The sequence below is a fragment of the Prinia subflava genome, chromosome 2 (genome assembly GCF_021018805.1).
Source record: "Prinia subflava isolate CZ2003 ecotype Zambia chromosome 2, Cam_Psub_1.2, whole genome shotgun sequence".
Classification (NCBI taxonomy): Eukaryota; Metazoa; Chordata; class Aves; order Passeriformes; family Cisticolidae; genus Prinia; species Prinia subflava.
Window position 1 is genome coordinate 73,537,400 of NC_086248.1, and position 288,358 is coordinate 73,825,757.

At 39.0% G+C, this 288,358-nt stretch overlaps 3 protein-coding genes and 1 pseudogene across 6 annotated transcripts; all 4 read right to left on the reverse strand.

Annotated features, from left to right (window-relative positions):
- Positions 1–77,276: 77,276 nt before the first annotated feature.
- SMOC2 (SPARC related modular calcium binding 2) lies at positions 77,277–216,563 on the reverse strand. 4 transcript variants are annotated; one of them, XM_063390566.1, is made up of 13 exons: positions 215,986–216,563; positions 172,475–172,646; positions 159,921–160,027; positions 158,731–158,830; positions 151,170–151,217; positions 147,215–147,298; positions 146,381–146,455; positions 121,138–121,324; positions 114,310–114,392; positions 85,132–85,234; positions 83,994–84,241; positions 81,582–81,625; positions 77,277–78,839 (listed from the first exon to the last, which is right to left on the reverse strand). In XM_063390566.1, exons 1-13 carry the CDS (start codon positions 216,058–216,060, stop codon positions 78,816–78,818), a joined length of 1,350 nt encoding a protein of 449 aa, XP_063246636.1. In that variant the 5' UTR covers positions 216,061–216,563; the 3' UTR covers positions 77,277–78,815. The 4 variants fall into 4 exon arrangements, with proteins under 4 accessions (XP_063246636.1, XP_063246635.1, XP_063246638.1 ...); XM_063390565.1 differs by having other exon boundaries at positions 83,967–84,241; positions 215,986–216,562; XM_063390568.1 differs by having other exon boundaries at positions 147,215–147,265; positions 215,986–216,560.
- Positions 216,564–250,607: 34,044 nt separating this feature from the next.
- LOC134547768 (sulfotransferase 6B1-like) lies at positions 250,608–257,879 on the reverse strand (annotated as a pseudogene).
- Positions 257,880–260,633: 2,754 nt separating this feature from the next.
- Positions 260,634–266,788, reverse strand: LOC134547769 (sulfotransferase 6B1-like). The gene is made up of 7 exons (XM_063391892.1): positions 266,587–266,788; positions 264,724–264,854; positions 263,982–264,071; positions 263,219–263,345; positions 262,359–262,453; positions 261,703–261,859; positions 260,634–260,764 (listed from the first exon to the last, which is right to left on the reverse strand). The coding sequence occupies exons 1-7, from the start codon at positions 266,786–266,788 to the stop codon at positions 260,634–260,636; spliced, it is 933 nt and encodes a 310-aa protein (XP_063247962.1).
- A 10,723-nt stretch (positions 266,789–277,511) lies between these two features.
- LOC134547770 (sulfotransferase 6B1-like) lies at positions 277,512–283,937 on the reverse strand. The gene is made up of 7 exons (XM_063391894.1): positions 283,601–283,937; positions 281,743–281,876; positions 281,013–281,102; positions 280,250–280,376; positions 279,386–279,480; positions 278,723–278,879; positions 277,512–277,783 (listed from the first exon to the last, which is right to left on the reverse strand). Exons 1-7 carry the CDS (start codon positions 283,800–283,802, stop codon positions 277,653–277,655), a joined length of 936 nt encoding a protein of 311 aa, XP_063247964.1. The 5' UTR covers positions 283,803–283,937; the 3' UTR covers positions 277,512–277,652.
- Between the last annotated feature and the right edge of the window lie 4,421 nt (positions 283,938–288,358).

Below are 288,358 nucleotides of genomic sequence, written 5' to 3' on the forward strand. Positions count from 1 at the left end.
ATATGGAAGTTGTCATACAGTTTGACTCAGACTATAGTAGACCTCATTTTACTTTTAAAAAAGGATTCAGAGGGGAGAAGCAATAAGTCTGCTGGGACTGGTTCTAGACCATTTGAACTCAAATTAGCAGAAAATCCTCAGTGTGATGAATGTTTCCTCTGCTATGATTGTTTCCCTATGCCTGTTTCGCTGTGCAGTCTCAGGGCAGAGGAAAGACACTTCTTTGCTAGGAGGGTTCAGGCAGGGAATGGGGTGCTTGTACCAGGAACATCCCTCAGCCCTGACACTTGAAATTCTCATGCTTCACTCAGATTGGAGAGTTGGAATTGTCAGAAAGAGAAGGAGAGGTCCTGGTGTAGGGAGGGTATTTGAGGAGTGGCACCCCTCCCTGCGGAGTGACTGACCTGAATTTGTAATATGATGAACCCCAGGCCTTTGAGTCTGAAAATTAGTTTCTTGTACCTGGAACCCAAATAAGACCAGCCCTCCACAGCAGGAGCTGATTCGTCTCTTTCTTTTACTACTGGATTTCTCTTTGGAGGAAGGTCTCACCAGCAAATACTGGAGACACCACAGAGCCTGGTTAGGATGCTGTTATGCTCAAATCCAATGAACATAAAAGAGCTACAAATTTACCCTGCTGTAAGGCTCACCTAGGAGAGTCCCTCACTATCTGAGGCTGAACAAACACTTGAACAGCAGCCCAGCTTTCCAAACAAGATTCTTAGGACACAAGGATCAGTGACAAGTTCAAGCTGACATTTTATTTCAGCTGTTACTTTTTCTTCTGCTTTCTGTCAATCCAGTAGTCCCTGCTGGCCAGACTTAAAATAAACCTTTTTGTCTCTGGAAAAATTAATGACATTCCTGTGGAAAGCAGGTTATTTGAAAAAGCACTATCAAGTCCAAAAAATAAACAGGAAAGTATTATTAGGAGAAAAATAATCTTTAAGAGAAACTGATTTAATGATTAACAGCTCTACTTTACCACAGATAGAATTCCTCCAGTGATATAGGGAAACCCTCTGGGACTCTCAATTTTTACTAGATAATCCCTTCTGAATGGTAAAATACTGCTATATCCCCTGCACATCACCTTTTGAACTATACAGGCAATTTACTAATTGACCTCAAGAGTAACTCTGGCCCAGATTATCTGAGGTGCATGTCTGCCTGACTTCCAAGAACAAAATAAAATTTTTGCTATTTTGTGGGGGCTTTTTGAAATTTTTTGTTCTAAGTTTGTCCTAGAGGCCTTACTAAACAAAACCAAACCAAAAAACCCCAACCAAACCAAAACCCCAAACCAACAACTTTCCCCCCTCCCAAGAAAACCTCAAGACAGAGAAAAAATCCCTGAGAATCAATGTCTGCAGACCATACATATTCTCTTAGTCCTCATTCTGATGTTGCCCATTGTATTGTCCATTGGTTTGATAACATATTTACCGCTTTTTTTTCACAGTGCATTCAGTGCACAAGAATCAAAGGAAAACCGAGACATTTTAAATCACATTATTTTTTTTGTTGGCTACAGAAGGTTTTTTATAGTCAAGGAAAGAACTTATTTTCTTCTAAACCCAGCTTTTAGGGGTAAGACTTGTACAATGGGCTGACTAAAACTGCAGCCATGAAAGAATTTTACTGCTTGGTATTCCTCAGCATAGCTCTCTAAGTTTTCCTCAACAGAAGTGAAAAGCAGTAACGCTTTACTTTTAAGTGACTTGAATCATCATCAAGTTAGGCACAGGACAAAGGCTGTGAAATGGTTGTCAATACTTACAAAAGCAACTATACAGTTAAAAGAGGTGCATCAAGTTCCTGGAACCTGTCAGGGAGAGAAAAAAATGTTCTGTTTGCTCCTCTTCTGGAAAGGTGGAAGTAAAATACTGACAATATATTTAATTAGCTAAACTTAGAGAGCAAAATCAGGGCAGAGAGCCTCTCCTGAGCATAGCTCCAGTCAGCATTTGGACCGTTGTAGTTATTTACACTACTAGCTCAACCATGGGACCAACCTGGGCTAACCACTCTATAGGAAAAGGAGGAGAGAGCCTCTGCCACAATGACTTTGAGGAAGAAAAGACAATAAAACATAGAATGAAAAATAATCCAAATATTGCCTGGTTTTTTCCATTCATAATTCAGGTATACAAGAATTCAGCACTACTAATCAAATCAGCATCAAGTTTTCAGATATCTCAATTATTATAGAAAGCTACCACCAAAATTCCTTACTTCATTTCTTTACTTCTTTGCTACTTTAATTATTTACTCTTTACTTCTTTTCCACCCTTCAAAATACTTTTTTTTCTGGAGCTGAGCAAATATATCATGACTACATGATGACACCATGACACATGGGGGGTTTCTGTACAACCCAATGCACCATGGCTGACCAGGACTGGCCAGGCAGTGAGAGAGTACAGGCTTGGTAAGGATTTCTAAGTAACACAGCACACATTTTTCTGTAACTTTTTGTTTCCATCTGGTTTTTATCTTGCAGAGGATAAACAATACATAACATGAAAAATGTAGGTTGGATGGTGCTACTACTAAATCTTTGTCACATTCAGATTTCTGGAGTTCACATCTTCACATGTAGACCACCTTCTCAATTCCCATCAAACCACCTCTTGTGACCCTTGCAAACCTGCTTCCTGTAAGGTTTTTTTTCCTCCTGAACTCCCTGGAGGAATAGATTGTCACTATATATATATATTTAAAAAAAAATTAAAAAAAAAGAAAAAAAAAAAAAAAAGAATAAGCAGGAGAATGTCAAAGCTGTCTTGTATGCAGTGAACAAGTGCACGCAGTCAGGATGTGGCTTGAAAAAATTTCATAACTTACACTTTTTCCCAATGGCTGGAGATGGATAAGTCACAATGATACCTGAGCAGTGGCTGACATGAAAAATAAAGGATATTCCTAACAGCCAAGCCAGCCAAATCAGCAGCTCTGTGCAGAAGTACCCTTTAAAGTACCATCAAATACTTCCAAAGACCTCAGGATGAATCTGTGACTGATTGGGTCTGACCCTCACTCTTCAAGTCTGATCTAAGATGGAGGCATTTGGACTGCAAGTGTGACTCTAGACAGGAATAAAGGATGCTGTTTAGTTTTTCTCTAATCCCACACAGCCAAGGACAGAGATACAGAGGAGCCCACTGCTTGTTTAGAAGAGTTCTTGCCTGCATGCATGTTTACAGGGACAAGAAAAGCCTGTCAGATGCAATGACAGCTAATTTTATCCTGTCTGTGAAAGGATTTGAGAGTTTCAGAAGAGTCAGGGAGGCTACAAAGGGAAGGCATTTTTTAAGTTTAATGGGTGAGTCAAGTGTCCTTCACCACAGAGCCTGCATAGCACCAAGCCAGTTATGGCAGAAGACACTGATCCTCAGGAGGGACATAATCATTTCCCAGACCAAAATATAAAATGTTTTTATTAGGACAGTGACAGCTCCTGAGCCCTGGCTGCTGTTTTGTGGCCTGCAGATTTATGTGTATGTGCATGCCTGCATGCCTGCTCACCCATCCATCCATGAACTACTAACCTGCCAAAGAGAACATCCTCTGATGGCTAATCCTCCCAGTTCTGCCACATACCTCTTATCTATTTCGGGGTGCTAATTCTTTCTCAGAAGGTGATGCAGGCTGTGATCAGTGCTGTCTTCTTTGTAACACAGCAGCTCTCACAGTACACAGTTTCTTTGGCTTTTTTGGTCCACTAAGGGTTGTACTGATCAAAACAAGGACAGTGCCTAGGAAAAAATTCAAGATGCATTTTCCCATTTCAACAAGACACAGAAAGTCTCGTCCATTACTGATAGACAGGGGTGAGCAAATTCTTCTTGCCTTAAGGGAGTCTCAGTAGAAACTCATGGGACAAACTGAAGCTAATTACAGAGGCATGAAAATATGGATTTACAGCAATGAAAAGGAAGTGTGTTTGACTGTGTGTACCAGTGATATCTGAAGTATTCTTTTAAAGAGTAAAGCACTACAAGGCATACACTGTGACTTGGCCAAGTCATGTGAGACACTATTCAATATTTTTTGAAAAGAAAAAATGGGCTGTGAAAAAGTTGCTTCTTTCAAACAGAAAACTGAGCTACTAAGTCAAAACAAATTGCTTTCTCAGTGATACAAGGCAAAATTACTTCATCATCCAAGTCATGTAATTCTGATCCAGCCTTGAATCTTCAACTGGCTAAAGCATTCAGATCAGTAGTATTGTTATGGATATATTAACATATACACGGACTCTGTCAACTTGTATCTTAAAGTATCGATATTACATATGTGACAAGGACTTATGTGTCACTTTTGAGAGACCCTGAATATTTAATTTGATTTGGCATATCAAATTCCTAAAAACTCAGGCAGGAAATTGCTTATATGATCTATTTTCCAATCATCATAAACTTGCATTTACTCTATTTCATTTTTTCAGGTTAGGACTAGTGACTGGGCACGCTGTGATTAAAAAAAGTCAAAGCATTATTCCACATTACTGAATCCATTGAATTCTTTAATGTAAGCTAAGGAACTACATCACAAAGAGAAGACATTCAGTTAGAAGTTCAAAGTATATAGAGGGATTGAAAATGTCTATACACCCTGTCAAATGCTAAATCAAGTGGAATAACCTTATGTATACATACTTTACAACTCTCAACAGCTTTCTGATCTCTTTCAGGATAAAGACATAAAGCAAACAAAGGTTTCTTTCTCATCAGAGACACCATCTAGTTTGAAGAGTTTCAACTCTGAATTCTTTTAAACACCTGTCTCCTTCCCCCTCTAGTTATTTATACCTGGAAGGTAAAAATCTGGTCGCTGAAAAGTTCTGAGCAAACAACAAAATATTAAAGAACTGCAAATTACATTAAAACCTTACAGGAATAGAGAAATGCATAAAAAGTATGTTTGTATTTCTTTCTGTATTTTTTAATGTGTGTATACAAAAAAGTTTATTAATATGTATATTTATAATCTATTTCTATATTCTGTATACAGCACAATTGCCCATATTTGGCTTCTGGCTAATGAAGAGTTATCAATAGAACTTACTCCATAAAGTCAACCCATCGCTCAGTTTTTGCAACATAATATTTATTTATGTTCCAAATCTACTTCTTGTAGCATGTTATAAACTAAATGCTTGGGGATTGGTTTTCTGTTTGATTTGTGTTTAACTCAGATACAGAATGGCTTTCAACCCATGTGGGGACAAAGTCACTACTAGCAGTCAGTACTAGGAACCAGGGTTTTGTTAACCACCATGGAAGGAGCAGCTCCCACAGATGAGGCCATGCATGGGCCAATGGCAGGCCACCAAAAAGCTTTCTTGACTGAAGTGAGATGTTTTGATTACTGCACACTGCACTCTTGGGTATCCTTCCCTCGGGCACGGTTGCTTTCTTGCCCTGCTATTGCAGAAGGGCAACGCAGGGAACTCTCTCAGCCAGGATTCACCCACTTATCCCTGCTTTGGTGGCCCTACTGTCTCCCTGAGTGCTTTTGTCATTGTATGGAATCCTGGGAACACTACAGCGTGTGCTAGAATCTGCTGTCATAGGACATTGGTACCCACACTGGCATGATCTGCAGGGCTTCAAGTCTGCAGGGGAGCTCAAGAGAGTACAGAACATCCCTGGACCACCTCTACTTACCTCAGCCACAGGATGATCTTAACACTGTAAGATGTTATTAGCTTACTACCTGTATTAGCTTAAGCAGTCTGTATTTATTTAAGGGATGTTTATAATATATATTTTCCTGTCCCCAGTGTTTTCAGATTTTAATGAGTTTTAAGACTGTGAGTCTAAAAAATATATAAATGCAACACTCAGCCTCGACTACAGAATTATGAACAGTAATTTTATAGTATCCTACATCAAATTTTTAATTAATTTGGAGTTAATGTGGTGTGTCACACCAATATTTGGCTGTACAGCTAATGAAAGCTGGAATCTTTCCCACTCTGTGGGAGGTTTTGCTCTTTTGAAGATCTTTTCCACTCATATATCACCTGTGTTAAAATGTAAATGGCTTAAATATAATCAAAGCACAGAATTTGCTGTGATAGGAAAAAAACCCCTTTCTCTATCAGCATGAAGTAACAAATCTGTAAAACTGAAATGAAAGATTTCAACAGTTATGCTTTGTTACTGCATGTCAGCATCCCGCAATGCTACCTCTGTTGATATGTCTTTTTAAACATAAAGAAATCATATTGGCTGGAAAAATCCACCAGATTCCAAATTAACAAAAAAATACAGGAAAAAAAAGGAAACTATTTTTCTGGTTTTGAAATTTTTCAGGATTTTCAATGATGGTAATTGAACTTCATGACAAAAATGTTCCAATAAAATAATTTTTGCTCAAGGCAAAAAACCGTAACACTATTTTATTGTTGAATGTATACTTTACTCTAAGAGGAGAATTAAACAGCATAAAATCGAAAATGCCACATGCAATGCAGTCATAATTTGTTATTCTAAGCTTAGTTCATCTAGCACTTATCGAATGTCTTAACTCAGGGCAGCCTGAACACTGCCCATGTATATTAATTTGATGAAATTTGGTAATGCAAGCATTCATTTTAATCTGCTTAAATTAAATTTACAGAAAAATCATAATACGGTTTTTTGTTCAAATACAAAAAAATGTAGTTAATTTTTCCCAAAATGTTCAAAGGGTCTTCTTTTAATTTGGTTTTTTTCTGTCTTTTCTCTATCTTTTTTCTTTAGTAAGCACTGTTCAGCTGGTTTATGATAATTTTCATATAAAATTATCCATGCATTTAATTGGTTTACCAGGAAAAAAAGGTAATTTCTTCATACTATATATGAAATGTATATTTCGGACTATGTATTAAATATATCATTAGCTATTTAAGCATCTTTGGTCATTTAATATATGTTTAAAGGGAAATATTGTTCTGAAAAATGAGGCTTTGAGGAATGATGTTAATATGCTCTGTTTGGAAAGTGTCCTCTTAACCTTTTCCACCTCTGAAAAAAAGAAAAAAAAAGAAAAAAAAAGAAAAGAAAAAAGAGCCCATGGTCTGTATTCCTAATATTTCATACAATGTTTACCTGAGATATTTTTCACCAAGTGGGAAGGAAAATTTGTTTCCATATGGAATATCTCTGTAATTACAGAAAAGTAAACATATATTAGAAAAGGAGACAGAATTATAAAAGATGACACAATTTATTAGTCTCTCTGTATAAACTTTGCAGAGAAATACATGGAATTATATATAATGTGTTAAATGTGAAGATGAATTAGATTTGAAAATGTAAGAGGGAGGTGTTAAAAGATATTTGCTGTATCAGGTTGTCATTTAAAAGACAGTGCAGTCTGTGCTACAAGGATAAAAGGCAGAGGAATTTTTCATTCTCTAAATAAATTAATTGGAAAGCCTTAAACTGATTTGCATTACACATATGACATTCATAAAATGCACACCTATGAAATTGTGTGCCTGGCTTTGTGGTGATGCATTGGCACACGAGCAAGCAGTTGTCAAGGTCATTGTCCACTGCCTACTCCCTAATAGGAGAGCAGTGGAACAGGACTGCTGCTGCTGCAAGTGGCAGGGATGCTGTTCCAGTCACAAGAGCCAATGAGACACAAGGCAAATTTTAAGGGAGAAGCAGGGAGGGGATCTGCTACTGCTACAATTAAGATGAGTTTGATTTTGGGGGTAACAAAGCAAAACCTCTGACCCGAACGCCTGAAAATATGAAAACTTCTGTCCTGTAACAGAAGCAGTAAATTTCAAACTGCAAACTAAGCAACATACTACATCAAAACTGAGCTGTCATAAGCTGTTGGAGGTATTTCAGTCAAGCTTTATTTGTGGAGACATAAAATGTGGGAAAGGTCTGTGAATAGGTGCCTGTTGGCTAAACCATGAGTGTTCCCTTTGGGTACAGATGGCTGCCAACACCAGAATGATGTGGTTGTGGGGGAGGCTCTTTCTGCCTGAGTGCTTTGAGCCATCAGAGATACTGCAGAGAATTGGCAACAGGAACAAGCAAATCAAGTGGGGTCACCTCAAGTAGGTGTCTCAGCACAGGGAAGAAAGGTGTCTCAGCCTCTTACACTTTTAGGCTGACGGGATGAGATTAATTAGCTGAATTTGAAATATTTGGCCTAAGCTAGTCAACTAGGCTCTCTTTATGACAGATACACAGAGGCGTTTTGTCAGGACCAACGTTTTAAGTATAAGTCTAAAAGTCACCTTGGTTAGATATCCAGCTTTCTCTTTCATCTTAGGAGTGCAACGAAGTGGCTTTGACTAGAAGCCCTTGTGGTCAGTGTAAGTTGGGAGAGTGGAATCCCTTCATCACTCATGTTTGTCCTGTATGCCCTATTATGTGCCATAAAGAGGGAGATCACAGAGCCTGTCTGAAAAGATGCTGAGTATTACCTGAAGGACAGCAAATGGTTAATGTGTTTTCAAAACAAAAAGAGATGTTGCTAATTTGTGTTAAATGTTTATTTCTTTCCTAGAAATATGGAGAGTATTACTCCCAAAATTTACTGCATACTGTTCAGTTCTGCAGAAAGATTCTCTTACATCACATACAATGATGACTTTTTTAATGACATAGAAATTTTTGGGGTCTTTTTTATTTGAGAGGTCCTTTCCTTAGTGAGTATCTTAGGAAAATCAAGAGGCCCGAATCCTACAGTATTTTGAATAATGCAGGCAAAATTCCCATTGAATTCAGCCGGGGTGGAGGACAGACTGAAAGATCTGGATGCAAGTAGTGATCACTTAAGCATCTGTTACTGATGAAACTATTTGCCAACACCTCCCCAGTGGCTTGGTCTATTTGGTTCTGTATACTGCAAATTGTAACCATGGAAGGAGCAGGTTGCTAAGTGAAGAAAAGCCATGGGATTTGAGCCACCTCACAGGAAGGTGCATACAACTCTCTCTCAGAAGGGTTTGCAAATCATCTGAATGGTACTTATCTCAATGCAAGTAACAGTATTTCAGAAAGATGACTGTAATTTTTCCTTGATGGCTCTTTTGTCCTCTTACAGATAGAATGATCATCTACTTTCCCTTAAAATTAGGTTATTACAAATTTTTATGACTGTTTCTATTCTCAGGGATAAGAAAATTGGAGAAAGCAGCTGTAGACTGTAAATGTATTGATATCCAAGTGGACTGATTCAAGCAGAAATGCACTGTCCTGCTCACACATTGAAAGGAACTTAACATCTTTCAAACCATAACTAGAGGATGGCAATTCTCATTAAGCTGAATTCAGAGCTGAAGATGAAAACTGTACAAAATACTGGCAAAAGTCTGAGAAACTGTTCAACTATCCCAAGAGACGAAGCTAGTCATGAGGTTTAAATTTTCATCTACACTCTCCTGTAAAAGGGAATACCGATATCAAGGTGACTATAGTATCAGTGCATGTGGCAGTTCAGGGATTGGTGTTGGGGCTGAAAAATGCTCAGTTGTATATCTCAAACAGATTATAACAGAAAGTAAATTGAGAAGTTTCTAGGTGATATAGCTTTTAATTCATCCAAGCACAATATTTTTCATGTCTTTAACTATGTGCCATTAGTATTTACATTCTCCATAGATTTGACAAAAAAATATACACTTTTTTGTCTTCTTTTTTTTTTTTTTTTTTTAGTTTAAATTTTTGAATAGTTTGTGAGTAAAGAATTAAAACTAGGAAGTTATCGCATCTTTTCCAAAAGCAGTGTGAGAGTTCAACACTTTTAAAAATAATGTCATTCTACTGACAATAAATTTTCTCATGCTGCAGTAACATTCTTTTTCATATACTGAAGCTCTGAGAACTTTGGCAGTTTCACATCCCCAGGGTTCAATTTTTTTTTTTCCTTTTTTCGGGGGGATGGGTGTGTTGTTTTGTTCTGTTTTTGTCTCAGTTACTGAGGGTTCACATGTGCTGAGTTTAATTTAGGGTTTCTGGGCTCATACAAACCCTAAAACTCAAGGCAATACTCAGCCATAACCATGAGTTTTCCATGGCTTGGAACAAAACAGTAAACTTTCTGTGGAGCTCAGAGATAGGATTAACTTGACAGGCAATCTATATTTTAGAAGTTCAGCCTGAGCTCATTTCAAGGGTCAGTAAAACTTGGGAAATCTTCTTGACAAATCTGGGACAAATTGAGGATTATGAAGACAACTCAAAACACACCCATCTCCAAAGAGGCAAGTAATCCCTCCTGTGTCTCTTTTGTCTTCCAAACCAGTTGCTAAAGAAAGAAGGGAACTTCACATAGCTGTGAACTTCATAAAAAAAGTACACAACTCATTCAGATGAAAAAGGCTTAATTATTCTTATGCTTTTTACAGTTCAGCTGTTCCATTTGTCTCACACTCAGCTGAAATACTTCTAAGTTATGCTTGCGCTAAAGAAATGCAGGCCTAAAATTCAATGTCAATCAAAGTGTATGAAATCTCTCTCAAACAAATGAGCCTTTATTTTCTTCATGTCTGAAGGCACCTAACTGCATATGAACCCATTGGAGTTATCTTTAAGTCCAGATCCTGAAAAAATTAACTTAAAAAAAAACCAACTAAAAAAGAAATGTCCAGTCTTTCATTATTTACATACTTAATGTTGTTTGATTCAGAAACCACAACATAAATGTTTTCTTTTAAAAAATCTGTAAGCATCAAGATATATATAAATATTCTACAAAACCATCAGTGTGTTCTCACCAAAAACAGATGCCTTGCAAATATTTGGCTTGTTTTTAAAAAAAACACTTAAATCATTTTTTGAGGTCTGGCCATCTATGCATTCAAAGTGCAAGTGCTTTTAGAAGAAATACTTCTAAAATATATATTTATATATTTTTCACATGTCTATATGAAATAGTAAGTCTTTACTTAATATTCAGAAAATCCACTGTGGTGCAGGTGCGCAGGACTTTCCAAAAACTACTTGGGAACAAGACGAATTTATCCAAATGGCCCCTTTTACAGGAAAGTTTATTCTGCTGTTCACAACGTCCCAGCAGCACAGTGAATGCCTTCAAGCTTCCCAGCTCCTTCCAAGGGGAGCATTCCAGACGCTCTCCAAGCACGCAGCTCTGGATGCTCCGGCAGCCCCGGCGCGCTCGCACGGGCAGAGAGGAGCGAGAGCTCCGGGCGCTCTGCGGCACGGGCTGCAGGGATCCCGACTGCTCCGTCCAAACCTGGGCCAGGAGCTGGCTCGGCTTGCAGTGCTTGGCCAGCGTAGCAGGTGCCATAAAGAAAAAAAAAAATTGTACAAGTAAGCCTTCTGTTTGGTAATTGTTTATCTGGGTCAGCTGCTCGCTGAGGAGGACAGACTTGCTCTTGGCACCTGTCCTCAGAGCAGTGTGAGTCTGTCCCATGCAGCTTTGCTTCTTACAGGGATAAAACATAGTTCCAGTATGCCAATAATTTAAGCATAGGAGTTTAAGTTTTCATTACTTTCCTAAATTTTCTTTTCCAAGCTTTTGCAGTACTCACTGATCCACGTTGGAACATAGTCTTTTCTTTTCATTATTTGCTCTGTTTTCGGGGTAGCCATTTCAGGTCTCTAGTTGCTAAGCTACATCACAATTAACAGGGCCTTATCCAGAAACACTCATTGAGGGTAATAGGAAATTAGGGCAAAAATCACCATTAATTTTAAACAGATGAGTGCAGATCCATCCCTCCTTATTCTGACAGCCTAAAATTTGGGTGTCTGGTCTAAAATAATCAATCTTATGTCCTCTCATCAAAGGAAAGACTTCGCCTTTTTCAAGAAACTGTTTGTTTCATCGTAAGTTGGGCAGCTAAAATAAGTGGCCCTTATAAGGTGCATTCATCTTCCCTTAACTTTCGTGGGAATCCTACACAACAAACTGAAACAAGAAGCCCCTTTTGCATGAAATGGAGCCCACCATTGGTATCTGCATCCAGTGTGAACCTACCATGCTGAAAATTTATTTCACTGAAGGGTTTCCTAATAGCTCAGCAAGGAATAAATAATCTGAGCTGGCTAACAGCAAGCAGCCTCCACTACACAGAGATTTTCAGCATAGTCTCCTCAGCTGTTGTGAAATATATGCCTATGCAATTAAAAAATGGCTTTCATGAGCAAATACAAATGTGTGAAAAAGATGTGTTAAAAGCAAAGACACATGAACACATGATGAAGTAATTAGGAACAGATGACAGTGTACTGCTGTTTGAAAGGAATGTTTTCCACTTGATTCTATTAATGTACAGAGACCAGCAAAACTCTTAAACATGGAATAAGATTTCTAACACATAGCAAGTTGCAGAAAAGAAACAAATAATTAAAAAATTCTTCTGTTGCTCTTTCAACAATGTTAAAAGGACAGTATTCTTTTTCTGTACTTCTCCTAACTTAAATCACATTGCAAAGCATAAACAATACATTTTACATAAAAACATAACATATATGCAGAATAATTTTTACTGAGAAGGCAATCTGCCCATGATTTCCATGTCAGTTTAAAATGGTTTCTCTTCTACTTTTGTTTACAAAAGTGGTATTAGGCACACACCAGGATTTAACCACTTTAAGCCATTGTATTCTTTGGCCAAACTGCACTGAAGTCAATGGAGCTTATATTTTGAGCTCATACTTTGAGCTCCTTTATTTTCAAAGTCCTTTGATATTTCAGAGAACAGTTTACTGTTCTGATCTTCTCTTCCAGAAAATCAAAATCATATTTTGCTATTTCCCTCTCCAACATGATAAATCCCGGACTCCCTTTTGTTAACACCCAAGGACATGTGAGGCAGGAACCCCTGAAAGCAGCTTTTTCTGTTGCTAATATTTTCCCACTAGTGTCTAAGACATCAATTTCTAAACATTACACAATAATGCACGTTTAATTCCAGCTTTTGGGTAGAAGTCAAACATGAGAGTTTTGTGACCAGAAGGTCAGAAAACAGGCAGGACTGTTTCCTGGATACTAAATGGCATTTGGTTTATAGCTTAATTTCATAATATGTAAAGACTCATCAGTAATCTTAATTACATTCCTAGCAAGGAAAGAAAACGATCTCAGATATACTGGATTAAATCTTGGAAATGGACAGTTCTAGCAATATGGTATATAATCTAAAAGTTGGTAACTGTTGAACAGAACAGTATAAGAAATATTGTATTTTTGGCCATGGACCTTTACCAGAATTTGTAATGTGTTACATGAAAAGTTTAAACCACATGGCACACACAGTCATTTGTAGAAAACTTTCCACTTCTTCGTGCTCTGAGACTAATGCTAGGATCAATTCTCATGGATTTCAGGAGGGAGAGGCAGCTGACCACAGATTTGGCTCAGAAAGCAACTCTTTTACATCAGGGGCCATTCTTTTCTAGAGGGCAAGTAAATATTTTTACAGACATGAATGGAACTGGACACAAGATGATCTGGGACATCAATCAAAATTAAATTGCTTCTTAAGTGAGATGTGGAAAGGAGATAAGACTGTTTTATTCGTTGTTAATATTATGATGTGTTCTCTTAGAGAAGAAAGGATCTCACAGCACTACAGAAAGATTATGCTGCAGAGAACTTACAGTCTAAGTGATAAAAAGGACTAAATGCAGAAAAACTGCATTTGCTCTCTAGTGTCAGCTGCAACAGGACAAGGAATATTGGCTTGCCAAGAGTACACCATTTTATAAAAGTGTCTTCTTTCTTTTTGGCCCCAATGTTTTCCACCCATCCTGCAAAAGAGAGCCTACTATAACTGGAAGTGAAATTGAAAGACCATGAGGGTTTATGAATCTTTAAGGCATTTCTGAATATCAATCTCCTTAAAAACAACTTAAAAAAAAAATCAAATAGGTTCCTATATTGAAACCCAAGATGGATAAAATTATAAACAATTAGTTGAGGGTTTTTTTAAGCTGTTAACTCAGTATTTGCTCAATATTTGTATCACCATTTTATAATTTGTAGTTTAGCTAACTTTATACATTCCTGCCTCTTTTGACAAGCCTGGTAGCTGGGAATCTTCTATGTAAAATATGTAGAAGTTCTGACATTCCAATGACTTAACATTTACATTCCCTGATTCAGATGTTGTCAAAAGGTGTCCTTCATTGCATCATATTAAATTTTGACCACTCATTTAGCAAATAACAAAAAGGCAGCTACCAGTCATGGACTTTGTATTTATTTCCTTACATAAGGTCCAAATACTGGAACTTTTATCAAGAAAATTTTGCATATAAATTAATTTTGGCCTTGCATTTCCAATGAGAAGAAATGAGAGCACATTTAAAGCTTTTAAACACAGAGAATAGCTTCATAGCTTATAAATATGCTTGCTGATTTCAGCCAGTTTTGTCAGGATGTAGACTGTCCAGAGACAAATACAATCACATGGAGTCTATGTAAATGGGTGTCTTCATAGATGTTTAAGGGATCATTCACATAGCCAAAAAAAGAGAGAAGATTGAGAATAAAGAGTTATGATTGTGGTCCCCAAGAGAGTACATAAGTGTTGAATGTCTTGAACATCACAAAAATTGCAGAGGTTTGTTTGATTGGTCATATGCAAGTTGAAAGCCAAGATGTGGCTTTAAACAGTCACTCCTTTAATTCCAGAATTCTGACTTTACTGATGCCTGTCCTTCAGCATCACACCTTGAGTCTATCGCTTCTTACTTGAGCAGTGTAAGGCTGTTTAAACAGGTGTTCTTGACCTCTGCAAAGTGGAGAGAAATCATTCCAGACCTAGCACCTCTCTAGGCTGGTTGGTTTTGTCACTGTAAGCATGCTCACTTTCTGCTAAGCATAAGGGATGTCCAACCTGTACGTTCTTTGAAGACATTCCTTCTGATGTGAGCACAGAAGGAGGCAGCATTAAGCTACAATGTTGCCAGGAAAATTCCCGGTTACGGAGGTAACACATTTGAAAGATTTACAGCTTCCAGTAACCATTAGACTGAACTCCTTAAAACCCAGGGAAAATGTCCTCTTCTTATACTACAAAGTTTACACAATTTCCCTCCCCCCTTGTCTGTGTGATTCAGACTCAGTTGCTGCTCTTACCAGCTGTCTTTATGGGTGGCATATTCATGCATCGTGTGGGAAACGACCCCACGCAAGTAGAGGGTAGACAAGACGACCTAGTACTTTAAGGCCCTTTTCTTCTAGCTGTGCTAGCTGACATCATTTGTGGTATGACTCTTGAATTCCAGACTCTCTATGTGAGAGATAAATGAGTGCACAAAACACAAGCCTGGCAGCAGTTGAAGCCTGCCTCCTTGAGCTGTTTTAGTAGTCCATGGAGAAGGTGAAAGGCCCCTGTGGGGGTTGTTCGGACTAGACAGTTGTCCTCTGGAACTGCTACTGCCTTTAGGGAGTGAAATGCACTGCAAAATGTTCCCAGGAATACAATTATAGATTCAGAATATCCTGTGTTGGAAGAGACCCACAAGGATCATTGAGTTTAACTCTGATGGCTAATATTAGGTTTCACAAGTACCTTCCCCTAATTGTTGTGGTCAATTCTTTTGATTCACAGGAATATTTCCAAAGAAAATAACAGTTGTCTGCCCTTCAAAATCTGCTGGTTGAGGACTCTAGATGGATGAAGCTGTGTGACCAGAGGTTAGAGAGTAGCTCTCTGGCAAACAAATGCTATAAATCCAATTAACTTCCCAGAGCAGTGTGCAAGAAACGCATTCTTCATGAAAATCTGCAAAAGATATTTTATTTTACACAGTGAGTAAATTTGTTAGTTATGTTCATTCTTTAAAAGAAATAAAACTAAAAACATGTTAATGCAGAGACTGTCTTGCTAAATACAGCTTCTGGAGGAGCAAGGGTAAAGGGTCATAATTTGGAAATTTTGAGGTCCATTGTGACAATTCAACACAGTTGTTGGTTATCAGGAGTTTCTAAACAATATTGGAAAGATAGGGAATTAGAATCATGCCCAGTCTCATAGGTTTCAGACCAGGAGTATCATATACATGGCTGGCCAATCTGGAACCAGAAAGCTCCAGTTATAGGTTATAATTTTCTATTAAAACTAATCGAGTTGACCCATTTTTTCCTCCATTAGATGCATGCAGAGAATTTGCAACACAATGTCTAAGTCTCATCATCTTAAAATAAGACTCTGGGCAATTTTGAATGACATTCTTCATCTTTAGCTTGTTCTTTCCCAACCCTCTGTAAGGTAGGTGTGCTATTGTCTCAGCAGGTAGGAAACCACAGACACGAGGCACATACCTCGGGGTTTCTCTTATGCACGTGTATGCAAATTGATCAATATTAAAGCCAATGGGGTAAACTTTATATAAAATTTCTCTCTCCTGTAACAGGAAAAGAATTCAGTCTTGTTATAAATGCTCCAATTTCACTGTATGTGTGAAACGTAATCCTATTCATAGAGCTGCATCTGCGATGTAATTACCTGAGCAAGTATATCAATATGCAACTTCATATTATATGGATGGAAAGCTCAGGAGAGTAAACCATGTTAAACAGTACCTATTTTACCTTCTTCTGTTTTGCAGAAAAGTATTAGTGGAATACAATTACTCTTAGGAACTTAGCACAACTGAGCTCTACAAGGCTGGAAATAAAAATAGAAGTTCTCAATATGATGAAAAAAAATTATTTCAGAAGAAAAGTTAGTTTTTTTTGAGTAATGGATGAAACTGCGTTTCTTTTTTCTAGTCTTATCTAAATCTATCTCTAGCAAAAATCAGTGCAAAAGGAAGCATTGAAATAGATTTTATTTTTCTGCACATCTTTTGTTTTACATTTTGAATGTATTTCTCCATATTGTAGCTGGCTTGAACAAGTACTTTTTGTTGTAAACACTTTCAATTGTTTAGACAAACTAAATGTCAGCCAGCACTAAATGCATTTGCAACAAGAAATATACCAAATCAAAATAATGGCAGATGGATCTCAGGCAGCATTAAAGGACTTTAAACTGCAGTGTATCCAAAACAAAAAATCTACATCAAACATAGAAACACATGGTTAATCTGTTACATCTGTTTAGTTAAGTGATGGCCTTAATTACTTTTAGTCACCCATGACTCTCATGAGCAGTCTCCACTTTAAATTTAGATTCAGACATTTTTCCATTTCTCTAATTAGGATTTATTCATGTGTAAACAAGCTCGACGTTGGTTTACCCACATACATTTATGATTTTTACTGTGTGGCCTTGCAAAGCTATTCCTGCATGTTTTCTGCCTATTCATATAATCACCTCCTTGTCCCACATGTAAACCTCAGCAATAACTTGTTGACCAGTGATTTTAATTTCTTTTCCCCATTAATAGGTTTTGAAAAGAATATCCATACTTTAAACCTTGATTTTCATAACCATCTTTCTAATAATCAGAAAGCTGTGCTTTCTCATGTATCCCTTCATCTGAATATCCAGAACAGATATATGTCTGGGTTATTTTTTCCCTCCTCCTCTTTTCTACATCATACTAGGAGTGGATGGAGCATGGAGAGATATCAGCAGGCAAATGAAGCTTCCTAATAAAATTTCCCATGTGAGTGTGGCTGGCTGCTGGCATAATGATCAGCATGAATTTCTTTAAGGGTAACACACTTTTAGGTATGGTCTTTTACTCAGTCATCTCTTGAATGATTTCTCTCAAGCACAGAATAAAACAGGCTGAGCACATATTGTCAGGTTTAACCCTTAAATGAACTAGATTAGGCACAGAACATTGATTTGGTAGAGCTAATACTGCTGAGAATCCTTCAAAATAACATTTTCTGGGATATGAAAATGAGATTTTAGCATCTTGCCAGGATTTCTCTCCTTGTAGTATTATCTCAGCTCTCCTTGTAAACAGGCAGAACATCTCATGAACATCTACAATTTTGTGTGTCCCCAAACTGTGATTTATCATGTGTTCATGACCACTGTTACTGATTTACAGAGGAAAGAATTTAAGTATTGAAATGGCTGCTCTAGAAGATGTCAGCTGTGCCAAGGATTCCACAGTATTCCATCACAACAGTGAGAGCAGACAGAAGCCAATATATTTGGGTGACACCTCATATGACACTTCACAGTTAGCAGATAATATAAGCAATGAAGTTCAGAGTGCTATTTTTCTCATTTAGTTTTATAAACCTCATTTTTTAACTTCTTTCCATTTTCTGCAAGGTGCACATTTTACAACAGTGAAATATGTGGTATATTGTATATCTGTTGTAAAATCTGTACAATTATATGCTGGTTTAAGTAAACTAACAAATCTTAATTAGAACAATTTTCCTGTTTAAAAAGCTTAAAATTTGTAATTTAAAAATAATCCTTATTTGGGAAAAGGCTTTTGGTTTGTGCTAAATTATATCTCCTCCCTTCTCTCTTTCAAGTATAAGCTTCTTCATGGACTACCTGTAATTGTAAATTAGCTAGGTGGCATCTGGTTGCTACAGCCAGAACTATTTGAACAAAATTAGAAGTGCTCAAAACTAATTCAACTGACAATAACTGCATTATATACATGTCAAATTGGTACAATCAGGTTAAGACAGATTTTTATATAAAATACATTTATTGATACCTGGAGCTTCTCCACTGTCACCGGACTTACACAGCATTTAGAAAGTTGAAATCTACAATTTAGATTCAGCTATTATGCTATTTTTGAACTATTGCTAGCAAATAATCCTTTCCATGCCATGACCACTCTTGATGTAGCACCCAAATTTGACCTAGTCCTTCAGTCTGCACTAAGAATTTTCAAATCCAGACATATGTACCCAGCTTGAGCAGATGGGGAATATTGTTACTCTCTGAAACTCCGCTGACAGAAGGCAGTCTCTCAGTTTATGAGATCAGAAGGAACCCAGGTTATAAGAAACTTACCCATCCACACAACATATGGGGGTATTTTAACTCTTTGAAGTGGGCTTAAGGAATGGAAATGAATTACAGTTTATATCTTACTTGCTCTGTTCAAAGCATTACCAACAGGTTCTTGGTAAGAGAAAGGGAAACAAGGATAATGTTTGTGGCTGTGGATATTTTAGTGTAGGGGGCAGGCATGAAGGGAACTCCTGGCATGGTTAAGTTTTGTAAGGTGGCAATAGCAGTTGAGGAGGGCTTCTAAAAGAATTCAAAAGGTGCTGAGAAGATAAAAAATGAGAGAAAAGAAAGCACTTAACACACTGAGAGTCAGTAGAACAAATGTGAGCAGGTTCCTGCTCACACACTTTATCTTTTTTGCAAGGAAGCAGGCAAAAGGCTTTCAACGGATTTTAAAGTCACTTGTAAACAAGCTAAGCCCATATCAGAGTAGTGTGGCTTGCAAATTAGCATCTTTGTTTGTCCTTCTCTGGAGCCTGTCTTAACCCATGTGGAAAAGACCACCCACAAATGGCATGGGCTCAGAATGGGCACTGAAAGGAACAGAAAGAAAATGCTCAGGTTTCGACCATGGGAGAAAATAAGTTTAAATATTCTCAGAAAATCACTTACAAAATATATAAATAAATAGTTTTTTAAAAAATCTATTTAGTTTTTTTGTTTGTTTTCTATACACAGCCAATACAGTTCTCTTATTTCCAGAAAAAAGAAAAACTCCTTTCTCCACCCAACATCTACTTAATATAAAGGATGCCCAGGTTTTTGTTAGCAGCTTCCATACATCCATCCTATTCTCCATATTTTTGGATTAAGATGGTGCAAAAATTCACTTTTGAGTGAAGAAGTCACAACTATAGGTTTTGGGGAATGATTAACAAGCTGGTTTGTTCTGCAATTTCTTCTGCAGATTTTCATGTTTTTACACAAGACAGTTTTGCCGACCAGCTTTCAGATGGCTGACCCATTCTTTGTGTCCCAAAAGAGGTAAGTTATGAAACTTTCAAACCACTTTTCAGTGGTTTTTCTGTGCACTTAACTTTCCCCCCCAGGTGTCCTCTTTGTCTGATGTGACATTTATACTATGGAGTTTTCATTTTTTGGTTTGTTTTAGGACCCAAGCCTGGCTCCTCCAGAAGTGACTCTGAGCATCTGGACTTGCTTTTCTACCATTTTTCTCCTGATCAAATCATCCTGTGTGTAGACCCAAGTGTACTCTATACAATCAAAAATGTGTTTCATTTTCTAGTGAATCACTGTGGTTGCCAAATACAACCCAAATGGAAGTCTGAAAAACAGTGATGGGAACACAGAATGCAAAAATGTTTCCCTGAGGCACCTGCCAGAAACCTGCTGATGCACCATGTGTTGGGAAATAGGTGGCAACAATAATTTCATGGGTAGTGAGAAATGTTGCCTTTACAGAGAGTTCCTTAATTTCTTTGGTCTGACCATAAAAAATATCTGTCTTTCTACCCTCACCATTTAGTTCACCTACTAGGCCAATCCTTCCAATCATTTTAATGACTCTTGGAAAAAGTTTGCTTATGTATTTTGCTTCAATTTAAAAACAAAATACTCTTACTCAAGGCAGGAGTCATGGCTCCTAGTAAAAATAGTCCTGGTAAACACTTTGCTGAAAGATTCTTTTGTAACTCAAAGACACCCTGGAATTTTTAGGGGTTTTTCCCTCCCCTTTCAGTGAGTGTACTTTTAGATAAAATCATTAGATGAACATGAATGATTATCTCATTAATGGATACTTTCTACAAATAACTAGCTTTGGAACCAAAACACGACATGCAGTAGAATGCTTTTTCAGGGGAGGGCAGTCTATCCTGATTAGGAATGACTTCCTAACAGAGGTGCAGGTTGTATAGGAGACCATCCCAGCATTTATGGAACTGCCTGCTCACCAGACTGGTTTAGCCTGCTCACAGCATCTGTCAGGCTATGGTTATCTAATGCAACTTCCAGACAGGATTTAAAAGCTAAACTGGGCCAACATCTCCTCACCCACTTATCCCATCTCAACCCCTCAGCTTTCATGGCATAGGACAAAGGTGGCTCACAAGAGAATAACAGAATCATTTAAGCTGGAAAAAGAGTCCCACCAAGATCGAGTCCCACCATTGAACAATCACCACCTTGCAGACTAAACCATGGCCCTAAGTGCCACATCCACCTATTTCTTGAATACCTCCAGGGATGATGACTCCACCCTCTTCCTGGTCAGCCCATTCTAATGTTTAATAATCCTTTCCATGATGAAATTTTTCCAGATGTCCAACCTGAACCTTCCCTGTTGCAGCTTTAGGCATTCTGCTCATTCCTTCACTGATTGCCTGGGAGAAAAGACTGATGCCCATCCAGATACACCCTCCTTTCAGGGAGCTGTCAAGAATAATAAGGTGTTCCCCCCCAGCCTCCTTTCTCCAGACTAAACAACCCCAGCTCCCTCAGCTGCTCCTCATGGAACTTAATCGTAGAAGTTTCACCAGCTTCACTGCCCTTCTCTGGACATGCTTCAGCACCTCAATGGCCTTCCTGAAGTGAAGGGCCCAGACCTGGGCACAGGAGTCGAGGTGTGGCCTCACAGTGTAGGGTAGAGAGGGACAGTCACTGCCCTGGTCCTGCTGGCCACATTCTTCCTGATACAGGTCAGGATGCCACTGGCCTTCTTGGTCACCTGGGCACAAGCTGGCTCATCTGCTGTTGGCCAGCACTCCCAGGTCCTTTTCTGCCAGGCAGCTTTCCAGCCACACTTTCCACAGCTTGTAGTGCTGCCTGGGGTTGCCTGGTGGCCAAAGTGTAGGACTTGACACATCACCTTGTTGAACTTCATACAACTGGCCTCAGTCCATCTATCTAGCCTGTCCGGATCCCTTTATAGAGCCTTCCTACTCTCCAGCAGCCAAATGATTGCATAACTGATCAGCTCAGCTAATATTTCTCTGCAGATAAATTTTGTTTCACACCAAGATAGAATCTACTTTTTGGTGCATGGTAGGATATGTCTGGGATGGGTTTCTAAAATGATGTGACATCTAGGCCACAAATTAGTAGAAGGAAAATCTTTGAGGAAGGTTCAGAGTACAATTATCCATCAATCTGAATAATAACAGCATCTGCTATTACTCATGCTGGGACAGAAGTCACAAGAACCATTAATCCTCATGCTTCAGGACATAATTGAGCAACAGTTGGAGTCAGAAATAATTTCCTCTATGACAGACCATTGCACAACTTTGTGTGTTAGGGAGATTTATGTCTACATTTGAGATGGCTGGCAGCAGCTCACTTGAAGACAGAAGGTCAAATTAGATGGTCCTCTGGTTTCTTCTGTAGTAATTATTATGTTTGTACACTGATACAATTATTGTAAAAATCCCAAGCTGTCTCGGGTGTCATGTAGGAAATAATGGTTGCTTCTTCATTCTCATTTTTTCCATCTGCTTTAGATAACCTGGAAATTAATACCAGTTGAGACTGTGGTTACTTCTTGAACCAACAAGTAGCCAAATGAGGAAATGGAACTGTAAGAGACCATGCAACAAATAAACATCTTCCATATCAATGTGTTGATATGGAAAATGTTTATTTATTTTTACCAGCACTTGCTTTTAACAAATACCCCCTATTAGGAAGGTCCATCTCAGAAAATATTCCAACATTCATATCACTTCGGTGCCTCACAGTGACTAGTTGTATCTCTGTGATTTCTTCTGTCAGGATTTCCATGAACCACCAAATGGAAATTATGGGAATGGAAGTACAGACAAAAGTAAGTAAATAATTTAAATGTAACAATTATGGAGACTCAGTACTGCACTCTTCTTAAAAGAAAACCCTGATGACGTTGATTGTTTAGCTAATTCAGTATGCAATATTCTATGAGTTAGAAATGCAAATTCAGTGCTAGATGGTTTGGTTGATGCTGACAGTGCAAGAAAATCATGAAAAAGAAAATTTGGTCTCCCCTTAATATTTTCAGTCTTCCAAACTGTGCAAAGTTTTAGGATTTATATTGCCACTCTCATTAAGACAAAGAAGCTACAAATTGTTTTGAACACTAGCAGAGTAGGTAAATTTTCAAATTCTGCTCCACTTCACACTCATAATTGAACATTTCTTCTAGCTGATTTCTTCTTTGACTCATCTGTATGGTAGCAACCGAACTCAGCCATTGTCCAGTGTAAGCACAAAAAGCATGAATGAAGTCTGAGGAAAGCTCTGTAATCATCTAGTATCATTTGAAGTTGATAGAATTAGATTTTACTGTGCCTTAGTCAAGTGTTGCTTGACTTTCATTCTGCTTCTTAAGGGTAAAATTCAAGTCTGTATAAATCATAGAAGTATTTAATAAAAAAGAATATCTCTGAAACGATTTATACATATTTACTCTTTATACATATTAAATAATAATATGAAAAAATATGCTATATTAACACTGGGGATGACTCTTCTTTTTCAGAAGAGGGGAATTTTAATCTCCAGAAAATGCCTATAGTTATTCTGAATGCACATCCTATTATCATAGTGACAGACATGAAGGAAAATTTATACTTGGAAAGTTATTTACTGAGGAGTTTCTGAGTAGCTGCAAGTAATCTTCCTATGATAGAAGGCCAGGGCAAACTAAAGCAACAAGAATTCAAAGGCTTTTATGAAGTTTCCTTGTAAATTACTATCTCTTTCCAGTTGCTGAAATGAACAGAAATAGAAGCAAAGAAATAAAGGATATTGCAAATAACATAGATGGTTTAGTCATAAACCAAGTCACTTTACATTTATGTAAGGCACTTTATTTAGATTATTTCCAGGAAAGCCATTCTGAAAGTCTACAAATTGAGATTTCATTTATGTTACTCTTCCCATTTCCAGGTTTATGTTTTTCAGAATTAAATACTTGATGACTGGAGAAAATACATTAGAATTTTAATTTTAGCAAATAACCTTTAAAATATTCTATAGAGGATACGCAATATGGATTATAAAAATATTTATGCTGTAAATTGCAATTTCCAAATAAGCAATCTACAGAGAAACATTCACAAAATAATGTTTAAGCTAAAATATTTTCCCCATTTCTTTTTGTATATCAGATGAAAGGAAAACAAAGGGGGAAAAAAGAAAATTAAGGGGAAGGAAACTCAATAACAGTATTTCTTTCTGTCTCCCACCACCTTTTTTTTTAATCATTGTCAGTACTCCTGTCATCTGTTCTACATTAGATTGATATCTCTTAATATGTTCGCTAACCAGTTCTTGTGAGAGATAAAGGGAGATTTGAAAGTAACTGAGAAACATAAAGGCATTGTGATGGGCATGATGGGAAAGATAGGCACATCATAAATCAGAAATCATAAGAGGTTTTTGAAGATGTGGAACAGCAAATTCAATACTTTGGAAATTTATTCTAAATTAAGTTTTGCTGTTTAATATCTGCATTATCTTACACACAAAGTAGTAAAAGAAGTAAAGTCAAGTTTATTGAATTTCGAAGAAGGAAAGTCAAGTTTCCACCCCGTGAAGTTATTTCATTTTTGCTAATGCTTTATTATTTACCTATAGTGACTCTGCAGCTCTGCACAGCATAAACCTCCATCATCTCCAAAGTTCTTGATTTGCTCCAAGAATATTTTATTACTTCCATATATTTTCTAATTACAAGCTTTTAGTTTAAAGGCTAATTGGCATCTCCTTAAACTGGGTTCTGATGAACAACTCTCTGCATTAAATTATATCAGCTGCTTTGATTTTCTATCACAGACTTTAGGGATGAAAGGACCCTTAAATAGTTCATATTCATATACAAAACCCTGGAGTTTTCAAGAGGAACAATTTAGAAATTTGACATTGACTCAGGTTCTTTGGCTTTTTAAATACTTTAAAAACCCCACAATTTTTGGAAATATTGTGAAACCCAAGTCAGAGAGATATACTAATGCCTGAGTTTCAGTTTCTCAAGCTGACCAAGACCAACTTCTAACATCCATACTTAATTAGATACAATATATGTGCAAATAAATATTCTGGTTTAACTTTTAAGTAAAATGAAAAAATAAAGTAAATTAAGAGTAACAGAAAAGAAATTATTGTTTTGGGTGTGTTTTTAAATCAGATCTAATTATTTTCAATATTATGGATAATGTGATGGATATGCAGTTAAAAACAATTATGCCATTTGTACTGAAAATGTGACTTTATTGAGTCCAACACTGAAATAAGTGTCTGAAAAGTACTTTTTAACTATGAGGAATAAGCCCTGTAGATGTAGGAATAGCATCCTTTTTTCTTCCTCCTTTTGGCCTTTATAAGGAACATTGCTGACTCCTACCTGAATCTGTACCAAGATTCATTTTTGTAATTCTTTCACATTTAGATTGTAACTCTTGACCATGGCAACCCATTTCAACTACATTCACTGGAAAAATCAATCTTGCTTTAGTACCTGAAAATCATTCCTTCAGGAACCGGGACTAGTTCTATAGGAAAGCCAGACAAGTGTCTTAGAACCATAGAATCTTGAAATGGGTTGGGTTGGAAACAACCTGAATAAAGATAATTGGACACCTTCCACTGTGTCAGATTGCTCAAAACTTCATCCAACCTGGGCTTGTAGAAAATGTCTTGAAGGAATTCAGTGAATAAATTTAAAATATAGGTTCTTATGTACCCAAGGCTATACACATCTACTTTCCTTCTTTTCCTAGATCAGTCTTTCTTCCCTTGTCTCCCCCTGCTCCACAGTTTTTCTTCTCTGTAGCCCTATGATCTGTATTCTGTATGTGAGAAATAGTATCTCACTGCTAAAATCAGACAGCTCATCTCTCTTGTGCCTTCAAGGCTACTTGGACTGGTTTGAGCAGACCACTGATGACTGAGATCCAGGGTATCTACCAGTTCCAGTGGTATTCTTCTTCCTGCATATGAAGCCATTCTTGAATTAATCTTAACAGTAAAGAAAAAAAATAAATCTTTACCTGAACAAAATGTCATAAAACATATGGAGCCCATGATATTGCTAACTTAGACCAGATTCAGAACTAATCTGATACACATAAACAAGATGTCTTTTAGGAGATGGTAAATAGATAGAAAACCACTATATGGAAATTATTTAGTCACATGACATTGAACAACACCCTTACTTAGAGTGGCTAATAGATACGAGAGTTATGCTAGACCTCATTTAGATGATAGAAAGTCATAGAGAAAATCAATCAGTTAAGAAAATTTGAAGTCTTCACAACAGAGATAATTTGGCTTCCTGTGTCAGGAAATCAGAGATATGCTTCAGAAGCCTTATGCTTCTCCTTGCTTGAATTAAAACATATAAACCATGCTAAGGAAAGAGCCTAAAGCTAATTAATTCTGACTCTTCTGTATATCCTTCTTTACAAAAGAAATAGTGTAAGTCTGAAAAAAGTAGGCAAAGACAGTTTAATGAACTCTAGTCTTTCTTTCACAGGTTGCTGTATCTCTGTAGTCATGTCTATGCTGAGCCCTTTCTATAACGGTTCTGTTATTGAAATAGCACTTCTAGAGCTGCCAAGCTGGTAGACAACAGTGGAGACATTGGTATATAAAAAAGAGCTAGACTTTTGTCATCTCTTCCTTCTTGGAGCAAAGCTGGGTAGCATGGTGGGAAGGAGGAACAAAGGTCAGTTTTCACGTCCTTGACAGTATTCCCACCACTGCTTCTGCAGTGTTGTATTTCTAAATTGGGTAGAGAACTAAAATCAGACAAGGATGTTCAGGTAAGGGCCCTATCACTTGCTGGACTTCTGAGGTGGCTGAGCACAAACCTTTCCAAACTGAAGATGCATATCCACATTACTGTGGCACCATTACCATGAGCTATCCTTCAGTCAGGCACTTTCACAGCACTGGGGCTACAGGTTGCATGTAACCCCATATTTCTAGATTTTGTAGAAGGTTAAGTACACAGATCCAAATCTTATGGCAGAGTAACCTGCTTCAGTCTTAACCAAATTCTTGTCTCCATGTATTTTTTGAAAGAAACTGAAACTTGGACTCATATCTTAATTTTTCTGCAAGTTCTATTTCTCACCTTTGCAAAGGAGGCAGAATAGAACATGATTTTGATGAAGAAAAGTATGTTCTTTTTTCTTTTTTTTTTTTGTCTCAGCTCTTGGGAATATGATGTATTGGAAGGGGAATGAAAATTATGCACACATTGATTCTAAGATGCAGGACATGAGGAAAAATTCAAAACTGTACTGCCTTTTATAACCCACAGCAGAAATTTCACAGTTTCCAAAAGCAATTTAAGTTACTGATGCATAAACATATTGAGATTAGTCTGTGCTCTGTTTATTTCTGGTGGAATGATGAAAACCATTGAGTGACGGCCAAGTATCAATCTTAGTCAGCCACACTGTGGTGAAATAATTGCAGCTTCATTTATCCAACTCAATCCACCAGTCACGTGTACTCTCCTGGTAATTAAGTATTTAACATCTTTTGTTCTTCTGCCACAAAAAGCTGTGGCAAAGCAAAATTTGGATCAGGATGCCTTGAAACAGAACAGAAAGCTGTTTTTATGATTATTTGCAAAAATTAATTCCTTATTTTTGCAAAACTCAGTGAAGTAATTATGTCTTTCTGTACCACTGCCAAAAATGCAGCACTTCATTTTCCTCTGTTCAGTGACTCTTGGTTTTTCATGTAGGCATTTGCAAGTGAGAATATCTCCATAAGGAATCTTTGTCTTTGTTGTGTCAATATTTTTTAGAAAGAGTAGAATATGTGGTGTGGGGGTAAGATGATTACTGTAACAAGGAAATTTATTAGATAGCAATATGGACTACTCAGAGAAGTGATGGAATTCCCAGCATTTTTGCTTGTAAAACTAAAATGGACACATGGCCAAAAGACTAAAATGGGAATAATTCATCTTTCCGGGTATATGGGATAGAGACAGAGATTTTTTTTTAATCCCTTATTTTATTTTAAGGAAAAATTTCATAAATTTAATTTGAAAATATTACCATTGATAAGTGCTACTTAACCTCAGCAGAAAATAATTTGGTTTTTTCCTTTCTTTCCTGTCTTCATTTGCTTCCATTTCCATTAGAGAGAACCAAGAAAAAAAAATCACATTAAATTGTGACAAGCTTCTTCAAATGCACTCCTATCTCCTGAAGACAGGAGTGCAAGATTTGCTGCCATGTGTGTGTCCCATGTCACAACCATTGTTTTTCACTGTGATTCGGGTCAGCATCTTCAACCAGACTGCTGTAAAAGAGTCTGTGCATAATGTGTTATCCTTAAAACTTGTGGCTTGGAAACCTGAAGGTGTCTTGATTTTTCAAATTATCTCCTATCATCCATTTTCATAAAATCAGCAATGTGCGTGTCCCTCTGGGTTTACTGTTATTATTATTAATACTATTATTAATAATAATAAATTTTTAGAGGTTCTATTTGTTGCTCTTGTTAAAACTATTAAGTACATGTTCAAAATACCATTCTGTAATAAAAGCCTTTCCTCTGTGAAGGAAAAATACCTGAATGACCAAGACAGTTTAGGTAGACTGGCAAGCTGAAAAGAATTGGGAAGAAACTACACATCAGATTTCATGAAAAAAAGAAGTCAGAAAAAGGCTAAAAAAACTGAGGTAGCCCTAGAAAGAGCAGGAAAGTTGGAAACTGGTTCCTTCTGAAAATGTTTACAGTGATGAGACGAACACATTCTGCATTTTAGCTCTTTCATGAAGTTAAGGAGCTTAACTGCTTTAAACACTCCATTTCTGGATTTGTGAGGATGCCCTTACCAAAGCTGCTGTGAGCCAGGCTCTGAGTCCCTGGATGACAAACCTGGGCAGGTGAGGGCAAGCAAAGTCTGGAGCAGTGTGAAACCCAGGCATCTCAGCAGTGTCAGGGATGACACAACCTCAGAAGGCTTGTGCAGCTCAGCCTAGGTGGGAGGTCAAGAACCAGAGACCACGGGGAAGATTTATTTTTGACTCCACTGGCTTGGCCTGCAAGCTCCTTGCAGGGCAGTTCAGAAAGACATAAGGGGATTCAATGAAGCATGGGATGGGATATTTGCGGGATTATGGAAGGTAAAGATTCTTGTCAATCCTGTTGATTCCGTAGGTTCTTCTCGGAAATGAGATAACAAAATACAGCTTATTAGTCAGATGAAATTTTACTCTTTTGGATTTTTGGGGGGGTTGGTTGGTTTTGGTTTGGGTTTTGTTTGTTTTTGGTTTGGTTTGGTTTGGTTTAGTTTGGGTTTTGCTAGTGTCAGACCTGTGCTAGTGATTTGAACATCAGTGAGTCTGCTTGTGCTTTATTTGCTTTGGAAATACCTAGAGGAATGTTATGCTTTTCCTGCAGCCCAGAGGAATACTGTATCAGTCAGAAATTCACTGATGCTCTAGATATTTCCTATGACTGGACTCCCCTAATAATCAGAAAGAACCTACAGTAATACAAACCTCCTCCAGAATCTATGAGATAAACCAGTGTAAGCAACCAGAGTATTTAGTGAGCATGTTTCATTTTTTTAGCAAAGGGTGGATAACTCCTTCAAATCTGATGCTCAAATTCGATGAAATATGCATTCATCTCCATTTCCTTTTCATGCAAAGAGAGTTAATTGCTTCATTCCTCTCTCTGGATCACCTTTGGGGTTATTTTTCTGGATTGCTGAGTTACAGTATTCTCTTCTGTCTAAGAGAACAACTAAGGGCAATAGTTTTAGCATAAAGATGCTCCATTCTATGAAAATGCACACATTTTTGAAAAACACGTTTAATTAGGACATTTTTAACTTGGTTAACATAATATAAATGTGAATATGTTAGTTCTCTGTTGCTCTCTATAAAACGCTCTAAATAAATGTTCATATAATTTTTCTGCTTTCCTACATCATCATAATCTTTCTGTTTTTTATTGATATGAATAGATGTCTGAACGTACTTATGTATTCTCATGCTCTCAGCAGCTGACCAGTACATTATCAAACTACCATAACTACTTATTTGGGGGAGTTTAATTTCTGACAATTTCCACATACCTAATTTTCAGAAAATGCTGAGTGTCCAGTGTTCAGTGCTGTAAGGTAATGTATTAAATTTAGCACTTAGAATTGTCAGTCACCTCTACAGATCTTAGCCATACATTACCAAAAGAAAGGCTTTTTGGTTCTTAGTTTGATTTGTTTCTGTGTGAATAAATCGTGTCAGCTGTAAAAACCCATTGCAGGGTGATTCCAAGGAGGAAATGGACACATTCACTTATGTTTTGAAAACATAAGGATATGAAACTTGATATTTATGAGGGATTTATTGCAAAAGACTGAACTCTAGAAAATTATTGGAGTATCTCTTACATAATTAGCAAAGAAGTTGGTCTCTTTTTTCAAAATTAACAGATGAAGAAAGAAAAACACAGACACACTGATTCACATATCCTGTTGTATACCTGTCACTGTTTTTTTCCAGACATCTTTTCCTGATGGAGGAATGAAGAGTTTAAGCTGGCACTTATACATACGTGCAGACAAGACCTGCACACTATCTCTCTCTTTCAGTCTTTGGACTTCAAATTGATCCTAAACTTCTTGTGGCCCCTTTGTTGCAAAGTATTTTTGGTAAAGTTGTGCATCTTGCTGGGAAGATAAAATCCAGATTTCAAGCTCACCTCTTGTGTTTATCTTTCTCCATCACACTAGAAATTCAATCAGACCTATACATTTATAGAGGCCATTCAGGCTTTAGTGACATTCTGGTTTATAGTTTTTTTCTCTTTCTGGGAGAATTTTAAATACATTAATCCCTTCCCTTTTCTTCCCTTGCCTGGTTTTGGTTCTTTGAAACATAATATATTTAAGAAACTCCTGGGGTCTGAAGCATACCACCAGGCACATGGGTTCCCTCAGGTTTGCAAACCCCCCACAGCCTTTCTGGCATGGAGGGCTCAAACTGAGTCATACCCTTTATGTTAAGTCCTGAGGTTTAAGTCAAGCATTGCGTATCTACAGAGCTGGCCAAAATGTGCAAAAAGAAATAATTAGCAGCTATGGGAATGTTTCTTAGCCCTTGAACAACAAAATTTTAAAATAGTCTTTTCTGGTGATTGCCGCTATAGGACACAAACAGAAGACGAAAGACTCCAAATATTTCAGAAGGCAAAAGGCATAAAAAAAAACTTTAATTGTCTAATTTTGTAAGGTATTCTGATACAGACTTAACATGAACAGGAATGACACCTCCCCAGTCCCATTGGTTAAATTAGAGAAACAGCCAAAACGTTTTTCTCTGAGAACCAGAAAGGCAAACCACCTGGAGACAGATTGTTTTGGGAAAGGATAGTTGTTTTGCCAAGATTGTTCTGGGAAGAAGCTTTCCTAAGAAACTTTTCCCTTGGGAAAGGAGTTAGTAGCTACCAGCAGGCTAAAATCTCCAAGGCCCCAAATTATCAGGCCCACAAGTGATACCAATGCTTTAACGACAAATATAAAGTGCATAGGACAATTGGATTATAATTTAAATGGGAGTATAATTAAAAGAAGTGGGAAGACCTTTGATTTGAGCCACATGAAATTGCTTATACAGCTATCAATAAAGTGTTCTTGGACTGCTCTACTAGCACCTATAACAATCTTCAGGTCAAAATGCTGGGAAAAAAATAGGAATAAATTATTCTCACAGTACTCTAAAAAGTTGTGCTAACCCAAACACACAATATCTCATAGACACAAAGAGAATAATATCCAAATTAGTGCCACATGAGGTTTTAACATTACTAAGTTCAAAAATCTCGATGCAATTTTTCACAAGATCAGTTTATAGGAATAACTTTAAGTAGAACATTATGAACAATAGTTGGGAATTGCTTAAGAATATTGTCAGTTGTTAGTCAAGAAGCTGCAGCCCTGTAATCCAAAGGAAGGGCCACATTGATTAGAAAACCAGCATGTTTAAGAGGGAAAATTAAAGCAGCTTTTTAAAACATATCTAACTATTGTAAAATGAGGTAAATTGGAAGAAATTATTGTAAACCAGAAAATAGGACTTAAATCAGTTGGGTAAATGAAAGGCTGTGACGAACAAATAAAATTCTTGCAGAATGAATCTTATTCTATTTGTCAGTGGTAGAATTGTCATTTATATTATAAAGAAAAGAAAACTGTTTAGGACCTGTTATCAGAAAATGCTTGAACAGGACAGGAAAATGAAAAAGTCAAGATTTTCTTTATTTAGTAGAGAGGGAGAAACAGAGGCTCTATTAATATTTGACATATATCATAGAAAAATATCATAGAAAAACAATTTGATGTGATTTTGAGAAGCTATCTAGTACATTTCTTGCCTCTCAAAATACTTATGTCATGACAGTATTTTTTCTACTGTGTTTTTACAAACTTACAACACTGAAAATTTTGCATCCTCATTTAGCTTCCTATTCCAGTGTTCTACTGTATTTGCCCATACCAAGTTGTTTCCCATCTAGCTGCTCCCAATATCTCTTACTTCCTGCTCCAGATAAAGCCCATTGCTTTTTGTCCAATCCACAGTGCTCACAGAGAAAATTAATCCTTTCATCCTTGCAAAACTGTTTACACAATTCAGCATTGTTATTATGCCTACTTCATTCTACTTTTTGTTAGGCCAGACAAATCCTCATGTTTTCTATAGTGCTGAGCATTTTAATCAATCTTGTTTGGATTCCCTTCAATATTTTCATATCTTTCTTGAAATGCAATGTTAAAAACTGAACTCCATCCAGTGCTAGGAAGAGCAGGATTATTTCCTATGTCTTGTCTGGTTTATTCATCCCACAGTAATGTTAGCCTTTTTGCAACATCCAAACATTTCTAACTTGTGTTCAACAATAATATAATTGAATCACTAGATGAGCTACTAAAACATGGCCACACTCCTGAGGGTTTTTGGTGGGTTTTTTTCCCATCCTCCCATCCTGTATCCATGTGACTGATTTTTTTCTTAAACTTGTAACTACTGGATTCCATACAACCTTTTTTTCACATCATTTCTTCAGTTGGCTATGATAATTTTTATTTCTCTTCCTACTCTTCTAGCCTCCAATCAACTGTAAAATTTTATGACTATGATCTCTCTTCCCTCCTGAAGTCATGAAAATATTGAGCACACTCAGATTCAGGCGACATGCACTGGGTAAGTCCTGCCACTGACTATTGCTAACAAGTATCTGGAACTGCTATCCATTTGATTTTTGCATGCACTTTAAAGTCCTCACAAGATTTCCTTAGGATCCTCAGAAGGTTATCAAAAACTTCATTAAAAGGAGAATATTCAATGCCATTACTGTATTAGCTCCTTGGTTACTGTGTGAGCGAAATAATTAGGCAGAATTTGCTGCTGGCAAGTTCCTATTAGCTCTTAGTCTGATGAAATAGTTTCCACTTTGACAGAAGATACTAAACAAAAACTACTAAAACTTGACATTTCAGCTGGTGAATAAAGGTTAACTTGCATCCAAGATTTTAAAAAGAGTTTGCTGAGTGTCTGTTTAAATTGCAAATATAATTTTCCAGTAAGTTTGGAAAGAGTAGGGAAGTTCCAGTAGAACACAAGAATCCTAATGTCATGCCAATATTCATAAAAGCTAAATAGAATGAACCAGTTATAATCCTTGCCTTCCTAAACATTAGTCTGGTTATCTAAACAACTGATGAAGGAGTTCATTAATAAAGATTAGGAGAAAGTGGTGTAATAGAAGTCAATTAAGATGGCCTTTACAGGAAATTGTGTTTTCACAAAAGACTTTGCATTTGAGCTGTACTAATATTTTGACTGACTAAAATGCAAGAATTCATACAATATTGCCAAACCTTTGTGAAATGTTTGTCATGTTAATGGGCTCCACTTTATTAAAAAAAAACAAAAAACACAACCAAGAAATATACAACAACAGCAGCAAAACAAGAAAACCATAGTAGAAGACTGGTTTATTGAGCAGTAACAGAAATGTAATTGTTTGCAGGAAGTCATCTCTGAGTGGGTAGGTTTCAGAGGGAAATTCAGAGATGATGATCTAATGTTAAATTGTTTTCTGTTTGTATTGTTTTTGTGAGGAACCATGTGAAGTAATTTCTGACAAACTTTCAGGTGACAAAATGTTAATGGGAATATTGATAAGACAGAGACATTTCCTATAAGCCAGGTACGAAGAAACCATAAAATATTTTAAAGATGTCATCCAAAAATCATATATTTAGGAGCAAAAATATCCATCTCAGAATATTATGTGTATGTCAAAAGTCTCATAAAGCCCTGACTTTGACCAGTTGCAAGCCATGGTGGTGAACAGATCACATTGCAAGACTATGGGCAAAGGATGTCGTGTTCTATAACTGCATGAATAAGAATGTATTGAGCTGAAATAAGGAGCTTATTATTTCTGTTCAATGTATTTGGCATAGCTCTAAAAATAACGTGTCTAATTCTTGTCATTACAAGGTTGGTTAAAACACAGATAAACATGTCTTGTTCTTGAAATCTCAATATTTACTTTTATAAAAACTTAGCTAAGAAGTCACTTGACTGAAGCAAAACGTTAAAAAAACCTACTCCTCATCTGCATACAGTGAGTATTTTAAGACTATTTTTATTCTTTGGACACTTTTATCATATTTCAGTGGCTGCAAATAGCAGAAGAAAAAACAAGTATGTGTAAGCATCAAAAATTTAAATACGTAAACAGTGTGTCTGTGTACTAAGAAGAAACGCGCCAATCTATTCATACATTTAGAAAACTGAAATGAATAGAGGAATAATTAAAAAAAATAATTTTCCTTAAACTTTTATATTTTGTTATATAATGTAATATAATGTAATAAGAAATGCCTGGATTTAAGCCTCTGTAAAATGGAAATAACTTTTTATTTCCGCTGTTTTTTCACCATATGGTGTTCCCTTTCTTCAATTAATTCTGCTAGAGATCCTTACCTGCTTTTTTGGTATTGTCTTTTACTTCCCACAGAAATTAATTAACATGGACTTTTTTCCCAACAGTTTCTTAGATGGGCCTGGAGAGAAGGGAATACAACCAGCCAAGACACAAGTCACTGAGCATATACTTGGTACATGACTAACAAGTCTTGCACGATCTCATACAGAGTGAGCAATCAATCTGAATTTGACTTCTGAGGTCTCTCAGAAACTAACTCCATACCTACCTGTGAAAAAATAACTGTAGGGATGAATAGTAATGGTATTTGTGCTCAACCTGTTAGATCTTCCAGACAAGAATGAACAATAACATCATCTTCCACAAAACCACAAATAGTGTAGCTCATTTGTTTAAATACACCACAAAAAGTCATGTAGAGGAGTAAATTCTTTGGAAACCAAAGTGAGCTTGCAGTTTTGCAGGTTTTTTCTAACCTTTTGCAGACATAAACATTACTCACTTTCTGAGTTTTTCCTGTAATCTGTCCTAATTATATTTATACAGTGTGTTTTCATCATTAAAATGAACTAAACTTGCATAGAGGAATTTTTAAACTGCCAGTATTGAAACAAAATCACATTGGTACACAGTTCAGTGTTGTACTTAATGAAAGGTGTATTTTTATGAACACCTACAAATCACACAGGATTTTTGTGATTTTTGACAATTTAAAAGTCAATTTTTATGGCTTCCATCTCACAAATGTTCTTATATTACACACCCAAAAGATTCTCCTCACAGTTACAGAGAACTTCAAAACCAATAGAATAAGATCACTGGTTCTCTAAGAACTTCCAAAGACTGCTGAGTTGGTCATAGTTTTGGGAATAGGAGACATCATAGATATTATTTACTGATTAATCCAAAAGACCAATAATGCATTTTTTACAACAGAGATAATCTATTTCTGTGAATGGTGGACAGCTGCAAAGGAGATGAAAGGAAAATGTAGGGTTGCACAGACTGACAAGATGGCAGTGTTTCCTATACTGCTTGAATAGCATCTCATAGCTGTAATGTTAATCTTGAAACGTGCCTCTAGCAGTATGTTCATAGCATAAATGAAAACATAGTGCCAAATACATACCTTGAGTTAGGTGAAGACTGCTGAAGCTAGTACTTTATGGAGTCCATCCTGAACAATTGTTCATCCATTTAAAAACTGAAATCCATCAGCACAGAAACCCCAGAACATACTTGAGGATTTGACAGGAAATCTCTTAATTTTTGCCATATCCAGGAACTAAAATTCACCACTTAAATATTTGCTTAAAAATCTGGTCTGGTCTTTGATAGATCTGAGCTGTTCCAAATACTTTGAATTAAAGTGAATGGACATGCACCCAGATGAATTAAACTTACATTTATATTCAGGTATACCATGTTTGGTGGCTCCCAAAAGATCATTTCAACAGATGAGAGGTGGTATGCTGGTTGTTTGGGGAAACAGTACATATACCAGCCAATGCTGTTGCATCTGATATAAAATGTACTAGATTAAAAAAAGAAAAAAAAAAAGAAAAAAAAAAGAAAAAAGAAAAAAAAAAAAAAAAAAAACCACCAAAAAACCACAAACTTTGCTAATAGCTTATGACGTAGGTTGAAAAGTTGAATTTTAGGAAACGGGAAAAAGGAGCTTTACATGTATCTATGGGACTTAGTTGCCTTCACTTGCATGTGAGGCACATAAAGTGTAATTATAATCTATGGGTAATATGTATGTCCACAGTAACACCATGGACTTGCCCATGCTGCTTCTGGTCCCCTCCAAAATGGGAGGGACCTCCACATTATGCCATATGGATATATCACCTCCAGCTGTTTACAGACTGTGACATTCTTTAGTGCTCTCCATTCAGTTCAGTGGTTTTGGATTCCCATTCTCTTGCTGTTGTTGCTGCTGCTTTGAAGTTTTGCAAAGCACAATTCTTTTGCTGTGTTTTGTCTCTGGAAGTGGCCAGAAAAAATCAGCTTTGGGAGTTTAGGCCTGGTCATACACAAATCAACCAAGAATCAAACAAATTACATCAGTCAGAGAGACACAAAGAACTTCTATCTTGGAGACAACTCATGACCTTAACCTGGTCAGAAAGGCTGATCAGAAAGTCCAATGTCCATCAGAGTCCAAGCTGACTACTGTCAGACTGCAGGTCACCCAGCTGTGCAATGAGTTTGTAACCCATACCATTTAAGACCTCTCACTCCTATGAGAAACCTTTTCTTAAGAGAACTGAGCTTATTCAGGAGAAACAGAAGGGGACCAAACAGCCTCTTCCTGCTTTGCTGAGCTGGCCAAAGGGACAGCAACTTACAAAGACAGCAGTGAGAGAGTGCAGATGGCTCCCACTTCTGTTGTCATCCATTCCTTCTTCTGCAAGCAGAACATTTTAATTTCTGCTGTTTATTTAACTTACATGGCACCGCAGCTTGTTTTGCCTTGTCCACTTCAGATTGCATAATCTCTCCTCTCCTCTCCTCTCCTCTCCTCTCCTCTCCTCTCCTCTCCTCTCCTCTCCTCTCCTCTCCTCTCCTCTCCTCTCCTCTCCTCTCCTCTCCTCTCCTCTCCTCTCCTCTCCTCTCCTCTCCTCTCCTCTCCTCTCCTCTCCTCTCCTCTCCTCTCCTCTCCTCTCCTCTCCTCTCCTCTCCTCTCCTCTCCGAACCTCTCCTCTCCGAACCTCTCCTCTCCGAACCTCTCCTCTCCTCTCCGAACCTCTCCTCTCCTCTCCTCTCCTCTCCTCTCCTCTCCGAACCTCTCCTCTCCTCTCCTCTCCTCTCCTCTCCTCTCCTCTCCTCTCCTCTCCTCTCCTCTCCTCTCCTCTCCTCTCCTCTCCTCTCCTCTCCTCTCCTCTCCTCTCCGAACCTCTCCTCTCCTCTCCTCTCCTCTCCTCTCCTCTCCTCTCCTCTCCTCTCCTCTCCTCTCCTCTCCGAACCTCTCCTCTCCTCTCCGAACCTCTCCTCTCCTCTCCGAACCTCTCCTCTCCTCTCCGAACCTCTCCTCTCCTCTCCTCTCCTCTCCTCTCCTCTCCTCTCCTCTCCTCTCCTCTCCTCTCCTCTCCTCTCCTCTCCTCTCCTCTCCTCTCCTCTCCTCTCCTCTCCTCTCCTCTCCTCTCCTCTCCTCTCCTCTCCTCTCCTCTCCTCTCCTCTCCTCTCCGAACCTCTCCTCTCCTCTCCTCTCCTCTCCTCTCCTCTCCTCTCCTCTCCTCTCCTCTCCTCTCCTCTCCGAACCTCTCCTCTCCTCTCCTCTCCGAACCTCTCCTCTCCTCTCCTCTCCGAACCTCTCCTCTCCTCTCCTCTCCTCTCCGAACCTCTCCTCTCCTCTCCTCTCCTCTCCTCTCCTCTCCTCTCCTCTCCTCTCCTCTCCTCTCCTCTCCTCTCCTCTCCTCTCCTCTCCTCTCCTCTCCTCTCCGAACCTCTCCTCTCCGAACCTCTCCTCTCCGAACCTCTCCTCTCCTCTCCTCTCCTCTCCTCTCCTCTCCTCTCCTCTCCTCTCCTCTCCTCTCCTCTCCTCTCCTCTCCTCTCCTCTCCTCTCCTCTCCTCTCCTCTCCTCTCCTCTCCTCTCCTCTCCTCTCCTCTCCTCTCCTCTCCTCTCCGAACCTCTCCGAACCTCTCCGAACCTCTCCTCTCCTCTCCTCTCCGAACCTCTCCGAACCTCTCCGAACCTCTCCGAACCTCTCCGAACCTCTCCGAACCTCTCCTCTCCGAACCTCTCCGAACCTCTCCTCTCCTGTTTCAGCAGGTATCTAATATCCTGTTGTTATAAACAACAATAAAACAAGACAAAGTTTTGTATTATGAGGAAAGAAAACATTTTCCTTTATCTGTATGTCACCCTTTTTAGTTGTGAAAGATTTTTTCTAAAACAGGGCAAACAATTAACAGATTTTACAAAAAGTCACTTCATGCCTGCCAAGAGCACCAGACAGCTAGAGCAAATTTGTCAGCATGGTATTGTAAAGTGCATTCCTGGAAGCTGCTGAGCCCCTAATAACACCACTTAAAAGTACCAGACTGCAAGGTTGAAAGACTTTAATTAGATAGTTTAAAGTTAGAAGGTTTTTAGTTGCTACAAGCCAAAGCCCAACTGAAGAGAAAAGGAATCATCCAGCTGCACATCCCAGCCTTGCATTTGCCATGTTCTTCATGCCCCTCTTTGGCTATTAGCTACTGCAACCTCACATCTGTTTAAACATATTTATGAAAATGTCTACTGAATGATTTTCTACTGTAGGAAGGCACTGAAAGGTATTTCTGATTTGAGCTAATCATACATATGCATATTTTCTGGAACAAACTTAAATATTAGCTAGAAAAATATTTCTGTCAAATTTTTGTTTTCCAGAATGCTTTTTTTATGCAAGACAGGCTTTATTTTATTTTTTAAAAAAATACAGTTTTTAATATCTTCTTCAAAAGCATGAAAGTTTAGAACTACTGGATCAAATTTAATTTGCAACCAAACAATTATTCTTTTGTCAAATAAAAAGGGGATGGGAGAAGAGTGTTTTTAGCATAAAAAAGCTGAAGCAGGGGTAGAAGAGAAGGGAGAATATAAGTTTGAGATCACCCATTAATATTTTCTTTACTTGCATTTGAGTATTTTGAGATTTTGGCTAAGAAAGAAGTGTTGAAATGCCGTGACCAAAACTGAAATTGTGGTATTTTTGGACAGAGTGGAAACAGGAAGGATTAATAACCTCACAAAACAGCCTTTTTCTCTTGAGAATTCCAGCTTAATTTTGTAGTTTAATGTTGCAATATTCTTTTCAACTGGAAGATATAAAACAAGACCACTGAAAGATTACTTCATATTGAAATATAAGCAGTGTATTTTAGTGTAAGAGCAATGCAAATGTGTATGTTCATATGTGCCAAGGGAAATGTGCCTGTGACATGGCAAAGTTCTGAGAGGTTGCTCCTCAGAGTCTTCATTTGAGAGCAGATGCCTGCAGAAAATATTCAACACTACAAAAAAAGGACCAAGTTTCACAGGGCCCTCAGTGAATTGCCACAAAAAGATGACCTCTGCAATAATTTTGCATCCTCAAAACTAGAAGAGGTTTGGGATTTCTTTCTCTGGAACAATACTAATTTGACACAATTTTTCCTTTAGTCCCTAGGTCATTCCTGTACCATGCAGCACTCTGTTGCTGAAAACCATCAAGAACTATGTGGAAAAGAATGAATTTCAAGGACACATGCATAACAGTTTTCCTGAGTACATCTCTTTCTAAGATGTGTTAGAATTCACAGCTGAATTTTCATACACTTTTTTTACTCTATTGATTGCAACTTCTTGATTCTTGTGCTTACATAATTTGGAGGCATAACTCAGCTGTTTTGTCCAAGGCCTTGCCTGGTTTGACACAGCCTGGTTTGAAATGTTTTTACACATCTAGATGACAAAGATTTGAGGATCCTCCTCTGGACTTGCAAAACCTTTGTGTTTTGTGTATTGAATTTTTAAATACAGCTTGGGTCCACTCTTTGGCCCTGAGAGCAAGTAAGTTAAGCTAGCCACTCCTATACTTTCCGAAGCAGGCTGGCCAAATCCAGCCTGAGTATTGCTGATGATTGCATGTGTGCTCCTGATTGTGTCTAGTTACATCCCTGGAACTGTTCAAACAATTTCTCAGCACAGATAGTCAAGGTTCATAGCTTGTGCCCATCCTCGCCTGTGCCTGTTTGAACCTTGTGTGTTCCTTCTGAAGGGCAGAAAGCATATTGGATGGAAATGGAAATGGCACCAACCCTGACTGATGGCTTCTGCTACCTGGACGTAGTTACGTCATCTACAGAACTTTGGTGCAGCCAAATAAAAAATTAAACATATTTGGGGATAATGTTCTTCTTTGTTTCTTTGGGGCATTTTACCTATCTGGGAAGATCAGAAGAAAAATATTATTTCCATATGTTGTTTATTTCCTCTGGATCCAAAATGGTTTTGCTTCTGGGCACACTTACCAAAAGCCAAAGATACAAGCTGCAGGAAAAGTGAGGAACAAATAGCTATGCTCTCCCTTCCTTCTTTATATAGCTGCAGTTAAGGAGACTCAGGTTCATCTTTGTTTGTTCTGTGATCAAGAACAGAGATATTTTTTCAACTGAGGATTTTGATGTGCTAGTAGAAAGTCTTTATCCCAGGCTGCTGAACTCTTTCACTTAGATAAAATACTGATATGTTTAGGTGGGAATGACTATGAGAAACTGTGTTCTGGTTGTTTGTACAGACTGATGTTAGGAAGGCCCAGTTTGGAGTCTGTGTTCCAGATGGACGTGCAGGAATCTGAATAGCTATTTTTACAGTTGTAAGGCCTTTAACAAATGATTACTGGTAATCTCATTTAAAAAAAAAAAAAAAAAAAAAGGAAAGGTTGTATTTGCATGGAACTATTTCTCTATATTTAATACATCTTTTCTTATCCCAATTTCTTCTGAGGACAGAATCAGGAGTGAAAGCCCTCCTTCATGCTAACTTAGAGACCATTTCTTCTCACTTTCCTGGTCACAAAACATCGCTGAAGCCACTGGAACATTTGTTCCTGTGAGAACCAATTTGCCTTTATACTGTGCATAAGCATGAACTGTTCCAGGTTCAGCTGTCGAGTTACCAACTTGGTGCAACTTGGCAGGTGGCCTCTGGTTGTTTCGTGTACCAGGGTCTGTGCTACTCTACATCACCAAACTGAAGGGATTTGCAGCTGCCTTTAGAGCAGTGCACTAGTGGTGAACTCAGGAGTTCACCAGCGTGAGGCAAAAGCTCTCTGCACCACTCCCAGGGCATGCACTGTAGTTGGGGAACCACGGAGCTAGGCAAAGGTTACAAAGGGCTCTGAGAGGAAATTGCTAGGTCAGTGCTAAGTATTATTATTATTTTGCTAGCTAGCAAAACCCAAAAGATAATGATATGATACATAATACACCATACCAGAGCGGAAGACGTACTTGTCCTTGGTTTTGGTTACAGTTTTGTGGAATCAGAAATGGAGGGGAGCCGTGTCTTTCACTGCCCATAAAATGAGAACAGCAAAAAGAGGGTTGATATCTAATATACTCATGGTAAAGAAAAACACATGAAAATGTCAGGGAAAAGCATGCTTGTGAGCCATATCTGGCCAAGATTTGGATCCAAGTGACCTTGGCTTGTCCTCCAACCAAGACAAGACCTGGGGCATCTCCCACTCCCTCACATGCAGAATCACAGAAAACAGCCATGCCTGGGGAAACATGGAAACTTTGTCTCCCCACCTGAGTGCTCCTCACTCTGGTGACCCTCACATGTACCAGCATATACTGACAGAGACCTTCACATTTACAAGTATGTACTCGTGAACACATTTTTGCCAATTAAGTTAATCAATTTTGGATTTCTATTCGTTGCTTCTAATTTCTATTCCCATAGGATTCCTGCACAACTACCCTTCATATCTCAACCCTTCCCAAACTACGTGAAACATCAATGATTTGCAATTGTCACTTTACAGAAAATGAATTGTACAACAGAAACAAAGCCCTGATTTTACACCTGGATTAGATATCTCACTTTTTGCTGGATTCCAGTGAGTATTAGGTGCTTCCATATCTCCGAAACTTGAGTGCAGGGCTTGAAATCACACAAGCTATTTGGGACCTCTTGGAATAGTTCCAAGCATTTCTGGGTCCAGATGGAACAATCTAGGCAGTGGGATAGGATCAATGTTCCCAGCTTCTGATCTTTTAAACTCATATTAGTAAAATTTTATTTGCAAGCAATAAGGCAATCACTGCTTTGGAGACTGACAGCAACAATTTTACTGTGATCACAGAGTTGCATGCCCCAATGCTAATGGACATAAAAAAATCCTATGACCTGTGATGAAATTATTAGTGTTGGCCCTGCGGGACACACAGGGCAATATCAGAAATGCTGGTTAAATGTTGTTTGTACACTGCACCCCTCCCTTAAACCTCAAACTCTAATAATATATCACAAGACACCAAGTTAGCATACAGATGTCTAATAATCAGTTATTTTGTGGGTAGTGTCTGGCCTTGCTGAAAGTGGGTCCAATCCCACACAGGCAATACTAATCCTTGCAAATACAGTCAGAATCTATTTTCAGATAAGGGCAGGAGCAGTCAGGACCAATTCAGTATTTTATGGTATTTAAATACTCCATAAGGAATCTGTAATCCTAGTCCTGCAATTACCATCACATGACTGGAACTCAGAAATAATGCCTCATTCTCAAAGGATGCTTTCCAGGTGCATCCTGAGTAGTTTTAAAAAGAGAAAGACATATCTTCACCCTGTTTTACAATGTGGGAAGCCAATGTACAGCGAGATGCAATAGTACAAAATGAAAAGTCAGTAGTCTAGACAGGAATAGATCCCAGGCAAGCTGAGCCTGATGTGCTCCTCTCCAGTGCATTGGGGGTGGTTTTGAAGAGTTAGTCAGGTGGGGAGTCATCGCTTATGTCTTCAAACCTACCATAAAACCCATTGCACTCATAATAATTTCATTCTATATATCCTGTAGACTCACTTAGGTCACCAGAATTGCTTTTACTCAGCAGTCATGAATGATGAATGTACTTTGGGGTTTTTTCTTCATAATTTCCTTGTGAAAGAAAACAAGTACAAAGATATTAAAAGTGGAGGCACATGACTTATGCTTTCCCTTACTCTTAGGCCCTGATTCATCCCACTTATGGATCAGTTAATATATGAAAATTCATAAAGATTTTATTAGGATGTTTAATGCTTCAAGCTAAGTCAGTGCATAAAGGAGGAATATTATTCTTACAATTTTACTTACAACAGCAGTCAAGCATTTCTGAAGTGACTCAGAAAATAAGAGGTAAAAGATCTACTGGAATTTGAAAGCTGTCATAAACACCTTTTTTCCTTTTGAGTGTAGAAAAGCCATCCATGACTGAGTGTAAGGTGTATGAGGATGAATCATTGCTTAGATTTCTAAAATAAAAACACATTCCCCTCCTCTGCCCCACCCCAGTGTTATTAGGATTTCTTTCAACTGTCATTGCAGTGTCTGAGTGCTCAGCCTGGCAAAAAAAATCCATTTAGTCTTGGCTAGGGTTTTCAATGGGAGCCTGGTGGCTCAGACTACAGGGAAAAATGAAGCTCCAGTTAAAGTACTTCAATTGTAATCTTTCCTAGGACATGAAGAAAAGATGATTGAGAACATGAACACTGACCCCTTTCCCATGAAGTAGGATGAAGAGTTAGCTTTGTCTCGCACTTTTGCAGTGGCCTTTAGTCATCTCATGTCTCTCCTCTGCCCAGTACTACAGGTAGGATAATTTTGGGAAGGTCATCCTGCAATACCTGACTGTATCTGTATGGTTCAACTTATCCCACTCACAGCTGTCAGTTCACTCCACTCACTCCACTCACACCACTTCTCCTTCAGCACTTCCCATACCACATATTCCCAGCTGGAGGTTACTGCTGCATCTTAGTCTTCCTCTGAACTGTTTCTACAAGGAGTGACCTTTTCAGGGAAAATGAACTGTTCTGGTTTAGGAGATGTACATAGCTCTTCTTTGCTAGTCCCTGGTCAAAACAAGATACAGGGTATTTACAACTGTGGAACAATGGATCAGAGGCAGTAATTTTTATGGCCTGTACAAAATCAGCTGCAGGTCACCTTTCCCTTGATACTTCCCTAGCCTGGTTGTCTGTGGTTTTCTTTTTTTAATATATATATATATATATATATGTGTTACCTGTATATGTTTCACATACATATCTGTATGTGTATCTTACATACATGACATACATACATACATACATGCATGCATACATGCACGTGTACCATTTTTTTTTTTTTCACCAGCATAACAGTCTGGAAAGTTAGCCACAACAGAATGATCTTTGCTTGATGAAACAAAAAAAAATTTGAAAGAGATCAGAATAACCAGGCAGAATGGAAAATCCTTTCAAAAGACAATAATAGTATAAGCCCTCAAATAAAAGGTTGTGTTGCCAGGAAAAATTACCTTTGAGCCAACGTAACAATAACAACAACATGAAGAAACCATTAAGAAGAAAAATACAGAGAGAGTAAAAGAAATGCTCTAAAGACTCAGAAAAAATAAGGGACAAAGGGAACTGACAGGCTAACTGCTGTTTTGTAAACCTCTGCACTAATAATTCATATGTAAAACTAGTAAAGACTGGAAATGTTTTGCCATGCGTTCCCTTTCCACACATTGCCACAAAAGATGCATAACTCAACCTGACTCCCTAAATTACATTAATATTAGCAGCGACAGTGAGAATCTGAGGAAGATTCAAAGAACAACTATTTCCTGTGCAGGTTGGAGGTGGCTAGAGGGACTTCAAAACAGCATCACCTTTGAAAGAAGGGCAGACAATGTTCAAAGCCCCTGCCTAAAGGAATACATTGCATAATGGGGGAAGTTCCTACAAGTCCACTGAACTCATACCCAGCTGGACACAGAAACATCTGCCCACAGGCATTTGAATTCAGTCCCTGTGGGCACTGAGGAACTGATTTGCTAGCAGGGCAAAAAGATGTAATGTTAGCAAAGAAATTAAAAGTTCCTTTTATCATGGTGCTCTTCCTTCTTCTTGCAGACAGGCTGCAGAGAGTTTGCCAAGCACCCCTACTGGCACAGTAACCTGATTAGCATGCTCAGGCCTGCAAGATCCTGTGTGTGCTGGAGGGTGTGTTTAAACCTCTCCCTGCACAGACTGTGAGTCTGGCCAAGGTGATGCTGACCTATCCCTGGTATATTATTTGGTGTGTGCATGTGCATGCGCTGCAAAGACTCTCCTGAGAGGCCACACAGAGGCTCAAAAGGGATGCAGAAACACTGAATCTCCTAGAGGGACAGAGACTCAAGGGGAAAAAGTGTTCCTCAGGCATCAGCCCTTGAAGTCCAGCAGCTGGTGTCTCTCTTCATGTGCCTCTGAGGTCCAGCAATAACTCCACCAGATTTTCTGACTTTCTCCATGCTAGAGCAAATACCAGATCCCAGAAAAGATGAGGAAAGATGGCAGTCCAAATACCCCCACAGATGAAAATACAAGATTGGGTATTCATCTGAAGGATTGTATTCTTATGTTAAATTCTTTTGAAGAGTCTAACCCTTTTGTGTCTGCATTACTGGTCTGAAAAGCTCATCTCTTTTTTCTTTAAAATTTTGGGGATTCTTGTTTCTCACAGGTCTGCATGTAACATGATGTTCTCTCACAAAACAGTACCCCTTGCATGTGTCAAATGCCTCCAAACATCAATAGCTGCTTTTGTTTTAGGGATAAATTCTTAGGGATAAGGTATAAAACACCTACAGCTTTCAGCCTGAATTATCTGCCCACTGAGCCCAAACTTCCCACTGTCTTCAGCCATTCAGCCATCTGGTAAGCACAGCTTGCCTGTAGAAACACCCAGTTCATCCAGATGAACGATATTTTCTGTTTGCCTTTTTTTCCAGGCTGGTTTAGATTCTCCCCTTCTCTTAACCATACAAGTGGACACATTTTCCTTCATATTCTGGTTGGCAAGTGATGTGGAAATCTTACACACCCACTGCTTCTGAGCAAGCCTCCAGGGTAGGTTGTTGTTGCCACTGGTGTTTAACTCTCAGTGGCCAGGACCATGGAGATACCTGAGGAACAGTAACACTTAACTTGACAGGAACTTTGCTCCAGTGCTTGACATTCTGGACCTTATGAAATACCTGGTAGATGAAGGCCCAGCAGAAGTTTTGTTCTCCTTAGGGTCAGATTTAGGAGGGATGTCTGGATCATGGTCTGACATGGTTTGATGTCCAAAGTTAACTTCGTGTCATTTGGAATGTTATACTCAAAAAAATCACTTAAAGAAAGAGAGCCTGAGAATACTTTAAAAAGCAAGATAATGAGAGAAACTACCACTAGCCTAATTTTTACTATCCATTACAGTTCATGTTGGATAATTTAATTAATGAACTTGTCTGCTGCTAGTTCCATACAGAAAACGTCATGCATTTCATTATTTATTTGTTCACTGGTGTGGTTTCTTTGTTTTGATTTTTCATTTTGTTTAATTTTCCTCTGTATCCCCAGTCCACAGAAGGCAAAGCATGAGGTTCAAAAGGCTGTTTATATTAAAAAACAACAAAGCAACAGACCAAAACCACAGTCCTGTGCTCATCTATAGCTGACAGTTAATAATAGATAAACAAGGTCTAATAAAATAAATGCCTGCATGACCATTTGCCCAAAGCACAAAGTCAGATTTGGAGGTCTGGAGAAGATGAGTTGTTTATTCTCCTAAGCACACCTCTGGAGCTAACATAGTCACTTAGGAAGAGAAGTCACAGATCATGTTTTGTAAAGAAGGTTATCCCACAGGATTCCTGAATCACCTAGGCAAAAGCAGAACTGATTACCAAGCATTAAAAAGGGTAGCTACACATTTCTGCTAAACGCATTTCTATTTACTCTTAAATTAAAACATATTTTCAGAACTGGCTAATTGATGTCTTAATTACAAAAAGGCAATCTGTCAGAATAAATTAAAGGTGAAAAGTACAAAGACTAAAATCTGCTGGCCAATCTAATCCAGTCAGTCCTTTTTAAATATTTTTTCATCACATTTTTGAGAATAGAAGTCTGGGTGTTGTCCTACATAAAGTCTAAATACTGATTTAAAGTATTTAAATCAGTTTAGAGTTTGTATGACAAAAGGGAATCAAATAGATACTGTGAAATAACTTATTGTGGAATAGTTTCCATTGGAAAAGTGTTCTGAAATAAAAGCTTCTTTATTCCACAATCATTTGGATGCTGCTGAAGTGGAGAATTCTGGTCACATTCCTCTACATATATGAAGACTTATTTTGTAATGTGCAAGAAATGTGAATAGAGAGAAGTGGTTTATTGATGAAAATACAAGACAGATTGCAAATGTAATTGCTTTTTAACAGCTAATTTTCTATAAAAGTATCAAAATAATTTAAAATATATTTATTAGAATAGCTATTAAGCTATGACTACATGGAATTGATATTGAGATACAAATGTGCATTTCTCAGTTTTTAATATTGAACCTAAACATATAAGATTATGACAAGAGTCAGAGAGATGCACATCCGTTACAAGGAAAAGCCTAAACCAACACCACCAAAGTAATTAAACCAGTTCTGAAGCTTAAACCAATTCTGAAGGTGTGCATAAGAACAGTTCCTGCTGTGTTAGGAAATGTGTGGTCTCACTGTGCCTGTCTTGCTCTTGCTACTTCAGCTGATTTGTTCTTCAGCCTTGGACTTCGTATCTCAATCTTCCTCTTTCATAAAAAATGTGCTTAAACATAGGAAATGGTTTCAAGTTTCTACAGAGAAAATACTGCAATAGGACATGGTAGTCCATATCATAAAATCTTCTCTTCATAACAGCCTAGACAAAAGTTCTGAAAGTACTGCAATTTTTTCTATTATGATACAGGCGTGTTGGGAGTGAGCAAGAGGTTGCTTAGCCCTGCTTATCTCATCATTTCTGTTTCAATGCTACCTTGAAACAAAACAAAGGTGGCTGTGAGCCAGGAATAAATAAAGCCACTAACAAACCATGCAGTGTAGGTCAAGTCATGTCAAAGACCAGATACTAATAAATGCAGAAGAGGAGGAAAAGAATTTAACCTGGTCTAAAAAAACCTGTAATATAACACTGGGCACATATGTGTTTGTCTCTGCAATGTGAACCACTGGGGCCTATATCCACATCATTTCTATCCACAGTTTCCTGTAATTGATATACTTACAGAGATGGTTTCTGAATTATACAAGTCACCACAAAAATTAGAGAGGAAAGAAGGAAAAGGCAACATGCCCTATCCTTACCCATCAGATGACATTTCCACTATCATAATATGTAAGTACTGCTTTTCCTTTTTTTATTAATTCACTCTTTTTTTTGTGTGTATAAATGTCAAGGAACAGATTTTGCAGACAGGTACATGCTGAATTTATCAAAGAAGTGATGATGTGTAACGTGGAGCCTGTATTTAAAACTGGAAGCCCTAGACTGTGTACGAAGAACAATATTGTGCATGTAGGTTTGGGAACAAAGGAACATTTTCCCCTTCTTTGAACCCCTGGACTTCATTTGTCTTTGAAGTCATAAAAAATAGCAGTCCAAAAAAAAACCCTGACACCTTTTGCAGTGGGACCAGAACTATTCAGGGAAATGCAATGAAATAATATATTTCTAGTACAAGATTGGAATATATTGTGCTGAAAAACTATCATGTGAAACCAGAAAGGAAAATTTGAAAGGAAGAGAGAGAGGGACCTATCTTATGCTCTTTTCAGTGTGTCATGATAAAAAGAACTTTCAGAAACCAACATAGTTCATCTAAAATTATCCATTCCTAAGAAGAGAACTAAAAAATAAGATGGAAATGAACATGTTTTGGATAAACAACACTAATTTTGACTATATTGAAATCAACAGCAAAACTCTTAGTGTCTTCCATGGGCTTGCATTTCTTCTAAAGCTCTCTTCCATATCTGCTAATGTGCAAATCACTTAGGCATGCAAGGAATGCTGAATTAGTAGCCTGTCTTTTAGCACTACAAAACTTATAGTCTTGTTGAAAATAGAAGGTAGGTAAGATGAGAGGAAATGGGTAGTAAATTTTGAGGAGGCACAAGCTAGACAAAAATAAGGAGAAGAAAAGGCAAGGAGGAAGAGGAATATTTAGTCACGATTTATGACAATACCACTATGACAAGTAGATAAGCAGCTCATGATGATGGAAAAGAACTGGTTGGCAGTACCCAAAGTCATCACCAAGAAGAGAAATTTTAAGTGTTTGTTCAAGTGAGCTATTAATTAAACTGTTAGAAGTCATCACCTATAGTATCTGGTGGTCTGGTTTAAAGCTAATTTATTTATGGCACTTTCATTACACCAGAGCAGAAAAATGCCAAAATGCCATTTTTCAGATGATCACAGCAGAAGCAAGGTTTGTCAAATACATAGTCAACAGGCTTCAGATTAAAAGGTGAGGAGGAGGGTGGAAATTCTTATGAACCACATAAAAAATGGTGGAAAAACCCACCAGTTTTAAAAATGGAGTAGGTTTATGTCATCTGCAGGCATCAAAACTTCCCCAAGTCCTTTATCTTCATATATTTCTTTAACAGCTCATAAATACCAATATGTACATGTAGATACTCTTGGGAGGGCAAGCTTGGGGAGATGATGAGGAGTGAAATGAATGCACCTGATTTTTTCACAATAATCTTTGGGTAAGAGAGCTGGCTGTTCCCAAACCAAGGAGAACCTGCCTCTTGCTGCCTCACAATCAAAGTCAACTTGGCTAAAAGAGACAGACCTACTTTGTCTAAAGTCACAGTCTCTTTAATCTTGGATAAAATTTTCCCAGGACAATTCACTGATGTGGACAAGTTCCCTCCCAAAAATTAAACTACCCTCTGGAAAGTTGAGTTTGGGCAAGGGAAGGGAAGATAACGAGGAGACATTCCCATTTTTATTCTGGATGGCTTTCTGGGGTAGAGGGGGAGTGGGATGTTTTTTGTGTATTTTGTTCAGAGTTTAGTTTTTTGTTGGGTTTTTTTTCGGGGAGGGTGCAGGGAAGGCTTGTGGTTTAGGGATTTTTTGGTTGGTTTGATTAGTTTAGGGTTTGGTTTGGTTTGGTTTGATTTTTTGGGGTGGGGCAGGAACACACAAAGCAGTATTTTGTCTGACCAGATAAGTAAAGTACAATGTAAGTAAAATTACCCTAATTATGAAATCTATTGGGAAGAACTAGGAACTTAGTTTTCCCTGAAATTTTCCCATCATTGAATCATAGGATGGTTTGTGTTGGAAGGGACATTAAAGACTGTCTGGCTCCAACCCCTCTGTAATGAACAGGGACAATTTTCACTACACCAGGTTGCTCAAAGTCCCATCTAACCTGGCCTCAAACAGTCTCAGGGATGGGGTACCCACAGTTTTTCTGGGCAGCCTGTGGCAATGTGTCCAGACCCTCACAGTAAAGAGTTTTGTCCTAACATCTAATCTAAATCTACTCTCCTTCAGGTTGAGGCCATTCCCCTTGTCCTACCACTACATATCCTTGTAGAAAAAAACATTATTACTGATGGTCAGGTCTTCTGATAGGAGCACTGAAACAGATTTAATGCCAGGTTACACTGTAGGCAATATTATCTAGGTACACTTAGAGGAAAAAATATGAGAGATGCTAAACTACCAGCTCCAGTTGGTGCTGTATTTACCCTAGAACTCTAATGGAAGCACTATAATGGGAAAGAGACAACATGATTGACATAAAAAGCCCTTTGTTTATACAAACTCTTGGAGAGCTTTGCAATGATGACATTTAATTTTTGTTTAGGAGACAAAGTCAGCAATGCCATTCTGGAACCAGACCATATACCAACAGGCTATGAGTTCCAGGACCTGGAGACTGGGAGTGGAGTTAGATATGCATGTTTAGGGACAGGGTGAGGAAATGAAAATCTAAGCAGTCCCAAAAAGCTAAACTCTGTCTGAAAGTTTGAAGAAAAAAGGTCTATAAAATGGTAGAAAAAGGTGCTAAAAGGGAACATGAGATGATGTTTGCTTCATCCCGTTGCCCAGTTGAGAATCAGGCATGTCTGATTCTTGTCTACAACACGTTCGGGCTGCTCATTAACACCTTATACATAAGCCTGTTCCACAATCTGTGGCACTTCACTGCATCTGTTAAAGAAGGGAATGTTGTGAGGTCAAACCTGAGTCTTCCCTGCTATGGATTTAGTTCATCATTTCTGTTCCTTTCCTTGAAAGAAGACAAAACCAGTACTTTTCCCCACAGTAACGTTTTAAGCATGAGAACATCATTACATGGTCTCCCTTCAGGTTTTTTTCCAGTCTCACAGACACTAAATACACACAATTCTGTCAACTTTGCAGACAGTCTGCAAAATAATCACTTTCATTTAATGAGATAGAAGTAATTTCAGGTGCTACATTGACATTCTATGCCATTTTTTTTCCTGATTGTTTTAGATTCACACTTTCTCTATTAAAAATAATAGAAGAATAACAAACCCCCAGTCTTATTGTTTGAAAGACCCACACAAACAAAAGAAGCAGCTAACTAAGTGTTTCAAATAGTGGCTTTCCAGGTCTCTCATGCACAAGCCTGGCCAGCTGTAGCCCAGCTGCCTCCAAGCCTGCCTGTGTTGCAATGGACAGCCTGGTTGCTGCCAGGCACAGCAGATGAAGGTGTCCTCTCATGCCACTTTGACAGAGCAAGCTAGAAATGCCCAGGGCAGCAGCATGAAGTATTCACTTGCAGCTAAGCAGTCTTTGGGCCAAGGGAAAAACATGCTGCCACTCTGGTATTTAAACCGACGACTCTGATACCATATGAATTACAAAAATCTCAATTTCAGGCCTCTAAGAATTTATTTTTCAAAATCTTCTTTGTCCCTCAGGGTCCATATGTACCAGAACAGCGGAGCAAGTAAGTTTGTGGCTTTCTAAGCTATTTTGTGTATATGTTCAAAGCATAATCAGTCCAAGGTATTTGCAGGCTTTGGTCAAGGATCTTCTGCTTCCCCTTGGAAGCAAGTATTAACTCAGGCAGGAAGGAACCTCAAAAGATTATCTGGTCCAGCCTCTAAACAATGTTTCTTATTCTTCCTATTACCACTTATGAGTATCTATCAACCATTTTTCAAGTTGTCAAATGATTATGCAAATCCTGACAACTCCCAAAACAAGTTCTGAAGCCTTTGGGGCATTTTTAAAGAGACATTAACAGGTAGTAGAAGTTTTGTAGTAACTCAAGAATTTACCATGGTGCAGAAGGCAGTGGCAATTCCAGCTTTACTGATTGCTGTAAGAAGACTGGCCAAAAATCTTTCAGGACTTCCAGCTCCTGGTCCCATTGACCCAGTTGGCAGTCTGCTCCACAGCAGTCAACTGAAGAGCTGCTTTTGGCAAGTTGCAGCACCTTTGTTACAGCACAGCAATTGTGCTGACCAGCTCTCAAACAGACTTGGCTTCATAAACCACTGCTTCACTAATTGCCTGTAATCTGTTTGGGGCAGAAATGCACACAAACCTCCTCTCACATGACAGGTTAGATCCTTACATGATGTAGAAGAGGGTTTCATTTGAAGTCTTTTCTGCTGTACCATGCCCTGGCCTTGCAATGAAGTGGTCAAGAGGAAGCTCCTCTGTTCATCTCCCTGCTCCGTCCCCACCTGAGACAGACCTCCTGTAGGAAGATGGAAAGGGCTGTTGTTTGGTTTCCTTCATTAGGCTGTTCAAATAAAGCACTCAAACAAAGGTGACAATGTCTTTACTTGACACCTGAGGAAAAATGGTCTCAGGAGATACTTTATGTTAATTTAGCATTTTCTGATTTGGGGCTATATCTGAACATATCCTAAATTTGGCTTGAAGCCCAAACATAAGACAATAGGTGAACAAAAATTACTTGGATTTAATTGAACTTAGGTAACTGTCCACACAGACTTGATAACAAGAGAAGATATTTTTTGTTTATTTCTGCTGCAGGGAAGGCCTGATTTAGGCTGAATGGGAACCATATTTAAACTGAAACTGGAGAGGAGATCCGCAGACTATGAGATCATACAACACCAGCAGGCCATGTTATCTGACTTGGCTTACATGTTTTTACCAGCAAAATCCTATCTTCTGGAAAAAGATCAAAGGGTTCATTTGAATAATACAAAAATTGAGAATATTCTGCTTCCTTGGCTTGTACTTGGGAGGATCATTCTCATTATTAAGTGCATGTCCTGTGGTATGTCATGTCCCTGCCCAGACTGTGGGGCTCCCCCCATGCTGGGCACAGCCCAGGACCCTTTTTCTCCAGGGAGAGGCCCCATGCCAGTTAAAGTGTTTCTGTGTCTTCTGTTTGGTTGTCTAAGCTATTGTACTGTTTATTTTTCGCCTTGCATGGTAATTCATCTCAAGCTTTCTTCTGCACCTTTTCTGGTTCTGAAAAATCTTTTCAAAGTTGAATTATTGTGTTCAGTTCATGCTTTTTTACAAACTGTCTATACCTGAAACAGCAATGGTATTACTTCTCTGTTCATCTTCACAGGTAAGAAGTCAAAGATCCTTTTGGAAACTACTTCAAACAGAGGCTTATATTTGGTTGTTAGGTAAATGCACTAAAAGCCCACCCTGTGACATTCATGTTTGCTTGAGTAATGTGGTTTGAAAGCAATATTTTTGCTTTTTAAGTGTGCATTTTGCTGTGGAGACAAAGTCCAGAACTCAGTTTCAGGTCCTTTCCATTCTGAAGGCATTCTGAAGGCATTCATTCTGAAGTAAGGCATCAGCCTTTACTATATTAATGGTGATGGCCTGAGGCTTCTAGACCTGGCAAACATGAACAGCTTTTCATCTTTGTAAAATTAAGCTAAGACCGTTCACTGAGTTTTTCATTGTTTATCAGCCCTAGTAAATATTTGTGGGTATCCTTATTCATTAGCTATTTCAGATCTGCAAAGGACTCTTTCCAAAATAAAAGAGAGGGGGAAAGAAATCAGAGGAAATATTTAGAATGCCAGCAGTAGCAGCAAGCAGCGTAGTGAATGCCAAGGCAGCTGTAACCTTCTCTGTGGTGGGTCTGTTGCATCTTCCTGTTCCATTCACACTGTCTTCTGCATCCTGGACAACACTGCCAATTAAAACAAAGCCGTTACCTCACAACTCTACCTGCAAACAGGGTTGACTGAGGTTTACTGCTGGACAAGTTTAAAGTAGCCAGGGAACAGGCATCCAATCCCAGCTGTAGTAGGTATTGTTTAAAGAAAGACTCATTTTTTTCTTGGACATGGACTTCTCACCATGTAAAGAAGAATTGAGGTGTTTCAAGAACATGTTCTTGTTCTATATGGAGTTTTCTGACTATCCCATCCATAGTTTTCCAGTCTTTGATAGAAATTTGAAAGCACTGGCACTGTTTTTACTGAAAATTATCCAAGGAGTTCCTCAAGTCTATGGTCATTTCTAGGGACTTTTAGATACAAGTGTTGTGCTGTAGGTGGAAAGAGATAGAAGCAGTATTACTCAAAACTTTGATATTCATTTTGGGTCAAAGCTCATAATGAACCTGAATATTGGTTTTTGGAAAGTGCCATCTTGATGCATTATTTTTGGTATTTCATTTGCTTTCATCTTTAACAGCTAGATTAGATCTCTCAAAGCATAAGTTGCATATTTCCTACAGGGCTCATCCCTCATTCTGCAGTCCATGAGTTGACCAGAAAAGACCAAGGTCTTTGAACCACAACATGTATGTGGCAGCAACTCCAAATATAACCTTGCAGTATTTCTTTAATAGAAAGTTCATTTTTCCACTAAAACCAGATACTTTTCCTTCTGCTCCAGATCACCTTTTTACTTGATTCCAAATTAATTTAAATGGGACATTTTCAGATTGGCCCCACATATTACAAAAAACCATTATACTTACTCCTATTGTTTTCTTGTAAACACAGCTAAACTTTGGGCAAATGTTTTCCCCTTTCCTTTTGTCTGTAAAAATTTCTGTGACATTTCTCCTAATTTCCTTTTTCTTTTAAACTCTGCATTCCTACTTATAAAATGGTACCAGTGGAGGATCTCACAGGAATTTATTAAGCTGAATTCATTATTCCAGTTATCTTACATCTTGGGTAGTTGAATTATTATTACTAAAATTTATTTTAATTCATTTTGATAAAAATTAATTCCACTTATGAAAAGAAAACTGCTAAACCAAAAGAAAAGAGAGTGAGTTAGAAAGGCATTTCAAGAGGCAAGAATAGAAAATATTTTTACTACTCTTTTCCTTTTATTCTTCTGTCACTTAATGACATCCACAAATTGTGCTGTCCAGCACTGGTCCACACTACAAGTATTAACACACCACCCCTATCAAGTGCTTGGTTGTTCAAATGGTTTGGGTTTATGCTACAGATTGAAAGGCTTTATATTCTTCCTTCTAATATTGTTCAAGTTGGATGTAGCAATTTTTCCCAGGTGGATGTGCTCTTTTCATCTTTTTTACTAAATAAAAAGAAAAGGCAGGATATCAATTTCTGGGGAAAAAGAAAGTACTCAAAGAATATTGCAAGTGTCAACCCCAATGCACTAAGAATTAATTACTGTCATATCTTGACTGAGACCAAAACACATCTTTCTGTGCATATAAGCATAGTTACATGATGACAAACATGTTGCTCCTTGGAAATCATTATCTACCACACAAACATAGGGAAGAGGAGAACTGATTAAAAATATATGTGTAAATTATATTATTAATATAATGTCTAAATATTTACATTTTAAAGTATGGCTGTGGTACTCAGGGGAATTGGATTGTCTTTTAAGCACTCCCAGAAAAGTCTTGTTCAGTAAAGCTATAATAAAAGCATCATTTGAGGATGTGAGATTAACAGGTCACATATCAACCTCAACCACAGTATTTCCTGGTTTTTGTGATCTGTATATGATACCAGTGTTTAGCATTTTAGCATGATTTTGGGGAAAGCGGGAAGGAGGAAGGAATTTTGACCATAGGTGTGCAAATGCAAATTCAGAAGAATAAAAATGAGAAACCCTGAGTCCCACTGCAGGTCAGAACGGAAATAAAACTCATGCAACTTAGTCATCCTGTCCCTTTTTTATTTATGAAACAAATCGAAGTTTCATCTCTAGGTGCATACTCGATCTACTTGGGAATATAAATTACTGTCACAGCTAATGTTAGCTTAATATATATTGGTTGTTCATAATGAAAAGAGGTTTTTTTATGGAAGGCTAGGTAATACTACTTTTGTTCATTATGTACTTCTCCAACCTGTTTCCCAAGATGATAATATTTATAATAGAACCGTTGTCATTCTGAGTTTTTCATTACTTCCCTTGAGAGGGCTGTCAATGCAAACAGCCAAAATCATGTATCAGAAACTGCACTGATGTTGTCCAAGAGATCCCAAGCTACCAGCATGTGGTTCCCATTTAGAAAGAGTGAGAAGGAGCAGTGTTCTCACCATAGCTCCAAACAAAAAACATTTACTTGAAACTGAAGGGTGCAGTGAGAGGTGATGGACTCAGGAATTAATTTCTCGTTTTAAGCCAAGAATGGTACAAAAAGGTGCATTCATTTGCCCCTCTCGCTACCTGCCAGTATGTAGAAAGAGGTCACCTCTATGACCCTGATTAATTGACAAAGCACAACTGAAAGAGAGAGCATGTGAATCAGTGTATCATGGTGTCAGGTTCAAAGCATATCCTGATTGAAACTAAACTTTATTTAAAGGTTGATGAAACATTATATAAGTTAAATGTTCTCCAGTCTGTTGTCACATGCAGCAACATTAAAACTATACTCATCTAATTGCTTTACGTACAGCCATGAAACCATTTACAGCTGTTCCTGTTGTCTAAATGTGATGAAAAGATTGAAACAAATCTTTCCATTCTAATACAATTGATTGTTTCTATTTGACTGTACTAGTTATATATAAAACCACTGTCATAATTCTGAAACCTACTCAGCCCTATTGTTTAGTATAAATGTAAATTCTACTCAGTATCACCTGCCTACAGAGGATCACAAAAATTATACGTACTTAATCATTTTATAAAAGAAAATAATGTACCAGTTCTGAGTTAAGCAGAATTTACTAGCTAGCTTCAGCATCTGAAAAGATTCAGGTCATAGACCTAAGTTACCTTTGGTTTCCTCCTAAGCTATAGAACTAAGAAAGCAGAGATGGTATGACAAAGCAAGGAGGCAGAGAAGTTTACATCATACATAGCTTACACTTATAGGAAAAACAAAAATAAATCAATGGCTACAAAGTCTCTTAAGGAAGTTTGGCTAAGTCAGAGGAAATGTAGATCAGGACAGAAATCAATGGAATTAGGTCTAGGACATGCTACTGCTGTAAGCTTATGAGCTTATCCACAGAAATGTTTGAAAGGGATGCTTTTGCTAGACACAATACTATGATTTTCTGATAACCAAAGACAGAATTAGAGAAATATTTGTGGAACAAAAGGAAAAATTTATAATATCTGGCAAACAGTTGAGTGCATTAAAAAACAAAATCCCAAAAAAAAACCCCAAAAAAACCACCAGGCTGTCCTAAAGGAAGTAGATGCAAGCCATATTATTTTTCAAAAGAGACAATTTCTCTGCTTTAAAAAAATGGAAATGCAAATAGGTCTAACTTTCATTAGGAAAATTTTTGTTCCTGACTAGATTTCTCTTTCTGCACTGAAATTAAATTCAGCTTTAAGGAATTACTTAGTAAAAACAAGACCTACCTTGAAGGGGAATACGTTTTTCCTTTTTCACTTCTCAGTGAAAACTTCCAGAGTTGGCCTAAGTAAGGATAAGAGAGTCTGAACAATTTCATTTTTTCCCCTAAAAATGAAAATTGTTTTCCATGCCACTTTCTAGTTTTATTTGGATACTTTTTGATTCTTTGAATATTCTGAAAAAGGAAGGTTGTCAGCTTGCACAGAGATCAGAGTTTAAAGTGACTATGTTGTTATTTTTGTTATCAATATTGTTGATTCCTCAGTCTTTTGGCACTAGTATAGACAATTTCCCAGGACCATAGCTTGGGATGGAGAGTCAGGGAAAATCATATATGCTTTATGAAAGCTGGCTGGAAACCTATTTTTCTTCTGTGGGGTTCCTAAAAGAGGGGACAAAAATAGTTCCCAAAATCTTTCCTGAACTTCCTGAGGCAGAGTTCAAATTCAAGGACATCCCATAAAACTGAGATTGTCTGGTTAACCACCCAGAGTCAAACTTTCAAACATGAGGCTTTGAGATGTTTATGGGGAGGTGGGTCCAGCAAGGGAAATAAGGCAGGTGGTGCAAATTAAAACAGATCTGTAGCTCTATCTATGCTGTGTTTGAATTGGCTAAAACAAACTTCTGAATACCAGAGAACAGCTGTGGAAAAAGAGAGAATTATTTTGAATATGAGAAAGTCCAGAATTTCACCCTTTAGATGGATTCAATACAGTATTTCTTGTTCATCCAGTGCATTTTGCTGTCCAGCAATGTTATACACTACGATACACATGCTGGATAAGCATGCTTTTATTATTGATTTTTTGCTCTCAGGGTCTCAATGCAATGAACAGTTATGGCTTTATTATGTTTCTGGCACCCCAGGAGACAGAATAAATGCAGTTGTCCCAATGGTATACAAGGATGGGCACAGAAGGCAGCCGGACAAGTAAGCAAGTATTTGGAGGAGAAATCTGGGCAGAATGAGAAAGAAGGTTGTATACTGATTACAGTAATGATAAAAAAACAACCCTCCACGTAGATTGCAGAGGGAGGTAAAATAGGATGGGGTAGGAGTGACAGCAGGGATTTGTGCCAGATGTGGAAAGCAGAGAGAGGACAATGCTGGCTCATGGCAGGATGCCTGTTTTCCTCCTACCAGTTTTGAATTACTTCCAGGGAAAGAGTACTCTAAAGAATATCTCTCCCTCGAGTGTCTGTGTTGCTGTAGTATGAAATATAAGCAGGAAGGTTTGGCGATATCTTCAAAACATGAAGCAGAATGAGTCAAAAACTTTGTGTTATCTTTCTGCCAGTAAAGAGAATTTTGTCCAACAGTTATCATGAGAAATTGTCTAGTTATACTTTTGAAGTTTTCAGAAGAAAGCAAAAATACCAAATTAAGTCAGAAGGACTCCAAAAGTGAAAGTTGTTTTGGTTTGATGAGGCTGATTTTTTGTTTTTTATTTACTTGCCCAGTAAAATGCTTGAGGATTTTTCCTCATCTTTTACTTTATTTATTCCTTGAGCATGATTCCTTCTTTCTTGTGTTCCAGTAGTTAAAACAGCAATAGGGAAAATAATTATTTCCAGTCAGAAATAGTTTTTACATCACCTTCACTTCCAAAGAACTTCAGATTAGAAAATGATGCTCCATTTTATTATTTGTAACATTTCCAGCTGAGGAAAAAAACTCCCTAAGAAAGCAATGGTGTGACTAGAACAAGAGGAGACAGTTTGTCTGCTTCTTCATAATGTGAAGAAAGCCCCTACAGGCTACTGGTGCTATTGTGCCATTGCTTTGCAAGAGGGATGTGGAAAGGGACTGCAGCCTTTTCCTTCTCTCACACTCCTGCCACCCATGGTGCAGATTTAAGTTAGGCATCTTCAGACAGGAAAGGTTCAGACAGAAGGACCATAAATACAACTGAAGTTTTTCTCATGGTGGTATGTTGTTAACTTACTGGCACGCCACTGGGTTTGGCTTTGTTTAGCAGCCTGGCATTCTACAAAAATATAAATCAGGCCTTTAATTTAGATGTTAACTTCATTCCTTCAAGTTTCAATATTTTCATCCAAGGCATTTAGAATGTACCCATTATTTTTGCAGATCACATCATCAGATAGTATTAATAACAATACTACCTAATTGGCTTTTATTTTGGCTAGAGCTTATTTCTCTAGTCCTAATTATTATAATAAAAAATAATATGTGTTGATTGTTACACAAGAAAAGAATTAAAGAACTTTATTACTACACTGGAGTTTTGTTCCTGCTTAGCTATGAAATTACTTATTTTGACATAGTTGTAAAGCTGGAGTGCAATGTTTTCCCAATTAAATTAAACCCACCATGATTTCAGCAGAGCAGTGTTTGCACATGACAGGCTTTTCTCCTTTGCAAGCAAACATGGAGCAGTATCTCTCTCACATCCAAAGTCTGTATTTGGCTCCATACAGATTTGGGTTCTGTGTGTCAAACTTGTAGTGAAAATTGTAAGGTTTTGTGCTAGATCTGGACCATAGGTATCAGATTAGACTGGGTTTCTGTTTCTCATAGAATTATATTGTATCCCCAAAACAACATAACAATTATTGGCTGGTTAGTGAAAAAAATTCAACACTTTGTGCATGAACACCTCTCTAAATGTGTCCTGGGAGACAATCTGGAAGTTAGGAGCAACCACTTGACAGGAAAAGATTACCATCAGTACACCATCTCAGCTGGCATAATTTCTTTGAGAAAATAACTTGCTCTTCAAGGCACAAATGAAAACAGGCTCCCAAAGTATTTCGAAAATTTAACTCAGAAGATTCCAAAGAGAACAGCAATAGAAAAATTAGGGCAAGAGTTCTACAGAAGGTATGGAAAGAAAGTGTGACTATCTTGGAAAGAATCTTTTTCTTCAACAACTGTCTGTGCCATGAGAAGAGGGCTAGCATGAAACTTCTTGAAGCTTGTTTTGTCTGGGAAGGAATAATTGTACTCCATAGTCTGATTATGGTTTGAAATTAATTTTCATGTGTTAACTGCTCCCTAAGCAAATCTATTTAAAGGAATTAAGAAAGCCATGTAGAAAATCTGTAAATTAGAATTTTTCAAGAATAAAGGGGGTGTTTTCTATGTCCACTTAATTACTGAAATTTAATAAACATAGGCAGGTGGGGAGGAAGTCAAAGTGGATGAAATAAAGCCAGATTTCCATTTCATGGTGTTGGGCAAACTCCATGACTTATTATTCTTTGCTTCTGTGCAGACTGTAGCTGTGATTTTCACTAAATTCTGCTGAGGTGCTGCAGAACTTAATTTGTTTCAAAATGCATTCAGACTTGCTCATGGTATCGCAGAATGGCATGCACTAAACTTGGTTTGGAAGTGCATATAAATGCATCTCTCAGCTTATGTTTTCTCAACTGCCTTAAGACTGAACAGAAATTGGAAGTGAGGTAGACCCACCTCTTGGTAAGCTCTAGTTAAACTGTGCTAGTTATTGTCATGTCTGAATGTGGTCAGATATGCAGACCTTTGGCACACTTGGCTAATTATATTGCAGAATAACAGAATCACAGAATATGCTGAGTTGGAAGGGACCCTCAAGGATAACTGAGTCAAATTCCTGGCCCTGAACAGCGCCATCCCGAAGAATCCCACCATGTGCCTGAGAGTGTTGTTCAAACACTTCTTGAACTCTGTCAGGATGCTGCTGTGCCCACCTCCCTGGGGACCCTCTTCCAGTGCCCAAACACCCTCTGGGTGAAGAAACCTTTCATAATATCCAACCTAAACCTCCCCTGACACAGCTTTGGGCCATTCCCTCCAGTCCTGTGATTGGCCACCACAGAGAAGAGATCAGTGCCTGCCCCTCCTCTTCCTCTCATGAGGAAATTGTAGCTGCAGTGAGGTCTCCCCTCAGTCTCCTCCAGGCTGAACAGAACAAGTGACCTCAGGTGCTCCTTATATGGTTTCCCCTCAAGGTCTTCCACCATCCTCCTGGCCCCCTCATTGGGACACTCTCTAACAGTTCAGTGTCTTTTTTACACTGTGTCACCCAAACCTGCCCCAGCACTGGAGGTGAGGCTGCCCCAGCTCAGAGCAGAGCAGGACAATCCCCTCCCTTGCCCTCCCTGGCCATGCTGTGCCGATGTCCCCCAGGACAGGGCTGGCCCTCCTGGCTGCCAGGGCATTGCTGATTCATGTTCAGCTTGCCACTGACCAGGACCCCCAGGTTCCTTTCCATGGAGCTGCTCTCCAGCATCTCATTCCCCAGTCTGTCTGTATATCCAGGGTTGCCCCATTCTAGATGCAGAGTCTGGCACCTTCCTTTCTTGAATTTCACAGATGATCACCCAGCCCTCTAATTTGTCAAGCTCTCTCTGCAGCACACCTATTCCTTTGAGAGAATCAACAGCTCCACAGCTCCAAAATCATCCAAAAAAACAGCACCTTGCCTGTAATGCACATCCACCCTTTCTGTGTTAGGGGATGCTGAGCCATGCCATCAAATTTTGTTTGACATCTGGATAGACCCACCTAATACACATAAAAAGGTCTTGCTATGAACTAAAAACTCTTTCTCCTTTTCCTCTGGGTCAGTCTTGTTGCCCTTCTCCTACTCTTAAACCCTCCTACCCAGCTTTGTGGGATAAGATTTTCTTAGTGTTCAGTGAGGGAATGAAACCTTGGAAAAGAAAAGGAGAGTAAAGAGCATGATTTATTTGTAGCAAGAAAGCCATCATTTTGCATCTCAAGCACTAAAGAGGGTTTGTTCCAAAGTAATGTAAGATACTCAGCTTTGGAGCCCAAATTGACATTTCTTTGTCCAGGTGATAAATCTCATGCTGTTAATTGACTTGAAATTCCCAATCCTGTCTGGCCGTCTTTCCTTCCCAAGCAACTGTTTTCTCAGGTAGTCCTTACTGAAGGGACAAGTATAAAGTGCAGACATTGTCGTTTAAAGGATTAATTGCTATGGACAGGCCTCTCTTCCTGGAACAAGTATGTTGCCGGAATGGATAGCAGGCATAGGATCTATCCTTAGCAGTCACGGTGGGTTGACTTTTTTTTTCATAAACTGAAGTAGATACAGAAGAGTGATCAAATATTCCAATTAGGCCTAAGTTAAGAAGGCTTAGCTGAACAGCTGAGTTCTGCTCTTTATCTTTCCCGGAGGCCTTCAACACTGTTCTCTTCCAGAGAGCAGAAGACAATGGATCATTTCAAGTGAAAATTTTCTCATGTCACTGGCTCAGTACTTTTAACCAAAACTGTAGTGGCATTGGGTGAATTTCTTAGAACATGGCTGAGCAGATTCCCTTCACTCTGGTTTGACAGACTTTTGTAAGCTATGAGGAAAGGCAACCATGGCAGCAATCTTCTGGAAATGCTGGTGTATTTTAATGTTCATTGATTTTTCAGGTCCGTGGGATGGTAGGAAAAGTCATTTCCACTAGCTTAACTAGATGTAAGAAGAGATTGTTATCTAGAAATGTTTACAGATTAATGTAAAACCAGATGTAAACATGGAAGCTGCTTGTGAGGTGCTGCAGCTAAAGCACGAAAACGCTACATCCAGCCAACTCCTTGATGAGTTCATTTCATAATTAACACAAGCAGGATTAGAAAGCAGATCTCACTCCCACTGAAACCAGTGGTTGTTTTCTCTGCTGAGCCAGATGAATAGCACAAGATCAAGGCACTTAGAACACAAGCTGAAACTCAGTTCTCTCCTGGGACAGGTGGAAGTTACATTTAAGTCCTCATTAAACCCTTATGGATTCTCATGAGATCAAAGTTGTTAATTTACCACCTGTCAGTCCTGAAATCATTGAGCCTCAAGACAGACAGTCATTCTGACTCTCCTGGGTAACACAGAACAAATTTGTAGACGTGAACAAGGCTCAGCTCCATGAGGGAGCCTAAATTTAGGGCAGTTAAGCAGTTTTTGCTGCTGATGTAATTGTTCACAATCTTCTTCACAGCTTCACAAAAATGTCCTGTGCCATGGCTCCACTGCTGCCATGGGAAGGGAATGGGATGTTCCATCAAATGGCTGGATATAAGGCTTTTGCCTCAGGTTATGTATATACAAAGTGTACATCTTGGACGCACTCATATTTGGAGTTTTAACACTGAAGAAACCTTCAAGTGATGGTTTCTATATTTTAAAAAGAGAAACATGAATGCTCCAAAATAACTTCATAATGAATTTGCAGATAGTGCATTGAAGTAAACCAGGAACGCACATTTTACTAAGCTAAACTCATCATTGTATGTTAGATAATGGGGAATGAAAAGAGAAAAACAGAAAAGAAACTGCTCAATTTTTTTCTTATTTTATTTTTTGTTGAAAATTATATTTCAACTAAATTGTGTAATTGTATGCTAATATTGGTAAGGAAAAATATGTAAGACACTTTATTAGTATGTGATTGCTCCTAGACAATGACCAATAATAAAGTTTTCTTTAGAACAACATATTCTTCCAGCAGTTTCTAAGTAATAATTACAATCATGTTTGCAATTGTGATGTTTTAAAATAATAATATCCTAGGCATTTTGAACACAGACTCAATTTTGAAACAATTCTTCTGTTACTGTCCCCATACAACTCTAAGCTTGGATATAATGCACAAGCCAGTTCTCATTTATTATCTCTGTTTGAGAAATTGTATTTAATATTAATATATGAAACAATAATCTAAACCACAACAGACTTCTGTTTTTATTTTACACAATAAAAATTTTTAAGCTAGTGATAGTATATTTTATTGACACTGGCACAGCAGCAGGGGGACAGATGCTCCATCTGGAGGAAAGCTTTGAAAGATGCTATTATAAGCATTCTCTGGCTAGCTCAGCTTCAATATTTTGCTATAGAATCAATCAGTGAATGTGAGTTATACTTTGGGACAAAGATTTAATGTTTATGATGCTAAGAACCACAAGAGGAGATCTGATTTTTTTAGAGAGTACTCAATCATGCCTTCTGTAGAAATGGATAGAGCATCAGAACATGTTTTTGGATAGTTGTTTTAAAGTATCTAAAAGTCTGAAAGTTTTTGTTCCTTCCTATGAACTGTTATTCAGGACTCCCAAGCAAGCGTGATGTGTTTATGTGTGTTCCTAAAAAAAATTTAATTCCTCAGACAATTTCAGAACAAGGAGCGAGGATCTTCATGATATTGTTTCCACATGTCTCTAGTATCTTATTAGATACCATTAAATTCAATCACACATGCCAAACCATCAGAAACCAATCCCTATGCACTACTTACAGAGATATTAATTTTTTTCATAAGGATCTTTCCAGTACTTGGTTTTATGACCATGTATATAATTACCTTCATGAGACTTGTCTAAACTTCTCCACTGAATGTCAGGACCTCTTTGCATTCCTAGGAAATGCTTAAACAAGTTAATGTAAGATGTGGGCCGAGATTCCCAGCTAGACACACATGGGTGAGTCCAGATGCAGGCTCTCAACTGAAACTGCAAGCCCTTCCCAAGAGTGTCTCACTTGGAAAGCACTTCAATGAATTCCTGTTTGGTTTGCTGAGTTGCAGGGATGGATGGCTCTTGGCAGGGTGAAGGGGATGTTTGCCTGCTTATGGACAGGGAGCAGGGCAACAAGCAAAGTTTCTTTGGCCAACTCAATCTCTGTCAGACAGTGGGTCCCAGGTCAGTCTCTCAAGTCTTTCATCCCAACACAGTTGCATCTCATTGCACTAAGGCAGATAAGAACAAAACCCAAGATTCACAGAGCCAGTCAAAACAAGAATGGCTAGTATGTTTTTTTCCCCATTTTTAGCTCTCAATTATCAAGAAGAAAAAATTACCATTGGGCTTTGGTAAGAACCAATGGCACAACGTTTGCAATCTTTTTTTTATTTAGTTTTATTTATTTATTTGTTTGTTTGTTTTGTTTTGTTTAAAGAGAGGATAGAACAAACTTGAAATCTAAAGTAGCATGCCTAAAACTAATTATTGGAGCCATAATTTTCTGCTATAAAACAAACAAAAATGTAAATTTTACAGATCCAAGTCCTACAATCTAATCTCACTTCTAATTAAACCTTAAGTTGAACAATTCTTTTAAATAAGTGGCATTAAGGGTATTTTAACTTTCTTCCTTTGTGTTGCACATCTAGTTTGAAATTCACAAGCTGTAAAGCCAAGAACCACATAACCCACAGTCTGACTTCCTGTCACAGGGATCAATCTAATTAGAACTCTTCTCAGTCACTACTTCTCCAGGCCACATTTCTGTCTGAGTTGGGAATACTTTCAGGGATACACCAACCATGAGTTAAGAAATTAAATTCTGTCCCCACAGAAGCACATGGAAAGTCCTCCTCAGATTCTGCCAGTATAATTTCCACCTAAACATTTGGCTAGGATAAACCTTCAGCAAATATGAAGAAGGAATTCTTCATTTCATTACATGGCACCAGAGATAGACTCAAAAGGACAAATAAACACACTGTAATTGAGGCAATCAGCAACACTGCTACAGATACCAAAACACAAACCTGTAGTGTCAGTTAAATTGCAAACTGGGAGAAATCAGATTTTCCAATAGACCTCATGGCAGAACTGATTTTTTTCCAAGGTGCAAGAACAAGTATTAGCAGATGAAAATGAGTGGTAGTGGATTCATGTGTAGTATCATCATTACTATCAGTACTCTTTTTACAGTGTTAATCTCAAACTGTGAACTGTATTTGTTGATGGTCCATGGACTATTTTTAAGAAATCCACAAAATACTGTGAAGAAATATCTACTGATAGTACCTTGTATTGATTCAACAAGAAAAAGAAGCTCATTTGAAAAGAAAGAAGATTTGCAAACTTGTTAGAAAATGTTAGAAACTGCTATTACAGGAGTCTGCTATGCTGTTCCTTGCATTAGCAAATTTATAGGACAGTTGACACCTGACATAAGCTGACAAAAATAGAAGAGAAATTGATGTTCATCTAACAATAGCATTTCAAAAATACCCACATAAAGGATTATGAAAAAATAACATTTGCCCCAAGAATTTTACAGCAAAATTGGACATTGTCCACCATCTTTTTTATGAAGAAGGGTACTTCCTGAATTCATATTTGACTACCAAATGATAAACATGGAATTGCTAAAAGGTCACAAGTGTGTAACACTTTTTGACACCTGCTGACACCAGGATTTTAGACTCCAATCAAGTGAATGCCTCGTGTAGAGCTGAAAGTGTTGGCATTAACTATACTTTGTCTTATGTTTGGTGACCCTCGTGGCCATGGTAGGTGGGAGTTCCTATATGTTTTGGAAATACAGATTATAGCATTATATTAGGAGGACGAAAACGAATTTTCATTGCAATGTGGCTGCTTCTCTTTTTACATGCGTTGACTACACGCAAAATCCTGTTTAAGATAATTTCTAGTGTTTTGCATGATATCTCAGGTGTCATTCCAGTTCATGACCTGGAAAGTTACCAAGAACTTCCTGCTATATATTTTGTATTTCAATTGTCACCAGACCACAAAAGGAAGATATAACCAAACATGACTCTTCCATGTGATGCATATGCTTGTCAGGCAGGCAAATAAAATGTGCTTCAAGTCAGCTGAGACTTTAGTTAATGATCTGGTATTTTTTTCTGCTGGTATTTTTCTGTCTTCTGGTGGCCAACAATATTTGTTAAGCCTCACCTGAACTTTTGCACAGAACTATTTGCCACAATGCAGTTAAAAAAGCTTTACAGTAAGTAAAGTCTCTCTCCTTTTGCTGAGAATTTATAGAGGTTTCTGTTTTCAGAGTAACCAACTAAATTAAACCTGAAAACCATTCCTAAATAACCCATATTAACATTTTTCCTCTTCAGAATCAATGCTCAAGGCTTTGTAGAACATGTGCAACCCAGTTTGTGATGCAAACTGCAGATTTGCCATGCTCCAGGAAACAGATGTGTGTACAGCCTGCACTGCCAGCCTTGTTCTGTTACTGGAAACAGGTTCTCAGAAGACTTGTACAAGGATGATGAAACTCAGCTAGGATATAAACACTGCATATAACTTCAGTGACTCCATTCAGCAAGGCAGATTTTATTTGCTATTGGAAACAGTGCACGTGAACCTAATTTCTTGATTGACTGCTAAATTTTAGCTTATGCACTTGCTCCTAATTCAACTTTCTTTATATCCCTCACGTACCTGCTGACTTTTCAGAAAATATGGTTTAACATTTTTTTGTCCTGATGATGGCCTGAACTATGACATCAGTACAGATGTCAGTACTACACATTAGCTACTTCGATCCTAGCTTTACCCAAGAGAAAAAATAAAATTCAACTTAAAAAAATGTATCTGGTCTATAAAAGCAGCATTGCCATGTTCTTGAAATCCCTATATTGGATCCACAAACACCTCTTTACTCAGAGAGTCAGCTAATAAGCACAGATATATTCCTTTGCATCTGGGGCTAACTATGCCTTTATCTGAGGTCTTAGTGTGAATTAAATTCAAACTAATTGTTGCCCTAACTTACTGCTGGAACACAGTTATTTCTCCTCCCTGCTCATGGAAGTCCTTGATCACTTCTGCAATCCAGACTAGGTTCCATCTGTTTCATCTGTTTATTCACGCCTGCACTCATTAAGCTTGATGGAAAGGCTGCGCTGAGCCAGGGACTGTTTGTAGGGATGGCTCATGCTGGGGCTTGTCTAGAATGCCTGTGCCTGATCCCACAAAGCCATGATCTGAAGCAATGGTGCTGGAGCCCTGCTTTGAAATGGACTCAATCACCACACTTAGACTGGCAACCAACCAGATTAGCGTTCAGCCCATCTAGCAGCACCCTCCAGACAGGTTTTTAAGGCAGAGAGCGTACGTAACTCCAGAGTGAACCGAGTACCATAGCATAATACCCTCACCACATTTCATCCTGAGTTGGAAGGGGAAAGGGCAGCAGCACTTTGTAAGCAGGTTAGCTCACAGCTGCACTCATTGCAGCCCCTGGTTCCAGGGAGCTGGGCAGACTTTTACACCAGAGCACCTTAACTCCCACCTGAGAGCACTGCATGTTGACTCTCACAGGAACGAGATGTGATAAAGTGATGCTTCCACACCCCTCTCAAATCTGGCTGACTTTTTAAAACCACACTGTTCTCACTAGAGTCCCAAGCTCTGGTCTTAAACACTGCTTTAATGTTCCCGGGGAACCAGAGCACAGCTGGTCTGCACAGTGTTTTAGGGAAAGGTAGGGAACTTTAAAGGGGAACAGAAATCTGCCTGCATGTTAGATTGTCTGAATAAACATAGGTTCTGCTGTTAACCACAATACTAAATGTTTTCAATTCACAAAGGCTATTAGACAGGGGGCATTTTATTTATATGCAGAAACATCTGTAGCAAATGTATCCTACTTCACTATCTATTAAATGTGTTCTTCAAAAACTGAGTTGAAAATTCACTAAAAGGCAAGTTTACAAATAGTTGAAAAAGACATTTTACAAGTTTCCACATGTAGTTTTGCCTTTGCACTTTCACCTCAATAATTTGTATTCCATTCCCCACAACATTTGAAACAAAGGCTGTTAGCCACACAAAATTTTCTCATGGTTTTGTGATAGACTGCAAACATAGAGGGTTTAGGACAAGAACAGTGAACTCCCTTGTATTTATGGCAGACACTCAAACAATGGGAAACTGCTCTGTGAAATCCTGTAGCATGCTGAAACCATGTAATAGACCAGCATGAGCTGATTTTGCTTATGGAAATGTGTGTAAAAGATGATAAACATTATTAAAATTTTAATACAAATAATTCCCTGGCAGAATTTAATATTTGTTCTCCTAAAATAATTATTTTCTTTGTTTTAATTGTTTGCTACTTAAAAGTACTGATTAATAGAATTATGATCAAACATAATGATAATCTAAATGCAAAATACAAAAATACCATCAGCAATTCATTGTCACCAATATACAGACATTACTTCTCTCTCAAATGTGTTTTCTACTGTCCAGAAGATTGACAACTCCACTTAACAGACAGCAATTGGTAGAACTGTGGTCTTTCACAGTGTGAGTGTTTCAAGCCACTAAGAAAAGAGAAAAACCTGATAAAATAATAAAATAATAGATACAGTAACAATTATAATTGACCAAAACCATTAAAGTACCATTTCAGGCTTCCCCCTCACAACAAGGCCTATACACCAACAATACAAATTAAAGCAAAACTTACAAGGGAAAATTTATCTGAAACTTACTGTTTAATTTCTATGGCCCAGCTTATAATAAACCATTTCTTAAGCAGAATCCATCAAATTGATGCTGAAAATCATAAGAAAAAAAAGGGAGACCAGGTATGTGATGACTGAGTCTCAGCTTGGCAGTATTCATATTCATTTATACATTTAGCTTCTAGTTCAATGCAATGCTCAGTGTTTCTTACCAAAAAACCATGACAATGGGGACATTCTCTTTTCAGAGATGTCTGTCTCATCCTGGTGCCTTGATACCCCTTTCTCACTGTGAAGAGGACATTCAGCCCTGGGAAGTTACATCTCATAGACTTCAGATGAGAATAAAACTTTCTACTTTAAAAACTTAAAATGGAGCAGAGGCTCCAGAGTTTAAAACAATCTTTCTATCACTGTCCATCCCCCCTCCCTCCAACCTGCGACCACTGTAAGCAAACAGCAGATCTGTGCCAGTTGTCATTGTCTACCATTGTTCTGTTGTACTGCCTGGTTTAAGGGGAAAGCCTTACAGGCAAAATTTGATATGGACTGGCTACGCTGCCTACTGCCAGGACATGGATTGTGAACAGCTCAAAGTCCCTGGGCTTTAAGTGGTGCAACAGGTGTTGGTTCTAAGACAGGCTACCTGGCCCCTCTCATTGCAGCCTCCTCCTCTTCACCTGGTTCCTCTCTCCCATTCCCCTCCAGGCTGTCCATGGGCATGTAGACAGCTCTCTCTGTCTCTCTCTTTTCAAGCTGCACCCAGATGAAGCCCCTTCCCAGCCTCTCCTTAGAGCTATGCCAGCCTATGTCAATTTGCTATTTGCATTAGAACAGCATGGATGAATTATATCTTTTTCCTATATCTTCTCCACTGCACTGCTGAAAATCCAGAGAGTGAGACGTTACTTGCCATTAGCTATTTTCTAAGTAATTTTCCAATGACTGTTCAAAGCTAATGAAGTCAAACTCCTTGTCATCAGGTCATGGAAACATATGGTACCCTTAAAATAGTTCTAATCTGAACATGGGATATTTTCTGTGGGCTCCAAAATTTTCTCGAGCATCTTTCTTGCAGTCTGTTTCTTTGCCATTTTCTCTCTTGCAGAGATAAAAACCTTTAAAGAGTAAAGACTTTGAGGATTTAAATAATTAGTTTTTAGCCACCCCAAGAGTGAACATAAAAGAAACCACAAAAGAAAAAAAAATAGACAATGAGAATTAAGCACTCTTGTAATCCTTTGTCATCTATGTGTTGATTAAAGAAAATGTTGAACTGTGGGGTATCAGCAAAGCCTGCAGAGGATTTGTTGGTGAAATGAATGAAAGAAAAAACTAAAAAAACATAGCTAATTAAATTTTGCTTGCATCTTTACTGAATAAGAAATACAAAAGGAAATCTATCTTTGTTGTGGTTCTGATTTCCTCATCGTGCTCGAGTCTGCTCTTAGTTTAGAAATATGCTGGTTTCTTCTTTCACATTTTCATTAAACGTTGCTCAGACTTCCTGGATCTAAAGGAAGCCTTTGGATAGGCCATCAAAACAAATATCTTTTGGAACAAAGCACTGGAGTGACTAGGATACCAAAGACCAAATTCAGACCTTATGCATGGACAGGGAAACATCTAAAGGCAGGATAAATCTCTTGTACAGTCAGAAAGTGATGCTGTGTGAGAGATGCTGTGCCCAGAAGAACGAAATTTGCAATCTTTTCACCTGTGTCCTTTCTTAGTCTCCCTTTGGCCTCACGAACTTTTCCTCCTCACGGGAGCCTAATTAGCTGCTCTATTTCTTTCTATTTTTAGCATTTCTATCCTTGCTTTGTTTCCATTCATCCTTTTTTAAGCTATCCTCCCACTTCTACCTGCTCTCTCTCCTTCCCTGCATCCTTGCATGTTCTTCGTCTGGTCTCCCTTCTTTTCCACATGTGTCTTTAGCACAGTTCTGGCCACCTTCCTCAGCTCCTCAGAGTGCACCCATGATCCTATTTTGATTTTTCTCTTCTCTCTCATCTTCTGCTAATGTTTTTTTCTTTTTTTTTTTTTTAATTAGCCTTTTTTAAATTGCATGTTCTTTTTTTTTTTTTTTCTCAGCCTATTACTTTAGTCAGTACCTCCTCCTTTGTATATTTTGTGTTGCAAAATTTTCTTGAAACCTCTATAAGGCAGCAGTGACACAATTCAGGTTCCTGGGATAACAGGAAGCAAGCTACAAGAAAACCTTCCTTCCAGGATGCTGAGCATTCATTACAAAGAACTATGCTCCAGGCTGAGAAGAACAGCTCCTATCTGCAGAGAACTAAAGAACTGGTGTGTGCAGACACTGTTCCATCATATGGTGCTGAGCAAAAAGAGGAATTAACTGGTGGGAGTTAACTGAGCACATGCATCTATTAAGGAGGCATTGTATTTCTCAAATGCCCTGTAGCTGTGACTCACACTGACTCCCACTCAGCTGAAGCATGATGTTCTCTTACTCTGAGCATGGCTTTGCTGGATTAAGAAGCAGGAAGTTAGGGTTTGTCATTGATGATACAGGGCAGGAGTTTTCAGTTGATCACAGCCCACCACGGTAGAAAAAAAATCTGAGCTGTGGAGTAATATCCTGTACTTTGCAGTAGCTGTCACCATGTTTATTCGTGTGTTCTTTGTTCTGGGTCTTGGTCCCACTGGTATCACAGCCTGGGGGGTCTCAGAAGAACATACCCAAGCTATGGATTCAGGAAGACTAATTGGGAAGCTACAAACCAACAGAGCTAGAGGTACTCCTTAGGTAGTGGTCAAAGTGGATTTTGGTTCACCCCAGCCTTTGAGTGAAATGACTGGTAAAAGTAGAGATATGCTAGAATATTACAGGTTTTGAGTATGTTTGAAATCGGTACAGTGGCAGGCTTGTTCTGCAAGATGGAACAGTGCCCCTTATATTTCTGCATATAATTCTGTCTTGGGTTATGCAACCAAAAAAAAAAAAAAAAAAAGTGTATTCTATTTCATCTGTTGAAACCAGCTGGGGAGATGTTTGGGGTTTTTTTCCTTTATCTCTTGTAACTCCAGGAGGGTAGGAGGGTGAATGCCTTCTGATAATGGACCAGCTGTTAAAGCCAGGTGGAGCAGTGTTTCTTATCTCTTCCACCACTGTCCACCCTCCGGGGGATATCTTCTGTTAATGGGCATTTAAGGCTCACCAATGACATGACACATTACACCACGCCATTGTGAGATGCTCCACCCAGTGAGGGGGGAGCCAGCTGATCCTACCACAATAAAAACTGAGCTGTAGGAACACCAAGCAGTCAGTTTTCCACTGGATTCTCGGAGGAAGACCGGACCCATCTCACCAGCACTGTGTTTTTTCTACAGAATCATCTCTACTCCCCAGAACATCTGTTAGTTACTCCAGGAAGACTTATTTGGACTGCTTCCAACACTCTGACGACAGGGTGTCAGGTCATATCTCTGACTCTGTCAGAGTTTTCTAGGACTTTTGTTTGTTTGCTTGCTTGCTTTTTTTGTATTATTTGCTTATTTTGTATTATTGCATTTCCATTTTTAATATTCCTAGTAAAGAACTGTTATTCCTATTCCCATATTTTTTTTTGCCAGAAAGCTCCTAATTGCAAAATACTAATAATTTGGAGGGAGGGGTTTTTTTTACATTCTCCATTCCAAGGGAAACTCCAGTTTTCCCTGACAGATACCTGTCTTTCCAAACTAAGACAAATTCACACTGCTTCAACTGTTCTGCATAGATACAAACTAGTATAAATACCCTTACCCACATTGCAGTTCTCTTCACATTTCCTACGCATTCAGTGCTAAATCCAACCATTCATCAAGCCCCAGTCTCATTTTGCTTTGCCTCACACAGGGATAGTAAGGTACTCAAAAACTCAGATGAAGCGTGAAAAACTGTTTGGAAACCTTCTTTCAAACTTCTTTGATTTCTTTAAAACAAATATGATTTTTTAAAAGTTGGTGAAGAGCAAGGATGCTGCTGCTACCTGTTGCAATATCCAATTTTGTGACAGAGTAGGTTTCCAAATGTCGCTTTTCTATTTTGACATTTCATGCTTGTTAGTTAAAGGAAAAGAAGTTCCAACATAAAAATAACCACTAAACCAAAAAAATATTTCTAAAAGTGACATTTCATAGTAAACCTCAATCACAATTAATCAGTCAATCATGGTTTAGTCAAACAGTATTTCTCAATGGAAGCTTCATTCACCACTTTTTTCTTTTTTTTTCCCCCAACTGACTACTTAGAACAAATATAGGCAACTTCATGGATTCACTTCATATACTGAGTGGGCTTTATCAACTATTATTAATGGCTTAATAAAAAAATTGCAGCTGTCCACCTACAATCCCATAGATTGTGCTGATCTTTTATGAGTGGTTTTCTTCATAAAGCACCCATTCAGCTCAGAATGGATCCATGCCTGTGCAAAGAAGGATCCTGTATTTGATATGAAGCAAGAAATCCGATGCATTGAATTAAGTAAAGAGAGTATCTAGGGAAAAGATGGCTTAGATGACCCTATTTTATGTACAAGATTGTTCATATGCACAGGACGGACTCTCAATTCATTATCTTATCTTCCAAAAAAGCTTTGTGTACCACCAGTGACATAAGCCAGAGGAAAAGGTGTATGATGAAAAAGGGAAGGTGGATGTAGTAGAGGCAAAATACTGCACGTTTCTATCATTAACTTAGATAAAAATAGACTCTCTCCCTGTTATCCCCCTCATTGGATGTTCTACAGAAATGTGTTGTTCTCAATGCTTTCCACATCAGCATTTGTTTAAGAAAAAAATAACATGTATTATTGATGCTTTTTAAACAAAGGGCATGTTTGCACTTATAAAACTTGAACTGAAACAATTAAATTGGACAAAGAGTACAGTTTGTGTTAATAATTTACTACAGTCATTCTAATGTTTCAGACATCAATAAACTTAGTTGGTTCCTATTAAATGTCAAAATAATTACTCCAGAATTACATCAATTTGCCATCCCAAAGGAAATAAAAGCAATAAACCTTTCACTTTTGGCACTGAAGAATCTTATTTAGAAACATTAGTTTCTATAACTTAGCTATATAATACACCAGTGTAAATATTTAAAAGGGACAACTATATTCCCTTTGCCAGCAAAGATTTCTTAACCTCCATTAATTCACCTTTTATTACTACTGTAAAAAGAAAATATTAATTACATCTATCAAATCTTGAAAACACTTAAATATTTTTGATAAATCAATCTCTATTTTTATTTTCCTTCCAGCTTTCTAGGAATACCTGCTTTCTCCATTGGCTTATGGTACTTATGAAGGACAAAAGCGTGGTCTAAATAAAAAAAGTACAGTGTATTCCTTTATTTATATGCAGTGATTATTGTTAAAGTTTCTCTGTTTCAGTCTTTCAATATCTGAAAGGACATTAGCAAGAAAAATTGTCATTTGGAGCACCCATCAAGGTCCCAGTTCTACAAAATGAGCACCTGAAAGCTAGGTATTTTGTTAGACTGGGAAAAGACTGATAACTAAGTGGTTTTGGTAAAAATTAAACTATGAAATTGGCCTAAATGTAGGAATAGGAACAAAATGAGAAAGTTTTCCAAAGTGTTGACAAAATATGGAGCATTTCTCACTGTGTGGCCTGCTGACTAATGGATATTGCAATAGGCTGGACAAGTCACTGAATACATACACATTTTTCAAACTTTATAGTCTTCTTTTTACAACCTTATAAACACTCTAAACAAATATGTTCAGCAATAGTTGGACCTATAACAAACATTGGTCAATGAGAAACAGAATATAAGTTGTGTTTTCAGTAACAGTATTAAAATTGAAATTGAATTGTTGCACATGGAGTAGGATAAAAACTAGAACTAATTAATTACTGGGTAAATAATAAGCACTGTAGTATGAGCCTAAGGGCCTATCCACATGAATTCTTTTTTTGTATCAAGGCTGTTCCTAGTTACAAACAGAAGATTTATCTCAGTTTAAATATCCTGTGGACACATGGGAGATACAGGAAGCAAAGGTGAATTTAGCAAGCTTAGAAGTATGATTCCATTGGGGATCTGGACTCTACCTGGCAGCAAGAGAAGTCAGAATTATTTTAAAGTGGTGTAATCCCTGGTAATTGACATAAATCATAGAAGTGATGACACTGAAATCTATACAAAGAGGAAACACCTCATGTTTCAGTCATTGTAGTCATTCTGTGTTGTAGAAGTCTTTGGCTACCTAAAAATGTGCAAGTATCATTTACTTGCACTCCAGTCACTGTTTAAGGCTACTCATTATATAATCCCATTGCTAGTCCAAATCTGCCTCCTCCCACACAACCTCTCAGTTTAAATGGGGGCCATTTTCAAACCATGGACATGGCAAAATGTTTGGTAGCCTACATTTTATTGTCTCCAAAGGCCATAGTAATGGAATGAAATGCTTCTTACAAAATGCTGCTATTAACCACTCTGTGACCACCTAAGCAGGCATTGTGAATTCTGAGGGATTGCTTCTCTCTCCTCATTGTTTGCAGCCAGGCTGAAAGCTGCCCTGCAGCTCACACTCACATGGAGGGGAAAAGGTGTCATCTCTAGCTATGCTACTTTGCACTTTTGTGAGAAGAAGCAAGAGACCAGGTTGAAGCTATATAGAGAATTTGAGGAAGCAATGATACAACTAAGAGATGAATGATCTTAAAAGAGAATTCAGTAAAGGCGAGGGAAGAAGATGGACAGAATTGTGAGGTCATGAGGTTTCTGGTAAACTCAAAGCAGTGGTGAAGTCACTCAGTGAAGTGTTATCTACTTTCAAACCTTTCAAACATGTCTCTCTGTGTTGCAAAAGAAAAGTCACCAGCATAGTTTGATAACATATTAATCTTTAATCTATAAAGAAGATTAATTTCAAAGTTTAACATTATAAAAGAATAACAAATACTTTTTAAAACAAAAATACAAGATAACACACGGTTGCCTTGGTTTCTCCTGTTGCCAGAGCTTAGATTACACAATTTCTGGGATACAATTCCATTGCATAGAGTGTTTCCTATCACTTCAGAATATGTTGGAATTGAAATGACACCTTTTCATTCACAAAAAACTTTTCCAGGTACAAGCTCAAGCAGGGGCTATTCTGAGTAGCTGGTCACATGTCAGATCCTACACATTATTTAAACAAACCGTAATGAAATCACTGCTTGCTGCTCCATTCCTGCCTTCTCATGTCAGCTCCTAGACGCCAGAAGTCCTTCTACCACTGCATCGATCAGCCCAGCTGCTTGTTACTCACAGCTGTTCAAGAGTAAAACTTTTTTCATTTGGGTTCCCCTGCTTTAGATTCACATCCCCTCAGACACACATTTGAAAAAAAAAAAAAAGCATTGGGGGGAAAAATGATGGAGAAAGTACGAAAACTTTTGAGAAGTTTCCTCAGTCAGCAAACAAAAAGCTACAGGCAGGGGCAATGTGAATAGCCTCTCCTCTAGTGGGCCTCCAGGCAAGCCAAAGGGTTGATAAGGGTAGCCAGGTGTAGAGGAAAAATGCTTATCCTTCCCTGTCATGATAATAAAATTTACAAGTCTGACCCATATGAACTCTGTTCAGCTTTACACTGACCATGGAAACATGCTTTTAGGCTGGAGTGACACTACAACCCACCTTACTCCTTTTTGTTTTGCTGTGTTAATAACCCAAGTGAAAGCAAACAGGAGAAAAATCCTACCAAAACTTATTAAAAAAAGGCACTTCAAAAATTGATAGAAGGATACATTGTTCTATAAGCATCCCAAGTAGAATAACAGTTTTTTGAATCCATTAGTGGTTGTATTCTCATTGTATGATCTTTGGAAAGGCTAAAAATTACAATAAAAACAAAATGAAATAAAATATTGCCACCAATGAAAAACCTGTTCAGTAAAATCTGCAAAACCAAGTAAACAGCAATTTACATAATTCTCTCAGTCCTGCAAACCTGAAACATTCAACACTGCTTGGACAAAATTGAGATTACAGTAGATTTTTCAGCATAACTCTACTTAAATGACAGTATTAAGAAAAACAAGGTATACTATTGAAACCAAAAATACATAGAATCAGGTTTCTATGCTACTGTTTGCCAAAAAGTTCTTTTTTTAAAAAATGGTTTAAATGCAAACTTTTACATCTCCAACATGTTTTACATATTTCAGACAACAGAAGAATACACATACATTGTATGTGATAATTTTTCAAAACTAGCCATTACTTTCACAGATTAAAAAAAGTCTGTTTAAATATTTCATTTCTACAAAGTGAATTTACATTTTTAAGTACAAAGTGCAAATACTACAGTTGTTTTTATTGCCTTTTGGTGAGGAAATCTTCCCACATGTCAAAGAGATCTGCCTTGGATTAGTAAGGTGTTCACCCTTGCTTCTTCGAAACTTGCTGAAAGGAAGTTGGGAAAATTTGCATTGTTAATGATGTTTTCAATTAGTCCAGTATAAAATTCTATCTCCATTTTTCAGCAGTACCCATATGCAACTATCAGAAGAGTTCTGCATATATATATATATATAGGGAATAAAAAAATTCTTGCCCTGTAGTCCTTCATGGGACCTATGAGCATGGGTATGAGCAATATCTTGACTACTTACCTATGGTTCCTTTAAATCCATTTAAATCCCTTTAAACACAGTTTTAGCAACTGCCTGGGCAAGTCCCTGGTTCAATATACCTCCTACAGCACGTGTTGTATAAGGAATGGGCTGCTGGCCCAAGTCTCACAAATAATCTGTGCTTTCCTTACAAACTTTTTGCTAGGCTGCCAAAGCTCCCCAAGGTTTCGCTGACAGCCTGTGGACATGTATGTGTGTGTTTGCTGGACAGGGTGGAGCTGAGCAAGGGAAATATACCTGGCCACTACATGAGTCCTGTCAGACCCATCCCCTATGCGACCTCTTTTAGAGCACTGTGCCTCAGTCAGCACAGTAGTCTATTTTTCTGTACCTGCTTTCTTTCAGTAAGCTCCTATGTGTGCGTACACACACAGACTTGCACAAATGTGAAAAAACGTGGTGAAGCACACATAAGCATACATTTAACTGCTACAATAAATTTGTAGAGAGTAAGCTTTTGAGTGTGTGTCTCCTGAGTGGTGCAAATCTGATCAGGCCTTCTTAGATGGGTGGTTTCCTTTGAGCAGCTTCTATGCTTTTCAGTACCTTCCTTCCAAGTGAGAACTTCTGTGATGGAAACCACCTTCTGCATTTGCAGCCACGTATTGTTCCAGTATGAAACTGCCAACAGATGGTTTTCTTAGCCAGCCTTAAATTAAGGCTATCATTTGTCAGCAACAGCTCTTAAAATAATTGATCCTGAGTCACCAAAATTATTGGACAAAATTGAAGAACATAGATGTTCTAAAGACGCTTTTATTACCAATTCAGCAAGTCAGTATCAGATTACAAGAAAGGGGAGAGGGCTTGTCATGCTTCAAGTGTAATGCACGTGTGCCAGTAATTGCCATTATATAATTAAAATGACCTCTCTGAGTGCTCTGGAGTTCTGACAGGGTAATTGTTTTCAGGCTGTCTTGTTTAAAGCGCAAGTGATTTGCGGGAAAAACCTGAAAAATTAAGACCACAAACACTTGTTTAAACAAACAAACTTATCACGTTATTGTAGATGGGAGAATATTTTATATTCCATCAAAGGTATGTAGGAGGTCTCTGGTAAAAACCACAACCAATGTTGAGCTTGCCTTAGGAAGTGCAAACCTAACATCAAACAAGGCAGAGATATAAAATAGGAACAAATTGACGAGCAACTTTGAGAGGAAGCTTTTTCTTGGATTGTGGATAGGTTCACCTGGGGTTAAGTTAACTAATTAATTAATTTAACAAATTAATCTAACTTTATGATAGATGGGAAGAGATTTACCACAACTAGGGTTTTGGAGTGTTTTTAGCCAAATTCCTTTTTTTCATAGGTGCAGCATTAGCTGAGCTGTTCTTTTAATATAGTGACATGAATACGTTTTAAACCAGTTCATCATTTATTGATGCTTTTGTGGGTATTAATAATTTAAGTCCTCTAACTAATAGTGAGGTAGGAATAGTGTGAAGATTACTCTTTTGCTAGACTATTCAAAGAACTAGACTTACAAGCCCTCCTTCAAGATCATGCAAAAGTACTAGGAAGGTATGACAATATTGCCCAGAAAAAATTTCTTTTGAATAAATGGTTATAAAAACAGACATACACAAATTAAACCCCACTTTTTTTAACCTATTTTGCTGACCTTTCACTTGAGTCTCTCCTTTCAAAGTTCGCCTTTCATTCATCTAAAATCTCTGCTTTTGTGCCTTTTGCAGCTCTGAATGGTTTGAGCAGCCAAACCTACACAGATGACATACGCTGGTGCTATTTTTAAAAACAAGATCAAGTCTTTGCAGAAAATTGATTAAAAAAAAAAAAATCACGGATTATGTTGTCAGGGCACTTGACACTTTGTCTTCTCCAATCATTCTGCAATTTTAATTTAAATGCAGATTAGCAGAGTGATGCAAATCCCAGTTCTTCAGCATCATTTTGCTCAGCCAGCAAAGGCATTTCAAAGTGACAGCACTTTTCATTGCAGTAAGATTTTAAAAGCTCTTTAAAGCCATCATATAATACTGCAGTGTGGTTTGTGAAACGTATAGATTTTCACAGGGCATGGGAAATGCATGGCTTTGTTCATTTCAATAAATGTCAGTTTCTGTCTATACTGTGACACAAAGAAAAACTGACAGAATTCAGTTAAAGTTAAATGAAGTAGTCCACATTTAAAAGTGTATGGGAATGCTGTCATTCAGGAATGCAGAAGACTCACAAGGGCTCAATTACACTCATCAAATTATTATATATGTCCTATATGTCAACTTACACTTTCCTAGGAACTTCCACATGCAAGCCTAATCCACTCTGCAAATTATGCACATTTACTCTGCACCTGTAATTGATTCAGCTTTCCATACATAGAACTTCAATCAAAATTTGTTAATTGGGATGTTGCTCTACATTTTTCTGGCAACTCTGCAGAACAGCAGATTAAAGCAGTTTGAAGTTTCAATGATGACTGCTAAAACTCCAAGAAATTCAGCCAGGAGAGGCAGAAATGGAGATCTGGCTCTCCTCAGTACTCACCTGCCTGCTGGATGAAGTGCTCTCAGTGTTGGTTCTAGGGACCGCTAAAGGAAGGGAAAGAAAATATTATAAATATATTATCCTCAAATAAGTTATCCTCAAGAACTGAAGCCCTCATTCTGAAAAGATATTTTTTAGAGCAGGGTAAGTGCACAGCTTTCAGTAAATGAGACAAAATATTTCAGATCTTTTGCTGACACATCTACTTTTTTCTTTCCTCAATACAGGTGTTGCTTATTTCAAGGAGTTCTATAAAAGTTGAACAACATCTCCTGCCAGTTAACATGTCAAATTTGCTTGGGAGATTGCATCTAGTCAAGGTTGAACACTTCAAACTTACTAAATCTTTAGTAGTAAATATAGTCTATTATCCCTGGCAGTAAAGAAGCATGGACAAGCAGACTGTCTGGAAAGCATTCACTTTGATTAAAGATATTGCACAGAAACAGTTCTACAAGCCAAAGACATTGTTCACATTTAATCTGTAAATGACAAAATTTTCACTTTTTTTAAACTTCTTAGTCTCAAAGTCATAGACAGTGCTCAAAATAGGGGAAAATAAAACCCCCAAAAGCTAAATTTCCCAAGCAAACTTGTGATACTGGGGAGGAACTTGCTCTCTTGGCTTTCCATTTTAGTCTGTGGGTCAAACAAGCTGTACTGGAACGAAGGGAAACAAAATCAGACCTTGAAAAATGCTACAGCAGCTAGTACACCCTTCAGAAAACATGCTTTACAACTCTCTGGCTTTTATACTGCTTCAAATTATTCTCACACAAGACACCTGGGATTCACATGAAATGATACAGAGCTACTTCCTTAGCTCAGCTCTCACACCTTAGGTGACAAGAGTATCATATTTTCCTAGAAATGTAACTCTAACTGCAGTGAAATGGTAATTTCTTTCATTTGTGCAAGAAAGGAGTATCAGAAAGAAAATTTTAATTATCAAGTAAGAGAAACAAAATAGAAAAATGGTATTCCAACAAAAGTAATTTTTATTGTGCTATCCTTAAAACTATGTACTTCTAGTAAAGCAACCCGATGATTTGGTTAAGAACTTTTTTCCAACTGGAAATCATTAGTTTTTCAATGCCAAACTTCTGAGGTGTTTTTTTTTTCCTTCCAAAGTTGAATGTTCTCATGATTGAATAAATTTTTTTGGAGAAGATCTGTTATAAAACTTCAGTTATGGTGGATGCAATTTTTACTTCAGCCAAATGTGTGTGATCTTCACATGATTTCATGCCTTTTACAATTTTCATTTCCGAAACAGCAATTATCCCAATCTTTGTATTTTTTTTCCACTGGAATATGAAGACAAAAAAACCTGGGGTTTGCTTTCAGTCTTGCTGTGTCTTTCCTTTACCTCCTGCATAAAGATTTTGGACCCAAATTTCATCCACAGTAAGTCCTAAGAAACACAGAAGTGTTTCACTTTCCACATTCATAGCATAAAGAGAACAACAGTCATCCACCTTCATATACATTTTTTTAACCTTCATCATCTAAGTGGAATTTGGAAAGTATCATTATGAGGTCCACAAAAAAAGTCACAGGAAAAAATTCCTGGATCTGATTGATTCTTATTTTGAGAGATCTGTTACTGTGAGCCATAGACAATTTACTTCATTAGTAAAATGTAGACTTCTTCTATCTTTCTGCAGTATTCCTTTTCTAGACTTGAATACAACTAATGAGACCTTTATTCCACTGTCCTCAGTTCATTTTAAGGTACCAGAAAAAACAATTTACCTGTATTCATTTTTCAACAAATTCCCAAAGTATGGGGATCTACTGCTGCTGTTTAGAACTACTTTTTTTTAAATTATTTTTTCCCATTTTCAGGAATTGAAAATGAGTGATTGAATTCTGCAGGGACTATTATACTTCGTAATTATTTGTTCCCCTTCCTACCAGTTTGGCAGCAAGGTAAGGTGGCTGTGCATTAGCCATTATTCCACCTGTTTGGCAGATGACCACATTCCTCTCTGCATCGCTACACCACATTTAAAAAATGAGAATTCATTAGAAAGCTCAACCATGTGCTTCCTTCCAGGAATTCAAAAGGCACAGGTGTGATACTTCCACTCACTCAGAACACAGTTCTGTAATAACACTAGAATAGCTTTTTGATGACTGTTATTTTATCTTATTAGGTTTCTTACCATAATACATTTAAAGGTCAGAAGCAACAGGAAGTTTTTGATTCTGTTGGAGCAAAATGATCCAGAAGCAACTTTCTTGCCCTCTGCCCTAAGCAACAGCTGCAGTAGCTTTAGACAGGTGTATTTTTTTATTTTGTATAGGTCTGGCACATATAAATATCAGACTTCATTAGCTTTGAAGAATTTAGTGAAAAAGACAGAGAGAAAAGATTCTTACTATGGCGTTTCTTTGTTTCTGCTTTACCTTCTTCTTTTGTTACTCCCAAGCAGCCCATTAATTCTTGAACTGACAAGGACTTATCATTGTTCACATCACAGTATTCCACAAACTTCTTCACACATTTTTTGGGCTTTGATTTCTTTCTTAGGAATCTCTTAAATGGCTTTATTTCCTTCTTGCCAATATCACCACTGGAATTTTTATCTAGCTGTTTGAAATACCAATGGACGACTCTCTCTTCCAGAGTATGATTTGGATCAGGCTCAGAAACACTGGAACAAGAAAAAAAAGAGATTTTAGTCTTAATTCTGATGTTTAATACCTTTATTTCAGAATATTACATCACCATCAGATGACCATTACCATTGTTACATAAATCTCTCTGCTTTTGGACACTAACTTCTTTGTAGTGAATCTCTCTTTTTTCACTTTGGCCAACAATATCCTAAATTTCACACTAAGGGCTAGAATCTGCATTTAGTGTACTCTCTGAAACTCTGTTGAGGTCAGCATCATACTTGGTAAACAGCACTTTCCCTTTAAATCTCCTCAAACAGAGAAAAGTGGAGAGAGAAATAAAAAAGCCTGCTTCATAGTGAGCAGATGCTTTAAACGTGTAAAGTAACAATTGAAGTTGATCAACACTCAGCATCGCCAAATCCCAAAGCTCCAATTACAACCCATGATGGATTGTCTTAGAGCTACAACACCTAAATGTATTGAATTACAGGATAAGCTATAACAATAAATGCTGTCTCCTCAGATAAGTACCTGACCTGCAGATGCCCTAAGTTTGACAGCACTTACACATTTTTAACACTACCTGTGACTATTGACAGCACTGGTTTGTTTTGCAAGCAGCTAGGAAGAATATGCATCAGGAAGGTAGCACACATTCAAGAATGAAAGCCTTGAGAGGAGAACAAAGACTGACACACAGTTGCACCAGCAGCTGCAGAAAAACCCTGAGCTGTGCTGCTGAGAATTCTATCAAGTGGATCTCTGTTCGATGAACATCGTCCACAGTGGTGACTTTGAAGTAAACTCTCCTAGGTAGGTTCTTGGAAATTCACCCTTTGTGAAGGCTCCTCAAAGCCCTCATCTATCCATTCGCCACTGTTGGAATCCCTTTAAAGACACACAAAAAGGATCTGAAACCCACCGGCTAGAAGACAATGACGGATCAGAGACCGCGTGCACCATATCTGTGGACAATGCATCCAAAACACTTGTCAGGAACTCATTCTTCTTGGCACCAGGACAACCTAGAAAATCAGTTTTTTTTTCATTTCTTGTTACCTGTTTTTACAACATTTATACTCCAACAACAGTTTAGACTTTGAGATAGCTATTACTCCCTGTACACATATTTCCAAAAATTGTGGATATGTTCATAATATAATTTAAATTCATGTACATATCTGTAACAGAGCAGGAATAAATGAACAACCCCTTGAAGTGAAGCAAGTGTGAATCTCTTTTGCATACCCTGAGCCCCTGTATTTCATTTTTGGCCATTATTTTTCCTTCTTTCAGATGTCTTTAACATGGGTGTCACATTTTGAAAATAACAGCTTTGAAGCAATGAAAGTTTGTACACAACACAAGACACAAACATGGACTAGAAGCTGACAACACAATACTTATTTCAGATTTCTACTTTTGCTCCTCTTATTTTCCATTGGTTTTTTCAACACACATGCTTTTGGTGCATTGGTTCTCCTCTCTGTAAAATGATAGTCAACTCCTTGTGTCCTTCCCTTTCCTCTTGGACCAGGGTTAACTTGCACCACATGGCATCTAGCCCAATCAGCTGCTGTTAGCTGGCACTTTGGTTCGTACTGTGAGATCCTATGTTGATGCTAGATCATGCTCATAATCACATTTCCTGTGCTACGAAGTTCTTCTCTCAAAGAAACTGACAGCATGTTTCAGACACAGAGTATGTCAGATAAATATATACTGAAAGATCCCCTCTTTAAGCAGCACAGCTGGAGCAGATAAATTCCTCTGACAAGCACATGGATGTTGACACATGGAGGTTTGCTTATACAATACACCTGCTTCCTCTCCTCTTCCCCAGAGCCCTGAGCCAAACACCAGGTCTTCCTCTAACCCTCTAAACAGCTGAGTTGAAGTAGAGGATGATCCATGATCAGTGACATGGAGATTACAAGCTTGAAGCTAGAGCCCACAGCAGGACTTTCACAGACAATTCTGTGCTGGAAGCCACTTAGTATAGCTCTGTTTAAAAGTGAAAAAGGGAAATACTTTGAAGTGTTGTGGAAAAGGAGGATTAGTCAGTCAGTAGGGATTTGGTATTTTATTACATTTCTCAGCAACCTCTGGAGCAGGCAGTAGGACTACACGAGGCTGAAAAGCTTCATTTTGTCCAGCAAATTATTTTTTAATACATCCCATGTTGATCCAAGGAAATAAACCTGTGTTATATTAGCCCTTAGTTGTGTTGCAGTAAGAATAGCTCAGCTATTATGTACAGCAGGAGTACCCACTAGATATTATTGTCTAACACATTCATGTACTTATGAGTTCCTTGCCTTTGGCACCAGGGATATTTTATTCCAGTAACTGTAAAAGGTATATAAAAGGAATTCACTGAGGCAAGTTTCACTGCACTAAAAGCACACATATGAAAGCAGTTGCTACCCTGTTAGATTATGTCCCTTTCTCCTTAGTGTTTAATCAGTTGCGGGTGTTTTCCTGCAACTGGAAAAAAGAGAAAATAAATGAAAAAAAACCCCCAAGAAACCAAAACCAAACAATCTAGCAGCTATGACTAGAAGTGTGAGTTCAGTGAGGAAAGCACTTCAATTTTCCCTGTAAGGAACAAAAGTTAGAAGGGTGGCAAGATATAAATAAGGGAAGGAGAGAAAACTGTACCATTCAGTGCATATTCTCTAGTGCAAAGAGTTTGCTGAGAAATTAGGTTCAGGCATTCCAGCCATGAAAGTAAATTGTGCATTGTGATTTAAATGAGGTCACATAACTTTGCAAGCCACAAAAGCACATTTGTCCAGAGATGAGCAGGCAGAGGCCAGGCAGTTCCCATGCAGCAGGCACATCCAGTTGTGTCAGCCTGCCAACGTGGGTGAATCACGCAACCAAGTCCCTGAGCAGCCTACTGAGCTCAGAGCCACCACTTCCTAGCAAAGACAGCACTGTGGGTCAGAGCTGGCTCTCTTCAAAGGACAGGTGAAAAGTCTGTGTCTGAGGCTCTCCGTGTAGGCCTGTCTTGAATGTTTTGTGCTTTACTCATTTTGTGTTGGAGCTGTTATTATCAGCATCAGCCACAAGCTTAAATTCTGCTCCAAACGTAAGTTGTGAATTGATACAGGACTTGTGAAAAATGAAGAAAATAAGACCTCAGCACGTAACAATGCAGCAGAACATGGAGAAAAGGCAATTTGACCTTGTTCTTTCTCTGTCCTTTTTTTGGATAGTTAATAATGTGAATATCCAATTTGATTTAGGAGCCTCACCTGAATTTTTCATATTATTTATGCATGTATTTCTGAAACATCTGGAAGAAACAAAAATCTGCTTTAGGTAGTTTCCACTGCTGTCCAGGGAGCTGCTTGAGTGTACATATGCTACAAATATAGAGATCAAAATCCTCACTTAGCTTGCCATTTATGAGATACAGCTAAGCAGGGAAAAATTCTAAATTCACAAGAAATCACAGGAAGAAAATTCCACAGGAAGAAAATTTAAAGCCCATCTCTGACAATTTTTTCTAAGAATAAGAACGGTTTCTAAATGTGTATTTCATAAAGTTGCAACAGCAGCTGACAGCAATAAAAATCTCATAGAAAAGAAAAATTGCTGTTAAAATAAACCAAATTGGTTGCTGTGAAACATTCTAAATTATAACTCTACTACTCAATGTAAAATGACACCCCACAGAATCTTCATCAGTTAAATACAGAGAAAATATTCATGTTCTCCCAATTATAAGTTTTGCTGACATGTGGGCAATCACACAGCAATCTACTCCACAGTGAAATCTCTGTTCTTTGCAGGTGTTACTAACTGGGAATAATTCCCTGTGGGCTTCATGCTGAGCTTTAATTTTGAACAAATTTGTGGATAAACTGGCAAGACTGGAGTAGGTTTAGCTTGATTGTAATGAATAATTCACTCTTATTGGGCTAAATACAGTAAGGGAAAGACTAGTCTCTTATGGGAGCCTTATGCTTCTAACTATGGTTTATAGGCTTCAGTTTCTTCTTCTGCAGCTGCCTGTCCTATGTGGATTTGACAGCTTACATAAATAGTAATTTGTTGTTAAAGGGTGGAAGCTGAAACCATATGGAGTTAACATACATGTTCAGAATGCAGACTGAAGTGTTTGCTTTAAGGATAGTGTTACCCAGAGTAAACCTTAGACCAACAATACATACAACAAATGACAGGAATACACAAACACTTCATTTAAGCTACAATACAAAGCAAATCAGAGAATCATCATTATGCATTCTATCTCTCACATATCCACATCTCTCTATGCATATAACTACTTTTAGCACTGATAATGGATTTTTGAAGTTAAATATGTGGAGAGGTTTTCCATAAACGTTCTAAAATATGCACCCTAGTGCCTTGGAGCTCCCTGTTTGGTTGATAATAATCTACTACTGTCAGTCTTGGACGATTATCTTTCACAACATATCTGAAGTCATGGCTAGAAGAGCATTTTGTTAATTTGTGTAAAAATGGGAATCCTATAGATAAGATTAACCACCTTAAAAGAGATTTTACATTAGTCTTCCTGCAAGAGAGAAAACTGTCTTGAGTTGGTCATTCAAGTTATTAAAGGCATTACAACTTCCAATTAGCAAATCTAAAATTTCTTTTTTATTCCATTTGCTAATATGAACATAAAGCTTAGCAGTGTACTCAAATATAATGACCATTGAAATACCTCTAAAAGACTGAAAGTAAGGTTTTGATCTGTCAAAAAGCTGAATGATCAGAACTATTCATGCTTCCTTTGTACCCTTGATTTCACTGAAAAACAGTGTTTTACAGAAGAAACAAATTTAACAAAATTTTTCAGTGCTACTGGTTATCCTGAGAGAACATGCAATACAACAAAAACATTTTTTCTTGGACATTTATTCTATACACGCATGTATGTACAGTCATGAGTTTATTTCTGTTGATCCATGTGAACCACAAGTTTGTCTTTGTCTAGACATGATGAGAGGCCTCCTCATTTTTTGGAGGACTTCCTGAGCTCCTCCTGACTCCTTTCCCCCCCCCCAAAAAAAAAATTCATGGTCTCAAATCATGTCTTACTGACAGAGTCAGTGCCTTTATAGTTTTATTTAACAGATGGACTTCATGACCTTAGAGGTCTTTTCCAGTCTTAAGAATTCTCTGATTCCATGACTCTATGTCTCATTTCAGTTTTTCCCTCATTGCAGCTTCTGATAACTTCTCACAGACAAAAACTATCTGCTTCTTATTTTGTATCCTAAAAGGCTTGAGGACATTATTACCTCTCCTTGTTAACATCCCACAGGTATCACATTTTTTTATAATTTTATTTTATTTTTTCTCTTAAATATTCATACAGTTTAAAAGAATTAAGTTAAGCTCAGAGACAAATTCTCTTTCATATATCCTTACACATATTTCAAAAATAAGTAAATAGAATACAATGGATATTGTCTCTAGGGGGGGTACTGATCCATTGCTTTGCAGCCCCAGATCTCCATGTCTTAGAGAAAAGAAGTATTTTTTCTTGACAAGAGCAGGAAGTGGATTTCAGTTCTTAACATGCATATAATTTTATTTTTGCTACTATTTTAAAATTATCTTTCTGTTCTCATTTCCAGGGATATACCCACACTAAAGAGTTAACAAAGGATGCTCTCCCAAAGCCCTACCCTTCAACCCTAGGCATTCATATCATACCAAAGTGCTTTGAGGGGGATTTGTTGAACTTGAGCCTGCTGAAATGAGGTGTCTCACCCATAACAGTTATTTAAGCTCAATATAAAGGAACCCATTCAGAAGGCATTCATCCCAACTACCTGAGGGGTTTTTACTGCTTAGAATAGAAGAGAATCTCCCTTAAAATGTTTCACTTCTTTCCTGTTAACTGAGGAAGCCCAGACAGATAATTTATATTCCCAGGTGGTGTTAAACAGCTTGTGATTAATTCTGTATGTATCTGTTTTATAAATGGATTTAGGCTCCAACTATTCTTCTATTCTTTGGGTAACTGTGGAAGAAAGAAGGAAAAACATTCATAGCAGTAACACAAGATCCTATAGGCAGCTTCAGCAGGCAACTGAGTGACAAAGACTAGGGCCTTTGTTGATAGGAAAAACAGTCCATTGCATTTATTTCAGTTCCTGTACTATTATTACTAAACAAGAGAAAGAAAACCATATCAGAACATCAAAGCATAAGACAGGCAATGTGAAATGCCTAAACTTCTTCTAATTACCAGTTTTTAGTTTGGTTTTTCCTCCATTAAAGTTTGAAAGGCTTTTGAGAAATTAATTTCTTGCTGCTAATAGCTCTGAGATGCCACTGTGTCAGCAGGGAGCAATGAACCAGTTGAAACACTGTAATCCTTTCAGAGGCCATCCAGCCAAAAATCAATGCTGAACTTGAGAAATGTTGGATCTTGTTTGCCATTCTTAAACATTCTCTTGTAGATCTTTACCTTTCTAGTTTTGACTGTGAATAGGAAAAAGGTCTAAAAATTCAGATCATAAGGAGTTGTGCCTCTTTGCTGCTTGACTGGATACAAGAAAACTGATGTTTCTATCTGGCAGTCAACACCTACAGAATATCTACTTCACCTGTGGAGACCAAAGACATCTCAGTATGCTGAGAAGGATCTGACATTTGGAGCATTTAGGTTTGCAGACTTGTAGCCATTAGAGGCTCATCACCCCAGGTTGGTCACGACCTGCAGTGGAGCCATGTGGGTCCAGCTCCAGTGCAAGAAACACAATGTTTTCATTAAAGTGGTGGCACAGTAACAGAAGTCAATCATCCCACTGACTAGGACATAGAGAGAACAGTCTAAAAATTATAAAGGGCCCCAGAAGTGTGCAAAAGAGAAACGCGACTAGATCTGATTTTCAAAAAGTTATACTTCTGCTTTATATACCATATTTCATGACTGCCTGGACCTGAGATGAACAGCCAGTACCTCTGACTACAGTAACACTTCTAAAAATAGCTTATTAAACAGAAAAATTTTGGAATCCAATTTTATATAGTATGACAGGCATCTGAATCTCCCCATTATCACTCTGAGAGTCTTAACAATTAGTAACTAATACTGCTTATAGAGTAAAAATGCAGTTATTTTTAGTTGACATTTATTACTTCCCATTCACTTGTATTTTCATCATGTTGTTATGTTTCCTCTCAGGAGAAGGGTATGAAAGAAAACATATTTAATTACCTCCATTTAAATATCCATTAAAAAGGAAAAGCAATTACAAAGAATGTATGTTGTTGTAATTATGGAAGTGACCTCAGAAACGAGGTGCATAATTCTGGTCTCTTGATGGAAAAATTGAACTATGGGGACTTGACTTAGTGGGGATGTTTTTTACATTACTTAATTAATCTAAGCAGCTTACTCCTTGGAAACCTTCATGAAACACAGCCTTTTCTACAAACTGCTGTTGATTTTAACTTTTCTGGCTATCTTTGAGACTTTTACCACTGGAGGCATAAGCTGAAAATCCTCAAAGCATCCACTCTCATCTAAAGCCATAAAAAAGGTCTTTATTCAGACTCTAAGATGGTCAATAAATTAGAAGGAAGTTCAGAGCTGTTGGGCCAGCAGCACACATTCCTGTTAGAGCAATTTTCTAACAGTCCCCATGCACAGAGTGGTATCTTCATGCCCGTATGTGATTCTTATGCAATTATAACACAGGATGGATGGAGATGGAAGGTTAGCACTCCATTAAGATGTACCTTTTGTACATGATGGATCTTTTCAAATACACCTTTGAAACACTGTGCATTTGTTGTTTTGGGGGTTGTTTTGTTTTTTTAAAAAAAGAACAAATATAGATGGTACAGAACAATGCCAACCTGTGGCACATACATAGAGCATTTCACAGATGCAATGACTTGGTGTCTGTTGAATCTGGAAATAAAAGCAGTGGCAAGACCACCAAATGCAAAAATAAGTCTGTGCTACCAGGGCCAAAGCATATTGTTGGATGGTAAAAATGAAATGGAGAAAAAAAAAAAAAAAGATGGGAAAGGGAGGAGCAGAAAGGAGACAGAAAATCTAGCAATATTGGAAACAGTAATGTAAAATATCAGTCTTTACCCTTGCTTTATTTTGCTTATACCTATGAGTATTGAACTTGCATTAAGTGATAAATTTTCACCAGTTTTATCTGATTACTTTTTTCTCTCTCCCTTCCATAACTGGCAAGTGACAGATTTAGAAACTGGATATCCAATACAGAATTAATGGCAGGCAGGCATGGCTATTTCTTGGAACATTAACTATATACTGAATTGTAACTCAGGATTTTTACAGCAGTGATTAAAAGAGGTTCATAAAATGGAAATCCTGGAAGTAACTGAAGTGAAACAAGAGTCAGCAAGTACCACTAAAGCATTACTTGAACACTACGGAATGAAACAGTCCTTGGAAACCTGGCATCACAAAAATCTCCCTTTCTCTTTATGCAGTTTTTAATTTGGGATCTGCAGTTGGGTTACTTTTCTGGACACTTTCCATTTCCAAACATGATAGATTACCTCTGCAAATATCATTTCAAATCTCACTGGCTCATCTCTTGCTAGATAAAAAGCTGTAAGATGACTAATACAAAAAACATAAATACAACTTACAATTCCTCAGTATGAAACTCTTCCAAGGTATGAAATTACACCTAGTTCCTGCTGAGGGAGGTGCACATATTATGACAGACTGAATAGGCCCAGGCTTTAATGATTAGGCACTATTTATTTAAATTAAAGATGGTGGTCCACTCCTAATTCAACATTACCCAGCTCACTTCTCCAGGGTTGACAGAGGTCTCTGTAGCTACAGCAGGTTCTCAAACCAACTTTCTTTGCAAATAGATCTCTATTTGAAACAGATCCCCCAAGTCAAATATACTACTGTGTACCTCATTAAACAATAATAAACTAAATGTTCAAGTAATGATGAACTGGATTTAATCCCACAAAGAGCAGGCAATTGAGAGTTAAACATGCCACCCTTAATTTGCAGTTTACAGTAAGCACTGAGGAAATGAACACATCCCACTTGGTAGCAGAGATACTGCAGTGACAGAAGCACAGTGGAGCAAATTAAGGACGGAGATTAATGTAATTATGGTTCTAAAGTGTCTGCCAGGAAGGATGCACTGCAGCTGACTTCATGTAAAACAGTTTACAGTGTGTGGTTTGATTACAAAGTGCCTTGGGTAGCTTTACAGCAGGAAGATTCAATTCCATGCTAATACTCCATTAAGGATTATGAGGACACTTTCCTCACTGGATCACAACACTGTAGGTGAGTTTCAAACAGGTGGTCTGTTTCCCCTGCCCAGCATTCAGTCAGGTGCCCAACTCAGGATATCTGCAGCCATGCCAAGGCCTGGATTTCCTTGTGTTTGTGCAGAAGCCCACCCTGTCAACGTCAGCAGGTGTCATGAAGTGTAATGCTAACCAGGTTCCACAGACTCGACTGACCCTTGGCATTAACAGGTAATACCCAAAAGGGCTGGGGAGACAGGTTACTGAAATGTGAAAAGCAGTCAGGCTTACTGACTGTGGGACTCTAGAGGAAACCAAAAGAGACAGAAATATCCTATCGTCCCCCTCCAGACATCAGGCATGGTCTACAGACAAACATGACCCCATTTTATACACAGGCTGACATGACACAGCGTGCTGCAGGACTCAGCATGTGTGGACAGTGACAGCAGTGTGAGCGTACAGTTTCTGGAGCAGGCCATGGAATCTCATCTGTCAATAACACAGCAAGAGAAACACACGAGCGAGGTTCTCTGGTGTCTTACTCTGTGCTGCTGAGTGAAGGGAGAGAGATGGAAACAAGACATCACATTGTAACTTTGTGCCCTGGTTACTGCAGAGGATAGGGGGAAATACAATCTGAGTGTACAACACTAGCATCCCAAATGCTCAGACCCAGCAAAACAGAGTCCTTCTTGGCCATGTATACTAACCTGACTTTCAGCCACACATTTTGCAACAGTGCTTGCCTGTTAGTGAATGCAACTGAAACAAAAACTCCGTAATTCATAAACCTCACATTTCCATTCTAACTCTACTGGGAATAATACTTTGGTATAAATATGCATACTAAATGCTGGTTTAGTTTACAGTGGTCATTTTCCATTACAAGTGAATGAATGTAAAAAACTCTTATTCAAAACTAGATGTCCATGCTCTATACCTGCAGATACCCAATACTGAGAATTCCAACACATACAGACTTTCAGTCTATGAACTTTGCATGAGTAAAGTAAACAAGCCCTATGCAGATGGCTACAAAAGGGTTCACATGCTAAATTGTCAAAATCACTTGGTGTTCTACTGCAGGTCAAAATCAGGAGAAAAAAGAGAATGTAATGAGCAGAAAAACAAACAAAAAAACCAACCAACCAAACAAAAAGAAACCAAAAACAAACCCAAACATTTAAACCTTTAAAAATGCCAAGGATTAGATCAAGAAATTCAACATGGATTTACAAAGAAAAGGCAAACAGTTACAACCCATCCACTTCTATCAAGTGATGTAAGCACATTCACAGAGGATTTTACAAGTTTCAATTACGTGTGCCACTGCAAAGACTAGAGCTTAAGCCAGAACAATTTTTATGGAAAGGACATGAATATATGGTAAGGGCAGTGAAAAGAGGAGAAAAGCAAAGACAGAATCAGATAGAAAATCAAGGGAGAGAAGAGAGACATGGAAATCAGTGGACAAAAAAGCTGCCTGAAGTTCCAAGCAAACTCACAGCCTGTGCTCTGACACAGACACCTCCAACAGCACTGACAGAATATTAATCTTGCTCCCCTATTCTCCTCCAAACAAAGCTGTGGTTCACTGAGATAGCTCTGACATTCACATGAACTGGCTTCTGGTGGTTCTGTTTTCTTTGATTCTGCCAAAGCCATGTGGATAACATGGCTGAATCTCTGCATCTTTAGCTGCATTTGCAGGGACAGAAGGGTTTTATATCTTCTATTGCTTCTGGCACTCTCAGTATGTGACCATGAAGTAGCTCTCTCTCAGCCTGGCCAAGAAACAATAATTCCATCATGTGGAAATAGTCAGGAGTGGGTAGTTTATATTTTACTCTGGTGCAAAATGAGCTTTTTAATGCCTTTTTTTTTTTTTTTTTTCCTAAGAGCAAAACACCCCGTTCCCATCTTGGCCAAATAGCTTGGTGATGAGGGCACGCAGCTGAGATGGAGGAGACTGGGGTTCAACTCCCTGATCCAAACCAGACAGAGCAGGGAGTTGAAACCTGGCTTGCTGTTATCCCAGTGGAATACCCTAATCTCTGACACTAGAGAGTTAGGTTCAATTCACTGCTCTGTCTGGTTTGGATCAAGGATTTGAACCTATGTTCTTTCCTCTTCAGCTGAGTACTCTAATCATCAAGCTATTGTGTGTCCACAGAAGGGTTCCTTTTGCTGTGAGCAAACCCTCCGGACAAAAAGAATGTCAGAAACCATTCCTATTGCTACTTTAAAACATTTTCTTCAGCAGAATAACAATAGCATCAGGACTGGACAGCATGTTCTTTAAGTCAAGGAATCATCCTGCATGGCACAAAGAAATGCAAGCAGCATCTTCCAAAAAAGCCTGGCAAGTGTGTCAACAGAGTCTTCTCACTAGATCAAATGAACTCACGAGCCTAAAGAAAAGCATGGATTTCAGTGCTTTGCTGGATAAAGGCTCAGCACTTCATAGTCTGAAGAGTCAAATACTCATTATAAAGGTTTTTGCCTTGCATGTTCTGGATTTGAGGTATTTTGCCTCACCAAACAACAGAGATGTGTGAACGAATGCTTAAGCAGCACTTTATCTTTCTTCTATACTATAAATCACTGCTTAAAATTTTTTTTTTCAGCAAATACAAAAAAGAAGCCTGTAGTTTGATATAAAAACATATTTGGTCTGTTGGATTTTATTTTCTAACTTTAAATCCGTTCAATTTAACACTGAGTATTTAAACTTCTCTATTATTCAGTGTAAGTATTTCACTTAGGGGACATTAAAAGAGTAAACAATACAACATCCAGTGGTATAAAGTTGAATTCAGAGCACACTGGAAAATATAGGGCAGCTGGAGGGAATCAAACACTCATGAGATGGAAAGAGTGAAAAAATCCCCAAACATTATTTACAGGGGGGAAAAAAAAGCATAGGGTACTTCAGTGGTTCTATCTCAACCTCACTATTTCCATTCACACCACAACTTAAATTTCTGTCACTTGTTTTGTTTTTTTTTTTTTCATTTTCATGAGAAAGGTTTCTTTCAATTGTCTAAATTTTTACTAGAAAAGGAACTCAGGGTTCTCACTCAGTACCTTCAAAAACATCAACAAACTTTAAGACTTGACAGCAGAGCATCTAGGTTTGTCTATAATATCAAGTGTATCTTGGTTGTTCAGATGGAGCAGAATTGATTTGATCTATGAATTCCATAAATGTTTGAAGATAAAAACATCTATGAAGACAAGAGGAAAGGATGGGAGTTCCAAATGCAAATTGTACAATCATTTTTCGTGAACTTTATTTAAATTCTTTTCTGGTTCTTTTTTGCATTAAAAGGATCACTTTTCATATCTCAAGTATTTGAGAGATTCCATTAATTATGCTGATATGTTTGGAAATGGTTACCAGGAAACAATGAAAAAGAATATAAATGCCTAGCTATCAAAGCACATTTTAAGAATAAATTGCTCTTCTTTTATGACAGGCATTTATCTGTTGACTCTACTGAAAATATAATGAGTATAGAATGTCCTCACTTTATCTGTCCTGTATTACAGTGTTCTGCTTTATCTGTAAACAGAGATAAATCACTAAGAAGAAAACTTGGGCTTGAGGAATTATTCTTTTGCAGTTGAAATACAAATTTTGGGTTGGCTACAAGAAAACTCAATTAATTCCTGTCTCCAAATTACAAATGTTACTAAGGAAAAGTTCTGAAGCTAAACATCTGACAGAGAAAACAAACCCGTGAGAGGGAGCTTGACTTGAGCCTATGCACATGGTATGAATACTTACTTTAATAAAAAAATACAAAATTCATTTGTAAAGAAATACCTTAAAAAAATTATTCCTTTCATAATACTAGGACTGAAAACAGTCCTAACATTAGCCAATCTATGAGTTCCATCTAAGATACAAGGCATAGAAGGTACCCTTCTCTTTCTGCCCAGTTGAGCATCTTCTGAAATTCATTGTAGAAAAAGGAAAAACTTCAGCATCACATTCACTGTACCCTACAGTGAGCTCACCTTTTGTATATCACCTATAGAATTACAATTAGAGTAAGATCTAGTGGGTCTAATCTTTTTGGTTTTTGTTTTTTTTTCACTCCCCCGCCAGCCAACCATGTTTGATTTCAAATGAAGAGTTCAGGTTTAATAGATTCATTCAGGTACCAGTTTTATGACAAGAAATGCATCTTTCATTTCAAAGAAATTCTCCTTTCATATTAAACCAGAGTTTTCTGACCTGCTTCCCAGGGTAACTTTCCTTGGTGGATTGTAAAGAATCAGAGCAGTTTATATCTGCGCACATTCCTCCTTCCCTCTCTGCCTTCCACACGAAGTGACTATCAGGTGAAGCCTGTCTGCAAGATGCCCCAGAGCCAGATATGAAGGAGAGCTAGCAACAACAAAGCATTCACCCGAACGCTCAGCTAGGCCTCCAAACTTAAATCTCAAGCAGCTAAGGAATTTGACAAAACAAAGTTCCACTGTAGAACAAACCATACAGTTTTCACTCTCCCAGAAGAACCCTGCTTCCCCAAATAACCCTAGTTTAACCAAGCCACCTGCCTATGTCAGGGAAATTAATTAACTTCAAAAGTAGAAACAACTCACGATGGAGAACAAGCCGTGTTTTTCTAAACATCAGAAATGCCAGCACCACAGCAGCGTGCCTTCTTTTTTACCAAGGCATACAGGGAACTCTAAATTAAAGCCCGATTCCTGGACCTTACATGTCCAGCCACCACACTGCACATTAATCTCTTTCCTCAATTTAGTTGCCAAGTTTGTAGTAACACAGTGTGATGCATGCCTGGAACCATCGGCTTGGCTCCAAGAGAACTGTGTAACCTGTTAATACAGGGGTCAAAATACCTGTTTAAAAAAATTAATTTTTCATAGGAAGCTCAAGTAAGTGATTTTTTTTTTTTTTTTTTTTTTTTGTAATCTCTCTTGGATTAAACTTTTCCTATTGACAATTACACCTAGTGAACAAAATGCTATACATAATTTCTGGACAGCTCACAGAACTAATGAAATGGACTTGTAAACATGTGAGACACAGATGTTGTGGTTCTGCTTGACTTCATATTTTTTTAATCAAGAAGGAGGAACAAGGGAAAAAGAAACACAGCAGACAAAGGATGAAATCAGCATTGTGTCTGAGCAAGTGGACAGTTGAAATAGAAAATATGATTTCAAACGGTTCATAACAGATTAGCATTTTAGTGTTTGCAAAAAAAAAATTAAATTCAGCCCAGCTTGCAATAGGAAAGTTTCATGGAAAACTTAGTTCAACTTAAGGAGTTCAGAGGAGAAAGTATTTTTATATAAAAGAGACTAGCTTCCTTTGATTCAGTAGGAACCAGACTAAGTTCAGTCACAGAATAATAATTCCTTTCAAAATTTGACATTAGGATTGTATATCTAATACTAATTATTTTTATCCATTACTGTGGTTCAAATTGATATGGTAATGTCAGTGACACCTAGAGCATGAACTCCCTGTAGGTGCTGTTTATGAAGTTTAGATGACCCCAACCTCTACAGTCCAGCTGGTGTCCTAATTAAGCTGAACAATGCTTTGCACAAAGCCGATAGGAAAACTTGGATCCAGCTGAACTACTAAGGAGGAATGGAGATACATACCAAGAGCTCCTAATTAACTAAGTGTCCTGGCTTGCCAGCTGTAAAAAATCTTGTATTGTATAAAGAAAGTAGTCTTTTGATATATATACAGCATACAATGCCTCAATCACATTTTTTCAGAAGCAATCTTCCTGCTTTTTTAAGGCAAAAGATGCTGAGACACAGTTTTAAGGGCTGTAAAATAAATTGTTCTCTCATGCTTAAGTACACTCCATTTTTTAATAGGTCTGCAGGAGAAATCTGAAAGATAAGTATGCAAAGCAAAGTGCTGAAAAATGTGGCCATTTCTAGTGCTGTACATGGTAACCTACCACTCAGTAGCTTTAAGACACATAGATATCATTGATAAGTGGAGAGTGTGGATATGCTCAAGGAGACACATCATACTTGCAGTGAACCCAACATCATCTAAGGCCACTGAGCTCACTGACACAACATAGAATAACTCTTCTCCCTCTGAGGAATGTGTCACAGAACCAGCTCTAGGCAAAAAAACGCAGGCACATACATGTGCCTGCAGGAAAAGTGGGCTGGTCAGAGCAGTTCATCCCACTTCTGGTAGCGGAATAATTCAAAATCCCTGCTAGGTCTCACTGACAGGAAAATATACAGAGAGCTCATTCACCACATCTCACCCCCAGCCCGGTCTCTTGCCTGTGCAAGCTGACCTCTGCCATGTGTGCAAGCAGCTGAGAGTCTCAATTCACCTCGGCACAGTGGTGCACACAGATGGTGCCAGCCCAGCCTCATGTCCTGCAGCCCCACTGCAGTCTGGAGTTTGAGCTGTCTTGCTCCAGAGTAGGAGAACTGTGGCAGAAGAATGAATCTACACTCAAACATTTGGAGAGAAGAGGATGTGATATCTTCCCTCCAGGTCCCAGCATCCCTCCCCAGGATGTCAGTATTTGAAATGAAATAATGACACTCCTTGAAACCTTCTAATGATGCTTGCTACTGAATCTCACTTGTTCTTTCCTACTGTGAAATAAAAAACAAGAAAAATACTAATATCAGAGATTTCTTTAGTGAGCTCGTTTTAGGTATCCTATCCTAGTTATTGGTTTCCTTTATAACATTTTACACCCTAACAGAACTCATTACAGTGAAACTATTTTCAATTCAATGCAATTGAAAAGCATTTTTTTATTATTCTTAATATAAGGACACAATGAATCTAAAATTTCTCATAGGAAAATCACTGTTCTTACATTTGCATAGTACAGTTAACTTGAGTGAGGCTAAGTAAAAGTGATTTCTTTCTCGAAGAATTCACAGCAATTAATTAGAAACAGCAGAGACAGGATACAGCTCATGGCTGTACAGAATGGTATTGGTTCATTTCAAAACATGAAAAAACTGTTGAGAATATATACGGAATACATTTTTAAGTAAAACCTATTTATGATCCTAGGAGTGTGAGCTGAGAGACATAAGAGTATCTCTGTCTGTAAATGTGAATTTTAGTATAAATACAGGTTTCAATTTAGGGCTATGCTAACTATCATATAAACAGTTTTAATCTACATAAATCAGAAACACATTATTCCTGTGTGATGAAATAGCTAGCATAACTACATAACCCCCAAAAGCACCAGTAGAAATTACTTTACTCCAATGCACCTTCCTAAACTCTGTACAGTACATGTTATGTTGGAAAAAAAGAATCCAAAATTCTCTTGTATAAATATTTCAGAGAGTTCAAGAGCATTTTGTTAGGAATATTTTTGTATCCTTCCAGCTCTTTCTTTGATAGTGTGAATTCAGCTATACAGATCTCAGAGACAAAAATTCTAACTAATAAAATCCTCCTCTAAATAACTCCAAATTAACTTTCTGCATTTCAAAGCCTAAAGGACAAGCACTAAATATACCGAAAAATTTCCAAGAGTAGAAATATGTGCTAAATATTCTAATGAAAAACCAGCAATCTTTTCAGTGGTTCACAGATACTGTTTTGTGACCACTTAAATATTACTTCCCTTAACTGAAATTATGGTATGGATATTTCCTGCATACATGAAAGAGTAACTCTGTTCAGTCACTGATGATTATATTTAGATGAACATATAGGTAGACAAGTAACGGAGTTCTTTATGATGTCTTCCTGCTTGTTGGAAATGAGAGAGAAACGGCAATAACAGCAAGTGAGATTGTAGAGCCAAATGCAATTTGTGAGTTAAATCCATATTTATCCATAGCTGTCTATTCTTTTCACCACCAGATGTATAGTAGACAAAATACTATAGCTAACTACTACTAATACTACTAGCTAAAAATGTAGCTGAATGTGCTAGTCAACAGCTATTCCTAGATTCTGCTTTTCTCTTCAGTGAGCCAGGTGAATTTTTCAAACTCTGCGTTTATTTCCTGAGAATAAATCTGCTGGTCTGCTCTAGTAGACATTTTCTGTTATAACTTTGGCTGGCTACAAAACCTAGGGATTCTCTTATCAGTACTTTTCCCCATTCCCCAAAGTTCACAGCCCAGAAAGGTCTGCAGTGATTACAAAGCCATAAAAAAGCTGATGAATATTCACTCTGCTTCTTATATTAATTTGATTCAATGACCTTTGCTTTGCATTGAACTGTGTTCCAAAGCTAATTTCAAATTGGATCACTACCAGCAAATCTGGATTATGTACTGAAAGAACCCAAACCTCAGACTCATAAGGATGCATTCTGTAACTCTCCAGTTAGGGAACAGGAACAATACCCTGGGACTGAAAACCCCTGACTTTCCACTGGTTCTGACTGCCTGTGTCTCATTAAGCAATCAGAGACTACATAGCACATAGAGTATCAAGGGTTATAGAACAACCTAAACCTTCGTCCTACAGACATTTATGCCTGGGCTTAACTTTGCAACCACATGCAGAAGTTTCTTTGAATTTAATTGAACTAATCACAAGAAGAATGTGAGTAAGTGTTAGTAGGATCAGGGTTCAGCAGGTCATGAATTGTTCTTCAGGAATATTTACAATGAGTTGCTTGTGGATGACTTACAGAGAAAAAGGCTTTACCACAAAACATTTCTAGATAGCAAGCAAATTCCAGAACTTCACAAATGTAAAGGGCAAAATTTGTGACTAATTTATTTCCCAAAATTATTCATGGATTTTTGCCATATGCTCACATCAGGAATCTATGAACAGTAGCACTCCTGCTGAGCTAGAGAGAAGTAAATTTTTGAACCTTGTGAAGCATTCTGAATCCTTTGAAAGAATTCCCAGATATCTGTATGGGGTCATTTCATTTCTTTCTTGAGGGCTCTCAGTTGTGGAGGCCTATAAGCTTCACTTAACCAAGGAATAACACCATCTGTTTGAAAAACACTGAGATAGTCTCACATACACTGTCATCCCAGTGAACAAGAGTATTTATCCTGCATCTCTTCCTTGAGCCCAGAAAAATGCATTCTCTGCAGTCTAAATACCTGATGCGAAGAAGGACGTGGAGGAAAGCCAGCTGGCTTAAGCTCAGCCAGTGAGAAATGAAGGTGACACATGCTGGCAGACTGAAGCACTTTGAGGAATTGGCTTTGACTTTGAGGAACTTTGACTGCCTCTCCAGCTGATGGCATCTGTCCACCCATTATCTGAGTGGCTTTGCAATCAGCTGGACTGAGAATTTTCCAGGCATCATCTTGTTATTCTGTATTTGCACAGTGCCCAGAACACTGGGATCCCAGACCATACAACTATAAACTACCATGATGCAAGCAATTAACAGTACTAAGCATGGGGTCTTTCCAAGCTCATCTCTGGTTGCAAGTTCTCCACATGAACAATGACAGGTACAACATCCTCTGTCCGTGACTGCACCAAGGTTGCAGCACTTCCTTACCAAGACATGGCATGTAAAATTAATCATGTCTTTGATCCCATATAATTAGGAGGATAAAACTTGGCATTACCTTTGAGCCTCAGTCAGAAACTATGTTCAGTAACGATATTTTGCTTTGTAAAATAAAGTCAGCCTCAGTGAGATGTGCAACACTGACTTTGCCTCTTGTACTGGTGATCAGTTCCACTGCTCTCAGATAAGCTACACTGGTATTTAGAAAATGTGAGCATTGAACGGACTCTCTGATTATCAGAGACAGCCTTTTTCTCAAAAGAAGTAAACAAAGTAATTCTTTTTTGCAGCAGGCTAAATTTCCTGCATGGTAACGCATATGAGACTGTCTCAGTGGTTTTAAATAGATGATGTTATTCCTTGTTTGAATACAACTTCTAGGCCTTTACAACTTTGAAAGCCCTTGAGGAGGAAATGTAGCCCACTTTTGCAGGGGGCTACCCAAAAAGCCTTTTCCAGGCTAACACAAAAATATTTTCTTCAGAAAAAATACACTTACTGATGTGAGATCAGTGTCAACAGTTTTGACTACAACTTGTTCATTCTCCTTGACAAGTAAATTAGGCTGATTGCTTAACGTTTTCAGTCTTTATTCAGCTGAGCAATGACTGATGTTGTTACTGTATTACACATTAAGTTATTCAAAATGTTAGTAAGTGGGATGGCTTGCACTGGCTTATTTTTCACAAGCCCTAGCCTCATAAGTCTGCATTTCAAAAAGTCACTGTTTGATGAAAACCACAAAATTTCTAGGGTGATTTATCGTAAGTATCGGATATTTTCAGAATTGCTGAGAATTGGAAATCCCACTGAACTCGCAGTTATTGAAGTGCTCATTTTATTTGAAAACTGGAACACTTCTCCAAGTGACTAAACACAAAGAATAAATACCTAACCATTGCCACTCCCTCTTGAAAATATAGCTGCAGATATACATTCAATTTGGAATGAAAATACTTACTTTTCCCTGTCCAGAGATTAAACATGAGAGCTGTTTCTGCCACATAATCAAGGAGAACTTGTATCCAAGTATGAAAACAAAACAAAACAAGATATCTGTTTTGAAGGGAACAGCGTTACAAATCCATGGTGTGTTTTTATTCAATTTACTCTATCTGATTATAAAAGCGAAGCCCCATACCATGTGCCTTTGAGGAAATAGTGTCTTATTACGTGACTCCCACTCACTGTCATGATAAGATTCAGGTGTCATTTTTCATTATGATTACAGCCCTGGCACACTAAAAGGTTTTCACCTTTTCCTTTCACTTAACATGAGTTTTTCTTGACAGCTTTCTGATTGCAAGATAATAACGACTGCTGGCATTTTGGCAGAAAACACTGAGGTTATTCTGTATCAATCTTCCCCTCTTGTGTTGTTTTTTTTCCTACTGCTTACCCAAGAGCTACAATCCAGTTGCCCCACATTATTATGAGATACCTCTCCTATGTCTTCACTATACTAGAGATTATTTCAAGTTTTTTTAAAAGCATTTCTTGAAGCTTGTAGTTTTAAGAATACAGCATCAAAGTTTGTAGAATGAGGCAAATTATTTAATTACTTTTAGGTTTCAGTGTGATCAGAGTTTCACTCTGCTTATTGTAGGATTTTATACTGGACACAGACACTACCTCAGTATCTACAGTCACGTACTCGGAGCTGTTTTAAAAGAGTTTGTGGTATTTTCACAGTAAACTTTACACTGTCTTTAAAAATTTGTAAGTATCTTGATTTTCCTAATACCCGCACATGTATTTCTGCAGAGACCTTGTTAAAAGAAGCAAAGATGTTTAAAATGTACAGTTTTGCACTTTCTTTTGGATTTCTTGATTAGGCAAATCTCTTTATTGAAACATTTCACATAAATTCATTTCCTTCTTTGTCTCTTTACTATTAGGAAAAAAATAGGAGAGTAAATATAATATTATGTATTAAATGTAGCTGTACAGCTGGTGTGAGACCTCCTGGGAAACCAGCCAGATACAGGAGAACGTTCTCCCTTCTGGGCATGTTCTCCTGGAGGTGTTCCACTGCTCACACTCACAGCAGGACCCAATGGCACAGGACACCACTGCTGTCCTTAAACAGGGGTTTGTTTGGAAAAGGAGGACAGCAACAAGTGAGGTGAGAAACAGAATTTATATTCTTTGGCATAGCCAAATGCTGTGAAGCAAATGAAGTCGGTGTTTATTAGTCCTATTACAGCCCTTTAAAATAAATAAAAAATTACAGGTTAATATGAACTAGAGCAATGAATGAAATGCTATTGCTGAGCCAGTAACATCACCTTTAATTAGCAAGCTTTTCTCTTTTGTTGGCTGTGAAACAGCTGTATCTTTCACTGGCATTTTACTAGTAACACAAATGCTTTCCTAATTTTTATAGGCAAATTTGCACATTAAGTAGCTCTTGGATTATGGATTTGATATTTTTTTCAGATAATATTTCTACTGTAGGTTTGTGTGAAAATTCATTTTGATAAGAAATTATTGCATGTCAGAGTCTAGAACATCCCTCTGGCCATCCTGGAGGGTTTGGAGACCGGACAGGGGAGTCTGGGATCTGTACAAGGGGGTCAACCAGCCTCACAGAGCCCAGCCTCTAATCCCTGGACATGGGAGTGAATGCCCACATTATATGAAGAATCACAAGCTGAGAGAATTCAAAATAAGTAGTATTTCATTTATCATAGAATGTAAATGTAGAATCTAGGATTTTTAGTATATGGGGTTGAAGAGACAAGATGGAGGAATTGGGGAGTGGCCCCTGTGCTCCTTGTTCTTGCTCTCATCCCCCATCTTTTGCTGAGTTGGATTTTAGAGATTAGTTTAGAGTAGAAACAACGTTAGCATAGGTAGTAGGCATTGGTAAAATTTTGAAAATGAAAAGTACGTCGTGGACGGTGGTTGGGTCAGGGGTACTGTACATAAGGTACGGGGCTCTCTGATCCGCCCAGTCTGCCGCGTGTCCTGCTCTGCGGAGATGCCTCACAGAGCTGAGAAAGAACTAAGATAAGGTACCCTGCCAGGGAGGCCTGGCAGAGCTGAGAAAGAACTAAGATAATGAAGAATAAACAACCTTGGAAACATGCACTGGCGGACTCAGCTTGTCTCTAGTTCCAGTGTGAAACACTTAGGGCAAACAGAAGATGAAAAACCTTATTACCTCTGGGAACAGCAACCCAGAGGAGAATCTCAGGGAACAGCAACCCTGAGAATTGCAAATTGAGGCAAAATTAAAGCAGTATGAAGAACTGTGGCCAGATCATTACTATTAAATCAAGATGAGATGAACAGAAGAGGGTGTGCAGGAAATCAATGTGATCTGCAGAGCCTTGAAAAATAACCTGCGAGGCTTCCTCCCTTTGGAGCAGAACTTCCTGCTGGGAGACTAAGATATGCTCATGTAGCCAGACAATGGGGTATTAATATTGAAGTTACTAAATTCAAAAGCAGAAGGAAACTTGCAGGTATAAGACTCTGAGTCCTCTTTGGAGGATCAGCTGCTCTGAAGCCATAGCAGTGGCCTCAGCACACTTGGTTGACCCACAGAGCTATGTAGTGGTGAGAATTACTGCCTCCCCCCTCCCCAGGCCACCACTGCACACACTGGAGCAGACAGCAAGTGCTTTGGGAGGGGAAGCAGCCATTCCCCTGCCCACCCCAGTGCTACGGGACTGACAAGGAGCAGTCCTGGCCCTCCAGCACCCCTCTGCAGAGAATCACCAAGGTTGGAACAGACCTTTAAAATCAGTTAGTCCAACCATCAACTGAACACCAACCTAAATCACCCACAAATCAAAATCCCAAGTGCCATATCCAGACACTCCTTGAACACCTCAAGAGACAGTGACTTCACCACATTCCTGGACAACTTATTCCAATGCTTAACAACTGCTTCTTTGCAAATTTTTCTCTAATATCTAACCTGATCCTCCCAAGCACAACTTAAGGCCATTCCTCTCATCCTTTCACATGAGACATGACAGGAGAGACTGGGCCCCACCTGGCTACACCCTCCTTTCAGGTAGTTTTAGAGAGAAGTGAGGTCACCCCCGAGCCTTGTTTTCTCCAGACTAAACACTCCCTGCTCCCTCAGCTACTCCTGGTAAGACTTGCGCTCCAGACTCTTGAGCAGTTTCACTGCCCTTCTCTGAACACCCTTCAAAATCTCACTGTCCTCCTTGTTTTGAGGAGCCCAGAACTGAACAGAGCACTTAAGATGTGGTGTCACTAGTGCTGAGTGTAGGGAGAAAATAATTTCTCTAATCCTGCTGAACACGCTACTCCTCATACAGGCCAAGACATCACTGGCCTTCTTGGCCACCTGAGCACACAGCTCTAAACCAGCAACCTCAAATCTCTTTCTGCTAAGCAGTTTCAAGCCACTTTTCCCCAAGCCTGTATCGATGCACGGGGTTGTTGCAATGCCAAGTGCAGTACCCAGCACTTTGCTTTATCGACCTCATGCAGTTGCCCTCAGGCCACTGACCCAGCCTGTCAGGATCTCTCTGCAGAGCCCTCCTATCCTCCAGCAGAAAATACTTCCATCTAATTTGGTGTTGTCTGCGAACTTACTGAGGATGCACTAAATCCCCTCACCCAAATCACTGATAAAAGACATAAAACAAGACCAACCCCATTACTGATTCCTGGGGAATACCACTAGTGACTGGCCACCAACTGGATTCAGTTCCAAACTCTACCACTTTCTTGGCCTAGCTAACCAGCCAGTGGTTAGTTCAGTGAAAAGTGCATCTGTTCAAGCCAAAAAAAGCTTCAGTTTCTCCAGGAGACTGCTGCAGAAGATGGTGTAAAAGCCTTTCCTGAAGTCTACATATTCAACAACCACAGCTTCTCCCCCATGTTCTAAGCCAGTCACCTTGGCATAGAAGGGGATCAGGTTGCTCATGCAGGACCTGCCTTTCATAAACCCCCACTGGCTGGGCCTGATCCCCTGGTTGCTGGCACTCATGATAATCTGCTCCATGACTTTCCCAGGTACCAAGGTAAGGTGACTGAAAGTGACTTGGGAAGCTTTTTTGGCCAGCTCTCTCATTACTCTCAGCTGCACCCTACCTGGGCCCACAGACTTGTGGGTGTCATTGGTATACAGTGTCACTAGCTGTTTCCTTTTGGATTACGGGGGCTTCACTCTGTTCCTGCCAGGAACCTCCAGCTCTGGCAGTTGTACCTCGCTGAGCCCCGTGTCCTCCCTGCAGACCCCACCACGCTCCAGGCAGGTCCTCTCCATCAACTCACCACACAGCTGTTCAGCCCTGCATCACTGTCATGAAGGTTCACACCAGATTTGAACCAACATTTCCTGGTCACAGGAATTTTGTGAGGTAGTTCTGCTCCATACAGAGCCTTTTTGCCAAGTACCTCTTGGTAAGTATAATAGCACAGAGCTCAGGGCCATCAACTTCAACTGGTTGGCTGACTACTCAGAGCTTTAAGATTCAATAGCAGAAAAGGAGTACTTTGAGTATTATCTCATGCAGCCAGAAATCTGGTTACATCATAAAAATATAATCCATTTAAATCACAGCTCAGTGGAGACAGCTACATGCCAATTGACCTAACATTTTGAAGCTCATGGGAAGGCAGGCATGTGTATAAAAATTGCATTATGCCTTATCTGATGCCTTAAAAAAAAAAAAAAAAAAAGAAAGCTTTAGTCATTCAAATGTTTAAGAATGTGAAATAAGGTAAGATTAGTTTGTACTTGCTGCTGGTACCAGACTACACTGAGCAAACGAAGGACTTTGTGAAAACAGACTAAGCTAGGTGAGGTAGGGCAGTGGTGGTACCTCATGGTACCTCAGTATTTCAGCTGAGAAGTACTCTGGCACCTTATAAAATCTGATGCAGTCATGGTCAAATGTGGAACCACTGCATGATAGAATGAACCTCAAAAGGAAAAGCAGTTAAGCCTCTGTCACTTTCCTTTTCTTTTAAGATGCCTTTGAAGTGAGACACTTCATGTGATGGCTGTTTGGCTGTGGGTGTTGCATCATCGTGGTTTGAGTGCTACCGACTATTTCCCTTTAACTTTGGAAAAAGATACACTGCCAACAACCAAAAGTAAACTGTACTCATCCACACATAATTCCCCCATACCTTAAATCATGAGTTTTGCTCCACAAAACATGAACTGTTCAGGGTCAGTGCAGGATTATCCCATCAGAAACATGGTAAATAAAGCCATTACAATAAGAAGAAAATTGGGCAGTTAGGATATTTTTGTTTCTCTTAAGTAACACAAAAATTAAATAAACAGATGAGTTAAACTACTCTCATGCATGATTTGCAGGCGAAAATATTAACTGCTTGAATGCCAAGGTTAAGAACACCCATTGCTCAGAACAAGAGCTGAGTCAGTAGCAGGCTATGAAATTAGAAAACAACATGTAGTACATATTTAAGGAAGAGTTTTAAAGGCTTTTTGTTTTGTTTCGTTATTAAGTAAGTTGATTAACTATGCAAGGGACCTTTGTCAAGACATTTCAATTGAGTAATAAAGTTCTAAGTTTGACTTAAACTGTAGACCATCAGAGTACCACCACAGTGTTCAGCAGAGCTTAGGCCCTGGATGGAAAGCACTGAGTTTCACATTTGGGTTATGAGGAAAAGGGAGCACAGAGAATTCAAAATCTGTCTCCCAGGGGCTGTGAAAAATTAATTTGAATCCTTCTTGTGCCACCAAATAAACCCTGGACAATAAAAATTTTAACCTTTCAGATGCTTCTTAACTCAATGCTATCAAAATCCTGAAATACTCACTTTTTTATGAGAAATGGTCTAGAATAAAAAATTGTAATGATATTCAACTGAACTGAAGGATTGCCAGTAAGGACAGAAATAGGAGTGAAATGCTGATCTTATGTCACCAGTACAAACCTACAGTAACTGGAATGCAATGGGTGCATTCTACTGGATTCCAGCAAGGTAAACTGACATCAGCATCTCAGGAAAACAAAATATTCAACAGTAAAGAGCTATGCAATTTAGAGAAAAAAATAAAAAAGGGAGACTTTCAAGACTATTAGTAGATTGATTTACTACGTCTGCACCTTGGCTCAAGTCAGCAGACTGCATTACTGTTAGAGGCACTATCATTTCCAAACTATACTTTCCCCTCTCAAATTATCCTTTTGTATGAAAGGAAGTATCACAACTGTAAGAACTTCAAAAAAACCCACATTGTGTTGAAGAAAAGGAGAAACTTAAATAAACCAAAATAAAATGTAAACAAAATTAGTGGTCTGACTTAAATTGAAAAAACCATAGCAACCCAGTAAAATCTGAAAATCCAGCTTGACATTGTGTCCCTCACTGAAACTTGTGTGCCATTTACTCTTTGGTTTGGTTTTGTTAGTTTTTTTATGCACAAAAGATAATTATTTAAAGATAATTAAAAATATCATGTGAGCAAAATTACATTTCCCAGAATACTTTAAAATGTTTCCATTTACTTTTCAAATTTCAGGTCTGGATAATGAAAATCATATTACAGAAAAAACAGATAAATTCCCAAGTCAGGTAAGAATACAAAAAAAACCCCACATATAAAGTACTATCCAAAGTTTATCCAGCTCTCACATACAGCAGAGCCTAAAATAGAGACTTTTTGCCTTCAATGCATACTTCTTAAATAAGAAAAAGATTTGCCCAGGAGAAAAATTATCTGAGTAATCTGGCACTGTCTCAGTATGCTATCATGTCTTGCTGTCCTACATACAAGGTTCTTTTCTTCCAGGTTGCTTAGAGCAGAGGCAAGACTAGCTTTATGAACAGGAAGCTTCTCCACTGTATCCAAGGCAGGGTGCACGTACCCCAGGGGAGGCACAGGACAATCGACTGGAGTGCAGAAATAAAGTATTGTTTGTGCTATTAACAGATGAAATTTAAAAAATTAAATTGTTGTCAATTCAGCTTTATTTCATCCTTTTTCAATTTCTATATTTGCATATGTTTTACAATATACCTAATTCACTATTATGTAGCAAATTCATACAATTTATAAATAAATATACACCTAAATATACACCTATTGCAGATATGTGCTTAAAAATGTTTTACTGATTATGAAAAAATACGGAATACACATAATACTTGAAATACCTTCACCCATAGACTCAGCCTGAAAAATTACAGTTTCAGGAACTGATAATTTTTAAGGTTGTCTGAATTTGACTCATGATTTTAGGAAAAGATGGGGCACCTATACCTCATTTCATCATACCATATGTTTACCAGAATGAGCCTTCATGCTAAACCCTTTTAAATGCTCTTGATCAGCTTATGTAGAAAACTGAATTCCTCTTTAACACACCAGTAATCCAAAGTATGAAAAAAACTATTCAAGTCTTTACAGAATATGTTAGTTAATCACAGAGCCTCCATTTTACTGTGTAACACAGAGGAGAACAAAAGGTCAAAATACAAATGTTTGAAAACTCTGACTGTGAGAAAAGTAAAAAACCCTTTTGTTTCCATGCTATGTGAGACTCTCTATACTCCTTTTTGAGTTCAATTTCATAATCTCAGAATAACCTCTTCAGTTTCTGAGAAGGATCATAACCGCAAGTAACCTCAGAAAAATGCTTTGGCTTTAAAATAAGGACTAGAAATCTAATGGGAAGAATTATTATTATTATATAACTTCCAGCCCAAACTGAGAGATACAGGTGGCTTGGATTGTCCCTACAAACATTAGACTAGCCTTCAGTTTCAGATGCTTTATATTAGGTTACCTTAGGATATGAAGACATACTCTTAGCTAGGTTTAAATTAGTCGGAATTTTGACTCCAAGGGACACTTACCTTCCCAAGTTTTGTCTTAATAAAGGTATCAGTGCTTGCCAAAAACTGCTTATTGATTTATTTGCAAATTATTGTTAAAAATATCTGGCTTAACATATAAAGGGTTCAAATTTTCAGGTGGTATAAATCAGTGCAGCTGTAGAATCACGCCAATTTAATCCACTTGAGGATCTACCAGTAGGGTTTATCCCATTTAAGATCAGTCATAGCAGTAAAGTAATTAATTTTAAAATCTTCCTTGTTTTACATGGCAGGCAGTCACAGTGGTTTCACCCAGGGCTACTGCATTTTTGTGGCTATAATTTTGTGGCTTGATTTGCTAATCAAGCAAACCAATCCTTTTAGAAATATATTATTCCTTAAAAGTAAGAAACCAATTAACCTACTTTTTTCTTTATTCAGTCCTGGCACCACTCAGCAATTATATGTTATATTTAAATTTAGACAACACAGATGCAAACATGCCTTTGCAAGGCTGCTTACAATACAAAAACTGACTAACAGTGATTCATTGCTATTAAAAAGTTGATTCATATTAGCTACTTGCACAACTTTGTGTCACTTGTTAACAACTAGAAATATTGTACAAGATCATGTTTCAGCTTCCTTTTTTTTCAAAAAATCGTCTAAAGTAAATTCAATTAATTTCACTTGATGTAGTGTTTTCATGATAAGAAATAAATTTGCCATCTGAAGACTTGTGCATTTAGCTTTACAGACAGAGAAACAAAAAAATCTTAACACAATTGGAACTGGGAAGCAACCTCTTTCCCCAATTACTCCAATTACTCCTGCAGGAATGTACTTATTCTATGCTGCAGCAGGAGAAAGAGATCCTTCTAGCTAATCTATAGGTATTTAAGAAATATTGGTATTTGTCTTATTTTAAAATAACACAAGGCATTTGGAAGTCAAAGATTAAGCAACCTAACATAGAGAGTAAATCCATCTCATACATATCAGTTGTGATAATTACAGGCTTGCATTACTGTAGTGGGTTTTTTTGGACTAAAGTGCACATAATGCAAAATACCATAATGTAAAAAAAATCAATATACCATTGCCTAACTGAATGAAAATTAATTTATCAAGTAGGAGCTTGCAACATTGAAAATTCTTATTAACTATTTCATTGGAAAAGTATCTTGATTTTGGATAAATCTTTGTTACTGTACTGTATGAAAACACTAGCAGTATAGATAAAAAAATAGATATATGAAATCTTAAAAACCTTCACCTGCCCACCTTCTCCCTCTAAGATTATATCTAGCAAATGCTTTGCAAAAATATTGGCAAAAGGTAGGAATGACCAATAAGTGATATCTTCAGCTACAAAACTTGTTTCTTCAACTTCTTCTCTGCTATAACATCATCTGAGTCAAGTTCTTTTCCCTCAGAAAAAAAACCAAACATAAAATCAAGGAACCATCCAAGTCTGTAACTATGAAAGTGTTGTGTAAAATAACTTGTTGAAGATGGCTAACTTTCCACTGGTTTCCATGGAGCTGTAAAATAGCACAGAATAATTTGGGTTGGAAGGGACCCTTGAAGGTCATCTTGTCCAGCTCCCCTATAATGAGCAGGACATCTTCAACCAGATCTTTTGATTAGCTTCTATTAGAACACAACACAGAGTTATATCTAGTATTTTTTTAATTATACCTTGTAATTAAATTTATTGCATGGCAGAGAGCATAAATGTGTGTTCATTCAATATGCATTTCAACACTGATGGGCATTAGTTGAAAATTATTGTCTGAACGTTTCTTTGGGTGACCAGATATTTTTCATGACATGAAAGCTCTGCACATATTTACTTCTTTCTGGTTCTTCACAATGGCTGACAGTGACTTGTAATTCTCTTGTAATGTGCAGTATCACTAAACCTGCTACAGCTCAAGTTATACAAGCATTCTAAAAAGGCCATTTCAAAAATTAAGGAAGTCTACTGATTTCTGTGTAGCTCAACTATCCAAAGATAAGATCTCTCACATGATTATAAAAAGTGTGAAAAAATGATAACTGTAATAAATACCATTTTTCCCTGCAACAGAGAATAATGAAAAAAAGTGTTCTGAAGTAAACTGACAAAGATACTCTTGGAGAAAAGTAAGATGGATACATTTTTTAGACTGATTTGAAGACGGAGGCTAATTTCCCATGGATGTTGCTAGAACAAGAATTATGAAGCATAGGTTAAGTTATTCTGAATATATTTGCTGATTTCCCTGATATGACAGCAGCAAAGAATAATTTCAGTAAGTCAATGTGACTGCCATTAAACTACTGATTAAATGAGCCTTACTTTGACAAGATCCCAAGACCCATACTGACTTACACTGTTCCAAAGTCAAATATTTCAGTCAGTGGCAAATCAAAATAGTGATATCTAAAAGATACCTTATTTTGACATAGTATAAGGAATTGACTAATAACTTACTGTAGTGAAGAAACAAAGCATTGGAATGCATAAACTTAAATTTATCAGTTTCACTGACCTTGAAGCTGGCGTCCTTTGTACAAATCCTTTGTTTTTGTTGGGTGAGCTCTGGCACCATTATCACATTTAGGTTGTTCATACCTAAAGAATGAACAGAGAGAGAATAAAACCAGTCAATTTGATTAAGAATTAATTTATTTCCAATTTTTCAGTCCTCATACCTTCTTGTATTCAGGGAATACGCCTGCATTTTCATTCAGAGGGCAATGCAAACTTATCTATTTTTCACTTATGTCAAAGAAACCACCTTTATTTTCCTGGAGTTGGTATCAAACTAGAAAATATTCTCTTCTAAAGCCCATTCTACTGAGAGGAAAACTAAGGAATTGCTACAAATTAATACAAAATAAAATTATTTTGAAAAATATACCAAAGAAGCCTCACAGAGGCAAGAAAAAATAAGGCTGACTCCCACCTATAAAACAAAAAAGTCATAAACAATATTGCAGACAGTATTCATGTTGGGAAAGACCAGAGAAACAATTTCAAAATCAAAGCAAGGCAGGTACTGTAGTTAGGTACTACTGCAGCTCTAAATTCATGTGGTACTGTATCTTCTTAAAAAAATAGTTTAAGAAGAGTTAACCATGAATTTTTTGAACAGAAGTGAAAATGTGATCAGATTTCCAGAAGGAAGGTAATTGGGCTGGAACTGCTTGAAGTGAGTTGTGAAAAAGTCTGAATCTTCACCTGCTACTGGAGTGTTCTGGCTCTTCTATGCTTACTGAGTTTACTTATAGTCACTTTGTTAGTCTAACTGGTAAAAGGAAACTGTGCTATTTGAACTTCCAACTAACAGTGACTCATGCAACACCACCAGCAGTGTCTTTTATGCAAGACAAGGAGGGATGGGAGCATCTGCTACTGAATCTCACCTCTTTTTCTGTGTCCCACCATCAATCCATGGTGGTTTTTCACTCAACTGGACAGAATCTCTTTCTGAGAAAATTTTACTTTATTGTCTTAAAGTAGATTGAAGTTGCAGAACTTAGCAGGTAAAATTTCAGAGAAAATTTCATCTCTCAGTTAAACTAATATGAATTGTGTCTACATAGATGTGTGTGCACATACTGTTCACTGAATCTAGATTCTTTCATAGTTTATATAACTGAAGCTCTCCTACTAAAAATTCACCAAAAATCACATTTACTGAGTGGCATACTAAAATGTCTTATTAAAATATACTAATCCAATTTTTTTGGAACAAAACATTTGTAAAAACAGTGAATGGTAGCAATGTCCTGGACTCAGGTCAGACTGCTTATTGAAACAATGCCTGAATATTTCGCTTTTAATTATCAGGCAGCAAAGAAAAATACAATATTATTCCTCCTTTGAGGGCTTAATTTATTCCTACATCATCTGATGAAACTGACTACTGGTCCATCAAATTTTGGCTGCTGCAAGAAGGCACAGTATCATTTTCATGGACATGGGAGAGCTAGAGACTCTTTTTTACCCTAAAGAACAGCAGAAATAGAAGGTGCTTTGATAACATGGGTTGGATTCATATACTTGATGGATGACCACCTTAATCAGCCAAGAAAACAGTGAAAGGAAGTCTCTGAGCAACACTCACTAATGCAGTATCTGGCAAACAGCCTGGCCCCTGATTAATCTGATACCTGACTCTGTATTCCCTTCTTTTTCTTCCATTACTGTGGCTGCTCTGTGCCTACATTTTAATTTTTGGCCTCTACTCTTCTACCCTTTTGACTGATATTTTTGTTAAATACACACATAGTTCATCATGTACAAACTAAATCTATAAAAGCCCAATAGGTGTTAAAATGCTGCAATGTGAAAAGTCTACGTTTAACTCTTTAAAACAACTGAAGAAAGGAAATAAATCATTTAAAATTTACTATACAGGAACAGTCATGCTAAAAACTGATAAGGAAAACAGACTTGCCTCAGTTTTCATGGAGAAAGAGTGGGAATGGGATAGCATGTCAGAATGGAGCACTGTCAGGTTAAAAATAGTGTAGCTAAAAGACATCCCAAGTTACTCTTTTGAATTTAAAAGGGGAAAGAATCCCTAGCAGTAAACATATATTTAGAATTGGCAAGGGCTTAGTGAGACTGCTATACACCTCTGATCAGTCTGGTGGGAAGCACTGAGATTTACTGAGGTGTACAAAGTAGCAGAGGATGGATGCTTCCACAGGGATTCTACAGTGTGGGCAGCTTCATGAAACAGATGATTTATGTTCCTTTTTAAGTTTAGAGAATCTTGTGCAAGTCTGGGGTTTCCTCTGCACAAGATCCTAGTTGCTAAAAAGCCACACATGAGAACACAGCCCCATGGTCCCCACTGAGACTAAAGGCTGAGGTTCATGCTGTGATTTCCAAGAGGCATTGGGAGCCATTGGTGAGGACCACACTGATAGGCTTTTGTGGGAATGGTTGTTTTTAGCCTTTAAATGCATCGCCCCCCAGATTTAAAATCCAGATTTATTCCACAACTTCACCTATTTCTTGTAAGTTTTACTGTCTTAAATGTCCTACGTCAATGAAATGTTCTTCATTGGCATATCTTTAATTCTAGACCGAGTTTATTTTTTTCTGAAATACCTTCACTGACAATTGATTTGTGTTTTTTTCAGATGACAGTGTCTTAGAAGGTAAATGAGTGTGAATAACTTCCCTTCATTTTGACGGTCCTATTCAATGTGACTACCATTTACTGAATGACAAATATCCTCATGAATACATTCAAAACAAATGACAAGCAAAACATTGAGCTGTTCTGGCAACAGCTTCCTGGAACTGTCTATCCTTTTGGTGTTGTCCCTTAGTGATTCAATCCTTATTTGCAGAAGAGAGATTTCAGTTTAAAAAAAAAAAAATCAAGAAATAATTAATGGGATTCCAGCCCACCTAAATATTTCTCAGAAATGAGGTCTAGACATTCCTCTTTAACTCCAGGCAGTAATCCCACCTGCTTGTTTACCACGACTGTAGATTCCTAAATACACCAGTCATTCTTTATTTAGTATGAAATTCCTAAAACTGAATACTTTCCTTACCCATCTGTGCTCAGAAATGTCCTCTTTGGGGATATCACAAAATTTTTACTTCTGCAGAGCTTCACTGAGGACTGACCTTAAGTCTAACAAAGCTGAAAAATTAGAAATGATCAAGAACATAGTAGCTGATCTTTTTAGTATCAGTCATCAGGCAGAGCACTTTTGTGTCTAAACCATATGCACGGAAAGATTGAATCCAATTTTCCAGCCTTCCAACCTTAGAGACATGCAGCACAGTGAAAGGTCTTCCTGCCGCCTCTTCTCCCACAGCTGAGAGACTGTGTAGTTGCCAAAAACAAGAGTCCAGCAGACCAAACAGGGAAAAAAAGAGACAGAGACTGATTCTAGTTCCACAGGTGATTCATCAACGGGTTGGGAAGACCTAGACTTCCAGTACGACAGCAGGAGCCAAAATGGCACATACTCCATGCACGCTAAACATACGAATAGGAAAGCAAGCTGGTTGATTTTTAAGGATCATCATCTCCAGTTTCATAAATGGTTCATCCTGACGCACAGGATGTAGCAGGAAGCCCGCACAGATGAGCAAAGTGCACCTAACAAAATTCAAATTTAAAATGGAAACATACAATAGGTCAGCTGACATAGGAGGAATAAATGGACACTGTCCAAGTCTGCAGGGATGAGGTTAGGGTTCTGGTAAAGGAGCAGGGAGGCAACAGGAAGAACTTCTTACATGCATATCAGCAGCAAGAAGAAGACAAATGAAATGTGAGCCTGCTGATGGGTGGGATAAGAGACCTTGTGACGAAGGACAGAGAGAAGGCAAAAGTATTCAATGGCAACTCCTCCCTGGCCTTTCCTTGTATGACCAGTCTTCAGGAATCCCAGGTCCTTGAGAGCAGTAGTAAAGTCTAGAGCAAGGAAGACTTATCCTCGGTCACAAAGGATCAAGCCAGGGATTATTTGAGCAAACTGAACATACACAACTCCATGGGACCTGATGGGATGCACCCACGAGTGCTGAGGAAGCTGGCTGATTTGTGGGCCACTCTCTGTTATATCTGAAAGGTCATACTGACTGGGGAAGGTTCCTGGGGACTGGAAGAAATAAAATGTCACTTCAAGAAGGGCAAGGAAGAGCCAAATAAGCCAGAGAGCCTTACCTCAGTTTCTGAGAAGGTGATGAAATAAATCCTCCTGGAAGCTATTTCAAAACATATGAAGGAGAAGGTGACTGAGAGTAGTTAGGATGGAATTATGAAGGGGAAATCATTCTTAGCCAACACTGCAGCTTTTTATGATTCTATAACTTGCTCAGTGGATAAGGTGAGATGGGCAGATATTATTTATTTTAATTTTAGCTATGCTTTTGACACTGTCTCCAATCACATTCTCATAGACAAGATGATGAAGTATATATGAGATAAATGAACAGTGAGGTGTGTTGAAAACTGGCTGAACAGCCAGTTTCAAATAGTTAAGATCAGCAGAAACATTTCGGCTGGAAGCCAGTCACCAGTGGAGTGCCCCAAAGCTTGTAGAGACAATATTGTTTAACCTCTTCCTTAATGAGCAGGATGCTGGGACATAACAACTTTAGTAAGATTGCAGATGATACAAAATTGGGAGCAAGTGTCTGATACACAAGACGTTGTGCTGCCATTCAGAGGAACTTCAACAGGCTGCAGAAATGGGCTGGCAGGAATCTCTTGAAGTTAAAAAAAAAAAAGAAAATGAAAAATTCTTGCCTCTAGCAAAGATTAATTCCCTGCACCAGGACAGTATGGGGCCAACCAGCTGGAAAGCAGCTTCAAAGGATTTCTGAGGGATGCTGAGTATAAGGCAGAAAAGAAGGCAAATAGCTTCCAGGGCTGCATTGGATAAGGTACTGCCATCAGGCCAAGGGAGGAGTCGTTGCCCTCTCATTCACAATGGCAGAATGAGACTTATCTGCAAAGTTGTGTCCAGCTCTGAGCTCCCCAAACAACAGAGACATGGACACACTGGAGTGGGCCTAGCAAAGGGTCATGAATATGATTAAGGGACTGGAGCATTTGATACAGTAAGGAAAGGGTGCTGGCAATGTTTACCTAGACAAGGCTCAGGGAGGATCTTAATGTTGTGTCTAAGTACCCAAAGAGGAAAATAATGAAAAGGAAGTTATAATCTTCTTGCCGATATCTAGTGGCAGGAAAAAAGGCAATGGGCACAAAATAAAATACTCGAAATTTCATCCAAAGGTATGAAAGAAAAATATTTTTAACTATGATGGTGATCAAACACTAAAACAGGCTGCTTAGAGAGACTATGGATTCCTCATCCTTAGCAATACTCAGAATAAACTGGACATAGTCCTGGAATAATCTACTCTAGATGATCTTGCTTTGAGTAGGGGAATTGGACCAGAACCTCCAGAGGTCCCTATGAATCACAGCTATTTTGTGATTCTCTAATAAAATAAATAAATAAAAAGAAAACAACACCACAACCACCCCCTCAAAAAAAAAAAAAAAAAAAAAAAAAACCCAAACGAAAAACCCACAAGAAAAAAACCCAAACTAAAACAAAAACAACAAAAAAAAAGACCCCACCAAAACCCAAACCAAAACTGCAGCAGAAGCTCCACTGCTTGACGAGCACAAGAAGATGATTTGGACTCAAATTAGGGAATAGGAAATAAAATAGGTTTATCCTCCTAATAAGAAGGATTAACACTAGAAAGAAGAAACAGTGAACAAACCTGGGGGTGGAGAACAGAGAAAGAACATAAAAGGGAGTACCTGGAATCTCTAGAAGTCATCTTTAGATTCTCACACAATACGTACACTGATCCTACAATTTTAGGATCAAATTTAGACTATTATGTTTTGACCATTTATGGACCACAGCTTGCCAGAAACAGTTGATCAACAGTGACTTTAAGTGGTAAAATCAAAGAATCCTTAAGGTTGGAACAGACCTCTAAGATTATCAAGTCCACTTCAGATGGCACTGCAATTGGCATAGTCTAGACTATGGTATAAAGAGCTAGCAATAAATCAGCACTAGAAGAATATGTGAAAAAATCCTGCCCAAGAATATAATATTTTACAGCAAGCAGCTTATGAGGCACGTTTCTTTCACAAACCTTATGCAAATGATAAAAAAGATTTTGCTTAAGTTATAAAAGAGTTATGATTGCATCAAGATACCTATACTGCCTGCCAGCTCTATATGAGCTTCTATAGCATTCCTACGAGAGCCAAACCTCAATAACCAACCCAAATAGCATCCTTTGGAACCTGATATGTGCTTTGCATACATCTGCACTATGTGGCTCACAATACTTTACCATGTATCCAGCTCAGCTGAGATGACTGAACTCCAACCCTCTATTAATAACACACTAAAATGATATTTCCTCTCTATGGGTTCCCAAGGAGTTGTTCCATCAAAACCCATGATATGAAATAGTTGAGGAGGTTGCTGGAAAAATAACTGAGCATTTCTGAGGTTGGACGTGGTTTCTGTCATAGACTATTTACTTGGCTCTTTCATATTCAGGATAAGGAGTGTGAGATTTCCTCTGGGATTATTCATTATATGCTTCAAGCCTTGGATTCCAGCACAAAATAGGAATAAAGAAGAGGTCTAAGATGGCAAACTGCCTGTGCCATTGCAGTGAAAGAGTCCATGGTCATCTGGCCCTAATTTTTGATGTCTCAAAATATTTCACTTTATAGTGAGAAAAACCCATATGACATAATTCCACCAGCAAGAGACATCTACACGATAGTCCACGGACACTAGGGCATGTCCTTACTCCAGCTCCTGAGAGCCGTGCACTGCCTTACCTTGTTGATGTACCGGGGATGGGACGTCCCGTGTCCACCAGGACACACCAGCAGTAGCCCGTGGAAGGATGGCACTGCACTGGTTTGTAGAGGCCGCCCTGAGCACACTCGGGAATGAACACATTGTCTTTCTGGGGCTGCTTCGCCTCCTCCAGGGCTGACTGGAGTTCTTGATCACATGACGATGCTTTTGGATGGAAAAGAAAAAGTATTGAAGAAGATAGATGGAAAGAGCCTGCTTGATTTATCAAACAGATTTTATATCTGTTTTATATATTTCTTTGATTGTGTATAAGGATTTTCTTTCTGAAGGCTTGCTACAGCTCAAATACCAGCTACATTTTTTTAGGCTATATATTGTTAGAAACTTTCGTTTCCTTTTTATGAAGCTGCTTTATTTTATAGTCCTAATAATATCTTGAGTGCCCCCCTTTCCTATACTTGATATAATCTCTGGATAAGCAAATACTTTGTGACCTTAAAAAAATCCTCATGCACTCCACAGTCCCTAAAGTACGGATTCTTTTCAGAAAGAATAGTAAAATCTCTAACTGCTTAGGATTCCTTAAATTAATTATTCATCTAGATATTCATCTGGGTGTTTATATTCTGCTCATTCTTTCCAGTTTTGAACCAACCTCTTAACACAGTGAGAATTCTTCCACGTTCTTTTCTGGTGATTCTGGTACTGGCAATGTATCATTTGCTCTGGAGAGCAAAGACCCACAAGAAGAATACATTTTTATGTCATGTAATCAGTGTGTCTGAAATCCTTTAGAATGTGTAAAGAACTTACATATCTACACATTCTCAGCCTTGATGTGAAACTATGAGGCAAGGGGGAAAGAGAAGAAACCATAGGGCCTGAGAACGCCTGTCAGTTTATACCAATCAGTAAAATACCTCTGCTGAGGATTTTTGGTCACTAATAAACTGGTCCATGTGAAAATTTATAGACAGTATATAAGAAGGACTATTTACTCAAGCCATTGTTTTTCCAGGGAGTTTAAAATCATTTACCTATCATGTGAAATTTAGATTGTTAAAAAATACATTTCTAAATAATTCCCAAACTATCCAGTAGAAAAAGAAATATTAAGTATCTGAAAAGCAAGAATATTAAGTACTCTACAGGAATTCAAATTATCAACAGGAAAATTTCAAGCTTGTAGAATTTCAATCAATGAGAGATTCTTTTCAGTTAAAGTATAGTCATTATAATGTTACAATTAGAAAAAAAGTGGGTAATATTTGCTGTTCTTTCAAACCAGTTAAAGGATTTACTTTTTGACTTTTAATAGTTCAGTGTACAACAAAGAACAAGTTGAATCCTGACTGAATAATCTAGTGCATTTTAACAAATTTCAGATCTAGGGTAATCTTGTTTTCTTTTATCCACAGAGTTCAGGAAATGATTTGCAAATTATAGGCACTGACAGAAGTACACTAATCATGTTCGGAATACTACTTCTCCCTGATAGCTAGTTGCTAATCTAAGTGTCCAAAATCAGTAACACTTCTGTTGCAGGGGAAAAGGTCATAGGAAGCTAAACACCTTCAATGATACACAATTCCATCTATAAAATGGCCTGGTTTACAAAACAGTGTGCTTTTTCCCAATCCATGCAAAAGAAAAAAAAAAAAAAAAGATAAAAAAAGGTAACATCACTTGCTAGTTTGATAATACAAGGCACAGATGGAGATTTTTAGCTGACTTTTTTCCTCTTTTGTTTCATATAGTATTTGAACAGGATATCTAGATAAGCTGATTTTGCATGTTTTTGTCTTGGTCTACCCACTGACATAAACAGAAATTGAATACCTCTCAAATTTCCATTGTTTAGCTAGTGATGTGTACTTAGAGAATGACTGTAGTAGGTACAGAAACACTCCTTAAAAAAGGGAAGTAGGAATTGTTTGCATGTTGAAACCTTCACAGAAATAACTATAGTTTGACAAAGTAGAAATCTGTCACCAACATCCTTCTAGAGTAGCCAAAATAAATCTTCCACTCAGTGAATCAGGATTATGATGACTATCAAATAACAAGCTGTGACAACTCTAGAAAACACCTCACTTAGCTTTGTTGTTCACTTTTTATGTGTTGTATACAATCAAGCAAAAAAGAGCACAAGAGGTGAAGCGGCTGCCATGAGAGAGAGGAAATAATTACTCCTCTTCAAACTCCACTAAATTAATGTCTCTTTCATACTGATAAACCTTGGGACCATGCCATTAGTTACTGTGACCTTCTCTTGGTTTACATTCCTGTAACAAGCAACATAATACGGCAGATGTGCAGGTACTCTTATCTCCCCAAAACCCAGCTTTGCATGAAGAACACATTTGTATTCTCCCAGCTTTGTTTAGAAAATACTCTGGTGTATAAAGGTCACATAACGAGGCCATCCAGATAAACAAAATATACCTGAACAGAGAGGGTGTGATGGAAAATTCCCAGTGCAGAAGCAGATACTAACTGTTTCACCTGTGGGCATAAGCTACACTCCCCAATTTCTGTGAAGCTCTAGTATCTACTGATTGAAACAACCCATGAAGGACTGCACTGCTGACTCATGGGCCAGTGCAGTCACCTCTCTTGAGGTGATTTAGGAGACATTGTTAGACCTAGATAACTTCTCTTCACTGGTTGACTTGCTAAGACAAGATTTTCTACAAGATGTTTCTAGAGCCAGATATTTGTATCTTTTGCATTAGGTCATGCTTCTTCTGGTTCTTTTATTCCCTTATGTCAGGGAATCTGACATTTTAAATCTCAGAGGTACAGAAAATCAGAATTATGGGTAAGATGTCATGTGAGGGCTGAAAACACGGCTTGTAATTTCAGAAGAGAAGACTGCTTGAACTTAATATGACAAGTGAGACTGGAAACAGAGCAGACAGCAATCAAATGACGGTTTAAAGATTAAGAAGAAGGACTTCTTTCTTGAAACTTAGTTTCTTATCTTTCCCTTACAGATGGGAAATTTTAACAAGCAGAGGAATACTTATCACTGGGCTTAAATTACTTTTCAGATAAAATCTAGATTATTTCTAACAAATTAGGAAAAAAAAAGAATATGATACACACTACATCTGTCAGTTCTCTATGAGCCAAATGATTGAGTCTTATTACAAATTTGCTGAAGAGAGTTCATTAATTTCACTCAACAAAATTTCAGAAGAGCTTATAATTTTTCTCCCTTACACAACGGCTAATGAGCTTCAGGTCAGCTATCAAGCCATCTGCCCAACAGAGTAATTCCTGAGTCTAATGTTTTGTACACTTTTGACATAACCATTTGTGTCACCAGTACTACTTCCCTAGTCCCCACTAGAACATTGTTCCTGCCTAAAGGAAAACTGGTCTCAAGTGCTTATCTACAATCCTGCCTGTTAGAACCATAACATTAATCCTCTGTGTGATTTTCTGTCTGAGGGAGCCATTCATCCCTTTTCAGACTTTTCTTTCAATTATTTACAACAGGAGTAGTGGAAAGATTCAACTGTAGCCCTGTGATGCTAAGAGCTCTTATCACAAGAGCTACCATACCACTGAAAATAATTGCCTTTGTAATGTCAGAAGAGTCATGGTCAACAAATGTTCATTTCCCAGGAGAACAAGTGATAAATGTCATTAACTTAGAAAATCTCTGACAGTTTGTCCAAACAATCTGACAACTATGAACTGGAACAATAACAGATGGATGCCAGAAGTTCATAAAGTGAAGAGTATGGAAAAGCATCTATGCCACAATAAAAGCAGGATAAATACCTTACTCATTAAAATACATCAAACTTTCTATGGAATGTGTTAGTACAATAACATTCCTTCTGGGAACAGAAAAGCACTGACACTCCAGTTTCTTCTTTTCAAGGAATGTACTTACACTGTTGTTATTTTACTTAGTTCCTTCAGTTTTACCTTGCCAGAAAAAAAAGAGATACTCTCCAAGCATCTTAGAAAAAAAAAAATAGTTAAACATGGATAAAAAAAAATCCTTTCTGCATAGCCTACCATGTTAGCCAGCGCTATAGCTTAGCTGGGATAATTTACTTCAGGTTAATAAACCTTCCTGCATTTTCTACCCAAACTACTTTCTATTTAAGGCTTATAAGCATTACTGGTTCAACACAGACATTTCAGTCATATAAGGAAATATACCTTTTGCCCACTTTTACACCAAGAGCCTTTGTACCATCCACCCAATGGCCATTTCTGAATGACAAAGTAAAATTCTTGCTTATCACTAAGAGTGAGTTTTAAAAAAAAATGCTTTAGATGTAATGTATGTTATACTTCCTATGTCACGGTGATATTCCATTTCTTCCCTTTTCATTATTAGTTGCTAAATACATATTTCATGTTCTGGTTTAAGATGCCTTTACAGTCCATTACAATCATCTGAAATGCTCTATCTTCTGTCAATAAGAAATACATTTCATTTAATAACAAACTTTTTGACAAACAAATGTTTTGTATAAAATCTTTGTTCATTGTCTTTTGCCCTCTTCCCTAAGAAAAGAGTGGATTTCAATAAATCAAGTTAATTTACAAGAATTTTTTTCAAGAAAATAAAGCTAATTTCAAAAATTTAAATTAATTAGGTTAATTTTAAAGAAAAATACCTCAACAGTAATAGGATGTAACACTATAAATCCTTATTTATTAAAGTCTCCATTTACTCATCTATGATGGACTACCTAAAATGTTAATTTATGTTTACTAGGGATGTCCTAGAGGAGAATAGGAGTGACTTTTCTGGAAAAGTCATCCTGAGTAATCTATTTAAATGTGCATTTTTCTGTTCCACATCTAAAATGTTGTATTATGTATGTTAGGATAATCATCTTGTTAGTCTTGTAACAGGCCTCTTATTTCAGAAATTCAAGCAGTTTTTCTGCTGTGTCTTATTGCAACATCTCCCAACGTGTGGAACTTCATGATTCCAAATAATCTGAGTTGGGGTTTTTTGCATAAACATAAATAGCTGTATTTATGCCTAAATTTCAGTGTGTTCTGCAGAAACAAGTTGTCAAATCTGCAGAAAATTAGAGGCATCTGTATGGTACTTTAACATTTCCTGCCACTACACAAACATTTCCTTCCAATTTTGTTAACCCCACAATGTGTATATATCAAACAGAATCCACTCCAAGAAATTCTGCTTTCAGTTGGTTCATTCTCCCTCCTTTTCTCATTATCATAATGGGCCATGAAAGGACAATTTAGACAGCCTGGTTTTCAGGGTAAATGGACCTTTTATTAGGGCTTGAAGCTCAGTGTCCCCTATAGCAAGCAGGTAACAAGAAACCTGTGAACACAAATACTTCCAAAAGTGATAAGCAAGTTCTAGAGGAGTGCAGGGTAATATCACAGGCAGTGATATTGATAGAATATTGCAATTCTACCCTGTTTCTGGGAGGATATACAGACAGAATATGATCATGTCGAAATTTTAGTACACCTAAATTGTATGAAAATTTCTGCTGATCAAAGTGTTATTCAAATCATCTCTCTGTCCTAGTTAATTACACCTAATTTAAGTGCACTTCAAGCATTGATTTACAGAAGCTTTGTGCTAGCTTATTTCAATACACCATGATTGGGATGGATAAACAGTCATACTAGTGATGCCCACTAATCCCTCCAAGAAATGTCACATCTCATGAGAATAAGAATTTGATCCACTTCCTTAGAATGAACCCGATGAACCCTCTTTGAACTAGTGAAGTTAATACACCCCAAGGAAACTGAAAAAATATGGTTTTATATTTTTAACTAGTTTCCATAGTATTCAGGTTTCATTGAATGGAATTCCACTTACTTTACACCAAATTGTATTTCCACATATGACCAAAATGTTCACTTCAGAAAGGAAAGTGGGAAGCGGGATAATTTCTATTCAAGCTATGCACTTCCTGCAGAGGAGTTGAAGTTGACTGGATGGCAAAATGGTACACTACAGCAGGGCTCCATCATTCCAACGCAGCAAACACGCCCCTTCAAGGTAAACTAACAGGTTCTTTACCTGTAGTTGATCAATTTCATCACCCAGAATCCATCAATTCTGTTCCTGCTGTAAGCACAGCTAACAGAAATGACAAAAATTCCACAAATTATTTTATTCTAGTAAAGGAGAGATGTAATTCCATGGCTTTCTATTTTTTTCAGGGTTTCCAGCTTTTGCCCAGATATTCTCTAGCATGACAGATTCCGTCTCTGAAGAGGTAGACAAAGTGGTATAGGGCACTTTGAATGCCAACTTCCTACCCTCTGCATACAGCAAGTTGTTTCCTTGTCCCTCATGGCCAGAGAATGGGCATTTCACACCAATCTTTTTTGAGAAGATTGTTTTTTTTCAAACCAGGCCAGCTGTTCTTACAAGAATTTGTCTGCCTGCCACCTCTTGACACTTTGAAATAACCTTGATTCTAACTGAAATCAAGTGCAGTACAATGCTACGAAAAAAATGTAAGAATTATTTTGCTCATGCTACTAGCTTCTTATAAAGGCTATTCATTACCCTGGATCAAACAAAGAGTGTTTATGTGTGTCAGGCTTCCCCCAATAAAAATCCATGGAAAAATACCTACTAAATTCAATGAACAATGCATCAGGTCTCAGCTGAATATATTCATATACACGTATGTTTCCAGTTAAGCCTTATATTTGCTCATGGACCAAGTATTGATTGTAAGGAATAGGTAACATTAATAAACACTCAACTTTAGACCCAATATCTAGATGGCAACCAAAGCCTAGGACTAAATTACAGCATTAAGACTCATCTGGCGCCACACGTTTTGATTTATGTTAGGTTCAGATGCGCATCAGCATGAGGGTTCTCAAAGTCTGAAGGAAGCTGGCAACTTTCCTGCCCATATTCTTTCTCATTTGTGAAAAAACTTGTGGGAACCAAATATTGCAGGCCCCTTGTGTGCATTTTCAGAGAGTTCTCAATGTACAGCTGATTACTATTTTGCACTTTTGGAGCTTGGGCCAATGACTGTGGCTCAAAAAGCGAAAAAGCTCATTGCTTCAACACAGCCCTAATGATTAATTTATGTACTTTAGTCCACTGAACAAAGAAGGACAAATCACAGACAGATGCTCTCATTTATCTATGTGGTTTCATATGCAAAGACACTGCAATACACAAGGAAAATCATCTGAAAATGCACTGAGCCCACAGAAAAAAAAAAAAAAGATGCAAAATACAGAGACCACTATCTCCCCTCTAGCTTTACCTGAAAAGAATATAATGATAATGAATATAATCTACTAGTATACACCAATATTTTCTCAACTTTTACCCTGGGTCTGAGTAGCCCGATATCATATCAAGATTTCTGAACTACACAACTTCTGATTCTACCTACTGGCAAGGGTTGGGAGGGCCATAAAATAAAGGTCTGAAATGTAATGGATGGCTTGCTCTTTAATCAAAATCCGATCCCACTTTTCTGCTGGAGTTTTTGGGGTTTTTTTTCAAGTTTCTGGTTTAGGGGAGTTTTTGTACATACCTCTACAATTCTTTATTTTCTTAAGATTTAAAATTCTGTAACCACAGTTACTGAGAAAGACTGTAACCATAGTCACTGCAAAAGAGAAAGAACTGTTTTGCCTCAAAAGCCTGCTATTTTAGCATTCTATTTGCTTGTTCCTTTGCTTGCTTGTTTATTTATTTTAGCCCAACTTCTTGGTTAAACAGATGAGTAACACTATGCAAGTATTCAAATTTAGCTTCTCACAGAATTAAAACTAATTTAAATTAATCAGCTATTCACTTGTGATCCTTTTTCTCTTCACTGCCATTGAACAGATTAAGAGATCAAACCAGCTACCTCTTTTAAACCAAATGTAATTCTCTGTTTTGCCATTCTTACTCAGATTGAATAAAAGAGTAGCATGAGATCTGTCCCGAGTTGAAAACTCACACAGAAATTAGTCTTCATTTACAAACATGACACTATCAGATCCTAAACATTTAAACATTAGCATTTACTTCTACAGTAGATAAATAAGAGAGAGAGATGAAGTGAGCATACGTTAGATTATAGAGATTTGAGTTATTTCATAGATGCATTTTGCATTACAGCCAACATTTTTGTATTGAACTTCCCAGGTCAAATATTTTATTGTACCATCTATGAAATGTGAGAGAGCAGTAAACCAAAAGCAGCATATTTTTGTTAAATCTTTACCAGCAGGGTGTGAAAGTGATAGCAAGCCTTTGCAAAGTGCCAGGTATGATCCAAGGACTACCTTCTACACCCTACCATCTTCAATGGATCTTTAAAAAGAACCTTTACAAAAATCAAAAATCATTTAAAGTCAAATGGTCAATGACATGGCATTGGGCTTCACAAGGAGAATGAAAAATCTGGTCTTCTGAGGAGATGAGATCCCTCATCATGCCTTTGCTCCATTAATGGAAAGAACATGGATTATCATCTCCAGGTGTTCTTGCTAGGCTTTGTTAACCTGACTTCCCTAACATGAGAGAGGATAATGTGCAAATGACTGCCCTATCCTGCAAGGACACATCTGAAAGAAGTTATTTGCCAGATGGGATGAAATCTGGTTTTCCTACACAAGAGGAAATACTGGTACCTATTATTGCTACATATGGCTGCCTCATCCCACCAGAGCAGAGCAACCCCACTGTGTTCAAGCTGCAAAACCAAACAAACAAAAAAGCCACCACTCAAAATTACAGCAAATGAAAATCACTGACTTTCCCCAACCACAGTGGCTGGCTGGCCAGCTTGCTATAGCAGTTTGAAGGCTCATTCTTTAACAAAATTGCGCAAAACTATCATTCTTGCTTCATGAGTATATTGACCAGCAAATGTGAGTCTCCTGCCAGTGGAAAAATCTCTCATTTTTCGAGAGAGATTTGAAGTGAAAATAAAGCTGGTTCACTTTTTCCATAGAGCTGTGAAAATGAAACTCTTTGCCAGGTAAGCTGAGGGTACATATTTGTTTGAATAGCTCTACTAAAAATTAAAAAAAAAAACCAACCAGGCAATCAGGGGTGCCTAAATTCATACTTTAGCACTTAAATAACCCAGTCAGCTTACACGAATGTTTATCCATCTAGCATTTCCCCTCCATGAAACAGAAGTTGTTTCTCTTTCCCATTTGGGAAACTGAGATATTTACACCAGTGCATGGATGTGACTTCAGATACTTGACCTTAGGCACTCAAGTATTTTTCCTTTCAGAGATGTACAGTGGCATCTCTGGCTGCAATCTGACATGTTCCTGCCACTGATTCACACTGCTAATGCTGTTGGCACCATGCAGTGTTTTCCAGCCTTAATGCTTAACTACTGCCTGAGGTGACTACACTAAATCTACATTTAATTTTCTAAGTATCAACTCATTTCCATCCACCTTACAGACAGAACCCTGACTACTGTTGCAGAAACCAGCAGGAGCCAGGAGGATTTCTGTCTGTTTCATGGGAATGCAATCTGAGATGCACAGTTTAAAACTGTGCAGGTATGTTCAAAAAAAAGAAGATAATGTTATTTTGAATTTTGGTAGCTCTCCTTTACATTTGTCAGACTATCATACAAAATGGTCAATACTGTCTGGACCTTTGTCTAACTCACAGCAGACTGGATGGGCATTACAGAATGGTAAGAATTTGGCCCTCTGGCACTGAGCAGGAATACAGAAATTAAGCAAGCTGCTGAAACAGAAATAATCAATTTTTTTCTTCAGTGTTTCAGCCAGTTACTTTGACAGCCATAATGCAAAAGTTTATGCTGCCATTGCCATCACCTCTTAGATAAGTACCTTTAAAACTTACTTGGGTTAAACGATCACCAAATTAAAAAATTGTAGTAATATTAAGAATAATTACACCCTTGAAAATCAACCTAAGATCGATTATTTAAAAATTGGCCGCTTTTCTGCTGTTTTTTCCTTCTTCATCTCGTCAAAGAGAAGGCAAGAAGCAGGTGGAAAATGAGCATACACATTACTGCTTCTGTCTCTAATTACAAGGACTGTGCAATGAAAAATCTTTTAACAGAGCAACAGAGCAACAAATTCTCTGAGGTGATACTGCTCCCAAAACTCTTGTCCTCAGTATGAGACTCGACACCGTGAACACAAAGCCTGGTCAAAAGGTAACTGCACTGCTTTAACCCTGCATAAAGCCAAAGGCTCATTCAAAGCTGTACAGGTCTTTGCCCCCCAGCACACTTTATCCAAAGCACACAATTTATACAGCACATAGGATGTCAGTGTTCATAAGAGAAGAGCTCCAGGATTCAGATAGAAGACTGTTTACTGATTTTGGCAAAGTTTTGTGTGCAATAAAGAGGACGAGCCAAAGAAGAGTAAAAGCCAGTAAGAATATCTAATACTAATTCTTTCGGCTCCAATGACTTTTAATATAGTTTTATGTTGCTCTTTCTTATTTTTTTTTTTTTCGTTTGTCATATGGCCATGGTTAAACAGATCAGCCTGTGCTTTGGTTTCAAGAGCAAAGACAAATCTTTGGCTTGGCTTTACCTTCAAACTTTGGAAAAAACCAAGGGGAATCTGAATTAAAAATAAAAATTCCAATTCCACCCCACTTTTATCACTGTTTTCAAACACCACTGTGCTTTTGAAGAATGGGAGACCTACAATCATATTGAAAATTCCAGGCCAAAATTTTTGCTCTTGTAAACTGGAACCATTCTATTGCACACAGTAGGGATCAGCAGCAGAAAGGTCAGTCCCAAGAATATTCAGAACAATTTTAGTCTTCTTAGATAATGCATAGTAGCAAAGACTTCTGAACTAGTAAAATGAGAGTTTTAAAGCGTCCAAGGATCCTTAATCCTTTACAACCCATGATTACTTTATGTGCTCAGAGGATCATGATTTAAGTGCTTAACATGCCACACAAATGATCTGTATAAATGACACAGACCTTGCAAAAATACTTCCCAAAAATCTACTGTGTGAGAGACTAAAGAGCAGGTTTCCCAAAGTGTTATTTCTCAAGGTGTTTGCTCAGTATTTCCAGCCCATTCAGACCTGTTCCCATTTTGCATCCCCACACAGACATGTACGACTACCTCAAGCCATATTTATTTTGAAGCTCTCTACAATTAAGGAAGAAAATCCAAAAGACTGGTTTTGGCAGTACTGTTCAGTAAAACAGATTATAAATATTTAACTTTCACAATGAGCATCACAGGAAAGAGCAATGTTGGCATTCAGTCACCTAATAAGGAAACGTTTTTATTATTGCTTATGTGAAGACAGTTCTGTTATTGTTTCTACGTATAATGCATTGTATGTTTTGTGTTTTTTAATTTGGGAAAACTAAATGTTGTTTAATGACTTGACAATAATGCAAAAGGAAGCTCAGTGCATGATGCTCCCAGGAGGTTGTGAAGCTATTGCAATCAGAGCTGTTGCTAATTAAATCTGCCTATTGTTACGAAGCATTTGGGGCCAAACCAATCAACCACTGGCATAATTAATGTAGTCCACAAGGGCCTTTAGTGGTACTTGTTTTCAAGTATCAATCATGAGGAACAAACACAGGCTACAAAAGAGTGGAAAAGCCTGTGTATTTACAAACCTGCTTGTCTTGGGTCTCATTTGGGAATAACTACACTACAGTCCCATGGCAAGTACCCTTGAACACTAGTAATTTTGCCTCATACATGTATGTACATTTTCATAAAGATAACAAGCAGGAGAAGACACAGGCTCTCCCTTGCAACGGGGCAAGGCTGTCCTCTTTTGCCTGTGCTCTGCAGACATATTTTACATTGACAAAATGGCAGGTATAGTTTGCAGAATGAAGGGGAGGAATCTTTAAAGTTATCATTTAGTTGCAAGGAAAAATATGTAAATCCAATGTCATGATTTACGTGACTGAAACACTGAGATCAACAAACAAAACAAAAGGCATGAAGTCTACATGCAAAATTGAAAAAAGAAAGTGTGCCTTTTCATTTAGAGAAATATCACTATTTCAGTTGGTCAACACATCTTTTCCTTCACTTCCACCTGCTATGCTGTCTAACTCTGTAAAGTTCTGTATTCTATTCTACAGTACTAGATGCCATCTCAATCGCCTCTCTGATGAAACTTTTCCAATGCTTGCATTGATCTGTCCAGACTGCCTCAGCCCTGCCCAAAGCAGAGCCAGGGTCAGAGCCCTGGAGTTCCTGGCTAGCTGCCCTGAGTGTAAGCAGTGAAACCACGCTGCCTCCCTCCACTGGCTGACGTCAGATGTTTTCGCATACAATACTTTGTAGGCTGCTTAAGTCTCCACAGTGACATCCTGAGGAAGTGATATTGGCACAAAACATAGTCCAAGACTATGAGTACTAGTCAGTCAGACCAACAGCATTGACATTGTGATACTTGTATGAGTTTTATTAGAAAAACTCAAATGAACTTCCACAAAACAACTCACAGCTTTGACTAAGGTGATGTGCTCTTACTTAGGAAGCTTTCTAATCTAGGATGAATTCTTATTAAGGAAGCACTCTTACTGAGAAAAGTATTGAATTATTGCTGAAAATATACTTCTCTAGTTTTAGGGTCAAACATATAGTTGCTCCTACATTTTGGTATCCTTCACTATCCTGCAGTATGGATAACACAGCTGGACAAGGTATCTCTGAAACGGTCTCTGACATCCTACGCAGATAGGTAATGGCACCTTTCCAAGGTTCTCAATCTAGGAATCCAGCTCTTTCTCCTATCCTTGGCAGTCACTGCTTAACTGGGTGCTCCCAAGAAGTCTCAGCTTGATTTTGGGGTCACTGTATTTTCAGAATACAGCCTGCAAACTCATAGCAGTTTGCTATGAGTTTATTCCTTGGTTATTCTCCTCATAAAGCCTCCAGTAATGCCTCTGGCTGTCTTAGTTTAAAGGAGAAGATGAAAGAAAAGAGACATGATAAATCAGTGTTACAAGAAATGTTACCCAGCATTTGAGATTGCGCAATGATATCTAGTCAAAAATTGAGAAACAAGCATTAAAGATCAGCTACTGGCAGGAGACAAAGAGACTGCAGAGAAAGGATTGGAAACAGAATGGGGAATTCTCTGTACGCAATCAACTTTCAGGATGAATAACAGGAACTATAATAACATTGCAGAAAGCTCCAATAAAAGCAGGTATGAGATAAAAGACAAATTAAGCTTAAATACAGTATTCTGATGCATGAACTTTCTTAATCATATAATCAGGGTCTTTTTATCCCTGAAGCAAGGCATTTTTCCTCTAGCCTTGCTGTGGACAAGTGGTTCTCTATAGAGAAACCACACAGGCTCATTTTGACAAGAGTATTGAAAAGGTAAGTGCATCATGACATCCTTAGCACCATGGTTAGTTATGTGACATATTCTCTGATGTGTGAAAGTATTTATGAATATTCAATTTTTCTGAACATAAGTATGATTCAGAGTGCAAAACACATCATCTGGTGACAAGTAGTACATAAAAGTAATAAAGAGAAAATACTTTATTCAGCCTTTCAGCTGGCAATACCAGTGAAGTAGAGGAGCCCTTGTGACTGACAGCATGTTCATTAAAGTCAAGAGGAATTCCAGCCATGTAACAGCAGCAGGATTGAGGTGGGCTGTCCTACTGTCCCTGATTCAGCAGACTGATATACTACATAGTAGCTAATTTTAAGAAATGAGTGTGCACTGTGTTTCCAAGAGAAGTGATAACACCATCAACCCCGTACCGTAAAGGTGCCCATAAAGAGAAAAATCAAAAGAATATTAAAATGAACCCTCCAGGCTGATTCCCCTCTCTCCTCGTAAGTCTTCCAGTGGTATTAGCCTTGTAACAGCAGCAGAGTCACTCCTATTTACACCGCTCTGAGTAAGATCAGGCTTCATGCCTGCTGAAACTAAATCATCTCCTCCTGCAGTCATTTGCTATTATTATATTGGACTTTTAGCTAAAGAAATAAACTACAGGATGTGTGACTACATTATAAGTCACTGTTTTACACTAAAGATGTTGGTAGGGAAATGGGGAGAAATGACCTTTCAAACCAGTGACATTTATACTGATATTTTTGGCTTTGATGCTTCTCTATTGTGTCAATTCATAGGAACTTAAAATCATGTTCTAAGAATGATCTTAGATTGCTTTTAAAATCTAAATAGAAGCTGCAAGAATGATAAAACTGTAAGTCCCTTCAGCTAAGAGACTTTCAAAGCCGAAGAGAAGAGCAATGAGATAAGCAATTTTCTCATTATCTTCTAGCAGTTTGAGATTATAACTTCAGCTATACAATGGGAGATTTAGGAAAGTCAGAGAGGAAGCAAGATCTAAAGTTACTTAAATTCCTCCTCCCCAAACCAGTTGGGCAAGTAAACAAACAGAAAGTGCCCCTACCTCCTTGCTAGCCAGAATACTTGGGCAGAGGGATGTTCTGTAAGAGTAAACTGCACCAGGACAGTGTGGTCATGAGCCTCTGCAACAAATCAAACCTCTGACTCTGTTAAATGTCTCCATTTTATCATAGGATGTGGATGAATTCACTAAGCAACAGGCAAACATGACCATCAGGATCGGTCTTTGTCAGTCCTTTCATTTTTTGGAATTTGCTTTAATACAGATGTGAAAATTTAGCATGATGACTGAGGGAGGCACTCAGCCCTTCACATGATTTGAACTTGAACAGATCTTGCCATTCTGAACTATTTTCTTTCTTTCAAAAACTTTATCTCAGATTTTGGAGGCACATGAAGAGGTACTTTGACTTCATACTGCTCTGCTTCCAGACCAAGTATCAATGAGTTTGTTGGCCTGATCTAATTGGGTGTACTGGAAAATAATTCAAGAGCATTAAAAGTCATGCATGTTTGAGGAATTTATGTATTTATAAGGCACTCTAGTCCCACAAAAACTGTATTTAATAATTCCTTGAAATAGAGGCAAATAAAAGTCCTTTCATTTTGATAAGTTGTTTTTACTCACTGAAGAACAAAACTGGTAAGTTGAAGTATCACTAAGATCTCAGTGGCAAACAATGGTATAACGTAACTCACAGTTTAAATGGCAAGGACATCAATTTTTTTAAATAGCTTGTTATGACAGTTGGTAGAAAAATTTTTTTTTGACTGTCTGGTGGAAAACCAAGATTTGAATGAAGAGATGTTTTTCATTCAAAGTGTTTCTTTTTGATAAAAAAGGAGAACAAAAAAAGACCCCTCAACTTCACAGCGAACCATGCAATCCAATATTCCTAAGGTGTCTGCGTTTATCAAACAGGGAGACAATTATGTTCTACATATACTGTCAGCCTAAGGACCCAGCCCTCAAAATAAGAAGAACTAATGAAGTTTTAAAATTACAGCTCCAACAAGACATTACAATGAACCATCAAGATTTTGAGTTTTTAGCCAAAATCATTCAGTTATTTGAACATTTTTTTCATTTATTGAATTTTGTCTTGAAGATGCACTTTTTAAGATGAAAATACATATATTTTAAAAACTTCCCTAGGAAGTCGTGTTTTCCACAGGAGGCTGCATTTTCAACCAGTTTGTCATATGGAGCTTTGCCCTCTGCTTTCTCTTGTGTTTTGACCAAGAGAATTTAAGATCTGAAATTTAATTTACAGCCTTAATTGTATTTAAACATCATTTCATTTGTGGATGAGTGTAGATACTTAGCCTGATGTTTTTAAACTAAAACAGGTATTAAAAATAGCTTACTGAAAACCTGCAGTCTGTCTCTTCAACCACTGCTTCTCCTCCAGTAACACAGAAATCAAGTGCATTATGGAAACAATACTTAATGTTATTCCTAGGCAGTTATTCCTAGGCAGTCATTCCTTGGCATTGCAGAGTGCAGGGAAAACACAGTGTCTACCAATTACCTGGAGCAGTTTGATTTGAGAGATGACAGAGCACAATGCACAGAGTGCAGAGAAATGTAAAGCAAGTCAGTTATAACACAGTAGTTGGGCTATAGATGAGGAGACCTCAAAGTGGGTTTATTTAGCAACATAATTTGACTACAAGAAGTTCTCTTGTTCTGATGACCCTTGGTATGGCTTTATATGGAAAGGAGGCTCTACACTGGAAACTAATCAGAAGAATCCAGCACATTGCATCAAGGACAGGGTAGGGTAAAGGATGCAGGGATGACAGCATTAACCTTGGACCTTAACAATCCATAAAAGCAGACACTGCTGTGAAGAGCCAGATTAATGCTATAGCTTCATTGTGGATGTGTGGCCAATGCACAGATTTGGGGGTGAATTCCACCCATCACAGAGAAGTCACTGCAGGAGTTGAACTTCTCTTGCCTTTTATTCCAAATGGAAAACCCTAAAATTACTGATGACGCCTCAAAAAGTTTCTGCACACATGAAATTTTTTTACAGAATTAAGGAAAAAGACAATTATTTTTTTTAAAAAAATAATTCAGCAATGCACAAACTATAACATAACATAAGATGTCAGTTTCTTCAATGATTTTTGTTCAAAGATACACAGCTTGGCAAATAAGAAATTTGGAATTCTTATGTGAGAAATCATCCAATTAAAAATCCCTCCAAATTTAAGCAACCATGACTAGCTATAACCTCATCTACCAGGGAACATTACATGGTACTCCCATGGTCAGTATTTCCATTAACAACAGTCAGAACCTTTTGGTGTAGATCAAGCAGTAGAACTCCGCAGTCCATATAAATGGTTTTCACTTCTTTTTCAAACAAAGTTTATTCAGTTATTGGAAGGGTAGATAGCTGGTTATTTAACTTACCGTGATAGAAGAAAAATCTCTGCATAGAACATGGACATTTTCTCCCAGCTATCACTGGATGATGATAGAAGGCCTGGCAGCCCTTACTGCTGACACTGTTGGAAAACCTATCATCCACATACTACCTAACAATCATATACAGCCATAGCCAGAAACAGACTGAGTTGACTGAAGTTTTATCTATTTCCCAGAAAGATTATATCATTAGATATGATCCAATCTAACATGTTTCTGTGCATTAACATGATTTACATGATTTTTTTCATCTGTCACTGAAATATAGATCATTAACCTGACATTCCTCTTAGGATTTAGGGATGTTTTTATTGATGTTTTTATGATTATGCAATCTGATGTCTGGCAAACCATAGAAAGCTGTGGGTAGGTGGGGGAGTGCATGTCTGAAAACTAAAGGAGAACTTCAAGCAGGACTGTTGTGTCATTTACTTGCTGTAGAAAGTAATGTGATATAATTAAAAATGGTCAGGAAAGATTACTATCTTTTGGCATCAAATTGTAACACATGCAGTAAAACAGAAATTATCAGCCTTGCATAAAACAGATTTTTTTTTTTCCTCCCTGCAGTGGGGGTCCAGTAAAGCCCTGGAACATCCTGAGGATAAAGAACATCAACTGGATGTAAAACAGAGCTCTTTTTTAATGGTTTAGGATGGGAGGATCTTCCCCTGTAGTGGGAGGAAAAAGCTGGAAATGTCACTGCTTGATCTTTTTTAAGTTTTTGAACTAATATGCAAAATTAAAATGAAGATAAATAAAAATCCTTGTGAAAAGGAGTATTAAAGATAGGACAGTTCTTTATTAAGCATGTTCCAGCAGCCTATGAATTAAGAATGAATCATAATATACAAGCAGTGTGGGGAGGTCTGGAAAGTTTAATCTTCTTGGATGACTCTGAAAAAACTGAAAGAAAACAGTAATTTTCCTTTACCAATTTAGGTCAGGCAAGGCAAAGCAAGGCAAGGAAAAGAAAGAGGACCAGGGTATGAGGAGTGATTTTGTTCACTGGTGAAGAGAATGAAGAGGTTGAAGAGTACTGTTCCCTCTTTTGGAACAGGTAAATAAAGACCAGAGTATCATTAAAAATTGCTGCTGAAAAGTAAGACCAAGTTCTCTATTAGGAACTAAGTCAATCATTTACTGATTGGCCCTAGTGGTGGAAACATTCAGTAGTTTTTAAGCCATGAGTTTTTCAGCTGCCAGAGGGTATCTTGCAAGCAATATTCGGAAAGAACTCTAAAACTATTGTGGTTCTTGACAGAAAAACAACAACAAATGAAGGAGAAGCAAAGAGAACTACCTCCTACACTTTAAAATATTTAAAATTACAACAGAAGTGCACTTAAGTTGTGACACTGACTCATGGACCTCCTTCCCCAGCAGTTTCTTAACAATGCCAGGTTTAGACTAAAATACAAGTCAGAAATTACAGTTCACTGCAATAATTAAGTTCCCTCTTGACCTCTAAAGGGGACATTCAGTGAATCAGTTACAAGAGACAATGCAAAGAGTCTTGAGAAGGCCACAGGATTGTGGTTTTCAGAAGCTTACAGTCTTCATCTGAGTATCTCGTACTAAAATTCCATGGAATGCTTTTCTCTTTAACTACCAGGCACCACTTTGCTGAGAGAACAGGTCAAACAAAAAATGTTCTACCAGCTCAGGTTTTTCAGCACCACAGATTTTACAAGGCCCAAAAGGCAGATCTATGGCTAACATAAAATATTTGGACTTGATATAGATGTCACGAAATAATGCTGTGCCTTTCCTTGTTAGGGAACTGACCTGCAGATGAGCCCAAGGTGTAATGTTCACAGTAAAAATGTTTGGACTTGAACTTGTCTAAAATTTGAGAGAGACAGATTGCCCATCTGTTATAGACTGAGTTCCCATTGACAGGATCCATGTGTTGACTTAATAGCCCATTGGGATGTTTGAAGACATTTAAAATCAATAATTGTGCCTTCTACTTTCCTCTCATGGGTTGAATTGACATTTTTAGGGCTTCAGCCAATCCCATTTCAGATAGTCTGGATTATGAAACTTCTGTGCCACAACATTACATATTTCCAACAGACTGTTGTAACTTTTAGCCCCTGACAAGGTCAGATACTGTAGGCACAACATGGATATACTTCAACAACTTATTACTATGCTTTTGACTTTTCCAGATACAGCTAACGACTGCACTTACAACACAAGCTTGGGATGCAACTCCCACGGTTGAGTGTGTCTCATACCTCACCAATTGTTGGAAAAAACTGTCTTTAGGGCTGAAATGAGCTAGTAACAGGCAAAAAAGCTCCAGTTTTTCTGTGTAATTCAGTGCTTTGCAATCAACGAACCACTTCTAGTCAGGTTTCTTCCTTATGCAAATCTACTTTATGCATTCATTTGAAGTCCATTTCTGAGTGTCCAATACAGGCCTAATATATCAAGAGCGAGTAGGAGTCATCCTCACCTGCCCCTCCTTTAATGCTAAATACAAGCAAATTTGGAGAATGAAAGATTAGCCAGGATTCTGCAGGCCAACACACGACTTCCTAGGAACCCCTGCTGAAAAAGACACGCAACAAGCTTTTAAAATACTTTCTACTCCCCTGGCCTATGTTCTTTCCTCATTTTGTTATGATATCCATTTTGATTTCCTCCTATTGTAACTGGTTTCATATCTCAAATTTTCACATTGTGAAATAAGCCTAATTAAAAACACTTCTAGAAAACTTCTAACTATCTTGTAATAAACATGTAAGTGGAAACATGCAACTGGATCTTAATTTTTTCTTGCTAGCTCACACAACTTCAACTGCAGGTAATTTATCTTCAATGAACACTAAAAGTACCATCTGGAAAATACAACAATTAATGAGAATAAATAAAAAGCTGAGCTGTTCTCAGCTTTCTGTCTCTAGGTTAACAATTTTCCTATGCTTAGAAAGGAATGGCTCTTACAATTGACGTAATTGCGCAGACACACAAACTCTTACACACTTATATTCTTTGAAAGAAAATGTGGGGAGTTTTGTTTGTTTTTGTTTATCCATGCAGGGTTTTTTTAACTTTAGGACTGACTTTTGTCAGGATAGGCAAAACAGGAAGAAGTTAGTCAGGTTGAGTTTGGAATGTACATGAGCACCCAAGTTTGGAACAAGGTCTGTCTTGGTCCTTTCAGGAGGTGACTTTCAGGGAATGATCCACGCACAAGGATACCAGTGGAACAATTCCCTCTGAGAAACAAAACAAAGAAAGCTAATAAGACAGAAACCTCACTGACAACCAACATAGTTTCCATGTGAGAAAAACCCTTATGTACAAATGTTTTGAAGCTGTCAGATGACATGGCAATAAAAACTGCTTTCACCTCTTAGAATGTCACTCTGTCATATTAATCAGTCTCACTGGCACACTTCGCCAACAGACTACACAGACAGATAAATGCAAGTAGCTGTTTCGTATAGATACAGACACATGATTTCATTATTTTAGTCTATTAAGAAGGTATTCTCAGCAGACATTATACCAACTGTTTTCATTTGCATTTGCAGCCAGTATATAATACATTGCTGTACGTGCACGTCAGTGTTTTCCCAGATGGTGTTTTGAGAATGAAACTCCTGTTGGATAGAACTCTCTGGGACTAATTGATAAAATCTTGCAACAGATTTTTTAAGTCCTGGAAATGATAGTCTGTACCAAAAAGGCAGCAGTAAAACACTACTCCATTGTGTCAGAAAATTAAATAAAAAACTATGTGTCCCTTTCATGTGCAAACAGGTGAAGCAAAATATGATGATGATGATGACTCTACATTACCAGAATATCCAGATAAAGTGGTTGAAATCTGGACACTTTTGAAAGCACTAAAACCCTAGTTTGAGAAAACAATTAATTCTGATTTAGGATTCTTCATTCTGGAGAAAAAATGTCATAATCACATAAACCGGACCCTGTCTCAGAAGTCTTCATGGTTTTCCCTGGGTCAACTCTATTTTATGATGGATTATGTATGGCTTGTCCACTAGCACCTGCTTAAAGCATATAAGCATAGAGATGGCAAAAATCATGAAGCTGCCACAAACACTGCATCATGTTGTCTGTGTGGCTAACACGAAATTGGAGCTATTGGGTCAACAAAGAAAGGCAACAATTTCTTCCTCTCTTCAATTTTGGCCATACTGGTCATACTGGACTATCAACACAACAAACACCAGTTTTACAAGCCCTTTACAATCCTCTTTAAATACATGATCTAGAAGTGTATGATCAATGAACAGGAAAATCATTAGCACTAAGCAACTATTACATCTTTATGGAAACAGAATATGAAAGTATAATAATGAGAGAATAGAACTGAATAATAAATAGGTGAAACTGTACTGTATTTTAGCCACTAGAACAATGTTCAAACTTTTTTTTTAATCTTGAATTACGTTATTACCAGAATCTCTAAGGTCTTTAAGTACCTGTGTAAGTATATTACAGGTTATGGGTGACTTTTGCTTTCCTGTATTTGCAAAATTAATTAAATATTACAGTAAGTATGGTTTATTCTGTGGTGTACAGATTCTAATGAGAAATGACTGAGTACTTTAAGAACATTTTTGAACATTAAAAATATTATCAGTAAAACTCACCCTATTTATTTCTCAGGAAAGTGCTCCCACAGCAGACTATTTGAAAATAATGGCTCTCAAATTCAAGCTAACAAAATGAATTTGAAGTTTCACTGGGCATTGTGAAAAGAATTAAACTACACTTTCTTTATTTATACTCAAACACAAAAAATGGCGTACAACCTCTGAAAAATGTCACACTGTTCCCAAGAATCCCACAGGGATATAAACTGCTGATAGAGCAGATATAGCAAGGAAAATTAAGAGATTTACAGCCTAGCCAGAGCTCTCCTCAGGGGACTGCACTTTCCCTGTTAGGTGATGGGAAAGTATCTGCACTGTCTTCTCCACTCATATTAAATTTGCACTGAGCCCTGAAGTTACAGTAACTGGCAATTGCTAAGAACGTAGTCCAAAATATCCAGTTTCTTCAAGGCAAAAAACCCGTCCTCTGGTCTTTACAAAATACTGAAGCTCTGAAAGAGCAGTACCTGGATTTCCAACTGATACTGGCGTGGGATTAAGTTTGCCTGAAGCACAGACACCTGAATATCAGCTACAGATCTCAAGTAGTCCCCATGCCTGGTGGGCTCCAGCTACCTCGTCAGTCAGCTCACAATGAGCTGGGTGCCTCTCCAGGCTTCACTGACTGCACCGATTACAGCTCCACCAACTATGGCAGGAATTTAGACACTGAGTTCGCAGACAGACAACAGTGTCAAAAAACATTTTGATGTCTTAATCAGAAACCATGTAGTCCCTCATTCAATGTTTTCTGTTTATTTTATGCAGCTGTTGGTAAAATTCTTACTTCTGTCAATCTGATACGGCAAATCCACAATATTTGCTGTGAAATGGAGAGATAAATGAGGAGTGTGGGGATAGTCATAAAATATTTGCAAAGGTACTATGACATATATATAAAACATCCCAGTAAAGATTGTTTTAGCAATGAGATGAATACTCTAAGTATGGAAAGAAAAAGTATTTTGAAAATCATCTTCAATGTACAAAAAGAGATAAAATTGAGATGTTTCTACTCAAATCAGCCACTCTAAACAGAGCTATTGTAACATGATCCAATGTTGACGACATTTTTGCCAGGAGTAAAATTCTGTTCTCAAAACCTAATAGGTTAAATACCACTCCACAAATGCCTTAAGTGTACTGCAAAGGTCTATTTCTCTGAGCCAACAAAAAGAGTAGACACTAAAAGGCATTGTAGAACACGGATATATAATCCACTAATTTCATGCCTTGCATCTGTGAGTCTTGCAAATGCCATTACTCCACGCTAAATTAATTTAGGCTCATTCAGTCAAATGAATGCACTGGAGAACTAATATAAACTAGAATTTCCTGAGCTATTATCTTCTATCTTCCAAAACCTGAAATAGTTTATGCTGATTTTACTGGCTAATTGTAACTGGCAGGTCATTTTCAGAACAATAAAAGCAAACCACTTCATGAGGAGTGAAACAAATTTAATGTATTCATTTGTGACCTTAACTCACAAAAACTTTCTCCTAAGGAGATTGATTTCTCAGCTCAAGACAAGTTTGGAGATGACACAATGATCATGATCTATTAGAACATATTTAGGTAAAAACTAGCAAGAAGAAAGCAGTGCAGACTAAAATAGTAAGTTTTTCAATAGGATATTTGTATCTTGCTGAAATTTTTAGTTTTGTCCTTCTTTTAGTTATGCTCTATAGGCAGGACTAGATGTTATACCTCAAGAATTTCTTTGACAGCACTAGGATTACCATAGAAAAACAAAGCAAAATTTTGCCCATTATGAACCTATTTGGCTTCATATTTTGTTTTCTAAACACAGTTCCTACGCAGAGGTAAATTTTCCTCATTTTTCTCAGGCAAATACTTTTCAATAAGTTTTCTGATGTTTGTATGACCAAGTCAGAGTCAGAGTTTACTAAGCTGAGTGAAGAAGACATTCATATTTATCCTTTATATTGAAGCCTGGAAGTGGAAAGACAGCAAATTTACAATCCACTGGATTCAGTGGCAAGATCTTTCCTGTCCTGTACACATCATAAGTCCAGAGCAGATTGTCCGTGGATGTTCCCAAATGCCTTGGCACTACTTTGAGAGGTAATAAGGGGAAAAAAAATCTTACTTTTTTTTTTTTTTTTCAAAACCTTAAAAACTTTCCTACAACAACCAGTGAGGACACTGTTTTTAGCACCTGAATTCACCTTGACTGATTATGACAATCTGGCACATCAGATACAGCTACAAATTAAAGCAAAGTTTGCTACACTGTACCTCCTGAAGTAATTCTGCTAGCCTGGGTATGCCATCACAGTCCTGAACAAGTCCTGTTAGCAAATCTAACATAATCATGCTTTTGATAATGGGCTAGCAGTCACAAATCAGCTAAACTATGCTTCTGATTCCTTTTCTCTTGTAAATATGTCTTTAGATGGACTGTAGGTTACCAGTTCCCAGAAATAACCCCATCTTTTTTGTTTCTGTTTATGCACGTGTGAGTGTGTGTGAGTGTGTGAGTGTGTGAGTGTGCTGAAGCTTTGGCTTCCAGCAGCTACACTGCAAACCAAGAAGTCTTGTTTTAGTCTCTAGCACTGTAAAAATTAAACAAACACTCACAGCAGTGACAAATTTCTACACACATATTTCATGCTACAGAAATCCCAAAGGAATTCTATTCTTGCCAACATTGACTAAAGAAATGACAAATTAAATCTCCAGCATGAAAAGTATTTGCTTCATTCTCATCTACAGCATTTAAGGGCCTTCCCTTAAGTGCCTACTGGAAAACCAAGAAAAGAAAAAAGAAATTAATAATTATTGCACTGATGTTAAAAATAGCTTGTATAAAGGAATTTCTAAACCTTTTAGCATCTTGCTTCCTTTCCAAGGACAATTGTTTGTCTTTTCTAAATGCTTTTGACCCTCCATTAAATATACTTAAGATACTTAAGCACAGTATTTAATGTAAAGCATAACCTCAATTTCTACTGGATTTGAAGCATGGTTTGGGGTGATTTACTGAATCATAGCCTACCTCATTAATGTTTCCTTTCAAACTATACATTTTTCCACAGAAATAGAAACCAGGAAGATTCTCTAAAGTTTATCCCACTGAAAGGAAGGAGCAATGAGAAAGGCAGCAAAATTTATCATCCACCAAAGCACTGAATTTATCTGAATACTACAGAGACTTCAGTCTTAGAACATTCACCTGATATTCCTAGTCCAGTTTTGAAAAGCTCAGTTCTAAACAGTGATGAAAATAAGTAAAGCCAGAAATCCACAATTATTTTTAAAAAACAACATAATTAATTCACACCAAAGCAGTGACCAGTTTGTAAACAGCAGGTGGCTGATGTAGTAAAAAGGAGGTAACACTGTCTTTCTGAATCTTGCTCCCTGAAAACTGGGTTCTGATGGAAGTTTGCTTCTTTTCAGGTTTGTCTCCTAAGATTTACCACCAAAAAAATGTAACCCACGCTGTTGTTTTACAAGCACCTTCTTGCTACGTATCACCCAGAAATAAGCAGATAACAAAGAGCATGATAATTTAAAAAGAATGTAAAAAATAAATGTCTGACCCACTAACAGATGCAAATAAGAGTGAGCCAGAGACTTTAGTGGTCTAATGCCATTTTAGCCAAGTAAAACCTGGCCAAATGTACCTGTTTATAAAAGGAACATATGAGGCATGAGCTTAATAAATCATCACCATGCAAGTCATTAAGGCACTAAAAACAAGATTGGAAGCACGATGGTTATTACAATGGTTCATGCATATTTTCAGAGGAGCTTTGCAAAGTAAGGACAACCTCAGTTTCTTACCTGAGCTTTTATTGGTTTTGTTCTGTCTACTCTTTACTTGCTCAGTCCATAAAGTAGGATAACGAGAAGCTATATCTAGGGGAAAAAAAGGCAACAGGAAATACTTTATAAATGTTAACATTTTAAAAAGTTATTAGCAATTGAATAGTATGCAGTTAGTTTTAAAGAAACACAGATCTTAAAAAAAAAGGCCACATTGCTTTATATTAGTGCAGTTAAGACTATTATTCATGCAAAGGCATGAATAATCCTTTCCTTATCCTATTTGTACAGAGGATTGAAATAAACACTTTTAGATGAAAATTGTATTTAATTAAAATAAAAATATCCTAGTCTGGACCCAAAAGATATGACAGCCGCAGACCAAATTCTGCAAGATTAGCGGTGAGTGATAAGGCAGACACAACGTAGGACTATTATTGTTTATTTAATGGCAATTAATTTCTCCAGAGACAAATAAGCCTCACGAAATATCAGCCTTAACAATGATCTCACTAGTCATTAAGCTGAAGATAGAATTTACCCTTTGACTTGCTTATTTGAACACAGAGTTTTAATCTGCACTTTGGCTCAAGTTTAAAACTTATGTCTGCCCTCAGCAGCGACAATTAAAATTGCTGATGCTGGTCTCCACACGTAGTCTCATCTCAAGACTATCACACAAAATTCACTGCCTCTGAGACTACTGTTTTTGTTGTTCCTGAAAAAAGAACAGATGTTTGCAATTTCTTGCAACAGCCCCAGCAGTTGAAGATACTCTTAAGATGGGGTTTTATGTTGTGGAATACAGTCCATAAGTGCATAGTTTAATACTACACTGTCAGATTTGCTCACCTTCTTCATCACCTTGAGGCTGAGTCTCCAGCGCGGGAGCTGAGGCATCATCTGAATTCAGAATGGAAAAGATTTGCAAGGAGACTACAATTATGAGAGTAAGCTAAATAAGTGTACATACATGATTGAAAATAATGATTTGCACATAGCCCCGGCCAGTAAACAATAATTTAATTTAAAATTAAGCATTCTTTATAGACACTACACAGCACAGATATATAACATATACAGACTACGTTTTATAAGTGGATGGGGTTTGAGGGTTATGGATGATGGATTTATTGCAAGTTCTTTGGTGATGCATGAAGTGATCAAGTTGCTCTTTGGAGTGCAATTCTTCATTCCTAATGCTGCACAATGATACCTAGAGATTATAACTGAAAAATCAGCATTTCTAAAGAAGTAATTAGATAAATTCATAGAAGAAGTGAGACCTGTGAAAGCAAAAACAGTCTGGAGAGAATGAGTGGCTGCAGACACCTTAAAATCAAATGGGTTTTTTTAAGCACAGCAGGATCTGTTTAAGAATCAAGTTGATTTTAAAAGTAAGATTCACAGATTATATAACCAGAATATTGTTTGCACAACTCCTCTGGTCAGCATTCTCCATCCGCCCACTACCAACCATTACTGCAAGAAAAGAGGGAGGGAAAATTACAGAAATGACAAGAGATGAGTCATTTTAGGTTCAGTAAAACACAGTGGACGGAGTGCTGGAAAAGAAAAATTAAACATAAAAACTATTTAAATAAACTTTTTCTAAACAGAGTGGTACCAAAGACCCATCTTCATTATGTTTTTGTTATTTAAAACTATTGCAGGTGTGGGGTAAATATGACTCAGCAGGCCATGCTAGTACAATTTTCCAGTCATATTTTCCTATGACACGGAGCTAACTCCAAGACCAAGGTGTACTGCAGTAAACAGCATCTTCCGTGCAAAGGTTTTATTACTATTTCTTGCACTTTCACAATTGGATCTCAGACCAAAATAGTTTCGAGATAATTTTCTTGGAATCTTCACGGAAGACAGAAGCAAAGGTAACTGAGAAGCTGCTTCTGGCATGTAGCCTTACCTGGGTAATGAGGGAACAGCAGCTTTTAGGCTAGCACATTATCTCTCTTTTTCCTCTTTCTACTGCAATTCAGAAGAGTCTCATGTTCTCTTTGCTATCACCATCACTGTTTGGGTTTGGGTTTTTTTAAAATGTTAAATTGTCTTTAAATCATGCAGAGGATTTGGGGTCACTCTGGCCTTTGCCTCTAAGGGTCACAGTCTAGATCACATTAAACACAGATACAAGTAGACACTGACAGCAGGTGAAATCAAATTTCCAGCCATGGAATAGTGACCTTTCTGCTTTTCACAAAACCAAAGCATCAGCAGCAGGAGCTTATTTTCAATGCAAAATTATCTAACCAAGGCATAAGGAGATTTCTTTTAAGAGCAGTCATTCTTCACACAGTGGCCGGATTCTTTGCTCCAATGCTATGAAAGATTGTCACTCCTCATTAGTTTTGCTGGCATGTCTGTGATGTCCTCTGGGTGGCTGAATAAGACCAATGATTAATTTCAGAGAGGCCATCAAGTATCCTAGAGTACTGAAAATCAAGACATATATTTAGATCATCAATCAGTACGTGATTCAGAAAACCCAGCATTTCAGAAGGCAACTTATCATAGGCCGATATTACCCTGTGCCAAGCCAGAAATTGGGTCTGCATTTAAATGAGACTTTTCTAGTAATTTTTGGTACACAATTTCAGTTTATGACACATTTAATCTTACATAATAACCTGAAATTCAGCATAATGCTGCAACTCAGTGATGATCAGCCCAATCAAAATCAGCCCCCTGAACTTTGTCCATCCAGCATTTAAAACAGTTTTGGTGTTGTTGTATTACAACATATGTTAAATGATTGACAAGAATTAGATATCTCACAGACTAATTGCACCATTCTTCCTGGCTGGCACATGTTTACCAGTCCACATATTTAAACACAATCCTGTTTAAATTGTTTGCTCTGTTTTCAGAGTCCAGTTACCAAGAACATGGTCCTGCAGTCAGCCAAGAATCAGAAAAAAAGGGATGGGATCCCAACTCTGACACCTGTGCTTTCCAGAGTATAAATATTTTCCTTGGACTGAGGAAAGAACTGTGGGGCCAGAGAACATACTTAAGGAAATGTATTTTAAGCTTCATTTCTGTTCAGTTTAATGTTTAAATTTACAAACACGCAAACAGATCTCCAATATCTGCAGCTGGAAGTTCTCTTTCAGTTTTGGAATACCCAGAGAAAGCAAGGTGCACAACTGCAACAGATGCGGCTCACCAGATCCGTATCTATGAGACATCTTGGAAGGGGAGACTGTCTCAGGTTAAGTCTCTGCTGTCTCTCGAGGAGAGCCCTCAGGACCACATCTTGAAGGTCTGAAGCACATCCTCTGGAGCACTGAGAACACTGTGAACCAGCCTAAGCTTGCTGGGCTACAGTATGAGCACACACCCCTGGTTAGTCCACAGGGACATGCAGAGGAAAGAGGAGCAGAGAGTGTTATGGTTGTTGCAAAAAATACTACAGTGCCCTTGCAAGCTGAGCAAAGGATTTGGGATGTCTCTGATAACAGTACTTTATTTAAAGCATAAGGCAGTGGAATAAGGGCGAGGAGAGGAAGACAGCAGCATTTGAGAAGAAGCAAGGACCACCTGGGAACCAGGTCAGAAGGCTCTCATGCTGCAGGCTGGTGCTGGAGAACAAAAACCGGGCATGAATAAAACACAGTTGTGTCACCTGAGACAAAAATACACATGATAAGAAGGGAAATTTGATAAACTGTGCTCATTTCCTTGTTCTGTAACTGTTCATTCGGGGTTCAGGAGTTCAGCCAACCCAGCCACAAAAGAAAATAAAGGATTCTAGTCAAGTTTTATATACGGGATAGTTTGTTCAGTTCAAAGCTGAAAATGGAAGTCCAGACCCGAAGAAAATGGGCAATCTAAGGTTAGTGGAAGCCACAATTTGTCTGGAAATACATGAAGGAACGATTTTTCAGTACTTTGTAATTATTAGCCTTAAAGAAGTACTGCTTCTTTTAGCCTAACAGAAATACAGTTTATTTAAATGTTAGGTTTATTGCAAAACTGCGAAAGCTCCTGTAAAAAAATCAGTTATATTTACCACACACCAAATAGATAGGCATTAACATTAGAAGAAAAATGAGTAATTTCTTTAAAATTAATTTTTGCAATGTAACTGACAGAAATATTGTTTTCAGCTGAATTTGAAATTCTTTCAAGTGTTTGGAGAGTGTAAGCTTTAATTTTTTTCAGGGCATCTCATTCATTTAAATCTACCAGCTATGTTGTATTCACATCACACTTTGTCCTGCCAAGAAGATATACATCATGACCTGTACCAAACAATCATCTTCTGACCATAAATAGAAGACATCAGATGAATTAATCACAATATAAAAGCAAAGTTCTGGGTCAAAAATGACTCAAGCACTGATCGTTATGGAAATAAAGTGAGAACTTCAGCTCCCCAGATTTTGGGACTGCAGAATGCTATCTTTATCAAAGAAATGGAATAATCTGTCCTCCAGAAATGGCAAGAAGTATGGGAAAATATTTCTGAGTATATATTTGGGAAGGAAAATTGTCTTCCAAACAGCATGGAATCACAAAGTCTATAGGACTGAGACTAGAAAAATATAGCATTTATGCATACATATGTATACAAAAATATATGCATACATATATGTATGCTTATAAGTTTACTAAATATCTACAAGGCAAACTTAAAATTAATGGTATTATGCATGCATACATATTACATATGCAGCTATAATACATCACAAATTTATATTGATAATGTAAATACACAGAAAACCACAGCAGTGTCTCCCACAGCTATTTTAGCTTCTATTTGAAGGCCAACTAAGATATTTACCTGTTTTGCCTGCACCTTCTCGTTGTGGTAGCTTCTCACTCACTGAACCTGCAATTGGAAAAAGGAATTAACCAGAAAAATATTATTTTCACTACTAATATGCTATCTAAGAAACACCATTCAGCTTTAATGATTCATTTTTGTATATTACAGCAACAAATATCAGCAAATTCTTCCTCTGAAAACCAAAGGTTTTAGCTTTGCTGACCTCTGCATTTGTGCACAATCCATACACTGCCAGACCCCACTTCTTGGCCAACACAAGACCTGAGAAAAAAGTAGCATTAAACCCTACATAGACACAAGTCCAAGAACATGCTCATGTGCTGCAGGATGACCCCTTCCCCTCCCCACTGCCCCAACAAGGACAGGTTCTGCAGGAAGGAGCATACCCCAGAACCAGCCCCTCGTGGTCCCTCGTACAGGGCAGCTCCTTCCCTCTGCTCAGTCTCGCCCTCACACCTCAGATGCTCCGAGGGGCTTTTTCAGCCTCTAGGCCAGGCCTGGCTCAGATTAAAAACTGCCCCTTTCTGCTTTCAAGGCTTCACACAAAGCCTTGTGGAAACCCTGTGCCGGGGGTGGCCAGAACACAGGGCCTGAGCTGGGCTCACGACTCATCCCAGAGCCGTGGCCCTTGGGAGAAGAGGCAGCAGAGGTGAGAAGGGGATCAAGAGGATTACAAGAGACGGGTTTTAACCGCTTGTTCTACCAGCCTGGATTCCAGCCCAGCCCAGAATACAGACTTGCTTTCAAGCCATCAAGAAATGGAGGATCCACTAATTTTCTTAGTAGTTTTTCAAGGAGGCACTTGTCCTTAGGGTTTAAAATAGATATCCTTCCTTATTTTTTGCTTACGCACCATCGCATCCATTTTTAAGATTCTAATTACTAGACACTTCTAACAATTTATCTGTCTCTGCTGCATTAAAAATCACCTTTAAAAGTGGTATTTTTCTCTCTGAAGAGCCACATAGAGTGATCAAATTTTAAAAACATGAAGTCTTTCCATTCTTACAACACAGTCTCTTCTTACACACACCTGCTGTAATTAAAAGAAAAAATACCAAAAAAGCACTCATCTGACATATGCTTGTATGTGTGTAAAATAATTCAGCTGGCTTGATTTTCTTAATTGATTACCCCTGGCATAACTACAATCACTGTGTTTACGAAAAACTAAAGAAAACCCAAACCTTGCAGCACAATACTTGGGTTCTAAAAGGACAATTTAAATAAGAGAACCCACTAAATCACAGGCCTTGCTTACCATGCTGAACTGATGGTTACTTCATCAGGAAGTTTCGACAAGGAGTCTGCCAGAGGTTTTGTCATAATGCCTAACATTACAAATCAGCCCTGCTGATTTTAAAGCCTCTATAAAAGAATACATGGCAATGCAGCCAAGCTAGTAACCTTCTGATGGATTCAGCTCTTAGTACTGCTTTATATATTCATATTACATCTTTATATATCCATATTAAAATATTCTTGTTTAGACTTGTTTCCTTTTATGGCAGTAGTGTATTTTAGTGTGTTTTCACTGCATTATATTTGAGTCACCAGAAAATTCAATAAACTTAGTGATGCATCAGTATTAATTGAGGCAGAAAAAATAAAATTGCTATTACTATAGGAATTATAGTAATATCCCAAGGGTGTTTGGGATAGCTTGCTCTAAATGGGCTCCAATATTAATCCATGTTGTTCACTCTGAAGAGGAGGCAGATTTTGCATTTATGCTGAAGCCAGAAGATCTTTGTTTTTGGTGCTTGTCTTGCATTTGATAAAAGGCTCAGCTTGAACTCAAATAAGATGTTCCAGTGTTCGGAAGTACTACATACAAAATTACAGGTTTTTCTAATTGCACTAAATACCAGTGATCCAATCTTTCCTCAAATTTCATCCAGCTACTATTAACTCTGTAGTTTCTGAATTTCATTTTGGTGCACAGGCTTATAATTATAATTTTCTTGCCAATCCAGATACTTTAGGCTCAACACACAGTCACACAAGCATTTTAAACAGGCTTTTCACTTGTGAGTAGAAATGATGTCTCAGCAGTGTGTGATGAACTGCTACTGATACCCACTCTGCTCCAGTCTGGCACCAGTGTTGTCTCTCTATGCACATTCAAACTACTAGTATAAACTGAACTCAGTTTATACATAAGTAATTTAACACACTGGTGAATATCCCACATCTTGAACTAAAAGCAGAAAAATCTTTCCAGATGCATTCACATTACTTCATCTGTATGAGAAACAGTGAGAATGACTGAAGTCTGGGAGAATTGAATTTGATTCTTTTTACCCTATATTTTCATGGGAAATTAATGGATGGAGGCAGAGAATGGCATTAACTAGTACTAAAAACTAACTTTATCATACTGAATCTAATTTCAGTAAGGAATTAGATTAATTCTATGAAAATTAGGTTTACTTGGTTAACGTTATTTTTTTAATAGTCTTAGAGAGGCAACAAAAATATTCACAAAATTTCCTATAAAATAAAACCTATACCCTTTATATAGTTCCATCTGAAATTTTCAATTTATTCAGCATAAACTTTTCTTCTTGTCTCCAAATTCAAGGTAAGGAGTTACTGAGTTTGTATTTTTTTTCAACCATTTCCTGAATATATTGAAGGTAAAAGCACTTCTAGCCTAATTGGTGACAGGAAGTCGTATTTGCAAGTTTTTAGGAAATTGTGTCTTCAATATCAAGATGAATCCCCACATTTTCAGCTAGGCAGGAAACAAAACCAACCTGTAACTTATCTAAAAGTTAGGCAAAGCAATTGCCTTCCAAGTTTTCAGTACACTGTAAGCAACCAAATCACCACATAACTAAATACCCTTATGGAATGATGGAGGACAAGGAGGGATATTAGATTTGGCAGCATTACTTTAAGAGGAAGAATTTTGCACCATTCAAGCTTGTACACTTGCTCGGCCATCTATGTATGATTCTGATAATTCTTTTGTTTTTTAAAGGCAGTCATATTCATGACTTAGCTTATTACACAGCACAATTCCATTCAATTTCACTCCAACAGCATCTGAGGAGCAGCACAATAAAGCTTCCAGGGAATGGGACATGAGTTCTGTGGTTTGTGATTTTAGCATATTCATTTTATTAAAATTCTGAGTATATGGGACTGGGCTAGAAAAAATATGTGAAATATTTTTTTCTAGTTTAGATAATGGTTTCTGGTTGCCTACTAAAGAATATTTGATATATAATCACTGAATGGAGATATCAGGAGAGGTAAACTCTCTCTACTATCCCTATCCCACCTATGGTTGTGTCTGACTGTGCATGTACAGGACAAGTACTATGTAGGAGGACAAAATATCTAGATGATTCAAGGATGGATATTTTTCTCCAGCTAACAAAAAATTATTTTAAATGTCCGTTGCCTTCCCAAATATATTTTTTCCATCGTATTATCTGATCATAATACTATACTGGAAGAGTTCTGAATTTCTAAATATACTTAATTGTATTTTGGCCATAAAAGATGATCATGCCATCTTAATCAAAAGGTAGCAAAGCTACTTCACAGGAGAATAAAACATGTCTCCATACCTCTGCAATCTCACTGTCAGGAGGCCAGCATATTTAACAGGGCATAAACCCCCTACAATAGGCAAAGACTGTATTTTCCAATGGTAATATAGCACCTGCTTCTCAACTTCTGCTCCATTTCTCAGGGCTCCTTGCCTATGGAATTTCTGTAGCTCCCTGCGGTGCTGATAACGGAGATGGAGAGTTGTAAAAATGTCTTCTTTTTTATGTCTGGTGTTCTTTAGTGAAAGTACTGGGAGACATTCATCATTTTTAAGGAGCTTTCTTTTAATGCCATCATGGGAACGTGTTTGATTTACTGTCCCTCTCACCACTGTGCCTGTAATAGTGAAGATTGTTTTCATGGAGTGGAACAGCATTTTGAGATTTATCATGTGTGTCTTAGCAGTACCAAATGTTGATGTGGGAAAAACTGAAAATGATGGAAGAGGAGGCTCTTTCAGGTAAAGATACATTAATTAAACCAAAGGTTTACATAAAACAGTTGGAAAATCCTGCATTTTTAAATGTTTCTTATGACCTTCATCCTTCCACTTCTTATGTCTTTTGCACAAAAGGCAGCTTAAATAAGAGCAGCATGAACAACTCAAGGAGCAAAACATGGCTCAGGCAACTGTTGCTGATACATAAAAAAATATATATGGGACACTTTTCGGACCTGAGATAACTTTAGGAAACACCACGTTGTTCACCTAACCAACCTTTACAGTTTGGGAAATGTAGAGGTTGTCTTCATATCCAGTATCACACAGTAAATGGGAAGCGTGGATAGGGGTTGGAATTGCTAAACCAAACTCCTAACTTCCTATCCTAAATTCAGCTCAGTATTTCCTCTGTTAAAATTCAAGTTCTTCCAGACTGCCATGTTTTTCTTTCTTATTTTCCTTCTTTCTTATTCATTCACCAAAGGTACTTCCACTGGGGAGAAATGAAAGGCAAGAAATTACCCCATCATTTCAGAACACCATAGCTGATTAGACATGTATTTGAGACTTATCTGAAATTCATGAAGAACTAACCTAGAACTGAAAATTTTCTGAATATTTTCATTAAAGCATGAAATTTTCATACATTCCATGGTAGCACATTACCTATTAGAAAATCATTAGAAAATCGTCTTAATTGTCTGTACAAATTTTCTCCTAAAGGAAAAAGGTAGCAAAAGAGATCTTGGGAGAAAAAGGTATGGTACAGGCAAACTGAGAAATTTGTATAAATGTTTTTGAAATACCTATAGCATCCAGCCTGCAGAATACACAGAAGCAGCGAAAATACAGAAACATGCCAGTGTCAGGATGCCACCACTGCAGGAGATCTGCCTGCAGATCAAAACCAGCAAGGCAATTCCTGCATCTCTGTAATACTAGTTGAAACAGGAACACATCTACGCAAATTCAGTTGACCCACTAAAGACTTGGTTATGATTCCTGTGCACAGTTGTACTAAATAAAAAAGAAAAAAGGGAATCAATAGTGATCTGGAAAACATCAACACTCTTGCGAGGAAAAAAACCCTGAGTCTGTTATCCTAAACAGATGGCAATTTTGAATAAATACTTGGAAATGGGATAAGGATGCAGTTGTGCTTCAGACTTTCATTTTGCAATATACGAACTAAGTTTTGCTTTATTATACCCCATAACTTTCTGAGAAAATCTGCAGCTGTCTTCTCTGTTGAATGAGAAGGTTTCTCCAGATCTCTAAAAAATTAGACCTTAGCCAATACCACTGCAAAATCCCCTAGCCTTTCAAGTCTTACTTCCAAACTCTGCTGTAGCTGGACTTCTTTCCTGAGGGACAAAAGAGAAGTGATGAACAGTAAAACAGGAGAACACTGATACAAGCAGGGGACAAAATGTGCAGAGATAATCCCACAGGGCCTCATAACAACTGAAAAATTACCCACAATCTTTCCATGGATCAAAATCAGACTCTGAATACTCACTCACCTGTGCCCTGGAGCAGTTCATTTATCTCTGAGCTACTAAATTCAATTTGAGTGCTACTACAACCTTTACCTTAGCATTTCTGTAAAAAAAAAATTCCCTTCCCACCCCTTCAAAAATGGGCTGAAGCAGTCTGGCAGTTTATCTGCTAGGTACATGAAAATACCTTTGAGAGGAACTAGGGTTAGGTTCCTGTAGAGATATAGAATAATTCTCATATTAATTGATTAATTATCTGGGAACTATATGGCAGTTGCTCCTCAGTAATACCAGTACAAATACAAAAAGTGAAAATATAGCAAGTGATTCAACAACATTTTGAGTCAAAATAGTGCCATGTGTTATAACACCCCTGACAAACAAGTATTTATTGAACTTTCACCATCAGCATAACCCCTTCCTCACTGATGTCAGTGAAAGGACAGGCAAGGAGGAAACTAAAATTGGATTTTGCAGAGAGAGAAACAAAGGTACACTTTCAGAGATGCCCTGGCTATGGACATGTAAAAACATCTCTACTCAAAATTACACTGAAGCACCAAAGTGCTGTCCTAGCCATAGCATCATAGAATCACAGAGTGGTTTGCAAGAGACTTTAAAGTTCATCTTATTCCAAACCCCCTGCCACAGGGAGGGACACCTTCCACTAGACCAGGTTGCTCAGACCCTCATCCAACCCGGCCTTGAACATTTCCAGGGATGGCCCATCCACAGCTAAAGAAGGCACATCCATGTGTCTTCTAAAGATGCAGATCAGTCATAAATGATAATGACACTAAAATGAAAATGAATGCACATTTTCCTTTATTTTAAGGTTTCTGAATATTTTATATTATTTTTCAAAACTGAGTCTTGTTTCACAGTGACTTTTCAGACTGGATTAAAAGGAATATTCTGAAGAGTATTATTGCTGGGTAAATTGTACCTGGCAAGAAATTTTAACTAGAAAGACCTTAAAAATAAATTTCTATAAACTTTGCTGAAACTTCCACAGTGGTTCCTTCCTTCCTCAATCTATTTATTAAAAACATCAATGTTGTGTTTGAATCATTGAAGTAGATCAGAACAGGTAAATTCCCTGATCCATTTTCTTTTTCAGCTTTGTTCACACCACAGGATTGGCTTTTAAAATTATTTCTTCCATTTGCTGACAGAGAATGGTGCTGCAGCACAAATAGCTGTACAATAGATAGAGTGTGCAAATATTTGTAGAGCTATTTTTGTACAATTCTCCCAACCTCAAGGGGCGTGAACAGCAATTCTGAAAACCATACACTCAGGATTTATATTTATCATCAGTGTTAATGAAATAGGGTCAGAAGCAAACCCCTGAAAAACAGAACCTGTTAATTGTCCTGGCGAAAGACAAAAGGCAGCATGCAAGGCAGGGAGTTTGACTTGTCAGCTAATTTTTGCAGGTAATTTTTTTTGTTTTGCTCTTAATGCCTTAATTTTGTATTTATTTCTCCTCTAGATTTGGTTATTCGTGGAATATGCTGTAGGAGTTCTTTCATTAGGCTGTGTTACAAATGGGCATTCCCACTATGTTTTTTTTCTGTACTCTAAATACTTGAATTATCAAAAAACACAAATCCCTCTGAAATCTTCTTCTAATGGGTTTTTGTACAAGACTTTATAACATGAAGTGCTACATCAGCAATTCAGTCACCTGGTTCCAAATATGAACACATAAATATGGTACAAATGGCCACTACAGAAAATCTTCAGTAGCTAGATTAATGTGCAAATAAAGTAGCTGGACCCCAGAATCACGGGAAGGCTTACAGTGGCAGTGACCTCAGACTTCATGCCCAGCTACATGAAAAGCTAGACCAACATTCTCAGAGACTCATCCAGTGGAATTTTACCAAACCCCAAGGATGGGGCATCCACAGCTTCCACCACCACCTGTTTCTGGGCTGAACCACTCTTCCAGTGAAAGCTTCTTTTGCTTAAGTCTAATCAGAAGCCACAGACAAACTCTGCTGTTCAGTACATACTGTCACAACCCAGCCAAACAAAGATTTACCTGGGCAGCGGGGAGTTTTGTGGGCCACAGCAGTACCACTGATAGGACGGCCATTGGGAGTGACACACCAGCAGTATCCAGTGTAACTGTGGCACTGAACCTGTCAGAAACAACAAGAACTGTGTGCAGCTTGTCAGACATATGCCTGCTGTCCCACAGCCTTCATGGCACGCGAGTACAGAAACTTATCCACCAAACTGTATTGACAAAACGTAGAACAATAAACCACAATGGGCTCATCTCAGTCCTAGATATGATTTTTTTAGCATAAAGCATATTTCAAGCTAAGTGTGGTAGGTCCTTCAGAATCAAATGGAAAAGAAAACTATTGAAATATGTGGTTGTTTACACCGTGTCTTAGACGAGTGAGGTGCAGGTGTTATAAAAACCTCACAAGGAAGTTCCCCAAGGGACACATAAACCCTTTCTGAAATAAGCAATCCTGAGCTTTTTCCCACACAGAGAACATATTGTTCCACCCACTGAAGGAGCAGGACAGAGTGCTTCTGCCAGCATTATTCACATCCCAAGCTGTCAGAAAGGAAACTCTTGGAATTCCACTTAGAAATCAATTACATTATAGTTTCTAAGGGCCAATATCACTTGCCGCATCATGTTTAAAAAGACAAAAATTGTCTTCTGCACAATTCCATGACCAAAATGCAGTACAGAGGGGCCAGAAAGTGACCATCACTGGAATATACCCCTCAGGATAAGCTTGTAACTGTGTTCCTTCTGAATTCCGTGATCTAAGTAAATTGGTCTCAGACCATATGCTTGTGAAGAAATTCAGCAGAGAATAAAGAAGGATTCTGTATGATTCATGATTTAGCACTTAAGATATAGACTCCAGTTGCAAGATTTCTGGTTCAAATCAGGAACAGACCACAAATTCCAAGCATTTTACCATCTGATGAGCATTCAGGGGGCTACAAGAATGACTCAGCTGCCTCATCCTAGAGGAACAGGGAGTGTATTACACGAACAGTGGTAATGTTTGGCTCTTTTGCTGGCCAACTGTGAAAAAGAGAACAAGGACTCAACACATAACACAGATTTTCCTTCCATTTTTTTTATGTGTTGGCACAAATTACACTTCCCTTCATTACATTTGTCTCTTCCTCACCCTGTTCAAATACACATACTCTGACTTTCCAGTCATGCAAGACATGGAACAAAAAATTCTCAACCTGACTGTATGTGCCGTCATCGTTGCATTCTGGGATAAACACTTGCTGAAATTCTTTTCGAGCTTGCTCTTGAGTGTACTTCCTCTCAGCCACACATCTGGAAACATCTAGACAAAGGAAAAAGATAAGTCAGTTGGATGATGCAATACGAAGGAAAGATAGGTGATCACCTACATTATGAAAAAGACAACTCTGAGACTCGTGCAAAGAGAATCAGAATTTTAGTAAGTTAAAATGTGCAGTCAACTCACGTTACTCTTAGGGAAGAGAACCAATGCAGGACAATAATTTCTGGCAATAATCCATAGTTGGGAAATCAAATGGAGAGATGCCTGGACACACAACCTTTCTGTTCCAAATGCCACCAAGGAGCAGAAGTGCAAATAGGGCTTTTCCTCCCAATTTAATACAGCAATGGCTGCCACACTGCACCCCACAATATTTATTCAGAGCTGGTGGCAGTAACAGCTCTCTAATGCTCCAGGAAAGGCAAAGGAGGCAGCAGAAGCACAGCTGCTTTGTACTTCCTACTTACTGCAGTTAGGCAGCAGCTTCAGCTGTGACTACAGAGGTCCATACAAGGCTGGTAAAAAAAAAAATTATATATGTATACACTGTACAGTGCAGGGACTTACTGGGAAGGTGATTAAATAATAATTTTGGACATGAAAGATTTATATTATGCTAAAATTTAATGTGACAGCTTATGATTTAAGCATGGGACATCGAGTCTACCACATGGTCCCTTTCTGTCCACTTTGAGGATTCTTGCACCATCTCCTTCGTTACTTGGTCTCCATCCAAGAGATCCAGACCAAACAGCAAGCAGCCAGCTTTAATTCAGTGGAGTTTCTACTGTCTAATAAACCATGTTGTCTACTACATATACTTTGTTTCAGTTAGGCAGCCAAGAGCTTAAAAAAGACACACAACATAAGCTGTTGTAGCTTTTATACTCCAGATTTTACCATGTTGCTGATGCAGAATCAGAACTTCAGAATCTGCTTGAGGTAAGCAATTTCAGGAAAAATGAGAATACCAGGCGAGCTTAAGGTAGTATTAATGACTTCAAGATGTGACTGTAACATCTGAATTAGAATGATTTCAAACTTACAAGCAGAGAAATTTCCTGCTTCTGATCAGTGTTTGCTTTAAAGACTGTTTGACAGAAACGTCAAACATTAAATGGTTAATCCCATTTTAAAGCTAAAACTGTCCAGTGATTACCTGTGAGACAGGGGTATTGTGGTGATTCATTAATGCCTGTGCAGTTCTTCAAATGCATGGGGACAGCCTTTCTAGTCCCTGCAAGTTGCAAATTGAACAGAATCTGAACAGTGAGGCAACAGTACTTGACAGGGGTTTGCATTCCTAGGTGCACACAGGTGAGCCAGCAGAATTCTGAGTCCCTGAAGCACCCTCTCTGTGCCAGTATGATCCAGACACACATTCACACAACCAGCCTGGAAGCTTGGTGGAATGGCAGATGTTCCTTTTTACAGGGTAAATCCTTCACTTCTCACCTCCACTGAGCTTTGGACAATTCACCTGGCAACATGAGCATTAAAAAATCCCTTCAAGTCCTAGGCAACCTGGTGTGGAAGTGTAGCATAATGAGGACAGAAACTTGTCCTCAGTATCTGCATGGTGCAAACAAAACTGGGGCCCCTTAATTCTAATCTTCCCATTTCCCTCCTATAGTCTCTCCCGCACTAGTTCTGTGTGTTACTTTACTCTTCTCAAAGGAGCACTGTGAGAGTTCATGTTGCTAATATGCCCCAAATAGAAATTGTTTCACTCTGACAAACTACGTTTCAGTCTTGGTATCAACTGATTTATGCTACTTCAGGAGGGATACTCACTGAGCTGCAATGATATCTGAAAGGAACAGAGAAGTTCAAGCATCCAGATATGTGAGAGAGAAAAATAATAAGGAACTGAATTAATTTGTACTATGGCACTTTAATAGATTTTTTTCTACAAGGGAGAAGTATAGCCAATGTACTCTGCAGCTCAGGTAAATATCTGTTAATGTGTGCACTGCCAAAGGTTTTTTAGGGAAAGAAAAAAAAGAAACACTTTAAGCAAGCTTTGGTGTCGTAAGCATTCTTCTGAGCATGGTTTGGTTATACAGTACTTAATAACATGTGGTTTTAATGTAGCTAGTATTTTAACTGAAAATAAATCACTCCTTTGTTGGACCTCTGTCCTCGTTTTTCTAGAATGACATGTGGTTTAAATGTCTAAAAGGAAAAGTGATATAAATTCCATCACACAAGATCTCTGGTATAGTACCAGCAGGGTTGTAAATTATCTTCAATAGCTGAATTATCATGAAAATATGCCAAGAAGAAAGAGAAGTTCTCCAAAACTGTCCACCACTTGTTCCTAAACAGCCTGATGCTCTAAAGGCCTCCTATTCATGGATGACCTAAGAGGCTTTAAAATCAACAGTCACCAAATTTATTGGAATATAAAATTCACATTTGAAGTCTTGTTTTGTATTATATAACCATGGAAACATTTTAAACCTGTTGGGCATTACTGTGCTTCAGTATATGCAAAATAAAACCATGAGGAAAATCTCTTATCAAGTTCAGCAACTCTTATCAAGTTCTGAAGCTGTGTAAAGTCAAAATATTATTTCCAGTTCTGTTTTTTTATTTTCCTGAGATACTACTGCAGAAGAATAATTAAGTCACAGGGTTGAGGTCTAAACCTGATACAAGAAATGTAATTGGGTGATCAAGATAAAAAGAAGAAATATAAAAACATTCCTACTCAGAATATTAATGACCATTAAATTACTAATTCAGAGGAGATAAATTCCTTCCAAATAAAAAAGATCACTGAAGAGAAAATAAATTATAATATTTTCAATAAATTTGTAAGATTACACCATCTAGTCATTTGCCTCTATGCCCTGGTGATGCCTTCAAAATCTGTTGCATAACTTCTAGCAATTTTTCAAAAGAAAAAGATTCAAGACATTTAAGGACTATACATTTATGCAAAATAACAGATAAAAAAGGATGAAAAAAATTATTTCCTGACATGACTGGAAGAAAAGCTGAAAAATGAGCTTCACATCAAAATGCCATACAAGAGACAGTTGTAGGGAAACTTTGTAGCTCCTAACATGCGTCAACAAGTGATAGACATCCTAATCCATAGGGAGAACAACCTTCCGTGTGGCCATTGCTCATGACCATTCAGCGAAGGCAAATCTGGGATTCACTGTAAAAAGTCTCCTTTGACTGCATCCAGCCAATTCCTGTCTACAGGCCCCTCCATGCTCCTTGTAGCAGTGCAGGTAATGAAAATGCCTCACATGAATGACTCAAATTAACAGGATGAGTCTAGACTTACATGGTTTGTTGTTTTTTTTTAGAGTTTTATTTACATAAATGAATGAATGAATCAATAAATACATCTAAGAGGATGGGTACCAATAAAGTCTCTCACACACAGATTCAATTTTGCTATTTATCTAGGAAAGGAATCATTCAGATCAGCATGGACCCTGATTATTTTGAAACGAAGGCCAAGAATGAAAAGTGATAGGACTGACCTTTGTGCTGATTAATCAGCCCACAGCTTTTGACTTTTCAGCACTGCCCCTGACAAAAGCAGGCTAAACTCTTATGAGGCAAGTCCCTCTGGTAACAAACCTGAGAGCAGAGGGGATTCTGAGGCTGCAAGGTTTTGGAAGGATGACAAACACTGTAATTCTGCAAAGCTTTAAATTTTTTTTGATCTGTTTTTGTTTAAACTTTTGGAACTTTCTAGTGAAAAAATAAGGGGCTTGAAAATGTTATTGGCTTCTTACTGGAAATCCCACTATACTTTATTTCTCTTCCTAACTGAAGCATTAATAAGGAAGCCAGCAGGCTCAAGCTGGATTCTGGTATATGACCTGGTGAAAAGATCATAAGATTCTAAGACTTGTTAAAATCTAGCTGAAATGCAGCCTGATTTTCCTATAGTCACACAATGAGAAGAACTCATTTTGCAGATATGCCTTATGTCCAGCTGTAATTTGAAATTGTGTCAATGACTAACTCAGTGAGACTTTATCCTCTCAACACCAGGTAAATGGGTTTTTACATCCCACAACCTCGTGGGGAATTGAAAAAAAAATCTCCTGGTATAGAAACTGAGCATGAAGATGCATGAGTTTACCTTAAATCAGCTCACTGGGACTCTGTTAGCTGTCAAACTGGATTGGTATAAGGCTCACTGCATTTTAGCACAGTATGTTGGCCAATGTGTTGATCGTCCCTCTGTGACTTAGCACCAGGACTGCAAAAGCAACCAGAGGCTTAATAAAACAAACACATCTTGAGGGTACAACAGAAGACAAAAATGAGTGTATGGGAGTGGACAGAAATCCACAGAACTTAAGAGTGTACAGAGTTGTAGCTATTTGGGCAGGTCTTTCTGAATTGCCCTGGTGACAATTCTGGCTTCCAGGGGAGACCTGTGACCAGAAAGCACAAGAAAAATAAGAAGTCATCTTAATTCTGATCTAAGTTTCTCTGTGCAACAGGGAAAACTTTCACCCTTGAAGTGAAGTGGTACCACTACATTGCTGCAGGATCTTCCTGAGATAGCACTGAAGTCAACAGGATATTCTGGAAATAGAGTTAACCTCACAAACAGCACCAGCCTGACTTGGAACTAATCTCATTTCATGCTTTATTTCCAACAGTACAGCTCTGAAAACACTGAGCTTCAGGGAAAAAAACATGCACCAACTTCAACTCTGCTGGCTAATCCTTGAATAATGTATCAAACAGAGGGAAATTTACTACTGCAGAGTAGAAGTCTATCATAATAACAATGACACAAACTCATCAGGGGTGTAAACACTATCTCTAAGGTGACATTCAATACAATCGATTTACAGGAATTTCGGAGCTCTACATGGAGTTCTAACCCAGATTCTCCCATGGAAAAGTAAGCAGCTTGCCAAAAGTATAGATAAATCTCTTGCAAGGGTTTCAGTTTAGTTCATCTGGCATTTCTTGGTTTGCTATGTATCACAGTAAGAATAAAAATATCTTTCTCAGCCCCAATACATGGAGCAAACTTTGCTTGCTTTGCAAGAGATTATTGTGCTTGACACAACCTTGTTATATATTTATGCAAAAAAATACACTTCATCCTTTACTTAGTTGTTTTATTATAGATGGAATATTCTATTGAACATATCAGAAACATATACTACTTTGTAAAAAGTATATATAAAGTGGTTACCTTAACAATTTGAAGGTTTCCTTAAGAGCTTCCCAAAGTCAGCTGTTCTTACACCAAAGAGAAAGCTTTTCTAAAATGGCACAAATGTAAATAAGCAGACCTAGTGTAGACACACATAATCCAAAGACCTTTCACTGTTTCCTTTTGCACCTCTGTTTTGCCAGAATACCTGTCTCTGCTTGTCCTTAAACTTAGAAACATGCAGTGCAACAAGCTATTTCAAGTTAGCTGTTCACCTGAGCACTTTACTGATTTGCCCTAACAATAAACCAGAATTTACTTCTGCTTCTGTGCTTCCTTCCCACTGCTATACCCTTTTGCTAACTAGTAGTGATATGATAAAAGTCAGTCTTAATTTGCAGTTAATTTAGCACAAAAATTTTATTCAGAGCACAAGACACCACTTGGTTGATATGGAATAAACCACTCATGAAAATTTCCCGTTATATTTGACCTAGGTCAGTGTATATTGTAAAGAACTGATGGTGTCTAACAGTAAAGCAGATAAAAAGCTGTAGCCTCCAGTGATAAGAAACATGTAGCAAACTATACACGCTGAAAGTATCAGTTTTAAAAACGCAGAGCTATTAGCCTCTTGGGTTGGAAAGGATGACAGCACAGACATTTAGCCTGACACAGCCATAAAATAACGACTTGCTGCTTCGTGACAAAAGCTGGCCAATTCTTTCACTATTTATTTTTATAGCTGCTTTCTGGATTCAAACAAAACAGCAGAGCAATCTTAGCTCAAACTCTCCTCCATTGGCATCTAACAGACAGAGCCAGGCAGTGTGGCGTTTCTTTGTTGTTTTCTTTTTGTTTTTGCTTTTTTTCCCCACACCACCTCCGCGCCTCCCCCCCCTCCTCATTTTGCAACCACACAGCAATTTAGCTATCTAAGCTCTAAGATAAAATAAGGAATGCTGTGCTGCATTCCCTCTTGGCACACTATTTCAGTTTGCTAACAGTCGCATTTGGAGAGATACAGTCTGATTAGAACTGAACCAAATACTTCAAGAAAAACTAAAGCAACAGCTTTCTGATGCTTTAGATGCCAAAGGCTACACTAGGCTTTCTGAGAAAAGCTGAGACTTGAATAGTTTGGAGAAGTCTAGTTTGCTAATTCTTGCACAGAAAATCTGAGGAGGTTTACAACTGTTTGTGGTTCCTAGTCTTCAGGGTAGTATCATTGCTTCAGTACTCTCCACTTCCTTTAATTTTTAGATGAGGTCTGAATCTCAAACTGAAAATACAATAGCAGAAATGAAAATTCCACATAAAATCCTCAAAATGAATACTTTCAAGTCAAATTGCTGTAGTACATATTTGACTTTGTGAAGACCCATTTTTTGTGCATAAGAATGCCTTTACATGCTTTATTTCTCTGCAGTCTGGCTTCAGCAAATTCTGCTTGGAGAAATATTATCAATGAAAATTGATAACTCTTAAAAGAGAGAAACTCCACCTCCAGAAAACTGTGGATACTATCCCGGTGTTACTTGTCTTGTGCTCTAAGTACATTTAAAAGAGCAAAGAATATTCCACAAAAATATTCCAAACACACTGAAAACTTTATTCATTTCCATTAAAGACTTACTGGAAAGTATAATCAGAAGCCATCTCCACTTGCTTTAAGAGATAACATAAATAGCAACTTCTATATGTAGATACCTTTTTCACCAAGATGTTCAGTATCTTTTGTTTCTCAACACTTTTACTAAGGTAACATCTTGACACATTATATAAATGAAGACTCAAAATCAAAATTAGTTTGGGGCTGACAAGTGTTTGTATCAGGATTGCCAGCATCACAGTCTGGAAACTTCCAGTCATCCTACAGATTAAACACAGTGTCTACAGTGAAAAAAATATGTCTGAAAAAAGAGGAGACAGTTCCTAGCTGAAAATATTTTAAAAAATAATCTGCCATATAATCAATCTTCCTCCTGTAAGGTTTATTTTCAAAAATCCCAAAGTTAGTATCACTTCTCAATATATTCTTTTTTAATGTATTTTTCAAAATAATGAAAAACCCCGCATCATTCTTATTTCTTTTTCCTCATAAAAGATGAGAAGAAAAAAGAAAAGGGAGAGCTGAGGACATACGAAAACTGTCCTGTTTTCAGCGTACAGACTGTGCAAGGTCTCACTCTGTTCAGGTTTATTTTTAAGACTGACACCTCAGTCCAGTCCCACTTTCACTCCTTTCAGCTAGAAAAAGGACCATACCTCCTCCGTGCCTTTTCCTCTCTCCACACGAGACATCCTGGGAGCGTGTCCCAGTGCCCCAACACGCCCCACAGGGCTGCCCTCCAGCAGCAGGTGCACTGCCCAGCCAAGGGCCCTGCCCACACCGAGCCAGGCACGGCGAGCACACGTCAGGCTCGCGCCCGCCGGGTCACGGGCACACCTCAGCTGCATGGCAGCCTCCATGGGAACGCTGCAGAAGGAGTGCACGCACAAACCACGAGCAGCGTTCATAGCACACTGCTTCAGCTAATGGGCAAGAGTAATGCTTCTCCAAATTATGCTGGGACTCATTAATTATGGGACCAAGATTAACTTGTGGTCTCAAAACGACTACTGCCCAGCAACGCCTTCATTCTCTTCACAAAGGGAAAATCCTATTAAATGCATGTTTATCCAAAAGCAAAAATTTCAAGTTATTTAAGCATGCTTTTAATCCATTCATTAACTTATTGTTGTAATAATTTAAATGAGTGAAACTTTTCAAATTTCCTGAAAGCCTTAAATTACACAAACAAATGCTGAGCATTTTTTTCTTTAAGAAAAGCAAATCATAAAATACCTGTTTTATGAGAAATTTCACTCATACTTTGATGTGCTTTGGTTCTTTATGTGACTTGTGAGAATGAAGATATTACCTTTTGTTATATCTATGATAGCTCATAAAAGAACAGCATTTTTAAACATTGAAGCTCTTTAAGATACCATAATTATTAAGCTAAATATGATCTACCTAGAGTTTCCAATGGAGAAAGGGAATCAACATAGCCACAGAGTAACAATGACACTACTCTGTGTGACAGCTCTCCTTGGTGTACTCACAAAGCAGTAAGTCACTGTTGGGGCCACCTCTGCAAATACTGAATACATACTCAGTGTTAGACAGATTAAATTCCAAACCCTTCAGAAATTAAATGCCACTGTGTAAAGCTCTGACATTGTCATTTTTAATAAGGACCATTCAGAGATTTGTGCGAGTCTGACGGCACAGGTACAACTGACACTGAAGAAGACTTCAAGCATCATCATCTTGTTATCCAGAAGTCCCTCATACCTTTTCTGTGTAGCCTCCCATGGGCAGCTCCACACTGCTCTGGCTCTTTCTTTTCTTCTTCTCTCTTCCTTCTGCAGTTCCAGCTCACTCCTTCCTGCCCCTAGCATGGCCACCTAACCCTGTCTGTCCCTCATACGATGTCTTACCCTTTCTGTCTCTCACACAACCTCCAGTCCCTTGCTTATAAACCCAGCTTGCTGTTACATAACAATAGTGAAGTAAGAAAACGTGATGTGTGCTGGCAGTGGGGATTTTATAGCAATTGACAATTTGTATCAAAACTCCAGCCATTAGAGAAGACTTATTTTTAGTGAAGTGCTGGTAGAAAAGCCACAAAATCCAAGTAGCTCAGCTGGGATATTTTAAGAACTCTGTATTAGGGTAGAGGTATGCTGGCAAGATGGTACATATGAATTTGTTTCTTCGTTGATCATGATGCCAGAATACCAAATACTATTACTGAACCACTTGCTTAATACATTCAGAATATTAGTCTCCAGGGCCCCAATTATGGGCCAGGTACATGCACTTAAAAACAAACTGAGAAATGAAATGAGTATTCTTAATGTTATTTAAGAAACAAAAAGAGAAATAGGAAAAAAAAAGAAAGTAAAAAGGAAAGCTGAACAGCCTTAAACCGGTAAAAAGGCACTTCTGTGCATGCTGCCTCCTGGGAACAGTCCTTGGCCTGTATTTTCCCTGAGCCACATAGATACAGTCCTCAGGAGAGCACAGCTGGCCAGAGTCCAAAGTGCAACAGGGAGCATTTACCACCTTACCTGTCTGGTGCTCATAGTGTCTCCTTGCATTGCTTAATTAAATTGTGCAGGCATAGCATCCGTGTCTTTCTGAGCAGTTTAAAAGCAATTATGTGACTTTTCCACTTCTTGTAAGTTTTGTTCCTTTGGCTATGCTGGGCCACATTTACTGTGAAGCACTTGTGTGTGCATGTGGTTGATTCCCATCACAGGTGATATTTTAACAGTCCTAACTGAAACAACACGAGTAGTATTTCTCAGCTGTCAACACACGTTTTTTTACTAGATCCGTAATCTCGTTGCACAGTAAATGTCTGTGTCAAGCAAGTGGCAAGTCTCCAGAACTTCAGAATGAAGATTTTGTTTGGAAAAGTATCCAAAAATGTGGATGTTCATCTACAGTGTGCACAGATTATCTGGGATCTTAGAAACTCCAAAAGTAGGCTGGAAATTTTATAAGATTTTAGCTTCTTATAGCTTTTCCAAGTTTAGCAATGGATTCCAGCAAAGGCTGGAAGTGGACTTAAAATAAATAGTTATAAAATTAATGTCATCAGAAAAAAAAAGCCAACAGAACAGTCTATTTTGATGCTTGTTTTGTTAAAGGTGGGTTGTCTTTCAAAAATGAGCAGAAGGTTCAGGGTTCATTCATTTTCAGGTTTGTTTAAACTATTTTGATCTCTGCTGCAGTCATCAAGAACTAGAACAGAAGTACAAGGGAAAAAACTGTTCAAATGCAGCCATTTTACCATGATCTTTAAGATCTAGGATCTAAAATCGGTTTCCTTTGCAATGTTAAAGAATTGCCTGGGCTGAGCACTCTTGCTGTGAATGAAACTTGAATTAGAAAGGAAACAAGCACACACAGAGCAAACTATCTCTTAGTACTGTTTAGTATTTAAGTGTTCAAAATCAAATAGAAGAGAAAAATGTTGAGAACAGGTGAGGAAGAGAAAAAAGAGTCAATATAAATTTGCATTTCTCAAGAAAAAAAGAAACAGAGAAAGGAGACAGTCTGGTAGTCATTCAAAATTTCTTCTGGATGTAAAAAGAAATCACAGTTCTGAATATCTAAACAGGAAATGTGGATTCAAAATTATTCCAAAAGGCTGTCAACACAAACTGTCAAGGTCTTTAAATTTTTACTGAATAGACTGAATCAAACAAAAGCTAGTCATCATTTAATTAATTAAAACAGTACCTGGAAATATTTCGTTTTCAGAGAAGAATTTTGTGAGGTGAATAATTTTTTTTTTCAGAAGACAGGAGGAGACAGACTTAAGATTGCCTTTTTTGCTCAGTGGTGGATGGTTATCACTGCACAGATTTAAAGTTGCAAAGTCTATACCAGGAATCACCTCTTCCTTCAGAACATCCACATGAAAATATGTGGATTTTTTTTCACGTAGAATGAAAGTAAATTCTGAAACCTTTAAAGTTGTTCTCCATTGAAACTTCACTTTTTGGTTTGCCTTACTGAAACAACCCTCTGCTTTTTGATTAAGCATCACCTTCAACAACAAATTTCACCATGCAAAAGCAACTGGCTTAAAAGGTCTTAATTACAGGACTTCCTAGGCTCTTTCAGAATGCTTGATATGACTATCAGAAGTCGCCCTAGCAATGCTAAAACTGAAACTGCAGCTAGGCTGATGAATCATCTTTTTATTTTTTAAAACTTGTTTTTACGGTTTGAAATATTTCTGCTATTTCCAGCCATAAGTAGGAATAAATACACTGGTCACTTCAAAATTTAAGATTGCTTTACTGAATAAGAAATACTACAAAAATGTAAAATTAAAAGAGCACTGGTCTCTTGCTGATACTGACCAAGTGCATTATCAGCAAATGTCCAATCAAAGGAAAAAAACATTTGATTGAAGACAATATTATGTGTACCTGCTATCAGCAGTATTTAAGATGCCTAAGGTGTTTAATTTCAATTCTACAGTTCTACTCTATGCATTAATAAATAAACAGCAAATGAGCACTTCTCCAAATTGCAGCTATTGACTGCAGAAAAAATTGACAGCATCAATGAAGAAACCTTCAGTAGAGCAATTCCAGTCTTAATGAAGAAAATTTCTTACAGATGACTTTTTCAATATGGTATAAAAAACAATAAAGAAAACCACTCAAAACTAATTTCCATAAAGCTCTAATGTATAAAATGAACAAATACCAAGTGCACAATAATTGTCTGTCGTTCACGAGTGTAACAAAAGCTTTGGCTCAGGTAGCTTCATTAAGTTATCCTTGCTCACCACAGTAAGTAGATCCACCATGTAACACAATGGTTTACTATGAAAGGGCTGAAGAATGAGGATACTGTTTCATCCCGGCAGAAGATGAGACAGAATGTCTCTTTGAAGCAGTCTTGGTGCTTCAGAGGTTTGCAGGAGCTAATGGAGAGAGATGATGTGGAAAATTGCCTCCTACAGGTTGAATTGGTGTGGTCCCCGGGGTTTTCTTTCCCCCGCCCCCCTACCTCCAGTGCCTGCCACTCTCTTTAGGATAGAGAGAAAGGGAAAGTAAATCTTTATGACCAGTGCTATTCTTACATTTTAGAATGATCTTTGTGTAGGGAATCACCCTACACTTCAGTTAAGAACTGCATTGTCTAGCATCACGCCACTCTAAAAGTTAAGAGATTTAACTGCAGGTATTTTGTAGGGTTACACATCACTCAATTTCCCTAAACAGAGATCAGAATAAAGCAGTGGATGATATAGGCAGCAATGGCCTGTGAGCACTCTATGCATTGCAAAGCTTTTTTTGTTTTTTGCTTTTTCTCACTCAAGGCACCCTACCACCAACACCCCCACCACACTATGTGTTTGCAATTAGGAAATACAAGACTTAATTTGACCGTCTCAAACTCAAAATACCAAATTGTACTAGACAAGAAACCTTGCAAGATAACAATTGTAACAATTTCTCTGAAGTTGCCAGTGATATGATCCTTCTGAACAAGGACCTGGCCATGCAATTTTCTTAATTGTGACGTACTGAAAAATAACCAGTGGGTGTGGGAGTCACAGTTTTGATAAAGACTCAAGATTCATTTATCTTTAGACAGCATATTGTTATAGAAATAACAGGATTGATTTCAACCCACATGCTTTTAGAAAATTCCTCAAGTCCAACACTCCTGGCTTTCAACTCACAGACATTTAAAATACTATTTTAGGGTCTATTATTTTTCATTAGAGTCAAGAGAAACTTTGATTTCTCACCTTTGCAGTTGCCTCGGTAAGCTATTTCCAGCTGAGGGTCTTTGCATTTTGCTCGTTGAAACTCACACCGGGACAGGAAAGTTCTTCCATCAGATGCACAGAGTGATTTCTGAGGGGAACCTGCACAGTCCAGGCTGCACTCTCTGTCTTTGTCTTGGTCCACTCTCAAAAACTGGAAAAAAAAAATAAATAATGCTGTAGGAATGCTATTCCCATGTGAAAACTGCTCTGTGGCCCCTTCCCCAGCAAAGACATACAAACATTACCCAAAACTGAAAAGAAAGTTCTGCCTGGTTTGTCTATTCAAATCCTAGTAGATTCATTATATTTGGGGTTACTCCACTGCTGCTGTGAAATGGCAGTGATTGCAAAATCTCTATAACATACACTAAACGGAGTATCACAATTAGAGAGTCTTTGAATCTCTTTCAATCATTATGAATCTCAAAACAACAATTTGGAGTTTTGAGAGTGAAAATGGTGAGACAAATATTCTTCACATCAAAAATGAGACAGCAATGGATGCTTATTTATTTTATTAGATGTGTATTAATTATTCTACAATGACAAGCCAAAAAGTCTGTTCTAAGACCCAAGTAGGATTTTTAACATAAATATTCTCCTTGTAAATTTCAGTGCTCTTCTCTCTAGTTTTGACACAAAGCTACACTGAACCCAACCCAATTGTTCACCGCTCCAATACCAAAACTACTCATGAGTTTGGCATCATCCTTGGGACAGTGAAAAGAAGGAGCTTCTCACCCTGAAACATGCTGCCAAAAAAAAAAAACCTAATCAGATCTGATGCTGCTACATGCCAGCCAAAAACAGACAGATAAAAACAAAGGTATTACTTTATCTTCTGAGCTCTTGAAAAGCTGAGATTAGAGAGGAGGTGAACTCAGTAAGTGCTCAGATTAATTTTTCTATCCTTCTGCTTCTTCTGAACAAGTACAAAATGAAGCAAGGCATACAGCTGCCAGGAGATAATCATTTTCCTAAGCATCATGAGGTGACCAAGAAAAGATATGCATGCAGATAAAGCCCTGTTTTCATTGGTGCTACTTCATCTTTACAAACCTCGGGTAGAGAAAATTTTGAACTTCAGATTAAAAACTGAAATTAGGAGGAGGAGGAAAATTTCAAGCAAAATTTCAAGGAAAAGAAAGAAAGAGGACAAAGAGTAGTATTTGGGATTAAAAATTTTAAAACCAGCATTTGCTACATACAGTTCCCGTGCATTTTATTACACATAAGAAATATATGAAGGGAGTTATAAATCTTCATAATCTTCATACTTAAAACTGTGGTCTATTTGCATTTCCTATCATTTAACATGAGGAAACACAGATGTCTTTCTGGAGAGTTTGCATGAAAATGGAGAGATTATCTCAAAAGTATCAGTTTAAAATAATAGTCATATGGTTGCACTTTTACCAGAATTTTTATATTTTAGTGGCACAATAAGATAAAAAAGAAAAGCTTTCTTTTCCCAATATTTTTGAATAATTTTTCACTTTTAGGAATAATTAACTTCAGAAAAAAATTACTCACAAATTACACACAAACCCCAAATCTTTCTCCAAGGAATCTTGCTACAGATTTCCAGAAGTGGAGAACAGATGTTCCTTGCTCCCCATTTCAGTGTTATTTTGCAGATCCTTCTTGCCAACAGAAATTAATAATTAGGTGAGCTGAGTGGGAAGGAAGAAAAACTGAAGTCATCTGCCTCTACCTGCACAATGAATAACAGAGGAGACAGGCATCCATGATTCTGAACAACCTCCAAATCATGTTGGTCCCCAGGGCTTGCCTGGGTGCCCTGATGAGCCACACTGTGGGAGCCCTGTGAGGTCGTCCAAAGTTTCCTTTCTAGCCTGGGAGGCGCCTGCAGGACTCTGAGATTAGGCCTATCTAGGACTGTGAAAAGGATTTCTCAATTAAAAATGGACCACATGGGGCCCCTGCTAAAAAAAAAAAAAATGGATCCAGTCCTCTGCTTTGCCTCTGACTTCCCCTGTGGATTTGGTGATGGCTAGAGATCTCTCTCTTTGTATTTTGTGAAGTACGGTATACAGCTTTTCTGTGTGTAGAAGACTACCCCTCTGTAATGGCTAGGCAGTTTGCCACCCTTCATTTATCCTCAGCAACGTCCCTGTTGAGCAGAAAATTAGTTTTCAAAAGCACAGGAAGGCTTTGTGACCCACAGAAAATCATGCAGCATATCAGGGAACTGAACCCAGGCACCATAAGAAAATCACACACAGCAGCAGTCTAGCCCCTGTACCATTTTTCCCCAGTTTCCTCATTTGTTCTGATCTGAACTGTTACAGGAGTTTAGACGGGTATGTCTGACATAACACTGTGGACAGAAAATCCCCTTAACTGTCTGAGGAACAAAATCCACTCCCTTGAGAGCATGATAGTTCACAGATAAAGCTGTATTTTAAAGGGCATTTATCCAAAGAGTTTTATTTAAGTATTTCATTATTTCAAAGCCTTAGAGTAGATTAGGGAAAATTAAGGGTCCAAGGATATTCAAGCAACCTGGAAAAGCAGAGGATGAAGACATAACTGAGAGACAAAACCACTTGAATAGCTTATTGGTTAGCCAAACCTCAGTGGAGAATTTGGATTGTACATTTAAACAATTTTCACCAACCTAGTGTAACTGAGGGATTGAACAGCAGGAAGGACAGAAAGGCAAGCAATTGTAAGGAAAGACAGCATGAAAGAGAGACTAGCAAAGGTACTCAGAAAAAATATACAGAAAGTATGCGACTGACATTTGGAAAACAGTTCATTGTCATCTTTACTGTAGCATTTACTACATCTTTACTACATCAGTATAAGATGGTGAAAGTCAAAATCAGTATTTCTTGCTCACACAGCCAAACAAATTGATAAAGACATTAAAAACTAATGCTGAAACAAGAAAGGGCTATGGAATTTCTCATAAGATTTGCTACTTGTTCAAACAGGAACAAGCACAATCAGTGACAGAAAAGCTGGGATCATACTGGTGCACATCTTAGAGCTGTACTTTCCTGTGAAAATGGCCCTTTTGATGAAAATAGGACAGTTTAGACAGAGACAAAAATGGTTCAATACGGACCAGAAAGTGACTCACTCTCAGTATTGGTTCATCTATTTCTGTCTTTGAATTCATTTAACAAACAAATGTGTTATTGTACAAACATGTGATTCACTGAAAGACAAGCTTAAAAAGCAGTATTTCTTTTGAATGCTGGTAATGACTGAAATTAGGCCAAGAATAAGTTGACCAACCTGAGATGGAATTATTTTGAACAAGCAGAAAGTAGACAATTATGGTTAAACCCTATTAAAAACCAAAACATTTTAACAGAGAGGTGTTCTTGCCCTAATGAGACAGAAACCAGCCTAGTCATGTTTCAAAAAATTGGTTTCAACTAAAATCTATTCCACAGATTAAGAGGCACAACCCAACTGGAATTGCTTTAACTTCTTTACATTTCAGTATCATTTATTTCAGCCTTTTCAAAGCACTATACTTGACAACACCCAGCTTCCAAGGAGCCTACTATTCTGTACTAGGCACTGCTTTAAATTTTCATGTAGTATTTCTGAGAAGAAAGAATGATAATGGGGCTATATCAGAAAAATGTCTGATTTTAAGTCTACCTCATTAATAAAACCTAATCACTAAAGTCACTAGATATGTGTACCCACTTGACAGGTATGAGCACTTCTGAAATATTATTTACTGTCATATACTTCCGGCATCGTGGAATTCCCATGTTTTCCTTCACTGTCTCACACTTCAAAGAATCTTAATACTGGATGAAATATACCACTGATGGTCCCAGTGATCTTTCATATCTCTGTTACTGAAGTTCAGAGTATGAAGTAGTATATAGATGAAACCTTGCTTAAACTGAAGGAAAATATTTCTGCTCTGTCTTTTGCTCTGTTTTCTGTTCTACCTTTCCATTCTGTTTTTGTCACTGGTGCCACATCTGGGACATGGACAGTCAGGATGCTTATGTCTTCCACCACAAGGAATATTTTGCAGTCAATGAGAATGTTTTTCCATTACCTTAAGAGTAGGATATTGATGGTTGCCTTACTGTGCTATTAATCTATTTATCAAAATAGCATGTATATATAACCTTGCTCACTGCTATGGTGTAACACACACCTTTACTTTACACTGCTCACTCTTATGCACGGATTCAGTGTCATTCCCTCTGGTCTACAACCTGCAGCTACATCATCACAAGGGCAGAAAAGATCTTCAGATAAAACTGAGTCACATGCACACCTTCACATTTCTGGTGCACAGATCTGTGACCCCACCCTCTGCAGTTCAGAGAAACTCTCCTTGTTCCTAAGCAGATGACAGAGTACAGGGCGAGAAAATGGTGCTCAGCAAGAGAGCCAACAACTGGATACACCTGCAAGCAGAACTGCCAGTCCAAGAAAGCAGAAGAGTCAGGACCAGTGTTACAGTCTGGCCATGGGGAGCACCAACACCTCTCTGCATTGGAAGAAAAGATGACAACAGGTGCACTCAGGCTGAGGTGTAAAGATGAGTTCTTGAATCTGCCTCAAAGCCTCTTAAACAGTAATAGGAAATGCTCTATGGTACATTTCATAATATAGTGCACTGCTGTGGATTTTGTGTTTGATTTGCTGCCACTGTTTGATTAATCTGAGCAAGGTAGGTCAGTTTTCTGCCTTTTTTTTTTTTTAATTTGGGCCAGCTTGTCTCTAATACTTGCAGTCTTGTAGAGATATCTTTAACACAAACAGTCTGCACGTAAAGCCACACTCATAACTATGCTAAACCTATTTTTAATTTGCCCTAATATAAGTTTTCTTACTAAAGCTGAAGACCAGGACACCACTTTTTCTGTGTGTGGATAGAAATCTCCATCCTCTTCTGTAACACCAGTTTGGAGTCTACAAAAAAGACAAGACATTCAATTCCATGGATGTTCACTGGATGGTTCATCAGAGGTTTTTAACCAGCCTTTCTGCAATTTAGAGATTCCTTCGATTTTGATTGGATCTATATACCCTCCACTGACACCAGTTATTTCAGCACAGTCACAGCAGGTTTTTATTATTTTTTTGTGGACACCTTGTAACTGATATACAGACTTCCCCTTTGACCATGCAAAAACTAATTTCAGAATCTAAAATACAGTTTAAGATTGCTTGTAAAACAGGAGACTAACACCTCATCTTAGAGGGGTGAAGGCCAAAAGGGCCTGAAAAACAAGCAGAGGAGAGAAGATGGATGCTAGACATCACAGATTTGCTTGGAAAAGCCTACTGCAGGCTGCAGCTTTGAAAGGCAATTTCTTTATTGTGCATCTGGTTACTGTGAGATGTTGAACAGAATGGTCTGACTTCCCTGCTGCTGGCATGGGAGGTCTGCAAACAAACTATGGAGCAACGCATTCTAAAGTGGCTCTGTGGTGAGAGCTTTGTGCTGGTGAAAAATGTGCAGATTAACAGTGATTTATGTAGTCATGCTGTTTCTGTCTGATAGCTGCCTGACAGGCAGATGTAGAAATCTGCAAGCTAGGAATATTTTGCTCCCTCTGGGCTTGTCTACAATGGAAAAATGAGTTAGACAACTATAATGTGCGAGTATGTGTGTGTGTATCTGCATATATGTATGTGGGGTATATATCCACATATGCAAGTTATAATCTGTAAAGTCATATTCCCATGTGTATTTCAGAAAAAGGCAATGATGTTTAAATATCCATGTTATACTCTGCCTTAGAGAGGATTCCAGTCAGCTAGTCTGTCTCAATTAATCTGCTTCACTGAAACAACACTAATTTTTTCAATGTTTATTTTTTCACTCTTCTCCCAAGGAATGAAGCAGAAGGTGATCCTCATGGGTCCCCTTGCAGCTCATATTCTATGATTCTGAAGTATTTACAGAACAAACTCTATTCTCATCCCAATACCATGGGAAAGCATTCAGCCCTAGCACTGAAATGGACGGAAAACTTAAATTCGCCTTATCCTTGTTATTTAGGACAGTACCAGAAGATACCTTCAAAATACCTGCTCAGTAAAACTGCTGTACACAACCAATCTTCAACAGATTTGTTTATCTTGCACTGTCCCACTGAAGCAAAACAGTCCTTAATGACTGTTCCATGACAAATCAAGAGCTGTATACTTGAAATTGTGACATACTTTTGTTTACAAACATATGAGACATCACTATTAAGATTAAGCTTGCATGGAAGAACTTACACAGAAACCATCACACACTGGGCCTGTGCAGCCTCAAGAAAAAAGAAAGATTGAGAGGAGACCTCATTAATGTGTATAAATACCTAAAGGTGGGTGTCAAGAGGATGGATCCAGTCTCTTCTCCACAGTGCCAAGCAATAGGACAAGAGGAAATAGGCAGAAAGTGATGCACAGAAAGCTCTGAACATAAGGAAGAACTTGCTGTGCAGGGGACTGAGCACTGGAACAGATTGTCCAGAGAGGCTGTGGAGTCTCCTTCACTAGAGATATTTGAAAAGCAACTGCATGCAATCCTGTGTAGCTCTAGGATGACCCTGGTTGAACAGCAAGGCTGGACCAGATGACCCAGTGGTCATCTTCCTTCCTGACCCATTCTGCAATTCTAAGACTAATCAGATATTATTCTGATGAGCCAGAACATGCCCGTGCTTGCTATTAGAGTGGGCAAGGCCATTTGCACTTACAAGAATCTCATCAAAACCTTTCTGTCTCTTCTCAGAGCTAAGGGTTCTTGGTGTGCATCAGAACCTTCCCATTATATTCCCCTACCAGACAAGCAGATTATTGATTTCAATGAAGTTATCTCAAACTTGAAGAAAAAAATGAACATTTTTCTTTAGAGTTCATTATCCCTGTTTACACAGAAAATTACTGACCCAGCCACAAGAGTGCAGCACTCTCCAGAGCAGCAAGCCATGATTATGGTGTCACAGTACGGAAGTAATTATGTAGACTACAAAAACTAGAAATTGGCAGCTTTAGGATAAGGTTCACGTGCCTTGGAAAAATAGATCATGTCCTGAAAACATCCTTTCTCCCTTATGAGTGGAGAGTCTGATAAACCAGCTCTCCTGTAATTGTTTCAAGTCCTATGAGAATAACCTATCCCATAGTGTCGAAGAAAAACAAAGGGGAACAAATGAGTCCCAGGTTTCAGACAATGGAAACAGAGGTGGGCTCCAGGTTTCAAAAGCTCTCCCATAGGTTGTGCATTTGCAGGGGCACTCCGGAGGGAGAACTGTCTCTCACACCTGAGACACTGTTTTATTGAAAAAGACGATGTTAAACCTTTGCACACAGACACCCTCCACCACCACTACCTTTGCTTCATTATATTTCATGAAGCTTTTCATATGTAACTTCTGTGTAGCCTCTTTCCCTATAAGATTTAGCCAGGATGGTTGAAATAAACAGCTAGAGTATGCAATTTCCCTGAGTGGGAAGTTGGGGTTTGGGTTTGTTGGGTTTTGTTTTTTGTGTTGTGGTGGTGTTTGTTGTTTTATTTTTTTTTTTAATCACCCAGGATTAGTACTCAAAGTCAGCTCCAAGTTACCTACCTATCAATTAGAACACTGTTGTGCTTTACTCCCTCAGTGACTGGAGTGCAGTACAGTTTTTGCAGCCTCGCTGCCAAAACTACAGTCTCCTCTTGTTACGAGAAGCACAGAAAATTATTTAACAGGGTTGTGCTTTGATTGATATGTTTTGCTTTCGCATGTTATTTTTTAAATGTTTATTGCTTTAACAGGTGTTTTTTTAAAGTGACCTCTGCTTTGCTGTATTGATGTAGGGATTGGGGGGTGAATGTCAGCACATCCATCATTTCTTTTTACTGCTGCTTCACAAATTACTAAAAAAGGCAAAACATCTCAGTTGTGCAACCATGTAAACGAGGAAGGACTAGGCTGAAACTGAAGCAAACTGTGACATATATTCCTTCTTGCTTTCAAGAAAGGATGGACACATGAATGCCAGAAAATGCTACAAGAACAAGGAGTCCAAATCTACTCTTTTTTCCTCCCTTTGTCTTAAAAAGAAACTTAAAGGTGGTGAAACCATACCTCTTGAAGGGCTATTCTCTTCAGTAGCTTAAATTCTAGGATCTGGTTCCATCTCTACTTATGTAAATATACAGACACCAAGAGGAGCAGACTTGGGCTCCTTTGGAGTAGCACTCAGCCCTGGTAAATCACACTTTCAGAAGGGCCTTTCCCTGATTCATTTGAATGCTTCTATAGTACAGTCTCTTCAAGCACAATGCACCTACTCCAAATGAGTCATGCCAGAAGCTGCAAAATCTGAGCATCAGAAACAATGTATGAAAAATGTTTTGGCACTGACTCCATACAACTAAAAATAAAGTAATGGTCTTAATTTTCAAGACATGGTAAATATGTAAGTGACCCTAAAACACACTTTATCTGACTACATCCATTCATTTCCAAGATGAGGACTCCTTCATATTTCATGAAACCACTTATTTTTGCAAACTGATCCTAGTGTATCACTTTAGAAGAAAACACCCAACACATTAAATACTGTAAATATTTACAAGTAATGAAAGTGCACCTCAGCAAGGGCAAATGATCTGCAACCTTTTCTCTTCTTCCAAAAAACAGGTTACCTGAGTTTTCAGGGGTAAGAAAAATCTTCCTGTAATTTTGTTATAGTTCTTTTTAACTTCAGTTTAAGATAAACAGATGGGTATTTTTTTTTCATTTTGCAACATCCAAAAAGTTAAACAGTATTGAAACTTATGGTATGCATTGCCTGAAAACCAAATGTTAGATTGGGATGAAAGCATGACAGACCTGTAAAGTGCTGAAAACAAGCTGGTGCCACATGTATGTATTCACAACTCTAAGTTAGAGAGAGCTTAGCCTTTTTATTTTGTCAGCGTCCAGTGGCATCACTTCTCTTGGTTTCAGAGTATTACCAGAGAAGTGTACTGGTTCAACAGAGTCAAGAAACAACTAATATAAAGACCTTTGGTAACCAGAGACAGGACAAACTAGCATAAATTTAAGTTGAAACTCAAATTGAAAGGGTTTCTAATCTGAAGACATTCTGTTTTGTATCTGCTGCAATTCACTGTTTGCTGGTTGTGTCATGTGTCCACTGCTCTGCATTTGTCCCGAGTCAGTGGTAACTTCATGCCCCTCATTCTTGTGGTATTGTTATTCATAATCTTTTCTTTGGCGAGTCGCTGTCATTTATAGTGTTTCTTCTCAGTTGCCAGAAGTCTCACAGGGAGAAAATAAACAGAGAAACAGTGGGATGCATTGTCTATGTATTGAATTATCCTCTAGTTTACTTAAGCTTTTCATAAGTACTGACCCAGCTTTCAGAATACAAGTAGGCTAGCACAACCATCCTGTTAACCAGTTTTCTGAGGCACAGCTTATCTGTTTGGCTGGTATCTTTCATAGCCTCAGCAACAACTTGGGAAAATAGACAAGTTTTACATCTTAGTGTTGTTTAAAGGCCACTTGTTTGAAAAATACTTAGGCTTCCAAAATATTGAAAAGCTATTTTAAAATGCAAATAAAATCTAAGTCAGATCAACATTTCTATATTTGAGAGGTTTATTTTAGGATTAAGGAATATCAGTACACATTCTTTAAAGTGTCTGAGGTAGTTTAAAACAATAAAACTAAAGGCAATGACCTATAACTCAAAATAAGAAGCATTAGGTTAAACCTCTGCCACAAATGTCAGAAATCTCCAGCACACAGGACACTCAAAACCCTGAAAATGAGCTTCTAGATGGTCGTGTCCAGTGTAAGGTATCGCTATTCCTGGAATCATGAAAGGGGGACTTCCTTTTCAGCTCACCTTTGCTCTCCTCCCACCACATGCTGAAGCAGCAGTCCAGCTGCAATTACACTGAGGGATGTCAAAAAAGAAAACTTCATAAGAAGCACTTACCTCTGTGAAAAGGAAATAGTTTATTACAGGAACAGAGAGACCCCCTCAAAAGCTAAAGTGAAACAGTGCTGGATGTTGCTTTGTAGACTTGTAGGGAACAATCTTCCTTTGTGGGGGAAAGAAAGGCTCAGCTAAATAGGGCTTTTCTATATCTGAATTTCTATGCAACTCTATTTAGTGCCTATCACGACTGGCAGGCAACTGGCCACTCTCCATATGGCTGGTTGCCTTCTCTTCCTAGGGAACTAAAGAACACAGAGGCATCTCAAATGACGAAGACACAGTATGAGACAATATCACAACAGAGCATTTCTTTTTATAATTTAAATCAAGTAAGCAACTGATTCACACAGGGCAGAAACTCGATAAGACATCAAAGGTCTAATCCCCAAGCCATAAAGCTAACTTGCTGACAATAACTGCAGAGCTCTAACTCCCTTACATTTATCACTGCCATCAGCTCCTTCAGAACAAAGTATTTGGGAAAGAAAGCAGGCAGCTGAGTCTGGGAGGCAGATTTTGCTCTTGCTAAACTGTTGATCTTAAAATAACATGTTGCTAAGCTTAAATACTGTCATCTTTAAAAAGAGGAATCATGCTCTGCTAAAAGCGAAGGGTTTAATAGTACACATTTAGAATATACAAGGGTTTAACAAACCAGTCTAATGACAAAAAATAAAACCAACACTTTCCACAGGGACACAAGAACCTGTAAGCAGTTTTCTCAAACCACTGGCAGCTCTATTTCCTCTCAAGTTTGGGGTTTTATGGAACTCTTGTATGTTTGTTTGTATGTTGGGCAAAAACATTTTTCCTTTAATTTAAACCATTGTTTTCCAAGGAAAAAAGTCATTAGGAAGCCATTTATTTCTAATTATTATGAGAACTTTTTTTTTAAAAAAAAAAAACTTAAATATGAAAGACACAATTTTGTGTGCATCTAGCAGTGGATAAAAGGGGTCAACAAACCATGATCCAAACCAGACATAAAAGTATTTTTCCAAGTTCTGTTTCACATTTTAAGCCTCTGCTTTTTTTTTGTCAGAACTTTTCCTTGCAGTTCTTTGCCTTCTACACACCAGCTGGCCAGTAGCTTTAAAATCTGTCCTGAAAGATCATCTAATAATCCTAGGGATGTTAAATTGTCATAATAGCAGTACAACCCACTGCTCCCTTTTCACTGCAGACTCGAATGTGTGAGATTTCTTGACAGCAGACGTAATTCTTACAGATGAAAAACCAAATGGAGGAGAATTTGAAGAGCTTCCATTTGAGTTCAGTGATCAAAGACCTCACAACAGTTGGTGCAGTACCAAAAAAATCCCCATAAATTAGGCTGTAATGACAGTCACACATACTGTACTATAGATGAAGAATCAACAACAGAAGAGACTACTGCACTTCAGAGGTAAAAATAAAAATGCTGGGTTTAAACATAATGGACCTGAGAACACACAGAGTAAGACTATAATAATTTATAGTGACCTTTTTCAACAAAAATCACCCACATCAAAGATTTTTTAGAGTTTCAGGGTTTTTTAACGGTATGCAATCAGAATTAATTTTTGCACACTTGAGGAAGCCTAGACAGTCTCTATGTGTGATAAGAAAATACTTGTCAATACTTTGAAAATACAACAGGTAAAGAACCCCAGACCTCTAAAGAACAGGTAGTTTATTTTAACCATATTTTCTCTAACCCCACAAAGTGAAAGAATTAAGACCCAGCATGTTCCAGCTCTTACCAAGAGCTTATATAAAAATCATACTTTTACAGCTCAAGAGTGAAGATTTCTGCAGTCCAAAGTTTCTGATGCAATATTTTAAATTAGTGGTTTCTAGTCATACTTGAAAAATCAGAGAATCTTTTCCTCTCGGATTATTTTTGTTGGAAGCCTATAATTACCCCATGTTACAGATATTTTTTGTATGCAGTGAAATTGACCAACAAAATACAGGCAGAGGTGGCACCTATGAAATATTTTCCTGTTTCACAGTGGAAAATGGCTCCCTGATATGGTTTTGCAGAGATTATTAGCATTTGGAAGAATATTTAAAAGAGCCCACCCCCTTCTAACAGGCAGACCCATCACACCAATTTTACATCCTCTTCCTCCCAATGTTATAAGTTTTGCCTTCCTTGGAGTGTGGAGTCTTTCACAAATCTTGTTTTGTCTTCTTATGTTGTCTTTTAGTACTTGTGAGGTCAAGCAGAGCAGCTTCAGCCACAGCTTTATTTCTCTGTTGCATGTAGTGGCCTGAAAAGCCAGCAGTCAATTGGCTAGTTTTGACCATATCTCACTGACATGGGAGGAAGAAAAGAAATAGTGATGCCATTTTAAAAAAACAATCTTTTTTCCTTGACACCTGCCTCAGAGGAAAAAAAGAGCATATTCCACAGCAGACGCTGAGGCATTCTTACCTCCCTTTCTGTTGTTGCCTGAGGAAAAGGAGCATCAGGTGACTGGACTAATGACAACTGTTCATTCTCCACCATTCTCTGTAGGGAGAGCTTGGCCAACCACCTAAGGAGAATTACAAGCTGCCCACCACAGGCTACTGATGCTCTCTGTGGATAGCACTTAACCACACTTAAAGTAATCTGGATAAAAATGACAAATGACTGTGTAACTATATTCAGCCATGAATATGGCTTGGACTAGATGAACACAGGTGTTTTCCAGACACCTTGGTAAATGTAAATCACTGTGTAACTGTTCAGAAAATGGGAGAGCAAATATTCTACGTGAATTTGCTACTGGAGAGGCCTTCTTCTCTTTAAGATGTAGGCTCAGGGGCATAAAATTTGTCCCATATCACCTAGAATAGATTGCCTTTGATACCTAGGTTATCCGTCTGTCAGCTGCACAGTCTGTCACTTGACCAGCTGCATGCCACACACTAACCTCCTATCCCTAGCCACCTCCTACAGCACCTGAGGGCCAGCCCTCTCTTTTAATTAAAGTTCCCTGAGGTCTGTCACCTCTGCAATCTACACCACAGCTTACTCAGAGTGGCATCTTTAGCTGACTGGCACATGTGCCACATCTGACATGATCACTGACACATCTGTCATGATCACTGTCTTGGACCCAAGTTCACAGGTAGAAAGGTATGTTCTGTTATGGATCTGTCAGATATGAAGAGGTGCCAAAGTACCACAGATTGCTGACACAAACAACTCCAAATACTTTGTGGTATTTTTCCATTATGGAAACAACCCATAGAAAATGGCTACACCTTTAAATAATGCTCTTGGATTCACGTTTTAGAAAGCTAAAGCTCCTCTGCAGCTGCTGTTGATAGGCAAATATACATTCTCCCCACAACTTGCCATTAAAGGAGAAAATTTCTGCTAGCAGCAGTTTACAGACAGTTAATTTAGTCACAGAGATGTGGTAACTTGTTCAAAGTCAAACAGGAAGTCTGTGGCAATGCTGGGAATTAAATACAGGACTCCAGAAACTCCTTCCTGTTTTTTAACCACATGTGTCATCCTTCCAAATGGTCTTTCCTACATAAGATTTAGTCATGGCTGAAATAAGCCTGGTTCATTAACAAACCAAGGACATGGCAAGACAAACAGTATGAGTCCTTCAAAACTGGCACATGGATTGTCTTGTTAAAAACATTTGAGCATATTTTGTAAACTATTTTATGACTTTTGTTTAAAAAAAAAAAAAAAAAAAAAAAAAAAAAAAAAAACCAAACAAAAAAAAACACACCACCGAATGTCATTTTTAATGCAATCTAGGATGATGTTCCCAGGAAAAAAACACAAGCTGATCTGTTTGGACTCTGCACACTATTAGTTCTCTCAGGTTTTGAACAGTGTGGTACTGATTGGTTTTTTTAGTTTTTTCAGGGCAAGCCCTGAGTTTAAGGCCTCACAGATTTCTCCACTTCGGAGTCTAAAAGAGTAGAGGAGAACAACAATAATTTAGTTTGTAAGAGATATAGAACTGCAATTTTCCTGCTTAAAATAACCATGTCTCCCTCAAAATCAAGGCAATATTTGTACTCTTTCTACCCACAATGAACTGACTAAATCACAGACAAGACATTTTATCTTAGTGCTTCTTTAGACCTCCCCCAAGAAAAATCAGACTATCATTACTTGTCTTTGTAAAGTATTTCATAAACCATGAATGAAAAATACAGCAAGAGCAAAACATTAAATAAGTGCCAAAGCCACAAGAGCAGGCTCTAAACATGGCCACAGACTTCACTTTTGCTTTAGTTCTCTGGGGCTTATTTATGGCTAAGCATTAATTACTTGTATTTCATATGTCAGCTTAGCGTAGTGTTTTATTTAGTTATGTGGTTTTTAGCTTTTAGGAGCACCTCAGTTTCCAGATTCTTCTTTATGTAGCTGTCAGACATAGAGAAACAATGACAGCATTGTTAATATATCCATCAAAACAGAATAGATATGATACATTAATGTTTCTATAGCTAACAGACACTGTTAAGGCAGAGGCATATTTTTCAAGGTTTTTCTAAACAGTTTTTCTTGCCACTAATCTGTTTAAAAGCTATACCTCAGTGCTTCTTCTCAGCCATATTTCAACCAAATTATGAACTGATCTGAGAAAAACAGGAAACATTTTGACCAAGAAGAGCATGTTCCTCAACATGGTTTCCATACCCAAACACCTCAATCTTTTCTTCTCACAGTTGGAAAAGCAGAGAGGATTAGCATGAAGAAGAAGCTGATAATTTATAAGCATAATTTATCTGCTGCACACCATGCTTTTCCTATCACAACAGCTTCCAGTCAGTCAAAATAAATGACAGTAGGAAGTCCTGAACACAGAGTAGGTAAGATGTGTGCCTGCTAGCTGCTCTTAGAGGAATGAAACCGCAAATTGCTTAAACTCTTTCCCTCCTTGCACTAAGAGTTTTATTAAGGAAACTGGACTCTGCTTGAAGCTGAAAATGTTTTGTTTCTGTAAAATATTGTTGAACCACAAGAGGATCCAAGCTAACTAAATATGGAGCAAGACATGTTTTTGTATACCAGCCCAAAATACTCTCTTACTGATTCATTGGTAACTTATGACCGGTTTGGATATAATCTCAACCAACCATCATTGGTTTTGGGAGGTGAAGTGACATGAGTCAACTGTAATTAATATGATAAAGAACAGCTCGCTTTCATTGCTTAAGTCAGTCCAGTCCAAGCTTTGCTTCTTGCAACAGTATTCCAGTTGCAACCTTTAGAAAAGGCAAATACAAAGGGCCACAGCACACTCCACTTATACAACTCCCTTCTCCCTAGCTCAAGAGCATAATACTCTTGTCCAGAGAGAGGTGAAACATAGTATCATCTTTTCATGTGCAAGAACATGTAAAAAACAATAGACAAATACAGTATTTTTTGATATGGTAGATGTGTTGCATACACAGCTTCATAAATTGTTGCTGCCCATTACTGAACATTCTTCATTCCTTTTCCTGTTTCTACGTCTAAAAATCATGTCAATCAAGAGATATTCCAGCCAACAGCCGACATAATCCTGCACAAGAATCCAACTAAGACCTTGTTCTTTGGCTACAGGAATCTTACATCCAGGAAACACAAAAACAAGCACTGGAAGTGACATAAAACTATTTAAAAATAGAGAAAAATTGTATGAATAAAATCAACCAGTGACTTTTAAGACTATATTTAATAATTCCTGCAGAAGTACTACAGACAAATGTCAGGTTTTAAGCTCAGTTTTGAACTCCAGATAAAGGGGCATGTGACCTGTTCCAGGGAAGTGATGTCTAACCACCCTCTGGGTGAAAACCTTTCTAATATCCCACCTAACTCTCCCCTGACACAGCTTCAGGCCATTCCTGTGGGTCCTGTCCCTGGTCACCACAGAGCAGAGATCAGTGCCTGCCCCTCCTCTTCCCCTCACAAGGAAGCTGTACCTGCAGTGAGGTCTCCCCTCAGTCTCCTCCAGGCTGAACAGACCAAGTGCCCTCAGCTGCTCCTCCTATGTCTTCCCTCCAGACCCTTCAACATCGTTGCAGTCTTCCTTCAGATGCTTTCTGACACCTTCATATCTTTCTCATACTGTGGTGCCAATCCACCTCTGATTAATAATATGTGATGTATTTTGAATAATGAAAAACTAGTGCTAAAACAGACTTGTTTTTTCTATATTATATGCTTAAGTTGCTCTTAAGATACTGAAAGAACAACTGATATCTTACAATATTCACCTGTGTTCTCAAAACAGTTTACCTAGTCATGTGTTTTTGTACACAAAAAGAAAATCTCCACTGTTCCTTCCAGGATTCACACTGTTTGCAGTCTTTGAAATACTGCTTTGCTCAAGGGGAAGCAGCTTATGATTGCTCATCCTTTCCTGCCTCCAAGCTACAAACTTTAATGGCAGCTTAAAACAAAGTATCAGGATTTTTATGTTCCTTAGCCAAGACCTAGTACTTTATTTAAGAAGAGCTTTAAGATCTAATCATCTCCATGCACTCTATTTTACTGCTTGCTCAGAGCCACCTGAAGTACTGGTTTCTTCTATCTGATAGAATATGCAACGTGACATTCTGTGGGACTTGCTGTTTTCTCTCGTGCTCCCTTAGTGGGTTATATTTTCATGCTAAGCATTACTGAACTGGTAACTGCATGGATCTTACCCTTGACTGACCCTGGTTTATATTGTTCTTGGCTGGAAGAGGCAAGAATGAACAACCCCCAATGAGAAGTCTGACAATCTTCCTCCAGGGGAATTGCAGCTGTGGAGAGACCACATATCATCTTTGGAAAATACAAATCTGTAAGGCAGTTTCTCGTTGCTGGCATATTACTGTGCAAGTCAGATAACTTTCCCTAGTACAGATAAGTCAAGTCCCCTCCTTTGATGAAACAGAAGAATAGCAATTGCATCCAAATAAAGCTACAGGTAAAGTAATGGTAATTTATTTCCATCCAGTGAGGATCTAAAAACAAAGATTAGATTGAGTAAGCCTGAAAAACTACACAGGAACACTCAACAAGAGGGTTTTGCAGCAATGCTTCCCAGAGTTCCTGTTTCTGGCCAGGACAAGAAATACCACAAGGACAGCCACAGTTTAATCCGAAACTGGATATGCATGGAAGACTAATGAAGATGGAGGGATGGGGAATGACAGACACAAAAACACAAAACTTTTACTAGCTCAGTCCAGCCTAAAGAAAGGCTTGGGTTTCTTTATAGCTCAAGTTCAGTTGAAACCTTTATGTAATTCAATAAGGAAAGCTGAAGTGGAAATCAACACTTGATCCAGGTCTTACAATTTCTTTACCTCAAATACTGTATAATGTTGGTTCCTAAGAGCTGATGAGTGATAGCCTTAAAGGTGAGAGCCAAACAGCACAATGGCAAATACAGTGAACTGACAGGGTGCAACAGGACATGGCTACAACATATGTGAAGAGAATTCACTGGTTGTAGCAGAGCCTGGAGGAAACCAATGAGGTGGGAGAAAGACAGGAAGGAGGAGGCAGCAATGGCATTGAGCACTACCTTAAGGAAAGTGTCAAGTGGCCATTGTACAGAGCAGCCATTCAAACTCGTTCATATTCTGTGTTTTCTTACACGCCTGCATCCCGTTCTTGTACATGCGAAGACTTGCAGACAGTCCCTTCTTCAAGTGGATGCAATAAATACATGTAATTTCTGTATTATTAGCATAGAGAGACATCATAGGGACAGCAAAGACCTTCACTTACGCATCATTCACTTGCACTGACTTTTGCAAAGTTACTTCTGCTTTACATCTGTGCAAAAATAAGTCCAATGTGCTCAACGAAATACTCTGCACAGCTGGGACAGTTTAGAAACATGAAATAGATGTTTGTAACATCATGTGATTAAAGAAAAACCCAAACCACAGAGTTTAGATCTGAATCCAAATCCTCCTCAAGCTCGGTGTGTTTTAGATCCAAGATTTGATTCAGGCCCCTGTCTATATAAATTGTAGTAACTCAAAATTTGCTGTAATTTTAACTAATATATCACACCGAATACATCAGCACCTACTTTGGATTTTAAAGGCCTTGTGGTAACTGGTAAATTAAGTTGTGGAACATAACCAGTAAATACTTTTTGGTGTAGAACAAAAAAGAAACATGGAAAATAAATATGTTAGGCAAGTTACCTGACAACTTGATGTTCCACTGAAATTATAAATTCCATTGTTCATAACTCAGATGTGATCATTAATGTGCTGTATCAACAAATACATGATCATTAGAAGAACTCATTCCAAAGTTAAGCTGTAGGAACACCTGTGACAGAGCTCAACAATTTCCAGCATGCAAAAATTGTCATGGTTCCAAACCTAGTTTTTGCTTACACTTAGAACTCTGCTTCTAAGAAGATTATCCATCAACCTCAGCTGTTTCCTTGCTCAAATATTTGTGGAAGACATTGAACTCTTTTCATGTCATTTACAGCAGCAATCCCATTTCCTTCCATAGGACAAGTCATTGAATGCTTGCACATTAAAAAGCAGAACTTACCTATTATGAAAACATTTGAAATGCAAGCAACTTGACAAAAAGTAATAAACAAACAAAATACCTTTCTCATTCAAGCAATCTTCCTTAACTTCCAGCAAAGGCAAAGATCCAAAAGCTTGAAGCTGAAGTTAGAAAAATTCAAAACACAAACTAATTTTATTTTTAAAAGTTGAATCTTATTAATCAGATGAATTTACATACCCTTAGAATGAAAATAGGAGCAGCCCATCTAGGAATGTGTACATGTTCAATACTTACTTTCCTAATAGCCTATTTTTCTGAACTTCAACATGTTCATCTTTTTAAATGTATACACTGAAACTGGTTGATTAAGAAGTAATTAACCCAGTAATAAAATTAAATCATCTTCCCGCTCTTGAGAATCAGTGTTCAAACCAAAATATGTCAACTATGCAGTTAGCTGTGGGAAAAAGGTTTCTTTCCTAGAGTCTAGGCCAGTAATTCCACATTTGAGAAAGTGCTTTCAAATGCAGTTAAAGGTCTACTGATTCCAGCCACAGATGTTTTCTCTCAGGGGTGGTATATGCTGGGAACTAAGTTGACAAATCAGAAATATTGGGAATATGCAAAATAAGCCTTCATTTCCCCTTTCACTGTGAGCTATGACAACCCAGTAATTTAAGTTTTCAAAATAGTGTAGTCAGACACTAGTCAGCTTCAACTCCTCTTCTTCAGCAGGCACTAATGAAGAACAAAAATGCAAAACTGAAGCTCTGTGCTGGACGTTAGTACTTACTGTAATTAGTTGCCAGCCTTTTTCTCAGTGCATCATTTACCCAAATAACCAGTATTTTATTTTTCCCAATGAAAGAATATTCTGCCTACCTTCTCCTATTCTGCTGCTTTCACCATTTCCCTAGATTTTGCTCAGGTAGCAAAAGGAACAAGTGTCTGGGGTACAACAGCAACCTTCAGAGCAGATCCCTAGCCTCATCCCAGCCAGAAAAACAGCAACACTTACAAGGATATGAACTGATTTTCTCAGGCCCTGAACAATCTCATATAACAAAACTATGTATGTTAGTTAAAAACAAGTAGTGCTATACCTCTTACTGTCATCTGAGCACGAAGAGGGTGAACAGAAATGTGGTTTATTGAGTCTCCACATCAACAGTGACACTATTCATCAAAATAAAACTACAAAAGCTGTAATCGTTTCCAAACATCCATAAATTAACTCTGATGCCTCAAGGAAATCCACACTTCAACACCTGTCACAGCCAGATGTTTTTGTTTGTTCTGTAGGAGTAAACTCAGTGCATTCAACAAGAGGGGAAAACTGTCCTGGTGGTTTTTGCTTAGATGGGGAACTTTGATACATCAGTCTGCTTATATGCATACCTGCATTCTTATCTATCTATTCAGAACTAGCATACATGTGAAATCAGAAGTTTGTTGGTAGTTTTGTGTGTTTGGGCGTAGTTTCTTTTCTTTTTACAGGCCATGTGACCTGAGACAGCCACTTTTTTGAGTACCTAAAAAACATTCTGAGCATGGAAAGATTTGGGGATAGAACTATTTCAGTTAAAGCATATCTGAGTCAAGGTCACATTCCCAAGGAAGTGCATGAGAAATTTCCCTTACTACTGCACATATTGTCATTCTTACATTAAATACAAGAAAAATATACAAAGACAGATTTATAGAAACAAATTATATTATTTTACTGACTCAGTATACTGTGGTCAGTTTCGTAAAGAACACACTGCTTACTATTAGAGCAAGGAGGGGAGCTACTGTTTTACCCAAAGAGTGCATTCAGTAAACTAAATTATTAATTTCTTTCTTCAAATAGGTAGGTGGTGGGAAGTAGGAAACAACCTCTTGTCCATTACACAAGAGCAGGAAAATTCACCTGTATTTGATTCACAGCTTCAAGTAACATCTATATCTTAATTAAAATCTTCTAGTCAATACGGAGATAAGAGGATAAATGTCAATTGTTCCCAAGAAGGCCAGGTGACACTTTGTCAGCCCAGCTGTGCCTTTGACATTCCAGCTGTACCTTAAGAGAATACACACAGATAAAATACAGGTTTCTGGAAGTAACTGATCTTGATTTTTCTGATCTCTGGCTGCTTGGAAATTTTTATCTACATTTAAGGGTGATAAGCACTCATTACAAAAACCCAAGCATGTCGCCAATGATTCTTCACTCTGGCACAGACAGGAGACTCAACTTCTCTTGTGTGAATAAAGCTACAGTGACGAATTCACACACCAACAGTAACTAGCTGAATGAAAATTTCTGTGGTCTTTTATTGTGGCTCAAAGAACCAGGGAAATGGAGTTCCAGCTATTTCTGTTTCCGATGGGTGCAAAGTGAATTTTGTAAAACTGTCAGCATATCATCTGCAAAAACATAACTATGAAGTGGAATTGTGTTACCCTGCAAGGAGAAGAGTTTTAAACACTGCAGCTGCCTGTTGTACTTGGAAGACCTATCTCTATCAAAACATCTTTTTTGGCTATTTGTCACTAGAAAAGACAGCTTGTGGAAGTGTTAAGACTTCAGTACACCTGGAAAATATTTTTCCAGGTAACTGATTAATTTTAGCTTGTCTTTTAATGCTGTTTTTTGGACTATGTAAGAAGCCATTATAAACTACATTGGTGTACACAGCTGTGTCTTCTCCTTGCAAGTTACACAATTTAGATTAGCAGTACCTAAACTGCTGAGGCGCAGAGGGTTATTTTCCTCTAATTTGATAAACTTCCCCACACTGTGCTATTGTCTCAGTGGAAATACACCTACCTACAGATCACAGCTAGAGAGATTTACAGTTTATGTTTTAAACTCATTTGACTCCTTAAAGGGTAAATCCTTAACTAGATGGATCAGTACATTGATGGGCTATATAACTGGGACAAACAAAGTTAAACAAACATCCTTTTTTCAGCACTTGTAACTCAAGGACATTTCCTTATGCGACCAGGACGTGAAATCTTCCAGGTGAGATCAGTGTTCAAGGGGTTTTGGTCCAATCAATGTAACAATCACTTGTTATACTTCATAGAGAAAAGCACTGGCAACACACAGTACACCTGCAGATAACCAGACCTGAACACAATGTGTTATGCATCATTTTCCTACGAGATGTAAACCTTCCCTGGACTGTGGATTCAGCAGAAAGAGGCAACCCTGTCTATGCTTGGCTGAACTTCTAAAAACTCATAGTAAAATTCTCTTTTCCTTTATTTTGTAATTTGTTACTTCTAAGATCCAGACAGCACCTGGGATTTTTACTAACTGTAAGCTTAAACAGGGAAAATAAAAATTTCTTTAACTGTATATTGCAGCATTTCAGTTTACGTGTTTTAGTGCAGATAGTAGACTCTGTGGTGAAAATGCTCAACTTCAGGAATTTTCCTAGCAGACTAAGAAACAATTTACTACTTTATTCTCTGTTTTATCCTTTTTAGATTCTATTAATAGAAAAGCTCCATGGTTACAATCTTAGTTTTTCCGAACTGGTGAACTCAATCCAGTTTACGGGAGTCAGTAAAGTGTTGCTAACTACAGTGCTTTTCTTCTCAAACAGGTAAGATCTTCAAAATTTCAGGAGCCAGTTGGATGTCAATCTCCTGTGTTATTAGGAGACAAGAAAACCAAAGAGGCTGATGAACTCTTGAAATGACCCATTTGTAATACAACCTTCAATAGGGTTTATTCTCCTGATCCTAAAGTGACCACATACTGGGAAGCGTTATCTGTCTTATCCCTTCAGGAAAGGTGCAATTTTTCATCTGCTGAAACCTTAGAATATTATAAATATTTTCCTATGGTGAAAGTCCCTATTCCATACAGGATCTCCTAGTGTGTTTAACTATTTTAGTTTCATCCTTGTAACTGAACAGTTTGACTATTAGCTGACTAATATGGGCACATCCAGAATCACTGAGAAATGCTCTTTATCATCCTTAAACACAGCAGCACCTCACAGAAGACAAAATGAACAGCAGATGACAGTAATCCATCACTGTGTTCCCCCTGCAAATACTACAGGTCAAAATCTTCTAAGCTGCAGCTGTGCAATGACTTCCATTTGAATAAGGAGAAAAAATGTAACGAGAAAAGATTTTCCTTTCATACATCTAATGTATATATCCAACAGCTTCTATCACACCCATGAAATAAAAAGAGGGCTTGACAAGTGTATGAGATATTCTGGTATTCAGCAGAATTCCCCAGAGTTCCCTTTTGCCATATGTGCTCCAAATTCACTGATGCAGGATGCCCCCGTATGTAACAAAGACTTAAATACACAGCGGTAGCTTAAGTTAAGAATGTTGGCACTGTTTTCACAGCAATTTTGAGTGAACTCACAGCAACATACACATGGGATATAAAGGCTTGAGACGTAACTCTTCCTTTTTTCATTGTTTCTCTTATGTGGTTTAGAGAACATCTTTTCAACATTCTTCACATCCTACCCTTCCCACCACCCCCAGAAACAGGGGTGACATTTAGTTCTCCCAACCATGAACTCGTGGAATGAATCACACAAAGTGCTAGTGCAGGAAAATCCTGTTTCCTGAAAGCAACCACAGAGCTCTGAGAACCAAAGTTAAGTTAAGACATGCAATCTGGCATTAAATCCACCCCATAGTTCAGTTCATGTAAGAGTTCACCACCATAAAAGATTATACTGGTGGCTGCTCAAATTGAGCAACACAACAACCTGCCTAACAAATCCTCTCCTCTAGCACACTGCTCTCCCTAAGGGAGGACTACATGGGCAGCAGAGCTTTAGCCTCAGATTATTCAAACCAAAAAGGCAAGGTTGAAGAATTTCAGTTTCCTCTGGACAAATTCTCATTTGTTCCTGCCTAACACCTGCAGGTTTCTGCTGCTGCTAGGCCAAAACAGCTTGATAGAAGCACTCAGTTTGGAAGTGCCTGGAAAGATGGGATGTTTCTCAGTTCTTCTTTCCAATTAATTTATGTCTGCTCCGTGTGCCACAAGCAGGATTCCAACAGTTCCCTCCACCAGGTTAAAAAGGATCAACAAACACAGTTTAGCAGAATCCTTGGCACCGCCACTGCCACACTGCCATGTGGCGTAAACCATGCCACTAAAACACTTCTAGGAGTTTCACAGTTCACAACCTCACACTTGAGAGTCTCACCTCACCCAATGCCAGAGATCTTTGGCCTGAACACCTTAGATGTGAACCAGACAGGGCATGGCGCTGACTGCATGGGCTCAGCAAAGGGGGCTTGCCCCTCCTAGATGTCATTGCTCAAAGAGCTACTCAGAGTTTGTACAGTAGGAGCCAGAAAAAAATGAGACTGAACCCATGAAAATGGAGATTCTGCTCAGGGAGATGGCTGCATAATAAAGGGATATAGGCTGACATCATGAGAAGAGTTTAATTCGCAAATTATTAATCTATATTTTCATAGCTCCTGCAGTATAAAAAAAATAATGCTTTTTTGACCCTCAGAATTCCCTCCCTGTTGGTACCTTTAGCTGAGGAATTAAACTGTTCAATAAACTATAGTTTGTTAGTGTTGTGCAACACATTATAGATGGCACCCAAAGAAGGCATAGAAAGTACAGAAGGAACAACAAAAACTACTCCTATTCAGATCTGCAGCACAGGTTGTGTTCAGCTCTGGTGAACAGAGGAGGGCACAGGCTCCTTTCCCACTAGGAAAACAAGTATTTTAAGGTCACCTAGAGTCGAACTTTCATCAGGGATGGTCTCTCCACCATATTTTGTTTCTAGCCCAAACATTTGGTTCAAACCAGAACATATCAAATATTGCCTTGATTATCTAGGTAGCAAGCATTATGCACTGCTGCTGACACCACAAGAAGCTGTCTGCTCAGCAGATCTGAGCTGCCAGCCACAGCAAAGCAATCCATTAAAAGCCCTCCTGAGAAATCCAGTCTGTTCTGTCAGCAGCAGCACTGCGAAAAACACTGAGAGCCAACACCCCACAGAGCCCTTAGCAAACATGCACTGCCAGTCCTGCCCCTTCCACACACCTCAGCTCCACCAAGAGCTCAGTCAGACCCTTCCCAGCCTAACACATCAGACTCCCCATGCCACCAGCTATAAAAAGGCCAGGGAAGGAGCTAGCTAAATGGACAGCTACAGCAGATCTCCCTGACACAGAACTGGTGCAAACAGAAAACAGGCTTTATTTCTCCTTATCTCCTTAAATACACATCATGCATTTGATGTGCTACCCATAAGTTTATATTGGTGAAAAAGTCTATTTCTAACTACATTATGTTGAAAAAACAAGGCTATTGCAATAATGTGACAAAATCTCCACTACTTAAAGAAAATCTCAGTGAGGAACTGGATGGATCATTCAAGGTTAATACATTCACTATGAATGCAGATAGGACTTACCAATGAAATTTTTACCCCACATAAACTCTTAATAAGTAGTTCCTGTAGAAAACTTTAATCATTTCATGAGCTAATGCCTATCCTGAAGAAAGACATCAAAAGAGGTCAGACAAGCCTAATGTAGCAAAAAAAAATCAGTTAGCAGTCAAAATTTCCAGGACAACTGTAAGATTCTAAAATTCTTCCTATTATTTTATTCATTCAAATTGATCAAAGATATTAACTATGAATGGAAAGTAGCTCCAAATCCCATAAATGAGTTTGGTTTAGTGTTCAAGCTTATGACCAGATATAACAATAACATAAATTATTTTGCAAGTGCTTTCAGTGTAAACATTTCTCCTAAAGTCTGGGAAAAAATCCTGATATGGTAAAGTAAGAATGTGAAAGTAAAAATATTTCTCTTGCAGCAAAAAATGATAAATGGATACTTTTTTTTCATTTCGTTCTTTCTTTAGGGAGGAGAAAATGTCGGTTTTCTTGTTGTCTCAGGAAAGCTGATGCTGGCAAGCACTTTTTGTTCCATAACTGCAAACACAAGGCATGAAATTTAATCTTCCATCAGCATGAGATCAGTTGTTGTGGTCCAGAACTATTTCTGACCAGACCTTGCAATATAATAGAAATTGATTTCACTAGGGCTTTTCTGAACATCAGGCAAGCCATATATCTGTTAGTTATCTGCAGCTCGCTTATTCACTTTAGGCTTCTGAAATTTCAAAACAGTTTAAGATGTATGTGACAATTACAAGCATGGTAATCTCAGGCATCCCAGCCCTGCCTGCCCTGCCACATTAGTCTTGCTGTAGGTGGATATATTTCCTCCCTGTGGCACAACTCTGAAAGCCACAGCAGCTTGGGCACTGCGCCATGGTGACACAGTTACGCCGAGCTACGCAGCCTCCTACTACCAGCAGTGTTTGATCAATACTTAGCTGTGCAGTGGGGAAACAGCTATAAACAACAGTTATAAATGATAGTTATAAAGCACCTGTCCTTCCTGTGCTTCCTTCACCTGGGCACACAGGTATGCACACAGACACGGACATGTCCCTCTGCAGCTCCTGTCCCTGGCAGCCTACCCATGCTTCCACAAGGTTTACTTGCACTTCTTGGTTTATAGGGTATGGAAAGCAGGGAAAGCAATGTGGGAAGTGTTGTTCATTTCCTGTAATGAAATTTCCAGCTTGCTACTCACACTTGAGAAGACTGTGGATGGGGAAACTTTACCTACAGGCTGCTGTCCCGTCAGACCTATGAACACGAGCTCTCAACAGTCTGGTTTCTGCTGTCTTGCAGGACGAGTCAATATGATGTGGGAACCTACAAAACCTAATGTTCCTTAGGCACACTGGGTGATTAGCTGTAAGACTGCAGCATACACCATACTTCCATACTTCCATAGTCTGTCTGAGCCAGCTCACTATACAGAGGGCTGCGTTTTTCTAGTTTCCTGCAGATTCTCTGTTCAGTTTTTCATGACTTAGGGAATGATGAGGTCCTTAAGTTCTGTACTATGCTACTTTCTTTTAATTCTCCTTCTCCAAGGGAAAAGTCTTCACAAAATAGCAAAACACTTCAGCATATGTAGTCAAATCAGAAGTTAATTGTCTGCCTGTGTATTTCATAGCAATTAAAGCTCTAAAATCTGTATTATAGAAAGTACAGTGTAACTTAACATCAACTAGAATGCAGAGGTGGTTTGTTGGGGTGCTTATCTAGACACCAACGAACCCAGTTTTGTCCTGCAAAACTAGAAATAACAGCTTGCCTTACGTTGGTTTGTGTCACCTTGCCCAGATCAAAAACCTTTCTGCTAGGATTTTTCATCAGTAGAATTATTTTACAGATTTTAGAGACTTTTTTTGGTAAATTCTGCTCATTAGCACTTAAACATGACAATGGATCTCCATCAAGGGGTCCTGAGACATGCCCTTCATAAAGGTTTGTCTGTCTGAGCTCAGGATCAGTGGAGAGACAGCACAGCCCACTGGCAGCCCTTCTTCCCTGGTGTCCCTGCAGAGGGGCTCCCATACCCTGCTGGAGAGGTGACAACCCAGCTGAGGCTTGTCCCCAACCATGGGAGCTTCTCTCCAGCTAAAACCTCACTGCTTGGCTTCTGCCTGATCCACTGCTCCTGCCACATTCCACCTTCACCACGGGCTCTGCTCATCCATGCCCCTACTCCAAATTGTAAGTGACCTCCCACTTACAGAGCAGCCCATACAGGGAGGATCTGAGCCAGGGGCTGGGGCTGTCCCAGGCCCCCACGGCTGCCTGCTCCTGGTGAGGGTGGGACAGGCTCTGCCTGCCCACAGGGAGCCCCCACTGTTCCCCCTCCCTGGTCCTCACAGCACCTGATACTCCAATGTAGACTTCTTGCCTTTTACATTACATTTTTTACCATATTAAGAGGCAGTTGTGGTGGTTCAAACAAAAAGGAATTGGTCCCCTGAGATGAATGTGTAATGATTTTCTTTGGACCAAGGAAGGGAAATTCATTTTTAATTGAATAATATGAGAAAAAAGCCTTACATGTGCTAATTTGTTGGACTCAAATGTGTTTAGACTGGGTTGTTGGGATGTTTTGACATTGGGTAATTAGGGTAATTGGAGACAAAAGCTGGACTATTTTGACACTAAAGATTTTGATATGGGTAAGGTCACTCTGACACTAAGATCATGAAAGTGATATAAATGTAAAGGAACTTGCACAACGAAACAAAGCAATTTTCTATATAAAACAAAAGATACCTTTAAAAATACATTAATTAAATAGCTTGGGATTTTTCAAAAATGGATCTTTGGAGACATCTCCCAAATCACATCTCTATACTTCTACAAATGATTGTACCTGCCATGCAAAGAAGAGTGTGAGTATGAAACAGAAAAACAAACATTTTTACTTTATAAGTGTTTGGCTTCAGTAATAGTTACATAAGGGCTTTTTTTCCCTGTTTCTGCAGGGCTAAATCTGCAGCTGTCTGTAAACATTTTGATATGGCTGTTATACAGATCTACAAAAGAAACAAATTTAGCAAAATAACAACCAACAGCTTGACCTGTCTTATCTCAGAATCTTGTTAAAAACAATTCAAAATTCAAATGTCAATTTGTCCCATAGTTCAGCTATACCTAAATATTGTCCTGCACGGCATGACAGTTGACCAGTATTTTTTATGCCTGCAAGTGTTTCATGAACAGAGCCTGATTTTATAAGATATTTCAAAGATGGAAAAATATTCTATAAATTCTGCAAAATCCTTGGATATTTCAGCTACTCTGTACTAAAGCTATGGTTTTTCTGAACAGAGGGCTTGATAAGCTGGTTTTTAAATGAGCAACATTTATGATATACATCAAATCTATAATCAGAAATAGATATTTGCATACTAAAAATGATAGAGGAACTTCTCAAGAAATTTGCAAAAAAAAAAAGACAACAGTGAATATTTCTATATTGCCTTCAATATTGATATAATTGATTGCTAAGAAGGAGCTAAGTGAGAGAACTTGCAGAATTTTCTAATTTTGCAGAATACCTTTCAGATTAGAAAAGATTCACAGAAGCAGAATCAGTTTATAAAGCTTTTAAAACTGTACTCATTCTTGTTTAGCAGATATCCTGTTACTGATACGAAACTATAATTACAGTAGCCTGTATTTTCATCCATGTTACACTGTGTATGAAATACTGCAGCTGCTTAAAGTTCCTTCCAATTAAAATCCTTCTACTTAAAAATTGCTAGATTTCCTGCATTTTTGTCTTCTGTCAGCTCTTTGGAAACCAAGCTCTCTTGTATTACTATGCATCTCTGCAATACAATAAGAATGCCTCTCCATCTCATTAAGAACATTAGCATTTTAAACACAGAATTTCAGTAAAATCTACCAAGTTTACAGAAAACTTTCAAACAGAAGAGCTGTTTGTTAAGAAGTGTTTTTTCTAAAAATGCAATATTTCACAGGCAATTTGCCTCTTAAAAACTTATTTTAAAAAGCCTACATTTCTTGTTCTTTCTCTTTGTGCTAATAGAGTTTTAATCCCTTGTAGGTTTGATTACGATTCTTATCATGAGAGAAAATATCTGTCTAATCAGATTAGCTAGGAAAGATTTCACATGCTTTGTTATTGGTAACATTTTTTTTTTAATCTCAGATAATGAAGAGTCATCTATCCACAAATTAAGGAAATTAGTTAAAAGCAAACAAAAAGACAAAAAAAAAGGAGTCAGTACATGCACGTGCATGATTGGGGCATGAAGACATGATTCCCTTGGCTGCCTGGAGCTACTAGATGGCTATCTGGTATATGGTATTGATTGACACATTCTTCTTCTTCTTCTTTTGTGCTTTTCTTTTTTGATTCTTCAAAAATACATGTACCTGTCTTTGAATATGTGTGACTCTTCTCTCTCTATTTTTCAGCCCATGCTACAGCTGATACAATTTTCAGCCTTTCACAAATGCTCTTGTTGAGTAGATGAGGAAGCCATCCTTTTCATCAACTCAGTTACCACTGGCTCCTGAAGGAGAAGAGCTGATGCTAAATAAACAGCAACAACTGGGCAACTGCAAGTGTGCCTCACATGTGAGGCTGTTCTTGTACTTAGCCATGAATCAGAAACACAGCAGTGATCTGCCAGTTACCTAGGAATGAAGCAGAAATATTTCCAAATTTTTCTGAGCCTGCTTGTCTCCTGTGGTTCCGAGGGGCATTACAGGCACATTGTCACCAATGTGGCCTGTCCCAGAACATGAGGATTACCCACCAATCCCTAATATATATTTTCTAAGAGGAAAGGGGTCCCCAGACAAATTCCCAAAAAACCTACTACATGGAGTGGGGCTGCACTTCACCAGGCAGATCAGCCACTCTCCACAGGGTAAGGGAAGTGTTCATAATGAAGCTGAGTGCAGCTGATAAATTATCCCTAGGGTAACAGAGTACTGGGTATGTATTTTATTAGGTGATGAGCAGAAGAAGGGTAACATCTGGATTCACAGTCCATCAGGCTAAATCTGCCAAGTGTTCAAGTTCAGTTTGTTTGAACAACACCATAATAGTTAAATGGATTCCCATGGCACAGATCCCAATGCAATGTGGAAAATGAAATTGCAATAATGCAATGGTGTCCACCTTTGACATGAAAAATGCACTGAAGAAAAAGGTCTATCTGAGAGACAGCAGATAGTCAACAGCTATTTAAGATAGCAAAACAGCAAGCAGTAGTGTTCTCTGGGCTAGAAAAAGCTTAAAATCCTGATCAAAGTGCTACCACAACAATGCAAGTGACCTGAACACTAAGACCAGCCCTTCTTTTCACAGCATCATTCTCAGCTTCAGGTTAATGGACACGAGGGAGCCCTGGCCACATTAACTGGAATAACAGCACTGACTTGTTTCACACAGTTGCTAAGACAGAGGCTGCCTGTTGAAAACACAAACTCCCTCATTCCATGTTTTCACAGGCAATCTGCAGGAGTTTTAACACAATGTGCAAGCACTTCTGGACAACACTGGGGAGTCTGTCAACCAAGGAAGCAGCAGGTAAGCAGCAGGAACCTCACCTGACATACTGCAGTCAAGCATGGGCAGGATTCCAGGCCATGGGGGACAGCAGGACTGACTGAGAGGCATGAGCTTGGACAAAGAGTGCATTGTGAAACCAATGCACACTGAAAGGGCTTGCCCAGATAATGCAGTCAGAATGAATAACAGGTATTTTAGCACTCCCATTTTCATGAACTTTTCATAATGATTGTGTTGATGAACCATACACACACACAACCTTAGGTCTAATTTAACAGAGTTGTATGCAGAGATAGCCAATGTCACTGAGGTAATATGAATCATCTGGAGATTGCCTTGCAGGTTGCTTGTAAGAAAAGAATTTTACAAAAATGTGTGCATGTCATTTATAGCCCATTTTATTTATAACCCATCTTATTTTGAAACAAACACTGGTTTTGAGGGGAAAAAAGAAACATAAAAAATTCTGACACTCAATCTTTTTTCTTCACACATTTTTGGCATGAGCACAGCTCCCCATTCTGTTGACTTTAACTGCTGTCTTTTCCAGGTTCTGCTCACTTCTATTTCAATTGAGCCAGTGCTTCCACTGTGCTCAGGTTATCTATCAGCCAACCTCTGTCTCCCAGATGAGTCTTGGAGCCTTCACTGAACATGTTAAGAACAGCTGTGTCTTGGAAAAAATTGTCTTTTCGCCACAAAGACCAGAATTATCATATTCACAGGGGGAAAAAAATGGTAGTCTTATAGTAACAGTTTCAGTGGATATGGGATTTATCAAATTCATAGCAAGAGAGTGAGCTATATTTGGCCTGAAAAGTGAATAATAGGATTTTAACAAGTTTTATTTCATGAATTAGTGGCTATTTCAGTGGACCTTTGGGTTCTGTAGTCACATGCATTTGTCAACAACATGTAAGAAGGACAAATATGACAACAGGGTCGATTCAAGAAAGCAAATACCATCCGGTAGCAATAAAGAGCAGGGGGAGAAGAGTGTACTGGTGGGGCAAACCATCTCACTTCCCCTCACCCATGCTACTTGGCCATTTGAACTGCCTTGAAGACACCTGGCACACATCACACAACTTTTTAATCAATATAGGACACAGAATGTGTGTATATGACATATGCATCCCTCAGGCTATTTCACAGTCACAACAAATGACAGGAAATTAGGTAATCATCTCCAATTACACTTTGACAACAGTTTCTAAATCTCACTCCACTGAACAGTTTTCTACCAAAAAACCAGAAGCAGTAAAAAAATAATCACAAAGTTTTAAAAGATGTTGACCTTTATTCAAGCAAGAAGCATCAGGTATGTGAAAGAGAAAGCATACAGTCCAGGCACACTTGCACACCTGCTTTGCTGCTGTTGACAGCAGATAGCTGCAGGGCTCTTCCTGAGAGACATCCTGCATACCACAAAAGAGCTGGAGAGTGTGAACCGTGACCCCCTTCAGCTTTGATAGACTTGTCATTTTTTTTCCAAACTTTTCCATCCAGCATACATCCTCTTTCTAATGTTTGTCTCAATTTTATGAAGATCCCTGGAGGGAATTCCATTGCATCTCTGACACTGCTTTAATTGCTGTCAGCTGGAAATAGTGAGTTTTTACATGTGATTAGTCCTATTTGTAACCTCCTAATTTCATTGGAGACGTCTGGTTGCTTCTTATTTCAATTAGATGAGTGTGATTTCCTGACATGGTTGTAAAATGAATCTCACCTCAGTCTCTCCTCACCCCCAGGTGTGTTGAGAAGACTCAGAATAGCAGTTTTAAAGAAATAATTTACTTTTCTAGCAAGGAAAGATACTGTGTGACCTTTTGATTTCTTCTGTCATAATAAGCAATGCAGGCAGTGAAAGCTCTATTCTGTCACTTTCTAGAATGATAATCATGAGAGCTACTAAAATAAAATCAAATATTGCCTGAGGCATTTCCTGAAGTGACCTGATCTGATATTTGAAGGGAGATGGTACTCTCTTTGTTCTTTGCAGTCTTTAGGTTACACAAATTCATCAACTAACAAACACAGCTGCCCTGTAGCACTTCCAACACAGTCAAAACCAAACAACTTAGATATCTTGTCAAATGAAAACTAACACTAGGCTTCTATGCATCAATCCCTTAGACCAAAACACACAAACAAAAAATCGCAGATCAAAGCAGTCAGATCAAATTACACAAACTTCAGGGGGAAAATATCTGACATTCTGGTTATTAACCCCAAGGGAACTTTAAGCTTTTAGGGAGGTTTTCCAATCATTGCTGGAAAACAAAAGGAAGAAAAAGTTTGCATGAGAATGTATATAGCATACCCATGCATGCACAGATATGACTGACATGGGTCATCTTAAGGTAGAAAATGGCAATCTAGGGAATTTATTGCAGCTGATGGCTACAACATTCTGAAGCCACAGAAAGTCTATAGGAAGAAGTTCTGTGCTTCTTGATAAAGCCTGATATCTCTCTGAGTTTGTCAAGAGAGCCTTTGGACTAGGTTTCCCAGAGGGTTCTTGGTGCTGCTGCTTATAGAAAAGGAGAGTATACTCAGAGATGGTGAATATAGCAGCAAGAACAGCTCTCAGCTCTTTGGTCTGCACTCACAGGATGGAAGCATCTTTCATCCAAACCCATCTCCTCTACTCCTTTGAAAGGTAGGGAAGGGCAGTGGGTAGAGAAACTTCCAGCTTCGTCTGACCTACGTGCAAAAATAGGAAGAGGCATCCAAACATTCAGGTTATTCTTTGTAGGAAAAAACAGGCTGCATTGATCCTTTTCTTTAGGGGATAAAGAGTTTTGCACCATGAAAGGAAACACATACCACAGCCTGAGAACCCCAGCTTTAGGGCAATGATAAGGTTGAAAAACTAAGTTCTCACAAGTCAGGAAATACCAAGCAGATGACACTTGGCTCTCTGCACTGTGCAGAACACTTTGGCCAACAGCATGACAAGGCCAAAGAATAGACAATTTTGCTGATCGCTTCCTATAATGTTGAATTGCTTGCTCCAATTCTTTACAAAAGGCAGAATAGGACCAAACATGTATTTGTGTGTGTGTGTATATACACAGGCATACATATAGAAAAGTCCATACAAAATAACCAGTTTGGATAATTTGCAGAGGGTGTAAGGAACCAGACTGTGGCCACAACTGCCTGATGAACTCTACTATTTTTATATCCTCTGTTATTTGTGCCCAGTCTCACCTGCAAGAAGGTGTCATTCAAGATTTATTTATTACTGAACTTGAAAACTGGCAGACCAAGAAGGCCAATCAGGCATGAGCCTCTTTTACCCAAAACATAGTACAAATAGGTTAGAGTGTTTTCATAGAAAAGGCACGTAAACAGTGAAGATGTACTATAAGGAAAGATCAACTGCAATGGGAAGGAGTATATTGGAGAAAAACCTGCAGTGGCCAGAGAGAGCCCAGTCACAGCTATGAGTCCCAAAAGATGCCAGTTTCCACGTCCTCTGGGCTCACTCCTAGCAGCAGTTTCAGCTAGCTCTTTGCTTTGCTTTCACCTCAACACTACACGTACTGTGAACCCATGACTATCTCACCAGTCACTCTACCAAACCAGCAGTGCTGTGTCTTCTGAGCTTTAGTGAGTCTGCCACCAGCCACAAAGATGCAAAAATTAATCTGTATCAGCCATTTAGTCTTGGTGTCAGATCTGGCTTTGTCATCTAGTAGGAAATACCCTGACTCTCCCATTGCCGTACACCTCTCCTGGTCTTGCAGCCATGAACATAAACACTGACACTTCATAAGAGAAGTACTTGATACTCATTTTGGAGTGGAGAAAATTGCTGCACTAGTTACAGACAAGCAGACATTTGAGCTCTGCTTTTTGCCATTTTCTCTTCAGAGTGAAATCAATTATCCATGCACAAATATTGCCTTATAATTTTATTGCAAATTAATGGAAGTCCATTATCAAGCAATGACAGAGCTTTTGCTCTGGGAGTCATTCAGCACCTGGAAAAGGGAAGCGTAAACAGAAGGGCAATTTACCAAATGAACACTTCTTTCAAAAAAACCTTTCCCTTTCTCTCAGAAATGTAATTTATGGAAACTTTCAAGGAGAAAACATGATGGAAAGATAAAACCTCCTGTTTAAAGTTCAGATTTGCAACTAAATCCACTTAGGCTGAAATCTATCAAAAAATTTGGCATGCATAGAAACTACCGTCCCAGGAGGACATGGTCTGAAATACAATCCCATTAAATACAGCGTAAAAAATAAGTTGTCCACTTTGTTTTGTCTTGCTCACCGGAATTTATGTAATAAATGCTGCAAAAGGAAACAGAATGGATACATGCAATGAAATTAATATCCCCTGTGCTTTCTACAGACTGAACCCCTCCTCATGTCTCACGGCCAAGAGAATCTCGTATGTTAGGCATATATTCCCTCTTGTCCACACCAGCCTGCTCTGAGCTCTCATGAGCGCTAATTCACGTTAATGAATGTCAAGCCATGCCATGCCATTAGACACTTTCTTTCTGCAGAACGCTTTTCTACCTTTCCATAGTTTGTGTCAAGACTTTTTCCCATTTGAGATTTCTCCCATTTGAGTTCTCATCTGCTGTGCAACTGAGTGGCAAATGCTGAAAAACCAAGCTCCCCTCCTCCGGTCCGGACTAAAGCCACGGGGGAGGGAAACACGGGCTTCCCCTCCTTTCAGCCCTTCCCGGAGGAGCCGGGGCAGACCGCGCTGCTCTTGCTCTCCCTCCCGTGGAGCATCCCCGAAGTGCCACGAAGTGGGGAGGTGACCTCCCTGTCCCCGAGGACGCGGCGCAAGTGGTGCCACCGCTCTGCCTTTGCAAGGGAAAGGACAGCGGGAGAAAAGGATAAATGTCTGCATAGACCCTCCCATCTCTGCTTTTTGTTCTGCGTCGCTTAAACCTTTGCTGGCTCTCTTCCAGAAATAAGCTATCCAACACACCAGAGATAATTTACTAAACAAATAAACCTATGGTTAACTCAAAGCCTGATTTAGTTTCTATGCTGACAATCTTTTTCATTTCTGCACCCTCTTGTGGGGACAAAGGTATCTTTACAATATGTGCTACCCTCGAGTACATCGTAGCACACTTATTTCAGGACCAGGTTTCACTTACTTGATTTCATTTCTTTTCTTCATTTCATTTCAGAAATTTTTACTTTAAAAACTGCCATTTGCCACAGTGATTTTTCACTCTAGAAGACCCATCAGCCCAACTAAGCCAACTGCTCCGTGGACCTGAGCAGTACTATACAGCACTATAGGTAAAAAAAGGTGATGCACAGTGATCACAGCATTAACTGTGAAATATAACTTTATAGAGCCTTTATGGGACCAGTTTCACTGACACCCCTTTGTCTGCACTAAGCAGCATCCATGTGGTGGCTACAGTGAATGAGAACTGATTAAAACACTGTGATTAAACAATAAATAATTCTTCACCTTCACAGACAAAGACAAATAAATTAACTGAGACAATGGAACCAGAGACCACTGGTAAGCTGTGTTCAACGTGTCCACGTGCTTCTAACAGAAAATCTCCTTTTAATTTTAAGACCATTAGGTTCACCTCACAGTCCCAAAGAGGAACCCAGTGTGTGTGGATGACTGTAGAAAATTAGGACAAAGACAAGTGCACTGAAACCCGCATAGCCCACATATAACAGCCTCGCTGAGAAGAGATTGTCACATTTTAGTATCACCATCTTTCTGACATGCTGTCAATGCCATATTTCTACCTTGTATTTTCAGAACAGCAGCCCCAAACCCTAGACTCCGCCATTTGCAGAAAGATGCCACTGTGAAGAACAGCATCTAGCAAAGAAAAATGTTTAGGAAGCGATTCTCTAGATGGCATGATTTAGGTCCCCAGCTCACACACTTTGAATTCTGTGATACTTCCAGACACACGGAAGTATTTAACAGCATTTCTGCACAAGTAGAAATGTTGCAGTTAAAATATGGTTAGAATGGTCTGCATGTCTACTAAAATGTCACCCACTCTTCTCCCCATCCTTCACAGTAGTAATGAGAGTCAATGGCAGGTTTTACTCAGACTAAATTCAACCATTCCTCCACTTTACTCCAGACAAGAGCAAGAAAAACATAATAGAACTGAGCCATTGTCTTCCCACCTGACATCCAGAACATCTGCAATCTGCAGGTTTTCTATGAACTGCAGCTTGCTACATGGGTCATAGTGGGTCCAACCTGAATACCAATAAATTATTCTTTATCTGTCACTACTTGCATTTCAAAAAATGTACTGACCTCTCCTGAGGCTTTGACACTGTTCACTCACTGATAGTACCTTGTTTTAATTCTGAAAAAAGGTCAGAATATTAGTAACTGCATGATAAAGGTAGCCCAAGTAAAAAGACTGTGAGCACTTTATAGCAGCAATTTTATTCTAAAAATCTGCAAAATACAGCATGAAGTCATGACTTAAAGAGCATTCCAAAGAAAAGGAGTTTTTCTTTATTTGCATGTGAGTACTCTTGAGGTGCTCTAGGACAGATTCAAAGATTTATAGCATATGTATGACAGCTAATTTGTATGCAGCTTAAAAATGAACACATAAAAGACAAGAAAGTATGTTATTACATCCTCAAAACAAATTTAAGGCAACACAAAAGAAAAAAAATATTTTTCCTCAGTGACTCAGAAGATGACAGAACAAGCAGCCGAAAGTAAATGAAGGAAAAAAAGCTAGGTTTTGGATAGGTATGATGTCAATCTCAGGCAAGTTTTCTAGCAACCCACTGAGCAAGCCAGGGAGAGAGCTGGAAAGGATCGCCTTCAGGAAATGTTTTCTCTTTCTGTCCCAACCAGAACTAGGTTGCATTCTCTATTAGCCTGGATTTTCGACAGCTGATGAAACATTTAGTGGTCATTTTTAAAAGGTAATAAATTAGAGAGGGGAAAAAATCTCTGAAGGGCAGTTACTAACTCATCAAAGTGATTTCTTCTGCAAGGACTGGCTAAAACTTCCATTCAGGAGACTGACTTCACAGGTTCGGTGGCAAGATGTGACACTGCATTGGCTTTGCTGCTTGACCACCACTGGTAATTTGGTAAAGTCATATAAAGCAACCCTCTGATACTAAGTGTTATCACCCCAATATAAAAATTAGTTCATATTCTTCTGGGTGGTTTTCACTTCTCCATAACCGAAGTTTGTATGCCACATGCACCACTGCACTCAGCAATGGCTGTAATTCAGACCAGTTCCCTATGTACAGGGGGAAGCTAGGCAAAGACTGAAAAACTGCAGAGAATAAATGCAGGCATTTATGCTACACCTTCTCTTCTCTGCTTATTTGCTTAAGTTTTATTTAACTAAATAAACTCCTCTAAGCTCATTTGCTTATGGACAATATCACTTAAATGTCACTATCCCTCCTTTTCTTTTGGCATAAATTATTCTGTGTGAGATTAGCATACTACAAATTTTTTTCTGAAGTATTTTCTCTTTCCTCCAGCACTGCACTGGAAAGTGTTTTATCTGCCACTGTAGATCATATTAAGGCAGTGATTAGCAATCAATAACCAGAAGTGGATAAAGAAATATCAACAGAAGCATATCCTGTAGGCCATTGAGACCAAATGACTGGCATCACCAGAATTTTGCTGTAGAAGACAGTGGAGGGGCAGAGGAGGCGGTATTCACAAAGTCAAAAATTACACTGATTATATTAATTTGGAAAAAAGCATTACAAAATTTTATTGTGAAATAAAATTTCACATGATGAATCCATAATGTCAACTCTTTTAAAATCTACCTCACAGCACAATACTAAATTAAACAGAAAATTAAGATGCATTTGGATTTTGATTCTAAAGAAAATGCAAAATTTTTGGAAATCCCCAAGTCTTTTGCAAGATGTAACTTCCTTTCACTCTGCAGATTGCCCAAGAATGTCTGAACTTGTTCACGTAAAAAAAATGTCACTCCTGAACCAAACTCGGACCTTCATTGCTGCTCAAAAATAGGTCTTTGATTCCAAGTCTTTCTTACTCAGTTTTTAATTTTTAGGCGCCTCTGCACTTCCTGGTCTCTGGCCTGACAGGAAATGAAGTACCAAAATACCATGAAAATGGCTGCGCCTGTGGTGAGGCTGGTCTGGCTGAAGAAATGGAAATAAGAGCAAAGTCCCGAGCAAGCCAGATCTTGAGAAGATCTGTAAGCCTGGTTTCCAGACCAACAGAGTTCAGATAGGTTTTGGATAGCAGCTAAACCTTTGGAGGATTTTCAAAATGAACTTGACCTTGAGGTTTGCCCACAGTCAAGAAATACAGCTGTTCCTAGAGGTATTCAGTAAGCAACAGGGGGCCAATGACAGCATCAAAAGTGGCCACAACATGCATGATCTACTTCTTTTTGTTTGCTCCGTCCTGCTCTTCCCTCCCCACTCCCATTCATTTCCACTCTTCAATCCTAATTTTAAAAATTTTATGTGCATGCAATCAACCAGCCATCTTCATTAATGTCTTACACATTATAAGGTGCAGCTTATGATGGCTACATGCACAAAAATTACTTCTGATTCCCAAACAAAAGTTTGCTTTCAGTATCAATTCCCACAGGTTTTGGTGTTGTTTCTTTAATAAGAACTGTCTTGAGAGTTTATTGCAAGGAAGCATTGTTGAAAGTGTTTTATTTTCAGAGCTGATGTACCCTTCGTTGTACCAATGCCCATTTGCAGTAACAATGTTGTTAGGATCTGGAGCCACTTACAGTTTTATTTATGGTCTTGGTTTTTCAGTCACAATTAGAGTAACTTTTCCAAATGTTTTGGCTTGCAGGCGCCATCCAAATGGGTCCTTAACTTGGAAAGCTTTGATTGTGTTTAGCTTCCCTTTACTGAACTACCTTAGTGGTACATCTTATATCGGTCAGTGTTGTGGAAGCTATCCAGCACACTAAATGCTACTGAATACTCACAAAGCATATGCCAAGGGAGAAAAAGAAAACAATTGTTCCCCGAAATATTCAGCTGCTGATGAAAGAAACTATTAACAGGCAGAGGTGTTCATTTCAAGACATAATTTCAAGCAAACTTTCTTCCTTTGTAAGATATATAGATCGTATTGAGAAAAGCACATGGTTCAGCAAGGCTTTGAAAGAATAAATAGTTTGTGGTATGTTGAAAGTCATCAAGATTTTAAAATAAGAAACACTTGTATCCTATTGTTTGTAGAAGTACATCCACACGCACAACACTGCAACTGAGATAAAAGCGAAGTTGATGGTTTCAAAAATGCAGTATAAACAATGACAAAGTGTGTTGGTAAGTGCAGTGATCGTAAAACTTACTTATTCGAGGAACAAAATGAGCTTTCCTCAAAGCACTGTGTTTCAAAACAAAAGTACCTATATCCTCACAATATGCCTGATTTCCCTAGTACAAGAAGTCAACAAGGCTCAGCTCTCCTCAGTTTCATACATCCAGAAAGAATGGGAGCATTTCACAGAGCAGAATAAAAATACAGCATTGCAAAAACATTCCAATAGTGTGTTACAAAAATTGCAGAGTGCTACCTGGTTTTCTATAAACAAGGTAAAAGGAGAAGGCTACTTAAGATATTTTGTGGAATGTAAGAATGTTTTACATTAGTATTTGACACAAGGGGAGAAAAAACTAGGAGCAGCCAAACTGGCTACAATCCCTCCAGATCTCATGGGTTCTTATGAGACAGCTCTCAGCCTACCTTTTCATAATGAAAGCCATTGTTCTGTTGCCAGTATTTGTTCATTTGAAATAACAATAAATGCAATACTAAAGAACATTCTCCTCCTGCATGCATCCCTGAGGCTCAGTTAGCAATTAATAATTGGAATATTACATTTCCCCTCACTTTATCTATTATGGCAACATGGCCCTACTCAGGAGACCAGAGTCCAGGAGCAACCTTAGCAAAGAGTAATTTTGGTGACAAGAAGCCAAGACTGCTACAAACTCAAAGTAACTTTGGACTATCTCTAACCTAGTGAATGCACAGAAACTCGAAAGTCACTCTTGGCAAACCTGCAGTCACACGAGACAATCAGAAATCTCTGAGACATCATTTGTGTGAAAATGATGTGATTTATTGCTACTGCACCACTGCAAAGCTTCCAACATCTGAAAATCACATACTCACCTTGACTATAGACATGGGCGATTGTTGTAGGTATTTTTGCCCAAGTGAAATGCAAAAATATTATTCTTAATTAAATGGAGAAACATGTCTGTTAACCACTGAAAGTCTTTTCTGAAAGTAGTACTTGATCCATTCCGTAAGTTAGTGAGGACATAAAACAGCCCAGAGATCTGTTTATACAGATAAAAATCTTAAAGACAGATGTTGATATCCTCCCTCCCTGCCATGTCATCACCCAGTTTGTTGCTTAGAACCCAGGCAAGGAAGAAACCTCTGATCCACGTGTTATCTTTTGGAAAATGGTAGAGTGGCTTTTGCTAGAGGGAACTATAATTTTATTATCATGTCCCTGCCAAGGTTCATCTTCTGTCTGATTTACCACTGCAGTAAAGGAGACTGTGCCCTTGATATTGCCACCACCTGGCAAGATGAGTACATCTGTGACAGTATTGACATCAGGGAAGTGCATTCCCTCTCCATCGTTCCATAGTTTTCATAAAACCTCAGATCCTCAACAGTGAAACATGCCCTGTTCCCATGACCTCTGATTTTTTTTGAAAATTTCAGCCTTTATCTGTTATTCTTCAAACCACAAATAAAAATAAAATCTCTATCTGACGTGTAGAAAAGAATGGTCATTCTCAGTCTCCACACAGTGGCACAGCAGGTAAAAAACCAGCCATAGATTTTCTTGGTCTTTCTACACAAGTTGGGTTTGTTGTCCTTGTAATTGTGCAGATACTATCCATGAATATTTGAGAAAGGTACATGTGGAAAGGGGTTACATATTCGGTGAGCTACAAGCAAAATGACTACAGGAGTTAAGAACGATTAAGCAGTGTGGTATTTGTAGCTGTAACAGCATTGGGTTTTTATTGTTTAAATAGGTAAGTACAGAAACAATAGAAATAAACTTGCCTCACTTAAAGTTCAGCCTTGTGGGAAGATGTAGAGAGTATATGTGTATCTGTGTGTGTGTGTGTGTTATTTTGTTCCTATGGTGTCTGCCTGTCCATTACTTGTTTAAGGAAGGATTTCCAATGTTGTCTAGTATTTGTATGAGTGAGCCCTTTCCATAAGGGAACTAGCATGAGCTCACTACCTACAGTCCTCTATTAACAAGGCTAGCTACACCTACCAAAACGTTCAAGTTTCATTTTGGTCTGAAAGCTTAACGTCTTTGAAACCATTACCTTTTTGGTAGCAGAGGCAGAGGGTGGGAATTCCACCAGGATTGTCTTTTCTGCTTATGGTTCATAAAGATGCAGATTACTATAAGGTACAGAAATGAGTAATGTACACTCTGAATTGGTGAAAGAAGGAACAGAGGGACTTCTAACATCACTCAGATGAGAGTGAAGTCAAATACATTTGCATGAGTCTATGACATTTAATTTTTAAGGAGTTTGCCAAAGTGCCCTTGGCCAGATTTTTTTCCTATTTTGAGGCAGACAACCCCTCACAGAATGACAAGTATATTCTGCAGTAATTTATATCCATATTTTAAATGGCTTTAACATCATTTGGGTTATGTATCATTCAAAGATATTATAACAGTCACAATCACTCTTACTTTACATTTGGACAAATTAAGGTTTGGTAGCATTTCCAGTTTACATTCACACTAATATTTAAGTCTTTTTGAGTACAGGAAAAAAGAATATTACATGTCCTACCTTGTAAATTATGTTTATACATTTGTTACACTGAACTTGAAAGTAAATTGCAATGTTAATCTGTTTACTAGGATAGTGTGTATCACCTGACAGTCTAAGGGAGCTTCGAATGAGGGTCTTAAATGTAAAATATGAGAATCACTTGACTTTATTTGTCCCACACTTTAAAATGCCACACACAATAAAATTCATGGAGGAAACTCATTCCTTTAAGGTTTTCAATTAGCAGCTTCTAATCTACAAATCATTTAAGAAAAAAAAAAAAAAAAAAAAAAAAAAAAAAAAAAAAAAAAAAAAAAAAGTCAAACTTGGACAACAAGGCAAAACTTTTCCTGAAGAATTTCAGGTATGAACAGCTCAGCCATCCCCCACTGCCATTTCACCTTGAGCTGTCCCTCTAGCACCTTACTCAAGAGGGAAAAAAAAAAAAAAGAAAAAACCCAACTCTCAGGATTTTACAGAAATGTTATGAAAAACTTAAAAAAAACAGGGTCTATTTCACTTTGCAGCTGCCTGTAACTTTACCATAATAAACTCTAAGCGCACAGCCTTCACCAAAAACACTTAAAAACAGCTTGAAAGAGGTATTCGCTGCCCGTTATGTTTACTCAAGCACTTGTTTAAAAACACATTTAAGGAAAATGTTTTTATTTCTACAGATTGCATTAATTACAGCTTTGCAAACACTGCAAGCTCTACAAGAAGACTGAACTGAGCTATTAGCTGCAAACCTCAGGTCTTGGCTAGAAAAGTGGTTACGGCTTATTTAGTAAGCCTAATGAATTGGTTCACCCATCTCTGCGCGGAGTTCCATGTATAGCACCACGGAGGCTGGAATAGCCAGAAAGGCTTGTTTCATGTCGCTTTATAATTAAAATAAAGTAATATCGGTCAGCCCGAGTCGGTCCAAAAGCAGACCTCACTGCAGCACTATTCCTCTTCGGGCAAATAAAAGCATTAACACGGACATTAACGCCGGACCGCAGCTCTGCGGGGACCCGCAGTAAACCTGCACTTGGCAGCCGCGGGCCGCGCTCTGCCCGCCGGCGCTCGGCGCTGCCGCCGCTGCCCGGGCCCGCCGCGCCGCAGCTGCCCCGGGCCGGGGCTCCCGCCGGGCCGGGCCGGGGCGGGCCGGGCCGGGCGCGGCGCTCGGCCCGGCAGCCGCGGGCGCCCCTCGCCGCCCGGGGCCGCATCGCCCGCTCAGGTGCGCCCGGACCGGCCCGGACGGCGCCCGGCGCCAGCGGCGGGGTGGCCTTACCGTGAGGGCGGAGAGCTTCTGTGCCGGCACGGCGGGGAGCAGCTCCGGCAGCAGCAGCAGCAGCGGCACCCACATCCTGAGGCTGCGGGCAGCGGAGGACGGGGACTCTCCCTGGGATGCCGCTCGCCCCCCTCGACGCCTGCTTTGGCTCCTTCTCAGTCGCTCCAGCTGGGAGGTCCCAGCCCAGGTCCTTAGTTTTCTTTTTCCCCACCCCAGTCCTTAAAATTTGGGGACGGCAGTAAAGCTGAGAGCCGGCACTTTCTCCCTTTCTCTGTGTCCCTCCCTCGCTCCTCAGGAGTCAGCCCCGGCTAGGAGATGCTCCTCCAGCCTCTCCTCTCCCGGCGCCCTCCCACTGCCGGGAGAATCTGCCGGACGCCGCCGCCTCCCCCGGAGCGCCGCGCCTGCCTCCGCCTCGGGCGGGTGCTGCCTGGCCCTGGGGGTCCCTCTCTCCCTTCCAGCCCCGAGCCCTCTGTGGCAGGGGAGCGGAGGAAACGCGTGGGACGGGAAGGCAGGACCCGCCACCGGGAGCACGCGGGAAGGCACAGCCGCGGCTGCCGAGCCCGGCGGTGTGCGACCTCTCCGAGCCGCTCTGCCCCTTTTCCTCTTATCCTTCCCCCTCCCCAGCCCGGCCTCCGCTTTCTCCTCCCAGACCCACAGATCCTCGCCGATTAACCCTCCCCGGTGCTCCCGGGGGACGCCGCTCGCTTCCCCCGCAGGGTTTATTCCTCCCCCACGCCCCCGCCCCACGCTGAACCAACATGTACAAGCACCGGCAGCCCCTGGCGGGGGGGGAGCTGGTCCTGGCCCCCGCCCCGGTGAGCCCCGACCTCCTGCCGGAGCGCCCCGGCCCCGCCGGGCACCGCACGGGGCGGGAGCCAGGCCCGTGGCATCCAAGTTTGTGGGCTGGGACCAGGGCCAGGCGGCAGCTCCCCGTGGGGCAGGCGGGCGGCGCTGGGGCTGCCAGGCGCTCCGGCACGGCTGGCCCGGGCCGGGATACCCCGGGCCGGGATACCCCGGTGAGGTGCGGGGGCTGCGGGGCCGCCACTACGCGTGCACTTAATGCCAGGTGAAACCTTCCACCCCAGAGCTTAGCGCTTTTCGTGCTCAGCTCTTAGGAGCCAAATGGAGGTATGTTTACATTTCCTTACTGAGAAGGATCTCCTCGTCCCTGCTGCCTGAAAGAAACCCTTTCACTACAGTGTTGTCACTGGAGTTGCCCGCTCCTGCCGGGGACCCACAGCTCACTGCCAGCCTGCAGAGATCCCCACAGTTAAGCTGTACTACCAGGGACACTGAAGCTGACAGGGCTTGCTTTACTCTGCGTGTGTGCATGTTGGTGGAAGAGGACACAAAAGGGCTTTAGGAAGGCTGCAAAGTGGCATACTCCCAGCACACAAGTGACAATTTCTTCAAGCATTAAATCTGACATCCAGGCTTTGTCACACATGGCTCAGTGAGGGGCTCAGGGTAGAGCATGCTCTCTAGAGCAGTGGCTCCCTTCATGGTGAACCAAGGTGGAGAGAAGTAGGTACTGATTACGGAGAGATTTGGGTGCCCGACTTGAGACACCTCCTGCTGACTTTTTCAGATCCTACAGTGTTCAATGGATGTAACCAGCGAAGTAGTCCCAGCATTGCCAGGTCTCAGTGAGCACCCACAGTCACAAGAATTTGAAAAGCTCCATTTTCAAACAGTTTTGTTTTATATGATGCAATTTTTAACAAAGTATTTGCACACATCTGTGTGTAAATGGCCTGTAATATCTCCTGTGCTTTTTAAATGAGGGAAAAGAAAACAATGCTATTATATTCTATTGCCCACGTTGGAGCATGTTTGAGGCCCTTCACTGCACCAGACCTCTACTGCTCTCAAACTAGCAGCATCTCTCACAGTGATAGCAGTTGCCAGTTGCTGCATTAGGCACTGCAGTACCTTTTGCCAGCCTGGGCTTCATAGCCCTTTCCTCTCAGCTGGGTGAAACTTGGCAATGTTGATGTGTCTGTCAGAGCCAAAAGGAATTTTTTTTTCTTGTGACCATGACTAGCCTCTTTCATACCACAAAGTTATTCACAACAGGTACAAAGTCCTGTTTTCCCCATCTTTCTAGAACTCTTCCATGTTCTGCAGTCTACCCCAGTTTATTTCCCAGTTTAGGTCCATGTCACCTTCATCACAAGCCCATGCCAGCTTTCCCTTCTCTTTTCCCTTGCTCTTTGTATCCTGCAAACCCCTCAGCTCCTTCACCTTCAGGTCTGCAGTATGCACTGCTGGCATGTAGCTGGGCAAAGGCAATTCATGGACAACAGTCCCTTTGCTCTTGGTTTGTCTGTCAGGACTTGCTGAATGACACAGCAGTTTGGATTTGACATTGCAGAAAAAAATACATTCTCAGAATTGATGAGAAATATATCTAATAAAAACAAACTGCAGTCACACAACATGGAAATAACTGTTCAGCGTTTGTTTGCATGTCTGTAAGTGCCTGTGTGTTCTCTAGGTATAGCAAGAACTGCTTGCTTGAGTTTTAATATTATATCCCATTTTTTTCAAACTTTAAAAATAAATCAGGTGTTTGGTATATCTCAAATGAGGCTGCAGAATGCATTTCCTTCTTCGGAAGCTGCAAACTTGAGAAGCGGTGTGAGCAGACAATCTGCTTGCTAATTCTGTGAATAAGGTTGCCAGAAATTCATAGGCAAAAAAGAATCTTTCTCAGCATTGCATTATCCTCTGCCAAACAACACCTGATCTTGATAAGCAGACTCCTGAATGCTTACAACCCCCACCAAGTAACTCAGCTTGGATCTAGCAGTCCATCCCTGTCACTACAGTGCTATATTGCAGACTAAGAGGATTTACTTTCTGTAGTCTAGTCAAGAGCTTCTTTTCTCCCAATTAGAATTTCCAAGATCTTTATTGGAACCATCCTGTTGAATTTAATGCAGGATGGGCAACCATCCACAGGATTCTAGAGCAGCCTGCACAATTCTATAGCAGCAAGATAAATCCCTTTTGCTTTTTCTGACCCAATTAGAAGCATGAAATGAAAACACTCGTTAAATTCTGTTGTATGTTTCCTGTACATTTGGATCCACTGCTGTTGAACTATATAGGATCCTCTGTGAGGTTCCCTCATCTGAGCAACACAAGCTGTGTTCCTCAACAGCTCTCAAAAGACTCGGGGGAGGAGAGGAGTACGTGGGTCTCATTATGCAAAGAGAAGTGTAGGATCTCAGGAGACAAGCAGAGATCTAGTGTGGGCATGGTCCTGGTATTAAGTGGCAACTGACTCCAGCATGACTAGAAACATGTCTAGTTGTGGGGGCTGAGGGCTGAGCTCGGGATAAAGCCACCACTGACAAACTACAACAAGTAATGTAAAACAAAGTTTTCCTTCAGTGGCATCTGTGCAGAGGGGTTGGCTCACAGTGTATTGTGAACAGACCTATAAGTCCTTCTGAAAAGCTGTCTCCTTTTTAAATGGGACATCAACATCTGTAAGGAGTATTGCTGTGACTCTCTCAAAATCTTTCCCTGGCTATAGCAAGGAAAAACTTTTCTTTCCATTTTTATAGCCTCTGTCTAATCAGACTGGAAGTTTCTGGAGACAGGTAGGCTTCTTGCCTCATGGTGCTGGGAGCTCTGCCTGTTAAAACCACTCTGTCTTTTATATTATACAATGCTACATTCAGTTGCTTAAACCTTGGTAGGTTTTTATCACTTGGTGTCATATTTTCCTCTAAAAATACGTACTTTAGGCTGAATTATCTTCTGGGATGGAAAAAAAAGAAAAGAAATTTTAAATGGCATTTTCAATTTCTTTTGAGGAAAAAAAAAAAGCTGGGGAAATGACAGTACAGAATATAATGGGCACACAGCAAAGAAAAGTGTATTTGCTCCTTTCTGCCCTCCATGACTGTCCAAGGAAAGTCAGAACAAATCTTCAGTGCCAGGTGAGACAACATAACTCATGACGCAGGAATATCTACCCAGCAGGCCTTAAAGAGGGTGCAGATCTGCAGTTAGATTCCTGCAGCCAGTTTTTGAGTGATCCTGAGGACATATGCAGAGGAGCTTCTGGTGGGAAAGTGGTATTATCAGCATGCAGTGGTCTGTGCAAAAATTGTTACATATGACCAAGCGAAATTTTGCTTTGCAATGGGTAGCACTGACTTTTAATCTGCTGAGAGTCATCTTACCAAGTTTTTTTCAGAAAGAGTAAAAAAGTGACAAATAATGCAAAAAGTTCATTTAAATCTTAAAGAAAAAAAAAAAAAGAAAGAAACCCCACATTTGTGGGGAAATGCCCAGTTTTCTTCATGTTTTGGATTTTCTTTAGCTGTTTTTGCCCAGCTGGTAAGTACAGGTACATTCTCATAGACATAGGTGCTAACAGTAAAACAGCAGGTTAACATGGCAATGGACATGACTACCTCTCAGCTTTTAATCAGTTCTTTCCTTTACAATTTATTCAGTATTTCAGAAGCTGTGATTTTCATGTATTTCCCATTGCCTACCAAAAGCCAGTAGTTCCACCTTCTGCCACCAGTTTGTTTTTACTTATGCTGACTACTAAACTAATTAACAACCATACATTTTGGAGAATGTGTTTGTAAGGGCCAAGATTTCCTCAAAACCATTGCAAATCCTGTAGAGTAATGTCAAGAACTCATTTGGGCATGTGTTGCTTTACCACTTTAGAGAGAAGACAATATTATTTTTTTGTTTTAAACTGAGGCAAAAAGCAGCAAGTTTTATGGGTCTTGGCAGGCTGGTCTTTGTTGCTAGCATTTCTCCTTAAGCTGAGTTAGTGGTGAGCTGCTGGCTCACCATGTCTCTGGAGCACACTGAGGTACAGTGCAAAGAGTGGAGCAAAGAGACAAATTTATAGCAAGAATTAAGTGGAGAGACGTCGTGAACAATTGAATAAGGGGCTGTCAGCTTAGACAAACAAACTATTAAGGCTTTTTTTGTTGTAGGGCTGACATTAGACCAAAAGTTCATTTCTCAAACCTGCAGAAAATCTTTCTTTCTCATTGTGGTTTTAAACCTCTGACAGGCTTCATAAACATTAATCCATAAGGTGTTTAAAAATTTGTGTGTCAGCAAAGACTTGTGCAGGTTCTGTGGCTTGTATTTATTTCTATGGAGTGACTATGGCATAAGAAAGAAAGAATCTTGCTCATGAAATGTAAACACAGGCCCACTTGAGAGACAGAGAAAGAATTACACTAAGTATTTAGTAAATGGTTTCCACTGGGAGAGCAAAGTATTTTGCATTGGAAGAGACACAGAAAAAAAAGGGGAAAGAAAATCCAGTAGTTTCATAACTATTTTTCTAAGAAAGAATGTGAAACAGTATCTGTAACTGGCACCTTATAACCCTTAGGTCATTTGGCCTTTCCTGAGCTCACAAGAGTCAATCAGAAGTTCTTCAGGGAAACAAAATGTACATGTGTTTGTGCCAGTACACACCAACTTTTAAAAAGCTATGCTTTTCACAGTGGGAACACATCAATTGCAATAATGTCCTTGTCAGGAAAGATTCCTTGGGCCCCCAGCAAGTGCTTCCACTGACAAGCAGACAGAACTTTGCCCCTCAGCCAAAAGGCTGCTGCTTGAGATGTCTGGCCATAGAGGACACCCTTCTTCAAGCTCCTGTGTTGCCTGAATGACACCCAGCTCTCCCACATCCCATCCTAACCATCAGTTGATCAAACTGTTCTGGAGCAGCTCTGACAGATGAGCTCAGAAGGACAGAAGGACCTTTTGGCAGTCAGCAGAGCCAGGACTGGGGACACTTTTCACTAGGAGAGGGGTTAAGATTTTATAAAGCTGATTTGAGCAGAGCAGGGATGCACACCTTTGCCAGATGAGCAGTCCAAGCAGCCAGCTAATGTGTAGTCCCTGCTTGGTTTCTCAGGAGAAGTTTTGTCGGTATTCTGTCTCAGGAAAAAAAAATGCATTGCAGCTCTGCTGGCAAAATCCAGTTGGGTTGCCAGGATGTGTTATTTCATCCTTGGAACCAGTGCAGTGTCAGGAGTTGCACCACCCCTCTGGGGTTTATTGATATAAAAATTCCAGCACAGCTATACTTGCAAGCTCCTTCTAGTGTACACTATGCCTGTGAAATAGAGTATTTGAGAACTTTTGGCATTAACAGATTATTTCTATTTAATACATTTTTACAGAAATGTGAGATAAACAGTGAAAATAATTTAGGCTAACAAATTCAGTGCCTAAGCAAATATTACTGGATGCTTTGTTAGACTGGAGCTGACATTAGAGTTAGGGAAGAAAAACAAACTACAGTGTTACTTTTCTTTGAGCTTTTCCTGTTGTCAGTCCTATTAGCTGCATCTAGAATCTGCAAGTCATCTCAAAAAATACCCAAGCCATGTACTGTCATTTTATTACTGTAAATCTTACTGACTTCAGTTGCATTCCTCTGGTGCAACCGAGAACTGAATTTGGCTAAGAAGTATTGGGCCTGCTCTTTTGCCCAAAGGTTTTACATATTCCATGTGAAGAGGTCTAACTTAATATCAGATAGCTCATCATCTGCCACCTTGGCAGTCAGCACAAATCTCCTAGGGCAGACTTGGTAGGGTTAATCTCAGAATGACAAATCGAGGGAAAATGTCTAGAAGAGAGTAGCAGAGGACAGGTCTGGCTTTCCAGGTCTTGTTACAACAGGTCTTGACTATATAGATGACCTCTGGCAGCATGGTCGGTTTGTCTTCAGCCTGAGAAACCACATTTGCCCCTTGTTTCAGTACATCAGTGCCTAATCCACACCATTAGGATGGGTCCAGAGAGCAAACTTGGGTCCAAGAATATCTACTGTCTTTGACACATCCTTTGTTCCCCATCCATGATGATTTTTTTCTGTTTCAGTCCCACACATCTCTGAGTTATTGCTTTTTCTCAACTGTGCTTTCCTCTGGTTGGGAAGCAGGACTTGGCTTTTCTCTCTGAGATGCCTCACTGCTACAGGTGCCATTACAAATATTTTATTCGTTCATTTTCAGAAACCTGGAAAGTGAAAGAATCTGAGGTAGAGCTGAATGCTACTCTGCAAATACTCTGGAAGGTATGTCCAACTTGGCACTGAGCTAAATTATCCCAGTTGGCAGGAGAGCAGAAAGTCCTTTTCTCTCTCAAAGATGAAATCTGAATGTCTGCCAGCTCCCTGTAATTACAAGCCCCAAAGAGTGTCTCCTCTGGTGTAACTAGAGATCTATGGGTTTTGGCATTGCATGTATCCATTACCACTTAGTGCTACATTGCCAGGCCAAGACGGGATTTCCTTTGTGGGGAGACCTCTTTTATTAATAAAATACGAACCACATTTGTTCTCCAACATCAATCTCAGCAGGCTAATTTCTTTTCGTCCCCCAATACAGAGCTTCATTTTGAATGCTCCTGGGGAGTATCCCTTCTCTCTTGTTTGTCTCTGCCTGTGTTTAATTCTGCATCAGCATAGACAGTAATAATTCCCACTCCAGTGCAATGAATACACTTTCTGAACAGCCTGTTAAGGTCACTATGGGTTGAATCAAGGCTCAGATTTGTCATGCCTGCCCTTGCTTGGCTTGCAGCACCTCAAAGCCACATCTACCGTACATTGTCACACCCATCATATGTAGCAGTGAGGTTGTAGGGGTGTCCTGACTGCTGATCAGCTGGAGTCAGAGGTTAGGAGCAATATCACTGGCTGCAGGCTGGACCAGAATCTGTGCAAGATTTTCAAAACTTGCTGAGAAGCTATTAAATACTCAGATGACTTGCCGGTGCTGAATGTGGTCCTGTCTGCACTTGCTTCGGGACCATATAGTAGATGGCAACAAAAGCACCTTTATATTGGAGTGTTGGTGACATGAATGTACAGATTGTGTTTGAAAATTGATTCACCAGGTATGATAGGGTAACTTTGACTTTTCATGGGCCCTTATGGAAGAGTCCTCAGATGCTTGTATAATGCAGGTTGTTCCTGCCTTTCATGTATTCACCTTTCTCCATTCCTGCCACTGTCAGGTATGGAACCACTGCTGGAAGACGAGTCTTTTCCTGCCTGTGACTGAAATGTTATCACAGCAGGTTAAGAGAGAGGTAGATCTTGAACATCTTGTCAAGATCCCCAGGAGGAATCTTGGGGAGGATTCCCAAGATTCGCTAGGGTCTTACATGATACTATTAGAGCAGTGACTGTTGCAGACACAGGGAATATGTTTTAATTTTTTATTTTATTGGTGGGAAGACTGTGGAATAAGTCATTCCCTTAAGGTGAAGGAGAAAGCAATACAGCAGCTGTTACAAAACCATCTGACTACCCATATCCTTGTGCATATAGGGACATTTGCTCAGCTTCTGTTCTTTAACTTTTAAGATTAAGCTGAAGGAGATAAAAGTGAAAAAAAAAAAAACAACAAAAGAAACACATTAAAGTAAAAATGTAGAAAGAGACTGAAGAATGAGCAGATGTTCCTTCCCCAAATAAGAGACTAAACCTGTTCAGTGAGTAGCAGACTCTGCCTCTTGCCTCAATTCTGCTGAAACACCTCACATCTGGTACACTGTGAGCTGCAGTCACAGCTTTCCCTACTGCCAGTACGTGCACCACAGGTCTCACGTCTTCAGTGTTCCTGGCAGCAGGTGATGCAGTTGATCTCCTGTTGCAGCTGTTCTGTGCCTCTGAGCCTCTCTCCAGTACCTGGTGACATTCAAAGGGCATTTAGGACAACAATCACTCCAAGCCTCTAGTGCTCTGTTAACTTCAGCTGGAGTTATCCAGTGGGGATCAGAGAGATTAAAAGGGCTGAGAAACACAGTGTTATATAAATCTTGTTTCCTTATGAATAACTTCAAAAAATTGTATTCAAATAAGCCAAAAGCATGGAGAAACAGCCTTCATGTGTTTGCCACTTGTCAGTTAGAAACCTCTGTGTACAGTGATTTATAGTTTATTGCCAACCACACTGCCATTGAAACTTGAAAATATTTTATACCAGAAGGTTTTTGCAGATTTTGAAAACACTTAGTTTTGGTCTGATGGGACTTTATAATCTTTTGAGGGGTTATTGGTTTTGCTTTTTGTTCTTTGCTTTAGAATCGCAGCTCTGTCCCTTCCATGAACCCCCCTCACCACTTAATCATCATTTATGCAAATATTAATATTCTTTTCCATGCCTATAAGCAATTTTTCTTTTTATGAACCTTGATCAGAAGGGATTTCTCTGTTCTTCAGGAAGTCAGCCTAGGTGAGTTCTGGGTCTCTCTACTGAAGCCTGAGGTCCCTAGCTAATTTTGAACAGTTGAAATTTAGAAGGAAAGTGCAGCTAAAATTTCAGTTGGTTTGGGCATTTAACCAATCACATATAGGCTCAAAAATCTAGTCAGGCAATTCCTTTACTTCTTTTGACTGTTCAAAGACAAACTTATAATTACCTTGTTCACTCATAGCAGTGTCTACCCATGAGATTACCTATGTGGGTTTGTCCCCAATTATTTTTTCAAACACAGAATACCCCAGGAAATTTCAGTGGAGTTTCAAATTTTGCAGCAAAATGTTTGATTTGGTCAAAAAGTCTCTTCAATATTAGATTAAACTATTTCAGGCAGTTTTACTGTAAACTCAAAATTGTGTCTTTAATCCAATATAAACTCTGTTTAATGAAAGCCATCTGCAAGTCATGTCATTGTTACTCCTCACCCCATTCCAAATGCTGCTTGAAGCATCTCTGTATTGGCAGTTACTGCGAGTGGCCACTGGTTTCCAGCAGAAGCCTTGTAGTAAAACATCAGTCCAGCAGTTGGGACTTTCTACTTCTTGCTGCCTCTCCTGCTGGCTCGTGCAGCATGGCTGAGCCAGTCATGATCACTGTGCAGCTCCTTTTGCCCATCTGATAAGAGGATATTGTATCTGCCTGCCAGGTGTGTTGTAGGGACACAGTACTTCATGTTTGCAAAGAGCTGATGGTACTTCATCAGAAATCCTCCAGAAGGGCAAAATTTCACAATGGAGTTTGAGCGCAGACTCAGATAACAACATTTAATGCTTCTTTAGTCTAAAAAGTTTTGCTCAGGCTACAGTGAAATGAAATGATGACTAAACTAATTTAAGATCACCCAAGGTCTTTTTTTTCCACTCCTGTGCTGTCTCACAGCCCTTGTGAGATCTTACTTGTGCTGAGATCTGTTGATGGGACCACACTGTCCTTATCTACACCTTGACCTGAATGAGAAATTACATTGGTGAGAGGAGACTTACTTTTAACTAGATAAGTTCCCTAATCTGCTTTCAGCATTGTCCAGAAAAATTCAGAGTGGAACAGCTGCCAGGGCAGTGAATTGCAGTACACAGGCAGGGTCAGGCAGATGAGACAGGCAGGAGTCCTTAGAGGGGCTTTACCATTAAACTACACCACTGAACAGCACCTCAGAGAGGCCTTCCCATGCTTGGTGCCTGCACCGTGCTTCATGCTCCAAAGTAGTTATTCCCAGCACACTAACAAAATGCCATGCTGCAAAATATGCAAGAAAGATGAAAGAAAGGAGTCATAGTGATTCCCTCTGTGGAGCTGGAACTGGGCACTGGAAGTGGGTCAACACAAGAAGATTGCACAGCAATAAGAGAGCAAATTTGACTGGAAGTTTCCTGCAGGCTGATTAGGAAGCCCATTCTTCTTTCATGCCACAGTTTGCATTTTAGATATCTTTCCACTCTTTCTGCATCTAATACATATATCTGACTCCATTTTAATTGAAATTTCCCATGAGTGAAATGCTGTGGGTGCCCTGGAGAAAACTGTTTTACAAAGATTAGGGAGTCATGTATGGTACAGGAGTAAAAAACTAAAGCAGGGATGTTTAATTGGAAAATAGTTTCCTTTTTGTGTGCACTTAAACTCGCACAAACAATTTTTGAAATAATTATCTCCATATATGTTGCCATTATTACAGAATACTCACATCAAAAATCTATGAAAACATTTGGCAGTTTATGGGGATCTTGTCATTACTGTGTCTTGTGAAGGGAGCTTCAGATGTGTCCCTGAGGTATTCTCTGGAGGAGTGAAGACCTGGACTGCATGTCTTTCTAAATATACTCTTACAAACATTTAGAAAATCTTTTTCATGTTTCTGGCCATCTGAAGGAACAGATCTTGCCCTTCAATTTGCTGCATTTCAATTTTTCTGAATGTAATTTTTGAATATTTATTTTTAGATTTTCTTTAAATTCAGGTAAGTCTCCACATGTCTGAAAAGGTGACTCTAAGGTCACTTTTGTGTGTTTTAGTGGTTATGCATAGTTGTCTACCCCTCGACAGCATTTTCCCAAAGTTTTTTAAACAGAGAAGGGTCCATATAGCAGCAACATCAGGGAATTCTCTTTTGCCTTATCTGATCTCTCAAGTGAAAAAAAAAAATATTAATTAACCAATGAGATGAATGTTAAATTCTTCATCATCACTACAGTATGCTGTTGACAAAGAAGTCTACTCTTCTTCAGGGAGTGCCTTCCCCTGACAATAAAATGACAGCTCTAATTACCACATACATTTGTGATTTGCTTTGGAAACTTATTTTGACACATGCAGAGCCAGAAATTGAAATAGCTTAAGGGAGAAAGGAAACCTGTCACAGATGTGAGTGGCAGAGCAAGATCAAAAGACTGTGAATTTCCTCTTTGCTACAACAGATCTCTAGGTTGCCATCTTTTCTTCACAGCAAACTAGGGAAGAAGAAATTCCTGAAAGCAAAGCTTTGTCTTATCAAGTGTGATAACATCTGACAAACTGTACAGATCTTCCCCACTCCCTTCTCCTCTCTTTTGCAAAGGTTGGAGCTGGGCTAACGACAGAGTAGCAGGTCATTGACCTATTAGCCTCTGCAATCATTTTACCCCAGGCCCTGAATGATGTCTGTGGACAGGTCCATTGGGAAGGAGAGGCAATAAGGTCACCACCTCCCCATTTCCTTTTCACCTCTATCTCTGCACCAGCAGCTTCTCTGGGCTTGACTTCTCCATGAGTAATTGATGTGTTGAAAGTTAAGCATGCGCTTAAGTGCTTAGCTGGAGTGGGGCCAGCATGTGATGCACCTGGAAAGGTCTAGTGCGGGGCAAAGGAGGGGCTGGCTCGGAGCAGCTGCCCCTCTCTCCCCGTGAAGCTGCTGAGAAGACAGGCTTCCAAAACAGCTTTTACCTTGGGCATCTCGCTGCCAGCCCAGTGCAAGGAGCTGTATGCTGCCCATGCAAAAGCTGCAGAAATAGAAACTCTTAAAATATAACACGATAGACAATTCTCTCTCTGATGTCTTAGAGAAATGAGACATTTATCATGATCTGCATGTCTGGTTGTGCCTGACCACTCCTCCTGCCCCATCTCCCAGTGAATTCATTGATTGATTTGATAGAGGAAAAACAGTCTCTGAGAAAGTTAAGATCCTCCAAATTTCATTAAAGTAAGCAGCCAGAAATAGCTGCTAAGGCAGAGAAAGAGCCAAGGAATCCTCCAGCTGTTGAAATATCATAATCATCTTCTATGGTGTGACATGTTATTGGGAAGCTGTTCAGCTGTTCAGTCTCAGTGCTTTCAGAATAGCTTTTGAGTCCCGTTTGCCCTTAATCAGAGTGTTTTAAATATTGATCTGACTGCTAGAGTTGGCACTCCTGAAAAAAAAAAAAAAAAAAAAAAAAAGGTACTCCTCAATTCCCCTAGGTCCCCAACAAAGTGGAAAAGTACCACCAATATTAATAATCAAAGCAAAACAAAAGGGAGGAACCTGGGAAAGTATATAAATTCTCCCTGTTTGACCAGTACTCAGCAATATTGTGGAAACCAGGGTAGTTCTTTGCATTAAGCTAATTGAATATTAATTCAGCTTTTCTGAATTTGCGTAAGAATTATATACAAGTTTTGTGTTAAGGAAACAAACCAACTAAAATATTCCTTTAAGAACTTACTTTAAAATTTTAACCCTAAGTGATTCATTCAAGTGCTCTTCTAGGATGCTAAAAAACACCAAGAGTAACAGGAACACTGAAGTTACTTTTCCTGCAAAGCAGACTTGAAAATAGCTTCACTGACCTTTTAGTTATGGAAAATGCTATGCAATACAAATTCCTTGATGCTGCTGAAAATAAAAAGTGTTTTAAACCTCTCTGAACAGATCAAATCCAAATTCAAACTCTGTATTACCATAAACTGATAGTCAAGGACTTATATTGTTTTCATAATGTCTCTTTTTAGAGACAAGATACTCAGGATGGTTTTGCCAACCTCATAACTTAGTATTCCATGGAAGTACAGTAACTTTTAATAGCATTAATGGTAAACAAAGAGTCTAAAGAAGCTTTGGCAGTTTCAAGAGCTGGAGTAGTGAGAGGTGTTGCTTTTGCCATCTCACGCAGAGCAGGACATTACACCACCCCTCCCTGTTAAAGCCACCAGCAGTATCCCTGTGTTTTGGTACATTTTTGTGAAAGGCCAAGTGCAAGGCTTCAAAGGCCCTGGAAGACTCCAGGTGGTCTTGCAGACACCAAGTACAATCCAAGGGCCAGTGCTGTGTTTCAGCAACATCTGTGTAACATTATCTGTACCAAACAATGGGGATTCGTTCAATTACTTTTTTTGTGGTGCAGAAAGGTGGGAGCAAAAAGCATCAGCTTTCTAAGGTTTGCTGAACATAAAGCACGCTTGAAATAAACAGTAACATGTAGCTGGTTACATTACCTTTAATTGCAGAGGTGCTGAAATGAGCAGCTACTTCTCTTCCCCTTGAAAGGGAGGCAGAAGTGGAAGCAAACATAACAGTGTTTTCTTTTACTGTTACTTCTGTATTCCTCTAATATATAGATAAGCCAGGTTCAGCCTTTGATTTCATGTCTAGGAGTCAAGGAAAACAGAGTTCTAAGGTAGATATGGGCTTAATCCAAAGTCAGCTAAGTCATTGGCATCATTTCCTCTGCCCAGTGAATTTTAGATCAGGCTGCATAGCTGTAAATAAGAAGAATCACTTGAAGATGAAACATGAAAATTCATGTAAAGTAAGTAAGCACAAAAGAATAAAAGTGGAACTAAATGACATTATCATTACCTCATAAAGTATTTACAGAAACTTATATTTTTTTAAAGTACTTTTATGGGGTTTTTTTTTTAGTTTCTCCCTGTGCTGTGTTGCACTTCAGAGTACACATGGCACACTGCAGTGATTATGTCTTAAGACTCTGGTACCACTCACTGACTGATAACGAGGTCAGAGGGGGAGTCTGGGTGATGATAGTGGAGAGAAATGTTCCAGATGAAGACTTACAAAGGGCTCTGAACTGTGGAAATTCACTCTCTCACTGTCACCAGCTATTAGCAGGGCCATTAATAATACAACTTCCAATGTAGAGGTGCATTAGCTGTTGCCATGCTCTAGTAATGAACCTTCCATAGGACAGAGTGATCAGTGTCTTTACACTAAAGGCTAGTAATAGGTCTGTACAACTTCTCTCTTCCCTTCACTCTGAGTTGAAGAGGGAAAAGAGGTAGTTCATACACACTTTTCTGAAGCAATCATTCCTGAGAGATTTTTAAACTCCTTTATGCATCAGGCTTTCATATTTGGGGCAAGTGCTGTACCCAGTGATTTTAACACTTCTGCTTTCAATGTTAACATACTACATGTTCTCCACCTAGGAGTTGCAAATACTCACTGTTGGGTTACTTTTGTTTGAAACAGAGTAATCTGATACTAGTTTTATTCTCAATTGTGTGATTTCGGTCCCAGAAGAAATTGTATAATTTTTACTTATGTCCACACACAATGGACACTTCTCAATATGTTGGTGATAATTCAGCTTAAGGTTTGCAAATGGGTCAATTTCAAGCTTCACAGCAGAACACCAACTTTTGAAACTTTAAAGCTTAAATTATTTGGACTGGCAACACTACGAGTGTCTTATGTCTTGATCTGGGTAGAAAATTGCTGTCAAATTCAAGTGAACCTTTAAAACATATTTTATTATTTATTTTCCTTCATAATTCAGTACATGTTCACAAAGTATAGTACATTCTCTAACAAAAGCAGATTGGTTTTTTTAAAAAATAAAGATTTTTAAAGGTTCTGATGAGAAATATGCTGTCCTTACAAGAGAAAATTGTCATTTGGCCCCTAGAAAGAGAAATAAGCAACTTGGAATCAGGCAATGATAAAATGCAAATTTGTGGTTGAAATAGAGAGATGTTTGGCATATTTCTTTGTATATTTAGTGAACTCAGCAGAAAACCAGTCTTTTAAAAAAACCATGGCATTCCTATTTCTGTCCTACAGATCCTAGTGTTGATAACCTGAGATGAAATACAAAGCTCCAGTGAAATCTGTGAGGATATATTACAGTTTTGTGAGCAACTAAAATGATGTTTAATTCTTTGGGGGGAATGTACCAATTTATGAATCTATTTCAAATTCCAGAAAATCAGACCTGAAAAAATAATCCAAGAATTTTCTATAACTGCAGTGAAATAAATATGCTTATGCCATTTGCTATTTCCCTTTGACATTTCAGTCTTTCCTTAAACATTGAAGTGACTATATTTCACTGGCATGAATGCCCAGAAAAAAGGAATTAATAAAGTTGATTGAATATTCTCCCATGAGACTATTCAAAACAATGCATATGCAACAGTTCTTGCAGGAAATGCTTTTCTGTTTATCAAACTCAGATAACAGAAATGACACCATATGATGCCAGAAACCTGTCACAACCAGGCTCAAATTTTTGCAGATCGCCAACTTGTGGTAAACAAGTTTTCAAGCAAGTATATTCAGGGGAAAGTATCAGTGTGAAAACTTCAGTATTTCTGTGGGTTGTCTGAGAATCAGAAGAGATGTCTAGAAAAAGTAATACTTTATACCTTGAATTGTTATCAGGAGTCTAAAAGTACAGTGACAATGGAGATACTTAGCTGGAAGTTTTTCAGAGCCTTTCTGTGGTGCTTGTACAGGCATGCTTGGAGCACATGTCTGAACTTACTGCCACCGTAGTTTCCAGCCATCATAAACACTGGGAATGTCATATTTGGCCATGGCAGAAGCATGAAGCTGGCACAGCAAGACAAGTCAGTAGATGGAATTTCTGTGACTAAAGCGGAGGAAGCCTTATGGCACAGCATTTATGACAAATAAAACTTTTGTGTTTCTAACAGGGGACTAGGACTTGGTGAGTAGGGGAAGCTAAACACTCTCATATTTTCATTATATGTTGACCAAACACCTGGAAAGAAATCTTCCATGTATTACTTAAAATGGATCAAATAAGCAAGAAAAATATTTTGGTCTGGTGACCTGATGAGCAAAGAAAAAATGGAACAGAGATGTCCCATGAAGGAAGTGTCTCCTGACAGAAAGTCAGTGGAAAGATGGTACATGTATGTGCTTGTGCCTGCTTTCTTTGGGTTCTTTAGCCCCTCTTCATCATGGAAAGCCACAGAGAAAAATCTGCTGATACTGCAATTTTATTTTCTCTTAGTTTTGGCTCAAGCACTTGATACCCATGACACTGTCTATTTTTCTTAGTTAGCAAGGCAGCCTCTGCTCAATCCTCCTTTCACAGAAGCAGCCATCAGAAGACAAAACCATTCCTGTCTCACTCGGCTTGATCTAGATCTTCACTGCTGTGCTATGTTATTGAAAAGGGATAGGTTAAACACTTTGCCATATACAGTACATGGTAGTGCTTAAGTGACTGCTGGCCAAGGGCTAGAAAGAGACTATATGTCTTGCTTCTTTGTAGCCAAAAGCAAGCTCTGTATTTTGATTCATCATATGATCCCCCTACTTAGCAAGAAAAGAGAGAGCTCTGTTGTGCTCCAAGCTAGGAGAAAGAAGACAAATATTTTTCCTCTTATCCTGGAAGAAAAGTAGACTGTCTTTCCACATGCTCTCTTTAACCTTTGCTGTTCACCTTTTGGTCCCTAAGCTTATTATAACAGCCCAATTCCTCTTATGAAATCACTGTCTTCTGTTTGTCTGGGCCTGTGTAATGTCAGATGCTCCAGACTTTTAGGCTGGCCAGGATGAAATCAAATCACAGCTTTCTCAAGCTACTAGCTCAGGCTGTCTGGCTTACACAGCAGCCATTAAATAACAGTTCTTTGTGAAGCTGCTAGTCCAGTACCAGTGGCTGGGGAAAATCAAAACAAAATAACACACTAAGTCTTGTGGTCATGGAATGACATCACATGTGTTTGGTGTCACACTGGGCCCGTTGAGTTGCAGTTTGTTTCCATTCAAGCGGCTTCTTTGGCAGTCGTGATGTGCTGATGTGCTGTTGGAAATGATTGTTCAAGAGAAGTCTGTGGGGATGATATTAATGAGTGATTCAGCAAGAATCAGATATTTACAGAGTTGGCCATGGTGAAGGAGAGCTTATGTTTAAGGAGAGAAGAAAAACAAGGAAAGAACATGTAGTTTATGGAAAAGACATGAACAAGACTGTATGAAGGAAAATAAACTGAGAAGGGAGGAAGTACAGGACAGAAGAAGAAAGGAGAATGATGAGATGGCACCAAACACACCAAGAGCACAAGGGCTGACACTGAAGCATTAGATCTTGCTAGCACTGAGATAGTTAGAAGAAAGCAGCATATTCCTACTCTATAGGGAAAATGTCAGAAGGAGAATTAAGCAAAATGCTGTGTTTCAAATGGTCTATGAAACATTCATCTTGTTTAGGGACCTGGACCCTGATTGTAGGTCTTGACATAAACCAACACTTTATTATGGAAAACATTGTTTTAAGGTCATGTTAACTATATGAATTTATCTCTCACTAATTATAAATTAACTAGTAATTAAACCCTAAAAAATTCCAACTATGCAAAACTTTCCAGTTTAACTTGGCTCACCTTTAAATCTTCTTTTTTTTGTACAACTTCTGTTGTTAGCTGTGTGTCATAGATTCAGTATTCACACCTTATGAAGAATTGCGTGTCATCTGCTGGCTTGCCTCAGTTATGGTCTGGACACCTACAGAGTTGATAGATGGTCCTGTTGGCAGTTCATGTGGCCTGTAAGTGCCTCTCACCAAGCATGATTGAGGAGATCTGCATTTATCAGTGTGCAGCTCTTTAACCTGTTAACACCCATTCTTAACAGGATAATTTCACCCTTGAAGTAACCGGGTGAAAAAAGTTCCTAAACTAAACTAGAGCAAATTTAGTAGGCCACCATGAGGTCACATTCTTTTCTGAGGGTGTTTTGATCCTACTACAACACCTTTGAACTCTCTGTTTTATCCTTCTCTGCAATGGTGTAAACCAGAATCTCAGTTTTGCTGTCAATTCTCTGTAATACAATCTATGAACCTGGGAACTAGAAATGGAAAAAACCTTTAGGTGGGAAGGGGCGCTCTAAATGTCTCTGGTTCAGCCCCCCCGATGTCTCTGGTTCAGCAGGGTGAAAAGCATCTCACTTAGCACCATGAATCTGTATCCTTTCTTTGCATCTGCAAAATGAACAGCCAATCCTGTGACTCACCTTGTCCAGAAACCTTTTTAGATCCGTAATTACCTACCCATTTCAGTAGAAAGTACTCATACCAGTGGGTGAATGTAGAGCTCAGCTGTGAGCTCACTGCTGGGAGAAGGCAGGAGAGACACCAAATTACCTTCCAATCCTCCTCTCTTCCTTTGCAGAAGATCATCAGAGATAGATAGTCCCTCACCTGTCATTCTTAGGAGGGACATTTCATCATGAAAATGTAGGTCCCTCCAACCTACTTACCAGTAGGAGATCTGTCTGCATGTGAGTATCATTTCCTCCACTGGTCAGCCAATATCCCAGCCTGTTGATTTTTTGGGCAGGATGCATGGTTCATCTGTTTGCTCAGGCCCTTGCCTGAGGATGTGGTGGTGAACATGTCTAGTTTATCCTGGAGGGGACTCTGAGCTGAGCTGACACAGATCAATAAGCTATTTGTTTTATTTGCAAATTTCTAATGGTAGCCAGAGGGTGTCTGGACACATTCAATAAATAATAATAAAAAAAAAGTAAATAAAAAGCCACTCCATTTCATTTGAACTTAATTAGCATAGGAAGAACTCACAAGGGAGCTATGTAAGGTTTTATTGGGGGGTTTTCTGACAGAAGCCAACATTTGTGAAAAGATGGAAAAAACCCCAAACCATTGCCAGAACTTTGCTTCTTATTCACACTGCTCTTCTACATTAAAAATCAGCAAATTTTGAAACTCAGTCATAAAGAAATAAAAGTATTAATTTTCTCAGAATAATCATTTGTATTTCTTATTTTTCCCTCTAATTTTTCCAACTCACAATGTCCAGAATTATTTCAGAACACATTTAGACTGAAAGAGTGGAGAAAATAAGGATATCTAGGATGTAGGGGGAAAGGTTAAAAAGTTTAAGAAAGATGAATGAACAATTTGAGGTGTTGGAGAGGTATAGCTGTTTTTCCACAGGCTTGTTTTTGGTTTGGTAGGGTCTGTACTTACATATTGTGTTTCTTATTCTCTTGTGTCATCAGTTACTTCGGTTATCTAAATTTTGCAGCTGATTAACGAAATAACATTGATTAATTTCAGTACAGCAGACCTTTTTCAGTATGGGTGTCTTCAGCTGAAACAAGATGAGAGTTCTATCACTGTGTGTAACAGAGGCGATCCAAGCATAGAGATCAATTTACTGTTTCCCTTTTGAATAAAATATGCTATTCACAGAAAATTCATATATTTATATTTGGGTCTATATATATAACATGGCTGTCTTTTTCTTTTATTTCTTTGCCACCAGCAGAATGAACTTTTCCTGAAATCCAAACCATTCCCTTTTCGCGGGCAGTTTCTGGGAGCCTGTGGCGCTCCTTCTCCTTGGGCTGCAGTGACACCTAGCGCGCACACCCTTCAGGCCCGGGCAGCCCCTGCTCTCGGCTTGTCGGGGCTCGGGTATTTCTCGTTAGCAGTCAATGCCGAACAACAGCGTCAGCTTCGTCAATATGGTCACGATGTATTTACAGCAGCTTGGGAGTGCCTGCAGTGGGAACTTGGGTAGGACAGTCTCTGCTGAGAGAGTGCTGCACGAAGGGGGTCAGGGCAACAGCAGCTTTGTCACAACTGGGATGTTCCCCCATTCCAGCTCAACATGAAAGTGACATTTGGGTTCCTGGCTTAGGAAGGCTTTTCTTTAATAATAAAAAATGAAGAACCTGGAGTGTCTCTAATTCAGTTTATCATGTAGTTTACCAAGTAGTAGCCCCAGTGGGATTCACTAAGTTCTTGGTCATGATTTTTCTGCCACTGTGTATGTCCAACACTGGCTAGTCAGAAGGATCCTCAGAAAAAGCAGGACACCCCTAACCAGCTGGTCTCTTCCATCTAACATCTATGTAGTGCACAAGTGCTACTGAGTTTGCGACCAAAGCCCTCAGTGCAATAAAACCAACGTTTTCCCCTCTCCAACCCAGGGAATACATTTCCATAATTTCCCTTCAGTCTGTCTCCACCACGCAATGCTGTTCAAGTCACCAGGAACCTGCCCAGAGCAGGCAAAAACCAACAGGATACTCTTCCTCCAAACAACATCACAAACAAAATCAGGACCTCTACCTTGCCACCTTTGTTTCCTGCTATTGACAGTTGGCTAGTATTCTAGCCAAGATGAGGAAGGCAGAAGATCTTTAGCCTGTATTAACATATATATATAATCATAGATATCCCACAGAAAGCATCTTCCATCTGACAGAGCAGGAAAGTCACACTGTGGGGCACTCTCGGTGGTACCACAGGAAATTACCTAATCAAGCTCTGCTTCCTCTTTTCCACAGAAACACATCTCAGTGCAGTCTCCCATGGTTAAGTGCCATTTCTTCCGATTCTGTTGTTTTTTTGGAATTACAATCACTTTCTTCCCATGAAATTCCCTCAAAGTATTTCTATTTCATTATTAATTTTTGATAATACAGTAGTGTTTAGAAACTGGTTAGTATACCTTCAAGTAGACTGTGAACCTAGTATCTGCTCTGGCATTACCTGCCCAAACATCAGAGAAGCAACAATTCTTGCCTGTTGCCAGACAGTTTCTGTAAACTTCAGCTGTGCTCAGACCATTTGCTCACACTGCTAAAACTCTGAGAAATGCACACAGTGACCCACATCCAAAACAGGGCTCAGACTTTCAGAAGGGATTCTTTTGCCCCACACTCCTTGACTACTGGCTCCAGAAAGCTGTTCTGGCCTTGTAACCACCTTCTCCTCTCAGCTTGTATGGCCATTTGCCACTGGTGGGGCTGAGAAGGAGCTGGGCAGCTCTAGGCCGACCATGGCAATTCTGGAACCTCAGGAGGGCCCTGGAGCCCAACCACCACATCCATGATCCTCCTAGTCCTGACTGTAGGACCTTTAACCCCCATTACCCATTCCCCCAGCACACAAGTGTGGAGATGTATCTCAATTCAGAGAGAAATACCCACTGCTCTGCCCCACCCCTAGCAGCAAGCATAAAATTGAACATGGCTCTGTGAAGCACCCAGATCCTCCACATCTTTCACCTTCAACTGATAAACCACCTCAATACATCCATGGGGCCACTCCTTCCCATGCAGGAAAACCAACACATCTGTTCTTACACTGTTTCAGGTGTCAAATGTTTCAAAACCGCTTTGAAAGCCCTTTCACTATTATGACACTTTTACAAAATCTGTTTCTTTTTAACAGCCTCGAAGCTCAGCCTAGGATCTGGCTAAAGCTGCATTCCTCTGGACGTGGGACTCCCCTTCTTAAATGTGTGACAGGGTACTTGCTCCTTTTGTGTTAACCACTGCTGCTCAGTGCCTGATTGCTCCTCTGCATCTCCACTCAACAGCAGAGGTTGCACAGGTGTGATAAGGTGCCATTTCTAACAAGGAGCAGCACCAGTTGCTTTACCAAAATCATGTAAAATATATCTAAATGGTGGTACTGCAAAACCTAGGATGTCCTGAATGGGGTTCCCAGGACATATCAGAGGGAATCTTCTCTTCCAGCCATCACTGCCCCCCGAGCATTGCGGTGTCTGCCAGGACCAGGAGGAGCTGTCATGTATTTGGAAGGTGTTTCAGCAAACAGTTAGCAAACCAGAACCCAGACACTTGCATCAAACATCCCAGCTGGAAATGTTGACAACTGTGTCATCTGAAAGCAGCAGAAAGATCCTGTTTACTTTCCATGTTGCCCATGAAGAGATTAGGATGTTTAAAAACTTTATTCTGCTAACCAAGAGAAGCAAAAGTGATAGAGCTTTATAGAAATTGCCTTTTTCAGAAAACCCTAGTTCCTTTTTGAAAGAGATTTCAGCTCTCATTCCCAACAATAGCAATGCTTCTAATTCCAGTGGTTGTAGAAGAAAGCTAAAAATATTTTTAAGTATATCCTACAGAATCAAAATTGGAAGGCAAAATATACAAATACCTTTTTTAAAAGAAGGATATTGTTTAAAATAATCTCCTTCTTTTGAAGCCTGAACAATTAATTACATTAATTTGTGCTTTGCATTATTGGAATTGTCAGTTGCTATTAGATACTTGTAAGAAGGAGATCTGAGAAGAAATTTCTCTTCTCTTTTTATTGCTGCAAAGCAAAAGCACCTCTTTGTAACCTTGAACTGTTGTTTGCCATCTCTTCCAAATTAGAAACAGTAGTTCCACAAAATGGTGTTATGGAAAATAAGATATGGCCAGATTTACCGCTTGACTTGCTTGAGTTCTGCTTCCCTCTAGGGCATAAAATATTTTTGTTCTCAAGGGCTAACTTCTTTTCTGTGCAAATCTCCCTAGCCATAAACCATGGATAAAAATCCATCAATATTGTGAAGCTGTTCCAGCCTTAATGACTTTATGATTCTATGATTAATGGAGCTCCAGAAATCTTCCTTGAGCACCACAGATGTTCAAATCTGTGTAAAATACATTGAACATCTTTCATTCAATTGGCAGCATGCTTTTAGATTGTCCTGCATTGGTCTCAAAGGGCTTCAGCTGAGCTGTGGCAAGGACTTGTCACACAGAACATCTGGAGACAAAATAACATCTGTGATGTACTTTTTCAGTTCTTGGCTGCACGAGCTGTACCAATGGCAGGCTTCCTCCATGGGGTGAGAGCTACTAGCTGCCAAGGATACAAGTGTGACTTGGACAAAACTGGTTTCACCCCTAGAAAAACCCTTGTTTAGGTATTTTAGACTTATAAAGCACCAAATTTTCTATTAACTAATGCTATATATAATAATCACATATGGCCACAATATTTTCTCACATATGCCCTCCACTATGGGATTGAAAAATCAGATCCACCATGATTGAAATCTAACATTTTCCACTGCCAGCAGAAACAGTTTTTCTTGTTGACAATAAGAGCACAGAAGAATATCTCAGTCCCTTTGGCACAGAAACTCCTGCCCACATGTTGCACTGTGCTGAGGAAGACAATGAGAGAATATATCCAAATGCGTCTCCAGCATTTCTTTCTGCAGAGTACCCAAAAGTGTGAGTAGCTATGCTGTCATCTCACAGCTGTCTTGTGAAAAAATGTTGGGGAAAAAAAGGCATGTAAATACTTGGTGAGGTTAGTAAAAATAGTACAATCTAATGATTGTTACCCTTGTCAAAACTTCAAAGGGAAAATGTACTCCTTATTTCATTTGTTCTGGTGTGGCTATTTAAAACTGCTTGATTGTTTATCAAGATGTATCTAACAAGTCTTTTCATAGCTGTGTGACTTCTTGGCCACAGAAAGACATTTATCATGCCACTTTTTGTATTTTGCATTTTTAACATTTCGTATGTGTTACTCTTGCACTAAATGAAGAAAAAAATGTTTGTTCACTTTGGGAGGTACCATCTGGTTTGAGTTTAGTCACGAGGAGGAGAAGAAGTCCTCGTGAGAGGCAACTCAGAGTGCCAGGCTAGAAGAGTCCATGCAAAACCACCTCACCGGCCCCATCACATCAACCAAAGCCAGCAGCACATGGCAAGGGAGCATGGAGGGCTCTGCACTCCAGCTCCTGCCAGGCTGGCTCTGGAAAGCATTCAGTCACTTGGTAGCAGTCATACCCTCTGGTATGCTTTTTCAAACATTGCAGCAAGCGATGCAGGAGCACAGGATGTCTCCTAAAAGCACCAGCAGATGTACAGGTTGTATTGCTTCTGCCAGAGCTCAGAGAAAGCAAGCCCTTGCTGAAATCAAAACGCCACCAGGTTAACAAAGAATCTGGAAGCAACATTAAAAGCCTTTTTTCTTTCCCTTTTTAAAGTAATGCCAGTTCCTACGAGTGTTGTGTGTTGGTAGGGTAGAACAAGAGTCACACCTACTGGAATCACAATCACCTGACTGGAAGCTTGGCCATTTCAGTGGGCTTGTTTCCCCAGTGTGCTTTTGTCTTTCTTACCATCAGTGCTGATGGAAGTTGAATGTGCACAGCACAGCTGAAAACTCTTTTACTTTTTTTGTGTTTCTCTAATTTAAGAAAGTCCTAAATTTATTTTTTCTGCAAGCATTTAATAGGAAATTTTGTTACTGTTACAGAATTCAATGGTGCTGACTTTTAAAAAAACAGACTCCAGAGATAATGTTTCCCTCTCTTTTTTCAATAACTCCTATGATTCTGTGGTTCAGTTTATGGAATCCTTTCGGTTTCATCTCTATAAAATTCTAGGAATACCTTCTATATTCAGTGACTACCACCATCTTTTAAAACTGGGATAAAATGAAAACTGCATTGCGTACATATTCTATCCATCCTTGCTATTAAGTGGATTTATTAATGCCATGAAAACTTTCATCTGGTAAGCTTAGTTACATCACCAACAAAAACTTGCTGTAGTGTCAGGGGAGACCTGAAGTTGATTTAACCCATCTAAAATCAGACTCACCCCTTTATACTCAAGGGGATTTATTGATTTCCAGTAACTATAGAGAGGGCTTACAATGCTGCTCCAAGTGCATGTTACTCAGATAATCTTTAAATGGGATGAAACTGGAACTCATGTGTGGAACTGCCTAACTCTTCTCAGCATGCCAGACAAGGACCATCTGAAAAATTGTGCTCAGACACAATGCTGTGTAAAACATAGTCTGGCTTTCATAAGTGGCCTTCAAATTAAGTGTCTGTGGGAAGTCTATAAACTTCAGTTCAGGGAAAAAAAAACTGCGAGAAATGGGAATTCCTTTTTTTTTAATCCTTGAATATTTTTGCAGAGAAATAATTATGCTGTGCTATATTAACCAATACATATGCACTATTTCCTATGTCTTTAGTTTTCAAATGTCTTCCCCACAGTGCCCTGGTCTCCTGCCAATATTTCCCTTCAGGCCACCAGAAGATCCTGCTTCCCAGGTTGGCACATTTCTCCTCAGCCCAATGCCAAGAATTTCCACCCAGGTTACAATTACCAGAAGAGCTGTGTTGGGCCTTTCAGCCTCCAAGTAATTCTGAGGTGAAGAAAGCATTTTAAAAGTGACAGGCTAAATAAACCATTTTAGTAAAACCAAGATTGTTCTTCTGGGCTTGTGTAGGCAGACCAGAATTAGCAAGCATTTTATTGTAGTGAATGCTGTTCTGGTGAATCAACACTACATGCTTTGCAAAAGGTTTGTAAAAACAATTAGCATTTTCATCTGTTTCCATCTGGAGAGGTCCAGATGGAGGCTCATATTCCAAAAGTGCTGAGTATGAGGGAAAGATGAGATCTAACTATGAAGTTCAAATGGGCCGTACATGATTTCAAGAAGCCCCAGGGTTCTGAGCCTGTTAAGACAGAAGAGTTTTTGGGTTATGTCTTGAAGCAAAGTTTGGGCGTATAGAGACATTTAAGACAAAAATTGAGTTGTTTCACCTCTGGAGTTAGGCAGCACCTGAGCTGTGATTTACAGGATGAAAAATATTACACTTGTATACTTTAACTCTTGCTTAAACACAATTCAAGATATTAGATATTTCTTCTTATCTACTAAGTTGCATGCAGCTTCATCTGAAAGCAATCATAACATTCATGGAGTTAATGGAATTTCAGAACACGATATGAAAATCCAATTTATTTTTTTCTTTACAGAAACTTTGTGTTGTATTAAGCAGTACACAAAATTGTAAGAATCCTGCTCATTCTAGGGTCAAATACAGCAGGTCACTTTTGCATGGCCTTGGTGAGAAAAACCTAGAATTAGTGTCATGAGGAATGTGCAGTAACTGATTTGTATTGTTCAGCTGACGAACTATGATTCACAACTTTTTTTTTTTTTTTTTTTTTTTTAATATGGCCCATTTTCCCATAACATAACTCTTTAATAGATTACTCCTGAATAACTGGTTAAAAAATTGTTGTATTTTTGGATGAGATTCCCTCAGGGGACAAAGTAGTCTGAGGAAGAGAACCCCCATGAGGTAATACACCAAGACTGACATCTAGCAATAACTGAACTTTCTGCTGCAAGCACTTACCTCTCTCCATTAGGAAGATACCAAGATAAATAATTTAGATACCCAACTTTTAGGTAACTGAGCCTAGGTGAGCTCAGTGATTCTTGGTACTACTCTGTAAATGCATCCACATATTTTTCTATATAGCAGGAGCTATAATTGTAAGTATAATTGTGAGATATGTTATTATTAGTAAGAACTAGAATAGATTCTTTTACTGCTGCCTACAAAAAATTATCAGCTCACTCTTTCTGAAAAAGTATTCCCAAATGTTTTTGGGGTTCTGAGGGTTTCTCTTTCATAGGTTGGAAACTGGTCTTTTTGGCAGATGCTTCAATTTTCACTAGTCAAGGAGACACAGGGAATTCAGCTACCCTTCTCATTCCCAGCATCTGATGGTGATTCAGAATTTATACTGAATTATATTTTGGCTGTACCTTTGGCAGTATTCCAGCACTGTAACTGTAGGCTTCACAATTTTCCTTTAGTAGGCTTGCTGTGAACAGGCTTTGGGTCCTGGCTCCACTGAGAAAATCTAAGAACCAGAGTAGGAAGGGAAGCAGTGGGCAGAAGTTTCTCCTTGTGCAAGGCTATTTTGTCAGTACAAAGTGATGCAAGTGGGAAACACTCTACTACCAATAACTTTCAGGAAACTGATAGATTAATTGGCATAGTTTATGATTCTGTATTTGTAAGTGTTCTGAAAAGATACGGGCTCGTGAGCCAAGAGCATGTTTCCCAGGGAACGGATCCCAGTGGACAGGGAGAGACTGAACTAAGGAAGTAGGATGACTGATGGTGGGGTAGCATCCTCAACATGTTCATGTGCTTCAGACTTTTTGAAGAGGACACTTAGAAGACATTTTTAATCTGTGGTAAGGACAATAAGAGAGAACACATGCAAGCAGTAGCTTAAAAACTTGCTAAATTCATTGTATTTCATGTTATTGCAATGCAGTTTTCAGTCCCATCTATAGGAGCCATATTTTATAGTTAACTCTTCATTTCAGTCTTGTAATTTAAATTCCATGACAATATGTTGGATATTTTTAAAAAATAATGCCATATTGGGCAAAATTTCTTTCCAAAACACCTTATGTATCTTTATGTAAGATACATCGGCTGGTCTGGTTTTAAGACCTATTTTGTGGTCTCACTATCTACTGATACCTATAAAAAAATAGGTAGAAAATAAATGCTCTGTAATTTTGAAAATTAGGTCACTGACAATTCATACATGGCCAACATAGTCCAGACAATTTAGGAAAGAAAGTGAACCTCTAAGACTTGTCCTGATTCTGTCAACAGACTGGGGATGTGTAGATGTGCATACTTTGTATGTCAAGAATCATTATGGAGAGCACTGGAAACATGGTTTGCAACATCAAGTGCTTTTATTTATATAAAGCCCAACTTTAGTATGGTCTTTGCTTGAAGGTGGGAAAATTGCTTCTTTGCTCAAGGATTTAACCAGAATTATGTCATGTCCAAACCAAATTTTTAGTATTTCTAAAAGCACTTCAACGCATATGTTAAGAGCTCCACCAAAAATATTTTCCAAGAAAAAAGGCTTTTTGAATAATAGAAATTTTATTCCAAATTTTCCTTTTTTTCCCCCAAAAATGTGTTTTAATATTTCTGGTTTCAATAACAGCCAGTAACAGTATTGAATAAATATGCATTATTTTAATGTCACTTGCAGAAACAGCAATTTCCTGACCATTTCTGGTTTCAAGCATCATTGAACTGATCCTAATGGGTCATTATGTCCTGCAGTACATGATTTCAGTAATACTCTGACTAAAAGTTGAAATGTTTTACTTTAAATAGCATTAACCCCACCTCTTTTGATTCCTCATAGCTTATTAACTTTAGATATTCATCACTGAAATGCCTGTTTGACTCAACTGCATAGCCAAGTCAATTCCCAAGCCAGTGTTGAAGAGAAAAAAGTATTCAGCAACAGTGAAAGCATAGATGTGTTAGGTAGAGAAGAAAGGGTTTCTTCTTCACCAGTACCTTCCTTTCCTAATTTTAGATTTATATTCAGCTGTGGGACTTTGACTATGAAGCAAGGCTTAAGAAACAGAAGAGCAATGAAGTATAATATCCAGAACTAGTTGGGATAAATAACAGATTGAATTCTGATTTGTTCCCAGCTCCTGGGCTGTATTTAATTTTCTTCACACTAAACTGTCTACAGAGGAATAAGATGAAAGAAAGATTTTCTCTATTAGCAGGAGGATACCCAGAGTTGCTTTATTAGGTTTCAGTCCTGGAAGAACCTTCTGACTGAATTCTTCAAATATTTTAGCATGCATGTCTGTGGTATAATTACCATCATCTATGTCTCTAAATATATGTCTTCGAACCTTTGATCTCTGTATATTTGAACATGAGTTTTTTCATAACAATATTTCTCACTGTAATGTTATACTCTTCTCCCCTCAAAAAAATTGCCACTCAAAAATTTTACTGCTCCACTTAATGCCAGTTGTAGTACTCAACGTCTTTTGTTTGAAATATTTACAAATAGCAACAAAAAAGCCTCAAAAAATAGGTAATTGATACTTCTGTGCAAGCAAGGAGAATGAATGAAACTGTCCATACTGATGCATACAGTCTTGGTGAAAATTTTTCTTTTGATCCCAGGACTTTAACAAACTCTTACTGAACCATATACAACAAGTATATTTTTTTATGGTTTTTTTTTTTGTTTTTATTAACATAAGCAAATCTCCAGGAAATAACACCAGTCTGATTGCTCTGATGTTGTGCTTGCAGTTTGTAAACAATTATGTCTTCAAAGAAATAAGGCCTAGAAAACACTGTCCAACAAGAAGTCTGAAGACTATATCCAACCTGTCCTGATGTTTCACTGCATCCTTCCCTTTTCCTCAGGATTCCAGACAGAGAAGTTCTCTTAAAAATGAACATTGCTCAGGCAGCCCAGATCTTCTTCTTACCAGCCATCAGAAAGTTGGAAGTAGGTAGGAAAAGCACACAGGAATCACTGAAAAGGGTACAATGGCCTCCCTCCACATTTCCCCTCATCATGTTCGAGCTGCAGCAGCCAACGTGCATTAGCTGGAGAGAAGCCAAATGCACAAAACCAACCTCTGTCATTAAAAACTGCTTCAGTCTCTTGCTAGGAAAGGTTCAATGTAGAACCACATCACTGTCTTGAACCTTAAAAATTATTTCAAGAGTGGGAGAATTCAGGGCTAAGGTTTTTGAGTACTTTTCTGGTGGAAACACCAAAATAACACAGTGTCAGAATATGCAGTTTCTGCCAAACACAAGCTCAAATTCTGATTTTCTGTTCATTGCCAAAAAGTTGTGCTCACTTTGGCTGCAACTATTTTTATGTGTACACGTTGATAATCAGAACATCTTTCTAGAGAATGGGAAGTATCTTTCCCATTGATAAAGATGTGAAGTACTTATCCTGGAAAACAAGTAAAAGTTGCAGTAAATGGCTTTATCTTTGATATTCTGGATCCAATATGAAAAAATCCATAAGTATGCAACTGAGTGGCTGAGAAAAAGATGTTAAATGATCAGAAAATACATATGTTTGACATTTTTGAAATTTGTCAATATTGTTTTAAAAAACAATGAATGCACACCCTTCTTAGTAAGCTGTTTCTGGACAGAAAAGACATAAATTCTGTATTTTTCAAATAAGGAATCATTATTTGGTAAATAAGGTAAAACAACCAGAGGGAATGCAATAAACCTGAAATGGTCACCACTAAATTGAGGTTCAAAGTTTTCCTTACAGAAAGAAGTCCAATTTCTGCCCCCAGCCATAAAGACAGTGGCTTCCAGAATATCTACAACCACTGCTGCCCCTGTGCAGGAATGAGGGAAGGGAATGCTATAAATTGGAGTGCTGTGTCTGCCCTGTTCCCTTTCAGTGGCCAGACATAGGGTTGCCCCTTTGCTATGCTGTGCCTGCCCTGCCTTGGGTGAAGGAGAGCCCCGAGCTGGGAAAGTCTTCTGGAGCATGAGGGCATGACCCAGTGGGGAGGAAGCCTGCAGCGAGGGCAGATATTAACAGATGCTTGAAAGAAGCAGAAAATGCCAGAGCCAAGTCTTTGAAGCAAGAAATTCTTTCTTAGTGACCCAGAGACACCAAGGGTGAGGTTGTGCAAGACAGCTGGGTCAATATGACAGCTTGCTGCCTCCAAAAGTGAGTGTTTTGTGCTGTTTCAGAAAGCTGGGGGTGTCTAACAAACAGAAGAGCTCATGCAAAAAAAGGAGCAGACAACTGCAGTCAGAATAAGGAAGCAATCCTAGCCTTTGGGGCAGCCACGAGCTCAGATTTCGCAGGAATATTCAGCCTGTGTGGGGCCTCCTGCAACCCAAAATGCCACAAAATGTTGCTGGACTGAGACAAAGAGTGTGAGGAGAAAAGTCTGTTACACTTCTATGTTCTCATTCAGAAGAAACTGAGTTTCTGTATTTTAAACATTGACTGTCTTAGTTTAGCTAAATGTAAATGTTGCCTTTAGAAATCTACAGTCCTCTGAGTGATTATGGTCTGTCCATTGTAAAAAAAAAAAAAAAAAAAAAAAAAAAAAAAAAAAAAAAAAAAAAAAAAAAAAAGGTCTAGTTAGGATTACCTCTAAGCTTTGGACAACTGAAGATCCTTTCACAGTTAGTTTAAAGATATCCTAGTCTGGATTACTTGGGATGGAAGAGGCCAGGGAGCTGTTCCACAAAGAAATTTGAGGGAACGTTTGTCTTTGGCATCATTTTGCAGGGATGAGTGAAGGCAACAGTAGCCTATGGAGCCACGACTGAAAAAGAATGTGTGTCTTTAGTCTTTGTAAATGGCACTTTATCACTTCGCATTCAGATCACCCCTTTAAAGCCTACATACAGTCTCAGAAAAGACATTTAACAGGAAATTAAAAACTAATCTGTATGAAAATGCTACGTAGTTTCAGATAAAATCAAAAAGATTTAGCCTTACTTTGAAAAGGCACAAATGGGGCAAGACATGAGACTGGATTATCTTCTGAAAGATTTTTTTTTTCATTTTCTTTAACGGGACTGGAATACAAAGTAAGCATTTTACTAGAAAAAGATAGTTCCCTGCACTATAGATGAAAGGAAAAATACTTTAAATTGCATGCCTTAGGAAGGGACTTTCATTATAGATCACGTTTCCAGCTTGTACACCCATAAGCATACATAGACTGAGAGGTCAGAAGAAGGAAATCTTTTAAGTAGGGCAATATCAGATGAGACACTATGAGATTTCACAGATCAGCAAAGACTGATGACTATATTTCTAGAAGTAAATCCAAAACAGCCTGGAATGAAAACCTTGTTAAAAGGAAATACATTTGATCAATTTCTAAAAAGAAATTTTTTTAATGGGGAGAATCAGTAAAAAGTAACAGTTTTCACAGACAAAAATTATTTCAGTTCCATCCAAGGCTTTCACTAGTTTTCAGAAGAGTTTCTGTGCAACCATTACCTTGTCTCCTAATAACTAAATCCAGTTTCATTCTTTTAATCATCAAGAGAGTCTGAGCTCATCTCCCCAAGCCATATTGCAATAATCTCTGTGAAAAATGTTATTTGGAAGGCAAAAGTCCTTTCCCTCTGTAGACCTGAAAGTTTGGCTGCACCCCTCTCAGCTTACCCATAATTCACCACCACATCATGTAATCAAGTTGAATCTTAATCATATTATATTTAAAATAAGTTACATAAAGCATTTCCTAACACAGTTTTTTTGAGGTTGGTTGGAAATTTGAGATGATACTACTCAGACATCAAATTATCATTAAATTACCTATGAGATTTACATAAGACAATTTTATACCTTTTCTGTCTGAGAAAAAAAATCAAGTGGAGCATTAAGGAGATGTAATGCCAATCAAATATCAATGGCTTTTACTTTTTTTTCCTTCCCCTCAAACGACCTCTGAGTAGTTTCTCTAAGATTTGGAGAAAACGTGAAGGTAACACGTAAACTCAAATGCTGGAACTGAAAGGCACGGGAAGGGAGAGGAAGAGGCTCCAAAGTCTGGGTGGCAGGTCAGCCTGTAGCTCCACCCAGCACCAAGAAATTACCTACATCCTTCAATGAAGAAAGCCTAAGGAAGCACCCTCTGCCTTCCTCCCTCCTGGTCCCACCTTTCTCTCTTCCTGCTCCTGTGCCTCCACACAAATCTAAAGTCACCATTAACTGGTCCTGGGCGTTATTGCTGTGTTATGTGCAGCCACACAATTCTGTACTGCAGCAATGGACAATTCATCAAACAAGAAAGACTCACCCATTTTAGGAAAGCTGGTGAAAATCGTATCATCACTTCTGGTTTACAAGAGCTTCAGAGTTTTCCAAAGTTTCTGGGCCGCTAAGAGCCCTTAGGCTGCAAAAACTTTTTGCAGAAGAAAAAAACCAAACCAACAGACCTTAAGATGTTAATCTTTATCTTACCAAAAGCCTTTTGAATATTTCAGTGATTGTTTTCCATTTCTGGTCAGGTTTGTTCCCTTGTTTAACACCTTGTTCAACTCCTTGCAGACTCTGAGATTACACAGTGTTTTCTGCTGTCTAGACAGCTCATGATATCACCGTATAGTAAATTGTAAGTGTCTGTACTAAATAACAGGTAAAAATGTTGCTAATTCCAAAAGTTACGCATCATGGTTGCTTGCATCTTTTCATCCATGGAAGCCCAAAATAAGAAAAAGTCCTACTCTTCTGGAAATGGAAACCTACAAACCCAGAATAATAAGGTTCAGACAAACATACCTCTCCACACAGATCTTTTTTTTCATGTGCAGCTCTTGCACACACATTTAGAAAACCTGTCTGGGAAGCAGGCTTTGAGTGGCCCTTCAGAGCTGAACCTGCATCACTCCCCATTATCCCTGTCACACAGACAGGGGACGCAGGGCATGGCAGGAGAGCACATCCCACTGTCCAGCCAGGGGCACTTGGGCAGCCCCAGCCCAGGCACCGGACACTCTCCTGGGGAAGGTGATGGGCTGAGGACTGGCCGGGATGTGGGTCTGTGGACAGGTCCAGCTTGGCGGGGCCAGTGGCCAGGCAGGGCAGACTGAAGCCTGACCCTGGTGCAGCATCACTGGAGCAGGGGCTGGGAGCATGGAGCAGAGGTTGACATGGAGTCCTGGGCCACGGGCAGGGTAGGGGTAGTCCCAAGGAGCTGTGCAGGGACAGCCAGGACTTTGACAGAGACTTAACAATTCCCCAGTTTTGTTAATTACATTTGCAGTTGCTGGTTGCTCAGTATTTAATCTTAATTCAGTGTAAGAGTCCTGGTGGTAAATGTACTTAGGAATATGACAGAGGAATCCCTCTTCCAAGGAACCAAATTCCGTTTGCCAGACGGACACCTCCTTGGCTTTTCTGGTTTCCCACAAGACTGGTTGTGACAAAGGGTCATGCAACACATTCTGCATAGATGTAGCAAGGATATAGACATCTGCAGGATGGGTGTGGAAAACGTACCTTTGTAGCATAAATGTATTTATTGTCAAATAAATCTCACTCTCATAGTTTAGCTAGTTTAGCTTAGGCTCATCAAGGGGCTTCTTTCCTTCAGTCCTCCCCTCTGAATGTTGTAGTTCTTCCTACTTGCCATTAATCTTCCCAGAGAGTCCAACAGGGGCAAAACACTCCAGAAAGCATATAGCTGCTCATTACTTAAGAGTTCATGGCTTTTTGAGCTTGAGAAGTTCCACCCTTTGCTATACCAATGTGTGAAGTTTGCCAGTGTCAAAGGCCTTTCTGACCTGCCTACACCGTAGTAGCTGGGATGAATCTAAGCCCAGACTAAGATATTCTACCTGTATACAGACTTTTGGTGGTTCAGACCCACACCATATATCCATGTCAAGTCCACTCTGTGCCAGAGGAGAGGCTCTGTGTTGATCCCTCTGTCTCACCAACAAGTCCTGCAGGGTCCTCATTCATCGTTTCAGGCCAAGAAGCAGAGACAGGGATGCCACCAGAGTGGTGCTATGATGTCTGTGCACCATCTGCCTCCTGAAAGGATGCCAGCCATTCACTTGAGGTTTACACACATTTTATTTGGTTGCATCAATCAAAGCGCAAGCTCTAGACCCTGGACACACCTAAGAGTTACCTACCAAATTCTTGGAGGTGCCAGGTAGTTCTCAGAGGGGTTTCTCTCCTCTCTCATGGGAAGGAAAAATGGGAACTATCCACCTTTGGAGAATCACCTTTGGAACATGACTTCCTGTCATGCTATTCATCTGCTTATTTTCAGGCCTTGCAGTACACATCATATTTTCTCTTCGCTGCCATCTTTGTTCCTCCTAGGGAATCTTGAAATTTTCGGTACATTTCTTCATTCTGAGCCTCAGAGAAGACGTCTCTCCAGCTTCCAACAACCCCTATGTACAAGTACCAAAAACTGAAGGAAGATGCTCCTGAGAGAAAATAATATCTAGGCAGTGGTAGGGCAAGAGTCATTGACTACACAAGGCAGGAAGGATCATATTCATTGCTCTGAGAGGTCTGATTGCCTGGGACAGGAAAGGTATCACAGATCAGAAGTAAAGGCTGTAGCCAGACAACAGGGAGCATTGCTGGTTAGCTGCCTGAAACCAGTCCCTCACCAGAAGGGGATTTCCACAGTGACTTCATGAAGCTTTTACACAGAAAAAGAAGGAATCTTGTTTTGTCACAAGGGAAAGCACATTTGTGAATTACTTCCTCTGAAGGGGGAAAATTTTCTGTGGTAGATGGTAGAGGAGAGTTGCTAAATCCCTCTTCCTCCAAGGAATGGTGAAAAAATGGATTTTTAAAAGCCTATGCTTGCAGTACTCAGAAATCAAAGACTCTTGAGGTCATGGGGAGGAGGAAGAGCCCTGACTCTGGCCCCAGGTCTGTGAGAGACCATCTCTGGGACCACTCTTGACATGTCCATTGAGAGCAGATATATAAAGCTCTTGCTGAGTAGGTAACAGGAAGATGCCTTTGAGGTCAGCAGAGCAGTGAGCAATGCATTCCCTTGAGGTTCAAGAGACTCTTGTCCCATTAGCTTCCAAAAGGTGACTTTCATGAAGTGACATGTACAGCCTCATCACCTGAACAACAGGAAACAGCTGCAACACCAAGTAAGGAAGAGTTGCATAAAGCCCAGGAAGATCTGGTGCATAATTGTCACCATAACCTCACCAGTGCTGGCCCTCACCTTTGCACCTCAGTTACCTAACTAACCAGGGCTGCTACAGAAAAAGACAGCAACACAGAAGCAATGACTGAGGACATTAAGACTGGCACTCAGATAAGTTTCTCACAAACAGCCCCCAAATCCTGTCAACAGCAGAAGCTTTTTGTACAGGAGAGAACTCCTGTACAGTTGTCTCCTGAGTTTGCCACAGGAGAGAACTCACCCAGGCAGTCCAATGAGTTAATGGCTAAGTAACATACTCAAAACTCCTTCTGGAGTTCTCCTTCAGAAGGTAGATCTCCATTTGCAGAGACTTACCTTTCCGGAAGAGGGCATCCCCAAACTTTCCATGGGTTTCATTGGATTTCTCTTTCATAGCTTTGAAACTGGTCTTCTTGGCAATTCTAGAAAAATCTTCCTCACACAGGGAAAATCCAAAGAAGGAAGCATTTTTTTCATCCCCAGTATTGGGTCCTGCCCAAAGGAACATAGCACAGGGGTGAAACCAAAAGATTTGACATTGTGGCTGTGGCATGGAGCCAGCACCTTGCGGGAAGCCCAGCAGGGGAAGATGTCCACCACAATATCAGCAAGGAATTCCAAGAGCTCTAATAGAAAACCCTTCAGGCCAGGAAACCTACACATACTGACCTCAGTTTCAAGGCCTTTTCTTCTTTCCCAAAATCTGTGCCTCTTCCAGATAAAACTCCTTTCACAAAGAGGCAAGGTTATCCTCCTCCTAACCTCCATGGGCTTCCCCCAAACATAAATGAGTAACTCAGAAAGGCACATTCTTCTAAAGGGGCAGACAGACTTGCCCCAAGAGCCTCTAGTTTCCCACACCCATACATATCAGGAGGGATGCACGGCACACCCATCAAGAAAGAGCTGGGTGAAATGCCACACCTCTTTGAGTTCCTCGTAGCTTATTGTCACGACCCTCTCATTGTCAATGTATTTGTTCCATTCCACTAGGTGGTCAAAGTAGGATCCCCAGGCCACTGCAAACAAAGAAGAGGCATAACTGTCTAGAGTACTCCCCAATACAAGCCCTTAACCAAATCAGAGGAGTCAGCCCAGACAGCTTTCTAAGTGTGGCTTTAGAATGGTGCTCAACACGTCTGTTCTTTCTCCTGAGGTCAGTGCAGAATGGCCCAGGTCTGCCCACTTGATACGGCAAAACACAAGCTCTGTTGTGGGAATGGAAAAGTCAGGCTAAACCTTTCTCGTGATCTCTCCATTCTAAGTGAGAGACAAAACTGATTCTCTGGTACTCTGTTTCTGCCATAACAGGAGCCTGTCTGCCTTTTATGGGAGTGCCTTGGTAAGGTATGTCACAGAAGGATTCCCATGCACAGGGCCCTGTGTATGCCACTCATGTTAGGAAAACACCAGAGGATGTAGGGAAAAGTACATTTTCCATTCATGAAGTCTGTAAAGTACTCATCCCAGGAAGTGAAGGATGGCAGCACTGGTAGGTTGTTGTAGAAGTGGTAATAAGAGACAGCCGTGTCCTTGGGGTTCCGAACTAGCACAAGGATCTAGAGGAAGAAAACATGTAATTTGACTGACTAAAATACCCTCTTCTCAACACAGCACATAGAATCATTGAATCACAGAATCATTTAGGTCATTAAGTCCAACCATTAACCAAGCACTACTAGGACCATCACTAAACCATGTCCATAAGTATCAGATCTACATATTTTTTAAATATTTCCAGGACTCAAACACTTCCCCAGCAGCCAGTTCTAATGCTCGGCAACCCTTTCTCTGAAGAAATCTTTTCTCATATCCAGATCTAAACCTCCCTCAGTGAAACCTGAGGTCATTTCCTTTTGTCCTGTCACTCACTACTCAGAGGAGAAATCAAGCTCCACCTAGCTACAACCTCCCTTCAGGTGGTTGTACGAGTGGCAAGGTTCCCCCCTGAGCCTCCTTTTTCCAGGCTAAACAACCCCAGCTGTCTCAGGTGCTTCTAAGACTTGTGCTCCAAACCCTTCACCACTTCCATTGCCCTTCTCTGGAACATACTCCAGGACCTCAGTATCCTCCTTGTAGTGAGGAGTCTAAAACTGGACACAGTACTCAAGGTGTGTCACTCACCAGTGCCAAGTACAGGGGAACAACCACTGCTCTGGTCCTGCTGACCACACTATTATTGATCCAGGCCAGGATGCCACTGGCTTTCTTGCCAAGCCCATTTCTGGCTCATGTTCAGCCACTGTCAACCAGCACCTGCAGGCCGTTCTCCACTGGAAAACTTTTTAGCCACTCTTCCCCCAGCCTTTAGTGCTGCATGGGGTTGTTGTAATCCCCATTTTGTAGGACCCAGTAGATACCTTATTTAACATCATACAATTGGCCTCAGCTCGTTATCTGTTCAAATCCCTCTTTGCATAGCCTCCTACCCTCCAGCAAATCAACACTCCTGCCCAACTTGGTGTTGTCTGCAAGCTTACTTGTCTACTCAAATTCACCAGACCATGTAATTCTGGCCTAATTCCTTTTCTTGAGTAAGAAATCAGAGCTTTGGCAGATCACTTGTTGCTAATAAGCAATAAGTTTCTTATTTAATAAGGCTGAAAACAAGAAGCTTTCCAGTGATTCCCTCAAGACAGTCCTGACCTAGTTCCAATCCAGAGAAATGAGTTCACAATCTACTGAACAAAAGAGCCACAGTCTCTAGATGTACCCTAGCTTCTCTCTGAAGTAATTCCTATCCAAGATTATCTTAGCCCCAGCCTGTGGTGGGCTTTCCACAGGTACCCTGGTTTTGAAAGCAAGTTAAACCAGACAGAATTACTCCTTGCTTTGCTCAGTTTTCTGCCACTTGGAAGCATCTTTCTGAAGGAGATCTAAAAGGACAGTGACACTCAACAACCAGCCCACTAATAGTCAGCAAAGCAGCTGCTAGGAGAGGATGTTTGTTCACAGCCTTGGTACAGAGAGCTGTCTCTTCAACCTTGGAAATGTGTCTGTGTATTGACCAGCTCAGGTGAAAACGTAGAAAAGACACCTGACACAGAGGAAAGCTAATTTAGGGTGGAAAACTTTTGCAGTGTGATGCAAAGAAAATATTTACCTTAGCCTTGCTTTGGAAAATGGATGGAGGCAGAAGGTCAGGTCTCAGGTGGGTTACTATAATTCTTCTGGAAGGAAGCTGCTTCATCCTCTTTAAAGAAAATGAGAAGAAATGTCACAAGACAGAAGTAGCTTATTCAATGAGTTGTACCTATTCAGTAATTGTGGGTTGTAAGACAATGTGAGACCAAAGACAAGTACATTATCCCTTGGAAAACCCACAGGGATGTACTGGTGGTGGAGGCTTCTGCCAACCTCTGCCACCAAGTACCATTTCACATGACATAGGCCTAATAACAGGACACCCAAGAAAAAGGTCTTACTAATCAAACTCACTGGGTCAATGGCAGGAGGACTCTGTGCCTTCTCAGTCCTGTCTCCCATCTGAGGCCCTTGTGTTGGGACACCACAGACAGTAGCACATGCTACTTGTGCGGACCTCAGCTATTAAGGCTCTAGGTTCTCCATTACCTCTGAGATCAGCCATTGTCTTTCAGCTATTACTACCTGTAGGAAGAGCAGTGACAGCATTTTCAGTTCCTGCTTACCTCATATATCCCGGGATCCCCAAATTCTAGACGTGGAAATGTCTCTAGCTTCTTTTCAGCATTTATTCTTTCCTTCATTTCCTCTTCTGTATAGTTGGCATCTGACAACTCCTTCACCATTTGTTCAAGCCAATTGGTTCCTGAAAGGATAACGACATCATTAGGACATCCATTCAACTTCATTTTTTCATGTAAACCTGGCTGGTGGTATCCTGTCAAATTGGTTCCAAGTAACCCAGTTTGGCTCAGTGTTGTACTTTAACCTTTCAACACGTGTGTGTGCTGGTTTTCACTGCAATGGAATGAATTTTCCCCATAGTAGCTGGGTTGGAGCTGTGTGTTGGATTTGTGCTGAAAACAATGTTGATAACACAGAGATGTTTTTCAGTTATTGCTAGGCAGTCATTACACAGTGTCAAGGCTGCCTCTGATTCCCACACTGACCAGCCAGGGAGTAGGTTCCAGGTGCACAAGAAATTAAAATGGGACCCAGATTGAACCCAAAGAGTATTCTCTTCCATATGGACTCATGCTCAGCAATAAAATTGGAGGGAAGAAGAAGGAAACAGAGATACTGAGAGCTATGTCACTTGTCTTACCATGTCACTGTCATGGGTGATGGAGCCCTGGAGATGGCTGAACATATGACTGCTGGTAGGAGAGAATCAATTCCTTACTTTGCTTTGCTTGCACACATAGCTCTTGCTTTACCTATTTAACTGTCTTTATTTTAACCCATGACTCCTCTCACTCTGTTTCCCCCCTCCATCCCATTGCAGATGAAAGACTGAGTGGCCCTGGGGAGCCACTGACTTGAGCTGTGAGTTGCCAGCTGAGATTAAATCACAGCCCACGTTAATATTCAACAAGGGTATGCCTAGAGGTCAACAGGGGCAGAGCTGTTAAGCAGATACTGAGAAGTGTTACCCTGCTTGCTTCAGAATCACATCACATCCCTTGGTAGAAGCAGACTTCTGTTGCTCTTTTCAACTCACATTTACCTCACACTACTCCCTGTGGAAAATACTCAAGAGCTGTGTGGCTCCCAGCACTGGGCCAACTGAGTCATCTCTTGGAGGCTATGTCTGCTCTCCTTCCACAGTGCTGTCCCTGGGAACACTCTCTTTCCGCTTCCCAACCATCTCCAGTCTACCGTCTCTTCACTATTGACACAGTTTGGCCTCATTCACAATTCCAGCTAGGCTTCCATAACTGGCAGCAGAAGGGTCATAGAGCAAGCCACCAGAGCATCACACTCCTGCCACCATCACTGCACCAGACTGAGCTGTCCTGGCCTCTGCAGCCTGGGAGAACTGGTGCCTCAGGGACTTCAGAGAGCCAAATCTCAGTGTTCAACTAACACCTCTTGCAGTGTTTAGTGGATCTTCACGCATATAAATCACTTCTGTTTATGTACAGCTCTAGAGTAATGTGACAAGGTTCAACTCAAAGGTAATGTGACAAGGTTCAACTCAAAGGTAATGTGACAAGGATCAACTTGCTCTTTTTCTGCAAATTAGTCAATAGGAAGAAAACTTCAGGAGTCTCAAATGCCCACAGTGAGAGAGAGAGAAAAAAAATGTAAAAATCCTTGTGCCATTCATGTCTTTCCCTCCACTTAGATACAAAAGAATCACCTGCATTTGGCACTGCTGTAAAAATATGGAAACAGCAGTTCTGCTCTCATGAGCAGGATATATTCCCTGTATTGCTCTTGCAGACAGTAAGGTAACACCATACTTTCTTTTACTAGCAAGTGTGGTCAAATATCAAGGGATGTGATCATCTGGCTTTAGCTGGCACTGGTGTGTTCACCATTTGAATACTGTGTGCAGTTCCTACACTGAAGCACAAATGGTACTGAGAATCTGGAGAAAATCTTGTTGAATTTCCATGAAACTACTGCGAGCTGGAGCAAATGAACTGCATAGAAAGGCTTGGTTTGCTCAGCCTGGAGATAGAAGCACAAAGGCATGGGAGACTCTCACTGCACTCTTCCACCACTGGAGGAAATAATGAAGATGGAGACTCTCTAACAACAAGGGGATGTCTGACTGCACTGATGTAAAAACAAACAAGGAAAAACCCAAACCCAAAAAATCACTGTTGTAGGAGAACACTGCAAAAGGTTTCACTGCATGGTGAACCTCCATCCTCAAAAGTTTCAAAACCCTTCAGGACAAGGCCTTGAACAACCAAACCTAATTTTGGAGGTTAGGTCTTTCCCCTGCTTTCAGCAGGAGGTTGTATTATTTGAGCTCCAGATATGCCTTAAACTTAAATTCATGATTCTTTGAAGTCTGATGTCATCATAAGTTTTTCTCAGGAATTATTGCTGTGTTAAATTATGGCATTAAATAACCAACTTCAGGATTGTAGCACTGTGTACTTGCCTACTGAGCAAGAAAACACTTACCTGATTTAGGATAACCTACTAGAATCACATCATCACTCCTGCCTTCAAAGGATTTCAGAGCTTCCAAAGTCTCTGGGCTGCTAATTGTAGCTGGGTATAAAATACCCCTGTAGGAAAACAGCATGTCTTCCGGGGCCATCTTGGCACCCTCTGAAAAACATTTGTCCACTACTTCAAGGTTTCTTTCACTGTTTCCGGTCATGGCTGTATCCCTGTGTAAATCTTCCCAGAAAGATACAGGCTGTCTTTGCACAATGCAGAAAAGCCCTATTGCAACACAGGAGTAAATTGCCAGGGTGTTCCCTCAGGGGTGAAGGTGCAAGTCACTGATTAACTCTGTACTCTGTTAACCCCTTTTGACATTACAGAACTCCATGGAGACTGACAACACTGACATATGGTCTTTGATGCAACTGATACTAGGAAAAAAAACTATTGGGGCAACAACTAATAGGATGAAAAATGCTAAATTAAACCAAAGAAAGACCTGTAAAGGATATTTCTTGAAATATTTATAACTGGGGACTAATGCAGTACAATTTGCTAAGTGGACAAATTGTACATACAAAGCTTCTATGTAGTGGACACCTGACAGTGGATCTCAACTTGGCTTGCTGGTGACTCCACTAATGGATACATATCCCAGGATATAGGTTCCTTACAGGCCATGGCTCTGTCCTGTATCCAGTCTCTCACTGTAAGGCAATGTCCAGAGCTAAAGACAGGCGTTACCTAGCTCAGTCCTTCAGAGTGAGATTAAAGGCACAAAGAGACTGAATTCAAGTCTTGGGACGACACAAGAGAGGATAAAAGTACAAAAACAGGTCACGCTCTTGTTTTCAATCCGATCAGCCAGACCAGAATAAGAGCAGAGCTTTTTTTTTTCCCAGCACTGTCATCATGTTAGCCCTTGCTGAGTGTGATTCCTCTGGTGTTTTTATGGCAACTGCTGCCTGACAGATTTAGCCATCAAGTACCTGTTCCTTTGGCTTCCCTTTCCTAAATAGAGAGTTTTACACCTACCTTTACTAAACTATGTGTTCCCTAATCTTGTCAAGTTGTTATGTTTCAAATTGTTTTGCCATTTTTCCCAACACTTTCAGCACTCCACTCTGATCCCCAGGCTTAAAAGTTACTCCTTTATGATACAGTCTATGATATTATTCTGCCCACCAGTGTTAGAAACAATACTGAACATGAGCAGGACCCAACACTAAAGGTTATTTAGCCCTCCCAGTGCTCCTGTCAACCAGCATATGCACGGTGACCGGAAGCATCCTATTGCAACCAAGTTCATAATATCCATGTGAACAAGTGCATGTTTCTGAAAGTATTGCTGCTGCTGACAGTGCTCCTGGATGGCTTTTATTGCTGTTGTGTGCAAGAACTTTCTCAGTCTACATCCAGGACTCTTCTATTTTGGTTCTTCCTTCTCAGGTTTTTCTGCACTGCTATCACCTATGATCTCCTCCAGGAATCTGGTACCTTTCTGGTTGCTTACAGATAACTTGGAATTGTTCAAAGACGGCTTGCCACAGGACTTCCTGCTTCTCTGCTGTTGAATCCATTCATTATTTCTAAATATTTGAAGTATTACTGCTAGCATTCCTCTTTCTTTACAAAACTCTGAATGTCCACTTATGTCCAGGCAGAACCAACCAGCTTTAGAAGAATGAAACAAAAAGTCTTTGAATATTTTATTCTTCACAACTCTACCTTTATTTTTACTTCTTATCTGCTTAGGTGATGGACCTATAAATTGGGTGGGGTTTCTCCTGGTTTTAGTCCAGCTACACTCACAGAACCTGATTTTGCCTTTTTTTCCAGAACAGGTCCCAGGACAAGTCTGAAATACTGTGTCTACAGAGGCAAATGCCAACGGCAGTACAAGAGAGCTGGGTGCAGCAATGTCTCGCACCATCACTCTTGACAATCTCACTGTCTCAAGAGAGGCATTTTCAAGAAAGACACAGACAAAACACAGGAGTTCCAAGACAGGACCACAAAGTTCAGAAGGTTTGGGGACAACCTGAGTTTCCAGTGCAGGTTCCAGGACTTAAAGGGCAGCTACAAAAGAGGATAAAGGCTCCCTATTCATGAGACACCACTCGGAGAAGGAAACAGGCAGTGGGTTCAGGTTGACAAAGGAGACGTTTCATCTTGATACATGAAGTAAATTCTTTATGGCAACAACAATCATTCGCTGGACCAATGCATCCAGGAGAATCCCCATAGCTGGAGGTTTTCAAGATATGCTATCTAGAGAGAATCTCATCTAGGCTCCCTTTCTCATGAAAAGTTGTACCAGATGATTTTTCCTGATCTGCTCCAACCTGGACTGCTCTGTGATCCCATAAAAAGCAGTGCCTCTGAGTGAATCTTGCCTGTTAACATCAGCCCGTAATCTGAAGACCATATTGATTATTTTGCCATCTGAGAAATGAAAAGCCTTAAGAATTCTGATCCACATTCCCCTTCTTTCTCCACCCTCTAGCTTTGATTTAGTTTCTGCTGAATTCATGTAAGATCTCCTTTGTCATTAGGCTTCTGTCATATCCCTGGTTTTGCTAGTGATACTTTCTGTGAAGATGTTGCCCATTTTGAAACATTTTTGAAGAAAAAAATAATCTGCTTACTAAATGATTATCAGTAGTCTAGAATGATAGAATTTGACTAGAAAGAAAAGGGGCAATTCGTTGCAGGTGAATGCTGGAACAGGGCTGTTGAGGTTTTTTGTAAATATGATTAGTTGACATCTTCTTCAGCAAATTCTTCAGCCAAAGATCTCACCATGAGGAGGCCATTACTCCTCGCTGTCACTGTAAAGGCTGCTGCAATGATTCTTACAGTAATTCTAAGGTGCTTGCATCACTTGATTTCATTTTCTATTATACAGCATTCATATGATCGGAGTCTTCCCTGCAAAGTTCTTGGTCTAACCACTTTTCATTACTCTTCAGGCTTTGCAGTACACGTCATACTTCAGCTTTTTCCCGAGTTTCGTTCCTGCCATACGTTCTTCGAATGCTTTGTCCATTTTCTCATTCTGATCTTCACTGAAAAGATTCTTCCAGTCACTTACACCACCTTCAAACAAGGAAAAAAACTCTTGAAAAACAAGAAATTTTACTTTTTATTCTAGAGATCTGTCCTTTTTAATGCATTCTACACTAAATATTGCTGATCCATTTTCCAGATGAAACATTTTTCTACATCAATACACTTCTGTGAAATCACAGGAGTTACATGTATGGGAATCATCTTTTGCTATAATGCAAAAGAACGTACTCCTCTTTTGCTGGCTGTGTTCACAAAGACAGCCTGAACCCCTGTTTCCTGACATCTCTCTGTAATAGTCACTTATGACTGGCAAATTGGAAGGTCATGAAGAATTGATTAAGAATCATCTGCCAGGAGGCAGAGCTGGGTTTCTGCTCCTTTGGCAAATTGAGTTTTTATCCAGTTTCTTCTTAAATGCAAAATGCAGATATAGATTCTGATAACCAGGTTGTCCTTCTCATGTCCATGTCCCCTACACTACACTGCAAAAGTTGTTCCCTTTTGTTTCCTCTCTTGTGTGCACCTGGATTCTTGCTTGCTTGGCATAGTTCTAATGGGTAAGAGGGAGCATTTGGCAGTGGCTATCTCAGAAGATTCCTGTACTCTCCTAAGAAGTGTGGTCACACCACTCACGCTCAGTTTGGCCCAGTGTTGCCTGCTCAGGTAAGCCTCTAATGGCTGGGTAGTAGGTGATCCAGGCACAGAGGTGGACAGGAATTCAGACACATGGAGATTCCTCCTTCCTGCCAGCCATTGGTGACCCTCTAAAAGTGGGTCTGCTGTCAGAGCCTTGCTATATATATTCCTCACCAGTTCTCCTTGAACAGTCTTCTCAAGCAAAGCAGTGATCACCTGCTTGATCCTAATTTGCAATGCTAATATTAGTGCACAAAAAAGAACCAAAGCATGGCCCAAGTTCTTGAGAGTGTGCCATTTCTACCTCTGAGCCACTTGGAGCTTCCTACCTTTGCGAAACAGAATATTGCCCATTGCCCCATGGGTCTTGTCTGACTTTTTCTTCATAGACTGGAAGCTGCTCCTCTCTACCACGAGCTGGAGCTCTTCCTCAGTCAGAGGAATTCCAAAGAATGTAGCTATGTTTTTCACAGCCAGGGCACGATTCTGGAAAGAGGAATGGAACACATGACATGACTTTCAAACAAATGATGCTGCTTTCCAAGGTCTTTACATTTCCCTGTATCTCTGTGCTGCCTGCATGCACAGGATATTCATAGAGTTCACCAGGACTAGAGTGGTCCATAGTGTTTCTCTTCTCCAAAACTATTTTAGAGGAGATAGGAGCTGCCTTCCTGTAGATTACAAAATATTCTATAGGATTCAGCAGAATCTACACTGCTGAAAATGTTAAAGCTCCTCTCCAAAAAAATTCTTGGAGATTTTAATTTACAATTATTTTGGCTTATATCACAGAGAAATGAAAAACACAAGAACAAGCAAACTTTTAAGAAGGTTTAGAAGTTTGAATTTCACCTTTTCTTCCCTTAAAACAAGAATCTGTCTCACACTCATTTTGGATACCATGCATGAAGATAATGGTGAATTGATTCAGCAAGAAATGTCCCTTGAAGTATAAACTATTGCCGACCATTGATAACCTTACCTCTTTCACCTCTTCATAAGTTACTGCCATAATATTTTCTTGATCAACATATTTGTTCCATTCAGAAAGATATTCCAAGTAGCATCCCCAGCCCACTAAATAAAACAAAGAATCCTTAGATGAAGCATAAATTAAGATTATACAAATTTTACTCATTAAGTTGTCTCAGACATGGGCTTTATTAATCATATCTTTGGCAGAGTTTACACCCTTCTGTGGGAGTTACAGGTTTTGCTCAAGGCTCAGGCATATCACACCATTTGCAAGTCAGAAAAACAAAATTAATGTTAATATTTCAAGATAGGTGTGAGTTCACCAAAAAGTTGTCATCTTGCAGACCATCTTGTACGACTCCCTTAACCCTGTTTAAACATTTCTGAACCCTCCTGTCTGCTGGCCATGAGCTATGCCAACTCATATCTTGAAACTAATGCTGTTACTTTTCCTCTTTTTTAATGCACTAGACTTAGTTCGCTTTTTAATGCACTTGACTTAGTCCAAGTAATTCCTTTCAAACAATTTGGCATGGAGGTGATGATAGATCTCCATGGACACAAGATGAAGGACATAGGATGGTTGGAGCAAGGGGGAACCAAGAAAGAGATAAGAAAGAATTGCTTCTCCCATGAAAAATACCACTTGTAGAAGTTAGTCTGTGAAGTACAGTCTTAATAAAATTTAATCCTCAAGACATAGGACAAGTATGATAAACTTCAGATTTCTATTTCTCTATTTTTAATCTCTGCTTTTGTACTTTAAACCAAAAAAATCCTAGTGAAGCTGATTTACCAAAGTACAAGGGCTTTTAGACAAAGACAAATCATTGCACAGTTGACACAAACAGAAAAAAGATACTGTACTTTTCTTTGTCATGAAATCTGTGAAGAAATCATCCCAGCTGTCATAGGAGGGAGCAGAAGCCAAGCCATTGCAAAAATGGTAATAAGAGGTAGCTACATCTTTGGGATTACGAATCAGTAACAATATCTAGAAAAAAAAATTATAGAGAAAGACATAGCAGACCATAGCATTTTAAAAAGAAACAAAAATATTATACTTTATAACTGCAGTTGGGGATTTCTAATACCTTGTGTGCTACTCACAGAAGTAGCAATTTCATTTCCACTTCAGAAGGTGCAGGATTGATCTTTGTTTTGATACCATGAGAAGAAGATGGTTGCCTATAGTTACTATCTTTTACAGATTAACCAATTTATTTATGCAGAATCTAAGCGTGTTTTGCTCAATACAAAGTTCATAGTTCATCATTTAAGTAGAAGGGAAAATTCACAAAAACATAAATTATCCCTGAAATTTGACAAATGGAAACTCTCATTTGCAACAATGCCATAAAATTCCTCCCACAGGAAATCATGTCTAAATACATTTGGTCTCTGGGGGATTTGTTCAAGCCCTGCAACTCTCTTGGGAAACTGTCCCAAAGGTGCCATTAAGGGCCAGCTGGGCTTGAGTGACATGAATGGCAGGACTTCAACAGTCCTGTAGAAATGGCCATGCTAAACACTGAAGTATAAGAGTGATTTTGAAAATTGTCAGAAAAGGACTACACTGGCTTAAATCTGTTGAAGTGTCTGCTTTTACTAGATTAAAATCAACACTCACCTTGACTTTGTTTTGGAAGATGGACTTGGGAAGATTTTCAGGACGAAGATGAGTAACCATAAATCTTGGAGAAGGTAATTTGGTCATTCGCTTTAAGAATTGGAAAGAGGAAAGTGGTTCAGTTAGTACCAGTATTCCTGTCATTAACCTCTGCTAAAATATTGCCTTGATAAACTCATGAACAGTTATTTGACTTTGGTTTTCTTTGTGAGTGTTGCCCTCGGATATTAGTGGGCTGCTCTGAGCACCTCTGAGTCTTAAAAAGCCCATGAACAACTGGAAAAACACTACCCTAAACTAACTAAAATTTGTTAGTCCTCTTCAGTGATAATTTCCTTCTGTTAGACAAGGATTCAAATCTAGAGGTAGGGCACAGATCAGCTATGTGAAAGCTGAAGCATCTCAAGGACTGAGAGAGGGGATGAGGAGGAAGAGCTAGTAAAAGAGACAAAAGCTAATATTTCACTCTTGGACACTTCAAGAAGCACTTCTTAAATACAGAAGATGCTGTGTTGAACTCCTGAAGTTCTTACGTATCTCATGGGGATGTGCTCCTCTTACTCCAACTGAAGTGTTCATTTATCCCTCACTATTTGACAGTCCAGATGAGACTGATCCTCACCAGATGCCACATGAAGAGAAGCAGTAATGTTCTTCTCAAACAATGCAGTAATTCATACATCATATATTCAGTATTTGGAGCACATAATGTTGATCATTTCCATACATATTCTGTTCCCACCTCATATTTCCCAGCATCTCCTATTTCCAGGTAGGGGAATTCTTCAGCATTTGCACTGCTTTCCCCACCCGGTGTTTTCTTTTGGGATATGGCTATCAGGTCAGTTAAGATTTGACTCAGCCAGTTGGTGCCTGAAAGGAGAAAAAAACAGAATTGCTTGTAAAACTTTGAGAATGAACAGAAATGGCTTTACCAAGGAAGTCAAGAGGTGGCAGTACGACCACCTGAGTTCCTTGGCCTCCTTTCAGGTGATACAATCACAGCTGACTCTCAGCTCAATCACCTCCCAGGCTCCTGCCTTTGCTCCTCCTAAGGACATATTTCTCCAGCTTGACCAGTTCAGTATGTTGCATCATATGGCAACAGTGACTATCGTGTCCAGGGAAGTACAAGCCACTGGCAGGGAAAACAGACAAGACAGGCCTCTGTTTGATAAGGACAAGGATCCATTTCTATTTCCCCCAGACAGTGGAGGAGGAGGAAGGCGAAGGAGAAAACGGAGAGAGCTGACAGGGACCAAGTCGTGGGGTTTTAAAGAGTGTCCTAGGTGCAGAGTTTTAGGGTTTGGGTCAAAGGAGGAATTAACACAAAGAAAGTAGGATCAGATTTGAATGTCCTTGAAATGGGACCATTCACATCAGTACACCATCAATTAACTTGTATATTGTAAACTAACAAAGAAGGGAGAAGAACCACAAAGATTCAACCAGCAAACCTGCATTAATGTAATCAATTTTATTGTGACAAATATAAGCGAGACTGGGGTGGTGAGCCTGTACTTTAAAACCTGATGTATGAACAGTCTTGTGGAGTACTGGATAATCTTAGGAAGAAAGATGGGTCACAGTACTTCAACACAGCAGTAGAACTAGATCTGAAAATTGTGCACTCATTTTCTTTAACAATAGGAAAATTCTCCATGCAGTGACATTTCCGATACACATCCATTATCTTTTTGTTCAAAGGATATCAAAGAGCCTGCATAGATCACCCACCTCTAATTTATCATTTCCTGACTTTTGGACACTGGGTGCCTACACCGTTTTCACTGCAGTCTTAACAACTGCACTCAATTGAATAACATTTCTTCAAAAAGAAAAGACGAAAAGAAAGAACTTCACAATCCTGTCAGCAGTGCCTATCTGCTGTAAGGCAGTGTGAACCCATTCACAGAAGAGAGAACAGCTGGATTAAAGTAGATATTAGACATCTAACATACATCGAATCCAAACCTTTGGCTTTCCTGTGGACCAGTGCTTTCAGGCAGAAGGAGCAAATATGAAGGGTAAACTTGCAACGCTAGCAAAGATCACCTCTTGATTTCCCAGTAATTAAAGAACAGTGTAATCACCTTAAAGACTACAAAAATATTTTTGATAGCTATTTCCTGACATCTATGGGAAATAAACTACAGAATATTCAGCATTTGAAGGAATCCAAAGTAATATTCTGTGTAAAAACATAGAGCTCTTTTCTTTACAAACAATAGTGTGAGAGCAGATTGTGTAATATCAAGTGATCTAGTTATCTCTGGAGCAAAGAACTGATTCTATCCACTTTTGCATTTAACTTCATAACTATGAAAAGTAAAGATGAGAAAAACCTTTGTATGCTATAGAGAAGAAAATTAGATTCTTTTTCTCGATCTTTTGAAAACTTTCAATACAAAATATTCATAGTTAGTTTGATGTACTTTTTGAAAATAAAATCATGTTTACAAAAATTTGTGAACATTCTAAATACTAATATCTAGTATCGCATATAATATTATGTACTATATAATATATATTGCATATATTTACTGCAAACCTTGATACCTGTTATCATAGAACATGATTTATGAAAAAAATAAAATATACTTACCGGATTTAGGGTATCCTGCCAAAATTACATCATCCCTTCTGGCTTCAAAAGACTCCAAGGCTTTGAATGCTTCAGGACTGCAAACAGTGGTAGGGTACAGAATTCCCTTGTAAGAAAAAAGCAGCTCATCACGATGCATTGAGCTTGCAGCTGCTAGTGCCTTATCCATGACATCAACAAATGCTTTCCTGGACTTCTCCATTCTTCGTCTCTCTCACACACAGGCTCTGTCACAGTGTGAAATGCTGTGCAGAAGGAGAAATCCAGAAAATGTGCTTTAATAGCTGCTTGGTTTGTTGTTTGGTGTTTTTCTTGACCCTATACACAATAATTTATCTCTTTCTTAACCAATGAAGAAATATGCAGCTCCAGTTAAAGACCTTAATAATATGGACCTTTGAAATCAATACAAGCTGAACATAAACAAACAAGATAAGCAGAAGATCCAACTGCATTTGAGGAGAAAGGGCTTAGATAATTTCAAAATAGCTTGCCAAGAAGTCTGTGATTACATCACAGAGTTCAAAAACAGAATATAACAAAATAGAATGAAATGAATTTCAGATTGCAATTTAAATGCCATGATTTAAATCCTCAAGGCAGTTCATCACTTTCTCACTGCTGAGATTTTCTTTTTTTTCTTTGTTGTATCACTCATCATTCCCACCAAAGTTAGATAAAATATGCTGGGATTGGGAGAGGAAATGTTCCGTCCCCTGAAAACGGAGCTCTGCACAGTCCTGTGAGTGTGGCTGACTGCTCCCTCCAGCTGGTGCCCAGGAGAGCACAGAGGCACAAGCCCTCTTTGGACACTCAACACACTACAGAAAAACAGACGTCTGTTTTTCCAATGGTTACACAAAAAGTGCTCATTTATATATTTCTTTAATGAGCTCAATCATTGTTTAACACCTGATCAGTCCTTAAGGAGTTGTTAACAGTATAACCTCAGCTACAGTGATTAGTGTTTAGCAGGCTCTTCAGCCCCTGACTGCACTCACCCCAGCAGAAGAACTGGCTTTAGGCTCAGGTTCAGTATTTAAGTCTCTGCCAAAAGGATGGATGGGTCACAAGAAACAAGAAAACAGCTCCCTCCCAAAGTTATGCCAAGAATTTACATGCCATCCTTTCTTATCTCCCTCCATCTTTTGATTGCTGCCTGTTGGGCACTGGAAGCAAGAGGACCAGCAACTGCATCACCTGCAAGCTTTTGCCATTTGCTCTCCCTGAGGGATTCAAGCCTGGTCCATAATGCAGTGCTCGTGGGATGATCGAGCCAAACATTTTTACATCTACCTTTCCCCGTCCATACTAAGTCTTTTGCTTTTCACTTCATTTCCCCTCTTTCTCTTACATTATGTCAACATAGAAAGACTCCCTATGTACAGGCACAATCTGAAACAAGTGATCAATGACATCTGTGCCAAACGGCAGCCAGCTGGCACCACCTGCATCATTTCACTGACATCAGCTAGAAATTGCTGTCCTATGAAACAGCACCTTTGCTGATCCTTGCTGTGAAATGAGCCACCTTGGCAAAAAAAAAAAAAAAAAACAACTATCCTATCGAATTTTTCTTCCTTATCTTCCCTTGGCATTGAACTCTCATGGACTGAAGATAAGAAAATGTGCTTATTTGGTATTTTAATCTGCTGGCAAAAAAAAAAATAGTTGGGACATCCCTAATGTTGGAAAAGAAGGGAAAATGGCCTTTAAATTACTTGTGTATTTCATGCATAACATTGGAGTAGCGATTCCAAAAAAAAGAAACAAAAAACAACAAAAACATATTTCAGAGAAACTTCCAGAGGATTTCCAGTGCAGTTTTGCACAAAAGGGGCAGTCAGGCCAATTATTCCTGGGAAGCATATTTTATCCTTAGGACCCAGAAAACAAAAAAAGCCAAGCTCTTTACTTGTTGAGAAATAAAACAATTAGAAGACATAAGTCATGAGGAGGGTGTTTGAGGGGAGTTAAATTTCTTGATGAAAATAGAAGCAGGATCAAGATTTAGCAATGTGAGCCTTTCCTACAGCCATCTGCCATGACAACTGAGCTGGGAGATGGGAGGAGTGTACCTAGCCCCATCCAGGTGACACAAGACCCTCTGATCCTGCTAAACAGCGAACCTGGAGATTGACAAGAAAGCATCACTTGATTTAAAAATTTCCAAGAAGCAGCTTTAAAAATACAGAGATTAGAAACAAAGTAAAGGGTTTGATTGTCTCCAGATTAATGGTACTTGATGTTCAAGCCACTACAGTTTCTCTGAAGGTTTCTGACTTCCCATGCTTACCAGACCTGGTCCTTCCTGATTGTGGAGCTTGGCAGAAGGAGGCTGACAACATTTCTGTGATAGCTACAGGACAGTGCCAGCTGGCCCTTACCTAGGGCACTGATCTGCTTATGCAGATCCATTCCCTGAAAAATGAAACCACCTCAAAACATGAAAGCCTCAAAACATGTGTTCCTGTCATGGGTTGGCACTGGCCAAATGCCAATGCACCCATGAGTGTATGTTTTTCCTAATGAACTTCTGTGAGATGTGGTCAAGAGCCAAGCAGAGCAGGCCCAAAACTTGAAATGGAAAGAAAACTTTATTAAACTACATAACAACAGAAAATAAGAAAGAAAAGAAAACCTAAACACCCAAAAACAGAAATTAAAACCTCCCAGAACATTTCTTCTCCTCCCCCAATTTCCACCCCTTACATGCTTAAACTGTTAACACTTACACATTACCCTCATCTGATTTGCTTAAACCAAAACACTGGGTTCCCAATAAAAGTAATCATCACTCAAAAAAACCAATCTTTAATTCATCCAGGGTGAGAGAAGTCTCTCTCGCACCACAGACCCCCCAGAAAAAACAGATCCACCCTTTATGTGTTCCTATGTCACCCATGGCACCGCCCGGAGAAGTCTGCCAGGGTGACACCTTCCTTTCCATGTCCAGTGCTCTCACCACCGTCCATGGACCAAAACTGCATAAAGGGATCCTTTAAGGATGTTCGGCCAAGTACCAAAAACCAGCCATCTTCTCATACTGGGACAAGCAGTCCCCCCCACATTTTCCCCTGGGCCCATGGGTTCCAAGAACAGAAGTCTTCATCCTTCAAGACAGAGGGCGCCACCACACCCTCTTCCTCTCTTCTCTGTTCTCCACTCCTACAGTGGCAATCACTGCCACAAAGTCTTTGGTTTTGAGCCAAAAAGCATCCACCCAAATACAGTCTTATTTATGTTCAGGAGAATTCAGGGTCCGTCTATGGCTAACATTAGGCAAGAAAAGTCCAGCCCAAAAGCCACTCCTCTTCACCTACGCCCATCCGAGGTTCTTTTCATCTTCCTTTATCATCTCAGTCCCAGGCTGTCTCTCTCTCTTCTCAAACCACCAGCCATGAGAATCAATATCTGGGAATAGTTTTCTTCTGCTTCAGAAAGAGTTAAAAGCTCCCGGCAGGGCCACAGGCTTGGGCACTTGCAGGCTCGGCAACTCCCCCATGCCACTGGGCACCTTCTCCCTGGGCGGGGGGAGGAGACGGGATGAGGGGGGGAGGGGGGATGAGGTGGGACGGGGTGGGGGTGGGAGGGGACGGAAGGCACCTCCACAATTCTCCACCCCTCCATCCCAGATGGGGCTGGCCCAGCTCCAGTCCCGTTCTCTCTCTTTCCCCGCCCCCCCGTACGGGCCTACCTTAGTCTGGCAACCTGGCCCCCCTCCCCCACCCAGCCTTGTAAGCTGGGCAGGGGAGGAGGCGAAGATGTCTCTCTCCTGAAAGCGGAACCAGAAAGATAAAAGTCCCTCTGCGAGTCCTTGTTTTTAACCCCTTGTGTCCTCAGAGGCGTGTCTAAGCTCTCAGTGGCCACTGAAGGTGCCAACATTCAAACCTGACCACTGATTGGTTTAACCACAACTTCCTGGAAAACTCACTTCCCCTCAAACCAGGACAGCTCCCAAGTGCTAAATAAGATGTGTGTTTTCATATTTATTTCTGTGATCTGCATTTATCCCAGTAAAACTCTGGAAAAGGTTTCCATAAGTGAGTTCTCTACAGTGACCTACTCAGTTTTCAGATAGTCCCATTAAGATTGATCCATTCAAGAAAGTACCTGAAAACTCCCCTGATCGTTCATCTGCACCAAAACACCAACAACAACAAGTGAAAAGGAAAGAAAAGCCTGCAGGGGTAGGGACATTCCCTGGGCTTCTGTGAATGAGCCCATGAAAAGCAGGGCTTAAAGCAGAATTTGCTCTATAAGGGAAATGTGTCATATGTGGCATTTTCCCCTTTGGATAATTTAGTGTGTGTCTGATCAGAGGAGAATCAAAGCCTTCAAACACAGCCCAGGGTGGTAGGATGTCCTAGGTTACATGGCAAAATCTGCCTGCACACCCACAAAGGAGCACAGCAAAGCAATGAAGGAGGAATCAAACAGAACCCTGCCCAGATACTCCCACGAAATCAGCTCATCAAAGGCCTTTCTCCACAACCTCCGAGGAGCTCAGGCAAAGAGGAACGCAACTTAAGGACTCTTAAAAAGAGACTGGACCCTGTCCAGGACCTTTCTGTGGCTGTTCCAGGAGAGCTTCAGACCCAGGACCTGGTGTGAAGAAGACCCATCACAATGATCAGTGCAGGAGATCATTTGAAGACTGGCAGGGGCTGCTGTCTGGGGCTATAAACACATAAAGAAATGCAGAGTAACAGCCTTCCATGAGTGCACCTCACTGATCATGTCAGGATTACATGACAGGTAGGAAACTACTGCCACTAAACAAATTATGTACCAACCTGCATGATACTACTAATCTTGTCTTTACAATATAGAAAGTACAGGAACAGAGATGAAAAATAACTAATCCTCAGTACATCAGGGTTGATTATCTTGACTTCTCTAAAGACCTCTTTGGGCCACAGAACTAATGTGTTCTAATATTTACAAGGATCCTCCTTCATCTTTTCTTTTTGTCTTCATTAGTAGGGTCTTTTCATGATGGTCACAACACGTGTCTGTGCTGGTTTTCACTGCAACGGAATGAATTTTCCCCATAGTAGCTGGGTTGGAGCTGTGGGTTGAATTTGTGCTGAAAACAGTGTTGAGAACACAGAGATGTTTTTCAGCTATTGCTAGGCAGTAATTACACAGTGTCAAGGCTGCTTCTGATTCCCACACTGACCTGCCAGTGAGTAGGTTCCAGGTGCACAAGAAATTAAAATGGGACCCAGATGGGACAGCTGACCCCAATGGACCCAAAAAGAATTCTATTCCATATGGAGTCATGTGCAGAAATAAAACTGGGTGAAAGAAGAAGGAAACAGCTATGCTGAGAGCTATGTCACTTGTCTTACCATGTCACTGTCATGGGTGATGGAGCCCTGGAGATGGCTGAACACTTGACTGCTGGTAGGAGAGAATGGCTGAGGGACTGGCTTCAGAGATTCAAATATGAGTGTTCAACCAGCATGTCTTGCAATGTTTAGGTGGATCCTCACACATATAAATCATTTCTGCTTAAGTACAGCTCTAGAGCCGGCATGCAAAGGTAAAGTGACAAGGATCAACTTGCTCTTTTTCTGCAAATTAGTCAATAGGAAGAAAACTTCAGGAGTCTGAAATGCCCACAGTGAGAGAGAGAGAAAAAAATGTAAAAATCCTTGTGCCATTCATGTCTTTCCCTCCACTTAGATACAAAGGAATCACCTGCATTTGGCACTGCTGTAAAAATATGGAAACAGCAGTTCTGCTCTCATGAGCAGGATATATTCCCTGTATTGCTCTTGCAGACAGTAAGGTAACACCATACTTTCTTTTACTAGCAAGTGTGGTCAAATATCAAGGGATGTGATCATCTGGCTTTAGCTGGCACTGGTGTGTTCACCATTTGAATACTGTGTGCAGTTCCTACACTGAAGCACAAATGGTACTGAGAATCTGGAGAAAATCTTGTTGAATTTCCATGAAACTACTGCGAGCTGGAGCAAATGAACTGCATAGAAAGGCTTGGTTTGCTCAGGCAGGAGATAGAAGAACAAAGGCATGGGAGACTCTCACTGCACTCTTCCACCACTGGAGGAAATAATGGAGACAGAGACTCTCTCACAACAAGGGGATGTCTGACTGCACTGATGTAAAAACAAACAAGGAAAAACCCAACCGCAAAAAATCACTGTTGTAGGAGAACACTGCAAAAGGTTTCACTGCATGGTGAACCTCCATCCTCAAAAGTTTTAACACCCTTCATGACAAGGCCTTGAACAACCAAACCTAATTTTGGAGGTTAGGTCTTTCCCCTGCTTTCAGCAGGAGGTTATATTATTTGAGCTCCAGATATGCCTTACGACTTAAATTCATGATTCTTTGAAGTCTGATGTCATCATAAGTTTTTCTCAGGAATTATTGCTGTGTTAAATTATGGCATTAAATAACCAACTTCGGGATTGCAGTACTGTGTATTTGACTACTGAGCAAGAAAACACTTACCTGATTTAGGATAACCTACTAGAATCACATCATCACTCCTGCCTTCAAAGGATTTCAGAGCTTCCAAAGTCTCTGGGCTGCTAATTGTAGCTGGGTATAAAATACCCCTGTAGGAAAACAGCATGTCTTCCGGGGCCATCTTGGCACCCTCTGAAAAACATTTGTCCACTACTTCAAGGTTTCTTTCACTGTTTCTGGTCATGGCTGTATCCCTGTGTAAATCTTCCCAGAAAGATACAGGCTGTCTTTGCACAATGCAGAAAAGCCCTATTGCAACACAGGAGTAAATTGCCAGGGTGTTCCCTCAGGGGTGAAGGTGCAAGTCACTGATTAACTCTGTACTCTGTTAACCCCTTTTGACATTACAGAACTCCATGGAGACTGACAACACTGACATATGGTCTTTGATGCAACTGATACTAGGAACAAAAACTATTGGGGCAACGACTAATAGGATTAAAAATGTTTAATTAAACCAAAGAAAGAACTGTAAAGGATATTTCTTGAAATATTTATAACTGGGGACTAATGCAGTACAATTTGCTAAGTGGACAAATTGTACATACAAAGCTTCTATGTAGTGGACACCTGACAGTGGATCTCAACTTGGCTTGCTGGTGACTCCACTAATGGATACATATCCCAGGATATAGGTTCCTTACAGGCCATGGCTCTGTCCTGTGTCCAGTCACTCACTGTAAGGCAATGTCCAGAGCTAGAGACAGGCGTTACCTAGCTCAGTCCTTCAGAGTGAGATTAAAGGCACAAAGAGACTGAATTCAAGTCTTGGGACGACACAAGAGAGGATAAAAGTACAAAAACAGGTCACGCTCTTGTTTTCAATCCGATCAGCCAGACCAGAATAAGAGCAGAGCTTTTTTTTTCCCAGCACTGTCATCATGTTAGCCCTTGCTGAGTGTGATTCCTCTGGTGTTTTTATGGCAACTGCTGCCTGACAGATTTAGCCATCAAGTACCTGTTCCTTTGGCTTCCCTTTCCTAAATAGAGAGTTTTACACTTACCTTTACTAAACTATGTGTTCCCTAATCTTGTCAAGTTGTTATGTTTCAAATTGATTTGCCATTTTTCCCAGCACTTTCAACACTCCACTCTGATCCCCAGGCTTAAAAGTCACTCCTTTATGATACAGTCTATGATATTAGTCTTCCCACGTGTGTTAGAAACAGTATTGAACATGTTCAGGAGTGTCATGGTTGCGGCGGGAGGTCAATTTTTCCAGGGGGATGTGGGCAGGCCAGTCAGTGATCAGGTTTTGTGCTGGCACCTGGATTGGTCACTCAGAGGTTTGGACATGCCTCTGAGGACACAAAGAGTTAAAAGCAGGACTCCAGGGGGGTTCGGCCTCTTTTGGATTCCGGTTTAAGCAGAGAGAGTCTCAGGCCTCCTTCCCCTGCCCAGCCACGAGGCTGGGTGGGGGAGGGGAAACACGTGGTCGGGCTCAGGTAAGCCGGAGCCCCGGGGGGCAGGAAGAGAGTGAACAAGACTGGGAGCTAGCCCCCATCCAGGATGGAGGGGTGGAAAACTGTGGAGGTGCCTTCCCCGCCCCCCCGGGAGAAGGGGCCCAGCTGTGTGGGGGAGTTGCCGAGCCTGGGAGTGCCTGAGCCTGCAGCCCTGCCGGGAGCCAGGAACTGTTAACTCTTTCTGAGGTAGAAAGAAACTTTTTTCCAGACATTGATTCTCATGGCTAGTGGTTTCAGAAGAGAAAGAAAAACAGCCTGGGACCAAGACGATAAAGCACAATTAGAAAGAACCTGATGAGCAGGGAATTGAAGAAGAGGGGCTTCTGAGCTGGACTTTTCTTGCATAATGTTAGCCATAGACTGAACTCAAGTCTCTTTTGAACATAAACTGCATTTTTGGGTAGATGCCGCTGGCTCGACTTTGCTACAGTGACTGACACTTTAAGAGTGGAGCGAGCAGAGAAGAGAAGGGAGAGAGTGTAGTAGCGCCTTCTGCCCGCAGAGAAAAAAAAGCCAACGGCCTCAGGAGAAAAATAGAGAGAGCTCAGCATGAAAGCATCCTTAAAAGAGCCCTGTATGCAGTTTTGGCCTATAGACAGTAGTAAGAGCACTAGACATAAGAAAGAGAAAGTGTCCCCTGGCAGACTTCTTCAGGCAGTGACACAGGTGACATGAAAACACACAAAGAGTCGACCTGCGTTTCCTGAGGAGCAGTCTGTGGTGCAGGAGAGACTCCTCTCTACCTTGCTGAATTGAAGATTAGTGGGGTTTTTTGAGTAGTGATTGTTTGATTTAAAACCCAAGGGTTTGGTCTATAGAGAGCAATGTGTAAAGGGTAGAAACAGAGAGAAGAGAAGAAATGTTCTGAGAAGTTTTTATTTCTGTCTCTGTGTGTGTGTTTAGAGTTTTCTATCTCTGTTCTTATGTAATGTAATAAAGTTTTGTTTTTCTGTTTTCAAAGTTTAAGCCTGCTCTGCTCTGTTCCTGATCACATCTCACAGTAGTTACTAAGAAAACATATACTCATGAGTGCATTAACATCTGGCCAGTGAAAACCCATGACAAGGAGTCAGCACTAAAGGTTATTGCTTAAATTGCGCTCCCAGTGTTCCTGTCAACCAGCATATGCACGGTGACCAGAAGCATCCTATTGCAACCAAGTTCATAATATCCATGTGAACAAGTGCATGTTTCTGAAAGTATTGCTGCTGCTGACAGTGCTCCTGGAATGGCTCTTATTGCTGTTATATGAATTTCTAAGAACAATCTCAGTCTACTTGCAGGACTTTCATGTCTATAACCTCATTTCTACATTGCCATCTCCACATCAATTTGTGTCTCTTTAGTCACATAATTTCAGGTCATCCCCGATGCTGACACCTCTTGTTTTTTCTGTCAGTGGCTTATTCAACAGGTAACTTAAGAATAATCACAACCTTCTTTAATGTGATTTATATTTACAATTTCATTATCTTCAAAATGTTCCATGGGCAGTTGCTTTGTCATTTTTGCTACTCCATTTCTATGTATCAAGTTAAGGTGACTGTTCTATTTCAGTTCTTCCTTCTCAGGTTTTTCAACACTGCTATTACCTATGATCTCCTCCAGGAATCTGGTACCTTTCTGGTTGCTTAGATAACTTGGAAGTGTTCAAAGATGACTTGCCACAGGACTTCCTGCTTCTCTGCTGTTGAATCCATTCATTTTTTCTAAATATTTGAAGTATTACTGCTAGCATTCCTATTTCTTTACAATACTCTGCGGGTCCACTTATGTCCAGGCAGAACCAACCAGCTTTAGAAGAATGAAACAAACAGTTTTTGAATATTTTATTCTTCACAACTCTATCTTTATTTTTACATCTTATCTACTTAGGTGATGGACCTATAAATTGGGTGGGGTTTCTCCTGGTTTTAGTCCAGCTACACTCACAGAACCTGATTTTGCCTTTTTTTCCAGAACAGGTCCCAGGACAAGTCTGAAATACTGTGTCTACAGAGGCAAATGCCAACGGCAGTACAAGAGAGCTGGGTGCAGCAATGTCTCGCACCATCACTCTTGACAATCTCACTGTCTCAAGAGAGGCATTTTCAAGAAAGACACAGACAAAACACAGGGGTTCCAAGGCAGGACCAGGAAGTTTAGAAGGCTCAGGGACAACCTGAGTTTCCAGTGCAGGTTCCAGGACTTAAAGGGCAGCTACAAAAGAGGATAAATGCTCCCTATTCATGAGACACCACTCGGAGAAGGAAACAGGCAGTGGGTTCAGGTTGACACAGGAGACGTTTCATCTTGATACATGAAGTAAATTCTTTATGGCAACAACAATCATTCGCTGGACGAATACATCCAGGAATGTGGTAGAATCCCCATAGCTGGAGGTTGTCATGATATGATATCTAGAGAGAATCTCATCTAGGCTCCCTTTTTCATGAAAAGATGTGCCAGTAGATTTTTCAAGGTCTGTTCCAACCTGGGCTGCTCTGTGATCCTATAAAAAGGAATGCCTCTGAGTGAACCTTGCCTGTTAACATCAGCCCATAATCTGAAATCCGTCTTGACATTTTGCAGTCTGAGAGATGAAAAGCCTTAAGAATTCTGATCCACATTCCCCTTCTTTCTCCTCCCTCCAGCTTTGATTTAGTTTGTGCTGAATTCATGCAAGATCTCCTTTGTCATTAGGCTTCTGTCATATCCCTCGTTTTGCTAGTGATACTTTCTGTGAAGATGTTGCCCAATTTGAAACATTTTTGAAGAAAAAAATAATCTGCTTACTAAATGATTATCAGTAGTCTAGAATGATAGAATTTCGCTAGAAAGAAAAGGGGCATTTCCTTCCAGCTGACAACTAGAACAGGGCTGTTGAATATTTTGTAAACATGATTAGTTGACATCTTCTTCAGGAAATGGCTGTAGCTAAAGATCTCCCCATGAAACAAAAGGCCATTACTCCTCGCTGTCACTGTAAAGGCTGCTGCAATGATTCTTACAGTAATCCTAAGGTGCTTGCATCGTTTGATTTAGTTTTCTCTTATACAGCATTCAGATGATTGGAGTCTGCCTTGCAAAGTTCTTGGTCTAACCACTTTTCATTACTCTTCAGGCTTTGCAGTACACGTCATACTTCAGCTTTTTCCCGAGTTTCGTTCCTGCCATACGTTCTTCGAATGCTTTGTCCATTTTCTCATTCTGATCTTCACTGAAAAGATTCTTCCAGTCACTTACACCACCTTCAGACAAGGAAAAAAACTCTTGAAAAACAAGAAATTTTACTTTTTATTCTAGAGATCTGTCCTTTTTAATGCATTCTACACTACATATTGTTGATCCTTTTTTCCAGATGAAACATTTTTCTACACCAATAAAATTCTGTGAAATCAGAGCAGTTACATGTATGGGAATCCTCTTTTGCTATAATGCAAAAGAACATACTCCTCTTTTGGCAACTGTATTCACAAAGGCAGCCTGAACTCCTGTTTCCTGACATCTCTCTGTAATAGTCACTTATGACTGGCAAATTGGAAGGTCATGAAGAATTGATTAAGAATCATCTGCCAGGAGGCAGAGCTGGGTTTCTGCTCCTTTGGCAAATTGAGTTTTTATCCAGTTTCTTCTTAAATGCAAAATGCAGATATAGATTCTGATAACCAGGTTGTCCTTCTCATGTCCATGTCCCCTACACTACACTGCAAAAGTTGTTCCCTTTTGTTTCCTCTCTTGTGTGCACCTGGATTCTTGCTTGCTTGGCATAGTTCTAATGGGTAAGAGTGGACATTTGGAAGTGGCTATCTCAGAAGATTCCTGTACTCTCCTAAGAAGTGTGGTCACACCATTCACGCTCAGTTTGGCCCAGTGTTGCCTGCTCAGGTAAGCCTCTAATGGCTGGGCAGTAGGTGATCCAGGCACAGAGGTGGACAGGAATTCAGACACATGGAGATTCCTCCTTCCTGCCAGCCATTGGTGACCCTCTAAAAGTGGGTCTGCTGTCAGAGCCTTGCTATATATATTCCTCACCAGTTCTCCTTGAACAGTCTTCTCAAGCAAAGCAGTGATCACCTGCTTGATCCTAATTTGCAATGCTAATATTAGTGCACAAAAAAGAACCAAAGCATGGCCCAAGTTCTTGAGAGTGTGCCATTTCTACCTCTGAGCCACTTGGAGCTTCCTACCTTTGCGAAACAGAACATTCCCAAATGACCCATGGGTCTTGTCTGACTTTTTCTTCATAGACTGGAAGCTGCTCCTCTCTACCACAAGCTGGAGCTCTTCCTCAGTCAGAGGAATTCCAAAGAATGTAGCTATGTTTTTCACAGCCAGGGCACGATTCTGGAAAGAGGAATGGCACACATGACAAGACTTTCAAACAAATGATGCTGCTTTCCAAGGTCTTTACACTTCCCTGTATCTCTGTGCTGCCTGCATGCACAGGATATTCATAGAGTTCACCAGGACTAGAGTGGTCCATAGTGTTTCTCTTCTCCATAACAATTTTAGAGGAGAAATGAGGTTCCTTTCTGTGGATTACAAAATATTCTATAGGATTTACAGGTGAGCAGAATCTACACTGCTGAAAACATAAAAGCTCCTCACCAAAAAACTTCCTGGCTATTTTAATTTACAATTACTTGGGCTTATATCACAGAGAAATAATAAAAACAAGAACAAGCAAACTTTTAAGAAGGTTTAGAAGTTTGAATTTCACCTTTTCTTCCTTTAAAACAAGAATCTGTCTCACATTCATTTTGGATACCGTGCATGAAGATAATGTTGAATTTATTCAGCAAGAAATGTCCCTTGAAGTATAAACTATTGCCAACCATTGATAACCTTACCTCTTTCACCTCTTCATAAGTTACTGCCATAATATTTTCTTGATCAACATATTTGTTCCATTCAGAAAGATATTCCAAGTAGCATCCCCAGGCCACTAAATAAAACAAAGAATCCTTAGATGAAGCATAAATTAATATTATACAAGTTTTGCTCAATAAGTTGTCACAGCCACGGGCTTTATTAATCCTATCTATGGCAGAGTTTACAGCCTTCTGTGGGAGTTACAGATTTTGCTCCAGGCTCATACGTATGTTACCACTTACAAGTCAGAAAGACTATTAATATTTCAAGATAGGTGTGAGTTCACCAAAAAGTTGTCATTTTGCAGACCATCTTGTAAGACTTCTTTAACCCTGTTTAAACCTTGTTAACCCTCCCCTCTGCTGGCCATGAGCTATGCCAACTCATAACTTGAAACTAGTGCTGTTACTTTTTCTCTTTTTTCATGAACTACACTTGGGCCACTTTTTAATGCACTAGAATTAGTCCAAGTAATTCCTTTCAACCAATTTAGCATGGAGGCGATGATAGATCTCCATGGACACAAAATGAAGGACATAGGAGAGTAGGGGTAAAGGGGACCCAAGACCCAAAAGAGATAAGAAAGAACAGCTTCTCCCATGAAAAACACCACTTTGTAGAAGTTAGTCTGTAGAATTGCAATCTTAATAAATGTTTACCCTCAAGCAGTAAGACAAGTATGCAAAACTTCAATTCAGATTTCTACTTCTCTATTTTTAATCTTTGCTTTTGTACTGTAAACAAAAAAAAAAAACATAGTGAAGCTGATGTACTTAAGTAAAAGGCTTTTCAGAAAAGACAAATCATTGCACATATGACACAGACAAAAAAAGATACTATACTTTTCTTTGTCATGAAATCTGTGAAGAAATCATCCCAGGTCTCATAAGAGGGAAAAGCTGCCAGGCCATTGCAAAAATGATAAAAAGATGTAGCTACGTCTTTTGGATTACGAATCAGTAACAATATCTAGGAAAAAAAAATTATTAATAGAAAATGACATAGCAGACTATAGCCTTTTAAAAAGAAATAATAATAGTATCCTTTATAACTGCAGTTGAGGATATCTAATACCATGTGTGCTACTTGCAGAAACAGCAATTTCATTCCCACTTCAGAAGGTGCAGTATTGAACTTTGCTTTGATACCATGAGACAAAGAAGGTTGCCTATAGTTATTATACCTTATAGATTAACCAAATTATTTATGCAGAATACAAGTGTGTTTGGCTCAATACAAGCATAGTTCATCATTTAAGTAGAAGGGAAAATTCACAAAAACATAAATTATCCCTGAAATTTAACACATGGAAGCTCTGACTTGCAACAATGCCATAAAATTCCTCCCCCAGGAAATCATGTCTAAATACATTTGGCCTCTGGAGGATTTGCACAAGCCCTGCAACTCTCTTGTGGAAACTGTCCCATTAAGGGCCAGCTGGGCTTGAGTGAGATGAATGGCAGGACTTCAACAGTCCTGTAGAAAAAGCTGTGCTAAACACTGAAGTATAAGAGTGACTCTCAAAATTGCAAGAAAAGGACTACACTGGCTTAAAAAAAAATCTGTTGAAGTGTCTGCTTTTACTAGATTAAAATCAACACTCACCTTAACTTTGTTTTGGAAGATAGACTTGGGAAGATTTTCAGGACGGAGATGAGTAACTATAAATCTTGGAGAAGGTAATTTGGTCATTCGCTTTAAGAATTGGAAAGAGGAAAGTGGTTCAGTTAGTACCAGTATTCCTGTCATTAACCTCTGCTAAAATATTGCCTTGTTAAACTTATCAACAGTTACTGGACTTTGGTTCTCTTTGTGAGTGTTGCCCTCGGATATTAGTGGGCTGCTCTGAGCACCTCTGAGTCTTAAAAAGCCCATGAACAACTGGAACACTACCCATTGTTAGTTCTCTTCAGAGATAATTCTCTTCCCTTCTGTTAGACAAGGATTCAAATCTAGAGGTAGGGCACAGATCAGCTATGTGAAAGCTGAAGCTCCTCAAGGACTGAGAGAGGGGATGAGGAGGGAGAGCTAGTAAAAGAGACAAAAGCTAATATTTCACTCTTGGACAATTCAAGAAGCACTTCTTAAATACAGAAGATGCTGTGTTGAACTCCTGAAGTCCTTACGTATCTCATGGGGATGTGCTCCTCTCACTCCCCCTGAAGTGTTCATTTATCCCTCACTATTTGACAGTCCAGATGAGACTGATCCTCACCAGATGCCACATAAAGTGAATTGGTAATGTTCTTCTCAAACAATGCAGTAAATCGTACATCATATATTCAGTATTTGGAGCACATAATGTTGATCATTTCCATACATATTCTGTTCCCACCTCATATTTCTCAGCATCTCCAACTTCGAGGTAGGGGAATTCTTCTTCAGCATTTGCACTGCTTTCCCCACCCGGTGTTTTCTTTTGGGATATGGCTATCAGGTCAGTTAAGATTTGACTCAGCCAGTTGGTGCCTGAAAGGAGAAAAAAACAGAATTGCTTGTAAAACTTTGAGAATGAACAGAAATGGCTTTACCAGGGAAGTGAAGACGTGGCAGTACGACCACCTGAGTTCCTTGGCCTCTTTCAGGTGATACAATCACAGCTGACTCTCAGCTCAATCACCTCCCAGGCTCCTGCCTTTGCTCCTCCTAAGCACACATTTCTCCAGCTTGACCAGTTCAGTATGTTGCATCATATGGCAACAGTGACCATCGTGTCCAGGGAAGTACAAGCCACTGGCAGGGAAAACAGACGAGACAGGCCTCTGTTTGATAAGGACAAGGATCCATTTCTATTTCCCCCAGACCGTGGAGGAGGAGGAAGGCGAAGGAGAAAACGGAGAGATCTGACAGGGACCAAGTCGTGGGGTTTTAAAGAGTGTCCTAGGTGCAGAGTTTTAGGGTTTGGGTCAAAGGAGGAATTAACACAAGGAAAGTAGGATCAGATTTGAATGTCCTTGAAATGGGACCATTCACATCAGTACACCATCAATTAACTTGTATATTGTAAACTAACAAAGAAGGGAGAAGAACCACAAAGATTCAACCAGCAAACCTGCATTAATGTAATCAATTTTATTGTGACAAATATAAGCAAGACTGGGGTGGTGAGCCTGTACTTTAAAGCCTAATGTCTTCTGGTGTGTTGGATTATCTTAGGAAGAAAGATGGGTCACAGTATTTCAACACAGCAGTAGAACTAGATCTGAAAATTGTGCACTCATTTTCTTTAACAATAGGAAAAATCTCCAAGAAGTGACATTTCTTATACACATTTATTATATTTTGTTCAAAAATATCAAAGAGCCTGCATAGATCACCCACCTCTAATTTATTATTTCCTGACTTCTGGACACTGGGTGCCTACACCTTTCTCACTGCAGTCTTAACAACTGCACTCGAGTGCATAACATTTCTTCAAAAAGAAAAGACAATAAAAAAGAAAGAACTTCACAATCCGGTCAGCAGTGCCTATCTGCTGTAAGGCAGTGTGAACCCATTCACAGAAGAGAGAACAGCTGGATTAAAGTAGATATTAGGTATCTAACATACATCTAATCTAAACCTTTGGCTTTCCTGTGGACCAGTGCTTTCAGGCAGAAGGAGCAAATATGTAGGGTAAACTTGCAGCGCTAGCAAAGATCACCTCTTGATTTCCCAGTAATTAAAGAACAGTGTAATCACTTTAAGGACTACAAATATATTTTTGATAGCTATTTCCTGACATCTATGGGAAACAAACTATAGAATATGCAGCATTTCAAGGAATACAAAGTTACATTCTGTGTAAAAACATAGAGCTCTTTTCTTTACAAACAATAGTGTGAGAGCAGATTGTGTAATATCAAGAGATCTAGTAATCTCTGGAGCAAAGAACTGATTCTATCCACTTTTGCATTTAACTTCATAACTATGAAAAGTAAAGATGAGAAAAACCTTTGTATGCTATAGAGAAGAAAATTAGATTGTTTTTCTCGATCTTTTGGAAACTTTCAATACAAAATATTCATAGTTAGTTTGTTGTGCTTTTTGAAAATTAAATCATGTTTACAAAACGTTATGAACATTCTAAATACTAATATCTAGAATCACATATAATATTATGTACTATATAATATATATTGCATATATTTACTGCAAACCTTAATACCTGTTATCATAGAACATGATTTATGAAAAAAATAAAATATACTTACCGGATTTAGGGTATCCTGCCAAAATTACATCATCCCTTCTGGCTTCAAAAGACTCCAAGGCTTTGAATGCTTCAGGACTACAAAGAGTGGTAGGGTACAGAATTCCCTTGTAAGAAAAAAACAGCTCATCACGACGCATTGATCTGGCATCTGCTTCCATCTTATCCATGACATCAACAAATGCTTTCCTGGACTTCTCCATTCTTCGTCTCTCTCACACACAGGCACTGTCACAGTGTGAAATGCTGTGCAGAAGGAGAAATCCAGAAACTGTCCTTTAATAGGTGCTTGGTTTGTTGTTTGGGGTTTTTCTTGACCCTGTGAACAATAATTTACCTCTTCCTGAACCTCTGAAGAAATATGCAGCTCCAGTCAAAGACCTTAATAATGTGGACCTTTGAAATCAATAGAAGCTGAACATAAACAAACAAGATAAGCAGCAAATGCAATTGCATTTGAGGATAATGGCCTTAGATAATTTCAAAATATCATGCCAAGAAGTCTGTGATTACAATACAGAGTTTAAAAGCAGAATATAGCAAAATAGAATGAAAATAATTTCAGACTGGAATTTAAATGTCATGATCAAAATCCTTCATCACTTTCTCACTGCTGAGATTTTCAGGTTTTTCCTGTATTTTATCACTCATCATTCTCACCAAAGTTAGATAAAATATGCTGGGATTGGGAGAGGAAATGTTCCGTCCCCTGAAAACGGAGCTCTGGACAGTCCTGTGAGTGTGGCTGACTGCTCCCTCCAGCTGGTGCCCAGGAGGACACAGAGGCACAAGCCCTCTTTGGACACTCATCACACTACAGAAAAACAGACGTCTGTTTTTCCAATGGTTACACAAAAATTGCCCATTTATGTATTTCTTTAATGAGCTCAATCATTGTTTAACACCTGATCAGTCCTTAAGGAGTTGTTAACAGTATAACCTCAGCTACAGTGATTAGTGTTTAGCAGGCTCTTCAGCCCCTGACTGCACTCACCCCAGCAGAAGAACTGGCTTTAGGCTCAGGTTCAGTATTTAAGTCTCTGCCAAAAGGATGGATGGGTCACAAGAAACAAGAAAACAGCTCCCTCCCAAAGTTATGCCAAGAATTTACATGCCATCCTTTCTTATCTCCATCTTTTGATTGCTGCCTGTTGGGCACTGGAAGCAAGAGGACCAGCAACTGCATCACCTGCAAGCTTTTGCCATTTGCTCTCCCTGAGGGATTCAAGCCTGGTCCATAATGCAGTGCTCGTGGGATGATCGAGCCAAACATTTTTACATCTACCTTTCCCAGTCCATACTAAGTCTTTTGCTTTTCACTTCATTTCCCCTCTTTCTCTTACATTATGTCAACATAGAAAGACTCCCTATGTACAGGCACAATCTGAAACAAGTGATCAATGACATCTGTGCCAAACGGCAGCCAGCTGGCACCACCTGCATCATTTCACTGACATCAGCTAGAAATTGCTGTCCTATGAAACAGCACCTTTGCTGATCCTTGCTGTGAAATGAGCCACCTTGGCAAAAAAAAAAAACAACTATCCTATCGAATTTTTCTTCCTTATCTTCCCTTGGCATTGAACTCTCATGGACTGAAGATAAGAAAATGTGCTTATTTGGTATTTTGATATGCTGGCAAAAAAAATAGTTGGGACACCCCTAATGTTGGAAAAGAAGGGAAAATGGCCTTTAAATTACTTGTGTATTTCATGCATAACATTGGAGTAGCAATTCCAAAAAAAAAAAAAAAAAACAACCCCAAAACATATTTCAGAGTAAGTTCCAGTGGATTTCCATTGCATTTTTGCACAAAAGGGGAGTCAGGCCAATTATTCCTGGGAAGCACATTTTATCTTTAGGACCCAGAAAACAAATAAAATCGAAGCCCAAAATACTTGCTGAGAAACAAACAAACAAATAAACAACAAAAAAACACACAACAAACAAACAAAAAAAATAAAACAAGCAGAAAACATAAGTCATGGGGAGGGTGTTTGAGGGGAGTTAAATTTCTTGATGAAAACAGAAGCAGGATCAAGATTTAGAAATGTGAGCCTTTCCTACAGCCATCTGCCATGACACCTGAGCTGGGAGATGGGAGGAGTGTACCTAGCCCCATCCAGGTGACACAAGACCCTCTGATCCTGCTAAACAGCGAACCTGGAGATTGACAAAAAAGCATCTCTTGATTTAAAAATTTCCAAGAAGCAGCTTTAAAAATACAGAGATTAGAAACAAATTAAAGGATTTGATTGTCTCCAGATTAATGGTACTTGATGTTCAAGCCACTACAGTTTCTCTGAAGGTTTCTGACTTCCCATGCTTACCAGACCTGGTCCTTCCTGATTGTGGAGCTTGGCAGAAGGAGGTGGGCAACATTTCTGTGATAGCTACAGGACAGTGCCAGCTGGCCCTTACCTAGGGCACTGATCTGCTTATGCAGATCCATTCCCTGAAAAATGAAACCACCTCAAAACATGAAAGCCTCAAAACATGTGCTCCCAAGTGCTAAATAAGAAGACGTGTGTTTTTATATCTATTTCTAGGATCTGCATTTATCCCAGTAAAACTCTGGAAAAGGCTTCCATAAGTTAGTTCTCTACAATGACCTACTCAGTTTTCAGATAGTCCCACTAAGATTGATCCGTTCAAGAATGTACCTTAAAACTCCCCTGATCTTTCATCTGCACCAAAACACCAACAACAACAAGTGAAAAGGAAAGAAAAGCCTGCAGGGGTAGGGACATTCCCTGGGCTTCTGAATGAGCCCATGAAAAGCAGGGCTTAAAGCAGAATTTGCTCTATAATGAAAATGTGTCATATGTGGCATTTTCCCCTTTGGATAATTTAGTGTGTGTCTGATCAGAGGAGAATCAAAGCCTTCAAACACAGCCCAGGGTGGTAGGATATCCTAGGTTACATGGCAAAATCTGCCTGCACACCCACAAAGGAGCACAGCAAAGCAATGAAGGAGGAATCAAACAGAACCCTGCCCAGATACTCCCACGAAATCAGCTCATCAAAGGCCTTTCTCCACAACCTCCGAGGAGCTCAGGCAAAGAGGAACGCAACTTAAGGACTCTTAAAAAGAGACTGGACCCTGTCCAGGACCTTTCTGTGGCTGTTCCAGGAGAGCTTCAGACCCAGGACCTGGTGTGAAGAAGACCCATCACAATGATCAGTGCAGGAGATCATTTGAAGACTGGCAGGGGCTGCTGTCTGGGGCTATAAACACATAAAGAAATGCAGAGGAACAGCCTTCCATGATTGCACCTCACTGATCGTGTCAGGATTACATGACAGGTAGGAAACAATTGCCACTAAACAAATTATGTACCAACCTGCATGATACTACTAATCTTGTCTTTACAATATAGAAAGTACAGGAACAGAGATGAAAAATAACTAATCCTCAGTACATCAGGGTTGATTATCTTGACTTCTCTAAAGACCTCTTTGGGCCACAGAACTAATGTGTTCTAATATTTACAAGGATCCTCCTTCATCTTTTCTTTTTGTCTTCATTAGTAGGGTCTTTTCATGATGGTCACAACACGTGTCTGTGCTGGTTTTCACTGCAACGGAATGAATTTTCCCCATAGTAGCTGATATGGAGCGATGTGTTGAATTTGTGCTGAAAACAGTGTTGAGAACACAGAGATGTTTTTCAGCTATTGCTAGGCAGTAATTACACAGTGTCAAGGCTGCTTCTGATTCCCACACTGACCTGCCAGGGAGTAGGTTCCAGGTGCACAAGAAATTAAAATGGGACCCAGATGGGACAGCTGACCCCAATGGACCCAAAGAGTATTCTATTCCATATGGAGTCATGTGCAGAAATAAAACTGGGTGAAAGAAGAAGGAAACAGCTATACTGAGAGCTATGTCACTTGTCTCACCATGTCACTGTCATGGGTGATGGAGCCCTGGAAATGGCTGAACATTTGACTGCAGGTAGGAGAGAATGGCTGAGGGACTGGCTTCAGAGAGCCAAATCTCAGTGTTCCACTGTAGATGCATGGCGGGAAAAGCAGGGATATGTGCACAATCCTGCTTTTAGTCTAAAGGATGAGTAGAAGTTGAAATGTCCTTGAACTGTTCTTTAGATGTGATAAGGATGAAGTAAAGTTTGGAGCAATAGCTGTAATAGGATGCTAGACAGGATGCATTGACCATAATTTGGAGAAGGCTCACAGCATCCAGCCGTGTGGACAGAGCTTCTAAGCCAATCATGTGTACTGCAAGGATGTGTGAACACTGTGGTTTAACCAATGATGTTCAGAGTTAGGAGCATGATATGCTTAGAACAGTACAAATGTAAGCCAAATATCTGAATAAACGAGCAAGATCTTTGACTCATATTGAGTGCGATCTTCACTCTGGCCGATTCCCGGCAACATTCAACCAACACCTCTTGCAGTTTTTAGGTGGATCCTTACACATATAAACCATTTCTGCTTAAGTACAGCTCTAGAGCCAGCACACTAAAATAATGTGATAAAGATCAATTTCCTCTTTTTCTGAAAATTAGTCAATAGGAAGAAAACTTCAGGAGTCTCAAATGCCCACAGTGAGAGAGAGAGAAAAAAAATGTAAAAATCCTTGTGCCATTCATGTCTTTCCCTCCACTTAGATACAAAGGAATCACCTGCATTTGGCACTGCTGTAAAATATGGAAACAGCAGTTCTGCTCTCATGAGCAGGATATATTCCCTGTATTGCTCTTGCAGACAGTAAGGTAACACCATACTTTCTT

Bases quoted from the DNA above. Each gene is read 5' to 3' on its own strand.
- LOC134547770 (XM_063391894.1), bottom strand. From the start codon at position 283,802: ATGGAGAAGTCCAGGAAAGCATTTGTTGATGTCATGGATAAGATGGAA. The intron at 281,103-281,742 runs GTGGGAACAGAA...CAATTCTTAAAG, and splicing joins GAGATGCTGAGAAATATGAG to CGAATGACCAAATTACCTTC. The intron at 279,481-280,249 runs GTATAGTATCTT...TGTTTTATTTAG, and splicing joins AGATTTCATGACAAAGAAAA to TGGCCTGGGGATGCTACTTG.
- LOC134547769 (XM_063391892.1), bottom strand. From the start codon at position 266,788: ATGGAGAAGTCCAGGAAAGCATTTGTTGATGTCATGGATAAGGCACTA. The intron at 262,454-263,218 runs GTACAGTATCTT...TGTTTTATTTAG, and splicing joins AGATTTCATGACAAAGAAAA to TGGGCTGGGGATGCTACTTG. The intron at 260,765-261,702 runs GTAGGAAGCTCC...CCTTGTTTGAAG, and splicing joins CAATATTCTGTTTCGCAAAG to GTGGTGTAAGTGACTGGAAG.
- SMOC2 (XM_063390565.1), bottom strand. From the start codon at position 216,060: ATGTGGGTGCCGCTGCTGCTGCTGCTGCCGGAGCTGCTCCCCGCCGTG. The intron at 85,235-114,309 runs GTCAGTGAAACT...CTGATTTTCTAG, and splicing joins CAAAGGACGCCAGCTTCAAG to GTTGTCCTGGTGCCAAGAAG. The intron at 78,840-81,581 runs GTGAGTACTGAG...ACTTCCTTTCAG, and splicing joins GCACTTCATCCAGCAGGCAG to CAAGTTTCGAAGAAGCAAGG.